The sequence below is a fragment of the Mya arenaria genome, chromosome 2, assembly GCF_026914265.1.
Source record: "Mya arenaria isolate MELC-2E11 chromosome 2, ASM2691426v1".
NCBI classification, from domain to species: Eukaryota; Metazoa; Mollusca; class Bivalvia; order Myida; family Myidae; genus Mya; species Mya arenaria.
In genome coordinates, this window is record NC_069123.1 from 12,868,370 (window position 1) to 13,156,727 (window position 288,358).

The window sequence follows — 288,358 nt, forward strand, 5'->3', positions numbered from 1 at the left end:
ACAAAGCAAATGTGAAATATAAAAATAAAAATTGAACTTTTAAATCCAAACAAGCTTAAAGTAATATTTCCAGTCGATTCTTTTGAGAAATATATCTGGATACAACCAAAATAAAAGGGTACAAAAATCGATCGTACGATACAATCGTTGATAAAATGGTAGCAAGACAAAACGGCCCCATACCAGGTCGGCGTACTACCAAATCAGCCCCTAAGATCTTTCGGCCCTGCCATTTCGCGTTTCAACTAAGGGCCGATAAGATGGGGGTCATATTGTCTTCCTAAGCTGAACTTTTGCTCGTGTTCATAAACATAAATATGCTATGTATAATTTTATATAAACATTTAATACACATTCAGCAAAATTAATATTACTTATGCAACATTAAAGCAACCTTTCATACACATATATACAACGTAAACAAAATTAAATACAAACATGTGATCATGGTAACAAGGCCGTCAATATTAATGACAGTATTATCAGGTAATACGGAGAATGTTCATATATCATCATATTGTGAATACTAATATTTTAAAGTATATAATGTATATATATATTAAATATATTATAGAAATGCGGGTGGTTAATGCAGTGGTTTTACAATTAAAATCATGTCCATGTCCACATTTATTAACAAGACGTGATTTATTGTCAATTTGCGATAAAGAAATAAACTTAGCCATACTAGGATATCTTGGTTAATCATGTCTACTAAATACAAGATTCAACTTTTTTATTAAGTAATTTGAACACAAAGTGTTCCTCATTACATGATATATATAATACATTCACAGTCTACGAAATACAGCGGTACATGTACACAGAGCTTTGCATGGTAGACCATGAAACATGGAAAAATGAATATGTCAGGTTCCATATATTACAAAATGCAAAATAAAAACAACTTTGATAAAACGTAAGAAAGTTTGAAATACTTGTTAATTGTTAAACAAAGCCATCTTATCATTTTTTGACACGGAAATTCCAATAGCTAATAATTATTAAAAACACCAATTATTGAATATGAAAGGAAATGAGGTTAAATGGTCGAGAAGAGGTGTGACATTCTTTAGATTGTTTTACGGATGTGTTGAGAAATTAAAGAAAACTGAGAAATGACATCTCCACAGAATGCAACACAGATGGTTAAAACAAAGTGGTTATAAATATAAATGCAATTGGCGGTCCATAATCGGTTATGCTTTCACCGTATCAACAACTTGTATTGATTTCGAAATTGTATTACTTTTTTTAGCTTTAGTCATTATAGTGTTAACCCAAGCACTACAAGCTGTTATGGATTTCTTCATTAAAAAAATACATTTTTTATGCTGCTGAGCCTGGCTGTGTTTGTGCACCTTAGTCATTCACTCACTTATGGTAAGTAAATCTGTGTGTTTCTTGTTTTTCCGCAATGTTTTGCGCTGTTATTTTCTTATTCATGGTAGGGGATATAAGCGAACGGATACAATAATAATACTACAAATAATAATAATAATAATAATAATCTTGCTGATCGTTTTTTAATTATCATTATGTAATGAACAGGTTGTATATAATACATCAAACCGTTTATTAGATTTCTTCTCCTTATGATCCTAGAGAGTATGCAAGATCATTAAGGATGTGTTTTTTTTTTCTTTGTCTTTGAACAAATTTGTCAGACGGGGCATTTGCGTATATATTTTTATTTATACAGCAGAGCTACATGCATAAATCCAATTCAATTCACTCTGGTATAAGCGTTGGCTTACTTTGAGGAAACGCTTGTATTTTAGCCGTCTTCCTGTTTATATCCAATATTCATGTCTATTATTTTTCAATTTGTGATCCACAAATCAACTTAGCATCCAACCACCATAGAAAATGTTTATGCAACATAGGGAAATATAACAAGTCTCATTATTTTAAGGGAAATAACTCTTCCGGCTTTATCTAGCTTTCTGCTTGTGGTGTATATTAACCTTTACATTTTAAGTCACGATTATCTTTTCTTGAACTCGTAATCACTCGGGCATAGCTTTTTGGTCAGTTTGGGAGGGAATGTCTTGCGGAAAATGTCTTACTCAGGAGTAATTCAAGAACGGCCAGTAATTGGATTTTCTTCTTCATGGTGTTATTTCTAAGCGTTGTATTTGGTGAATTCGTTACAATTTTGGCGGATAGCCAGAATTACTGTATTAGAGTTAAAACTTCAGAGACTTTTTATTTTTTAATCACCATATGATCATTGTCCCATTGTTACCATGTAGGTAAATTTCCGAAGGGGAATGAACAACTCAGCACATATCCGAAAAATAAAAAAGGTGTCAAAACGTTCAATCTGTGAGAGTGCAGTTTTAAAAGGTTATCTTGAAAGCCCTGTGACTGTGTTATTCAATTCTATTTTATCTATTGTGTTGCAGTCTGCTATCCGAATGGAACGTTGGTTGTGGAGAACCCATCACATGGCCGTTTCAACGTTGCGGATGTGGAGTCGGACACATGCACACTGAGCTGGACTGCTGATTTTACTTCGCTCATCCTGGACAGCTGTGCTATGGTAAGCACTGATGTTTGACTTTCAAGGGTCGTATATTTATATTAATTTTACATCAAAATAGTAACAATAATTTAATTTCAGTGTACATAGATCCATGTGGCTCTTACCAGTCAAGGGGAACACTTTTCATAACAAAAGATCCAATATCAAATAAAGTATAATAATTAAATTTAAAATGTTTCATTTATTCATCAGAATCGTAAAATAGTCACCATTTCTGTACAATTAAATTTTGTGACCCAATATGGAAAAATATGGTGTCACTGCATGACCAGTTCTGGACCAGTGGCGTTGCATTTTTTAGCTTGACTATACTCGCCCCAGCGTCTGTGTCGGCGTCAGGGTCCGGTTAAAGTTTTAGGGCAAGTTGGGATTTTCACTTATAAGTCCAATACCCTACATTCAATTGACTTAATACTTCACAGTTCTTCAGGGCCATCACATGATGAGGTTAGATAACTCCATATTATTCTTAACAAAGGTTATGGCCCCTGATTGACTATGGAACTTGGGTTAAAGTTTTAGGGCAAGTTGGAATATTTATTAATAACTTCTATATCCTTTGTTCAATTGACTTAATATTTCACACAGTTGTTCAGGACCATCCCACAATGAGGTTACATAACTCCATATTATCCTAAATACAAGTTATGGCCCCTGATTGACTTAGGTTAAAGTTTTAGGGCAAATTGGGATTTTCACTTAAAACTCCAATAACTTTCATTCAATTGACTTACAAAATGTAATACTTCACACAGATGTTCAGAGCCATCACATAATGAGGTTAGATAACTCCATATTATCTTTTATACAAATAATGGCCCCTGATTGACTATGGAACTTAGGTTAAAGTTTTAGGGCAGGTTGGGATATTGTTTAATAACTTCTATACCCTTCATTCAATTGACTTAATACTTCACACAATTGTTCAGGACCATCACCCAATGAGGTTACATAACTCCATATCCTTAATACAAGTTATGGCCCCTGATTGATTTAGGTTAAAGTTTTAGGCAAGTAAAAGTTAAGGGCAAGTTGGGATTTTAATAAAAAAACTTCTATACCGTTCATTAAATGCACTTAACAAAATTATTTACGACCATCTTACAACAAGAAACATAACTCCGTTTTAAGCCTAAATACAAGTTATGGCCCTTGAATTTTTTTTATATTTTTTTTTTTTTTAATTTCCTTTGAAAGGCATATTTGTATATTCTTAACCACATTTTCATAATGGGAAATCAAGTTATTTGAATGACTTGCATCATTGTTTTGGCGGGCTGGTGGGAGGGCAGCATCAAAATCATCTTATGTATCAAATAATTTTAGTTTGGTTTGACACAAAGAGACCAAACTTGGTATTACTACATCGTTATTGTATTCTCTAAGTCAAAGCGGCGTAGTCGAGCGCGCTGTCTTACGACGGCTCTTGTTCATGTTGGAGGCTTGATATAATTACCTGCATTATTTTGGGGACAATATAACTGATGATATAATGAATTCTATTATTGGACAATTTTGGCTTTGAACAATCCATATCAATTACTGTAGCTCCTTTGTTAATACCTGTTCAATATACCAACTGAAGTATAATGTGTATTTCCAGGATGTCTCTCACAGGGTGTTGTTTCGGAAGGCGCACCCACAGGGGCTGATCACGGCAAACAACAGCTCGCCCCAGTACAGTACAGGTGTGACCAGATACCTGTAGAGGGCGTAATACAAACGGTTGAGGCAACCCTGGACGTCAGGTAACAAACACACAATATAATTATTTTTTTATTATTATTAGACCAGATTTGTTGAGCGCCCTATTCATAAAAAAAATACGTTCAAGGGCGCTTTACAATTAAACATGTGACATATCGCAGATATGTGGAAATCACCAAAAGTGACATATTTTAACATATTAAACCAATTCAAGTGAAACTCATATGTTGTCCAAAAAAAAACACACACACATAAAGTGTCTAAAAATGCTATATGCAATAAAATAAGCATAAAAAAGTAAAATAAGAATAAGAAATCAACAACATGAAACCAAATATATATATATATACATATATATATATATATACAGTTACTGTAGTTCTGTATCGTAAAAATAAGTAGGGATAAAAACAGTCACAGTTGTTATCTATACGTTGTAGGAAGTTTTGAAAAGTTGTGTTTTGAGAGCTCTTTTGAATGAATTAAGTGATGATTCTTTTCTGAGAGTGGCCGGGAGAGAATTCCATAGTTTTGCGGCAGCAACTTTGAAACTCCTATCACCGTAAGAGACCAGTCGACATTTTTGTGGCACAAGGGTGGTTGCTGCACTTGCTGATCTCAGGTTTCTAGTTGGCACGTAAACCTCTACTAAGTCGCTCATGTAAACCGGTGACTGACCATGCAAGGTCATGAAAGTTTGAATGATAATTTTATATTTAATTCTATCTTGTATTTGAAGCCAGTGAAGGTCTTTAAGGATTGGTGTTATGTGTTCAAAACGGCTTGTTTTCGTAATGATATGTGCAGCTGTGTTTTGAACAATTTGCAGTTTGTTCGTTGTTGATTTCGGCACGCCATACAAGAGAGCATTGCAATAATCTAACAGTGATGTCACAAGCGAGTTTATGAGAGTCTTGGTGGCATCAGCGGTCAAATATGGCCGAATGTGACCAATCTGTCGTATCTGACCATAGCATGTTCGAGTCACCGAATTAATATGCTGGTCCATGTGCATGTTCGAATCAAGCGTAACACCAAGGTTTCGAACAGTTTTTGATGGTTTTATGCTCGTATCGCCAATTTCCAGTTCTAGATTTTCAACAAGTTTGGAGGGTTTTTGACTTGAAAAAATAATTAATTCAGTTTTGTCTGCATTCAATTTTAACATGTTTGAATTCATCCATGATATGATTTCTTTTAGGCATTGTTCAAGTCACGTGATTGTGACTACCTTTGATGCTTGGTCAGTTGGTTTAAACGAAAGATAGAGTTGGGAGTCATCTGCATAAAAATGGTGGTTTAGACGATGGTTTTTACAGATAGACCCGACCGGCTTAGTGTACATCGTGTAGAATTTTGGGCCCAGTACCGATCCTTGAGGAACACTGAATTTCATAAGGACCGGTTCAGAGAGTTTGCCGTCGATGCATACCGTTTGGTAGCGGTCTGTTAGGTATGATGCGACCCATTGACGAGGTTTATCTGCAAATCCAAAGTCAGATTCGAGTCTTTGAAGAAGGGTGTTATGGTCAAATGCAGCCGACAGGTCCAGCATCACGAGTACCGTAACATCACCTGTGTCTAATGATTCAAGAATGTCGTTTTGAACTTTTACCAATGCCGTTTCAGTTGAATGAAATTTCCTGTATGCTGACTGGTTTTTTTCATGTAATTGGTTGTTTGTCAAATGTTCCTCAATTCTTCTGTTTACCACTTTTTCAAGAATTTTTGAGAGATATGGCAAATTTGATACTGGTCTGTAATTCTTGAGTATGTTTTTGTCAAGACTAGGCTTTTTTAACAATGGCCTTTTATTCGTGATGCTTTAAATGATTTAGGCACGATTGAACTTTGAAGCGAGCTGTTAACAATTTTCAGCAAAATTGGTAGAAGTTCGTTTATACACAAAATATGGGATTTCTTTAAATTCAGTTGATGTTAACGTAACGGTAATGACAATGCTTTGAAGAAAAAACAGTAGTGATTTATTTATTCTCTAAATTAATTTGAATACATGATTTTCATCAGTGTGACACTTTAGTTGTCTAGCACATTTTGATATAAATTTTGATAGTGAAAGCTTATGTCACAGTTATGCGCTTATGTGTAATACCAAACTTTGGTTGTTGGTGCCGTAACTGAAACTTATTATACAGTACGTTTATATTTGAGTCATGTGACATGCTTACAGAATTGATCCGGGTATGTACACTCAACGGATGGTATTACACAGTGGGGCAGAGATTGTGACACTCCTGGGGGTGGCCGGTACAGCGGAATTTTCAGTATCGCAACAATCATCCGTTGCCTGGACAATGGTGGCACAACGTGGGTTTTTTATTTGTAAACTCACATTCTACCAGGGAAACTTTACTAAATATTTATCATTCTTTAAATGTTTTAGTATCTTATTATTGTAGAGGATCTAAGAAAAACACTCTTTTCTCCAGAATTTTGCTTTATTAGATGCCTTGTCATGAAAGATAAAATCTATTTTGGTATAGTATGAATGAATGAAGTTTCATTTTCTAAAGAGAGTACCGCTTAATTTTAGAAAAAAATTATCATTTGTTTATGGAAAAAATATTCTGTATGTATTGTTAACTGCACTTCAAATGAACAAAACGTATTAACATGTTTGATTCCTTTCTGTATTCTCAAATACAAACGCTAAATACATCCGTTTTCAATTTGTTTCTACAGCTGGTTATGTGGCCCGAGCTGACGTCTGCAGTGTTTCAAGGGAAGGGGATGTAGACATTGTGCTTCAAAATGGGTGTCTGAATGCAGAATCTGAATTATAATTTTATGTTTGTTTCCTGAAGTAAATTAAAAGGTTTTAAAAGTTGTATGTGTCAAACTGATGGTTTCCACTAAATTATATGAGTTAGGATTAACGCAGGTGTTGGGAATCATTTCCAGTTTGACTATAGATAATCAGTTCCACTCTAGTAACTGATTATAATTTTATATAAAATTATATGAGGATCCCAATTTTATTAAGCATGTCAATATTTTGGTCAGAAAAATGGAAGTGTGAAATGTTTGGTTGTCTTATAATTACAGCTGTAGTAACGAAGTAGGAAGGATGAGCGAGTTCCAGTACACAGGGATGGAGAACGGTGGCCGGAAGTACACCGTGCTGCTGGTTCCCGACGCCTTTGACTCTGGAGCAGAAGAGGTGTCCATTTTGTGTTCTGTACGCCAGTGCCCGCTAGCTGACGCCGGTGACTGTGATTTTGTAAGTGCATATATAGTAAAACTGCGATCTTTGAGCAGGCGATCAATTGTGAACTTATGATTGGTCGAGGTCGTGGCTTAGTCCTGACCGTTATTCTACTATTTTCATATCAAATATACTAACGATTGATCAGCACTATTGCCGGTCTTAATAAAAAAACGTGTGCATAACCTTGTTTACCTTAAGGTCATAATTTCACACATTTTCCCCAATTGTCTCATTTCTTACTGGAATAAAATGGAAACTTGGGTCATTCAAAACATCATATCACTCAGATGATTGCAATTTTACTGTAGTACTTAATGATTTTGTTCAACAATATGGATGGGTTAATTTCTGGTTCCCATTTTGCACACAACTATGTTTTCACCTTTATATATATTAAGTTGTTACTTACCAAAATGATTAATTGAATTAAATGTTAAACTAACTGCTTTCACATCATCATAAAATACAATTGTAGAATAGCAATAATATATTAACATTTTGTCCCACTCAATGCTTGTTGAAATAACTTTAGGGTTTTATATCACTGTTTTGGTATTGATGCATTTTCCCAAGTACATACGAGTTCTGTTTTTAGGAATGTGGTGGAAATACAAGACGTCATCGTCGCAGTGCATTTGGTGTGGAGTCCTATGTGGCAATCCTGAAACTACGCTTCAACAAGTCTCTAGCTGATTGGACAATCATGACCACAGGAAGGATGCAACCTAATATCGAGACCATAGACTTCCTGTCTGCAGGGTCGCCAGTCTGCCGAGGTAAAGTTCATTTTGAGCTCTAAAAATCGTTGCACCCAATCATCTGTCCGAAAAGATTTATTGGCATTTTGAAATTGTTTTATTGTTTACTCAGATGTCAACTTAGTTTAATTTTAGATGTACCCACATTCACTTGATTTATTTTCTACTTTGAAAATGACGAATTTAGTTTGCTGTGTGTTGTATTCACAATACATTTATAAATCATTAATATGATTAAATTTTCACTCTGATACTATTTTTTGTCCTGATTTTGAACTGTACTCCTGTTTTCTTTTCAGTTTCCATTAGCACTCATTGGATTTTGTCTACCATTCTCGTTATGTGTCAAGTCGGTTGAAAAGAAGTGCAAGGAATTGTGAGAAAAAAATTTCTTTAAACAATCCAAAAAAGCCAGTCTGCTGTAGACCCTAGGCCATGGTTGTAAACAAGAAGCTGTGACGCTGGCCAATGTAGATATGAACCAAGCACCATCCATGTGAATACCGGAACTCTCTAATGCACAAGAAATGGAACTTACAGCGGCGTGTTATCGCCCAAAAAACTAGTGGCAGTGTCTATTATGAACATGTTGAGAAATCTCTGACAGTGCGGGAATCCTGATGAAATCAGGATGGAAGTGATGTGATCCTGCATTCTTTTGTTTGAACATTCAATGTCTTTTATAACCTCACTTGTTTTATCTTTTTTAACGGTGTAGATAATGCTTCTGTTCAATTTACAAACTGAATCAGTAACTTTCAAAATATGTGGCGTTATTAATATTTCAAAATATGTATTGTTATTTATTTAATAATGGGTTTTATCAAATTGGTTATACATTTAATAAAAATGTCACACATTTTGAAATTTAAATTTAATCCTCGTGAACATATGCATTGTAATTTGTTTTAAATTTAAGAATCTGATTTTAATTCAAACATTTCTTGATACCTTATTCATGGCTGGTAGTCATTGGAGCCCTAACATTTTGTAATGTTTTGAAAAAGCTCCAACACATCTACTGTTGTAGGGCCAGTGAGTGGAAAATGGACTTAAACCGTGAGTATGGTTTCTTGTTTTTTTTTTTCCAGAGGTTTATACAAGTAAACTGAAAAATCAAGTAATGTATTTTCACATAGGATTGACTGTTACATGTTAAATGTAAAAGTTTTGAACAAAAATCAAGATCTGATCAATGACAACTTGCAGAACTTGCTAGTACTTGTTGACAATGTAATGTCTTAAATTTCACAAAAAGTGATCTTAGGTTTAAGCAATTTATTCACATATTTGTAGCTTTAATTGACAAAAGGTTGCCTAGTTACACATTTAGAACATTACTTGCTATATTTGGTGCACAAGGTTCAATATTTTTAACATCATGGTGCCGATAAATATGTTGTGGTGCGCATGAATTGTAATTGGAAACAAATTCTAAAAAAAAAACTCACATAATTTCCATATATCTGAACTGACTCCATAGACACTGTATGATAGTTGCTTGTTTTGTGGTGCAACATCAATTTATTCACATTAGTTTCAGAATTTGTCATGTTTTTAAAGAATCTACCACCCAATACTAGCTTGCCTAACTTAAAAAAAACTTGATTGAAAGATTGGTGTCCCTTGAACCTGACTGCTCAAGTATCATTGCTGTTAAACCATTTAACAGCATCCAAGCTCAACATAAATGCCAAATAAGAGAAAATTTGTTTCATGAACTGATGTGAACTTTGATGGTAGATATATCAGTATTTATAAAAGGCCACAGAAACGTGCTTGTTTGCAATGGGGGTTCTACTTTTTCCACTGCTGCAAGGGAGAAACATTTTTTATGCCCGGTTTAAAAAATTAATCTGCCCTTTTTTGGTCCATTCATCTGTGATTCCATTATTATGATGCAAACTCGCTTAAAGACTTCATATTACAGAGTGAGTCATGAAACCTTAAATAGGGAAATATTAATGGGTGATGAAGTTGTTCACCTGGCCCCACTATCACAAAAATACTCGAGTTAAATCTCAATTTCAACTCAATATACTGCATAAATGCATAGTATGATTTAAAATCTTGCATGTTTTTTCCTGAAAACATATTTTCTCATAGAATTTGTTGATAAAATGATTTTGTCAATATTTCAAAGAAAACTCATTCTAGAACAAAAAATATACTTGAGTAATTCACAAAAAAACATTAAATTGTACTTAAATTCTTTTTGGCTGTAAAATATTATTCCCTTGGAATCTTGGGCAAAGGCGTTGATCAACATATTATATGATAGAATGCGTTTTTTAAAAGATGTAAAAACTTTTTATGCTTTAGGTTAGAATGAGTTGAGACCATGATTGAGATTTGACTCAAGGATTTTCGTGATATTGGGTCTAAGGGATTTGTTTTTTGCTGCACTTAGTAAAACCAGTTATGGCCCTTGAATTAGCATTTCTGGCATTCCTGTATTTGTTTTGATCAAAACTGCCAACACTTAATTACCTAGAGAAATTAAACCCTAGTGGAATGTTAATGGGGTGATGAAGTTGTGCACCAGGGGTTTTGTTTCACTGCAGATTGTAAAACCAGAGTTATGACCCTTAAATTTGTAAAAGTCTTGTGTCACTCAAGTCCCAAGTGGTTCACGTAGAGTCAAGAAACATCGGCCAAATGTTATTCAAGTGTAGCAGTTGTGCACCTGGGCTTTTATTCCATTCTGTGCACTTCAGAAAAACAAAGTTATGGCCCTTGAATTGGCAAAAATAGGCATTTCTGGATATTCGTCGCTCAACACTCTTAACACTGTATTGCCAAGTCAGTAAACCTTAGGTGATGAAGTCATAAGACCCCTTCACAAGGGCTTCTTGAAAGTCAGTTTTGCTTCTGCAGCAGGGTACTTCACCTCCTTGTACCCCCTTTAGAGACTTTAAGCACAGACATACCTATAGCCAAAATGGTTTTAGCACTTCTGCTGCATGGTTAATCACATCTCTGAATATATAGAAATCCTGATGTTCAAAAATGATATAAGCAGTTCACAATACATAAATAGATAGCAAGAAGGCCCACGAGGATCTATGCTCTACTGGCATGGATTGTTTGGTCATTTTCCATCCAGAGCATGTACTGATAGTTCGTTTTAGCATTTTTGTTAATTTATGGGGACCCGACATTGCATTTTTAACATATAACATGCAATGTGAATATGGAGGCTCTATTGATTACAGAAATGTTCAAGAGCAATAACTCAGTCATTCCTGGACGGACCTGGTTTTCAGATAGGTCATATTGTGTTATCATAGCGGTTTTGAAAATTAAAGACCATTATCCAGTCATGTATGGTTTTCAATATAAGTTAGGTAAACATCAGGTTAAAATGGAGGCTCCCTTCTCACAAGCTCATTTAAAGGAATCAATCCCTTTTTACCAAAGGAAAGGGAGATAAATGCAAAAAACCAACTGCACTCTCCGAGTACAGGTTGTCTCTCTTAGACTGTAATTTTCACTTGGCTACTATGCAATTTTTGACAATTTCAAGGGCCTTAATTAATGTACTTTAAAAAGCTCAACATTAAATTGTTGTGGATTTCAATCCATTTGTTTCCTACAAAGTTACAATTCATACGCACCACAACCTATTGATTGGCACATTTGCAAAATAGAGCCTAGTGCACCAAGTATAACAATTTTAAATTTGCATCAAGGCAACATTTGAATAAAAAGCTACAAAATGTAAGAAAGAATTGCTTCAACCACTTATTTTTTTTATGAATAACTTTATTTTATTTTATTATTTGCTCTATATTAAGTTATACAAGTTCTTGACAATCAGATTTTGAATTTTGTTTAGAACTTTTACATTAAACAGAACACAGTCAATCCTATGGGGAGCTACATTCCCTGATTTTTTTGATTTTATTTGTATAAACCTCCAAAAATGAAACACCAAGAAACCATGCACACTTTGTCCATTTTCCACTCACTGTCACTGCAACAGAAGATGCATTGGAGAATTTTCAACGCATTACAAAATGTTAGGACTCCAATGGCCGACATGAAAAGGTCAATTCTAATAAAAAGATCATGTCAAGGTTTGGGGTAAAAAACTATCCAATCTTAAATATCTGCAAACCCTTATTTGACTCATTCCACGACAAAGAATAAAAAATTTGTGCAGTACAGAAAATGACCAAGCTCTAGCACGAATATAATCAATTCTTAATTAAATGTCTGTGTGGTAATCAAAAGTTGTGACCAAGTTTGAGGATAGCCGGCCAGAGCGAAGGACAGGGGTTATGTGCAACCTTCCTACCAAGTTTGATGTACTTTAGTCACAGGAAGGACCAACAAAGGGGTCATAATTATGTACTGAATAAGATCCTCAGGTATTGCCACAGTCATTTTTTGTTCCTACTTCCTTTGCATTAAAATTTAATAGAATTGGTGCATGTGGTAAATATTTGATTAAAAATGTTTGTGTTCTTTGTGAAGGTGACTTCATCAATGATAACAATTCATGTGAACCTTAAAAGTGGGCTTGACCTTTAAGTAACATGGTGCAGAGCCTGATTGTTCCAACAAATATTTTCAAAATCATTTCATTGGTTGAATACGGATGTAAAATGTAACCTGAACTTTGACCCCTAAGTGTGACCTTGAACGTGACTAAACATGGCTTGTATACATGCTTTGAAGTTCGGCTCAAAGTTATTAACTTTTGATATTTTGAAATGGATTCATCAATTGAGAATGGACAAGGAAAATGAGCCTGACCTTTGACCCTTTAAATGTGACCTTGAACGTATGTGGTTGGAATATGTAAAGTGACCTCAAAATATTTGGATAAGGAGTAGACATGAAATTACGCCAGGCGCACGGACGGACATTAAAGAAAGGCAAACTTGGGGCCTTAAAGAAGGGAAATCTAAAGCAGTCTGATGTCAAAGTCTGGTATAAATGAACAAAATACATGACTTGATATGAAATGTTGACTGAACTTACCTTAACACAATTCACAAATGTACCAGGAATGCCAATGCAAATTCGTAAAGAAAGAGGAAAGTCTCCCCATCACACTTTTTACAACCGCTTTTTACAGCCACTTTTCGGTGTAAGAATTGAAGTTTTGGCGAAACATGGATCACTGTAAAATCAGATCAGAATTAATGCAATACATGATGTATTTGCTAAGATATTAACATGAATGTGGTGACACGCAAAACCTTAACCAGAATTTCAGTAAAAGTCCAATAACAAAGAGCCATTATTTCTTGCAAAATACAGTTATCAAACTTGGTTATTCAAGTAGGTTGGGTGGTTGAAAACCATTGTATAAAGTCTCAATGCAATACATGAAGTAGTTGCCGAGATATTAACCTATGTGTGCTAACATGCAAAACCTTAACCAGAATTTCTATGGTTGGAAGCCTGTGAATAAAGTTTCAATGCAATACATGATGTATTTGAATTTCTATGTCAAATAAAAAAGGGCCATAATTTGAATTTAATGCAAACTAGAGTTATCTTACTTGGTTAGTTAAGTGGATTGGATGGTTGAGTACCATTGTAATAAGTCTCAATGCAATACATCAAGTAGTTGCTGAGATATTAACCTATGTGTGCTTACATGGAAAACTGTAACCACATTTTCTAAGTCGAATAATAAAGGGTCATTATTTGCATTAAATGCAAACAAGAGTGATCTAACTTGGTAAATTAGGAAGGTTGGGTGGTTGAGTACCATTGTATTAAATCTTAATGCAATACATCAAGTAGTTGCTGAGATATTAACCTATGTGTGCTTACATGCAAAACCTTAACCAGAATTTTTAAGTCAAATAATAAAGGCCCATAATTTGCATTATTTTCAAAAAGTGTTATCCCACTTCATTAATTCAGTAGCACTTCATTAATTTAGTAGGTTAGATAGTTGGGAATACATATCTAAAGTTTCAATGCAATACATGATGTATTTGCTGATATATTGACTTAAATGTGGTTACACGCAAAACCTTAACCAAGGTGTGACGCCGACGCTTGGGTGAGTAGTATAGCTCTCCTTATTCTTCGAATAGTCCAAAAAAATCCATTATTTGTATAGATAAGATAAAAAGTTTTGTGACCAAAAAGAGGAAAATTGGCATCCCTGCATACATAGGAAACCCTAAAACTGGTCCATGAACCTACACAAACTGTATTAATGGTCATACAACCTTCTGAAAGGGGTTGAACCGGTGATATGCATGTCAGCTCAGTTTAAGAAACTCACAGACACATTCACAAAACAGTAACAATATCCCAATGTGTGCAATTGAACGGAATGATCCCTCATTGAACATTTCAAACATTGAATGTTAATTAAAATCACTGAAAATCAACCCTCTTCTATACATATTCATGGATAAATACTTCATCACTGGTTAAGAGTTAACAAAAAAAGAAAGCAATAACACAGTAAAACTATTTCACTGTTCTGTAAACCCACACGTAAACTATTGCACAGATAAAAAAAGCCTCTAAATTAGAGGAGGCCATAGTAAGTGAAAGAAAGTCTTGGAATGCTTTGAGCACAATATCACAGCTAGTTTGCTCGTGTCACACTTTTCACAACACATGCCCACATGGTACAGCAGATGTCCACAAGAAGCAACGCAACTCTCTGAGCGGGCGTATCAGTTGTCTCCTGTGGTCCTGTCAGGTGTCCTCCTTGGGGCGTATCAGTCGTCCACCATGTGGTTATACATGTCATCCATGACCCCAGGGTGGTGGTTTGCCTCAACTGTAAAAGACAACCATATATTAGTGTCATGTGACAATCACTATCACTGTCATTATACTGTCCTAATGCTGTCCTTAGTGAGTAGAGTATCTGCTCCTCTCACTGTTAATTAAAAATTCTGATTAAAGCCAGAACTAACACTTTTACTTGAGTGTGTATATTTCCAAGTTAGTGTTCATTAACAGATAAACATTGCACACTTGAAAATGTTTTTCTGAAGCTGATATCAACATAGCTCCACATTGACTTTAAAGACAGCAAGAGTACCTAAGAAATTGTTTTGCCCTGATCAGATCTTCACTTGCGAAAATGTGCTACATTTTTAAGCTTAAATACATGAACATGTTCTTCTTATTAAAGCCCTCTTTCCCGTTAGGATAATCATTATCAATATACAATATTTGTCATGTTGCTGAATAACTGAAAGCAGACAAAGCATGTTACCAATCGAAAATCTTTCCATATCATGAAATTATGCTCTTTTCTTTTTTTAAAGGTGTTTGATTTTATTTAACAATTTTAATAGACCTCATTGATTTCACCAAAAAACAGCAAACAGAAGACTTGTTTCTTTGTAAAAAATAAAAAATAGATTTGATTTTCTCAGTCTTCGAATTGGGTTGCCAAAGCCAGGGACAAGTAAAAACTGTTTTGGACAAGTCAAAATTCCCAGGTAGTTACCCGAACGGGCAAGTGCATTTTTTTTTAAAATTTAGAGCCCTATGTTTTCATTATTTCTTTAGCAACAATTCACTAATCCTGATTGAACTGTATGATTATATTGAAATATTGGCTTCCGTATATTGATGCATGAATTGGTTATTTTGGGCAAGTAAAACTGTTTATGGGCAAGTGGTTATCTTCAATTACTTGCACGAAAGGACAAGTGCTGAAAAAAGATTCAGGCAAAGACTATTTTCTAGCCCAACATTTTTCATTTGATCGGAGATAATATGACTTGAATGCAGATTTTTCTTCTTGCCGGATTGTACTACATGCATGATCAGACAACCATTACTCAAGATCTCTTATCAAAGCTGACATAGTCACTCTGACTATTGGATATGGTTTCATTTCTTAACTGTAGTTAAGACTAGAGAAATGAAACCATATCCAATAAACAGAGCTGTGGGACCACTCTAGATGTCATTCATCGCTGGTTTCACGGCATTTTGGGTACAAAATTACTCCTTTGGCGAATATCTCATCAACCGATGGGGGAAAACCCCCCCTTTGGCTTCAAAATTTTGTTTAAGACACACTTGGAGATGTGACGGGGTCAAGCCATAATGCAGCCATTATACGGCCCGGGCAGACCTTTATAAACTCAGCAACAACAACTACATAATCACTTACTGTTTCCATGCATGATCAGACAACTGGTAGTGTCGATCCCTGATCATCAACTGTTTCTAAGAATGATTCAGACAACAGTTAATGACCCATCTCTAATCAAAGCTCCAACTGTCACTTTCTGTTTCAGAGAACAATTCAGAAAATCATTAACATTGTTTCCTAATCAAAGCTCCAACTGTCACTTACTGTTTCTGGGAACAACTCGGGCAACCATTAACTTTGATTCCTAATCCTAAACTCCAACTGTCACTTACTGTTTCTGGGAACAACTCGGGCAACCATTAACTTTGATTCCTAATCCTAAACTCCAACTGTCACTTACTGTTTCTGGGAACAACTCGGGCAACCATTAACTTTGATTCCTAATCCTAAACTCCAACTGTCACTTACTATTTCTGGGAACAACTCGGGCAACCATTAACTTTGATTCCTAATCCTAAACTCCAACTGTCACTTACTGTTTCTGGGAACAACTCGGGCAACCATTAACTTTGATTCCTAATCCTAAACTCCAACTGTCACTTACTGTTTCTGGGAACAACTCGGGCAACCATTAACTTTGATTCCTAATCCTAAACTCCAACTGTCACTTACTATTTCTGGGAACAACTCGGGCAACCATTAACTTTGATTCCTAATCCTAAACTCCAACTGTCACTTACTGTTTCTGGGAACAACTCGGGCAACCATTAACTTTGATTCCTAATCCTAAACTCCAACTGTCACTTACTATTTCTGGGAACAACTCGGGCAACCATTAACTTTGATTCCTAATCCTAAACTCCAACTGTCACTTACTATTTCTGGGAACAATTCAGGCAACCATTAACTTTGATTCCTAATCCTAAACTCCAACTGTCACTTACTATTTCTGGGAACAACTCAGGCAACCATTAACTTTGATTCCTAATCCTAAACTCCAACTGTCACTTACTATTTCTGGGAACAATTCAGGCAACCATTAACTTTGATTCCTAATCCTAAACTCCAACTGTCACTTACTATTTCTGGGAACAATTCAGGCAACCATTAACATTGATTCCTAGCCCTAAGCTCAAACGGTAACTTACTGTTTCTGAGAATAATTCAGAATTTAAATTGTTTCCTAATCAAAGCTCCAAGGGTAACGTTCTGTTTCTGGGCACAATTCAGGCAACCATTAACTTTGATACCTAGTCCTAAGCTCCAAGGGTAACTTACTGTTTCTGGGAACAACTCAGGCAACCATTAACATTGTTTTCTAATCAAAGCTCCAAGGGTAACTTACTGTTTCTGGGAACAATTCAGGCAACCATTAACTTTGATACCTAGTCCTGAGCTCCAAGGGTAACTTACTGTTTCTGGGAACAATTCAGGCAACCATTAACTTTGATACCTAGTCCTAAGCTCCAAGGGTAACTTACTGTTTCTGGGAACAACTCAGGCAACCATTAACATTGTTTTCTAATCAAAGCTCCAAGGGTAACGTTCTGTTTCTGGGAACAATTCAGGCAACCATAAACTTTAATACCTAGATCTAAGCTCCAAGGGTAACTTACTGTTTCTGGGAACAATTCAGGCAACCATTAACTTTGATACCTAGTCCTAAGCTCCAAGGGTAACTTACTGTTTCTGGAAACAATTCAGACAACCATTAACGTTGATACCTAGTCCTAAGCTCCAAGGGTAACTTACTGTTTCTGAGAATAATTCAGAATTAAAGCTGATACCTAGTCCTAAGCTCCAAGGGTAACTTGCTGTTTCTGAGAACAATTCAGACAACCATTAACTTTGATACCTAGTCCTAAGCTCCAAGGGTAACATACTGTTTCTGGGAACAATTCAGACAACCATTAACTTTGATACCTAGTCCTAAGCTCCAAGGGTAACTTACTGTTTCTGGGAACAATTCAGGCAACCATTTACGTTGATACCTAGTCCTAAGCTCCAAGGGTAACTTACTGTTTCTGAGAATAATTCAGAATTAATGCTGATACCTAGTCCTAAGCTCCAAGGGTAACTTACTGTTTCTGGGAACAATTCAGACAACCATTAACTTTGATACCTAGTTCTAAGCTCCAAGGGTAACTTACTGTTTCTGAGAATAATTCAGAATTAACTTTGATTCTTAATCAAAGCTCCAAGGTTAGCTTACTGTTTCTGGAACAATTCAGAATTAACTTTGATACCTTGTCCTAAGCTCAAAGGGTAACTTACTGTTTCTGAGAATAATTCAGAATTAACTTTGATACCTTGTCCTAAGCTCCAAGGGTAACTTACTGTTTCTGAGAATAATTCAGGCAACCATTAACTTTGATACCTAGTCCTAAGCTCCAAGGGTAACTTACTGTTTCTGAGAATAATTCAGAATTAACGTTGATTCCTAATCAAAGCTCCAAGGTTAACTTACTGTTTCTGGGAACAATTCAGGCAACCATTAACTTTGATACCTACAATGTAGTCCTAAGCTTCAACTGTCACTTACTATTTTTGTTTTCCAGCTGCTCTTTAAGATCCTCTACCTCCTTTTTAAGCTTTCGGAATTCCTGCAACAAAATCCAAGTCAAAGACATTTTAAAGCTGCACTCTCACAGTTATACCATTTTTACAACATTTTTATGTTTTGTCTCAGAAAGAGCAGATTTTAGCGTAAATATCTGCAAACCTATGACATAAGATTGCTGACAAAAAATCAGATTGTATATCTTAATATTTCCATTCGATAATTAATGATTTATGGCTTAAAACCGTTACTAACAGTTTAAGTAAAAAGCATAAAACAATTTTTGAAGTATAATATAAAAATATGCTTTCTAATTTTGTGTCAGAAGTCATATATAACTGGTTTTCATGGATTTTTTTTTTTAGAACATAATACTTAGCATGATATGGTTCATGACAGAAAAACATTGACGGACAGACAAAGCCAAAACAATGTACACCCCACCCCCTAGGTTTGGCCAGGGATAAAAAGTGCAGCTATTACATGTACTGTAATGTATACTAATCACACCATTATCCAACACTTGTTGAATGAATATAAATATTTCTTTGCTCTTCAATTCGAGTATGAATCTGCGAAAAAAAAAATGAGCGGATTTGAAAGCTTGACCACTAACCATCCAAAACTCCAATAAACTACCAAGAGCACCCGAATGCTTGTCTGTGTTTTGTTGGTGTAACAGGCTCAGAAAAGTATGCAGCCAGTCCAGACAAACTCCAGGACACCCTGCAGGCAGCAACCGGATAACTCACATACTTTCAAAATACCCTGACTACCAGACAAGCTAATAATACTATTATTCTTCATTGTTTACCTCTGTACATGTATAGAGATTGTCAAACTGTCCATCTTTATTCGCCTCCTCCTTTTTTTCCAAGGCAACAGCCTTTGCCGAGACAAGGTTCTTTGTTTCCGTGGACAACATGTAGCCGGCCTTGACGAATACCTGAGACAAATACTTCTTATAGCCCTGAAATCAGTCCAAAATAATTAAGTTCATTCACAGATTTACCAAAACCTTTTGAATACATATTTAAAAATACATAATATAAACAATACAAATTAGTAAAGTTCCTCCACTGTAATAAGAAAACATTTAAAAAGTTGGTCAGTTGCAATACATTTGCAATACATTCTGATTTCAACATCAACAGGTAATTACAGGCCACTAGTGTGCTTGCTGTATTGATTGGAAAATCTGACCCTTTCCAGCTTTAATTTTCTCATCTTATATGAAAACTAATGGTTAGCATTACTATAAATGATGTACCAAACCACTTAACAACAAAAAGTCTAGGTCACAACAGTTTGATAACTTTGTTTAAGGCATAATTCAATTGTGCTCTCCGATAACTCATTCATCTGCGCCTTAATACACTTCAACCGAGAGTCCACATAGGTAGAACAATTTATAATTCTAATGCCATGCATCAAATTTTGGCTATTTGGGTGTAGCGTATGTGTATTATATTTTGTTTCTGTAATTTTAATTGGTTTTTCAACAATCAAGCAAAAAAAAAAAAGATGAACATTTGAAATAAGTGGAATTATTTGTTTTGGTGTCTTGGAGTATTTCAATGGGAGACGAATGAGTTATCAGAAAGAAAAATTACAATTGCTGCCTGTTTTTTGACCTTGGGAATTTTGGCCACAGTTTCACGAACATTATCAAGTATTGACTCAGTTGACTCCACTGAGTTTCACAAAAAAGGAACAATGTTTTTATACAAAGAATTGTACAAGAAACTTTGGCTACACTCATGCCAGAATTGAAGCATGGCATTTGAAATATAACTTCTGGGGACTAAATCTCCCGCTTGAAATGTATTTCAGGGGCAGATAAAAGAGTTATCTGAAATGACAATACATGTAAAGTTTTATCGTCACAAGACGCCAACCTTCTTTGTGATGTGTCCAGCAGCCAGCTGGCCTTCAAGAAGGCCCCACTCCGTCTTGAGGGAGGAGTTGAGGGTTGGGTAAACCAGCAGGGCTTGAAGATGGCAGGTATATGGAGTTGTGAAGTCCACACGGTAGTTACATGTGCTCGGCTCTGATACGTTCGTGATGACATTCTCTTTTCCACATTTGAAATAAACCTGTACAAGGAAGATTAAATGTTAACCTGCTAATCTGATTTATCCTACATACACACTAATCATGGTGTTTTGGGCATATCTATTCTCTCTAAATTATTAATATGATTGGTGAAAAAATAAAGGTGCTAGATTGTCTACAATGTTAACTACAGCATTTTTTATATATCAAGGGCAACAACTCTTGACCTACTAGTCAGATTTCGCCCATAATTAATCTTGGATGAGATCCTGTGGCCATATATAATGCATCACTGGAGCGCCAAACAAACAAATTGTTGACGACAAACTACAGATAAGAATTGATCACAAAAGTACACAAACTTGAAATAAATAAATGTGCCATTTGTGTCTTTGTTTTTTATGAACGACTGTGAACATTAACAATGGTTCTAGGTCATGATTGGATCAGACTAATCGTTAAATTTTATTTATTTTATGATTGTGAAAAAAAGGTAAATTAACGTAAACTTAGTCACTCTTTAGGCATGATGTTGCGCGAGAGTGTGGTCTTGTGTTGTTGGGAAAATCAGAGTACCTGGAGAAAACCCACTTGTCCGGCTTGGCGACCACCAAACAAACTCACATGTGCCCAGGCTGGGAATAAAACCCGGGTCACCTTGGATCAGACTAGCGTACCTTGGTTGTACGGTGTTTGTTCCCACACTTATCTCCCTCCCTCATCACCATGGCAACAAATGTGTTGTTTTCTATCTCCCACTCCTGCCACACCCTGCAAGGACAGTGATTATACAGTGATAATATTGTTGGTGTAAAAGCTGTGTAAGGCTGCACTCTCACAGATTGAACGTTTTGACAACCTTTTTATTTTTTGTCTTGGGAGCGAGCCAATTTTTGAGAGAATCCATAGAAACCAGTTATATAGTTGTAAGACTGCGGACAAAAAATTAGATCACAGATTTCTATATTTAAGTTAAAAAATGATGTTTTATGCATTTTTATGTTTTATTTTAGTAACAGTTTATGCCATAAAACACTAATTTTCGAAAGGAAATATGAAAATCTCAATATGATTTTTTTGTCAGCAAACTTATATCCTTGTAAGCATTTGCTCTTTCAAAGACAAAAAAATGTTGTTTTTTTGTATCAGTAACTTATATACCATTTTATGCATCATAAATCTGAATGCAACACATACTGCAAAATACATTTTCATGTGTTCAACCTAGAACAATACGGCTATATTCCACTCTGCTGATGTCAAATCATAGGAAGTATTATTGCGCAAATTAAAATGACAACATAAATAATCAGAGTGTCATTGAAAATGCCCTTATTTAACAATGTTTCTTCTGAGTACAGGGATGTGATTGACCTGGCAGCTGGAGGGCTGAAACCATTTCGGCCCTGGCTTTTTGGGGGGGGGGGGGGGGGGGGGGGGGCCCTGATCAGGAAGCTTGTATTTGGCTCGCGCCCATATTTGCAGTTTACTTGGCAAGTGCCTTTGAAATCAGAGAGAATCGACTTGAGTCGCTTTCCTCCTCTTTGAGCAAATTGCCCGTCTTTCATTGGACGAAATAGGAGACATATCAGGTTATATTTTATACGTGGTAATTGTTTTTTTTAAATAAGTAAAAATAAGCAAAGTTTGCTCATGATGGACACAACACTTGTTCACAACAGAACAGAAGCTGGCACATTTGGAAGAGGCATCGGCATAACCCCAAGGTCATTCAAAGACAACGACTCTCAGCAGTCATGGGTGATTTGACACCTCTTTTTAGCCCACCAGTAAAGTAATTAACAAAATGTGGGTGGGTGGAAATATTGAACGTCTTGTGAAAGCAGGCACAGGACAGTCAGGCAGCTGATGTTAGCTAATATTTGACAGCGACATGATTGTAGCCTGAATCAAAGTACCTGAGCACAGTAGTGTATTTCTAGGGATTATGTTGTGCTGTTTTTGATCACAATGATACCAAGTGCCCAAGTAATGTGAGGTGTTTTGCAAGATAACGCATCTCCTTATCGACCAGCACTGGTAAGAGTATGTTTGCAACAGCACTGTCTCCAAGTTATGCAACATCGATCGTACAACTCATACCTCTCACCTTGTTACATCTGATTGAGTGCCCACATCGTGTTGTGTCTACATGGACATTGCTTTAAGACGTGCCTTATACCAGTGTTAAAACAATATACATATGTATCAAAAGAAGAGTTTACTAAGGCATTTTCTGACTGGATTTCACAGCTCAAGAAGTGAGTGAATGCCACAGGGGAATACTGAGGGACAACTATAGATATTTCTGCTATGAAACAAGCTAAAACTGCAACAACTGCGGTTTCCTCTACCGATAACATGCTCTTCAAACATGTACCAACAAGTTAATAGGTTAATATATATCGTACATGACGGGTTATCTTAGAAAAATAAAATGAATTGCATACCTTATGCATACATTTTAATGCATTATTACGATAGTATGTAGACTTAACAATATCACAGTCTTTGATTCTTACTAGCTCATATTTGGCAGTCCTTGATTGAAGTGTTTGCTGTGGACATTCAGATTTTTTTTTACAATTTAGTGATGACTTAACATTCTTTTTCTAGAATTCTCCCTCAAACTTGGACTTTACTCAAACTGTTGGAACCTTAAGTATAATTGAACATAAAAATTAGCACACATGGAAAGCATTCAAGCCTACCCAAGTATTCCGCTATAAGGGTTCCACCTGAGAGACTGCTCGTGCTGAGTAACGTTCCAGAATGGACAAAACTCATACTTGTAGCTGAAACAGGGAGGATATACCAGTATACCAAATTTAGACATAACTTCATTATGACAAATTAAAAAATGATTTCAAAATATGTTATCACAACATAAGTCTGTTTTATTTCATGTAACAAATTAAACAATGATTTTGAAATACATTATTACAACATTAGTCTTTTCAGCTCATTGACATGTTGCTACATTAGAACATCCATCGTCTAACAGGAACATTGGCATGAATGTATCGTTCATTACAGGGGTATAGCATGACTGACTGAAGCCAGAGTGACAGGCCTTGATACCATGATGGGTTTCATCACTGATAACATGTGAACAAAGTTTCATGTGATTACCTTAACATTTATGTATTGGTGAAGGTAAACATTTATTACACAGCAAAGTCCGAACCGCCCACATCACCAGGTCTTCCACAATACAATTACCTTGATTCAAACAATGATCACAAGAAGCGTACTTGGTTCTTTGCTATTTTTAACACTATGAATTTAAATATCTTTTTATATAATAATGTTAAATATTTCCATGATGCCATGAAAAAATCTTGAGCTTCATTACAGATTAAACATCAGGAACATGAAAATAACGTATGCTGTACTCACTCATCAAATGTCTTAGAGAAACATTTCCCATTCAGCCTAGAAAAGAGTGGCGGTCCAGAGAAGTTTGAAGGTGTAACTCTCATCTTGAGTTTATTTACATTGGTCTCCGCCACTGCCCCGCCTTGGTAGCTGTTCATTAAACTGAAAAGAGAGCAGGTTACAATGACAATGACAATCCTTACGACTTAGTATTTCACGTCATCTATAATTCATGAACGCTGTCATTTTCTGAAAATTGTTAATCCGAAATATCGCTATTCCAAAATAATTTTTTGGGTACCTTCATTTTCGGATAAATGGTATTCAACTGTATTGTATAGCTACTTGTTTCTTACCCATAGCTGGATGGTTCTTCAACAATCTTAATCGAATGCCTTTCACCTGAAACAGAGATTAGGGTTTAGCTAAAGATTTATGGAAGGGTGCTTCACCCTGCCCTTTAATGATAGCACTCTTCTGCCCTCATGAGAGTCACCTATGCCTTCAAAGAATAAAATATAATCTTTTAGAGAACTTGACAGACAAGCTTACAACCTGTCATGACAACTGTGATTAAGATAATCAATCCTTTCTTTAGTTTAGATTAAAAGTTTTAATATTATTATAAATACATACAAACTTAACATGAGCAGTTGAAACTTAATGTTTCTTCAATTTAACACAATTCCTGACACTTGCTGTCAAATTCATCATGTTTCAAGTTCTTCACATCGCCAAACAATGTGCCCTTTTCTTCCCTAGCACCCTGTCCCTCTTCTGCACGACTCTGCCCTTTTTATAACCTGTTTTAAGTTAACCTTATGTCAGTGTTTGAAGGCTTTAAACAAAGGCTTCTAAAATTAAATCAAGTCCTTTGACTTCATTTCTTCACAGAGATGTATAAATGTATATGGATGAGAGTAGGTCAGTGAATATTAAAGCATAGCAAAAATTCATTAAAAATTTAAAACATTTAATTTTATCAAACTTTTTGTTTGTTTTATTTGTCTTTTGCCAAAGTAAATACAACCACACGTCACCAACTGATTAAGATTTAATCATGCAAATCAGTTTGTTATTCAATTGCAATAATGATCTAATCACAAACATGATTTTGTTTAGGATATCATAATAATAAACATTCCTGCAAACAAGCAACTTGATCACTATATTTACCGCTGTCATTTTTATTGATAGACAATTCTGCTAAACGCACCTCCAACACCACCAGTGCTTTGCTTTAAGGTGGTTCTTCCGGAGCTCAAGATGAGTGTACAATGTACATTTTGACAGATTTGAAGGCAGGTGTGGTCTGTTTTGGAAATATTCATAATTTTGCCTATATAATATTACCCATTATGAATCAAGCGTCTAATAAGTTACTGGGCTTCAGATCAAGAAAGTTTGGAAGTATATTATTCTTAAAATGGGCTAAAACTTTCAAAAAAATTTCCTTTTAAGTACCAAAAATTTCCTTTTGGAGAAAACTTGCAGATTATTTCATTTCAATTAACTTAAAGGTCAAAGAATTCAAACACATGGAAGAAATATGATATAATAATAAAAAAACAATTTCCATTGATTGATCTGAATTTTAATTGCTTTCCATAATTATTTAATGGTTGAAGAGCAGTGTCAGGCACTTTTTAAAGATTTTCTCATTAAAAATGGTATTGATAGGAATAATGCTTGTAGTTACACAAACTAGGGGTCAATGTTGTTTGATTGCTTATTATTAAAACTTGTGACGTCATGCATCAGGGATGATAACAGAGCCAAGTTGCCAATCCTGAAAATGTCTGCGTGGGGTTCAGGGGGCCCATATTTCAGGGATTCTAATACCCTTTTTTTTGCCTTAGAATAGTGTTCAAGGAGTACACCTTTCGGTTTGGTAGATATAATTATGTTCAACACGAGACATCCACAATAAGAACAATTATCAGGTATCTTAGCAGTGAAGTTTAACACCTTTGTCTTTAAACAAAGTTAAATTTACTTTTTACAGGCATTAGACATGTACCTGACATTTTGGTTCAGTTGTCCACTTCCCATAAAACTCAACTGGCTATGATCAAATGCCTGTGTATGAACAGTCTACACTGTGGGATGTTTGATTTATAATAATGAACAACATATCAATTATCATGCTTGCAAATGTTTATTGTAAAAGTGTTATTTATTCAATTTTTATGTATCATAAGAGTATTTATTCAATTTTCTGCACATTTGATGGGAATATAATGTTATTAATTAATATATATATATATATTATTCCAAGTAATATCCAAACGGGACTTAAATGCTTTGGCAGCGTAGCCATTGTGGACATGGTGGACTTGACATATTCTGGTCCCCAAACCAGATTTTTTCCCCTCATGGTGTTACATGAGTCCAGTAGCACACAAACTAGATTGTCCCACGGCAGTTCAAGTCTCTCAAACAGGCTTTCAAATTCCATGAAAATTGATTCAGAATCAGCCCTTGTGATTTTTAAGGAGGCCAAATGTCTCAACACTATTTCTTTCTCTATAGCAGAAAAATAGCTGCAACAGTTTTCTCGTTGTATGTGTTTGTTGACTTGTCTTAGTTGAAACAAAACCGAGATCCATTAACTCTTCCATATGTTCATCATTGAAATGGCTAGCCACTCCGTAAGTCATCTTGTATGATGCTGTACACCTTTGAAGTTTTAATTCACTGAGAGCTTTTGTATCTTTGGCAAGTGTCTTAAGTAAGACACACTACTGTGGTGCCAGGGAGCATGTTCAGCCATAAATCCAAGTATCATGGCCTCTGGATTGAATTGCTATTATGAGAATAATAAAGAAACGGTTTACAGCGTAAACTTCCATCGGCCAAATAAAATTTATTAAATAAAAATCGATTATTATGACACAATCTGAATCAGGATGTCCAAAATAATGCTACATGCGCAAAATTCATTCTCAGTTTTATCACTTTCTATTAACTTAAAAAGAAACGTTTCGGGAATTTCTCTTAAAAATAAATGGCAAATATACCTTTAAAATCGACGAATCGATGTTTTTAGAAGTTGGTGGTGGTCGTTTTTTTTTTTTCCAATTTTCCAATACCCGTTTATTCGTCTTCGTCCTCTGTCATATCCGGATACGACCATCCGGATACTGTCTTCTAGTCCCATCGGTAATTTCCGTAATCACCGGATGCTATCTTAACCAATCATATAGCTCGATTGCCAAGACGTAAATAGGTTTGTTAAGTTGCGGCTTTACACTTCCGGAAAACTCACCTTTCGTATACATATTGTTCGAACTGAGCTCGAATTGCTCCCTTTACCCCTCCCCCCTAGAAAAAAACTCAACGGATTTACATTAATCTCAAAATCGATCCGTGAGGCCTTAAATCCAGAATTCCGGATTCGGATTAATCCGGAATTTTATCATCCCTGATGCATGAAGCTCGCCAAATTTGGGCGACGAAGGGGGCAATCAATAAAATACAATTTACATTTGAGGCAAATTTATGTATTTTAAGAAATAACACTTTCAATTGCCTTCAAAACCATAAATGAAAAGAGAAAATGGCAATTGCTGGCTACTGCTTTCAACCAGAACTGCTCTCCAACCAGTACAGTTAAAAAATGAATAATGCATGAAGCGTGCAAATGGTGCTAGAAGTGCACAATCAATGCTAGAAGTGTGCACACCATGTAAAAAGTGTGTTTCTCATGCTGCATGAAGAGCTAGTCCAAATAATTGTACGTTGACGGATTTTTTTTAGATTTTTGATATGGCAAATCCTTCACGTACAAATTGTTTAGTATCAAAAGTGGGTAGTTGTTCCTATCAGGATTCCGGGTTAAAGCAAATAGCATCTATAAAATATCATAAAAACAAGAAATATTACCAGATAATGTTATTTTATATTTTCCGTACACAAAAAAATAAATATCCAACTTATAATTAACTTATAATTATGAGTTTGACGGCTTTTCTTCATTTCATTCTGTCAAAACATAACGATATTTACATGAAGGGCACCTGCAAGGCTTCAGGGCACAATTTTAAATCGCTCGGAACATTTCGGCCATGGCCGAGTTGTTACGATTGTATAACGAGGTCTATCTCGAAGCTTTGTCGGAGGAGGCCGAGTTATTACGATTGTATCGAGTTGTTCCCCTTCGCATAATTGTTTTCTGTGTCAGTCAACTTTCGTTTTATTGGAAAGGTAAACAACTTGTTTTAATGCATTAAATGCTTGTTTAGTGCAAAATAGCATTTCACTTACATGGTAAAATATGAATATTACTCTTTATGATCAATTTCAACCATAAAATACTTCAATTAAAACAATTTCAATATTTTTAAAACACCCCCGTTTTTTGCACATTCCCGTTTAGACGTTAGGGATTGGAAGAATCCCGTATAACACGTCTAATATTTTAGACTACATGAAGAGTGCAACTGGTTCTAGAAGTGTACACTCAGCGCTCCAAGTGCACAATAAGTGCTAAAAGTGTGCACCCAGTGTGCAAAGTTTGCACCTGGTTCAAGATGTGTGCATTTGATGCTAGATGCAAAAGTAAAATGTAAATCAGATATTTTACCCCAGCCGCTAAATTCGCTATTTGAGGAATGCATTTTCTCGCAATTTTTTTAAAGACATCAACAAATGAATCTATTAATACTGAGAGAAAATTAATTGAATAATTTCAAATTTATATCATTACACTAAAATTAAATACCGTTTGCAATCACTAAAAAAGTTAAAACAAGTAAAACTCGTCGAAATAAAGTGTCGACGTCGCCCATCTTGTTTTTCTTTTCATTTAGATCAATCGGCTTATCTAATACGGTACTTCTCGTAGCGGTGATTTGCCATTTCCGTATTGCGGACACTATCCTGCAACTGATATATCAACATATAGGGCTATACTTTTTGTTTATAATGCTTGTAGTACAACGTTTGTGTGGTTTTGTTTTGATTAAATATGAACATAGATTTAACTATTTCATTAAAAATTATAAAATAAATACCCGATCATCAATAGATTTTTAAAACTTCATTTCATTTCTCCAGTTCATCCGGTCCACAAAGAAACCGTTTTCATGGTGTGGAGATTCTCCATGGAGATGCATATACAGACTGATTGTTATGTATTAGAGTTGAGCTAAAGAGGCTGCAATATGTCATGACCTCCCCTCCTGTGCCGTCACGCCGTGACATACGTATTTTAAGTGACACGAGTGGAGATCTTTGTGTAATTGAAGTACAAGCCATTTACACTGGTATAACAGTGTCCTACTTTCAAAATAGAAACACCTCGCTAGAAGATTCATAGCTCAAGGAAAGTATCTAATAAAGCAGTATATCTTATGTGCTGTCAATAAATCAACACGTAATTAATGCGGCTGTACCTTTATTTCGGTACGCAGTATTCAATGGCTTTTGCAGAAGCATTTGGTGTGAAATAGTGGTGTACCAAACACACCATCTACAACCTGGACATAATTCGGTAAGCAGATTCTCGTTTGGATTACAAAACATTTGTTAGAATACACTAATTATTAGAATTTTGGATTGAGCACTTCGTAGGAAATTCAATTCATATTTAAAGTGTGCTACATCCCGTCTACTTTGTCGTACCAGTCGTCCTTCTTGTACTATAGCCAGTCACCAAAAGAGCTGGCGCATATATATTCTTAATTATACTTCAAACATTTTCAATTTTATTTGTTTTAATTCATATATAAAACATATTGATAACAACACATAAATAACAACAACATGTGAATAAAAACATGAAATAACAATTAACAAACTAAAATATCGATGCAAAATATTTAACCAGTAACATGATGATAGACTGTAGATGTAAACCCATGTAGGGAGTATTTCTGTCTTTGAACAAATAAGTGAGCATTCAATATCTTTCAACAGTTTCAATCTAGTCTACAGCACCCTAAACTGGAAAATGACACCAGGCAACCCAAAAGCGTAGTTGGGTATTGTGTCTTTAGCCTCTAGCTTCCATTTTCCCGCGCTCTCTAGCTCTGTCATGAGCTGTTCTAAAGAGCCTTTGTACTCCGACACGTAGATCAAATATTCTTCCCTCATCGCGATGCAGATCATTCCTCCTGGATGAACAATAATGTTGTAATTTAACACACAGTTTAAATAAATCGGGTTGAGTCATTGTAAATGGACGGTTATTTTCGTCCTGTAAAAACAAGAACAAGAACAAGAACAAGCACAACAAAAACCGAACAAGAATGTAAACAAAACAATAAAGCAAGCTGAAGAAAATTATAAAAATCACAAAATCAATTATAAGGTAGAACAGAACTAGAGGTTTAAATGTCAGAATGAAGCATTTTTTCTGTACTAACGTTACCAGTAAAACAAAAAAAAAGATATATCACCTGTGCGAACAACGCGAATCATTTCTTGCAAAGCAGTACAAGGGATATGGCCCTCTCCAAACCCACCAGATACCGCTAGACCATCAAACGTTCCTAAGGAGAGGAGGTAAACTAATATTTAAACACAAGTTGAAACTAGCAAGTCCTAGCAACGTGTAACATACCGGGCAGTTATCTTAAATACTTTATATATATATATGCTATTTAGCTGAATTTGCACCAAAACAATTGGACATATCGAGCGATAAAATTAACAACCTTGTTAATGTATTCGTCGTTAACTATACATATCCACTTCCCTGGAATATGATAAACACGCTTGTGATCTACATTGCTGCTTACATATTTTGAGACAATTGTTATAGCAATGCTCGTTTTATTTGAATATAAGAGCACATCATACACCATTTCAACTTGAAAATTCGACAAAAATACCATTTACAATTTTGTTAACTTCAACAAAGTTCTGAAAAATTGGTCAGCTAAACATATTTAAAAAACCTCTAAACTTTAATGTGTTGCAAGCAGTCTCTAAACGTCAACAGTTTGTTACAAAACGTAACGAGTAGGAACCTTTCGCGAACAATGAAAATAACGACAATGTTAATAGAAAGTATATATGTTTGGTCAGCAATACTGGTGGAATTTTTTTATTTTAGTTTATGATAACCTTAATGTTTGAAAAAAGATGTACAAAAATATATTAAAGTACCGTCGTCAACCGGAACAGGGTGGTCCACTCCGATAAAATCGTTGTAGAAGTGCGTATAGACGTTCCTGTCTTTCGCCTTGGCCAGCATGCCGGTAGAAGGATCAAGAGCTTCGATTTGTCTGAAGCCCAGGTTATGTAACTGAAAATGATTGAGTTTAAGCTACAAATATATTTAAAATTTATCTTATTATAATTTTAACAAATGTTCAAATAAGTACTGGTAGATTGTCTCCAACGTTACTTTGGAGTTTCGATTTTTTATTTTGAAAAAATAAATATAATATCAAAATTGTACAACATATGTAACAATTTTAAAATAAGTAAACATTCTCATTTATGCCGCCTCAATTAAACATAATATGTTAGAAATACTATGCATGCCAATGATGACTATTAATTTTAATATACATGCTTTTAAAAATGCCAATCTCTTTTCGGGAGTAGACCCGCAGTGAAAAACATCATTTGAACACGTTTGTAAACAGATGCTTATTTAAACCAAAGGTTAGAAATAAGTGAAATGTCTTCAAATAACAGAGTGAGTAAAATAATATACCTATTCTCAGCACCGAGTCTATCTGTGCCAGGCATTTAAACATTTTTGAATTACCGGAGTAAATGAAAATGAGCTTACCTCAGCACCAAGTCTACCAGTTCCGGCGGCCACGTCAAGAATTCGCGCATGCGCTCTCTCATTATCTGGATAGTATGTAGCCAAGGACCTTGCGCAGCTTTCAGGTCCGCAGTAGCGGTTTTCGTTTAAATGCTGAAATATCGATGATATTGCGTCGAGATACCTTGTCCGAGATCCAAAGGATAAACAGTTCTTCTTTTTAGGAATAACATTTTATTCGTCATATTTTATTATTTTAAAAACCTTAAGCACTCGTTGCACATTTTTATATTTGTATTGAAAGTATTGAAACGAAAACGTTTCGCGTAAAGAATTTACATTATATAGGTCATTACGCGGATTTTCTTTCCAAAATAAAATATAGAATAAAATGAAAATAATTTCTTTTGAGATTCAATTTAACCTATTTCTTTTTTGGTATGAAATTTGTTCTGCTAAATTATTTAAACTATAAATTGCTTAAGTTTGTTTTTACTTGTCTATTCTAAAATATTTGAAAATCTTAAATCTGTCTAAAAATTTAGATCGTAAAAGTCTATTAGTTGAGGTTTATAACTTTATGCAATAAATAGTAGTTTATTTTCTTGACTTCATCGTCTACCTACCGCATCATATTCTCCTGTTTCCGCCCATTTGTTATAATATTGCGCAACTTCGTGCTTCGTTAAACCACCTTTGAATGCTTCGTAATTGGCTTTGTATGCCAAAACATCGTCGGTGTGATACTCTGTTTCAATTTTCTTCAATGTTTCGTGAGCCATATTTCTTAATTTATTAAATCAAGGCAAGCGAAACCTTTTCAGCGAATATTGTAATGAATGTGCAAGTTTAAACTTCTACGTCCCTTTATGCAAGACCGGCCTCGCACAGCTCTTATATACTGTATAAGCGGCTCACTCAAGATAGTGGAAGAGTGGACACGAAATTTTATCGCGAGAGGACTTAGTCCTATTTGACAAACAAAAGTCTAATCCTTATTTTTGTTAATCTTTTTTTTTGCAAAACCATCGGATATTTTATACATGTTTTCCCAAATAAATGATACAGAAAAACCATCATGGGTTGAGTAAATGTGTTTGCGGTTGGTCTACTATTTAGATTTGGTAGTCCGCTTCTGCATGTGCGCTGCGATACAACCGGGATACAAAACAAAACAGCTAACGTGAGCAACTGAATCACAGACACTAAAATGTATGATACCAGAATATATGTTTTAGCGCCACATGATGCTGTTTTTTTTAAACATATGAAGTTACCGAACATTTGCGTGTAATAGCCTTGTAAGCCAATTATGTGTGTGTGTTTTGACGGATTTCTGCTACTGTTTGGACTAACTAGTAATATTGATGTGCTTGTTGAATGAAATTTTGAATATTCTTTGCACTGAAAACGGCACGTATATGTGTATGACTCGCATTTATATTGAGTTTATTCATGTTTGAACCGGGATGTTGACATTTTTCGTAAACTGTGAAGGTTCCAATCTTCTTCATATTATATCCGTACGGGATATTTAGCTTTGCTAGTATGTGAAAATATACTCGTGGAAGTATGGTAAGTTGTTATACATTCTGGTGTCTGTGAACGGAACTCAGGACTGGAAGAATGGCCATATCCTATGAACACATATTGGCGTAATTTAAAGACGAATCCATCTTATCTTATATCTTGATTAAAATGATAAATGTATAAAGTACCCAATACCTTTGCGGCTCGGGCTGTTAACACAACCCACGTAATGGTCACAATGGTGATTAACACAATTAGTATGAGCGTCATGCAGTTCCTGTATTGCATATTGAAATGTTCGAACCAAGTTACTTTTAACACTCAAAAACGTTACTTTACTACATATGATCGAAACAAACGTCGTTTTAAAAACTGAAGCACCATACGTGGTTGTCAATGTTCATCCGTTTTTCTCATCAAACAAAGTAGCATAACTCGACGAATATAATAGCTATTATAGCTACACATTTGCGTATTTTCATTAGTAAGTGTTTGGATGACCACTCAGAACCACATCATCTAAACACAACCACAACAAAAAACCAATTCAAAAAGTGTGTCTCTCTTTATTATCATTATATATATAATTTTCTTTGGATGTGGAAAAAGGATAACACTCGTTAAAACAAATATTTTGGCATGGAATCGTTGCAAAAAATATCGTCTTATTTCAGTATCCACTGTGGAATAAACTGACATTCCTCTTCTTGACACATGAACCGTTAAGGACATATACTCGTTATCCATTAGTCCATATATTTTACGATAATCCGCTAGTGCATAATGACTTGATGATCATTCTAATGACCGCTTTAAGGCGGTAACCCATTATTTATTGGCGAACGAATATGTATCAGGACGTACAATATGACTCTTGATTTGTGTGTAAGTTATTTGTTATTGGGTTTCTGTTCTGTGTGCCACAAAGCACTACCATAAATATAAACACATTAAAAGCAGGGCTGTTTGAGTAGAAAAATGGGTTGAGTATTGAATTAAGTAATAACTAAAATGGAAACTCGGGGGTCTGGTTTTCAGCGACCCAATTTTCGATGAGCATCTGTCTTAATTGGTGCCTCATTTATAAACTTTTTCGCAAGTTAAACATCGGAGTACTCCTCTGATATCTGGTCTTTATGTGAAGTGGGAAATCAATAAAAATGATCAACACACCACATGACATGTTTTGACGTGTTGTTTGGGCCTTTACCCTGTACCTCTAAACAGGGTTTATATTTTGAATTTTCGACTACTTGGCTTGTCCCTGCAGTTTTAATCGTATTATTCATAATAAATACCAAGTATATTTCAAAACGCATATCAATCCAACCGCTCAATCTCTTCTGTAAGACCCCAAGTGTTTTTAAAAATTTTTTACAGACGCTATACGAATTAATGATGATAATTTGACGCGTTCTGCGTATAATTCTTGTTTCATATATCGATTTATTGTAACTGGTGCCTTTAATTGTACTAACGTTTTACATGGTATGCAAAAACAAAGTTAACGTAAATTAGCGTCTCCTTTAACATAACATTACTCTATTTATTATATATCTCATAGATTGGTTTTGATATGTATCTCTTTTCTTCTTTTTTGATACCTTTTTGTATGTTCTTCAATTTAACTCAATTATACTTATTCTTTTCTTTGCTTTTAGGCCATGCATCATTGTGACCATACTGACTATTAATATATTCTTATATTTATTATTTTTTGCCAAGAAACTGTTATATAACATGTTTACGACAATAAACATTTCTGTCTGTAAACGTCAGGCTAAAAAACTGCATTCTTCAATATTAAAACTGATGTTGACAAAAGATGTGTGCCTGATTGTAGAACAGATTATTTGTTACATATACATCATTTTACCGAATTTGCTTCTTTAATAGCATTTCTGCAATATAATTCAGATTTTGCTTCAGGGCGTTCGCGAATAATAGGGATATATGTTTACAATTTTCAATGGACAAGGGTCTATGGATATAATTTTATACCAATAAAAGTGAATAGTTATAAATAACACAATTCTTTCTATTTTCCTTAATATATGCTATTAAGGAACCGTTTTGATGTCCGTGAATAGTAAAACAATCGATATACAACAGGTTTTATAAAGACATATTAGCCAGACGGTTATATCGATACTCATTCTTACTACATCTACGTATTCGCTGCCTTTTTATTTAGACTGGTCGCTTGTAAGACGCAGTGGTTATTTCCCTTTGTCAAGGGAAAGCACTGTGCTAGAATAATCCATACATATCCACGCACATACGTGTCGGAAAATTTAAATGATGAGAAACACAGGATACAAGTCTGTGGTTACCGCAATATGCTTGGATTACTGCAATAGCCGATTAATTCAATGCGGTTACACACATCCAGCCATAATGCAGATAAGGGAATATATTTAAAGACTTAAATAAGGTGATTACGCAATTAGATACAAACTTTATATGTATTAACTATTTTTGACATAAAATTGTACTGCAGAAATACTGCGAAATGACTAATTGGCTGCCATTCGGGTGGTGGGGAATACTTGTTTATTTTATCTGACAACATGGTGCTCTCTTCGTTTAATATGCTGTATATATCAATTCATGTCACCCCTGCTTATTTCAATCACTTAATTAAAATGTTCATACTTCTGTTTACCTCATTTGAATGATAAATTATATACATCACACCTATCACAACCTACTCAGCCGCGCCTTTGATGTCTTGCATTGGAATTCGTTTTGCTATGATAAACACCCATAGTTATATATATTATATATGTAGTGTGTTGTTTGTGGAGTTTGTGTTGTTGTTCCATGTTTCTGGTTTGTGTTCTATGTCATTGGCGTTGACCCTGTGCCATTAAACGGGGTTTATGCTTAAACTACTGGACTAGTTTCTGTAGTTTTCCATATACATATTGCTAATAACTTGACTACTAGGCTCGTCCCTGTAGTCTTCAATTTTTTTATTGATCATCTATTATAATCTATGTGTTGGGCTTTGGTTCATTTTTTGTCAATGGCTCGATTCCATGGCTTTTAAATACTTAAGTACCATCATTAATGTTACAAATGCACCACAGACAAAATTTGCAAGAATTGACAATTCATTTCATTTGACGCGTACCTTGTCAACTGAAATGGACTTTTCAACATGTTCATGTTTTAAGCGCAAATTCCGTCTCCAATCAAACAGGATTTTGCGTACTAGCAATTACACGAGGCGTATTGCTTTAAAATGCGCTATTATTTGTCTACAACATGACGGTTTTCTGCAAAAGGCAGACTATACGCCTTCTGAACAATACTGCTTTGAATTAGGTGATTATGCTGCAAGCTACAGCCTGGTCTAACAGCAACCGATTTATTCGACAAAACCAGGCGAGACAACGGTTACCAGCTAAAATCGTACACGCTTCCAGGGAGTTAGTTTCAAATTTTTGAGCTCGATTTTGTACCGTAAACAAGATAAAACTGCAGTCGGTCAAACACCTACCTCCATTCACGTCACGCTATTAAAGGGAGCTGTCACAAGTACGATTGTCAAAGCGTGGACGAGCTCTGTGAGGTTAAACTTATTGTGAGCGAACACCAACAACAGTTATCCAAATGAAAAAAGAAACTTAATTAAAACTTGCTGACACTATTAATTGTTTTTTGGACAAAATAAGCGAAATCAACGATGAATTTTCTCCGGCTCTGGCTCTTGCTCTGACTCTTTGACAGCTACCTGAAATACACTGGCATTTTGAACATTTCTTCTCCCTACCAAACTCAAAACAACAAATTTGTTAAATCAGTTTTATCGACGCTAAGGTGAAAATAAGCCTTTAACAGGATCTAAACTTTTAAACTCAATATAAGACGTGCTATCTCTTGACATACTGCAGGAAAGTCAGTCAAATGATTGCAAAACGTTGATGATCATACTCACCAGACGCTTTCAAAGAGGAGATCCGTCCATCTTTATCTTATAAACATAGGTCATCTATTTATAAAATAATCTAAAAATAGACGTTATCTTGGTTTCGAACGGCATACTACAGCCTGGTATGGTTGCTTACTGAATGGGGAGAGAAAGAAAACTGCATTTCGTCGCTTTATATACCGACAACTAAACCACGTGACCTAGAGATAAATATGCAAAGATGAACAACTCTTTAGTAGCTTAAAGTATGGTATTGATTTATGTAGTATAGCCAATAGGGGGATATATAATCTTTGTGAGATGAAATAGCTTTTATTTTTTGATATTTTATTTTACGATATGTATTTCTAGGTAGCATACTCATATACTTTTTGGTGTACAGTTATTCCCTACTATGAGAGCCTCTCTAATTTAGTTTAAATATGTATTTTGTTTAATAAAATACAGAAAAAAATGAACACTGTACAAAAATATATAGAATATGTCTTAATATGAAACTGAATTCTTATTCTTATTTTTAATTATTAACAAGTTGATTTGACGGCAAACACATTAAGGTGGAACGCGACTATGAGCGAATTTTCGAGTTATTGTCTGAAAATTGATATACGAACAGAAGAGCATATGCCCAGTTAGGAACTGTTTTTACTTTTTCAATATTCGGAACAGTTTTGAAACTACGAGTCTGCAAATATACCACGGACGTCAATTTTGAGACGACTGTCATATTTTTGCGTTTCAGCTACAATAACCGATATTTTCATCAATTCTTCGTTTACCGCTATGAAATTTAAACCTCAAGTGCGTCTTGTGAAAACGTTCAGGCACATATATTTTTCTTTCTCTTGTTTAACATTTTTTTTTTATTTTAAATTCGTCTATAACCTCAGAAAGAAAATGACTCATGTGGTCAATATATAACGGTGTCAAAATTAAATGTTACATCGGCGTTGATTTAAAACACACTCAAATTTTAAAGTGACAATAACGAGTTATTCTGTTTTCCTGACCTTATCACGCAATAAAAGCTTCTTGTGCGTACAAGCAACTTCATGAAACAACTTCCGGCGATGCATTCAATGCCCATGATACAGAAGCCAACATAGCTACCTTATCCCGCACTCAAGGTGTCTGTCGTGCGTACAATTGCTGTGCACGCGTGCGTGCGTGTGTGTGTGCGCGCGCGCAAGCGTGTGTGCATACATGCCTGCGTGTGAGAGCGTGCATGAGTGTGAGAGCGTGTGCGTGTGTGTGCGTGTGTGTGTGTGCGTGTGTATGGGCATGCGTATGGGTGTGTTGGTATGTATGTATGCGTGTGTGTGTGTGTGTGTACGTGTGTGCGTGCGTGTGTGTGTGTGTGTGTGTGTGTGTGTGTGCGTGTACGTGTGTGTGTGTGTGTGTGTGCGCGCTTGCGAGCACGTGCGCATACATGCATGTGTGTTAACGCGTGCTTGAGTGTGAGATGGTGTGTGGGGTGCGTTTTTATGCGTGCTTGCTTGCGTGCCTTTGTGGTACCTGCGTTTTGTTCGTGTGTTTGTATATAACCTATAACAAAATGAGCTCATAGTAACTCTATAAAGTTGCACTCTTACTCTCCCAACTCAACTCAACTCAACTCAATATCTTGATTTCCCCCATGGCTGGACATATTCATAATATATACAAACATTGATAGACATAGAACATAAATAATATTATATATATATACAATAATAGTTCAGTTTAAAATTATAGCATATTGGTGTCAAAATATTTATACAAATATTGAAGGATATAGCTTCATATCTAAGTATAAATAAAAAGCTTATATTCTACATGCAAATAAAATTAGTCTATTTGACTTCCATGATAGTAAGGTAGTATGTGATCCGCCGCTTGGTGGCAGAAATCTTGTCGAAACAATGGTTCTTATGAAGAACACCGAGTTTAATTTGAAAGAAATGAGCATAACACATGGTAATTTTACCTTATGAGATTAGAGTAGACCACAGTAAATCTTTTAGCATTCACCAATTATTTATTTTTGGGCTTTTTGTTATTAAACACGCGGTTAAAATCGTGTAGTCAGTAATTAATATTTTCCATAAATGCATAACTGAGTAAGAAGTTAAAGGATTATAAGACAAAATTGATGTTGTTATACATGTTTATTTATTGATTTTGAATAAGCGTGTCACTTTAACTATAGTTCATTTATAATCAGTGCTTTAATGATTTAATAATGTTTACTATTCGGAATTCAACAGAAGAAAACAATGTTGAATTATGAATTTAACAAAAATAAACAATAATTGTTATAAATTATTGATCAGTGGTTAAAACCAAGCTCTTATTAACATAAATAATAGTTCGATGAACGTCATGCTAAACGTTTTAATACAATACGTATTGAAAAAGAAACAGGTATAGGGGTTAGATTATTTGATACTGCGCAAAAACGAAGTCGGTAAGGTACACTTTTCTTGATATCAGGCGATTTGTAATAAAACATTGAATACATGTATTTAAAAAAATCAAAAATTAAACGAGCAGTTTTTACAAAAATTAAAGAAAGGCGCACTTTTTTCAGCGAAACACGACGCCGTTTTTCCCGCCAAAAATGACGTAAATTGACGAATTTAAAATAAAAAAACCCTTAAAACAAGAGAAAGAAAAATATATGAGCGTGAACGTTTTCACAAGACGCACTTGAGGTTGAAATTTCATAGCGGTAAACGAAGAATTGATGAAAATATCGGTTATTGTAGCTGGAACGCAAAAATATGACAGTCGTCTCAAAATTGACGTCAGTGGTACATTTTAAAGACTCGTAGTTTCAAAACTGTTCCGAATATTGAAAAAGTAAAAACAGTTCCCAACTGGGCATAAGCTGTTCTATACGTATACCAATTTTCAGATATTAACTCGAAAATTCGCGCATAGTCGCGTTCCACCTTAACAAATATCAAAATATGATATAGTGATTCACTGTAGTTGGTTAATAAGGATTCGCCCGAACGCGTACTCAACACTTTGAAGGCTATGTATACATGCGTTCGAGATATGGGTGAAATAAATAAAAGGCCTATTCGTTTCCATGTGTTATTTACCGAAGACAATATATGGTATGTCCATTTTTCTTTTCGACATATTTTTAGACCGTGCGTTATGATTTGACTAGCATGACCTTGAGCCATGATTTTATCCGGGTGAGCGAGCTTGTTGCATTTTGGTAAGAAAAGCATGGATTCTGTGCTGGCATGATTGAAAGAGACCAACCAATATTTTGGCAATCTTAGAAAAATGGTCAATTCCTTGTTAAGAATGGACCAAGCTTTGAGAGGGTCTTCACTGGCAATGAACGACAATATGATTTAGTTTCAAAAATGAAATGGAAATGAAATCAACGTTCGGAACCATTTACTAGTATGTTTGTGTTGACAAGGTAGTGAACGACGAACACAAGACGTGAGTCTGCTACTAAGTTTATTCTACAAATAAAGTCCAGTGGTTAAGCAAGGATACAAGCATTAATGTCTGTTTCATAATAGAACAACTCATTTACTCAATATTGTTATTGCCCCACAACTGATTATGATCGCTGGAACATGTATGACTTTCTGGTTAATAAATGTTCTGTTTAGTTCATTTTTCTGATTACACATATTTTTGCATGATTCACAATTTCCCACAAGACCGAAATTTGTTCAAATGTTACTTTACCATATCAATAAAACGCGGTTGGTGATTTCCTTATAACGGAAGGTCCACCAAAACGATCAGTAATTGCACAATGAAATGCAATATTTCAGCCAAAAAGGTCTCCATTGTTGCGAAGGACATAACTTAATACAGAATGTCTTCAGTAATTGCAATCACAGAAACAAATCTGCATTGAATAGAAGAAATTTAATAATGCCCCTCACTTCTGATTACTTCCTTGCCTAATATGGTGGTCTTTGTTTGAATAACTAACAATGTATTTCCAAAAGATAAAGGAAATCCTAGCAAATTATACATACAGAGTCTTTCAGATCATTCAGGATAAAACTGGTGTAAACGATAAAATAGGTCACAAAAACAACAACATACAATCGATTAGACACTGAACAACTTTCAAATAAGGCAATACTTCTATTAGTCTTGATGAAAATACACAGTAAATCGTAGTGAAATGGACGTAAAACCATTTGCAATACATCTATTTGCATAAAAAATTGAAGTAAAATGCAGTATAAAAAGATGACATCTAAGACTTGACACAATTATGTAAGAGATAAAAAACATATAATTTACGAAACAATGCTATTATATTTTACATTTCTGAAAATAGCTTCTCAAACTATTCCCAACAGAACTTAACATAGTAATACATGTACAGCTTCATCTGATGGTTAAATATATATTTATTGACACATTGTTTCACGCTATGTTAGGACTCCTAGGATTCCCTATAATAAGAGAAACATTATAGCAATGACAACGGCGTTGCCCTTAATTTGAACGCATCATGTGGTAAAGGAGAGTCCCAACCATTGATGATCATACCAGCAGCTGCGCGACCAATTTCATCACTGCTCTTCGCCGCAAACCCGTTGCCACCAACTGCAACACCGAGTTGCTCGTGTACCATGTCTATATAGGGTCTACCTGATGGTGTACACGCGGTAACACAACTGTCACTCTTCCATTTCTTGATTGGAATACCTTGTAAGGTTAACAGACACGTGTCATAATTCCAATATATGCGGAAATATATGTAAACAATAGTCCCGAATACTTAAATAATTCGAATGGTGTATATTTGTAACAATTATTTATAATAAAAAACTTCACAATCCTTTAAATTTGTGATCGATTTTGATCAAAGATAACATTACTGAAAAAAAACCGAAGCAGAAATACTTACCTTTTAGCAACGTTTTCATAAACTGTACCGTTTTCTCCCCTAGGTCTTGGTTTCCGTATTTGTACAAATCCCCTACCTCCCGAGCAGATTTTAACTCATGATTGAGGGTATCTCGGAAATGGCCAAGTTTAACGTAGTATCGATCTGCAATATGTATTTAAAGTTATGAAATTATGAAAATGTGTTTTCATATTACACTTACTGGGGTGTTGTTTGGCTCAAAACAATGGATATGCCGATTTTTAAGGGTTTGGGAATGTGCCCCGGAATATTGTTTTCAGCTAGATTGTTAGACGTACGCATAGGCGTATTTTTTCTAACGGTAATTACATGTACAAGTACACATATCTCCTTACATTTTTGCTTTCAAACCTTCATTTTATATTTTAACATTTTTTATATTTTGTTTGATCTTTGGAAAAAAGGTGTACATGACCTATAGGAAGCACGTCCCTGAATCGTGCTATTGCACCCAGTCGCCAGCAACTTACTTTCCTGTAATTGAGTGTCATAAGGATCAAAAGCTAGTTTACCTACGGACATACTAAAAAGAAACACATAAGCAAAGACTCGCAGTAAAAATAGATCACGATGAATGATGGGGTTCCCGTCTTAAAACTGCCGACAAAAACAGAGGAGATCATTGTATGGTTAGACCTTGTTTTGAATATTCATTTTTATACTCTCACGGAAACAGTTTTTTATTGTGGGACTTTTCATTTCCGGTTAGTTCAGCTTCAGTAACCTGTCAGTGTCAACAATGAGTCGTAGAAACAATATGAAAATCGACTGCTATTCGCAAGATAATTGGACTCTTTTGGGGAAATATGTCGAAACTAAACATTGAAAAATGCCGAAACAGCAGGCGGTACCCGCTATGTGTATGTATCACACACTCATATTAAGAGGATTAAACCCCCCTTTGTACCAATCAATTCAGGAAACTTCTACCATCAGGGTAACGAATTGGAGGAGTCATGTAGAACCCAGTCATTCCGTTATCGTAGCGTGGAAATTCTGGAAACCAATCTGGATGGCCGTACCCACTGTATAACACACATGGCATTTCCCTGTAATACACAAGTCTTTATTGATAGGAAGTATAGAGATGTTATATGGTTGACAAGTAAGTATCTAAGGTTTTAAATTTGGATGTACATTTTCCAAAGATATATAATTCATGGTGAATTACAAAAAGGAAACACATTAAGAGATGATAAAAAGAAAAGTAAAAATACATGGATTTGAAATAAAATAACTTGAGAAGATAAATATATGTCTACCAAACGCACATCGTTTATACAATTAGAGAAATATTTCATAAATTATACCTCAACATGGACATGGCGACCTCCTCGGTTATTTCGGCATGTGTCACGGTGAGCGTTATAAGATTTTGTTGCACCTTTAACCCAGGTAAAAGAGACCTGAAATCTGTAAAAGCTCCAGTTGCTATGAGGACCTTTCGACATTGAACTCTTTTTCCCTTTTCAGTCAACACTTCCATTACTGCGGTGCCATTAGAAGTATTTTCTCTTGAAACGCTTTTGACGATGTCATCCAAGTAATCGCAGCCATTCTTTTGTGCTAAATATATTTGGGCTTGAACCAATTTTCTCGGATTCAGATAACCAGCATGGCTCTTTTCCAGAACCCCGTTGTCCTTACTATTAAATGTCAAATATGGATATTTACTGTGAAGATCATTACTATTGAGGACATTGACCCCTGTTTTCTCTTGGTAGGTTACAGAAGTGGCTTTGCAAAAGTATTCTCCTTCTCCCGCCCATAGTGTGCCTACTTCGTGGAAAAACTGAATACCTGTAAGTCAAAAGCAGACTGTTACGTCATATGACGAAATTATTTTAGCCATTTATACATATTTAATAATAGTCAATACATTAGCACATTCTGATAACGGACATTTCTCAAAACACGAAAGAAAATACAATAGAGATGTTGTTTAGAAGTATTCGTTTCATGCCTGTTCAATTTGTTTCTAAAATATCGCCTGATTTAAACATAAAATATGAATACCAGAAATAGTTCCCGTATTACACTCTGCATTTTCTGAATCATTATTACACAGCAGCCTAGTGTGCTTATGAAAATCTACTCGGCAAAACAACGCATCAGAAAAAAGCACTTTTCTCTTGAATTTGAATGGTCTTTTAAAGACAACTATTGCCATTTCTATTTAAATATAACTTACAGGTTCAAACAAAAAGTTAGTCGATTTATCTGTATTGGGTTGTATTACTTTTCGATGCTTGCGTTAAAATGTAAATTCGGTTTCGTGTGTTTTTTAGTTTACGCAATCAACTTGTGTTCCACATACGTATTGAAGTGATGCGACCGCACAGATCATCATATGCATATTATTCCCTATGTATTCTCTAAAATGTCTCAATTACTCTAGTCACACTAAAAATGTCAAGGACTCTCATATTGGATGCAATGTATTTAATCGCTGCAAGATGCGTGCATTTCAGATACAATAAAAACTCTCTGTTAATTGTTATTGTGCTCTTTAATGGCTCCTCGTATCGTATCTTTTGACACAAATTGAATTATCGAGCTAAAGCAGAGTAAAAGTAAAAACAATTTAACGTTCATTTATAAACATGCTTATTATCTGTAAACGGCGTTTATTTTCTGTTGTGATTCGACTATTACAATGAATATGAACAAATGACAGAGAAGACCACTTCATGTTTACCTGATCGTTCTTCGATTTCCCGAAAGCGTCCCACAGATAACCGTGCTAGATGGGTCCAGATTGGATCTGGGTCCGAGGCTCGCACTACCCTACTCTCGTCGTAATGCGCGCCCCATATACCACTGCCGTTAGTAGCTCGGTTCTAAAATATGAGAGTTGACTTTATACAAGTAAAGTTCAGTTTTCACTTATATTTTACAAGTATAGCGGCTTTATAAATATAGTACTCTCGTTGACACGATATTAAACGAGAGTATGGCATTGTATATGATTTTAACAACATCAAACAAACGTATAAACAACCGTAGAGATTGTTGAGATGGTTGTTTTTTTGTGCAATTTAACGGGGTTTATGTTCAAACTTTTTGCAAATGAGTTTGATTCTGTAGTTTTTCATATAAATATTGATATTTACAGCAGTTTTGTGAGTGCCGTGTGGCAGCTGTAAAAAGTCGCCCCGCATTTACATTTAATGTTGTCATAATTTCCAGTTTTATCAAGACTCAAAACGGTAGTCTTTAGTTTACATAATCGTAGCCTTGTTGATGCACTGTGTATTTTGTGGAGTTTTTGCTCTTATTCCATGTTTCTTGTTGTGATGTTTTTTGTTTTTGTGTTCTACCTCTTTGGCGTTGACCCTATGCCGTTAAACGGGGGTTTTGTTTAAACTTTTGGCTACTGAGGTTGTTTCTATAGTTTTTCATATAAATATTGCTTTGGATCGATCCAGGTAATAGATTCTGGGTCAATGGCATCAGCTTTCTGCATTGATTTCATCAAAGTATTCTTATTGCTATATAACCGAATGCATTTTAATGCATTTAGAATACAACCTACATTTTAAGCCAATGAAGTTGCAGATAGGCAATCATTTTGTACTAGACTTAATCATTAAGAATTTCACCTTCCGCGGGTGTTAAAAAGTCCGCCTACTGCCACTCATCCGATACAAACTGACTGCGTCAGACTTTGCGTTGTCAATGCATCAGCCAATGATGTTGTATTCTAAGTCAGTTAGATGACCTTAAGTAATTTCTGACTGAATAAGAAGAGCTCGTTCGCTACGATCACACCGCCCATTCTTATTCATTAAGATTTTACCTCGTGTCGTCTAACTATTACTTTTAACAACAACACACCACAGTTAATCAATTTTTATAGTAGTTTTCTATCAATACCTTCGCGTTCAGTACACCTAACGAAACTATTTCAATGATTATATTTCAACCACTGTACCAAGGTGGTGTAGAACAGAACAGAACAGAACAGAATAGAACAGAACAAAGCTAATTCTGCTTTTCATTCCTTCCGTTGAGACCTACTTAAAACAACGTCATTTCGGTTCATGCTAAAGTGCTGACCAATAAGCTGACGATATAGAAAAAGAGAGATACTGCTGAGCAATTGCTGGCTATAAAGTTAAAGAAGGAAATTCTTACTAGTGAAAGTAGTGAGAAGAATTATTTAATGTTTCATTATGTATTATATAAAAAAGTGTGTTTAAAAATACTTATATTTTATCAAAGTTGATATTTTTATATATTATGAGAGCGTTTAGTTGCAAGCCACAAGCAAACTGGCTTACTGCCTTCAAGGTCGATCATTATACACCTTTTCAATAATACCGTGTTTGAAATTACCAGCCCTTTGATGACTACGCGAGGGGATATCCGATAACAGAGCGCTATTTATGCAAGCTGATCAATTTTCAGCAGTGGAATGCGGAAGTTTCGGAACAGATTTGATGTCTTTCAAAATATATTAATTTATTCATGTAGAAAATGTTTCTTGTAATAGTTAACCTATATAGACACGCTTTGAAGCAAATACTCGGTTTGAAATATATTTTCGCGACTTCCTTGATTGTCTAGAAATAAACATTTATCAAGCCCAGAGAGGTCAGGCAGTCAAGTAAGAAGATATCATGTGGCCAAAAAGACATGGTAACACTTTAATTTACATATTCAAATTTGTTAAGACTAACATTCTGATCAGTTTATTGACGTGTTATTGCTATTATGCATTTGTTCTTAATCAGATGCGAAATAGATAAATTTCGCTAAGTTGTTGATATAGTGAACAGATGTTTAAGACATAAAATTGTCAAATTTATTAGCATTCGGCCACGAGTTGTAATAAGGTTTGAAATATTGCCTTTTCAAGTTATAAGCCATAAAGAGTTTGTACACATTTTAAATTGAAAAAGGGTCATAATTGGAAAATTAAAGCTAGAATTATTCTCACATGTCGGACATGAAATATGTTTTCTGGATATCTTGACCTGTGTTTGAGTGTGTAATGAGTATCTCATTAGCTTGATTTTCTTCAATAAAAGACTTATAGACTAATTAAGCTAAAAGAGGAGAATAAATGTGCTATTATTAACGCAAAAGTTACTCGCGTTATTAGTCATACATATTTTATGGAACCAGTATACTTAGTTAAAATTGAAATTGTTTTTTTTTTTAAATGTAAATTAGGTTGATATTTAGCAAGAACTAAAACAAAAGGTGCATGTAAATAAGTTTATTGCACAGCACGAAGTAGAAACAAATTCATTGCAATGCATTATAATATTTAATAGTGCATTTGCATCATTGTGTATGTTATCACAAGTTAAAAATGAAAGACAATATGAATATGAATAGGGGGAAAATTATTATAATTAGTACCATAAACCAAAACGTGATACAAATACATGAATATACAATTCAAATTCATGATCACAGATTTAAAACTTCAAAACAAGAATATTAAATGAGTAAACAGGGGCACTGATATATCGTAAAATAATACATACAGAGTTCAGAGAAATAAGAACAAAACGATTTTCAATGAAACAAATACAGAACATATAAATTTAGTAAAATAATAACCACACATAGAAATTTTAGTAAAATAATAACAGTACATTAGAGTTCAGTGACCTTTTTACAGCACACCGAGATCAAACATTCTTAAACAAGAACACCAGACGTGCTCATCTTTTTTTAATCAGCTATTCATTCATAGTTCTATTTAAATAAAGTATTTGATGGAATAGCTCGATTGAACAAGTGTCCTTTCTTATATACATCTGAGAGTAGGAGTTGTATTGGTCCTAGTATACACGCATATGTCATTGTCCTCAATGTAATGCCAAAATGCATTGGACTAGTGTAATATATTCAGTGTGACGATACATTTTGCCACCTAGCTTGCAGCGCTGTGGCTCTGCGTTGCACTGGCGATAACAAAGTACAGGGTAGCTGTAAAAACAAACATGGATTAAGGTAGTGAATAAAGCAATGTATGGTAGATATAACTAATAAATCCAATGAAAAAGAAATAGTCGAGAAATTATCCGAAATGCAAAACTCACAACGATTACGGGATTTCTGATAAAATACAGAATTCATTTTATTTGTAGACGTGGTTTATTATCAGACAAATAAAAATAATAATAGCAAACTAAAAGCAAACGACTTACCAAATTCGACAAGACACAAAGCGCATATGATTGATTTTCTGTGATGTTCAGCGATAATCAAAGCAGCAATCGCCGTATCGGGAACTTTTTATCCTCCACCTACGTCATTTCCGGGAAGGGGCGAAACTCTGCTGCGCCAATTCAGCGATTATTGAAAGGGTGTATAGTCTAAACGAATGTTCTCAAAAACTCAGTTCCTGTTGGTTATATATATTGACGGACTCCAATAAATATAATAATACACCACATAGCGTTTCGTTCCTTTTTTAAGGGTGAAAGCATTTCTGTATTGAAAAGTAACACGTGTCAAACATTGCACTACTCTGTAATACTGTGCATGGTTGTGATATTCCTTTCAAAAAGCTGCACTGACTCAGAAATTACTCATCAACAAATGAACATAAACCATTCTCTATAACATGTCAAACATTCAAACCATTCGAACACTAGTCATGTCCGCTGGTTTACCACAGCGGAGTTTCTTTTTTAAAGCTGCACTCTCAAAGATCGAACGTTTTGACAACTTTTAAAAAAAAATCTTGGAACGAGCCAATCTTTGCGAAAATGCATGGAAACCAGTTATATAAGACTGCTGACAAAAAATAGATCGAAGACTTTTATATTTAAGTGCTAAAATTGATGTTTTATGCATTTTTCTTTAACCGTTAGTAACCATAAAACATTTTATTAAAACGGAAATATGAAAATCTGCGATCTAGTCTTTTGTCAGCATTTTTTTATCGTTGGTTTGCATATATTTACGCAAAAAAAGTGCTCTTTCCAAAACAAAGAAAATAAAAGTTGTAAAAACGGTATATCTGTGAGAGTGCAGATTTAAAGATACTTTTTGCTATTATTATTATCATTGTATTCCAGTTCAATCACGTCCATTACTTATAAAAATTGGCGTTACAAAATACTGATTAAAACACAAACCTTTAGTTCCGATGGACCAATCAGACAGACTGAGGTGTTGGGTGTTCGAGTTGCATATTTAGCCGCTGCAGAGCCGATCATACCCGCGCCAACAACACAAAGGTCATACATCCCAAGAAATCTTACTCCACAGTTATTCCACAAAGGAACCTTTAAATAATAAATAAAAACTCAATAGAGCGTACACTTTTAAGGTTAATTTCAGATCCGAAAACGCTGTTTAAGATTGCAAAGCTCATCAAATTCATTTGAAGGACTCTTATCTGAAAATATATTGAGACGTATTTTTATACATTTACAAATACCGGTATTGCACGCAAGTTAACTGAATTTTACGACACTTAATCTATTATTTAGGCTGGTAACGGATAAAAAGGAAGTATTTCTTTACATTTAAACCACATCCCAGATCGTTAAATAAGCATGTATGGTTTGGCTCAAAGTGATTAATATCCGATTACTTGTTGGTGAAAAGCATAATACACTTGGCCAAAAAAAACCCCGCGACAACAGCATTTGCTAAAACTATTTATCAGCTAATATTTATCAGACAGACGTGCTATATAAAGTTTTAATATAACAAGAGCCGTCGTAAGACAGCGCGCTCGACTACGCCGCTTTGACTAAGAATACAATAACGATGTAATAATACCAAGCTTGGTCTCTTTATGTCAAACCTAACTAAAATTATTCGATACAAAAGGTGACTTTGATGCTGCCCTACCACCAGCCCGCCCAAACAATGACGCAAGTCATTCAAATAACTTGATTTCCCATTATGAAAATGTCGTTAAGAATATACAAATATGCCTTTCAAAGGAAATTAAAAAAAAAAATATAAAAAAATCAAGGGCCATAATTTGTATTTAGGCTTAAAACGGAGTTATGTTTCTTGTTATAAGATGGTCGTTAATAATTTTGAATTTTATTAAGTGCATTTAATGAACGGTATAGAAGTTTTTTTTATTAAAATCCCAACTTCCCTTAACTTTTACTTGCCTAAAACTTTAACCTAAGTCAATCAGGGGCCATAACTTGTATTAAGGATATGGAGTTATGTAACCTCAATTGGCGTTGGTCCTGAACAATTGTGTGAAGTATTAAGTCAATTGAATGAAGGGTATAGAAGTTATTTTAAACATATCCCAACCTGTCCTTAAACTTTAACCTAAGTTCCATAGTCAATCAGGGGCCATACTTTGTATAAAAGATAATATGGAGTTATCTAACCTCATTATGTGATTGTCCTGAACAACTGTGTGAAGTATTAAGTCAATTGAACAAAGGATATAGAAGTTATTAATAAATATTCCACCTTGCCCTAAAACTTTAACCTAAGTTGAGGCGAGTAGTATAGCCCACCTATTCTTCGAATAGTCGAGCTAAAAATATAAACTCAATATGTACGTTAAATATAACTGACTTTGCAATAAGCCAATAACAGCTTCAATATGCAGACTTTAACATTCACAGTGTTTTCATGTCATAACAATTAAGCCAAAATGCAAGCGTCTTGCCCAGTTGTGACGTTCTGTTAACAACAAATATTTAACATTGTTATAATTTTATGATCTTCTAATAGCCGCCATTTTGCTGGTTAACGTCTAACAATATGACGAATACTAACGGTAATAAAGCTGTACGATGTTGTCATGCGTCGATGACTTTAATACAAATTTTGGTATAACTTCACTTTAAGTGCTATATTTTTGTTCTTTACACTATCAAAAAAGGTGCCGTGAATTGTAAAGTGACTTTATTACTTTGAATGATGAGTACTTGATGTTGGCTTTTGATTATAATACAATAAAAACTACGGGACAAACCCAGTGGTCGAAAATTCAACTACATGTATATTATAAAACCCTGCACAAAGCAAGGGCTCAAACGGCATTAAACTTGAGACACAAACCAACCATTGTTAAACCATCATTTAAAGCTGCACTCTCACAGATTGATTGTTTTGACAACTTTTTATTTTATTTGTCTTTTGTCTGAGCCAATTTTTGTCTAAATGTCTGGGAATTAGTGATAAAAGACTGCTGACGAAATAAACCGATCACAGTTATCATATTTTCGTTCGAATATGGATGTTTTATGACTAACGCTTTTAGAAAAATGAGTTTTCGGCTTTTTTTCCCAACAATTGCGATCATTTCTGTTGTGAGTTATCTTTTATGACTAAATGTAAGGCATTAATCAGCTGTTTCTGAGATAAAATGAATAAAAGAGCCAGGACTGTCAATCTGTAAGAGTGCAGCTTTAATGTTGTTTTGTTGACTTTAATCTTCAACACATATGTGATTTACAGCAATATGCGATACTTATATTTCTAATAAAACATTTTGAAATTTGATTCAAAATAACTGAGTTGGATTCCAGTAGTATATTTTATTTTTTTAGCCTATGTGGCAGAACTTTTTTTGTCGAGTGTATAACTCAAACAACAAAAACTAATTTGTATACGAAGCAATTAAAATCAACCACGTGTTGCGAAGCGTTTCAAAACCGATAAAAGATGAAATATATGAAATTTGATGGTGACAAAGCTATTGACTAGAGAGCAAGTGAGTGAAAACGATAGATATTGGACAAATACTAAATAAACAGTGCGTTAAATATACCCTTTTAATATATTCGTTAAAATGGGTTTATTTCAAGAATTTGAATAAAAAACTACTTAAATGATTTTCATTGAAACTATTTTAATACAATATTTAAGGAATTTATAAACGAATCAAACTAATCATACGATGTTGCATATTAAAGCTGCACTCTCACAGATTGAACGTTTTGACAACTTTTTTATTTTTTGTCTTGGAACTAGCCATTTTCTGCGAATATCCATGGAAACCAGTTATTTTAGACTGCTGACAAAAAATAGACCACAGGTTTTTATCTTTCAGTTAAAAAGGATGTTTTATGCACTTTTTTTCAAACGGTTAGTAACGGTTTAAAGCCATAAAACATTAATTTTCGAACGGAAACATGAACATTTGCGATCTGATCTTTTGTTAGCAATCTTTTATCATTGGTTTGCAGATATTTTCGCAAAAAATTGCTCTTTCCGTGACAAAAAATAAAAAAAGTTGTAAAAATGGTATATCTGTGAGAGTGCAGCTTTAAGTAACGTCGATTTTTATTTCACCTTGTGAACATGTTAACGTGTTCAGAGTTTCTACTATTGGGTTTGTATGTATAAACTGTTTGGTAGGCTAAATTTTTAAGTGTTTTCTTTTTGCGCCATATACGGTAGGTAAATAGTTATTTGAATATTAACATTCAGTACAATAGTAGTACCCCCAAAGGGTGGCATATAGTTATCGCAGTTCGTTCATTCGTCCGTTCGTAAGTCCGTCCGTGTGCCCGTCCGTCCAATTCAAAGTATATATCATGTGTTTCCGGCACGGAAAGAAAATCCGACCTAAGGGCACGCGCGTAAGTCGGCAACGATGCTTGCTGAGTTTCCGGCAACGCAGCCTCCCTGAGGGTCGGATTTTGCGATCCGGACTGGAAAATTATTATTGATATTTTTTCTTGCGTATCTAAAATTATCAATCTGTGGAAAAATTAACGTAGGAAACGCAACATGGAAGAACAGAATAAAACTCCACAAGCAGCACAGTGCATACATACTATATATAAAAAACAAGGTATGTTTATCAAGGATTGTTAGATACCGCCTTGAAGGCCACTATCAGGTCCTTGATTTACTATATGAACTTCATAGCAATATCTCGTGTGTCAGCCATAACATTGTTATTATAATCGGGATTCAACTATTCAACTGTCGATTTAACTCTGTTATTTAAATAGGTATTCAATCAAGCTTAATATTAATGTTTAGCAGGAGAAGGGTTGGTTATATGTGTCACGCATAAGATGTATGCTTCATTTATCAAAGGTAAAGGTCAAAATATGATATCATGTTGCAGACTACATTATATTATATTAATAATTTGTTTCTCGGCCATAGCATTTTAAATGAATATTAATGAACACATTTGTCAAGCTCCATGGGGGGCGGCGGGGTGGCGGGTTGTTTCGCTCATGAAGTGTGTGCTCTCATCCCAAACGATCTCATGAGGAGGTAAATGTTGCACGAACAATTGAACATTACTTCTGAACTCAGCCAAACACGCCCTCTAAACGCCAGCTCCACCACTTTACGGTGGTGCAAAGAAAAAGAGCTGTCGACACTTCCGTGGTGGAGCTGTGCCCTATGTTTACATGAACAAACGTGAGTATGATTTATATTTAATTTGATAATTTCATTTAACGGACATATTTCGAAAATTGGAGAATGTGGTAGCGTGTAAGAATGTTCTTGCGGAGTGTGTAAGCACCGAAATGTACTTGCTATGCAATCAGATATCAAAATATGCGATTCTTAACAGTCCGATTCGGGAGAAAAGCTCCTGGCACCACAGTTTGCACAATATTGAAACGAAATAGTAACCAGCCTACAGTAGAAGTGTTTTTACACGGTACCACATTCTCCAATTTTCGAAATATGTCCGTTAAATGAAATTATCAAATAAAATATAAATCATACTCACGTTTGTTCATGTAAACATTGGGTACAGCTCCACCACGGAATTGTCGACAGCTCTTTTTCTTTGCACCATCGTAAAGTGGTGGAGCTGGCGTTTAGAGGCCGTGCCATAACGTTTTACATTTAATGGGAATTTTAAACATCCTTCATACACTTGTACAGCATCATTTGGTTGCGTTTGTTAAAATAAAAAAAGATTTTAATAATACTTTTTATTCAACATGTATAGTATAATTACATTAATGCTCATCCGTCCGACAAGGCCCAGTCAGCGGCTTTCTTCGAGTTTCTATGACATCTCTTATTCGTCGATTATTCCAATTCCGTATAAGCTATTGCCACTTTAAATTAAGATAACATTAAGAATCGCAAGATAACAAAGTTATTTTAAAAAGTTTTATTTAGATACGGTATTTTCAATGTCATTTCTTCACAGTTTATAACTTGCGATTTCTCGGAAACTATTTTTTTTAAATATTTGATCAATCGACACCCAGGGTTAGCGGAACATCACAAATAAATATGTAAATGACACATAGTCCGCTATATAGAGACAAATGGACGTTCATTTGGTGTCATGACGTCATTGTTCAGTTCATTGCTGCACTGGTTTAACAAGCGTGACGTCATTTGACCAATGATAAAGACGTTTCGAATATCAGTCGTTCCTTTGCACTCTTGATTTATTTTTCGTGCATTCATTCAGTATGAACGCGCGATGAATACGTTTTGATTCCAAAGTATGCGCCGGATATAACTTGCGAGCTATTGGTGGTTAAAATGATACAAAGAAGTATATCCATGTCTGCATTATTAATAAATCAATTCAAACCTAATGGACCATGAATATGAATTATTGACAGATGAACTTCTTAAGTAGGGTCAGAAGTTTCCTTTGGATTCATATCATAAAAAACAACAACATTTTGTTAAAATCTGACAGTTATGTAAGGATTACAATAGAAACAAAGGCAGAAAACATTGCTTTATTGTCTCGCTTGCTCTTGTAGCTTACTTTTGGAACAACTGTCTATTTGTAGAAAAAAGGAAATCAATTTTATACTCTTTAAATTCTCCAAAAAAGTCACTTCTAGGGTGATCATTTTTCTGTTATTGACTTTTAGGTTAAGTAATTATTCTTTATTTTGAAGAACTACATTTTTTAAATTTGATTTTCATGTTTAGATGTACATGAACGTATTTTAACATTAATTTGTCCTGATTTTATCAATTTCTTCTAAGATTGTTAACTTGTTCCCTGATGCTTATCTTCCAGTAATAAAGAAGAATGTTTGTGAATAGGTATTTCGGATATGCTTTCAAGTTCGGACAAATTATAAGTGATCACTTAATTTTAGATAATTAATAATTATCTGTAGAATAATACGAGAAGAACAAGTTATATCGGGTTTACGGACATATTTTCTCGATTTAAAATGATGACAAATCAATCTCGTTCATTGACATTTTTAAAATGTTCCTGATAGAAACGTGGAACTAGTGGCCAATCTTTGGACGTTGATTACTACGCCTGTCGAGGCAAAAGTGCCAACATATTTCCAACACAATTCTAAATAGTTTGTAACCCCGAAGACAAACTGGAAGCAAAAGTATACACAAAGCATGTGCAGTAAATTATCCTGCGCGCGGTATGAACATATATCATCGGATATACGAAATTTAAGTGTACGTTGTTGAAGATTTCAATTTGCAGAGAAAATATCAAAGAAATATGTTCAATGTTGTGATCTCATTTTTGCAACATAAGAAAAACAAGAGCCGTCGTAAGACAGCGCGCTCGACTTCGCCGCTTTGACTTAGAAGTGAATACAATAACAATGTAATATTACCAAGTTTGGTCTATTTATGTCAAACCTAACTAAGATTATTCAATACATAAGGTGACTTTGATGCTGCCCTCCCACCACCCGAAAAATGACGCAAGTCCCATTATGAAAATGTGGTAAAGAATATACAAATATGACTTTCAAAAGAAATTAAAATAAAATTAAAAAAAATAAAATAATAATAATAAAAATTCAATGGCCAAATAGTATAGCCCTCCTTGTTTGCCCTTGGTAAAAAAAATGGTTAAGAATGTAAAAATGTGCCTGTCAAAAGAAATTTAAAAAAAATATATATTAAAGGGACATAATTTATATTTAGGGTTAAAATGGAGTTATGTTTCTTGTTGTAAGATGGTCGTAAATAATTTGGAATTTATTTAGTGCATTGAATGAAAGGTATAGAAGTTTTTTTTATTAAAATCCCAACTTGCCCTTAACTTTTAAAACTTTAACCTAAGTCAATCAGGGGCCATAACTTGTATTAAGGATATGGAGTTATGTAACCTCATTGGGTGATAGTCCTGAACAACTGTGTGAAGTATTAAGTCAATTGAATCAAGGTTATAGAAGTTATTAATAAATATCCCAACCTGCCCTAAAACTTTAACCTAAGTCCAATAGTCAATCAAGGGCCATAATTTGTATAAAAGATAATATGGAGTTATCTAACCTCGTTATGTGATGGCTCTGAACAACTATGTGAAGTATTAAGTCAATTGAATGAATGGTATTGGATTTTTAAGTGAAAATCCCAACCTACCCTAAAACTTTAACCTAAGTCAATCAGGGGCCATAACTTGTATTAAGGATAATATGGAGTTATGTAACCTCATTGTGTGATGGTCCTGAACAACTGTGTGAAGTATTAATTCAATTGAACAAAGGGTATAGAAGTTATTTATAAATATCCCAACCTGCCCTAAAACTTAAACCTGAGTTTCATAGTCAATCAGGGGCCATAATCTGTGTAAAGAATAATATGGAGTTATTTAACCTCATCATGTGATGGCCCTGAACAACTGTGTGGAGTATTTACTCAATTGAATGAAAGGTATTGGAGTTTTAAGTGAACATCCCAACTTGCCCTAAAACTTTAACCTGCCCTAAAACTTTAACCTAAGACAATCAGGGGCAATAACTTGTATTAGGAAAATATGGAGTTATCTAACCTTATTGTGTGATGGTCCTGAACAAATGTGTAAAGTTTTAAGTCAATTGAACAAAGGGTAAAGAAGTTATTTATAAATATCCAAACCTGCCCTAAAACTTTAACCTGAGTTTCATAGTCAATCAGGGGCCATAATCTGTGTAAAGAATAATATGGAGTTTCTAACCTCATCATGTGATGGCCCTGAACAACTGTGTGAAGTATTAACTCAATTGAATGAAAGGTATTTGATTTATAAGTGAAAATCCCAACTTGCCCAAAAACTTTAACCGGACGCCGACGCCGACGCCAACGCTGGGGCTAGTAGTATAGCCCACATATTCTTCGAATAGTCGAGAACATGACAGAAAAGATGTTTTGTGCACTAAATACTTTTATTTGATTTTTCAGTAATAATATTCTTTGTAGAATCAGTAAACGTTTTTAGTATTTCGCATATTGCTTTCTATTTGCAGCTATAGTTTAAGAATGAGTGGCTCTATCTAAGAGCGTCGACCCCAGTGAGAGCATCAGTTTAGCATTCATTTTGATAAAACCTTTTATTCAATATACGTATCATAAATTTATTCCATATAATATTTTGACTTCAGATATCTTTAAAACACCTTTAGCAAAACAATAATTTAAATTTTGAATTTTATTAAGGTACTTTTGAAGTCCCTTTGCAATTGTACAGCATAATACTAGCCCTCACTCGGAAACGGCATTTTAGATAACTTATAAAACGACGCCCATGGTTCGTGGGATATCACAAAATTGCGCCATTTGACCAATGGTGAACGACATTTCGAATATCAGTAGTCCCTTTTCATTTATGTTCAATACTTTACATCTGATAAAAGACAACTACAATACAAACAAAGAGGGTGAAATGTTAAAATAAGGATTGGTTTTTATTTTTCGTGCGTTTATGCAGTATGAATACTGCGACAGGAGGACAGCAAAAGAAAAGAGGAACAATTTGCTTCCTCCAAAAGAATCACTGATATTTCTAACAGACGCTTCCTTCTGGGATTAATAGACTTTTTTCTAACCATTTCAAACAACGACGCCTACATTGCGTGCTTCTGATCTGCTGAAGTTGTCATCTCATTTAGCAACTGTCTTTTTCGAATTGAACTGGAGACATGTTTCGTCTGGTTGTTTATGGATATTATGACACTGCACGATTATAAAGAATATGTCTCGATCAGTTTTGTAATGAGAAGAGAATGATAAGAGTAAAATGTTTTACTCTTGTGGAATACATTGACCTATACGTTTTCATGATTACTTTTAATAATATAATCAACAAAATAAAAGTTCAAACAGGCTAGCTAGCAATGATAGGTTGGCTTTGAAATGAAACAAATAGTGTATTGGGTCACTTCTTTATGGTTAAGGGAAATTAGTGAAGTGAATAAATTTGATTATAGATATATCACTTATTCAAAAAATACTTTTTCGTCAAAGGTCATAAATATAAATATTTTTTTTTTACTATGAAGGTGAACTGATCGATTTTGGTTCAGTTGTAGAAAACTTGAGTTAAAATCGGCGAAATTGGTAAACTTCTAGCATGTAGAATAGCCCATTTTATATAAGCCTTTTAAACTTTAAATACAAAATGTGTGATTTTAAATACGGTAAATACACCATTTTCAGGTTGTTCCTTCTGAAGAGGCTCACCGAATGGTTTACAGGTCGAGTACATAGCACGAGGGCTTTAACGCATTTTAAGTGGGTAACGAACGTAAAAATGTATATTTACGCTTTTGTTGCTGACAAAAACTTTATAGAGCAGTACTTTGGGTAGAACTGTATGCAGATAAGGCTTAATGTAGTTTAAAAAAAAAAACTTGAAAAGAACAAGCACTTGTGTGACGTCGTTTGCGAATAGTATCAAAAAGTTTTGGTTTGGCATCTTGGATGTTGTCTTTCAGTCATTAGAATCTTGTGACTTTCAAAATTCTTGGAACTTTTATGCATGCATATAAACTAACGTAGGTTATTGCAATATTCTTAATTTTTACACTCTGAAATAATGTTTTGTATAAATTTAAACTAACCTTTTGAACAAATCTTGTTCAACCTTGAAATTGAAATGGCTGAGTAGTGGCGATTTTAATCAAATACTTAATGTAACTAATGTCATTTACTCGTATTTATTCGTCCTGAAATATACAATTTAATGACAATTTGTTTGTCATGGTTGATTTTCATCTTAAGCTGAATATTCAAATTGTATCAACAGTTGGAATGTGTCATCCATATATCAGGTAAATACTGAACATTAATATGAACTATGTAAAGCAAAACGCATGTGGCGAACGGAACGAGAAATAGTTGAAAAGACACGCTTTCTGCACTTAACGCCAGTTTTTGCTTGTTCACAAACCAATAATTATAGTTTTCTTTATTTGTACAGGTTCCATCAATTACCGATGGTCAAACAAATCACATAACATGTATAAACTTATAAGAAAAGGCAAATTCGTTATGATATATTTTTCTCGACCATTACGTTACTACACATCTATGTATTTTTCAAAATAACTATAATTATTTATGCCATAAATCGTCGTTTCCATCCTTTGTCGTGACGCAATGGTTGAAACGTCGACTGCATTTATTCTCTACACAGTATGCCACTAATTTGAAAAGGGTTGCCAATTATTTAAATATGTTTGGAGTTGAAAACGTATGGAGCAAACACGAACTTTTGATGAATAGTGAATAAGACACTAATAATTCTGAAGGACATTTGTGGCAAGTTATCTAAAAGTTCCTCAGGCGATGCAAGAGGTATGGATCGGAAGCTAAATATAGTAATATGACCGTTGTACTATACGTGTTACCTTGACATTGAACCGAGCTGTTAAAACATGGTTCCGAAACTTTCCGAATATATTGAAACACTTAAGTGGCTACAGGTAAACGAGTATAAAAAGAAACAAACTATTTACAGTTGTCGTATGCAGTACAGACCATCAAAATTTGTTTCTGTAACTTTAACTCCAACATGGCTGAACACAATTGGAAAACCGTCCGTTATAGTTTGTACCCCAGCATATCGGTTGTACTTCTGCAGGAGATTGATCTGATAGGTACCTGGACTTAGTTTACTTCATTAAAAAACTAATGTTAATACGTGAATTAGTATGCAAGTCGGTGCAAAAGTGCCTCCAGAATTCACGAAAAATTCCATCGTATCCCAGTAGACTGGATGGCAGAAACAGCATGTACAGCATGTTTAAAACTTCTTCAATAAACTATCCAGCCCACTGGCTGTGATAAATAATTATCATTCAACCTACATCTTTAGCCAATGAAATTGAAGGCAATTATTACGTTTTAAGCTTAATCATTCAGAATTTCAACAGTTGCGGGCGTTTAAAAGTCCATCTAATGCCAATCATCTGATACACACACACCCTGTGTCAGATTTTGCGTTGACAACATAATAGCCAAAGTTGTTGCATTCTTAGTCTGTTAGAAGACCTGATGTAACATATTAATTATTAAGAAAGGCTTATTTCGATAAAACTTATTTATATGAGCGTTGTAAGAATATTTATATGCACAACAAACACCATGTAAATTACTTGTGAATAATGTAATATGAGACGACACAGTTGACAGTATCCATCAACGTAGAAAATAACAAGTTGGAAACAAATGACCGAGCAGGGCAGATGGCGAGTTTGATGTGGACATTTTATGTCGGTTCTCATACTTATTCGTTACGAGAGCAAGGCTTGATACATTATCAACCTTGCGACAGTGAACAGTTACGACAACAGTCGTTACAGACAACACTTTTAACAATCGTATCTTGCCGCCGTAAAACCTACTGTATTCGGTGGAATAAAGGTTCGTTATATGTCTGTAACGATTATAAATAATACGATAACCAGCAAATATGTATTAAAGATGACTTTTTACATAGGGAGTCCTTCCATTTATTTTATAGTCCTTTTATGGAAATTTGCCATGATGGCTATGCAAAATAAATAAAAAAGTTTATTAAAAAAACAATCATTGATTTTCTTTCAAGCGACGTACTAACCTTCAAGAAATTTATTCTGTGAATGACATCCGACGGATTTCAGACTACTCCTTCATGCAGGAAATTGATAACAACTTCTTTCGTTCATCTTTTATTCGAGCATTTATGTCTCCTGACATAAAACATAAACATTGATATATCGCGCAGGCATTGACATTGTACAAAGACTGAGTTTTATAAAGAAAAATAAATAGCATGTTCTTAACATAGGTTTGATTGCCGATGCATGGATTTCCTAATGAGATGATAACAATCCCAGGGTATACGATCTAAATGTTATTTTACACCGTAAGTTAATTATACGTAAGACACAATATAAAAAAGTTATAAATGTTACATTTCCTATTGTGGCATATAACTGCCTTAAGATAACCTGTTAACGTTCGCGAATTGTTTCGTGTTAACCACTTAATTTTTCTAATATTCGCGAAATTGTTTTGAAAAGATAAATATCATAAGACTAAAAACTGGCATGAAGGTGCACAGAACTGCCACCTGTTACCTTTTTTAGCTGTACAACATTAACAGTTTAACTAGTTATGGTAAGTGAATTCCTTTTAATAAGTAACTTACACACTGGTTAACTAAATAAGATTCGTGTTACCAGTTATCTATAAATGCATTCTAGATTCAGGCGCTTACAGGTTATTTAGTTATGATTTGCGAATTCCACTTAGTAAGTAACATTCTAACTGGTTAACTATATAAGATTCGTGCTACCACCTTCTAAGTAAAATTCGCAAATCATAAGAAGATTGTATAAAGTTGTATAAATATAATGTATTAATATATTACTGGTAACTCGAATCTTATCTAGCTTACCAGTTATTATGTTACTTATTAAGTAAAATTACCAAACCATAGATAAAAGCTAGATAAATATCGCGAAATTTAAGTGGTTAACACGAAACAATTCGCGAACGCTATCAGGTTATCTTACGGCAGTAATATGCCACCATAATTTCCTGCTACTATTTTGATAATGTGTGGAGTTAACCAATTGAGGTGAAGAAATAGTGTTTTCATCTTGTATTCATATAACAACATGCAAGTTAACAGACTCAATTCATCCATTACTTCCCTTTGCTCTACAGTAAAAACTGCCATCATGCATGTCACGTGATTCTGTCGAAAACCACGTGACGTCATTCAAAAACCTTTACTGGTCTTTTATTTGAAATGGGTTCTTTTCATTTATAACTGTAAAAACAAAGTTTTTTTTAATGGAACTTGAACAAAATATCGCATAATTACGTGTTGAAAAGTCCAAAAATAGTCGTAAATGGTGGCAGAGATTATCTCTGCTAGTAATGGGAGATCACTGCGTAGGAGATTGGTAAGTCTAGGCATTGTGTACCTTGTATCTATCTCCATTAACGTCATTTGAAAACCATACAGTTAATGACAAATTCATTCTAGTTTCAAGTTTATATTCAAATGATTTATGAAAAAGCTTATCCACATTCAAGATGATTAATGTTAAGCTTGTAGGATTCTCTGAATATAACGATAAAACGTTAGAAACGGAAATCGTCTTTCACCCTTTCAAGGAGAGCTGGTTTATTAATTGACGGCGTTAGTGGGAGGAATTGTTTATAACATACAAAGATACAATGTAAAATACGACTGAGAATTCCGACTTATATTCAATTGAAACTACATGACCAAACCTAGTTTCGCGAGGAAATAGTAATGCTGTTACTGCAATTACCCTTGAATACCCATCCTCAATAAAGTTCAATATTGTGTACTACAACATGTCATTTCTTTGACCTTTACGAATCCCCAAGCAGTGTGTGTGTGATGATACTTCAGACATATCTAATCGTACGAGCATTAAAGCTTCAAGTGACATTCGTCTAATACGATGATGCTATGCTTCTTGCCTGTATATATTGACACTGTTTTTTGCCATTTCGTATTTTCGAAATAAGACAATACGAAGATACGAGAGTGGCAGTTAAAAACAAACACGACCATTGGGGAGGGGGCATTGGCCAAAATACGCCATATGGCGAGGGCAAAGTTAGTACGTGTGGCAGGGGCAGAAAGAGGAAATAACAATCCGGGGTATTTTTGCTACGCCACATGGCATATTTTCGAATTTTCTCGGCAGAAATCAGTCACCATACGGTTTACCATATTGCAATAATCCTACTCTCATTTCAGTTTATAAGTAAAACACACACCGGAAAGTGTTAAAATAAAATTGTTCATAAAAAAGAGTACAGTTGACACTTGGTTCATTTCAGTAAATCTTTTTATGCGTTGTGACTAAGCGGTTTTAAAGTGGGCTCTGAACATCGCATTGATGATATCTAGGTGGAAAACCTTTCGACATGTTTATTAGTTCTACGGCGACATAGGTCTACAACCAGAGAGTGTGTGACAGAGGTACGTCATTGACTTGATATATTGGGTTATTATGTCTCAATTCAATATGTATCTGAAGACAATATAAAACAAATATGCAAATAAATTACACCCATTTCCTTTTATAGGTTGTCCCTCGAATCAACTCATAAACTACCGTGATTGAAGATTAATCACTTTTCAAAGGATGTATGCAGAGGCCAAATAGTTTTCGTACAATTTCCCTCCTGATTTTAATTTCGAGGCAGAAGAAAAGCTAAGGGAACAAACTGTAAAAGTTTACTTATTTGACGTAAATTATATAAGTATAAGCACACTTTGTAAAGATACGAACAAGCAAGACAAGGGATACTGGGCTTGTCCCTGTGGTTTGCAATGTTTTTTTAGTGATCTCTAAATATGTGTATACTACTAACGCATTCTTGTAACCCTACGTTTAATTTATCAACATATGTTATCGTGTGCATGTGTGACCTGTCTGTATTGTTTGTACAATGTGAGTCTCTCGGTCAGTGACTGTTAGGGTTTTGTTAGGGTCATTGTTAGTGATTGGCTACAGGGCTACAACATCTCTTTAGCTTCTATGGTAGGATTTTAAGAATGATTTTCAGAGAACAATACTCTGAGTGTATAACAAAAGTTTTGCTTCATTGACAGAAAAAATCATGCTAATCCTTATCCTAGACTAGTATAATATGCAATACATCGTCGTAGTCATTGAAAATAACCATGTCAGGCTTTAGCTATGTACCTTTAAACAGGAACGTTGTTGATTGTTTTACTACTTGTCTTGTGTTTTAATGCCACATTTCTTAACTCAATGCGTGTGTTTAGTAAATAATTATGTCTAAAATGAATTTTGCCAGAATATGTCAAAACAAGTATCTTGATGCCATAATTACTTTTGTCTGGAGAACTTACCTATTATTATAACTAACTTATCTATTTTAATATTCATCTGATATTGAACAAATATATTGTTATGAGCACCGATATTCTTCCGAAATACTGTACCAAAGTACTCCACAAGAATTCTAAGCTTGCTCTGATAAAATCAGACGTTCGACGTGTTTCCAATGCAATGGATGGAGTTTTAACTTTCAGAACATGACATTTAATTTAATTCGAAAATTGTTACAGCTGCCAAAAAACGTCAAGCACTTTCCTTACCATAACGGATATATAAAAGGTATCAATATCTTGTTTGAGAAAACAGCAAAAAACACAATCAAAATCTTTTGAAACGTTACGTTACAATATAAATTACAGAATTGAACCCGGCAGTTTTAATAACTTTGAGCTTGTTTTATTAAACAACAAAATGGAAACTACCCGGACAAGCCAAGTAGACTAAAATTCAACAATGATAATGTTCTACAGCCAAACAAACACGACCTGAGAGAAAAATGACAAGACAACATACCAAGGTGAATTATTTTTTAAATTTTGTGTGACTGAAAATCCCTGTTACTTTTCGTGTTAACGCGAGACGTTTTCTTTCCTTATCGCCCCGAAACCACTCAGCAAGAAACAAAGTGACTTTAGACCGCAGGCAATGCTATCATAAATAATGTCTATTCCATGATTTATACGTTATATTAACATAAAAACATTGGTTTATGGATATGTTTATCAACAGAAAAGTATTTTTTGTGAAGAAAAACAAACACACAACAAGAACAACAACCAAAAACTGTGTCATTCTAAATATCTTTATCTGTGCTATGCCTTACAAAGGGCGACGGACGAGCAAAGCACAATTCATTGCCATCTACTTAATATATAAAAACCAAAGCAATTCCATTTCAAGGAAACATTTTTATGCTTCATGACGAATGCAAATACAAATTTGAGCACTAACAAACTTTTTTTTGGATGTTAAATGTTTCGGATGAAGACAATTATGTGATATTAACAAAAGTACACCACAATATTAGGTACACTCTCCATAAAACGTTTGCTGTCTCTCTCTCCAATTTTATGTCTTACATATTGCTTATTTTTAATATTTCTATTTTCTCATAGAATTAGAACAGATCATTTCTGATTCCCATGCATGTGCTCAATTGGCATTTGTGTTTATAGCTGCAACATCAATCCTTTAGAATGTAATGTGATGTTATGGGACAGGGCCGTATCTGATGTTGGAAAAACTCCTTATCGAATCCTTTTGCACTCTTTTTTTGTATAAATATTGAACTACACCACAGCCTGGAATAGAAGACAAGTACGATGTAAACTTCTGCTGCAGTACGATTACAGTATTTACTTTTTTAGTTAAGTGAAAATTGTAAACTAAAACATTACTATGATGATTTTTTATGCGTATATCCTGCTATGGATTTTATTAATTTGTAAAATTAGGTCAAATGTACGTAGTATTACTATTATAAAATATTAATCTGATAGTAATTACATCTTGTTCATTATTATTCGTTTTTAATTCGGCATAATATCTATGCATGTTTAATAGTACTAAACCTAATTTCTAATTGGATGCAGATTTCATTTGAGTTTTCGAAACAGTTCTCAAGCATTGCCAAACCAAGGCACTAGGAAACAAGGAACTAGTTATATTACGGGGAAGTCATTCAATTACGATATGAAACAAATCCGTCTACCAAACTCAAGCACTGTTTTGAAACGTAAAACCCCAAATGCATAATTAAAACTTTAAATTCTAAAGCAATATTGGCTACGAAAATGATAACAAAGACACTCCTAAATTTCGTACTTACATACACTAGCCACCATACTAGTAGCCTCACACTAACCATCATTAGCCTGGTAGCCCACATTATTTATATATCACATGACGGCTGTTATGGGTAGAGGAATAATTTGTTAAAATTAACGGCCGACTAAAATAAGGCAACGCTGCAGAGCCTTTATTGTTTTTGCATACCTATGATTTAAAGTAGACTATTTACATTTGGGGCGGTATTCATAAAACTTTCATTTTGTAATTATCTCTTTAGTTATTTGAAATAAAAGATAGAAAACTAATTTAAGGGTATGTTTCTAAGAAATATTTATAATATGGACGGTCTAAACGCCATTCATATAATTTAGGATTAAACGGATAGGATAATTGTGCATAATAGATAATAAATTCATTACCTTTTACGATCGAGTGATGCTTGTGCCTGGAGTTTGCCTAGATTCGGGAGTTTTCAATTGAAGATTATACAAACAGCATTTGAGCTATTGCCGTATAATGTAAGTCGTCCATCATTTGGATCCAAAGAGGTGTTTGTGCATTTTAAAAATAAGCGTCGATTTTATTTCTATATTCAGTTTATTTCATTCACCATTAAGTTAAGTTTTACATGGATAACATTTTTGAATAACTTCAAAATGACGCTTCCATCATGTGCTCTTCTATAAATTTGTTTATCAATATCATAATGTTTAAATAAAAAAGCTCTCGGAGAAAACTTAACATTTGTAGCTTTAATAATTAAACTTTACTACTAGCATTTTTTGTATAATTGCTTGGTGGAATTATGGATGAAATAACTTATGGTTTTACATTGATTTACTAGGTAAAAAATCCTCGTAATCCCATTTTGCACACTTACAAAATATCGCCAATTATCTCTTCGCACTTCAAACTTATCTTTATTTGCTATACTGTTCAACAGAAAAATAAACTACACACACAAACTTTTACTTGCTGTGTACTTGCAGTATATTATTTCACTGCTTTTTATTTATTACGGATGTCTAGTTTCACTCTGTTTGAAATGCATACTTATTGCAGATAGATAGATAATTCTTTATTTCCTCCTTTGAAGAAGAAATTGAACATACATATACATATACATAATTACAAGAGAGATCGAGTATGTACATATATACATGGAAAAGAGTTGTATGACTTAATTACATGTGATTTATAAGACAGTGGAAATAGACCAATGTCTATAAGTAAATATATCTACGAGTAAATACATACATATATGTATGCCTTTCCATGTCAGTTTCATCAGGAGAATAATGGTCAGTAAAATAATGTTTCCATTCTTCGTTTATTTCTTCCGGTGTATTGCAAGTTTTACCAAAGAAATTCATTTCAAATTTAACTTTTTTGCGCTTTTTATTTATAAGCTTCCAGAATTGATTTTTATCCATTTCTGCTCTTTTGTCTATCTCTTGTGAATTAATTGTGTTAAGATGAAATACAAATTTTCAAGACTTATTATTCACAACTATTTGCAAAATATTTTGAAAACAATAATGATGAGTTCTAAATAATGCAATAAACACATTCGTGGTAATTACTAATTGGAAACTCAGAAAAAACGAACTGTAAATCATTATTTAACATAGTATTGAAAGATAATCAAATTACTCACAATTTATAATCCACCTAAAATGGCAAACGCGCTAGTAAATATATGGTTCATAGAGAATAGCAGAGCAGGCCAGACTCTTGTTCTAAATGGCAACATATACAGCCTGAAAACCAGAATCGCTACTGGAACTGTGTCAACAAAATTTGCAATGCAAGAATCAACACGAGGAATGGTCTTCCTACCATAATCGCTGGTGAACACAATCACCCAAGAGATGACAGCGGCATTGTTACGGCAGACATCCCGGGTGGCCTGAGAAAGCACGTACAGGGGTCAACACAGCCGGTGACATCCATCTTCAATGATATGACCCTGTGCCAGTGTCTCGGTTTAAGGACTATGTAACTGAGCACTGGGAAGAGGGAGACCGCCGAGCCTGGAACCACTACGACAATGATGGTCCACGCACTAGATATCATGTTGAGAGTTGGCAATATAAAATTAATAACAAAGTGCGCCACTGCCACCCTTATGTATACACTTGTACTCTTGAAGACATTGTCCAGAAAGAGCAGGCTGCTAATGAGGCCAAGATACTCCAGCACCCTAATGGTGGAAAGCAGCGGTCAAGAAACCGGGTCTACCTGCCCTTGAGTAAAGGCTCATCAGGCTTAAAGGGACTGTACCCCAGATTGGCACCAAAACAAGTTTTTTCTGTAACGAATCTCAGGACAATTATTTAATAAAATAAAACTCTTTGATATCATCATTGTAAATAAAATACCAAAATGTAATAAAAAAAACAATCGAGTCGGAGACCGGGTTCGAACCGGGGTCGCCAAAATTGCAATCCAGTGTTGTATCCACTGTGCTACGATGTCTTACTCGTAACGGATGGAATACTTCAGCTATATACCTAACTTGGTAATATCACGTGATAACATCGACTAGCCAATCACGCATAAGGAATGAAATCTACTAGGTAGACATACCTAGTAATATTTTTTAATGGAAAAATACCAAAAACCTGCAAAAAAATAAATTAATTGTAAACTATGTGGTACTTCAGTCAGTAAGTTTCAATGCATTGTACACATCGATACCAAGTTTATGTCAGTTTTCGACAATTTTCTTTTTTTTTGGATATTACATCATACGGAGTACCGCCCCTTTAAGCAAACTGTTGTATTATGAATTAATACATGTTTTAATTTCGTATCTATCAATATTGTCTTTCTACAGATTTTTAGAGTACATTACATTCTTGCATTTTAATTTATGTGAACTTGTATGAATTGCAAATAAAAATCAGCTCGATATTTGTGTTATTTTACGATATCTAAGAATACTTTTTTCTCAAAACTCCCAAACCCAACTTCTATAGCAAATATTAGCGGTTGGGAAAGTGGGAACATACTGTTCAAATATAGAAACTATGGAAGCGCTAATTAGGCTTCAACCAATATCAACTTCATGATATCCATGTTGTGTTGTTTTATAAGTGTTCATGTATGTCGGAAACCTATGGAATAATGCAAAGGCATGACTGCATTATAGCTATTTATGCTTTGTTATAATTATGTAGTTTAGGCAAAATCTGATGATCTCGAAATATTTCAATATTTTTTAATAACGATGCATTTTAACGAAGAAATATAATCAAAGAATGGACCTCCGAAAACCTTTCAGCATTGTCTCAAGGGCATATCACAATACATGGAAACACATTAAAAATACCTCTGAACATGTAAAAGCCATGTTTTCATTGATATATAATTATTATGTTAACTAACACATTTTCCTCTGGTCCGGGCAACCGCCGTCCCGGCTATATCAATAAGTGATCTCGGCTGTTATCAGGTAAAGTCCAGGCAACAACGGTCCTGGTTTTTTCAATAAGGGATCCCGGAAGTTTTTAGCCAAGGTTCTGACCACACACGATCCCGGCAGTTATCAGTTAAGTTCCTGACCAATGCCTTCCCGGCTATCTCAATAAGAGATCCCGACAGTCTTAAGCTAAAATCCCGGCCATAGCTGTCCCGGCTTGTCCCAAAAAGCGACCCGGCAGTTATCAGTTAATGTCCCGGCCACAGCGGCTTGTTTTTTTTAATAAGCGATCCCGGCAGTTATCAGTTAAGTACCCGCCTTCCCGGCTATCTCAATAAGCGATATCGACAGTCTTTAGCTAAGATCCCGGCCACAGCGGTCCCGGCTGTCCCAAAAAGCAATCCAAGCAGTTATCAGTTAAGGTCCTGGCCACAGCGGTTCCGGCTTCCTCAATAAGGGTTCCCGGCAGTCATTAGCTAAGGTCGAGGCCACAACGGTCCCGGCTTTTCTCAATAAGCGATACCGGCAGTTATCAGTTAATGTTCCGGCCACAGCTGTCCCGGCTTTTCTCAATAAGCGATACCGGCAGTCCTTAGCTAAGGTCGAGGCCACAGCGGTCACGGCTTTTTTTAATGAGCGATACCGGCAATATTAAGTTAAGGTCCCGTCCACAGCTGTCCCGGCTTTTCTCAAAAAGCGATCCCGGTAGTTAATGCCCCGGTCACAGCAGGTTTTTGGGTAAAGTTCCAGCTACAGCGGTCCCGGCTTTTCTCAGCCCCTGGCGTTAAGAGTTTATTTCAAAACCACGCGAAACGTCAGGTTTTAGCCCAGATTTTAATAGAAATTCGGAAAAATACCAACTTAAATATATGTGCTACTCAACTTCTCGGTGCTCTCAGAAGCCCCTAGTCAAGACTGCTTGAGGACAAATGTGAATACATCATAATTACGTTTATGACACAAACCACAATGACGAATATTTTATTATCTATTCAAACTCATTCACTGTGAATACGCACCTTCTATTCTATGGCATTTTAGTAATCTTTATAAAGATCAGTTGAACAATAGCAGAGAGGCTATGCAGGTTTTAAGCAGGTATGTTAACGGAAATTTCAGACCACATGCAAATAATGTGAATTTCTATCTGATCAATACACCACATACAGTATAACGTTATGCACTAAATCTGTATATATTACGCGCAGTCGTTTAACGCCCGATTGCTCTAATTTGTTTTTAAGTTTAAGATACTTATATTAAACAGAGGATATAACATGAGCAGTCATAAAATGTGAATTTTTTAAACTCGTTTCCTAAAAATCTATAGACGGAAACTCGCAATGTTTCATTTTGGTCGGTTGTTTGAAAACAAGTAAGTTAAAGGTCGTATTAATTACCACTTTTGTAATTAACATCCTCCCATTTAGTCTATATGTATAAACAAGTCCAGCTTTATTTCAGGTGAAATCAAGCGTGAGCTCTTGGAACTCTTTGCTGGATTATGTAATATGTATAAATCATGTATATATAATTTAAAAATGTAAATTTAACGATCGACTGATATATACTACAAATTCATGTGACGTATGCGGTGATTAGATATTGATTTATTTATACGAGTCTTTTATGAAAGTATAAAACGAAAGTAGTCTCTTGGAACTGAAATATCATTTCATTTCGACAGGTGTACCTAATGATCTTGCAAGTATGATGGTTTTTTTTGGTTTTACTTACATTCTACAGCCAACCGCAAGTGTTTAGGCGTTAACGTTATTTTTCAGCTAGTAAATATGTGATATGGAATTATTTTGTTATTAAACAATAAGAAAATGTCAACACATTATATCATTATAACGATAGTTGAGTTTAGATTAAGTGATACGGCATGTAAACGAGATTTGTTGTTGTGTTTTAGACATGGAATATGACGAGAAGAAAGTAAGACCGGCTTCCACGAGAGCGTTGTTAAGGCAACATGTGGAGGAACAGAGTGACCTTTGTGACCTTGTGGTCAAACATGGACTCTGGGCAAGGCTAAGATTACAATTTGTTATACTTAGAAACTATAATTTCCAAAACTTTAAAAATGGTGCGTTAAGCGATTTTAGGGTAAAAAATCAAGGTTGACTTACCAGAATAAAAATACAATGGAAACCACAGGGACAAGCCAAATAGCCTAAATGTATACACACATTTTTATTTGTTATATGAAATCAGAGCATGCCTATGCATACACCAGCATGCCCTGGTGGTCCTCGAAATGGCTTCAATCTGTGGTTTGACTAAGGATTGGCGTCATACTGAGAAACACTAGTAGAAATACTAGTATTAATACATCGCGAAATTGGATCACCGCAGTAATAAAAGTTTTCGTAATTAAAATCTGTTTAAAAGCTAGTCTCAACCGAATAAAATTTGAGAAAAAAAGTAAAATACTTATTTATTTATTACTGACTTTACAAAATATTCTAATTATCGATTATTAAAACATAGTATATCTTTTTTGCTTTAGTACAAGCGGTATCACGCATGTGTCCTGTGTGCTAGTCCGTTCATCCAGGCTATGATTAGAAACAACTTTGATGAAAAGACCAACGGTATGTTAGAGTGGAGTTGTATCTATGACCTCATTTCTATGTTCTTGCCTGATACCACTCAGGAAATTATACAAAAGTGGCATTGTGTTGTCTCATTCCCATGAACAGGGACGTCTGTACAAATAACTTGTGGTAAACTTGGCTGTTCCACTTTATTAAGTAATTTCACTATGGTCGAAGTGAAAACAACTTCGGGATAGAATAATGTTTTGTTAGTGGTATCATCAAATCTTTCACAATCCCACCTGTCGGGACACAACAGCAACCATTTACCCGTGCAAAATTGTAAAATACAGTATTGATAAAAAATGCAATCACAGCCATTTTCATTCAACGAAAAATGTTCACCATGTTCACTTAAATCAGAGATCCTATATCACTGCTTCAACTGTTATTATCAAAACGACAATGCCCAGGGCTCTGTTTCGATAAGATATCAATAAGTCGTAAACCTTATGCTGATTAAGAGTGCTTGTGTACACCAGTACAGTGACGGGCAGATCTTATTGAAACGTAGTTTCAACGAAAACTGATACCACTATGATATCTTGTTGCCAAGCGCCAAGATCATAACATTTATGGAAATGGGTAAAAATATGTTGTTCTGAATGGAAAAATACCCGTTTATTTAATATTCCCTATGTATATTAGGATCCAGTAAGTTTAATCTATCGAATGATAACTTACCACGACAGTTTGACTTCTACATTTTCAATTCATTGATCTTTTATAAATTTGATATCAATTGTCGTATGCATGCTCAGTACTTAAGTTCAAACGTTCAAAGAGAAATTCAGTGAGTAGCATAACCAGTTCATACAATTTGGTTTGTCTATGTTGTTTTGAAATTATGTGTCTCTCGTTCAATGTCTGTTTGGCTTTGACCTTGAACCTTTAAACAAAGTCATCGTTAAATGTATTGCTACCAGGCTTATCACCGAAGTTTTCAATGTATTGCTGACTACTACAATACGCCGAAAACCTATAACAAGTACAATTGAGTTTCAGGGTGTTTGGAGCTGAATCTTGGGTCCCCTGAATCCATCGATATGGCGATAATGTTCTTGTATGGAAAGTGTCCCGAGTTGACTATGGAAAATGTATCCGCCGTAATCAATCTGGCCGAGTTTCTGTTGATTCCAAATCTGAAAGCGTTATGTACAAACTGGATAAAAGAGATCAATGTAAGTGAGGACAACGTTGAAAAATTGCTACATCTCACAAGCCTTTTTGATTTTGAAATGCCCTCATTGACTGAATACATTAGGCAACATTTGACAGACTTGTTAGAAGGCAATCAGTTACTGACAATCACGGCTGATACACTTGTTACTGTATTGACGGATGAAACCCTCTCTTTTCTCACGTCGGATACAACGTTTGGATTCCTTATGAAGTGGGTAGAACTCTGCCCCGAAAAGAGAAAATCAAAGCTCAGTGACATACTTTCGTGCATAGAACTGACAAAAGTTAATGCTTCACTGATAAATAAGGCAAAAGAGGATCAAAACTTTGAAGGATTCGAAAGCTTATTTGAAACCGTTGCTGGCGGTGAAAACACAGAAACAATGCAGACTGTATTGGTCACACTCAACGGATATGATTACGAAGAATTCTGGCTGTTTGATCTTGAAAAGGAAAGATGGTTCAGAATAGAAGCAAGTATTGACAGACAATTCGACGAAGTATTTCCGACCACAATCAATGAGTCCACTCTTTGTCTAGTGGAGACATCATATGACAGATGTACTGTACGTCTTCAAGATTTTACAGCCGACCAGTATTCCTGCACTTCCCTCCTTCTCACTACTTGTCATGATCAAAATTCACAGACATTCGATGATATCTTTATATCAGGAAAACATTGTTATGTTGTTTCTATTAATTCTGTGGAATCGACGAGGTTCGAAGAGGAACAAGTCCGCATGCAAAACGCGAACGAGGAACAATTGCGTCTGATGTCAATGCTGGGTGGTCCTATCACGCTGATGGATGATCTCGGAATTGCAGGGGGAGTACACAAATACTTAGAACAAAAACCTACCCTCTTCTCCGGAGCACTCAGCGAACATGGTGAGCAAACAATATTGACACCACTGTTTTCGTTGAATGTAAGTTTTGGTGTGAAAGTTGTTGCAAATGATGTAAAATTAATAGCGCTTTTTTCCGAAAATGGTCATTTCTTTTGCATTTATGACGAAATTTCTAGTACGATGAAAAAGATGGAACTTGAAATAGGTTGCAATGATGTGGTAAGTCCATTCAAAGACGGGTTTGCTATATACAATAACGATAGGATACTGTATATAAGATCAAATAAAGGTCCTCTCATTGAAAGGAAATTGACAGTTCATGAGACAATTCTTTGCGAGGACGGTTCCAGTTTGTTTAGCAGGTTTGCAATAGCTGGAAACAAATGGCTTCGTATAAGAACAAATTATGGAATATTCCGCGAAGTCCATTTCGATTACACGTTTGATGAGTTAGGAAGGAAGAATCCAAACTATGCCGAATGGAAACAAATCCCCCTTCCGAATGATTCCGTAGATGATCTTATGGTTAGCAGAATGCAAGAAATAGCGATTCCCCGCTCAAAACTGAAATGTCATGTGGAGTGCCCGCACTGTGTCCGTATCAAACAGGAAAGACGCAGCACCAGGCGCTTTGCTGAGAAAAGCAGAAATCGAGATTGGAGCACTGATGATGACGATTCTGAGGATGACGTTGTCGTTGGAGATTTCACCAGCAGCTATTTTCATGACATTTATGATTTTTTTAATCATATCAGTTCAGAAATAGAGGACTCCATATAAGAATCCGGGGTTAAAATGATCGATATTATACGGTTGCCTTTTAGTTATTAGCTTAACAACAACTGCATGGCGATTCAAAGAATACCGTGTATGTTTTTGCGCTCAACTTGTATGTCAGTGGACCTGAACGAAGTTGAATGTTTAAATACTTTGAAAATATTCAACTTACAGCAAAATTGCAAATACATGCATTAAAGTATGTTAATAATCGTTTATAAAATATCATGCATAACAATTAATATTGATAACAAGTAGTATTATATAAAGGTGCAACGTTTCAGAGCTGAGACTCAACGGTTTGAAGAAAGCAGTCAAGATTGTAACTCAAGTCGTGGTTAAATATTGAAATATGTATGATTGATTAGATCTGCGTTAAATGTTTAGAAGTTGTGTTTTGCAATCTGACCAAAGAATTCGAGAATTCCCATGCCTTACATTTATGAAATATATGTATTCTAATTAGAGTTGTGTTGTTTAAAAAATAATCAATTTGATAATTTTCGTGGACATCTGTAGGATTTTACTTTATACCCAACAACGGTGCTATTGATGCATGGAACTGTTGCTTAAGTACTACTTTTCAAGACTGATTACAGTTTATTATAGTGCAATGTGTATCACTCGTCACGCTATTTGATGTATAACTAATATACGACGTGTTTTTAACAACAGTTATTTATGGCCAGTCCCAATTTTGTGTATACATGAACTAAAAGTGAAAAAAGGAAAAGTAACATAATATTATGTTTGTAAATACACACTATATTTAAAGTTAACTTTGTCATAGGAGTTTGAATATATTACCTGCCGACTGGGTTTTGAATTTTGAAAATATTTCATTGGTATTACAAAAGTTTATTTTGCTAGTAGTTTTCCTCATTGTCGTTTCTCATAGATCGGAATAATGGAAACAGTTATGTTTTTAAGAATTATTTATAATATGGACGATACAAATGAAAATCGTATCAATCGTATCAATCGTAGGATCAAACGGATAGGCATGTATTGCATAATAGAGAATAATCACCTGTAGCGATCGAGTGATGCTTTTAAGTTAAGTGTTTGTGCATTTAAGAAATAAGCGTCGATTTAATTTCTTTATTTTATATCTAACACCCTGCTTATTTTTACTATTTTTATCATCATCTATTGCATTACGCGATTTGAAAATTAGAAACCACTTTTCTCATAAACAATAACACATTATTTCTCATTCCTAAACTTTTGAAATATGATATTTGTTTTCATAGCTGCAACATATAATATACTATTTCCATAACACGTTTGCTCCCTCTATCTCTTTTTTGATTCCTATGCATGTGCTCAATTGAAAAATGACATTGGTTTTCATAGCTGTAACAACAATCACTTAGCTTATTATGTGACGTTTTGGAAAGGGCCGTTACTGATTTTCGAAAAACTTCTTGCCCCATTCCTTTGCACTTGTCGTTTTTTATATGAACGTTAACATTCTAACATTGAACTACACCAATGCAGACCGTCATTAGAGACAATTATTACGGTTATATATTTTTTCTGCCATTAATGACATCTTGTCTTTTTTATTTTTTTTCAATTCGTCATAACATGTTTGCATATTTAATAGTTCTCAATCTAAATTCTAATTGCATGCAGATTGCATTTGTTATGTCGGAAAAAGTTATGAAGCATTGCAAAAACAAGGCAGAGGAACTAGTTCAATTACGAGCAAGTATTACCATCACGATTTGAAACAAGTACGTCTAACAGACTCAATCACAGTTTTGAAACGTAAAATGCAGAATACAGCCTTTAAAGCAGTCATTGTAACGAAAACAAAAACAAAGATTTCGTACTTAAATATACTAGCCATCGTACAAGTACAAAAAACAATCACTGATTTTCGTTCAAGCGACGAACTAACCTTCAAGAAATTAATTATGTGACTGCCTCCTTCATGCAGGAAATTGTCTGTCGAAAAGGTGTGAATTTTGAATTATACGAAGTCTAGTTTCGTGTTGTTGTTTATGAATATTATGGCATTGCGTGACGAAAAGCATATTTCTTAACCAGTTTGTTAGAAAGTAGCGTGATTCTCTGGGTTTTGTTATTTCGTAAATAGGCTTAATAACACTTCGAAAGAGTGTTGACGTATTGCCATTGGATTTATTTTGTGCTTTGTAACGGAAATGCATTAATATTAAGAAGCTCTAACAGACGAACTAAATTGATGACAACGTCTTTTGTTTATCTTTTATTTGAGCAATATATTCCCTGACAGAAAACATAAACATTGATATATCGCGCAAGCCTTGACATGTACAGAGACGGAGTTTAATGAATTTAAATAAATAGCATGTTCCTAACTTAAGTTTGTTGATGTTTGATTGTCGATGCAGGGATTTCCTAATGAAGTTATAACAATCCCAGGGTATTTGATCTAAAAGTTTTTTACACCGTATGTTAGTATACTAAAGTAAATTGTAAGACACAACATAAAACAGTTATAAATGTAATATTTCCTATGATGACATATTTCTGCCTTAAGATAACCTGTTAACGTTCGCGAATTGTTTCGTGTTAACCACTTAATTTTCTCGATATTTATCTATCTTTCTAGTAAATATTCGCGTTAATGTTTTGGTAAGATAAATATCATAAGACTAAATACGGGCTTTAAAGTGCCCAGAACTGCCACCTGTTACCTTTTTTAACTGTACAACTATAACAGTTTAACTAGTTATGGTTTGTGAATTCCACTTAATAAGAAACATAATAACTGGTTAACTAGATAACATTCGTGTAACCACTTATCTATAAATGAATTTTGGCTTTTTGCAGTAACTGGTTTTCTAGTTATGATTTGCGAATTCCACTTAGTAAGTAACTTAAACACTGGTTAACTTAATATTTTCGTGTTACCAGTTACCTATAAATGCATTCCAGATTAGGCGCTAACAGGTTATTTAGTTATGATTTGCGAATGCCACTTAGTAAGCAACATACTAACTGGTTAACTATATAAGATTCGTGTTACCACCTTTTAAGTAAAATTCGCAAATCATAAGAAGATAGCCAGTTGTATAAATATATTTTTAGATTACTGGTAACACAAATCTTATCTAGCTTACCAGTTATTATGTAACTTATTAAGTAGAATTACCAGACCATAGATAAAAGCTAGATAAATATCGTGAAATTTAAGTGGTTAACACGAAACAATTCGCGAGCGCTATCAGGTTATATTACGGCAGTAATATGCAACCATAATTTCCTGCTACTATTTTGACAAAGTGTGGAGTTAAACAATTGAGGTGAAGAAATAGTGTTTTCATCTTGTATTCATATAACAACATGGAACAAATTCAATACACCCGTTTCTTCCCTTTGCTCTACAGTAAAAACTGCCATCATGCATGTCACGTGATTCTGTCCAAAACCATGTGACGTCATTCAATAAGCTTTACTAGTCTTTTATTTGAGATGTTTTTTTTCATTTATAACTTTAAAAACAAAGTGTTTTTTTAATGGAACTTTAACAAAATATCGCAAAATTTCGTGTTGAAAAATCCAAATATCGTCGTAAATGATGGCAGAGATTATCTCTGCTAGTAATGGGAGATCACTGTGTAGGAGATTGGAAAGTCTGGGCATTGTGTATCTTGTATCTATCTCCATTAAAATCATACAAAAACCGTACAGCTAATGACAAATTAATTCTAGTTACAAGTTCATATTCAAATGATTTATGAAAAAAACTTATCTTCATTCAAGATGATTTATGCTACGTTTGCAGGATTCTCTGAATGTAACGATAACACATTAGAAACGGAAATCGTTTTTCACCCTTTCAAGGAAAGGTGGTTTATTAATTGACGGCGTAAGTGGGAGGAATTGTTTATAACATACAAAAATAAATTTATAATAAGACTGAGAATTCTTTCTATTATATTCAATTGAAACTGCATAACCAAACCTAGCTTGTGAGGAAATAGTAATGCTGTTACTGCGATTACCCTTGAAAACACAGACTCAGTAAAGTACAATATTGTGTACTACAACATGTCTTCTATTTGACTTTTACAAATCCCAAAGCAGTGTATGTGATGATACTTCAGACAAATCTAATCGTACGAGCATTAAACTAATACGTCCAATACGATGATGCTATGCGTCTTGCCTGTATATATCGTAACTGTTTTTTTGTCATTTCGTATTTTCGAAATACGACAATACAAAGATACGAGAGTGGCAGTTTAAAAAGAAACGCCCATTGAGAAGGGGGCATTGGTAAAAAAAACAGCAATGTGGCGAGGGCAAAGTTAGTCCGTATGGCGGAGCAGAAATAGGAAATAACAATCCGGGGTACTTTTGCATCGACAGTTGAGATATTTTTGTATTTTCGCTTCGCCTCATGGCATATTTTCGAATTTTCTCGGCAGAAATGAGCCAACATACGTTTAAACACATTGCAATAACCTCACTATCATTTAAATTTATAAGTAAAAAACAACACCGGGAAGTGTTAAAATCAAATTGAATTCATAAAAAAGTGTACAGTATACACTAGGTTTATTTCAGTAAAACTTTTCATGCGTTGTGACTAAACAGTTTTATCGTGGGTTCAAAACATCGCATTGATGATATCTAGCTGGAAAATCTTTCGACATGTTTATTTGTTCTTCGGCGACATAGGTCTTCAACCAGAGAGTGTTTGACATAAGTACGTCATTGACTTGATATATTGGGTTATTATGTCTCAATTCAATATGTATCTGAAGACAATATAAAACAAATATGCAAATAAAATTACATCCATTTCCTTTTATAGGTTGTCCCTAGAATCAACTCATAAACTACCGAGATTAAAGATAAATCACTTTCCATAGGATGTATGCAGATGCCAACTAGTTGTTGTACGATTTTCATCCTGAATTTTATTTCTAGGCGCAAGAAAAGCTAAGCTTACGAATTGTCTATTTTTATTTACTTTGTTTTAAAATAAATTATGTAAGTATAATACTCTATGTAAAGATACGAAATAGAATAACTACAGTCGAATTCAATTTCAATAAGATTTTTCCCCATGGCAAGTGATACTGGGCTTGTCCCTGTAGTTTCAATTGTTGATTGTGATAGGTAAATATGGGGATACCCCTAGCACAATCTAATAAACCAACGTTCAATTTATCAAAAGTGCATGTGTGGTATGTTTGCATTGTTAGTACGTAAGACCGAGTATCTAGGCAAGTGTGTTATGATAGTTATGTAGTTATGACATCAAAACAGGGCATTTGTTAATTATTTGGCTTCCTGGCTACGGCAACTCTGTAGTTTCTATGGTAAGATTTTAAGAATGAATATCAAAGGACAATACTACGAGTGTATGATACAAGGTTAGCTGTAATGACAATGGCAGACCAATAGTATCACTATACTGAAATGAGATATATTCTATCGTTAGGTCATAGTTATTCAAAATAATCATGTCCGTCTGTGTTTCATGTTTTGCGTCATTATTGACAAAGGTTCGATTTTCAGTCCAATGTTACCTCATGTGAATAACTTGCATTAACATAAAGGAAGAAAGTGTATTTTCATGCCGAAAACGCAAAACAAACTTATAACATTAGCCGAAATGTGTGATGGAGATCTAGGAAAGCAATAGATAACAATAGATAACAATATCGCTGGTTAGTTTATGTTTACATTTGCTCTACTGGCACGACCTTTTCATAAAAAAAGATGACAAAGCGTTCTAATGTGTAATAACTTTACAGACTGTTGTTCAATAGAACAAGTAAAAGGCAAACTTATCAAATAGGATACACGCCCATAAAATCCGAATTTTATATTGATAATAACAAGGTTTTAGTCTTAAGCAATGCACCTTTAAACAAGGCTATTGTTGATCTGTATTTAATGCCATATTTCTTAATTTTATGCCTGTAAATAGTAAACAGTTATATCTAAGATAAATGTTGCCAGAGTATGTCAAACAAGTATCTTCACTCGACAAATACTTCAGTCTGAAAAATTTACCTTACTTATCTTTTCAAACATTCAACTGATATATAAGAAATATATTGTAATGACACCCGTACAACGAAATAAAAAATACATTTGTTTGATATTCTTCCGAAAGATAGTAATCCACAAGACCTCTAAGTATTGCTTTAAGAAAATCGGACGTGTCCAATCTGTTTCCAATGAAATGAATGAAGTATTCACTTTCAGAACATGACATTCCATTTAATATGAAAATTGTAACGGCTGCAAAGAACGTCAAGAACTTTCATTACCAAAACGGATATATGAACGTTATCATAAACTTGTCTGAGAACACAGCAAACTCAGTGGAACTCCTTTGGAACGTTAAATCACAATGGAAATTACAAAATCGAGCCCGGAGGTTTCAATAACTCTGAGCCTGTTTTTATAAAAAAAAACCACAATAATAACTACTATGACAATCCCAGTAGACTTAAATTCAACAATTATCTTTTGTTAAAGCAAAAAACGGACACGAAACAAGATACATAGACTTGTATAACATGAAAAGAAAACAATTCTGCCAATTTGCGTGACGGGTTGTAAACACGCCAAACTGTTACTTCGTCGTTTGAAGGCGATACGGTTTTAGTGTTTCGCCTCCGACACCATATGCACTACCGAAACACACACGCAGCAGGAAACAAAGCGACACAAGACAGCAGACACGGCTTACAAAAATAATGTAACGATTCCTTTCCTACTTATATTATATTAGCCTAAAACAGATGGTTTATGGATATGTTCATCAACGAAAAATATTTTCTTTGAAAACCCCCAAAAACAAACCCACAACAACAACAACCAAAAACGAACAAATCTGTGTCATTCTAAATATCTTTATCTGTGTAGTGCCTTCCAACAAATCACAATTCATAGCCATCTACTAAACATCAAAGACAACGCAATTCCATTTCAAGGAAACATTTCTATGCTTTTTGAATACAAATTTGAGCACTAACAAAAATTTCTTTATGGATGTTCGGATGATGGTAATGTTGTGATATTTTTTTTATATTATTTAAACCGTGGGCATTACGGAAATACTTTGAAGAGTACTTGCTTTCTAGGTTTTGAAGATGAATTCCTCAAACAAAATATAAGGTTGAATATAGCGTCCTTACATAACTAAAATTTCAGTCCTTTGATTTTATGAAAATTTTGCGGATTCAAGTTATCTTTGGTTGCCTAGGAATGTTCAAGCATGTGATGTCTCTTCTTCAAATACTTCACATAAGGTGATAATTTGGAAGAAAAGGTTAGCTAATACATGTTGTTTTTATTTTAGTACAAGGATGCTTTTTATTAAGAAACTCTATGACCACACAGTCTTAAACCTTTTATTCACTAAGGCAGACTGTGTGTGATGCTCATAGATTCAAACAATAACTGCATAGTATCTTTGAACAGTGTTTGCATTAGTTTATTATTATTTGTTTTATTATTAAGTTTCCTCAAGTTAATGCATACTTTGATAAGATTTACCTTTTACGTTTTTACTTTATTTAGGATTGTTTGGATAAGAGTGAGGTTTGTGAATGTAAACTTGTTTAAACCCCCAGTAAATTTACATTTTCCAAGGCGGTATCTAACAATCCTTGATTAAATACCTTGTTGTTTATACAGTATATATACACTGTCCTGTTTGTGACGTTTTGTGCTGTTGTTCCATGTTCCTTGTTTTTTTGTGCGTGTGTTCTAAGTCTTTGGCGTTCACCCTGTGCCATTAAACGGGGTTAATGTTTAAACCTTTGGCTACTGAGCTTGTTTCGGTAGTTTTTCACATAAATATCCCTCAAACATGATCAGTATCCTAACTTTTGTTATGTCAGTTGGTCAATGTCGGTGGTGATCTTCAGCTGAATATCCGATTTCGTTCAATAACTGAAGAATGCTTATATCCACGTACCTCAAAGTTGGTATCCTGATTTAATACATGTATCCGTTACCTTTGAGTCAAGTTTTAAAAACTTTCGCGACGTCTTTGATTTAAATAACAGTGCTTATTCTGGTAATTTAATTGTTTGTTCTTGTGTTATTTTTTCTTTGTTTGTTTTTTTTGTTTTGTTTTTTGTTTCTTTTGTTTTTTGTTGTTTTTTTAGGGGGGGGGGGCATAACTCGTAATAAATGTTTAAATGCCGGGCTCAGACACAAATTGTACGACTTCATTTCCAAAAAAAAAACAACTTTTCGATCTAGCACAAATTGGCGCGTTTTTCTAAAAAAAACTGCATTGAAACGTCATTTCTTTTCTCCTTTAAAATGTTATAGACTTTAATCAATGTTTTGTCGTTTTACAGTGCGACGCCACATCGTGACAGCTTTGGGTTTTGACTTGAAAATGCATATTGCTATCTACCAATGAAACGATTATCTTCTTTGTAATATACCGATAAAACATTAATATATAACGTTTAGCCGCATTTTATCAATGTTTAATGTTACGGGTTATATAATGGGAAAAAAACCGGGCGGGCGGGCTTTTGAACAATTCAAAATCCCTGGTGTTCAAGTGAGCACGTGTTCCACTTTCCGTACCAAGGCCATCATTCAATTATTTATTGAAAATGCTTTGTGATATGTTTGTGTCTCTCTTTCAGTGTTGTTTAGGCCCTAACCTTGTTACTCCAGCAGAGTATATAGTTCAATTTGTGACTACAAGGGGCTTGTCTCTGTCTAGATGTCTCATAGAAGCCTGAATAATGGTACTGCGCGAACCAATTGTGTAAATTTTATTTTTTTTATCATCGTTGATATATGCCAGTGGTGCGATAAAATGAATTTAACTTGAAAAGTTTAAAGGCCAAATGTCTAGACTAGGGATAGCAATAGCAATAATTTTGCATGCTAATAAGGCTAAGGAAAATTTATTGCATTTGACAACAACTTAATTAGAGACATAAATTTATATTTGCGAGATAAAAACATTTTTTATTAGTTGATTCTTTTTCGGACATTTTATGGCGATAGAAAAAAAATGGCTAGAAATAAAAGCATTACCACAACTTAATATTTGTGCAAAAAATAAATTTATAAATAAGGTACAGGGTAGATGTTTTCCTTTGCGCACAGAAACATGTATGTTTAGTATGATTTGTGCTCCTAAAATGAGAAGAGAGTGCATTCATAGTTTGCAATTGTATGACACTTTACGAGGGTAAATCAAATCCGTATTAATGCTCTTCTGATAAATGCTAAGCAATACAGTCAAGGTTACGTTTATTACAAGCTGTGCAGTTCCGTACAACGGGAACGCTCACAGAAAACTTCAGTCTTCAAAAGTATTCTGTATGAGTTAACCATTGCCCTTTATGCATCCATAGAATGAAATTATCGTTGATGGTTTTCGTCTATTTTTATGTATGAATGATCTACTGGCAATGCGCTTGTGTTAAAATAGCACATCTCTTATTGCCACAAACTAACCAACTTTGTCTTGCTTACTGGAAAACAAAAACAAAGAAGGAAATTTGTTCCTATTAATAATACTTGTTGAGAAATCTCTTAAATTATCTCGCAATGTCACATCACTGATAAACACCGAGACGAATCTAGTCGCCGGTTCAACTCTAAATAGACATTTTGCAAAGGAATGCTGTTGTCTGCATATCAGATGCAATGCTAACGGCCTGATTTGCTGCAGTTGACGACATTTGTAGAATGTATTGTTTCCCCTAAGAAAGTATTTGGTGGGGGAAAAGTGATCGTTCTGAAATAAACAACTTTTTAGCCATTTTGATGTGTAAGCTCCCAAGCTGGATTCTTTTAGTGCAATTATATCACACAGATTAAAATGATCAGCTTGTTTCGGTCTGTTAAAAAGGCTGTACTAAAAAGCAAAACAGGGCGTTAAGGAAGAAAATGTGTATCATTTTGTATGTTCAAGTGCCGATAACAGCCGCGTTTTTTACATGCGTATGATTTAATCCCCTGTGTTATTTACTTAATACTGTGATGGAAGCAGTAACATCGTGAAGAATAAAGTAAGACATTGTGAAATTTCAAAGGTCATCTTGAAATATGAAATCATAAAATATTAAATTTTGAAACGTGAAATTGTGGACCCTTACCCTAAACCCTTATTATGAATTGTTATAATATGAAGTCACCACAGGTCTTTCGTAGAAATGTTAAATACTGCACAACATGATATCGATTCTTTTAAAAAATTGATAAGCCATTTTTTCAAACTTCAGCAGTGCTAAACTTATGTTCGTGTTATGGTACAAACTGTGCTCAATAGGTAGTCACCTTGTCACGGACAATCACCGAAGATCTAAGATCAAGGCAACAGACGTAATTTTATATGGCTTCACCAGACAAGAAGAGGAGTACCTTCCATGTCTGAGAGTATCATCTCTACCGAGGAAACGAGGTTTACCGAGTCTCTACAGAACTCCCTGTGCGAAGGTTACCTCACTTTAACACAATATGGTAAAAAATACATACAGGTACTTTTTAAATCTCTGGTCATGGGCAAGATAAGGATTTCCAGCATAAAGATTTTTGGCTTAACTTATCAAAGAAGAGGAAAATGTAAATCTTTGCAGTGTGAAAACGGCGTTTTGTTCAAATACGTTTTAAAATCAGTCTAATGGAAGATGAATAAAATAACATTTGTCATGATGTCGATTACATAGTGGCATGTCTCGTTGATAAAGTACTTTTTTATGATAGTTGTGTGTGAGATGAATTTGCGAGCTGAGGCAGTCGGATGTCAATAATAAGTCAGCAACGATATATCGATATATATCTGAACTCTATATGACGATAAGGTATGGCAAGACGATTTCCATCATATATCACACTCTTTTTTTCTAAACATGATTTTCCCTCTCAGGCAGCCAATCTTATAAAATGCCTATGTAGTTGATAAAATTGCTTTCACAACGACCAGATTATGGAGGGTTTAAAAGTGCGTATTACTATTAGTTTTTTTTGTATTTCATTATTCTAAGATATAACAAACAATAAGTATACATTCATATTTTGTCTATTTTCAGCCAATCGTTTTGGATTGTTTTTAAGCGTCATTATTTAAAAACAGTTAATGTCTTAGAATAACTATTTCTTGATAATATATTTTGCGGGACACAGATACATTTCCGTTTAAATACCTAATACAATATATTACATTACGGTATTGTTGCAGTCCTAGTCCTAAGGACATAATTACGTTAAGCTACCCGTCCATCTTAAAATTATAGCAACTTTTCCAAGGTTCTATTTGCCTTAGTATGTTATTGTCATGGCTGGTGGGTGACCCTGTCGCGAATTGTCATGGCTGGTGGATGACCCTGTCGCGAATTGTCGCGAGAGTGACATTGACTATAACATTGACATAAATGTTGTACTTGTTTAGTCATATGTTTTATTTGCCATATACATTGTTATTTTCTTAATGTTAGTATTTTATACAATTAAAATTGTTAAGAGTGTGTATTTAACTCTTTACTCGCTTCGTTATCATGTACTATATTTTCACATGTTAAATCTTGACTATACGTCATTGCATCACTAAAGTTTACATTTTGGATTAGCACCGCCGGTGTGTTTTAACGGTGCCTTTGCCCCGCCGGTGTCTTTGCACCGCCGGTGTATGCTCCGTTGAAACGGGATATCATGTAACTCGGCATTGTCGCGCATTTCAAGCTCTTATTCTTAGTATATAAAGCTGTGTGATTTATTTTAGGACAAAGATACATTAAGATTGGATCTTTCTGGACTAACATTATATCAGGTTGTTTTGGAGATAGCATTTGTGAACCATTTTTGTTTAATATGAAACGAAATTGGATTATTGACTACTATCTGGATTTGTGAATGAATTTAAATCATACATTTATGGTGACTTTGTGTTAATGAAAAAATTACATAAAAGGTTGAAAAAAATATGTCTTTGTATCTCACATCTCCAGTGTGGCAAGTTTGGGGCCAAATCAATAAGTCGAAAATAAACTTCGCCAAAGACCTCATCATACATTTATTAAACATAGTTTTATTGTACCAAAAAGGATATATAAGATATCCAAAGTATATGGGTTACCTAGCTAATAATTTTAGTGTAAGACTACTAGAATGGTGGCTAGTATATTTAAGTATGAAAAAGAACATAAAGTTGTGGGAGTGTCTTTGTTTTGATTTTCAAAGCCATGCCAGCTATGAATGCTGCCTTTGGTACAATCGATTTCAAAAAAGGTATTTGCGTTTGTAAGACGGATTTGTTTCATATAGTTATTGAATTACTTCCTCGTAATATAACTGGTTCCTCTGTCTTGTTTCGTTAATGCTTCATAATTTTTTTTGATAACATGAATGAAATCTGCATCCAAATAGAAATTAAATTTAGTTTTTTTAAACATCTCTGACCAAAACAAGCAATTTTACAAGTAAATACCGAGCACAACTATATATCCAAAATATATTGATCTAACATGCCTTTTTGACGTTTAATTAACATTGTGTCGGGTCCTGAGGCATATAAATGGAGTTAAAGGTGTTGTATGGTGTTTGAACAAAACCGTAGCTTTTTAATTAAATAATTTCCTTTACCGTTTCGTTTCATTTTAAGCCTGATAACGACACATATACATGTAAACCTTGATTATATACCTACTACGTCGTGACATATTGACTATCTATTGACAACATTATTACTAAGTGACATGAACAATAGTTGAAATGTTTCACCCTTCATGATTCTATTCTACAGAATATTTCTTCATACTAAAATGATTTAACTTTAAGATTTCGACTTCAAATATTAGGAGGCGACTCTTCACAACTTTTCGTCAAAATGTCAATACATCAGGTGATATACATAAGTAAGATAAACAACGATTCTTTCCAGCAGACTCGTCCTTTAGGGATAGCTAACGTTCAAAGGAAATTATTTCGGTCGTTTTTTTTCAACTGCAACGGGTAACGCCGTAAGCATTGCGTCTGAAAAGCTGACAGGTGATTCATTATACTTATAAAGGTCAATTAAGTATTGAATCGGAAGACTTTTCCGCCACGGAATTTATGGATATTATGACATTGCGTGATATTTAGAATAATTCTTAGTATCATAAATAGGAGCAAAGATCTTTTTGCCTGTTATTCATAAGTAGGCAAGAACAAATGTGGAAGCTTGTTTCCGTAATGATATTTTTTTAGACATAACCTACACTTAAGATATGCGTACATACAGCAATTTTATCTAGACTGGAGAGAATAAAGTTAACGCAAAAGTAAATGATAAATAGACAACAGGTATGTATGTTTACAGTACATACTTAGTAAGAGTGAATATCTGATGAAAATTAAAACACGATTTTCATTTATTGAAGTAACTGTTTTCTTTTAATTTTACAGATGTTTATGTCTAACGTAAGGTTTTACATCAAGATGCAATACAAAACTTTTCATGCTTAAGGTGAGTACACGAACTATTTATACCACTTAATGGCAGCAAAATCAGCGTCAAAAATCCCAGCCTGGCATCATGTTAATAGAAGTGACTTTGACCGAAGTGCACATGGTGTTTGATCACATAAACAACTTACCAGATACTGAATAGGTTACAGTTAAACGATTCGTCTTTTATTTAAATTAAAAGGGCAAAATACAACAATGATTTAACAAATAACAGTTGTTATTCGAGGACGTTTAGACTTTGCTTTTATTATTGAAAAGACAACAATAAAAATAACAACATTGGAGCCAGAATGTTTATTTCATTCTGTTAATAAATGATCCGTTTCTTTGATGTTGTTGTGGTCATCGAACTAAGTCCTTAAAAAAACTAAATTTACACAGATAAACATCAGATCGCACATCTCAGCAATTAAGGAAATAATGAGGACTCTGTTCCATGGGTAATTGTCATACACTTGACAATGACGTACGAATAAAAGATAATTATAGCACGATGATTAACGTATTCAGGAAGTTTATTCAATTAACACAGAGAAACAGGTTTTGAGTTGATAAAGATCTGCCCGCACATTTATAGCTGCATTATGGCGTGAATACTCTTAGCATGATTTAAAGATCAATGAAGTTGCCGAAATGTTTTATTATTCTGGTGTTGTTATTTTTATGCATATCGCTCTTGTCTTCTAACACAAACGGTCATTCTTTCTTTTTTGTAAAACATCTGTCATCATACCTTATAAATGTAGACATTAGTAATAGAATTATACATGGATGACCATGGCGTTTGGTTGATAATTACCCCAGTGGGATGAGCAATTGCCCGGGGGGTTTAAGCCAAGGGTAGTATTATCATTACGAACATGGCATTGCAATCACTACATATTAGAATTGATAACACGTTAGTTGAATTGATTACTACAAACCTAACAATTCATGTGCTGGAACGATCAAATTTACATGTTCACCGATTGGCAATCTGAATTATGTTTGAAATATTGTTTTACAGCTTAACAATATATCTCTTCCATTGTTTTATTATGAATCATGGGCTTTCATATTTGAATCCTTTCCAGGTCACTATCAACTAGTTTGCAGTTCATGTTTTCTTATCAATTTATAGTTACCTGGCACCATTGAATGCTGAAGGAATATTTCAAAGAAATAAGAATAGTAGTTTTTCTTCTTAGTCCGAAAAGTGCATTCTGGTGTTAAATATTATCATTTTTGCTCAGGTATTGACTTTAAAACGCTCACTTTGAAAACTTAAGGGATTTGGATGGAAAGAAGAAGTGCTCAGGGGGGTCTTGAATGTTGTCAATTTTACTTAAATTACGATGCATATTCTATATTTGTATTTTGCAGGCAAACTAGTGCAGAAAACCTTTAACATTCCTGTGAATCACTGATTGTCGCTCTATTGTTTCGAAATACTATACTCCCAAAATGCACGCGGCTGCTAATTATTGCTGTTAAAAATCAATAATACCAAAATGACACTCGGAGAGAAATAAAACTAAAACGACCCAAAACAGTAGACGCAGATCACATACAATATAGAAACATATATTCATTGTTTGATGTCTATGCTCATTAGTACTAATAGTTTCAAATTTTACTCCTTACTTTGAAAACAACAAAATGTCGTAATACATTATCTATGTGATTTCTTTCAAAAGGCGAGGGTAGACAAACAATACAATACAAGCCACAGGAACATGTCCTGTAGATAAAAAAGTACACTTAAGAAAAGCAGGCCACGTTTGGGTTGATAAGAATTGACCATTTCTGCTAAAAACACAAGATTTGTTTCGTTATATTTTCCGTTTCTTCTTAAATTGAATTTTACATGTATAGAGTCGACGTATTTATTTATTTGTCCTCGTACATGTGTAGAAGACAAAATAGTTCGTTCACTGCATTTCTATTAACGCCCGTAGTTTCTACCACATACCGAAAATAGTGGATGATTCTTAATCTGAATAATATTTGCACTTTTAATAATCCAGCTACGGATCTTACACATCAGTTTAGTTTTAACAAAATGGCTACACTAAATGATAACTGATAATAAAACGACAACTACAAAAGATCAGGTTTACAATATTGATTTGCACAGCATACCAATTTTCTTTTGAAAATAAAATTGCTATTAAGACGTGAATTGATCTTTAACATTTCATAAAACTACACGTTGAGCTGTTGGAACATCATATTTGATAATAAAGCCTGTAAGAAATGACGTATGTAACGTGGACAAACGTGGCTTAAAGTTTAGTAAATTGTATATCCATATCTGCAAAGTGAATAAATCATGTTCAAACTACTTTGAAACATATCCTCATTTATTTTCATGGCGAAATAAGAGAAGTGAATAAATCGGCGTCTATAATAAGGTTATCGTTGTATGTTTCCTCAACCTGATACGTTAGCCTTACAATTTTAAATATCTTCTTAAGTATTCCTTGTAGCCCAGTCGAAAAAGATGTTACCAAAAGCATTGTACTCCAAAACGATCAATTTCTTTTCTAGCGGACGCTTTCGTAAGGGAACAACCATCTTTCTAAGAAATTTGTTTGGTAAATGTCATAAACAGCAGCAAATTACGTCAGGATAGCGTCTGACACGCCGAAAACAGCATTTATGAATATATTTTTAGTTGAACCGGCGGCAAGATTAGTCCTAATGTGTAAGAAGACTTTGACATTGCGTGATATTTTAAAATATTTCTCAATAATTAGAACCAGTTTTGCTGTTATAGTCTTTATGAGAAGGCAATACAAACTTCGGTCACCCGTTGTATTAATGAATGTGGGTTTGTCAGCACAAGCGCATTTCCAGCTGGCAATTCCATAACAAAACTAGAAGAAAATAATCAACAAAAACTTAATAAATATATTTATATGCATTAAAGGCATAAATTCTAACAGAATACAGTTTGAACACTACATTACGTCTTAGCGTTGACCTTGTACGGATATGCACAGCTTGTAATAAACGTAGGCGAAGCCGTCTTTCAGCGCTTTTATTAGAAGTGCATTGATACTGCTGGGATTAACCCTTTCAAAATGGCAAACACTTAAAAACTGTGAATGCAATCTTTTCTCTTTATAGGAGCACAGCTCATACAGTACATTCACTTTTCTGTACACAAAGAAAAACCCGCCTGCGCTGTTCAATGTTTGTAAACTTGATTTTTGCACGAAATATTACCTGAATTTGATATTGCTTGTAATCACACTCGCACCTGTGTCTTACATTGCCATTATATGTTTTAAAACAAAGGTATCGTTTTCGTCACGAAAAATATATAAGTAATTTTATTAAGTCATTGCCGAATGTTATATATTTTTCTTATTCTAGTTAACATACAATGTTAGTTATTGCTATTTATAGTCTAGACAGTTTGCCCTTATTCTTAACAACGAACATACAGAATAAATTCATTTGTTTTGTACCCCTGGCATAAATCAACATGAATAAAACAAATATAGTTTACATAATTATGCCCATTCATAAAACACACACACACAACAACACCTGCCCTATACACTAGTTATAAGGTTCTTTTTGCACAAAATATTACAATGCAATGCAATTTCATGAGTAATTTTCAGTTGCAGGGGGGTATTGTAATCAATAATTATATGGCAAATCGTGCCAACAAAACTACGTCTACTTTAAGTATCAGTTTAATAGTGTAAAAATGGTTATCATTGAACAATTCTTCGTATATATAACACGATGATTCCTTTAGTTAAAATAACAGAATAACTATGTTTCTAATTCGTGTTTTGCGATAATTTTGTAGACAGTCGATTTTCGGTCAAATGTTTCTTTAACTACTATGCTTCATATAATTTCCATGGCAGTAATGCAATCCAAACATAACTGAGGAATAAAAGGCTCCACATAGCACTCTAACGCTGGAAATTTGCTTTGTGTGTCCTATCAGAAGCCTTTATTTTTCTATCACATTGTTTAAGGCATCGGCCAAACATTACGATATCTACTTAGCATAATTGCTACTTTACCGGGTTAGTAATAATGTTGTCGCAAATGTCTCTTTACTAAGACATGTGTAAACTTTAAGATATTTTTTAATACAATCATTTAATGGAAACATGTTCGTTTGATTGCCCTTTTCATCAGAAGCCTTCAATCAGAATTCGTCAGGCGATCTCAAACATTAGCGGAGAGCAGAGATCAAAGCTTAAGGATATAAGAAAGATTAAAATGTACTTTAATACAAGCTATTTCGAGAACGTCAAACGCTATTCAAGCTCACATTATATTTGATTGACTTTATCTTTTAACAAACAGAATAATTATTTCTGCACTTTTGTCTGACCTGCTAATCTTCTTTCTGGCTAGGAGAATATTTATTCGGACAGGAACGGAAGTCCAATTGGGATTGACGCTGTTGTGGTCAAGGAACAAACGACCTGAAAAACAATTCTTTACAGACAAACATCTTTCGAATTTCATTGACCAGAATCACAAGAAAATAAAAGAATGTGGAAACAACTTTAACGTTTTATTACTTTACAAGAAAGGCTTAAACTTAAGGAGTATGCAATTTCACTCTTGTGTAATTAACTTTGAAGGACAACAACAAGGCTTTTTATTCCACCCTTTCAATAGATTGTGTAGTAGACTAATATTATTATGAAAAACTACAGAAACAAGCTCAGTAGCCAAAAGTTGAAACATAAACCCCGTTTAATGGCAAAGACATAGAACACACAAATAAAAACATCACAAAAAAGAAACATGGAACAACAGCACAAAATTCGACAAACAACACAGTGCATATATACTATATACAAAAGACTACACTTATTGCGTTGATAAATTAAGAGTATGACAATAAAATAACAAAAACAGAGACTAACACATTGGATACAAATTGAAATATCAACCCTGTTCAGAAGCAAAAGGTATGGGCCTAAACAACACTGAAAGAGACGTACAAACCCCACAAACAGACATAAACATTGAAAAATAAGCCTCATTATAATTAGGGATGGCAACGAGTACCCGAGTACTCGAGTACTCGATCGAACGTCCGAGTACTCGAGTACCAAATCACTACTCGAGTACTAAAAAAATAGATACAAATCCCCAAATACACGATTTACAGACAAAATATCAGATCTGGTTAGTTGCCAAGAGGACAATTTACGGTCCCTCTAATCCCCGCTGTGTACACAATTGACCTCAATCAATTAGTGGACTGTTGTTGTGATAGTTGCAAACTGTCAACAAAGGACCCCTATTTCAAATTAGCACTGATGTCAATTAGCGAAGTTTTGATAGCGGTACTTTCACCTACACAATCCTATTGTATACCAATTAGAGACCTTTCACCAAACAATGGACGCTAACGAGAATTATGAATATTAATGAGGTAAACAACAATTACACAGTACGAAAAACTATCATTTAAAAAAAAATAATTGTAGAGTAAACAACTGAACAACTGAACTTCGTATTGAATTTCGTTCACTATTTTTATGTATGCTATTAATTTTGTTCATTGTAATTCTGATTTTTGTTCATTTCTGCAGTGCATACTTGTATAAAATTAAAGGCCTAAAACAACATTTGGTTTCTTTTTATATCATTTTTTTGTAAAAATACGTAATGAAAGTTTACTTTAAAGGTGAAAATGACCAATAATACGACCAACGCACAATATACGTCATCAAGTCAACGATACATGTATACACAATCTTGTCATTGCGAACACATATTCAATTTTTCCGAGTAATCGAGTACCCGAGTACTCGATCGAACGATCGTCCGAGTACTCGAGTATTAATTTTACTACTCGTTGCCATCCCTAATTATAATTCATGTTTAAAAATGATGTTAACTTCAACATTGCTATAGCTGCCAAAAACGTCAAGTACTTCCGATATGATGACATCAATAAACATAAAAAACACAAAAAAAACATTTGTTTAAGCTCTTACAGATTGACCATTTTGACAACTTTTATTTTTTCATGCCTTTGAATGATTCAAGTTCTGCAAAAATGTCTGAAAACCGGTAATATAAGACTGCTGATAATTGATAAGATGGCAGTTTTTAATATTTACTCTCGACAATAGATGTTTTTACGGCGTGTTACTAACGCTTTGAGAAAAATGAAAATCACGGCATGTTGCTACATCATTGATATCTGTTCAATTGTTTGTTTTTCTATATGACTAATTTGCAAACACTGATGCCAAAATCAGCTGATACTGAGACAAAAAATGAAAAACAACTTGTCAAATCGGTAAAGCTTTGTGATTGCAGCTTTAAGTTAACAGCAAAATCCATTAAATTCGTTTGGAAAGTTTCATTACAACATAAACAACAGAAATGATCCCGGTAGTGAAATCAAAATTATCAGCTTGAATAAAGTAACCAAAAGGAACTACCAGGACAAACCAAGTAGCCTGGATTTTAATTTATATCACAATTAAAGGCACAGTGACCAAGGCCAAACAGACAAACTTTCAATACTTATACTCGTATTACATGAAACTAAAACACATTGGTTGATGAGTTTGTTCATCATTAAAAATACAACAGTCTTCAAAAACTATGACAAAGCAAGTCCATTATAAAGTAAAACCTTTTGCCAGTTTAAAAGTACTAAACTAAATTTCAAAATTTATATTTCGGAAGAATTGTCAAAACAAGAGAGGGGAAGTATTTCAAATACGATATAGAAAACAAAGCCGTCTTACAATCCCAACACACATTTTGAAAAAGTAAAGTACAACAATGGGTACGAAGTCAGGGTAACCAAATGACAAAACACTGACATACAACTTTACTATCCCTTAAATTCTTCAATACACTTACCATCATACAAGTAGCTTCATATATGCCACCATAAGGCTAGTAACCTCTTTTAAATTAAATGTCATTTGAAAAAAATAAGTTAAGAGGAATAATATGTTAAAAATCACACCTGGCTGAAACAAACAACCTGAAAAACAATAATACAACCAAATTTCACCCGTCGTGTTTAAACATTCGTCTTGTGTCTATATTTTTATATACATTTTCCTTGTTAACACAACCTTTAACCGTCAGGAAATTGCGGGTAATATTATAATTCTTATTATTTTTTTAAGGAATCCAACTTCGGAGACTTCACATACAATCGATATAGCGGCTAGGCAAAATTGAAACTTAAATTTAAAACAACCACAACAAAATGGGTTTCCAATAAAGATTTGCACATCGCATAAGTCTCTTTTTTAAGAAAAAAAGTATTTTGGACTTGAGATGATCCTCAACATTTGATACGATACCTAGGTCTTTTGGAAAATCATATTTCACATAAAAGGTCTGAACAAATTCTCTTTGATGCCACGGGAGGTATGAATTTTAGTAAGTAGTGTTATCACGAGAAGTGAGTAAATTTTGTTCCATCACAACTCAATTCAGCACTGCGTTCAGTAAAGGCAAAAAGGCGATAATGTTAGCAAACTGTTTTGTCCCCCCCCCCCTGATTTATAGTATCGCATTCACGGCGATCGTGGTTGACGCTTAGCAGGGTGATCTGAAATATATTCAAGTGAAACGGTACATGAATATAATAAAGGTTTACCGTTGTATGTCTGAAATACGTTAGACGGTGGCTAAATGGTCAAGCATCCAATATGTTTATGCTTTGTTAAAAAACACTTTATTTAAACAATACCTTAACTTAAGACTTTTCAATAGCATCGCTTGATATTGAGCATAGATGAAAGCAGAATCCAAGTTGAAACAAACATGCTGTTTACGCCTACAGACAATTCCTTAAGAGATAACTTACTTACAAAGGAATTAATTACGTAAATGGTATGGTTAGATTTTCAACTGCAGCAAATAACGCCGTCAGAACAGCGTCTGATATGCAGAAAATGTGAATCAGTATTACCAAGTGTCAATTTGGAATTGAATCGGATACTTTATTATTCTCTGTTTTATGGATATTATGCCATTGCGTGATTAAATACATTGTTACATGGCAGAGATTCTTGTTTGTACAAACAATGAACATTATTCACTCTGATCGTCTTTAAACCATAATTCATGTTCAACGAAAATACCACGAACACATTATTTTAAGAATTTATTTTCTTACTACAGTATGAATGTATGGAAATGACATCCCAGATGACAAAAGAAATGAGAAGAGGTTAGCAATTTGCAAATAAAAATATAAGACTCATCTTTTAAATACTGCATACACATTCTTATATTTAAAGATAAAATATTTAAAAGATATATTATACCCATAGAAACAACGTACTTTACCTTATGTAATTGATTGAGTGTCCGTCCATAAATAAATGAAATAAAATAAATTGTTCTGTTATAATAAAAAATACAGGTTGTACAGGTTATAAATGTAATATTATTGTGCAAATCTTTCTAATTAGGATTGAAATGTTTATGTTAAAAGAAGACCAATTGTAAATATGCTGTGTTCTTTTATAGTTTTACACTCATGTCATAATGTTTAACCACCTAAGGGATAACATACACTTAACTTGTCAAGGTATAATGATATAGATACACTGTTTATATATACTTGAGAGAGTATACATATCTGACTTGTCTACTGTTCATTTATTATTCCCAAAATTAAAAATTTGATGGTTCTCACACTTTGTTTATCTTGAATTGAAACCAATATAGTTTAAGCAACAGTATACAGTTACAATTTTAATGTTACATAAATGGAAGGTAAATGTGACTGTACTAGCCAGTTTGTTATTTTACATATCCATATGTTTCTTGTGATCATGGGTTTCTTGATACCTCCTTATCAAAACTTATCTGCGACATATGTAAGATGTAAAATACTCAAATTAATCTTAATCGATTGAATAAGTAAGAATAACCCGCATACAAAACTATACTACTTTAACTTAGGTTCACTTCTTTTCATGGTTTCAACATATGTATTTGTCAAAGATATATGTTTTCAAATGTTTGACAAAGTTGTCCTTTTGTCAACAGGTTTATTGGCGTCGCACATGCCACTGCCATGATAACTTTATTAAGTCAAAGAGAACGTTAATGTTTAATACCCCTCTTATTTGTTATACTTAAGTTATGTTACTTGGCATTCTTAATTAATAAACATAAACTGTCCTTTTTATTATTGGTAAACTTCTGCCATTCTGTGAATAAATCACTCTATAAAAGGAGACATTAGTTTTGAATCAGTGTGGTCGGTCCATTCAGGGGTCAGCATTAGATAGGTATATCAATAGTATATTGTTAGTAGTATATACTAAACAATACCATGGAAACTAGACAAAACACGTTGTTTACCATTTATCTTGTAGATAACGAAATTAAGACGTACAATATATTGCAATTACTATTACTAACAATTCAGTTTTCGAAAATTTATTGATACAAACTTTCGTACCAACTAACGTGCTGAATGTTCACATTTACATAAACCCTGATTGAGAAACTAAACCAAATTTGGGATATGGTGTTAAAAGGTTTACAATCTCTTTAATAATAAACAGCTAGTTTGCAGTATAAATCTGCTTATCAATTTGTTCTAATACCTTGTACCTAGCACCAGTGAATGTTGAGGAAATATTTCAAAGAAATAAGAACAGTTTTTCTTTTTAGTCCGAATAGTGCAGTCTGGTGTTAAATATTATAATTTTGCTCAGGTATTAACTTTAAAACGTTCGCTTTGAAATTTTAAGGGATCGGGATGGGAAAGGACAAGTGCTCAAGGGGTATTGAATGTTGTCAAGTTTACTTCAATTACGATGCATACTTCATATATTTTATTTATATATCGGGCAAACGAATAAAGAAAACCATTTTCATGCTTGAGCACTAATTGGATCACTGATTTTCGCTTTAAGAATGCATTTACAAACAAAGTCGTACTCAAGTTTCTTCAATAAATTCAGGAAACATTGACGTAAATTAAAAAATAATGAATTTCAGCTCATTCTTATTTGCTCTGACGAAGAATTAACGGCATTTTACGGGGATAAATTTAAAAATAAATCAGTCATGTATTGAAGGTTTCAATAATGAAAAAGATTGTTTTTTTTAGAAGAATCACTCGTTTTTTTTAAATGATCCTTCCGTGAGGGATTACTGACGACCAAAAAAATTCTGCCTTTGACATCCGACGTTAATTTACTTGTAAAAAAAGACGTCGTCAGTAGTATTTCTATTCCACCATTTTGATTGTCATTTTCAAAATTGATCCGGTTCGTTTCTTAAAAAGCAACTTCGTAATAGAGGTGGGAGGAGCATATTTCCTGGCACTCTGTTTGATTTTATCAGTAGGAAAATCAAACTTTGTTTGTGTCATTTCCGTTGTATATTTTTATCCAGAATGCATTGTCGGTTGACAAATCCGTGAGGCGTAGTTCACCACTTACAACTTTATTTATTGATTTGTAAGCACATTCGAAGTCTTATAAAAAGGTGAAGCTTTTTGCAGTTGGCAAGAGAAACTCATCAGGACCTATTTGTTAAAATAGTTTTACGAAAATGTATTGTCAGATGACAATTTTATCAGATCCAAAGACAAAAGCGACTATATTGTTTTTCATTTTTAAGTTTGTATTGGTTTGCTGTGACAGAAACATATGTGCAATAAAGTTTCGCGTAAAGTTAAACATTGGGTATGGTGAATTGCTGGCGTAAGCTCGATTTTGGGTTTTCCGATCTGGATCGCAAACATTGCCGTATACTTATATTCTTGAGTGAATAAGAACAGTAAGAAATGGAACAATTCTACAAATATACCTGACAAAATGTTTACTATTAAGAAAATGGCAGAGTAACGATGCCTCTAATCCGTACCGTACGTCAATTCTGAAATTGGTCAATTATATCTTTACGGGTTTATAAATCACGTAGTTTGACAATGAAAATTATAAAAAAAAATCCTACAAAATACATATATCATATTTCCAGACAAGGCAAAGCACGCTCAACAACACTGTGTATATAAAACATGCCTGGACGTCAATGAGTTAAATCTTTAGCCTGAATAAAACAATGAAAGCTACCGGACTCAAGCTTAATCAATATCATGATTGAAGGTACACGGAGAAATAACAAATACGAAACGAGAAACATATAACTCTTGAAGATAAAATCATATGGTGAATTATTTCTGTCCTTTCACTTGGCAGAACAACAAACGCATCAAACTCCTACTTCATCAACTTTGTGAGACGGCTGTTCGTCTTTTCGCCCCAAACCAAAGCCACCCCCCTCTCGCCCCGCAATAAAACCCTAAAACACTCCGAGATAAATAAAACGACACAAAAGAGAAGTTGCAGATAACGTTAGCAATAACACTTGTATTAAAACATATTGTTTGATGTCAATGCTCATCAGTGCAGATAGTTTCGAATTTTGCACCTTTCTTCGAAAAAAACTAAATGTCTCTGAACATTATCCGTTTGATTTTTTTTCAAAGGGCGACGGGCGACAAATACAACCATAAAAACAACAGGGACAGTAGTCATAAATACGAATACAAATCCTTTAAAGAGGGGTCTTGTAAGAGCCAAAACAACACTGCACAAGAGGCAAAACATACACATAAGACAAACAGAACACACATGTATCAACATAGCTTTAATCAATAAAAGATTAGATTACCATCACAAAACACATTGAGTGCTATTATAGATTATTTATCATCTGGGAATTCAAAAACAAAAATTAGACGAAAACAATCAACCACAACTAAATAAACTAATAGATATATTTATATGCATAAAAGGCTTTGGTAAACTCTTACAGAATACAGTTTTAGCACTACAGTACGTCTAAGCCTTGACATTGTATGGAGATGCACAGCCTGCAATAAACGTAGGCGGGGTTGTCTTTTTAAGCTCCAATCAGAATATTAAGTATAAATACTGCTGGGATTAACCCTCTGAAGATGGCATTCATTTACAAACTATGAATGCACCCTTTTTTCTTTATAGGAGTACATATCATACCATACATACATTTTCTTACACAAAGAAAAACATCTGTACTCTACTAAGTTTATAAACTTATTTTTTTCGCACGAAATATTACCTCAATGTGAATTTTAAGCCTCAGCTGAGTGCTATATAATTATTAAATGTTTAAAAATGAAGGGATCTTCTTCATCTAGAAAAATAATATATGTACTTTAACTAAGTTGTTGCCAAATGTAATACATCTTCCGTGTCCTAATAAACGTGCAAAGGTAATTATTGCTATTGAAAGTCTAGACATTTTGCCTTTAGTTTTACAACTTACGTAAATTGAAATGTATTTTTTCTTGCCGCTTGCATACATCAACGATGATCAAACAAATTAAAGTTTACTCAATTGTACCCATTCGTGCAGTAAAATCATGAAGGATGATGAATTGCTCAGTAGCATGCCTCTGTAAATGCAGACTTTCTCCCGATGATGTTGAAACTTCGGTAGTTTTAGAGCACTTAAATAAACTAACTAAAGTTTACATTAACCCCCCTCCCCTGCACCCTGAGCCGACACGTTTTTATGAAGTGTTATACACATGATGGAGAAGAGTCGTATGGATTGGCGACATGTTTATTGGATCATTGGTAATACAAGTAGATCTAATATCTGTAAGAAGATAGTACATTTATTTTAAAATTGCAGGGAAAACCCTTCCAAGTGATGCGATAGACATCGATAAAAACAAGACTTGACACAAATTGTTAGAGAAACAACAGCGAAACCCTCTCCTTATACAAAGCCGTACTTTTCTTTTGATATAGGACTTATAAATATATGAACGATTCAATTTACCTTACCCTTTAAATTACAGATTCCACGTGTCTTATTATATATGTTTTACATCCAGCTGCAACAATCTATTAACATTTTTATTGTTTTTTGGCGACACCAGTCTTAAACGACATTATTTTGGCAGGAATATGTCATTTAACTACTGAATTGAAATATAATGTCTCAAGTAAATATATGTATCTGAAGACAATCTGACTTCCGTGAATATTATAATTGTCATATAGAACGTATCCATGACCTCTATTCGAGATTGTCCCAAGCCAAGTCTTGATAAAACACTCTTCCTCTGATCTAAATCAGGATAAACTTGAAACACTTATTGAGGGGAAGGTCAGACCCAGGGGAACCAAACAAAGCATTATGAAAATAGCAGTCCATAATCAACATACCAGGAAATTATCTAGGTAAGTTGCAGTTACTGAATAGAAGAAAAGAAAAACATGTGAACAAATTATCCTAAGACACACACACATCAAGACTATCTGAATACATCAATAGTTACAAAAAAACAGCTGAATAAAGTAAGGCCTATTTTAATTTTAATAGAAAAAAGCAAAGAAGAACAATGTCTTTATGAATAACAATTTTCATAGACAAATTGTTTTCATCATCTAAGAAACAAAATGATCATTTAAGCGAGAAGAATCATATTTACACTAGTAAAATTACCTGTTGCTTGTGTTGACAAATGCTGTGCTGCTGTGGTCAACAATATATCTCAAACACAAGCTTTATACTAAGAAATAAGTCTGTCTTGGAAATTAAGTGCTTATATTTGGTTACAAATATATGCGCCTTTCAGCAACTAGTGTAATAGCGAGGAATCAATTCCATAGATTATTATCATACACTGGACAATGGTTTACGAACTATCAATGGCCACAGTAATAATTTATTTACTCAGGAAAATTACTCAGCAATGACAGGGAGGACACCCTTTGAGTTCACAGAGGTCTGAGCATTACAAGCCTTTCAACGCTTTAAGCGTTTTATGTAATTGGGTGTTTGTGGATTCTTTTGTTGTTGTCCGTGTTTCTGGTTTGTGGAATGTGTTGGTTTGTTTAGTTTTCTGTGTTATTTTCATTGACCTTGTCCCACTGACCGGGGTTTATGTTTAAACCTTTGATTACTTGACTTGTTTCTGTAGTTTTTCATATACATATTTATACTTGTTATTTCAGATTTTTTTTAAAGAATCCAACTTTGGAGATTACATCACAAATTGATAAAGAGGCTAAGGAAAATCAATACTGAAAATTTAAATATCTACGACAACAACAAAAGATTTCAACGATAGCGTTACACAGCACATCGGTCTCTTTTTTGCTAAAGAATGTCTTTCGGACGTAAGATGGTCTTCCAAATTTGATAAATACGATACCTAGGGCTTTTGGTAAATCATGTTTGATAATATAGGCCAGTTAGAACTAGTTGTCTTGAAGGCCGCGGGAGGTTTGGATTTTTAAAAAAAAGAGTATATGCATGCAAAGTAAGTTAATCATGTTCGATCACAAAGCAATTCAGCTTTTCAGTGAAGACAAAATATCTAACTCACAAAGGAATTAATTACGTGAATGATACGGGTCGTAATTTCAACTGCAGGACATAACGCCGCAAGCATTGCGTCTGATATGCTGAAGATGTGGCTCTTTATTACTAAAAGTGTCAATTTGGAATTAAATCGGAGACTTTATGATTCTCGGTATTTATGGATATTATGACATTGCGTGATAAAATAACGTGTGACATGACAGAGATGGTTGTTTTTACAATCAATGAACATTATTCACCCTGATCGCCTTTAAACTATGACTCATATACAACGAAAATACCCCAAAACATGATTTTAAGGATTTATTTTTGTACTACAAAATGAATGTATGGAATAACATAAGAAACGGCAAGAGATTAACAACCTTTAAATATAAATACAAAACTCATCTTTTAAGTAGTTAAGTAACTTATTGGATGTCTGTTAATGAATAAATGAAATAAAATGAAATTAAATGAATTGTTATGTAATGACGAGAAATAAAGTCTGTAAACCTTACTTATACAAATCTAATATTATTGTGCAAATGTTTGAGAAGGATTGATATGGTTCTGTGCTCAATTATAAGATATATAAGACAGTATTTGTAACAAATTACCGCACGTCTCAGCAATTAAGGAAATAATAAGGACTCTTTTACATGGGTAATTGTCATTCAATAGCCAATGTCATACGAATCAAAAATAATTATAGCACAGTGATTTACGTATTAATGAAGTTTAGTCAACAAGCACAGGGAGCCAGTTTTGGAGTTGATAAAGATCTGCCCGCGTATATATGGCTGCATTATGGCGTGAACCCGTTACCCTCACAGTGTGATTTAAAGATCAATGTTTTTCAACAGTATACTCTTACACTATTACTGATACATAAATTGAAGGTCAATGTGATCGTACTTGTAAGCCTGTCATTATACATATTCATATGTTTCTTGAGATCTCGGGTTACATGAATTCTCTTTATCAGAACGTATCTGCGATATATGTCCAATATAAAATACACTTATTAATCTTAATCATTTTAATGGGTAGGAGAACCCCATACAATAAATTAAAACTTAGGTTCATGTGTGTTTTCATGGTTTCAACATATGTATTTGTCAAAGAAATATGATTGCAAATACCAAGCCATTCAATAGTATGAAAAATTGATTATTTTGGCAAAAGGTTTATTTCAAATTTAATGTCGTCACACATGTTACGATAACACTCATAAGTCAAAGAAGACGTCAATGTTTAATAGCTCTCCAACACTAGTTATACTTGAGTTATGTCACTTGGCAGTATCAAGTGATATATATATACAGATATTTCTGTATTATTGGTAAAACTCCTGTAATCCAGTACATAAATTACTTTATAAATATAGACACACGTTTTGTATCAATTTTGCCGGTCCATACATGCCCATGAAGCATTCTTTTTTAGAAGAACACTTTGATATCCGAAGTTAACTCACTTGCAATAAAGATTCAATATCGTTTCTATTCCATCATTTTGATTGTCATTTCCGAATTGATCTGGCTGCTGGTGATCTCCCCTCGAGTTGAGTTTCCAATCTAGATTTCAAACAATGCCGTATACTTACATTCTTAAGTGTGAATGGACAGTAAGAAATGGAAAAAATTCTGAGAATATATGACACAATGTTGACTGTTTAGAAAATAATCCGTACATTGCGTCAAAAGGGTCAATTATATCTTTACTGGTGTATAATCCACGTGTAATAGACGATGAATAAATCATAGAAAATACATTAAGATATTTTCAGAATAGACAGTGCATACGCAAAAACACTGTTTATGCAAAATGTGACGCTTACATATACAACTGAGATTCATGTACCATTTTCAGTAATAACACGAAAACAGATGTACAAAGAAAAAATAAATAAACGGAAAATGTACAGCAATGATAAATACTTTGTTTAAAATGGCCATATATATATACATATTGTTTACTCCAAAGAACTGTATATGCAAAACCGTAAGATGATAAGTATTTTTACATTAAGATCAATGACAAAAAAGGCGTCGACACGTACAGTTGTGGTCATTTTGAGTGTGTAATATATTATTGCAATATATACCTTTAACTTATAGCCTACCGGAAAACATTCCTTTGGATGAGATTCCAAATATGTGAAAGCATGAAGATTTATTACTAAGGAATATTGAGTTTGAATATGATTTCATACAAATGATGTTTTAACAAACTATGGACAAAAAAGATGCCATCAAACTGTTAAAATAGCGGGCGGAACAATATATTTTTGGTATTGACAAATCGTTCTTTATGTCAAGATTTATCGTAGAAATATTTATAACGACAAGGATATTTGAGAGTGACAAAATGCTTAATGATATTCAAATGATAACCTTATATGGGTACAGCATTTGTAATTTATTCAGACATGCCCGTGTCTCGCGTTTTCAAAATATTGAATAGAAATTTAGTACACTCTGATTGTTTAAAATGCATTTACTTGTCTTTTTGTGGGGGGGGGGGGAACAACACATTTGGTGTACTACTAGTACTAAAAACATGCTCTTTTCGAAACTGTAATTTTGCAAAGCCTTTTCAGTTGAAAAAATATGGGGACATATTGATCGGTAAGATGAAGCCTTGAGAACCTTCCGCAGTGCAAAAGTGGTTGGGTCAAAAATTAAAAAAGTTTCATGTTTTATTTGGTTTTGAGAAACGATTTTTTTAGAAGTAACACATACATTCAAGGTGACATGTGTTTGCGTAAAAAGGAATACAAAAGAATATTTTATCAGATTTTGGACAAAAAAGCATTCAAAATCTTTCCGAAAAGTCTGTCGACTTGATTACTTTGTTTTTGTATAATGATGTCCGAGTCTACCTTATCAACAATGTCTTGAGAGTTCCTGGTGATATCTATTCAAATAAGAAAGTTATTAAAATATAATGGAAAAAGTGATTGAAATTCATTTCCAAGTTTAAAAAAAAAGAAAATATATTTTAAAAAATAGTTGCAATTACGACAAAGCCTCAAGACATTGTTGATCGGCTATTTCCGATAATTTTGACTCGTAAACTTATTCACTTTGTATCAAGACATTTACGGGAAAACGTAAATGCCATTTGATTGGAAATCTGATAAAATCTTCTTTCGTAAAAAATGCTCAACTCCTAATTACAGCTTCATATGTTGCAACTGATATATGAATTATGCATGCTAAATATTGAACCTCAAAACTAATTTAATGTTGATTATTTTAGACATTTTAATTTGTTGTCCTTCAAACAACGTTTGCATCGTGGCCGGCCCTAAACATGCATCATTCTATTGCATTGATACCAGCTTAAAGAGTTAGTTGACACAAACATATCAGGCTAGTCGAGTTTATTTGTATTTTTTTGCATTTGAATATTTGAATTCATATATTCAAATATATTTCACATACTTAAAAATCAATATAAATATTTAATGACTTGAATGTATGTAGTTTCCATTATATTATAGCAACGGTAGTTTTTTTCTCAAAACATGACAGAAGAGAGAGCGAGAATCTGCAGGAGAGCCACAGACGAGATTTGCAGCGATAGGGTATTGGTTGAGACATAAGCTTAGCAACAAGATACTTACATAGTTTAACAGTATAATTTATTTGGTAATAGAGTTGTCGCAAATACTCGATAACAGCATATGTGGAAACTGCAGATGGTATTTGCAGCCAAATGTATTTTCTGAGAGCTAGGTTAAGCAACATGATATTTACTTAGTAAAGAAAGTGAGTTACTTTCCTGAACTAATAAGTTGGTAATAGTGATGCCGAAAATGTCTCTTCACTAGCAAAGGTGCGAACTGCAACTCTCATTCAATGACGGAGACATGAGCTGAAACATTAAGACTTTGAGCAATATTTAAATGTACTTTTAATATAAAAATGTTTTTTTCGCGACCTTATATAAGACTTTATTGTCGTTATCGTTTTAGAAACAAGTTAATGTAATTGGATTTGTGTCTGATCTGTGTATCTTCCTCCTGGCTAGAAAAGTATTTATTCTGACATGAAAGATGGGAGGCCTGTTTCACATTAGGAAAAAACGTTGCTGTGGTCAACGAACTATAAAGCTATAACTCTGACAATCAAAATTAAAACAGACAAACATCTCTCTAGGGAATTTCAACTTTCAGAACCAGACAAAATAAAAGCATGTGATAAATACTTTTGTCGGATGATTTTAGCAGTAAAATTTAGCATTTATTTTTAACATTTAACTAATTGAATAGATATGCTTAAACGTGTGTGGTCTTGCAATGACGGAAAAAAGACATCGTATTGTATTTATTATTTTGATAGCCTTTTCATTAAAAGTACACAAGACTGCTTATTAATGCCTTATAAATAAGACCTATCGAAGTGTTTTTAATGCAAATGAGGTAATAGTAAGTTGATAATTCTGTTAAAAAATATGTAGTTAATTCAAACATTGCTATGGCTGCCAATAGTACCAGTTGCTTTTGATATAATGACGGAAACATATTAAAGGTATCAACTCATCCCGTAACTGAAAGATAAACTCCATCAATTTTTAAACGTCTCATCACATGGGGAAATACAGAATCGAGCCCTGGAGTCATAGATTTAATAATGAGCTTGTATAAACCACTTGCTACCGGGACAAACCAAGAAGACAAAGAAGGAATGAATATCCCTTTTAGATCTACAACGGTCAATGCAAAATAGACTCGCATCGAGACACTTTAACTTCACAAACTAGCTAACTATAATGACTTTTTTCTGCCAATTTGCTCAATTGGACAAAACACAACAGACACTTACTTCATTGTTTGCGAGACGGCTGTTTTAACTCGAAAAATCCCAATATTTTGCATTAATTCACCCGCTGAGATACATATCGACACAAGACAGCAGACACAAGTCACGTTCACTGATAACCCCTTTTATACTTATATTATCCAAACACACAATGCTTTAATATTTATGTTCATCAATGGAAACAGTTTCGATAAGTATGCCTTTCTTTTGAAAACAATAAAATGTGTTGGTCTTAAGTTAAGACCAACACATTTTATTGTTTTTAAAAGAAAGACATAATTAACTCTTAACCTTTATTTGTGTGATTGTTATCGATGGACGATAGTCGACAGTCAATCAATTCAAGCAACATGCCCAGTAGTTAAAAGTTTACAATGTTAAGTGGTACAATGTAAGGGCAAAACAACACGGAACAAGAGACAAAAACGTACAAACATTACCCACAGACCACAAGCCTTTCAAAATAAAATACATGATGGGATTACCGTCACATTGCCAATGAAAAGTATAGGGACAAGCCCAGTAGCCCGGAAATTCAAGAAATTGACCCTGTTTAGAGTCACAAGGCAATTCCTAAAACGAGAATGCACTCAAAACAATTACACAATTGCAATCACCACATACAAACCTAGCATGCATCAAAACATTTTTGTTAATGAATGATGGGAGTACAGCCTTGAAACGAACGGTCTGTGAAACGTAAGTTCACTGGAACACGGGTCTAGTGGCGACTTAAACTAGTTTGTATGCAAATCACATAACCAGTTTATCTACTAGGTGCAATGATAGTGAAAATCTAATTGATGTACATATTTTGTGACGAATACAAATAAGGTTCTTTAAATCTAAGGTAACATTGTTTCGCTCTGTGCGAGTAGGCGTATATACAAAGCCATGTATTGCTGTACCAAGACAACCGAATGGGGGTCTTAATGATTGAAATTTCCCAGCATGCATCAATCTTTTTTAAAAAGTGCACGGGGATGCGATTGAGCCAAGCCATAATGCAGCCAAAAGCTAGGGTAGTCATCAAAAATTCTCACATTGATTTTTGCACTTATGAAAACATGGTGACTTGACGACATTCGGTGTCGCCGTACGCGTGTTTCTTTACTTTATCTTTTCAAAAGTATTACTTCATCAAGTTCATCAAGCAAATCAAAACACTCACAAAAAAATGTGACTCAGACAATCTATGTGATTCACATGAATATTAAATTGTACATGTTCTGAGTCCCCGTATCTTACTTTCCCTCGGAATTATGTTAAAACAAATCCATTCGTTAACGGCACTTGACTTTACTAATTTATACCGGTTTTCACCCGTAAACGCGTTACTTAGCTTATTAAATTAAAACACCCCTTTAACAGACCGAAAAAGGTTGACAGTTGTTCCTATGTGTGATACAATTGCACTATAAAGAATTCAGCTTGACAGCTTTCACATCAAATTACTTTTAACAAAATGGCTAGACAAAATGATAAATGAAATTAGATGAAGAAGAAAAAAATACGTTCCAAATATAGGTTTGTAAAGCATATCAGGGCTTTTCTAACATCAAGTTTGATAATAAAGACCAGTTGGCTTTATTCTTGATATATTGGATATCCAATTTATGCAAAATGAATTAAAATATTTGAGCTAGTCTCGCAACTGATTTTGCATGTATTCACATTTGTTTTCATGCAGAAGCCACTGCACATGCAACTTAAATAACTTTCCTACTTTATTCTTCATAACTTCATACGGTAGTTTTACAATTTCTAAATATCGAAATATTATTATCTTCACAAAAGGCTCTATTGAAATAACAAGTTAAATTAAAAGGTTCAATGTTATCGAATTTAGCCCAGAAAAAAGCAGTTGATCAGATACAACAAAAAACTTGTTTACTTCACTGTTTTTTTTTTCTAGCGGACGTTTCCTTAAGGGATAACCATCTACCAAAGAAATTAATTTTGTAAATGTCATGACCTGCAATAAATCACGTCGTTTGCCTTGCATCTGTTGCGCTGAGCACAGTATTTCTTACAAAATGTCAATTTTGAGTTGAACCGGCGGCTAGATTCCTCGGTGATTATAGATAGGGTGACATTGCATGATATCTTAGAATATTTCTAAAAATGTATTATAAATAGAAGCAAATTTCCTGTTCTTTGTATTCTTAGGTTAGCAATGCAATTTCGGTAGCTTGTGACAATCGGAGATGCTATTTGTAACACAAAGGCATCGTCAGTTGACATTTTCAAAAAGAGACAAAACATCAATTACAAGGTTCACTCATTTATTTGTATGCATTTTGGACTATGACATTTCGTGTAATCCTTGGCTTTGCAAGGAGTTGTCCTGTAGACTGAACTGTAGGCTTTCAAGGGAGGCCCAGCTGTACACGAAAAAGTTTGTGGCTCTCGTTCCCTTACCATGTGTCTCAATTACGGGCTTATATGTGAATGTTTGACCACTGGGCTAGTACTTGTGAATTTCATTATTGTATTCTCCCCATCGCTTTAATTATTATGAGATTCAAAAGCTTTAAAGGAGATCCGAAGTAATATACATATGACTTTGCCTATCATATATTATGAAAAATATATAATCACATTAACTTAACCCTGAACCATTATTTATGCTTATCATTAAAACAATCTATTTCTCACGAGGGCCAACGTTGTATTGATCATAGAAATATTGTTATGTAACACAAAATGGACACAAACATTTTTCTGAGCAATTTCACTGCTAAAATATTAGACAAACCAAACATATAACCTATCTGTCAAACAATGTTGAACCGTTAAATCAGTAAATTACAGCATTGTATGTTGAGTGTAGATAACAGTACATTTAGCCAAGTGAGCACCAAAATTTATATTTCACGAATGCCGCACTGAAACAAAACAAAACTTCCTTAAGGAACATATAGTAAACGCAAGTTTTTCCGAAAGCTAGACTTATTCCATCGTTTCGACTTTTCAGAAATGAGGTCATATTTTGTGTTTATCACAGCCATATGCGAAATGGGTTTATTGCTGTATGTAATTACAGGGTAGATCCTGGTAACACAGTCTTGTTAATCTGCGTCTTGTATATTAATATTAGAATAATGATGTCTATTATCTGTACTTTGAGTTAAAGTTTCTCAATGACTTTATGATTAATTTCCAGAAAAAAGTTAATATATTATCTAATAAATTTATTCGTTTTTTTGCTTTGGCTTTTATATCAGGAGTAAATATGACAGGCTATTAATGTTTATTGACAAAGGTTATTTAAGAAGAAATCTGTCATGCACTACAGTATTAAAAATACGATAAACTTTCTTTCCTTTAGAACAATTATTCATTGTTCTTACAGACCCTTAGCAAGGGGAAAACTAGCCGCCAAAGATAATAATTGTGCGAATAACATCGACGTTAATCTAACTGCACCAAACACGCCGTTAGCAATGCGTTTAATGTGATTTCCATCTAATAAATTCTTAAATTATCAAGAGACCGAATTTGCCTTGTTGTTTATGAAAGAATGCGTGATAAATTAATATTCCTGTTCCAGAGAAAAAAATAGTTCTTGACATTCTTTTTCGATTTTATTAATAAGACAAAACAAATTTTGCTATCGTCATTTGTTTTTTGTTTTTAACTTTGTTAAACCGAAATGCATGTTTGGTTGACAATGCCTTCAGGCGAAATTAAACAATAACAACTCAGTTCATATAGCTGTAACAGAAAGGATTGACATTTTCGCCGTCGGCAAAATAAATTGTTCAGTACCTTGTCGTAATTACTGTCATTTGAATTTATTTTGTCTTAATAAAGAACACGTTAAGTTTTGATTTTCAAAATACAATAGCACACACACAACAAATAACAGATACTGCATGCTGAAAATATATGAGCAATTAAGTTTCGCGTAATTGACTTTAGGTACTAACAATATACATGAAATTATTGCTTTTATCCTGTCACTTGCATATAAATCGGTCAAATAACAAGGTGCCGTGTAGATTTAAGTTTATTTGGTCAGTTGACCACGTGATGTCTATCTACAGTCAGTTGGTCTTGTGACCACGAAAGGGGACTATTTTCTATTCTGAAATGTCAGAGGAAATCCACAAATAGTGTTCTAGTATCTTATCAATAGTCCGCCAACAACCGACCTCAACAATCACTCGCCCATCACTCTGCATAATAATGACACTGACAAACAATCAATCGACCAGAAAATCTACGTGACGTGAAAATCTTACCCCATCCGCACATGCTGGAAAGTGTGCAGCATTCAACGATAGTTAATTCCATTTCTGTGGTGAATGACAAAATCTCACTTACAACAGAAATGAATTATCTCTTTGCCTGTGTAGTTCTGAACATCCAACACTATCACCATAAATAAAATCCATTTAATATGTGGCGATTGTTTGTTAACACTCGTGATCTTGAACCGTGACCTGTGTACTGTACTCTGTGACTTGCGGAATAATTGTTACATTATCAGATAATGTTTGGTGCCTGAACCGTGTTTGTGTACTTTTAAAAGCTTTTTTATGCCTTGAATTGAATTTTTCATATTAAAAGGCAATGACTTTGACTATAAGCGTATTGAAAAAAGTTGAACAATTTTAAGAACTATTTTTGGGGCGAATTAAAAATGGATACCTATTATTCTGACGTCACCAGTGAAAAATTAGTTTCCCCCTTATTTTTAAAGATACTTAATAATTTTAAGGTAATTTATAGTGTTAAAATAACAAAGTAACAGAATAAATAAAATACTAGGTTAGTGCCGTGGATGAAGAAAGTTTATCTGGCTCGGCTACGGAACTTATCGGGTTCGCCTTCGGCTCACCCTATAAATTCCTCCGCCTTGCCAGATAAACTTCCTCAATCCACGGCACTAACCTAGTATTCTCTATTTATTCACATTCAACCCAAAACACAAAAGGAAACACAAAGTCATGTATCATTTAACACATTAGGGGTGACAATACATTAAAAAAGTAAGAGACAAATTATCGCCGTTGTACATTATAACGCAGTCATCGCTGCCAGAGAGGTTTCTATTGATAAATATGGTATTGCTCACATTTCTATAAACGCATTGTCTTTCATACCGTCCCGATAACACTTATAACAAATGTGGACAATGAAACTAAGAACAATGAGAAGTAGTTCTCATCGTGTAAATATGTAAATTATGGCGGAATAGCATATTACATTTTTCACTTCAAACAAGTGTTTTGTTGACGCAAAAAAGACGCGGCAGAATAGGTTTAAGTCCAATCGTGTGGTAGTGCGGCATGCTGACCACGCTCGGGTAACTGCACAGGCAGTGACCATAAACTTTTGGACTTCTAAAGTCTTCTTTAAACTCCAAGGGGATGCAGTTGAATGACTGCATTGCTACATTGCAGTATTCTTCGAGAGCCGCCATTCGTCTAGTACGAACAAGATAAACATTGACAATTTAAGGAACTGTTTCGTGGAGACGAGCCCTGCTTTTCGACGGTATGTTTATTTGTGTCATGTTCATGTGTTAGCATAAGTAGAAATAATAAAACAAGATATGAAATTTATTTGGAACAACAAGGCCAGACCTATTGTTGCAATATATATAAAACACAATAAGAACCTCAGACACAAAACTCGAGACACAAAAACAATGAAACATTTCTGCCTGTTAACTGCTTATCTCCTTACACCAAAACGTGTGGTTTTGATACTTATGTAAAAACTACAGAAACAAGCTCAGTAGCAAAAAGTTTAAAACTGGAAATTATGAAAACATTTGAAGTGCGGGGCGACTTTTTACAGATTCCACACGGCTTTCACAAAACTGCTGTAAATATCAATACTTATGTGAAAAACTACAGAAACAAGCTCAGTAGTATTAGTGGGCCGAAAACAGAAGATTTACTCCCACCTTGAACACAGGTCGTAGAAAAAGTGAAGATTGTTTAAATTTTTGTCCGAACCCTATCACTATTTTTAAGTGTTTATATTTCTCGAAGGCCAATGGATTTACTAGCAAGTACTAGCTAGCTTATCGTTGTACATATTGATCTGTTTTTTTAGATCTCAGGTTCGTTGACAGTCTTTACACTTTATAACAGACAACATATGCGAGGATAGAAATGTCCACTTTCGAATAAACATACTCATCGTAATCAGATACCTAAACTTAGGATCAACAGTATTTATGATTTTAAACCATGTTTTGTCAATCACAATTTGACAAAAGTATTCTTTCATCAAACAGTTTTTTCAATCAAACTGATGTTAAGAATGACATCATGATAAACATTCTAATGCGACATAAGAGAATAATACATATATGTGTTATAAAATAAATTTTAATGTTTTAGATTTTTTAACAATTTTGTACTTAAGACAAGTCCATTGAAAGATACAATAACCAATATGGCAGAATTTCTAGTAAGAATATTATAAAGGAAAGTACTTCATAAATTTAGATTGTCGTTTTTTGAAGTATTTTCTGTCCATCATTTCTACGAAATTAAAGACTTTTGTATTAGTAGTTGATCGATAGCAAATTTTAACTATATTATTTTAATCTATTTCCATTTGAACTGGACAAATACTGTTCTGAGATTACTTTAGAGTATAGGCATTATAATTATGTTTAAAAGGCACAACCGGGTTAAAAGCGTAAATAACATTGTAATTTACAATTTACAATATTCATTATTTTTTTTCAATCAAGTGTTCGAAAGTTGAATGCTACGACATAATACTCGGGCTATCTCTTTTATTTGTACACTGATTGGCAAACTAAATAATATAAGGATGTATTTCTTCTTTAACTGTATTATTAATGTATTATAAACCATGTGCTTATATATATATTATGTCTTTTAATAACCGAGTTTGCAGAATTTAACTTTAGACCGATATTTGCTCATACTGAACGTCGATACTTGACATGTTTAATTGATGATGGAACCCCTCAGAGAAATAATAACAGTAAGACTTGGGCGTTTCAGGTCCAAATGATGCATTTTGGTGACTATCAGCAGTTTGATTTTTTTAAGGTTGAATAAGGATGAGGCTAAGAAGATATCTTAATGCTCATGAAACATCAAACAGAAAATAAGTATCGTAAGTGTTTTAAATGTGATACATATTGTATGAAGAAAACACTCTTCAAACCATTTTATTTCAATAAACCACTGATTTTCGTTTTACAAATATTATCTTCAAAACATTTCATACTGAACTTTCTCGATTCAATTCAAAAGGAAAAAAAAACGCCTGTATAATTAATTTTCAGAATAATGATGAAGTTTCACTTTATATGCATATTCCAATGACAAAATTACAAAAAAATATGATTATTTTGAATTTCGTTTTTCTAATGGAACCTTCCGTCCTCCAAAAAAATAAATTTTGCATTCGACGATTTTTTCAGATGCAACCGAACCCCGTTAGCATTTCATTAATTGCGCTAAGATTTCATTTCATTTCGCAAAAAGAGTCGTTTTTGAATAAGCCTGAGACTAGTTTCGCTTTGTTATTTATGAGCAACTATGTGATAAAGAAAAGGGAGTTTGATTCATGATATCCCTTTTCTGTTTCATCAGTAAGAAAATCAATCTTTGTTTTAGCCATTTGATTTGCACTTTACTAACCCTAAATGTAATGTCAATTGATGATACCCTGAGACAAAAATCAACAAAAGCAACCTAATCATTAATGTGTTTGCATTAATGAAGCCTGGCCGAAAAAAATGTTTAAGCGGTTGCCAATAGAAATTGTTCAAAAGCTTTTCTATTATTGTTGACGAATATTAGTTTTGTGTAAGAAAGCATGATTAATTTTCCATTTTATAAGACATGAACACAAAAACAAGAGGACCGAGATGTCATTATATCGTTAACCTGATTGGATAAAGAATTATTGATCGGACAAATTACTGCATGAAAAATTTGTATTTGTTTTAAAAGTTACGAAGGGCCATAACTCGTACATAACGCTGTTACTGTGAATTGGTTTTAAGAAGTTCGAATTGATACATTTAATGATTAAAAAGAAATAATGATAAAAACACAAATTGATAAAAGGTTCATCTTAGGATCATGTCTATGAAAAATATATGAAATAGGCCCAATGGTTTCTAAAGAGAAAGTTTTCAAAGTTGTTTCCATATAGACGTGAACAGTAGCCCCGCTCCTGGCAGCCATGTTGTTTTAACATTCACTAATAGGGTGAAGGAATTTGACTGAGGCTCACATAAGAAACATTTCTGTGAAACTTTTTTGAAATCGGGATAATAGTTTCTGAGAAGAATTTTTCATATAGACATATACTGAAAAGTAGCCCTGCTCCCTGGTGGCCATGCTTTAAGCATCAACATGGGTTGAAGACATTTGACAGAAGGTCAGCTAAGGTACATTTCTGTGAATTTTATTTTAGATAATTCTAAAGAGAAGATTTTCAAAGTGTACCATACGGACATTGAAAAGTAGCCCCGCCCGTGGCGACTTTATTTTTGTACGAATCTTAATGAGGTTCAGAACTTTGATAAGAAGGGCACTTTAAAACATTTCTGCAAAATTATTTCATTATCGGGCAAGTTGATTTTGAGAAGATTTCAAAGTTTTCACATAGACATATACTGCAAAGTTGCACCGCACCCTGATGGCCATGTTTTTTACGTGTCAACATTGGTCAAAGAAATTTGACATAAGGTCACCTAAGGTACATTTCTGTGAAATTATTTTCAAATAAGGCCGGATAATTTCAAATAGAATATTTTCAGTTTTCCGTATGTTTATATATTGAAAGTAGCCCCGACTCTTGCGGCTATTGTTTTACGAATCAACCAGGGATTAAGGAAGCTGATTGAGCATCATCTCTGAAAAAAAAACAGAAGGGAAAATGGAAGGTCTCAATACACTTGAGTAGTAGATAACACAATCCATTGAACTCTTTATATTACAATGGAAATTACAGAACACAATTTGTCAGTGTGCTTTTTTTTTAAAAGGCAACGGTCGAACAAACATAGGCTATATGACCTACTATTAACAGAACGATAACAAAGCAAGTCCGGTAAGGACCAAAACAACACAGAAGAAGAGACACAAGAGTACAAATGCTTCCAATAGACCAAAAGGGTAAACATATAGCTCTATCAGTAATGATGGGAATATCATCACAAAATCAAACTACCAATCATATAATGAAAACAACGACAGTCCCATAAGTTGATCATTACAAACATAACCTCTGTTTAGTAGCACTACGCAAAGGCCCAAAACGACAATGAAATAGAGACAACAACGTACACACACCACATATACAAATTCAAACACCATAAATAGACCACCCACGCATCATAATACCTATAAATGATGGGAAAACCGCCTTGGAATGGTCAGTGAAACACGCATTCACTGGAACACGAGTCTACTGTGGGCTAAAACGAGTTTGTATGCAAACGACAGAACATTGCAATCCGCTAAATAACTGAAACAAAGTCCATTTGAAGTAAATATTTCATGACTAATTCAAATAGTGTACGAAAAAAAACGTCCCTTTATGTCATTCAGTGGCGCCGTCTGGCTATACCCCAATTTTTTACAAAAAGGCTACATCAAACAAAACCAAGGCACATAAAATGTTTTTTGCAGAATCAAAAAATTTACTCAGACGATTTCTGTGATGTTCATCAATATAAATTTTATCTAAATAGAATGTTACATGTACAGAGTCCACGTAATTAATTATGTGCTCTCGTACGTATGGAAAAAGTCGTTCGTTAATGGCACTTGCCTTTACTATTATACCCGTTCTCTTCCTTTAACGCCTTGCTTTGATTATTAAGACACCCCGATACCAGACCGAACAAAGTTGAAACATTTAACCAAGTATTATTTAATTTCACTTAAAGGAATCGAGCTTGGAATAATAGACATCAAACTGGTTTTGACAGAATGGAAAACAAATGAAAACTGAAATAAAAAGGAATAAAAAACATGTTTCCATTTTAGCTTTACACAGCATATCGGTTTCGCTTTTGCGCTTTTTGATTTAAGATGATTTTCAACATTTGATCAAAATGCCGATTTGAAAATTGACTCAAATATATCCACACGATTTTCATGGCGAGTTAAACAGAAGCGTCTGAAAATGCATCTTAAATAGCTTTTCTGTTTTATTCATTCACAACTTCAAACAATATCTTTACAATAGGCTCTCTTAAAAACGTTCAATCTGATCGTTTGTAAACCAGACGAAAACAGATCATAAGATGAAACAGAAAATTGTTTACTTTAGAACAACCTCTGTTTTTTTTTCTAGCGGACGCTTCCTTAAAGAATAACCATCTTCAAACATAATTAATTTAGTAAATGTCATGACCTGCAGTAAATAACGTCGTTTGCCTTGCATCTGATGCGCTGAGCATAGTATTCCTTACAAAATGTCAATTTTGAGTTGAACCGGCGGCTAGATTCGTCTCGGTGATTATTGATAGTGTGGCATTGCGTGGTATTATAAAATATTTCTCAAAAAGTATTATAAATAGGAGCAAATTTCCTGTTCTATGTATTCATAGGTAGACGAGGCAATTTCGGTAGCAGTGGGAGATACAACTTATTACCAAAAAAGCATTGTCAGTTGACAAAACAAAAAGAGACGAAAACCATCAAATACAAGGTTCACCTATTTATTTATACGTATTTACGCATTTTTACAGAGGCTGAACTGTACTTTTAGTATTCATAATAGAAGATTTGATACTTATGAAAATGGCGACACTGTGAATGCGCTCTTAATTCTTTTTAAGAACTCAGACACATGACTGTTCTTGGGGACAAAACATCGCAGCTGTACATTATTTATCAACTTATTTTTGTGAATGAATATTTGTCGTTGCCTTTCATCCTAGACATTTGTTTTTGTTAATGTTCTTTTTATTATAGATCGCAGTCAGATCGCAGTTTTTCACATCTAAGTTCGAAAATTGATGTTCTTTGCCGATAAACTTATTTTTCTTAAACGGTTAGGAGGAACGCTTTTAGCCATGAAAATCAATTTTCGACTGTAAATATGAAAACTTGCAATCAGATTTTTTTTGTCATTGGTTTCCAGACATTCATGCAACAATGAGCTCATAATAAAAAAAGTTGTCAAAACGGTCAATCTGTGAGAGTGAAGCTTTAAAGCTTCTCAATGACTTTATAATTCATTTTTTAGAAAAAAAGGTTAAATATTATTTAATAAATAAATTCATATTTGCCATGGCTTTTCATATTAGGAAGCAAACATGACAAGCAATTGATATGTTTTGACAAAGATAATATGAGAAGAAATAAGTCATGCATTTCGGTGATAAAATTTCAACCCTTGTTTATTTTAAAACAATCAATAATACGTTTTACAGTCCCTTCCATAGGGGATAACTAACTGCAAAAAGAAAATAATTGTGCGAACCACATCCAACATTTATCTTACTGCAACAAAACCACCGTCTGCAATGCGTTTAATGTGCTAATACTTTCATTCCATTCAATCAATTCTTATTTGATCAGGAGACCGGATTCGTCTTATTTATGAACAACTGCGTGATAAATTAATATTCCCGCACCACAGAAAAACATGTTTCTTGGCATTTTGTTTTCAATTTCATTAGTAAGACAAAACAAATTTTGTTATTGTCACATGATTTTAACTTTGTTAACCGAAATGCATTGTCGGCTGACAAATTCTTGAGGCGAAATTCAACAAAAACAACTTAATGCATATATCTGAAGCAGACAGGTTTGAAGTTATTGCCATTGGCAAAGACTATTCAGTTCCTTGTCGTAATTACTGTCATTCGAATTTATTATCTTTTATAAAAGAACACTGTAAGTTTAGACTTTCAAAAGACACTAGGACAATTAATAGCGACTGTATATAGAAAATATATGAGCAATTTAGTTTCGCGTAATTGACTTTGTGTACTCACAATATAAATTACATGAACTAAACTTAAAATTGCAATCCATCAAAACTTACAAACGGAAACACAGTCATGTATCATTCAACACATTAGGGGTGACTTAGCATTACATTTTTAGAGACAAATTGTCGCCGTTGTACATTATAACGGAGTCATTGCTGCAAGAGCGGTTTCTATATATATATATATATATATATATATATATATACAGATTGTATTGCTCACATTTCCCTAAACGCATTGTCTTTCATACCGTTCAGGAAATACTTATAACAAATGTGGAAATAAAACTTAGAAGAAAGAGAAGTAGTTTTCGCCGTAAAAATATGTAAGTTATCGCAGAATAGCATATTACATTTTCAACTTGACAGCTATTTTTATGCATTGGGCGGTCTTTGGAAACAGTTCAATTTTGCGCTTCTTTGCCAGATGAGTTACATCCGCAACAACACTCTACTTTTTGTCGTTGCATTGTATGTTATATAAACAAGTATTTTGTAGACGCAAAAAAGTCGCGACATAAAAGGTTATAGTCTAAACGTGTGGAAGTGCGCCCACCCTCGGGTAACTGCAAAGGCGATTAACTGTTTAATGATAGGCCTCCATATAACATTTATTTTAAAAACAAATTTATTTTATTTTATGTCGTATGACGGTTGCCAGGCTTCAAGTGAAAATAAACGTTCGAGCCGGTATGCAAACTGATGTATAAATGTCTCTAACAATCAATGTTAATGTATTCAACACTTTAACAAACTGGACGCGGCCTCTTAATCATTAGGCACTGTGCGTAGCCGGTACCTCACCATACCTAATTTCCGGCTTTCACACGTGCACTCCGTTAAAACAGATTCTTATATTCTTATCCTTAGCAATATGCAAATTTAGAAAATATTGATAGTGACAATGTAGACACTTTTCTTTCATACACTTTTAACGTTTTCATATTTGATATTTTAAGTATTCTTTTAAGTTTCCATTTGATGCACAACACACTCGTAGATAGCACGCTATGTTTACTACCGTGGGTACGAAACAGCCGAGATGAAATAACTTTCAAGGCGATCGAAAAGTCTAGGTGAGGATACTTACTTATACCATTTAAAACCAGCTTCTATATGCCCTGGTGAAATCACATTGGTAGTTGGCATATTAAAAAGGAAATGTAACGAAATACTTTTTCGAATAACAGTTACCAGAAACAAAATTTAATACTTTGAAAGTGAACTGACCTGTTGATCGTGCGGTCGAAGGTTGTTGTGGTCAAAGATTTATATTTCTGCAAAAAGTACACTGTGAGAATTTCAGTGCTCAAATATTAGACACGAGATAAGTTTTGGTAACATATACAGGCATTTCAAAGCAGTTTAGGTAATAATGAGTAATATATTTTATAAACAATTTCCAAGCACTATGACAAACGAATCATCAATGTTCATAACATAGTGAATAATGTATTAAGGCATTTAAGCACTTCGAGTCAGTCTTAAAATAAAGGTCTACCGCGTTAATATGACTTATGGCTAGACCCACGTCACTACCATCTGTGTGCCGAAAATGGAAGATCCCCCCACCTCCACGGTTGGTTGCGTGAACGCAAAACATATTATGTTTAACAAATCGCCTAGAAAGCGTACACATTGTTTTACTTTTTGTAAGAACCGTATCATGCCTTTTTTGAATCTAAGTTTAAAGTATATTTTTAATGTTAGTGAAACTTTTCTTTTGAGATGTAAGTTGTCTTGATAATTTATACCTTAAGTTACAGAAAATAAATGCAAAGATTGACATGTCCAATATAGGAGACACAAACTCATATTAATCGCATGAATATATAGAGACACATCCAATAAAAATATAATACTCAAACTTAGGATCAACATTATTTATTTTTTAAAACTAAGTTTTTGTCAAAAAGTCTGTTTCACGCAATTTAATGTCAACAATGACGTCATGATAAATATTTGTAATACGACATAAAAGCATGTTATATGTGTGTGTGTGTGTGTGTGTGTGTGTGTGTGTGTGTGTGTGTGTGTGTAAATGTTAAAGAAGGGACTTGAATGTTTAATCTCAATTAAAATCAGGAAATATTGACTGTATAATTTATTTTCAGAATTACAATGAAGTTTCCCTTCATATGCATATTCCAATGACGAAATTACAAAAACTGCTTTTTTTAGATTTTGGTCGTCTCATGGAACCTTCCGTCCTCCAAAGAAATAAATATTGCATCCGTCGATTTTTCAGATGCAACCGAAGGCCGCCTTCATTTCATTTAATGTGCAAAGATTTTATTTGTTTCATTTCATTTCGCAAAAAGAGTCGCTTTTGAATAAGCCTTAGACTTGGTTCGCTTTGTTATTTATGAACGTGATATAAAAACAGGAGCTTTATTCATGACATCCCTTTTCTGTATCATCAGTAAGAAAAATAAACTTTGTTTTAGTCATTCGCTTTGCACTTTGCTAACCCGAAATGTACTATCAATTGACAAAAGAAAAAAAATAACAAAAGCAACTTAATCATTTTGCATTAATTAAAACCTAGCCGAAAAAATGTTTTAGTGATTGCCAATAGAAACTCAGTAGCTTATTGTTATTGTTTGTCAGAGATCAGTTTTCCATAAGAACGCTTTATTAATTTTCAATTTATAAGACACGAACACAATAACAAGATGGCCAATATGTCCCTATATCGCTAACCTAAACATATTGATCCAAAAAAATACTGCATGAACAATTTGTATTTGTTTAAAAAGTTACGAAGGGCCATAACTCGTACAGGACATTGCCACTATGAATACGTTAATGAAGTCGATATCTTCAATGATTTAAAAGCAATACAATAATGATATATATATTTGTTTGAAAAACATGTTGATAAAAGGTTTATCTAAGAAACATTTCTATGACAATATTTTGAAATCGGGCAAATGGTTACTGAAGAAAAGGTTTTCAAAGTTTCCCATATAGACATATTGTGAAAAGTGCCCGCCCCTAGCAACCATGTTTTTGTAATAAATAATATTATAATAATATGATCGTGGCTGTGTTGGTAACCGTTTAAACACGATTTGTTGAGATGTATTTTTACAAAGGAAATGAATGCCTTAAGAATGTTTCTGATGTTCCCATGTTCCCTCAGGCTCGAAAGATATTTATTATGTCATGAACAGTAAAATGATATGCTTCCCATGGGGATAAATGCCGTTCTGGTCAATAAACTATATCCCTGAATTTACAAACACCTTTTTCTAGATAATGTCAGTCATGAGAACTAGACCCCCGCCCACAGAACTAAGGGATTATTATCATTTTGGCACAATTTAAAAAAAAATGAATTTTGACATTTACGAATTAATAAGGTCCTAGACGTGTGAGGCTTTGGACTAATAAAGTTTGAGTACGAAAAGAAGACTCTTAGATATTCTTAGCAAAAAACTTACCCAAAAAGTGCAAAGCTGCTTTCATTGCTTTACATTACACGTACCGAAAACTTGAATTAACACTACTGGAAAAACAGTTAACGTTGATAGCTTTGAGCTTGTTTCTGTAGTTTTTCACTTAAGTTTTGATATTCAGTAGATTCGAACATTGCTTTGGGTGCCAATTTAGTCAAGTATTTGACAGAACACTGGCGGAAAAATGGAAGGTTTGAAAACAAATTAGAATGGTAGACAACACAGAACATCGAATTATTTAGGGACTTTACAGTATAATGGAAATACCAGAAACGGCAGTCAAATCTTGAAATATGACCTTGTCTTACCCAAATATTGAAAACTTCCGGGGCAATCCAAGTAGCCTTGATAGTAAACAAGATCCTGTGTAAAGGCCATTGATCAAGGTCAAACAAACACGACACGACTGTTAAAGTCGAGGCCCTGAATCTCCCTTGAGTGCGATTACTAGCCCTATCACTAACCATATAGCGTGGCTGTCCCAATTTAACTCAACTCAACTCAAACAACGTTTGTTCTCTCATACCATAAACTATGGCAAATGAGGTATATAACATGAACATAAATGACATGGCGGCAGATACATGTTTAAATTTAGAATATGATACCCAACATGGTTATCGGAGAGTCATGAATTTAAACACACACAAACATACACACATTACATATATTTTTTGAATGTGTATTCCTGCAATTTCTAACAAAAAGCCACTTGTGGATTAAAGTACTATATTTTCTATTCCTATATGCATTCATTTTTATCGTATCACATACACATAGACGTAACTCGTTGATTAAATCACGATACAAATAAGCTGTACATTTAGTATATGCTAAGGTGTACAATACAATTAAAAGAATAATACAACCATATAAATGTTCTGTAATTGAAAATCAGTATAGTTAAAAATGACACAAAATTACAACCAACCAGCTATCTAATCTTTGAAAAAATAGTAGTTATTAATCTAAACAAATTTGTTTGCGTTTGCTTGTTGCTTGAATTCATTAATATTTATAACTTATATGTATTAGGGTGTCTATAGAAGTATGGTTTGAGAAACTGTTTCCGTTCGTCATTAAAAAGGTTACATTCAAACAAATAGTGAAATTCATCACCAACTTTATTAACACAATGATTACATACTCGTTCATTTAGTGGTATTCTTAGCCAGTTGCCAGTTTCAATAGGCATCCTGTGATTTCTTGTTCTAAATTTTATAAATGAAAATAATTGCTTGTTTGGCGTTTTACTAAGATATTTTTCAAGGCCAAATTCTTTTTTGAAAATTCTGTAAAAAATACTATTACTTGCATTTGCTATATTCGACGCCCAGTCATTTAAAAATAGATCATTTAACTTTTGCTTTACATTGTTTCTTAACTACGTTGGATTTATAATCTCTTGACTAAGCCATAAGTTATTTAGACCGCATTTTATAAGGATAGTTTTAATGAAGTATATCAAAGGAAATTTTTTCTTTAAAATGATATCATCTAAAGGCGATGCTATATTGTATATTACTCTATATATCAGGGATGAAAGCTTGTCGTGAGTGTTATTGTTAGGAAAAAGTAATCTCCCCCAAAATGCTATACTTTTTTCTTCTATATTAATCGATAAAGGTTTCATTCCTGTTTCGCCGTATATCATGTAGTTTGGCGTTGAGCGTTTCGATTTGAGTATATATTTTAAGTTCAACTCTTTCCAATATTTCATTGTTTCCAAAACCCCAGATTTCTGAACCATATAGCAAAATATGTTTGATTGTTCTATCAAAAAGTTCTATTCCAAGGTCAATGGGTAAAGATAAACGATTGGAATTTCGGATCAGACTATACATTGCTCGGGTGGCCTGAGCAGCTATATGCTTTTTGCAGCTAGCAAATGAACCGGTTCTACTAAAATAGATCCCGAGGTATTTTTATTCATTAACAACCTCTAGAGTGCTATCTTTGAATTTAAAATTATATAACTTTTGTCGGCCTTTACTGAAAACAAGTATATTTGATTTTGTTGTGTTGACTGTTAATTTCCATATATCACAGTAGTTGGAGTATGTGTTTAGAGCGTTTTGTAACCCGTTTTCAGTTTCTGACATGATTATTGTATCATCGGCATACAGCAGTATAAATAGCTTTAGAAAAGTGTGCATACTGTCATTATGAGCATTATCTTGAATGTCAACACCATCATTTATTATATTTTGAGCAAAATACGAGTGTAAATCGTTTAGAAATAATGAAAAAAGACGCGGAGAAAGATTTTCACCCTGGCGGACACCAATATTACTTCGGAAGAAGTTCGAACATTCTGAGTTCGATACGCATGACTTAATATTTTTATACATATTCTGAATCAATTTCAGACATTTTCCATTTATAATTGTATTAATCATTTTTTGCCACAGCCCAGATCTCCAGACTGTATCAAATGCTTGTTTCAAGTATATAAATGCACAAAATAATTTCTTTTTTCTATTATGTAAGTACTGTATTAAGTTATTCAATATAAACATGTTGTCCGTAGTTGAATAACCTTTTCTAAAACCGGCCTGTCTACGATCAATAAGGTTATTAGATTCAACGTATTTATCAATTCGGTTATTCAGTATGCAAGTAAACAATTTACCAAGGCAACTTAACAATGTAATTGGTCGATAATTTTCTGGACGACTAGGGTCTCCTTTATTCTTATATATAGGATTAATAATACCAGTTGTCCAACACAAGGGAATAATTCCTCTGTCTAGAATTAAATTGAATAATTTAACATATATATCCTTAAATATGTTAAATGTGCTTTTGATATGTTCATTTTTTACTTGATCAATCCCACACGCTTTATTATTTTTTAATGTTTTAATTGCTTTTTCAATCTCGTCAGCAGTAATTCTTGAATTAATTTCTTCACTGATTTCATTATTCGCCATAGTTTCTTCATTTAGTGAATCTATCTCTTGCGAAAAATTTACAGTTTTGAAAAAATCATGAAGATCAGAAAGACTGGCGTCGTTTTTACTTTTAGATTTATTACCTAAACATTTCCAGTTTTGCGCGGATCTGTGTTCTTCAAGTTTCGCAAGTTTCTCATATTTTCGTTTTTGTCTCTATTTTTAAATACGGTCATTGTGGACTTGTATATTTTACTTTTGCTTTTTAGATTTTACTTGTTTTCTATATTTCTACGTAGTTTATACATATATTTAGCCCGATGAAAATCTCTGCGAGCTATTTTACATTTATTTCCAAACCATTTTGGAACCTTCGTAGTATTCTGATCGTTTGATTTATTGCAGTCTATATATCCAAATGTACTTTCACATGATGATTTGAATACGGTATTTATAGACTCTACTATGTCATCTGCTATTTGTTGAGTAAACACGTTTGTTTCAGAACAACTTATGAGACGTTCAAGTATAATTGAGACTTCTTGTTGATCAACATTTTCGACGAAATTATTACATTTTTTATTTTCCCATAGTTTCAGTTTGTCTCCCTTGCATACAGCATTATGTCTGTCATTGTCTATTTTAAAAGTGTAACTTAAACTAACTGGAGTGTGTGCATCAGATAGCATTGGACAAAAGTCCATAACATTAAGACAATCTATGTACTTAAATAAGCTAGCACTACATATGAAATAATCAACAGTACTAACTCCCTTACAGGTAGGTTTACCTAATACATCACCATTTGTACGGCCATTCATGATATAAATATTATTTAACAATAGAAAATCGATAAGCCTACTTCCATAATTATTGCTTGATTGGTCACTATTAGTTCTTTTAATATAAACATTCTTTGATTGTTCAAACATATTTAGTTCACACTGGAACTCTTCGTAAACAGTTTCAAAATGTTGCCTTTCGGAAAAATCCTTATCAACAAAAATAATATCATCAATACATTTTGTTCGTGCGTTAAAATCACCAAATATGCATACATATTTATATTGATTAGAAAATTTATCGATATCACATTGAATATCCGAGAAAGGGTCTTCATTTGAATATAACGAATTTTCAGGTGCAATATAGACAACACCACATAAAATGTCAGAATCTGTCTTGACCAGATCCTTACATATAGAAAACCAAAGTACTAATTTACAATCAGTATTTAAAACCGTTTTATATTTGGAAATACCCTTTTTGACAATAAGTGCAATTCCACTTGATTTGCGTGATTTGACGACAATATCTTTTCTATTTTTGGTAAATATGTCATAATCTTTAACAGCTATGTAATCTAAATCATCAACGTGCGTTTCTTGTAAACCAACATTTGATTTATTAAATCATTGAATTCGGGACAATGCATTTTAGATTTTAAACCGCAGACATTAAAGACAAAAACAATAGAACTGCTAGTACTGTTATTTACAGCGTTATGTGTAATATTTGTATCTTCATCAACAAATGAATTATCTAATGAACCATTGTTATCGCAATCACATTTGTTGAACAGTAACCTATTCGTTGGGATATTTTCTTTGCCGTGCAAATACATATCATTATCAGATAGTAAGTCCGTAATACATCTTAATGGATATCGCTTTGAATACAACTCGCTATGTGAGCTATTAGTTTCTTCATTTTCATTAGAAAAACAAACATTTCGCATGTAGCTATTTACTAAAAAATTCAAGTGGTATCGATTAACACACAAATCGCTTAGCCAGCCTGTTTCTTTTCCATTATCCAAACAATTATTATACAAGCTACAATCATCTGAACAATTTATATTACATGTATTAACATGTAATGCTTTTGTATTAGGGTAGTAACTAACGCTATCATAGGTATTACATTTATACAAATGTTCATTTATCAAAAAATCTAAAGTTGATTTATGCATTTTCAATTCATTGACCTGGTTTGTATCATAACAATTTCAACCAAAATGATTAGCGCTATTCAATAAGACGCATTCTGAATAACTGGAGTGCGAAATGCACGGGTGAACATAATCTCCTACAAATGCACGGGCATTATAGTGGTTATAGTAAATTGCATAAGGGCAAACGTACACCTGGTCACTATTGTCACTTAAGGGGTCAAAGATCAGCAATGATTCTCCTTGCCTGTCCTAGTTCCGGGGAGCGTCCACTGTGGATGGAGGTTCGGCGGGGGTGTTTGTAATTTTGATGACAGCACTGTTGTCGGCGGCTGTGATGTCCTCGGGAACTGACGGTAGTACAGGGGAGACGGCATCATCGACGCGCTTTGGGGCAGTTTCAAGATCAAGTGGCGACACAGCCTTGCGTTTACTGTCCGTTAGTGCGGTGCGGTTGGGGGTCTCAGCGGCAAGTACCGAATAGCGATTCGGCGTTTCAAACAGTGGTTGGTTATCATATGGGCGGAGCGTTTGGGCTTGTGTTTGTTGTGCGAAGTACCCTGGTGGAAATGACGGCCGTGGTCTTACATCCTGTGGTCTGTTATATCGGGGATACGGGGGTCCTCTCATCGATATATAGTCGGGAGGTTGTCTACGAGTTTGGGTGGGGCGATATGCCATTGACGGCGCGGGTGCATACTGCCGTTGCGGGCCATGAGAGACCGTTTCCTTGTTCGTCTATTCTCTCTAATTGCATTCAACGTTGTTGTTACACGACAACCTTTTAAGGGCTTACTTATTCTCCTTGACGTTATATCTCATCTAGGCGTTTAATACCCACGCTAGAATTTTTAACTTCATGGGGAATGCGTAGGGATGAATTAATTGCTTACAAGCCAATCAATGCGATGTACAAACAGACACAATAAGAATTCCAGACAAGAAACTTCAGAGAAAATACAATGAAATATTGTTTCCTTGAAACTAATTTTTAGATCTCCCATCTCCAAGAGAAGCGTGCGTGTGTTTACAATTTCAGACATTTCATTTATGTCTAAGTTGTATTTTTAAGATATAATTCTGCAAGTGATGTAAAAATGTTTCTTGTTGCTTTGCCCTTAAAACAATCGATAAAATAAGGATTGCCGTTCAAAGCCCAAAACATTCCGGAATTATGACATTGAGTCTGAGTGGACGCAATAATAACATGGGTTTACACATTGCTTTGATAAGTATGATATTACTAAATATCTTCAAAAACTAAATATCTGACGTCATTTGTATATGAATTTGGAATGTATTATTTATATGCAAAAATGACTTTTAATATCATACGCTTGAATTGCATGCCATTCTAATCATCAAACTATAAAAGGTGCATATTAAGGTAAGATTTTAACTACTCAAATGTTTCCCTATCTTTTTATTATAGTTTATTGTGACTGGACGAGTGTGTCTAAAAAGTGGGAGTAAATTTAAAAAGCAAAGGAAATAAAAAAATCATTCTTTAAAAACAACCGTGATCATTTAAAAATCTGAGTTAGTTAATAGTTTTCTCGACGTTGAAAGTATTACTCATACTTGATCTTTTTATCTTTTAATAAAAAAGCAAAGGAACGTTATGCTTCAACGAATACAATTGTTCCTTCACGAGGTTAACTCAATGCCTGTATTATAAGACGTTGATATAACGTAGAAACAATGTTGTTATTTCCGGTAAACTATCTTGTTTCTCTTCAGGGCAAACGTTGTTGTCAACGAACATTATTGTTTAGCTTTGATAAATAAACGGTAAACATACCAACATCTTCCTTGGGAAGTTCAGTACTCAAAACTAGACAAAACAAATACAATAGGTAACACGTTCAACCGTCTCATAGCAATTAGGGTAATGATGAGGAATCTAATAAAAAATAATTTGCATCGCTGGACTTTGAAATACAAATCATCATTTTAACAGCACAGTAATCTATGTATTCATGAAGTTAATTCAACCAGCAAAAGGAGTCAGTCAGTCAGTTTTAGTGTTTATAAAGGTCTACCCGCAAATATAGAGCTGAATTAAAGTCATACTATGCTGCTGAAACGGGACAATTTACTCTATAGATGTTGGTTGGATATACATTTAACAAATAATTTTGAACATAGGGCATCATAAACTTAGACGTTGTTTTTCTTGTGTCCAAATTCTACTATACCATTATAAATATAAATTTAGATTAAACTTTAAGTGTTACTGTTACCCAACTTGAAGGTTACTGTGATTGTACTAGCCAGCTCGTCGTTATACATTATGATCTATTGCTCAACATCTCAAGAATCTTGATAATTTATCCTTATCAGAAATTATATGCGAGAATAGATACGTCCACTGAGAATTACTCAAACAAACCTTTATCATGTAAGGACATAACAACTATATTACTTAAATTAAGGATCACCTTTTAATTTTTATAATGCAAACTATGTATTTGTCAAAGAAATTGATCATGAAATCATTTCACAATCACTATTGCACAAAATCATCATTGTGTCATACAGTTTATTCTCGCAAACTGATGTCAATCATGCCGTCATCATTAATATATTTAAAAAATATGATACGTCACAAATGAAAATAGGAAAACATGTAGAAATATACTTGTGTCGATATTAGGCTTTTATCAGTTTTGTCAGTCCGTCATTTCTACAATCTTGAAAGCTTTGGTATTAGTAGTCGATAGAAAATGTTAAGCAGTATATTCAACCAATGTTCATGATAACTAGACAAATACAGTACTGAGATTTCTGTAGATTATAATTATTTCTAAATGTAACAACTAGGTCAAAGGCGTTAATGACATTGCAATGACAATATGTTTTTAATTTAATAATAATGTCCGTATATTGAGTGTTACGACCATTGAAAATTCCTTTAGCACAACATGCTGTAATGAAGTACATGTAACTCAATTTTATCCAGAAAACCATTGACTTCATAATTAATTCACAGAACAATATGAAGGTTCGGTTAATAAACATTTGCTTCTCCTTCCGATAGCATGAAAAAGAAAGACACTTCAATGATGAATCAAAGGAATCAGTTGTGCATTGATGATTGCAAAAACGTCTGTTTATTTCAAAACTCATCTTTTAATACACCCTTCCTTGAGGGATTAGTTAAGTCCAAAGAAATTTATTTTGCGAATGAAATCACACGTTTTTTCCGACTGCCTGGCTGAAAGAAGTTTTTGCGATTGCGAAAATAAATAAACTCAGCAGTAGCTTGTGTGATTATTGTCGTTTGAAGAGTTCTATTTTGAATACAGAAATATTTAAATAAGGCTCCTATAAATAAAAATGTTTTGTTTGAGTGTGATGACAATATAGGTTTTGGTGCTCACTAGGTGTACTACATTGCAATATTTTAATGAAACAAGCAAGGAACCTCCATTTATTGTATTTTTTCTGACATATTATTGACTAAATTCAACGTGTAGTTTCCATTGTTTTATGTATTAAATTGTTAAAATTTGTGTCACGAATGTCTCTGTTTTAGCACATATGCAAACTTGAATGCAAAACTTAGACAGATATATGAACGCAAACATTTAGACATGAAGCAAAATTAAAATGTAGTTGTAATATCAGAAGAACGTCGTATTTCTTTTGCGACCGTTGATAAAAAACTTGCTTGGCTTTATCTTTTGATATTTTTACAAACAACATTAATGTTATTCGATTTTTCTGATCTGCATAATCCTTCGGGCACGAAAACTATCTAGTATGACATGAACGGTAACATTATCTTTGGCCCATGGGATTAACGTCCCTGTCAACGAACTTTATTCCTGAAAAAAAATACACAGGCAAACATCTTTCTTGGAAATTAAGGTGTTCAGAACTAGAAATACACACAAGTTTAAGATAAATTCTCTAGTCTGATGATTTTAGCAGTAAACATCTTTTCTAAAATTGTTTTTTTTTACGTTTAGATTATGACAACTGAACAAGAATACTGAGTCAATAACGTATAAGAACGCATAAAACCCCCTACGAATAACATGACATATCCAATGGTGCTTTTTTCAAATTTTTGAACGGATTAATAGACACAATTTGAAGGTAAAACGTGAATTTCTTATTGTTATAAACATTATTGTGGTCAACGAACTACATATCTAAAAACAAATTATATACAAAGAAACAAACAACAATCCGGAATTTCAGGCTCCAGAACTGGACAAACAAAAGTATGCAACGAGTGTTTCAGTCTTTAGATATTAGCACATATCTTTGGCAATTAAGCTTAAACATTTTACGAATTATTTAAGGCTAGGGTGTGTTTGGCCGTGTATTGTTAACGTATAAGGACGAAATCAAGACACTATGATATTTTAAGGGAAGACTGTACCCCAAAAGTTCACAAGACTGCTAGTCATTGCTTTAATAAAATTAGACGTACCGACGACTGTCAATGCAATACAGAAAATACGGAGTACACAAAAATCGATTTCAGTCCAGAAAAACAAAATTAGGCAATAATTATTTAGTTATAATGTTTTATCAGTACATCCTATTTTGAAAAATAAACTTTAACATTTTAACGAATTTATTAAATCTGAGACGTATTTGGCATTACAATACCAAGCTTGATTTATTAAGATATAAGTTCAAAAAGACTCTGAGATATTCGTAAGAAAGACTGTACCCCAAAAGTGCACCAGACAGCTAATTATTGCTTTTATCAAATCAGACGTATCGAAGACTTTCAATACAGTACAGACAATCTTGAGTTAAGAATTCACTTTAAAACATTAATTTGATGTGTAATCAAAGACTGCTTTGACTTCCAATTAATTCAGGTACTTTCAAAACAATGATGGAAGGTCTCCACACATTGGAATAATGGACAACAAAATCCATCGAATTACTTTGGAACGTTACATTTCCATATAAATTACAGAAATGAGACCGGCCATTTAAACTCGAAAAATACACATGTTGCTATGAAATTCGTTCCCGCAATAATAATTATCGTCACCGCCCGTGAGATTATCACGCCTCGTCAGGGCGATTATGGCATAATTGCCTGACGAAGACGAGAACGTGTACACTGACGTCATTTTCACGAAAAATAAAAAATGGCCGCCGTATACATTGTAGGCAAACATTTAAACATTATCAAAAGCTTTAAAGGGATTAAAATGGAACCATCGGTGCAATAATAGTGAAATGAGTTTTACCAATAATGACACCTTCCGTGTTTCAGTAACGAGTACTACCAGAAACGGTACCGGATGTTTACATTCGGTAAATGTCATAAAGCAGTGAGACAAGGAAATGTTTTGTTGAAACGTTTTGTTTTACTTTATTCGCTTAGAAATGTTAATTATTCCAGCGAAATGGCTTAGGTCATTCAAGCCGAGATTCTTATTAAACTGCTCCTAGGCTTGATCGACCCTAGCTGTGCTCACCTATTGAAATAAACATCACAATCAGCCGATGTAAAACAGGAAATATTTGAAGAATGGAAAAAAATGCATGCTTATTCTGAAAACATGAACGAAAAGGTTTGCTTTTTTTGATTTCCAATCACTCGTTTTTTTGCAGCTAAACCCCGTTCAAAACCATTTTATTATATCTAATTTTTAAGACTTTAAGACTACATGCTAATTATATGACATATCCTTCATTATTCCACAAAATGATGTTTTTAAATCCATTTGAAATCATTGAGAAATGACAAAACATATGTATCATACAGGATAAAACATGGTTTATCATGGCTTTTGGTTGTTAATTGCCCTTGTGAAAACTGGGGTAATTATCAACCAAAAGCCATGGCCAACTATATATTATTCTATAAATAATGACCTTGTATAAAACAATCATTGTAAACTACCGGGACAAGCCAAATAGTCTAAACCTGAACAAAGATCGTTTGTAAAGGCTAATGACCAAGGTCAAACAAACACGACACGAAACCAGTATTACATCATAAGGCAACATACTATGGTGGCTAATGCTGCCGCTTAGCGTTGCATGCTGGCAAAGGCGCCAAACTACTACGTGGTCATGTTTGCGCGAGACAGCTTAATATTTCCTTTTTACCCTGAAAACCTGCCAGCTTTCCCACACAGACAGGCCAGTCAGCAAGAAGACAGTAGACATAGATTACACCACTCATAATATACCAAACTTTAACACATTGGTTGATGTTTATGTTTGTAAGTTATAACTATTTCGAAGTTATTCCTTTCTTTAAAAAAACAACAACAACAATAGTCTTAAGAATAGTGTCTGTGTGCTTTCTTTCAAAGGGCGGCGGTCGAACAAACCACATTACATGACCACCTACTTAATAACTATGACAGTAAGTAAGTCCAAGGAATTATCTCAATATTTTGTGACAACTAAATATAATAGTCTTCACATCTTTGATAGAACTGCTCCCAACACTCTGTCACATTTATAATACCTATTTTCCCCCATATATCAATAAAAACCCGACAGCTCTAATTATTTAAAGATAAGATTCATCGACGTCTTGGGGCGAATATTAACCCAATCTAACCATAGGGCATTTTCAACCCCACCCCCTTTAACAATGGGGTTCTTCTCTTGGTCATATCATTCATCGTTGTTACACAACCAATATTCTCTTTGACATTATACCTCATTCAAGGATGACGATAAATCCCCACTCTATGCTTCTAAATTCCTTTTTAAACTGCACTTGATGCAGTGGATGAAAAAATGATTCAGTTGTGCATCGTTTCTATAAACGAAAGAAATCGAAGACGAAATTAACAGAACGAAGACAGCATTTCCTTAAATGCCCGAAGAAATTCATTCAATTTTGCAAGAAGTGCCATTTTTGAATTCATCCGGAGCCGTTTTCGACTCGTTATTTACATACAACTGCGTGATAAAGGAACCTGAAGCTTAATTCTTGGCGTCCTGAAAGTGGAGCTTAATTCTAGGCAGTCTTATTCTGTTTCATCTGTGGGAAAACAAACTTTGTTATTGTCATTTGATGATTGCCAAAATCCATTGTCCGTCGACAATTTCGGGGGAAAAATCAACAAAAGCAACTTTATTATTTTTGGTTTGCATTAATGAAGCCTGGCAGGCAGAAAAAAAATCCAGTTCTCCCGATTGACAAAAACAAACTGTTCAGTAGCCTTTGTTATCACTGGTTTGTAGATCTTTTTTGATAAACATCCATTATCAGCTGCCATTTCATGAGACACGACGAACACAATGAAAAGTGCCTGTATTCGTATTTTATATTGATGTACTGATGTTCTCTGTCAGAAAATATGAGCAATAAAATTTCGATTGAGATATAACAAGCCTTCTCATATGTTTTTCATACACTTTGCTCACGTAATGAACGTTGGTTTGATTATTGTTGATATTTTAAAAGGAAAACATTAACTAAAACTGCATTATTTTCGTATGTTATTTGCCGTTGAAACGCTCAACACCATTTAACTATCTACGAAATAATATTTCTGGATTTATCATTATTAGCCATGGCAGGAGTAATATAGGCCTCCAAAGATATTTTTTTTTTAAAAAGGGTGCTATTTGAAGGCATTCTATTGAGTATATAACTATAAATATATATGTCATTTGCCAAATACTGTTCTGAATGTAACAAGTATAAAAATAGCCATAAATGTGACAGAACATAAGAAAAGGTCTCATTTGTCGTCCCAAATGAGTGTAATTAAGTTTTACTAACGAAGGTACTGTTACTGTAAGGAAGTTTTAAAGTATGAATTGATAATTTTCTTGAACAGTTTTTATGTAATGTTAACAAAAAACACTAAAAGTCAGACAGACCGACAGACAGACGGACGGACGGGCGGTCGGGCTTGCGGGCGGGTGGACGGACGGCCAGACAGACGAACAGACATACGGACATGGTGATTTCTCTAGGGCACGTGCAGATTTTTGCGGGGCCCTATTTATCACCGTCGTATATCTTTTGTTATTCAAATCATAAACCGCTGCGCGAAATATGGTATTGCATACGATATATTTTCCAAAAACGCATTGTCTCGAAATCTTTTTTAGGCCAAAGGCGACCGGCACAACAACACACCTTTTATAACTACTCCTATTAAAAACATTGATAATTCGGCATGGTCGGTTACTGGACGTTATCATCATGATCCGGCATTTATGTTCTTTCCATAGAGGATAATTTTCTGACCCGGATCACATGCCAGGTGCATGTACTTACATCGTATCCTCACTCATTGCAAATGTGAACAATGTTGGTATCTAGGATTGTAGACATCTGCAATTTGATATTGAATGTATGAATAAGCACAAGATTCCGATTGCAGCTCAAAGGCCACGGTGATAAAGCTGACCCGTAAAAACAACGGTAGTAATTATTTGATAGTCTAGAATGCGGGATGTATGTGAAGGCGACCCATTGTGGTCGTATGGAACAACAGGGCAAGATGCTATTGATGCAATTAACGTCAGAACACTAGTCTAAAAATCAGATAACCACAGACAGTTGAGGCAATAAAGGAAGAAACAAGGAATGTTGTTGTTAACAAACGGCTTTTCTGAGGGTGACTGGTCAGCAAGGACACCACCAACACGTTCAATTGTCATATTGATATCATCAGATACGGAAACATCTGAAGAATGAACTTTTTATTTAGCTTTATCAAATAATTAAGAATAACATTTCAATTTGTGTTACCATTTCACCATTTCAATTTGTAAGTAAGAATGACAAAGATTCAATAGATGTCCAACTTTAAAAAAAAGTGAAAATAATAATGAAAAGTTTTAATTCAAAATTGATATTTTTTCTTTATTTATTAAATATATTAAAGCATTTAATCTGAGTTGGATCAAATCCAATATGTAACAAGTCAAGAGAATATTAAGGCACGTCTGAGCAAAGTAGCCATGGTATTATGGAGTTGTGTTACGCAATATCTCTGGAAGATGAGTTAATAAACTCAGTACATTCGATGCATCTAAATGCTAATTAAAAAAAAAATGTTTTAAATTAAATACAAACTTATTCAGTTAAGCACCTCAAACCTTTGTGTGTGTTTCAGTGTGATGTCGATCACGAAACACATCTTTGCTGCTCACTAGGTGAATTGAATTCCATATTTCACTGATAAAAACGAGTTCCTCTATTCAATATTTTAATAAAACGATTCAACACTGTATGATACTAGATTTGGGGAAATATATCCAATTTGTAGCGTGTTTAGATCTATCTTTTGTCTCGATTTGACTGCGTCTGTCATGAATAGGCTGTCTTTATCACAAATAACGACGGTATTATATTTTGTTTACGGGACAACGCATTGAATGAATGCAATAATATATGCATTTCATATGAAAATTTTCCTTTATTCATATATTCACATTTTTCACGTGTGCCATATTGTCTTCAGATAAGTTATAAATTGAGACTTGATATTCTAATACAGGAATAAGTAGATATATTACTCAGGAAGAGTCTCCCGTTTGAGAAAAGTGTCGCCAGAAAAACAGGAAACATGCCCAAAGTTTTTTGCAGCTGGATATAAAACTTCTATCAACAATACCCTACCATTCTGTAAAATTATCAGTCAAAGTAACTTTAATTTACTGTGTATGTCTTTTATCGACCTCATTGTTACACAAAACAGAATTCATAATAACTTAATTTGATTAAAAGGACACATTATTCTTGTTTTATAGAAAAGCACCTAAGATTAATTGCAAACGTAAAGTTATTTAAGCCGCGTGAAACGTCAGTTTTGAATAGGTTTCAATGTTGTAACAACGGAGGATCACGTGATCGAAATGGACCAGCCAACATAATTAATGTAAAAAAGCTAAATGGTATGTTTGTAAAGAACAAGCTTTGAAAACAAACGATTGTATGAATTGATTAAAGAAAAAAGGATTGATCCAAATAAAAAACAACAACGTCTTTTACCGTAAATACAAACTTTTGGAAACCATTAATGGGCAGTTAAGACACAAAAACAAACAGCAACACCAAACTTTCATGACATATACAAATACTAACACCCACCAAAATCAAACCATACCCTTATAAAAATTGCTTTTCCGTTAAATTATGGGATTACCGCCTTGGAACGGTAAGTGAAACACGAGTTCAATGATGCTCGAGATCTCTGGATGCTTAAACAAGATATCATGGCCATCATTTAACAATAATTACTTTTATTCTGAAATCTTCTATGTTCATTCATAATGTCTGTTTTCATCGACATCTATGCAATCATTGCTTGTTAACACTCTAGAGGTCTAATAATTGATTTTAAAGACAGAAGGCAAGGGCGCAAACGACAATGAATATTACATCACACACACAAACTCAAAAACTTATACCACATATACATAAACAAACACCAAAACCAAACCATACCCTATCAAAATTGCTTTACCGTTAAATGATTATAACTGCCTTGGAACAGTCAGTAAAACAAGAGTTCACTAGAACTCGAGTCTAATGGGGTATTTAAAGAGCTAATATTGTCTTAACCTCACTCACTTGTTCCATTCTTTATCACCTGTACCGAATTTCAAATATTTAAGCCTAATCAGAGCTCGTATCAACTTGAAAACAATGACGAATAACGCAAACATATAAAATAGACACTGATAATTTTTACTAACGTCTGGAATCCGACAGCACGTGTAGACGAAGTAATCAAGCTGAAACAATAGTGCTAGCTATTAAGAGGTACGATAAAGTCATTTAAAGACAACTTAATCTGGTGTTGATGCAAAAATAACGTGGCAGAATAGGTTATAGTCTCGTCTTGTAAAGTGCGGTATGAATACCTGACTCGGTTAACTGGAGATGAAAATATATCTTAACAATCTGTGTTTCACGTGTGAAAGCCGGCTATATGGTTAGTTGAGCAGCACGCCTTATGTGGCCGCCAGCGAAGAGTTCACATACCGTCCATACTTGACACGGCCTCATAGGCCCATTATGGGTGGTGCTCAACAAACCATATAACCAGCTTCCACACGTGCGTTCCAGCGAACAGAGTCTTACATTCTTATCTTTAGTAATATGCAAATGTAAAAGCTATTGAAAATGATAGTTTAGACATTTTTTCTAACCTTTTCCTTCAACTTTTAATAATATGATTTTTAAAGTTTAATTTTAAGTTTCCGTTTGCTGTTTCCAAACAACGGTGATAAAGCGGATTGTTTACACACGTGTGCAAACAACAACCCGAATGAGACATTTTTTTTTAAACTAACGGATAGTCTCGGTATATCATATTTCTTTGAAACCACCATCATTTTTCCCCTTATAAAAAACATGGGCAATACGCATTGCAGAGTTACAACAAATCATAGCAAATGAATTTTTGCAGCCTTTTTTTAAGACCGAAATTTAAATTTCCCCTTGTATTACTAATATTTTTTTACCCTAAAATATGGCCAAAGTTGTGTTATCGTTTCATTGATGCATACACTATTGGAAAATTACACGTTTTATGCATTAAACATCGTAGGTGTACATGCACAAATCAACTGTATCTTTTCATATATATTTAAAACGTCAATGAAAAGCAGAAAACGCATGGATAGGTTTGTTATTTCAACAAGACTGTCGTTCTTCCATTTCTAACGTCATATATGGATGTTCCTGCAAACAGTCAGCGAGGGACAAGACGAGACAAGACAACAAACAGAGGAAAGATAACCAAGACGCCAATGCGATTTAAGGCCGGATTTTTAATTTGACGATGCAATTTTGCAAACCTAGGATTTGAGTTAGTGACCTAGTATTTTTTACCAAAAATACCCATATTTTTACTTATCGAAGATATCGTTCATACAAATAACCTGATCAACATAAATTATTTCATTATTGTGAGGAAAAATGTACATTTTATAAATACATTAGATTTTCCAATAAGATCTGTCCCAGAGACCTAGTTTTTGAACATAGATGACACACTTTATCATCTAAGAATTCAATTTTTTATGACATCGGGAAAATATTTCCTAAGGTTTGACTTAGTGACAAAGTTTATGATCTTAGGTGACCCATATTCACAAATGTTTAAGACACCATGTAGACAAATATTCTGACAAAGTTTCATAAAGATTTAACAAAAAGTAATGAAATTTTATGACCATGGAATTCTTTCTCCCAAATTTGACCTTGTGACCTAGATTTTGACCAGGGATGACCCATATTAAGAACTTACAAGATATTATGCAGACAAATATTCTGACAAGTTTCATAAAAACATGACAAAAATTGTGTAAATTTATTAAGTGGAAAGATTATCCTAAGATTTGACCTAGTGACCTAGAATTTGACCAAGGATAACCGATATAATAAAATAAGCAAGATATTATGCAGACAAATGTTCTGCCCAAGTTTCATCAAGATATAAAAAAAATGTTGAATTTATGACACGGAAATATTTTTCCTAAGATTTGACCTAGTGACCGAGATTTTGACCCGGGTTGACCCATATTAAAAATATACAAGATATAATGCAGACAAGCATTCTGACCATGTTTTATAAAGATTGGATAAAAATTGTTGAATTTATCACCGTGAAATATTTCTGCTTAAGATTTGACCTAGTGACCTAGGTTTTGACTCGAGATGACCCATATTCATATATATTCAAGATAACTTGCCACAAATAGTCTGACCACGTTTGATAACCATTGGATAAAAAACTCATGATTTTATTACATAAAATAAAAAGTTTAACGCAGAATTGTTAACGCCCGTGGTTTTCGTCATTCTATAACCCGTATTTTTTCGATGAAAAATCCGGCTAATTTTTTTCGATACTTATATCATACCAAGGTAAAACACATTGGTGTATGTTCATGTTCTTGAATTGAAACATTTCCGAATTCATTCCTTTCTTTGAAAAAAACAAAATGTGTCTATCTGAAAAACATTCTATGTGTGCCTTCTATCAAAAGCATCGCTTGAACAATGCAAATGACATGGCCACCTACTAAATAACAATGACAAAGCAAGTCCAAGGACATTTGATATTATTGTCCTCATTTCCATTACGTGTTAAATAGCCATATTTCCATTTATAAAACCTACACACCTTATTATTTATGGGCAGAAAGAAAATCTTAGTTGAGGATACGATTCTGCTTTGGGAAAAATACTATCCGTAACACTCTAGGTCAAGTCATTCATCGTTGGTACACAGTCATGTTTGTAGATATTATTTATTCTCCATACCTTTCTACGACATTCAAAAAACGGGAAATTCAAACTTCAAGCTTTTAAAGAGTTCTTTGCAAAACCACTAATGATATCAATATAAATCATATAACATGACGGTGTACCACGAAAAAACGACTACATAACGCAAGCATCAGATTAACAGATACATTTATTATTAGAATATTATTATTATCATTATTATAAAAACAGAATTAAATTTTCGATGAAATCTAATATTTAAGACAATCAACGTAGAACAAAGGTATCCTTTTGTAATCAGTTTGTCAACTATGACGTCAAGATTAATATGAAATCATATCATACGTCCTAAAGCAAGGAAGTTGAAGTGATACAGTTAAGATTTGCAAAATTTGTAAAAATCAGTTGTTTCGGCTGAACCCATTAAAAAATATAATACATGAGAACATCATAAACAAGTTGACGTTAACAAAATAACAATAATGTCATTGTTAGATGAAGAATCGCTTTTGTTTGATTAAATGAACGGGTCAGAATGATGTTTTGTCTATGTTGTATAGGGTCGATTTGTAGTAAAAATTTGGTAATGTAGTTTCCGTTGTATAATGTATTAAGTTGTGAATATTTGTGTCGGAAAATGTCTTTTAATTACTTGCAAATGTGGCAAACATAGAATTATGGAATCCCAAACATAGGCGGAGACATGAACGCAAACATTGAGACGATAAGCTATTTTAAATCTACTTTTAATATAAGAAGTGCGTGTTTTTTGACGAGTGTCCATATACTGTTAATTTGGCGTTATCTTTCTATAAACAACATAAAAGTTATTGGATACGTCTATTCTGCATATTTTCCTTTTGGCTATTTATTATGCCAGGAACGGTAAGATGATGCCCATGGGATAAATGTCGATGTGGTCAACAAACAATTTTCATAAAAACAATTTACAGAGGCAAACATCTTTCTTGGGAATTTCAGCGTTCCGAACTAGAAAAAAATGTTTATGATAAATACTCAATTTCGATGATTTTATCAGTACACATCCTTATTGAAAAACTTTTTTTTTACGTTTTGGTAAATGGTAAATGGTAAATGAAACAAGAACAAAAGTATACAACTAACAGCAAGGCATATCCAATATTTAATTGAATAACCGACACAATTCGAAGGTAAAATGTTAACAAAACATTAACAATACACGAGATAATTTCTTATGGGGATAAACATTGTTGTTGTCAACGGACAACATACCTGAAAAAGTATTCTATACATACTATAGAATTTTAGCCTCCAGAAATAGACAAAGCAAAGAAATGCAATAAATATTTCAGCCCTTACGTTTAAGCACTATATATGATTTTAGAAAAAAAACGAATCGGCATTTTACGATTAATAAAGGCCTAGTCGTGTTTGGCCTTGTGTTGATAACGGATAAGGGCAGAAAGAAGACTCTGGGTTATTCTTAGGGAAGACTGTACCCCAATAGTGCACAACACTGCTAGCTATTGGTTCAATAAAATACCGAAAACTTTCAATGCAATACAGGAAATTAAGCAAAACTTATTTCAATCTCAATGTTTTAGCAATACATACTATTTTAAAAATAAACAACAACAACAAACTGAAACAATTTCGAAATCCATAAATGATGAGACGTGTTTGGTATTGCATTCTTAGGAAAGACTGTACCCCAAAAAGTGCGCCAGACAGCTAATTATTGCTGTTATCAAATCAGACGTTCCGAAAACTTCCAATGCAGCACAGGAAATATTGAGTTTAGAATTCACCTCAGAACATTAATTTTATGTGTAATCGATCAATGCTTTGACTGCCAATAAAGCCAGGTACTTTCAGTACAATGATGGAAGGTCTAAACACATTTGAATAATAGACAACAAAATCGATAGAATTACTTTGAAACGTCACATTTCCATGAGAAGTACAGAACGAGCCTGGCATGCTAAACTAGAATTAAGATTGAATCTATGCAACAAAAGCAACTTCATTATTATTTGTTTGAATTCAATGAATTTCTTATATTTTTTCGTACTTATTGCAGACGTCGGTTTGAATATTGTTGATATAACACCAGGAAAACAATAACTCGTACTGCAATTTTACCGTCTGTATATAGCATATTTACCAAGAGCTGTCACAAAGACATTGCGCTCGACTTTTACGCCGCTTTTCAGTGTAAGGATTGAAAAGTTTTGGCGAATTATGGATCACTGAAAAATTAGATTAGATTTCAATGCAATACATGATGTATTTGCTGAGATATTAACATGAATGTGGTAACATGCAAAATTTTAACCAGAATTGCTAGGAATACTGTTATTTAATTTTGTTATTCAAGTCGGTTGGGTGGTCGAGTACCATTGTATAAAGTCTCAATGCAATACATGAAGTAGTTACTGAGATATTAACCTATGTGTGCTTACATGCAAAACCTTAACCAGAATTTCTAAGTTAAATAATAAAGGCCCATTATTTGCATTGAATTTAAATAAGTCATATCTAACTTCATTAATTTAGTAGGTTAGATAGTTGGGAATACATATCTAAAGTTTCAATGCAATACATGATGTGTTAACTGAGATAATGACTGATAATGAAGGCATGTTATTAAGTATATAACTTGGAGTTAGAAAACAAAGACGAAATTAAGAGAACGGCGTCAGCAGCTCATTTAATATGCGTAGAATTCATTCAAGGTCGCAAAAAAGTGCCATTTTTTAATTATCCGGAGACTTCTTTCGCTTCGTTATTCATAAACAACTGCGTGCTATAGGAAAATGGAGCTTAATTCTTTGCAGTCTTATTTTATCAGAGGGAAGAACAAGCTTTGTTATTGTCATCTGATTTATACTTTGTTTACGCAAACTGCATTGTCAGTTGACAATTTCTTGGAACGAAATACATCAAAAGCAACTTAATCACTATATTTGCATAAATGAAGCCTTGCAGAAAAAAAAATCCCGATAATTTATGCACTGTTGTGATCTGCATTTGTATTTGGCTATCCGAGAAATAAATTCATAACCATATACTTAAATTGCATTTTATTCAAATATTCAAATTTCGCAAAATGGAGTTACTTAATAATAAAATAAAAATAAAAAATAATAAAATAGTTTTATTTCTTAAGTATTTGTTCACCAATATGTTATATTATATTATATTTTAAAGGATAAGCGTGTCTTCATTTAAAGAGGTGTCACAATATGCAATAATAAGTGGCAATATTACTAGTATTTGTGAAATACACAGTCACTTTGACCAACTTATTTCACGATAGACACTTTTTAAGAAATAAGAGTATATTTAGAGTAGGAAAAACATTTTTTCTAAAGCATCTGTGATCTTTTTAAAATCTGAAAAAAATAATGGTTTGCTCAACGTCGAATGTGTTATGGTAAGTGATTTACATTAGTCATCTTTTTATTTCAATTAAAAAAGGCAAATTAAAGTATTGCTTTTTCGAAAAACATTTGTTCTTCATGGATATATACTTTTATGTTATTTCAGCAAAAAAGCGATAATATAACACAGAAATAATATTTGAACTTTTTCGCTAAACTGACCTGTTTTCTCACGAGGGCGAACTTTGTTGTGGTCAACGAACTTTGTGTCTGAAAAACATAAGGTACATATAAAAAACTTTTTCGTGAGAGACGACATACATAATTGGCAACAAATCCACATGTCTCTCAGCAATATACGTAACAATGAGGTATCTATTCCATTGATACATTTCATACACTGAATTGTGACATACGAACAATTTATGTTTATAACAAAGCGATGGATGTATTCAGGTAGTTTATTCAACTAGCACTGGGAGTTATTTAGTCAGTCGAAGAACCTTAACAGGTCTGCCCGCGCATATATGTCTGCATTATGGCTTGACTCACAACCATCCGTGTGTCGACGCGGAAGTATTTGCCCCAACAATTTGGTTACCTTTTGCCCGAACCCTAGCATGCCCTTTTTAAACCAAATTTCAGTATACATAAGTTCTACATCGGATAACACAATATGTAATTTTGCACGAAAATCTAAAATCCGAATTACAAGACAATTACTATGGAGGTATCCTTTGTATCAGTTTGTCAACCATGACGTCAAGCTAAATATTATTTAATATAATTCGGCTATAGAAATGTTATATATATGTCATGTTTGTAACATTTACTAAGATACCATTCTTCCCTCGAAAAGGTAAGTTTTTTCTTGACTAGAACGATTTTTAGATAGTTTAGAAAATAGATCTTACAGTGTTAATGCTAATCTATGATCTATAAACCAGCATGATAAAATATACAATGCTTGGATATTAAAGAAAGAATTCCACATGCCAATCATAACAACTACAGACATGACAGTTTACGGTTCCAAATAATCTAGTTGTGTGTGTATAAAGGCAGCATATTGCTAATAATGAAAACTTAAAACGAAGATAACATTTCTTTTTCTTCATCATGTGGAACAAAGTGCAGTCTATGCCACGCAAAGAAACCCGCATTCGTTTGAATACAGGAGTTTAATTAGGTGATCAATCAAACTCTGGTAAAAGGCCGAGGGCAGGGCTCTGTTAGTTGAATAGACTTTGTTTTGTTTAATTTAAAATGGTGATGATATCTTTGTTTAAAGTCTTTAAACGAAGCAAAATATTGCCTTCCGATGAAGCATTTATGACGCAATGTATCACGGGATATACACACATTATAATCGCCAAATTAAAAAAAATATGTCTTCATTCAGTGTAATTATGAAGGTATCATTGAACAAACTAGCAGGAAAAGACAATAAAAATATGCTGTTTAATATCATTAGAGATATAAAGACAAAACAAATCGAAAATATACGTAAAATGTCTTATATATTTGGCAGGCTCGGAAGCCCAAAATCTGTTTTAAATATTACTTTCAATCATCACGAAAACAATTTGAGGTCTCCAATGCTCATCTCAGTCAAATCGGTTATGAGAACAATAGTTTTATATTGGAAGAAAGCAAATTTTGTCGAAAAAGGCCGAGACCAAGATGAATTTTATATATAAGAAACCATAGTGTTTTTTTCAAAAACTAGAAGACATGCATCGTAAGATGTTTATCAATAATTGTGTGTGGTATAATTTCAACTCAATAATAAAATGACGAGTATAGAAGTTATTATTTAAAAAAAAAATCAAACTTGCCCTTAAACTTTAGCCTGACACAATATGGCCTAAACTTTTAACCTAGTAAGTCAATCAGGGGCCATAATTTGTATTAAGGATAATATGGAGTTATGTAACGTCACTGTGTGATGGTCTTGAGCACCTTTGTAAAGTACTAAGTGAAATGAATGAAGGGTGAATTATTAGTGTAAATGCTAAGTTGACCTAAAACTTACCCGGACGCCGACGCAGACGCAAGGGCGAGTAGTAAAACTTCCTTATTCTTCAAATAGTAGAGCTAAGTTTACTTATGCAAAACATCTCGAACAGATTTTGCTTTAGTGTATGTGATTTTTATATGTTCGAGTCTCTAGTTCATTGTCGTTTTGGCCCCTGCCTTGTGTCCATAAGCAGGATTTATTTTTGAAAGTTCGACAAATGGAATTTATACTGCAGTTTTTCGTCGTATTATTTATAACATATTTAAATATATAAGAAAGTTTAAGTTAAAAAGCATTTGTTTTACCGTCCTATAACATGAACAATGATAGGTACTGGACCAAAATGTATGAATAAGGAATCAATTGTGTTATAGGTGATCAAAAAGACGAAATTACAAAAGAACTTGTTTATTTTAAGTATCGTTTTTCCCAATAAGTCCTTCCGTATGCGAATGACATCAGATGCTTTTTTCGCCTGACTCAGTCAGCAATTTATTTAATGTGCTAAGAATTTGAATAGTTTTATCTTCGCATCCTCTTTTTGTTTCACCAGTAGGAAAAACAAACCTTTTTAGTGTAATTTAATATTTACTTTGTTTGCCGATATGCACTGTCGGTTGTCAATTCTATGAGACGAAATTCAACAAAAGAAAAGTTATCAGTTTAGTTTGTTTGCATTCAAATGTCTAATCGGTCGCAGAAAGAAACACTTAAGTAGCTTCCTATGATTGACGTCAGAATATTAAATTCATAGAATAAAGTGGTTTAAATAGACAAAAAGCGAATATGCAAACTATAAACAAATATATTTTATCATATTATTAACACTAATGTCTATAGAATAAGATAACTATATTATAAATAAAAGATGAATGAAACTATAAATAAGTATATTTGTATCAAACTATTAACAAGTGTATCTATAAAATTTGTTATACATACCGATAATGATAAATCATTTATGCATTTTATCCATACACTGAATAACTGACATACACTACCTCGATTTCTTTTTGTACTTAAAATTTTACCTCTGATAGGCTAGAGAAGTCGGTATCATTTTTCTAGCATGATAATTTTGCAGCATTTTTTGAATAAAATAAATGTCTGTGCTTTATATGTTTAGGTTGTCGGCCTCATACATGTCGTCATTAAGTCATATATATATATATATATATATATTATAATGTGACATATTGCCGTGGTATTCAAAACGTGTTCACACATGATTAAGCTGGTCGTAGTAATTGAAATATAGTTTGGTTTTAATCAAAAGCCTATCAATATTCATTTAAATGTAATATAATTTCAATTTTATGTGCGGTCAGTATGCATGAACATGTAGCAACACAGCAAATGAAAGCAGATGAAACCATGTAGACACTTGTTTAAAGATGGGTGAACTATTTTACATTGGATGTAGTTGGTAGCGCAATTGTTCTATCTAATTCTTTAAAACACGTCATTTGGATCCTTTAAGCTGCTTTCATTTTAAGAAAAACGCAGGATTATGATTACAATCCAGCCTAAACTATGAACATTGTTATTGATAAATCGGTTTCATGTTACAGTACGTTCCAATTATTACTGAAGAGAGTCTATTATATATTTTAGGTCTTAGAAGAATGCCATTATATTATTAATTAAGCAAGAGTACAACACGATTGTTGTAAGAATAAATGCAATCATTTAACGTAGAGCTAAATCCTATTAAGTCTAAAATCATATAACTACATACATCTGTTAACCTTTTAACACATACTAATATATTGTAAAAAAACAAACTATTGTAGTTCCTTGATTACATAGACTTTTCACTTTTAATATTTACATACTGTATACAATGCCATTGCATATTTACAGCGTTCGTTCCGTCGATTCTATTCTAAATTAAAGTTTAGCTAAATATTTATTATTTGATACATACATATATGTTTCACGTGTACCGTGTGCTAACTGACTTATGTGTTCCTGATGTTGTACATACTTTCTCTTTTCACTGTGCATTTGGCCCCGAATACCTGAAGTTTTCCTACAGACACAGCGCGAAGACATCAGACACAGATCGCAAACATATGTTTATAACTTTTCTTTAAATACTCATAATATACAAAACTTAAACACATCGGTTGATGTTTATGTTAATAAATTGTAACAATATCGAATGTATTCCTTTCTTTCAAACATAGCAACAACAATGTATTTAAGCATTTTTTCTGTGTGCTGTCTTTCAAAGGGCTGTTCCTGTCGTACAAACCAAATCAAATGGTCACCTTTAAAATAACTATGACTAAGTAAGTCCAAGGAAATATCTCAAAATGTTGTGACAAATAAAAAAAAATCGTAACATCTTTGGTAACATTGTTCCTTGCACTCTGTAACAAATAAATAGCCTTTACTTTTTCCCATCTATCAATAAAACCGACATCTCTGATTATTTAAATATTGGATTCAACCGAAAGCTTGGGGCGAAAACTTACCCTATCTAACCATAAATCTTTGTTACCACGCCCCCTTAACATGACATGTTCCCATTTTCCTCTTTTATCTCAATAATGACCTTTATCGTTTTTACACCACCATTTTTTCTTAATAATTCTGTTTGAATTTAAACCTCATATAAGGCTGAAGGTCAATACTCACTAAATGCTTCTAAAGTCTTTTTTAAACTTCACCCGATGAAGTGGATGTATATAAAGGAATCAGATGTGCATTGTAGACATGAACGTAAAAAACGATATTCATTTAATTTCGTAAAAAAGTGCCACTTTTGAAATCATACGGAGATTTGATTAAGGAAGGTGGAGCTTTATTCTTGGTATCTTATTCCGGTTCATCACCGGGAAAACAAGTTATGTGAATGTCATTTGATTTGTGCTTTTTTTACCCAAAATCCATTCTCAGTTGACAATTTAGGGGGAAAATCAACAAAAGCAACATTATTATTCTTTGTTTGCATTAATGAAGCCTTGCAGAAAATCCCAGTTTTCCCGATTGTCAAAATAGACTTTTCAGTAGTCTTTTGTGTTTATTGTCTTCGGAGATTTTCTTATAAAACTGATGTGTAAGTTGCCATTTCATAACACACGAATTCATCGAAAAGTGCCTATATATGATTTTTTATTTATGCTTCTTATATGTTTTTCACGCACATTGCACACGTTTTAAATGTTGGTTTGATTATTTTTAACATTTAACCAGGAACACATAAACTTTAACTTCAATTTTTACTGTATATAAATGGTCGTTCAAGAGCACAACATCATATTACATTCTTCAAATTAATATTTACTAATTTATATTTTTTTCGGACAGACAGACAGACAAACAGACAGACAGACATGGTGAATATCTTAGCGCCTGCGTAGATTTTGTCTGGCCCTATGTATTACTATTATGTTTTACTCTAACACCCGCCTTTTGTATAACTTCACCTATCAAAAACATTTAACACTGTGCTTGGTTGCTTACTGGACTTTAAAATAAAATAACCTCAGACATGAGCGGCAATTAAGAAGAAAAAAAACTGTGATTAACAAACGTTTTTTTAAGTAACTGTTCAGCAAGGAAACCCCAACACGTTCAGTAGCCTAATAAATATAATCGGATACGGAAACATCTGAAAAATGTATTTGTTATTCATTAATTAAGCTTTATCCGATAATCGAGAATAACATTACATTTTGTGTCATATTAGCTTGTAAGATAGAATGGTGACGTATATACAATAGAAGTACACGATTATCAAAGAGGAAAACAAATATGAAAGGTGTTCAATCAAAATAAAATTGACAATCTTTTAACTGCACACTTCGTATTTTTCTCTTTCCGGGAAAACGATTACAATAAACTACACTAGAGTCATTCCATGTAAATTAAAGAAAACAATTGTTTGTATTTAAGCTAAATACGAACTTATAAAGTAAGCACTTCAAATATTTGTGTGTGTTTTAGAGTGATGTCGTTCAAGAAACATATCCTTTTCTGCTCACTGCATGAACTGAATTCCGATATTTAACTGAAAAAAATGAGTATCCTCATTTAATATACCGATAAACCATTTTAACACTATATGATATTAGATTAAGGGAAATATATCCGATTTGTAGCGTGCTAAGATCTTTCTTTTGTCTCAATTTGTCTGCGTCTTTTATGCCTTTATCGGTAATTTATATTATATTTGGTTTACGAGACAATGCATTTAATGAATGGAACATTATATGCATATCATATGATAATTTTCATATATTCATATATTCAAATTTTCACGAATGCCATATTGTCTTTAGGTACATTAAAACTTAAGACTTGTAATTTTAATACAGGAACGAGAAGATATATTATTCTCAAAGAGACTCCCGTTCAAGACTGGTGTCGCCTGGAAAACAGGAAGCTTGTGCATTGTTTTTTGTAGATGGATAAAAACTTCTTTCAATAATACCCTACTATTCTGTAAAATTATCAGCTAAAGTAACTTCAATTAATTGTCCAGGTCTTGTATCGATTTCATTGTTTCACACAATAGTATTCCAAATATGTACAAAAATTAAAGGGTCGGGTGAAACGTGATCACCTGATCAAAATGGACCAGCCAACATTATTATTGTATAAAAGCTATATAATATGTTTGATAAAGAACACCTTTTATAAACAAACAATTGTTTATACTTTTTAAAGAAAAAAAAGAAAGATCAAGATTAAAAAGTATGTCTTAAAGCATTATTACAAACCTTTTTGACACATTTAATGTAAATTTAAGTCACAAAAACAAACAACATAATCAAACTTACACAATTGAAAACACCAAAATCAAAACATATCCTTATCGAAATTGCTCTACCGTTTCATTATGGAATTACCGCCGTAGAGCTGCCAGTGAAACAAGTAAAGAGTTCACTGAAACTCGAGCCTTCTTTGGGCTTAAACCAGATAGCATGACCATCATGTATCAATAGTAACTATTATTTTAAATTAATCTATGCTCATTTCAATTGTCTGTTGTCATCGACTTCTTTGCCAACACTGCTTGTTAACACTCTAGAGGTTTAATGATACAAAGAAAAATACAGGGACAAGCCCTGAAGTAAAAAAAACAACCCCATACCTGTTTAGCGCACTATGCGAGGACCCAAACGAACTTGAGACAAAAAATGTATTAACATCACATACACAAATTCAAACACCAAAAACAAACCATACACTATCAAAATTGCTTGGAACGGTTAGTAAAATAACAGTTCACTGGCACTCAAGTCTTATGGGGGCTTAACTAGTTAGCATGGTCATAACCTCAAACTTGTCCCGTCATTTATTTATTATTACTAACTTTAAATATTAAAGCCTCATATAAGCACGCATCAACTTTAAAACAATGACAAATAACGCAAACAATGTCAAATACACTGATAAATTAATTTTAGGTACTTAACATCACCTGTAAACGAAGCTGGAGCCGCAGTAATAGCTCTATAGAAGTATGATAAGCCATTTAAAGACAACTAAGTTAAAGTGACACTCTTATTCAAAACCAAACATACACATGCATAACAATCATAAATATTGGGTGACTATTTACTAAATAATACATTAATGGAAAATATTAAATTGTGATAACAATATTGTGACCGAAATTGTGTATTTCATAGCTGATAACGCAAAAATATTAAATGATTGGTGAAAGGTGTATGCTGAACTCTCAAAGATTAAACGTTTTGACATTTATTTAGATTTTTGTTTTGGAACGAGCCAATTTTTGCGAAAATCCAAATTAAAACTGTTTAATAAGACTGCTGACAAAAATTAGATCGCAGAATTTTATATTTCAGTTCAAATATTGATCTTTTATGCATTTTTTCTTAAACCGTTAGTAACGGTTTTGGCCATAAAATATAAATTTTCGAATCTTATATTATTGGCAGTCTTGGCAGAATAGGTTAGAGTCAAGACGTGTGTATTGCAGTATGATCACCTCACTCGGGTAGCTGGAGATGCAGTGTATAAATTGATCAATATTAGGACTACATATTTCTTATATTTGGATTATTCGCATGTTGTAAGATGGTTCTCAAACCTGAAGAAAAAATAACCGTTTGGTCCAGTATGCACATGTCTCTAACGTCTAATATAATTTATTAAATTCCAACAACGCATGTGAAAAGTTTATTTATCGTCCATACTTGACGGCGCCTCATAGGCCAAGTAGGCGTGGTGCTTAACAAACCATAAAACCGGCTTCCACACGTGCATTCCGGTTAAGTCATATATTCTTATCCTCAGTAATATGCAAATGTAAAAATCATTAAAACTGATATTGTAGACATTTGTATAACATACTCCTTCACCTTTTTATTATATAAGTTTTAAATTTTATTTTGAGTTTCCGTTTGCTGTTCCCTAACAACGGTGATAAAGCGGATTGGTCACACATGACACGTGACATGTAACAGAAATCAACCGGAAGGACATCACTTTTTAGAACGGACAGTCTAGGTACGTTATATTCCTTTGAAACCATCATAGCTTTGTCATTATGAAAAATAAGGGCAATATGCATTCCAGAGTTACAATAAATCATTGCAAATAAATTTCACAGCCCTTTTTCCTGACCGAAGTTTAATTTCGCCTTTGCTTTACCAAGTTTCCATTAGCCTAAAGTATGGCCAAAAGTTTTGTAACCGTTTCATTGATGCATAAACTGTTAGAAAATTACACCTTAAATGCATCAAACATCGCAGGTGTACATGCATCAATAAACTGTATCTTTTCAGATAGGTCATACGTCAGAAAACACAAGTATAATATTGTTATTTCAACATGGTATTCATATATTCTATTTAGCTTACATTATTTTAGGGCAGTCGTTCATCCCATTCTTACGTTTCAAATGAGTAGTTTGTTTTGCAATGGATATGAATGTTCCTGCAAACAGTCAGCGAAAAACAAGATGAGACAAAATAACAGACAGATGAAAGATAAAGTTTGGATACTCATATTATATAAAAAACAACAACACATGAATTGAAAAAAAATCCTAATTGATGCCTTTCTTTGAAAACAACAAAATGTGTCTAAATCACACGATATGTGTGCCTTTTTTCAAAAGCAACGGTCGAAGAAACCAATTTACATGGCTACTTACTAAATACCTATGACACATCAAGTCCAGGCAAGTATTTCAATATTTTGTCACAAAAAACACATCTTCATTATCATCGCCTTGTCGCGTCATATAGCCATTTTTCATTTTATTTACAAAACCAACACACCGACACGACAGCTCTAATTATCTATGGACAGGATGAAAGTCTTAGTTGAGGATCTGATTCTCCGTTGGGAAGAATACTCTCCCTAACACTCTAGGTCATGTAACATATCGTTGGTACACAGTCACTTTCGTAGGGGTGAATAATTCTCTTTGCCTTTATACGAGATTCAAATTAAACGGTAAATTCCATCAAAGAGGATGCGGTGGTATTAGTAACTTGCTTTTAACAATGCGTGAAATGCAATGTTCTTTGAGTGCCTCATTTTTTCTGGCACCATTATGAAAACATTGACATTTGAAGGATGTCTATCGAGGAGACGAGTCATTCCTATAGACGGTATGTCAACGGACGTCTAGTTCATGGGGTTTTGAACATTGAAAGATAAAAAAATATTTGAAATTCATAATAGAGCTACATTACCAAACCTATTAATAGGAGATAGACAAAAAGGACACAATAAGAACCCCATACGATATACGTCAGTTAAAAGCAACAGTGAAACATTCCTATAAACTGCCTTTTCTGAACTCCCATCTCCTAACACAAAACAGTCTTTTATTTGAAAATATAAGACCATTTATTTACGACGATATTGCTTGTTTTAAGATATATTACTTTAAGTGATGTTTTGGCTCATGTTCCTGGCCGTTTAGCTAAATCGCATTAAACAAATAAAGACTATCTCTTAAAGCCAAAAATATTCCTGGATGGTGACATTAAATCTGAGTGTAAGTAATTCAAAAATGGGATAACGAATCATTTTGATTCATATGACATTCAGAAATGGCTTTAGAAGAGCTTCGACATGATATGTTTATGAGTTTGACTAATCAGAAAAATAAATATTCATAACGATTTACTTACAAAAATAGATTTACCTCAAAGAGTTTGACTTCTAAAATATATGTTCTTCAAATTGTTTTATTATATTTTAACAGGATGAGGGTATCTTCATGTTAGGATGTTTCAAACCCATATGCAATAATGTTTGGCATTTTATTGGTATTTTGTGAAAATTAACGTCAATTTTGGCCAAAAATAGTTCATGGTAGATAATTCTAAAGACAATAAAGTAAACTTACAGAAAACTGATTTTATTTAGGGTTAGGGTCGAACGTGTTTTTCATAATTGGTGATTAACATCAGTTATCATTATATTTTAAGTGAAATGGCAAAGCAACGCTGTAGTAGGGAATACAATTGCGTTGAAAATACATCTGTGATTATCTTAAAATATGAACCAATTAATGGTTCGCTCTACGTTGAAATTGTAACTCATAATATATAATTCACGCCAGACATCTTTATATTTTGATTAAAAAGGCAATGTAACGCAATGCTTTCTCGAAAAACATTTTTTCTCCTTGGACATATACTATTTGCTTGTATTAGTTCAGGAATAAAATGATAAAAGAGCCAAGAAATAATTTTGGCACTGTTCAATTAAACTGACCTGTTTTCTCGTGAGAGCAAACTTTGTTGTAGTCAATGATCTTTGTATTTGTAAAACAAATGGTACAAAAATAATCGTCTTTCGTGAGAAGTTCAGTGCTTAAATAGTAGACACGGCATGCAGTATTGAAAACAAATCAACGCGTATCCTAGCAATTTAGGTAATAATAAGATAGCTTTTCCATAGATATTTTACATAAACTGGACTTTGACATCCGTCTGCAGATACAGTTTTGATCTCTCATCATTGAAGTCCTTGGGGTTAACCTATATGTTTATTATTATTTGTTTTATTATTAAGTGTCTTCAAGATAATGCATACTTTGATAAGATTTACTCTTTACGTGTTTTTTTTATTCAGAATTATTGGGATAAGAGTGAGGTTTATGCGCGTTAACTGGTTTAAACCCAAAGTAAATTTACATTTTACTGACCGTTCTAAGCTAAGTATGTACTTATCTTATGCTTGAACATTGTCACATTCATGGTCATTTGTATACTTAGATATTATGCCATGTAGTATATGTATAGGACGATTGGCAGGTTTTTGATTATACACTTAATATCATGTCTTCAAATTGTACCCCCTTTCAAATATGATATCACGCTTGTGATGGCTCTAGGCTGTCTCATAAATATTTTATGCGTAAAGAAGTTTATTGAATCTTAAATGATTCTGTGATCTTGAAATGGTGCTAATAGCGTTAGTGTAGGACATATAAAGAAGGTTATTTCTGCATTCTTTTGTTGTGTTATCCTGGTGAAACATTAATGAAACTGACGTTAAGTACGTGTGCAACGTGTATGATAAACATAAACGGAGACCCGTTTCTGAACCATGCATAGCGATGAGTTTCTATTGGCAACCGCGAACACATTTTTTTCTGCAAAACTTCATTTATGCAAACAAATAACAAACAAATAAAGTTGCCTTTGTTCGATTTCATCTCACAGCAGAATCGTTAACCGACAATGCATATCGGATCATCAAAGAAAATATCATATGGCAATTACAAACTAAGTATGTTTTTCTTGGTGTAACAGAAAAAGAATTACAAGAATCAAACTATCCTTTCTTTACCACTCCATTGTTAATATATAACCAGGCGAAATAAATCTCCGGATCAATTCAAATTCTTCGAACATTCAATGAAATGCTTACGGCGTTCTGTTGAGACGGAAAACATCTAATGTTATTCGAAAAACTAAGTTCATTCATGGTAGAAGTCCCTTACGGAAGGGTTTATTAGAAAAACGACTTTGAAAATTTATAAGCCTTTCTTGCAATTTCGCCATTGATATTTTCACACATGCTGATTCTTAATCCATACGTCTTTTAGCTATATCGCATTTATTATCATCGGATTTCCATTCTAGTAACCATTTCATTTTGCATGTAAAACAAACAAAAATTTGCTTAAGTCAAACGTTAATCAAAAAGTAATATTAATAATAAGAGACATCTAATTAAAAATGACAAAATCTGACAACATGGAACGTTTCACATTAGAGTAAATCGTTAACAAAGATTTTTTGTTCAATCATGAACTTGATAAAGTCATTAACGGATTTCATTCCCTATAAACTGGTGAATAAAATATCAGGCTTAACAACAATAATTAAAGTCACAGAATATGACACAATATATCATCAAGCGTTCTCAATGTCAGATATACATATTATTATTTAATATTAAATTCAAAATAGTTTAATTAAGGCCCCTAGTTCGTGTAAAAATGATATCGTTATCGGACCTGAAATGTTGCATAATATCAAACCTATCGGCATGTTTACTGTTCTTTTGGCGACAAAAGTCTCAAACGGGAGATTCTTTGACAGTAATATAACCCTTAAGTGCTATAGTATGAAATACAAAGTCTCAATTAAATATGTATCTAAAGACTTTATGACATCCGTAAAAATATGTAAATATGAAATTATTACAAGATGGTATAAAATGCCTACGAAATCATACTCTATTCTTTTAAAAAGTTGTCATCCCGTAAATCAAATACTAGACTTTCGGGATTCGGGATAACGAGGTCATACTCAGGGTTTGAAACTGAAAATTGAGACTGACATTATACATCTATATTCAAATTGGATATATTTTATTTTACCTTATCATATAATCAAAGAATTGTTGCTCGGTATAGAGGCTTCTAGTCTATTTCAATAAATGATCGCAATATATTTCGTCGAGGAAAATAACATATCTTTTTTAAGAGTGGCGTTACATAAAACAACACTCAATATTTTTTTTTCATTGAAATGCCCTAATTTTTCAGACAACTTGTCACACACTATATAACGTCAGTTCGAAAATGATGTTGTGGAATGTCTGTGTGCTCACGTTTGACCCCGAAATGAGAACATGCTTAAATTTCAAAACAGTGGTTGAAACAGTGAAATGTCATGTTTATTTCGCTGATAAATTTATATTACTCACCAGAAGAATGCATAAATAAATAAGGATTAGTACTTCTTTGGTGCAATAAATGACAATTTTATACTATTTCCCTTATAGCAAGGGATTGGTGTATTGTAATATGTTATTAGAGGGAAAATCCAGGTAAAATAAATATTTTGAACCTACGTCTGGTTTATAAATATGTTCAATTTCGTGGGAATGGGTAGCGTTGAACTATTCTACGAGTTTATGACACAATGTTTTCTATAATGAAAATGGCAAGATTATGTAGTTAGTTATTCGAATTTTAGCTACTTGCCAGTTAACAGTGAGGGATTCGAATAATCAATTACATAGTAGTAAGATGTTGTTGATAGTTAGCTACTACACCAACTCCAGTTGATTATTTGCAAGCATCCAACTACCAACCAGATGGTTGTTTGGATATCAGATTTTGTCTTGTTTAATGGCTGTAAGTTACACAAGTGAAGAAATCACGCGTCAAATGTATTTGTATGCGTATACACAGATGTATCTTCGTGGAAAACACTTTTTAACTTGATCATATTTTCAACATTTGATAGTTGGATAATTGAAAATTGTCTCTGTAATTTCATTATATATTCGTTTATATTGATAGTCATCTTAATGGTGGATCAATTGAAAACAACGTTTGCATTGTCGAATTGTAGTCGATTCTTCCAAATATAACCATTTATATCCTTCTTGATCAGTGTATAAATGATGGTCGAATGTAAAACATTTTATCAACATAACTCTCTTCTTACCCATTTGAAAGAGATCTTAAGAATGTTCGTGACGAAAACAATAAACTTCCCAGTATTTCTCACATTACATTCGTTGGATCATCAGTGAATGACACATATCGTTGTTTAAATCTCTATGTTGCGACACAGAATAAGGTTAAATGCCTATATTGATTCTAGATATGCCAATAACCGTATTGTGTACTTGTCTATTCATGATGTTTTTGATTGAATGCATCTTTCAAGCAACTGTTAATTTGTCAAAACAAGATCGGAGATGAACCCAATCCCAAAATGGTATTTCTAAATTGCGTACGATAAGTTTGGACATTCATTATTAGTTTAACTATTGGCACGTGGTAACGCAATATTATGTTGGTATCAATGGAAGGCGCTAAGGAAGATTGGGTTTTTGTATGCATGTGCTGTCAATCCTGTTGCCTTAGTTTAGGTAAAGCGGAACATTTCAACCATCTGTTGAGTCAACATACACCGATAAGTCCACCCGTTTTTAATGTTTAGTTAATAGTTTGTGTCAACTTTTAACGCCGATATTTAAGTAATGTTAGTCTAATTGTTCTAGTTCATGCAACTTGATTACTTTGCAGCAATTTTAAATCTGTCATTGATTAATATGACTTGGTAGGCGGCTTCTCACATGTCGTCATTAAGGCCTATTCATCATTATTATGTGACTTATTGCCATGGTATTTAAAAGTGTATATTCATGCCGTGATAATTTTGCTAGCTGAGGCAGAAATTGAAGCATAACTTTGTTTTCATTAAAAATCCCTTTAAAGTAATGTCAATATCATATTAGGCCACAAGGCATGAACACGAAGCACTACGGCAATGAAGTCATTGAGTCATCGGCTAAAAGGTGGCTGAACTGTAGACTCATATAATGGATTAGAGTGCATTATATATCTTATGTCACTTTAAAACTTTCACCTTTCATCTTTTGAACAGCTGTTCCTTTCTGACACAGGCTTATTTGTCTGTTTTAGGCCATTAACTCGTGGCATTTCCAATTATCTCACGCCGAGATTAAGATCCAGCCAAGAACATGGAAATTATTATGGATACATTTGTTCCATGTAACAGATCGTTCCGCTGATTTCTTAAAAGAGTTGACCCATTGATAATTCAGTCTATGTTATATTTAGGTCTTAGAATATGAACAAAGAAAGAGCGAAACACGAGTGTGGTGAAAAATTATTCCAAGACATTTTCTAGATTCAAGGACACAAAGTCGGCTTATACCAAACTATCGCAGTAACCCAATTAAAACATACATTTTACTTTGCCTACGTATATGCTAACATGCTATATACCATACAATATACCATGCCATTTAATATTGACAGCGTTCGTTCCAATAATTGTATTCCGTAGGAAAGCTACGCTGAACAACTTTCAATTGATATGTTTAGATAACTATTGGGAAATCTCTTTTTGCGCGTGTACCGGTAGACTTACGGATTTATGATTTCCTCGGGAATTTGTGTGTACATACTATTTCGGTTCACATTGCAAGAGCCTACGATGACCTGTTTAGCCCATATACAAATTTGAAATGTGTCCTGAAAAATGACTTAATGCTTTAAACTCGTAGAAAACAAATTATTCGTACGTATGTCCGTACAAGTACTTTTTCGCAGCATGCATTTTACATTCAGGCATGCTTGGTGTGTACAACATTCTTTGATTTAAACTCGTTATAGAATGGTTATCTCATAAAAGTTACTACTACTTATAAGTGTTCGCTCATCATGCATAATTGTTAGTTTTTTTAATGTTAGTACAGTTCATTTTAAATTCGTCCTTTTTTCTTGAAATGTATGCATATTTGGCAAACATTTTTCGGCGTGTTTTCAGGAACGGATCTTGCAAGTTAATTCAACACTTACGGAAAGTTCCAATCCAACAGTTTTTATGACCCTTTAATATAATACAGTTGTTTTGTGTACACATGTTATTATTTGCATTCTGTGACTCTGGTTTGATCTTCAATTTTGTTTGCTTTTTCAAATTTAAGTTTTTTTTTGTAAAATGTATATCTGAAATTAGGTACATCCATTAAAACACAGAACAACATTCGTAAATTAAATGTTTAAAATAACTAGTCCAATTGTTGTGTAAAGAGTTTTTGCGTGTAAATTTTATTCATCGTATTGTTAAAATAAAAGTAAATAATCATACAAAATATAATTTTGCATTGACTCTGTGAACGTAGAACCTTTCATCGGAGACAACATTTTCACTGACATAACAAAAAATGTTGTCATCAAGATTAAGAACTATAACCATTAAACGAGTGAAAAGTAAATCTTAGCACTTTAACAATTTTATTCTGGATTCATGACCCTTCACTTTGCAGACGACTTACTGTTTTTAAATCATAACGCGAAGTTACCAAGTTTCCAAACCTTTCTGTATGGTAATGTTGCTCAGAAACTTCATAACATATCACGTATATCATTTGATACTCAATCAATATGTTTATGTTTTTCTTCTGTAAATCCAAGATATTCGATGTACTTTTATCAAGGTGAATGTAAATCTGAATGACAAATAACCTAATTGGCTCCTATCTCATGATGTTAGATTCTCTGGCGACGTAAAATTGGAAATAAGTGGCGGAACGGATCACAACAAATACTACCAAAGAATGAAAACCTATAAAGAAAAAATCAGAGAAATGTTGAGATGAATAAGCAAGGTTATTTGTAAGTGGATCTCCATATGTTTTTTTCTAAAAACATGTAACAATAACAATACATTCTCCGAAATGGCAACAGTTTAATGTGATCAGTTACAGCTACTGTATAATGTGTGTATGCCATGCAGTATAGCATATTCCTGTTGTACATTAAATTAATTTTATCGTTAATTAAAACATGCCAGAGAAAGAGCACAGCTCGTTTTATTTAAAGGACAAGTGATAATACAAACATTGTGTCCGTGAATGTCATTAGTTTATAAGTTAATAACATTAGTGTTAAATAAACAAAATTCCAGTTGTTTTCTTATCCCGCGTCAAACAACAACATTTAAGTGGTTTATAGTTTGCTCGTTGTGTTTTAATTACTATGCATTTGGCGTTTTTGTTTGTGATCTTGAACATATTTAAACAGTGAGATATTGAATTCCTCCGAACCAGTTTAAGCCCAAGTTATAACCAAAATATTCATTGATAAACAGTTGTTTGGAATTGGTATTTACTGCGTATTATTGTCATTGGTTGTTTCTTGTGTGCCCGTTTCGCTGTTGGGTTTACATTCCTACGTTTTAAGCTCAGTATGTAGATTCGTTTCTTTACAATCTCGCCGCTCGAGCTAGGCCGATTCTACTTCAGTCTACATCAGGACAACTTCTACAGTAAGAACCAATGCATCTACTCAAGTACTACAATAGACACAAACCTCTTTTGCAGTCGTACGAAAACATTAAGTGCTGTTAAAACACGTTAAAAGACACCATTTCAAAAAAGTAATACCGTCAATTTAAATCTCAACGACAACGAGTTGTCAGGTGATATATCCGCTTTCCACGATGGTCAAGGCAGAAATAAATGGATATGATGTCAAATGCATTTACACTTTGACCTGACTTTCCTTATTCATTCATGAGGTTATGTTTTACAAACATGCATTAGAAATAACTTATAAGTTTGTATGTTTATGCTATGATGTTGTGAGTTAAACTTTTCATTAAATTGTGTATACAAATTAATTGGATATATTTAAGTTATAAACTTATTTTATGTTTTTATTTCCATTTCGTTCTGCTATCCTACAATACCACATGATAAATCTTTTTGCTTTCCTAAAAAACATTCCTAAAAGAATTATGTTCGGTATTTTAACGGGAAATGTCGTCATGAACAAGTTAAAAACCAATGTTGTCATACAACCGGTTGTGACGTCAACATTTAAAAGAAAACAAATTTCATAAAAAGTTTAGTGTTTATGAGTTTCTTACTGGATATCATCACAATATTTACTCTAACTATAGTGGAATTTAAAACGATTGGATATATATCTTTGGTATTAAATTTGATATTACATTTCTGTAATGCATTTAGCGCGGGAAATAGTTTGCTTTGTCAGTTTGTGGTATTCGGCTTATCATTAGCGCAACAAGAATCTATTTTGCTTTTTTTCACTGAAAAAAATCAGCAGATAAAACGAGTTTAACCACGGTCATAAAAAAAAATATACACGACTGGTTTCAACTCGTCAAGGAAATCTGCTCGTAAGCAAGCAAATAAATGCCATGAATACATTGAATAAAATCGCGTATTTATGACATCTCTGGCAGTTCTTATACTTATAATAAACTCTCTCTCTCTCTCTCTCTCTCTCTCTCTCTCTCTCTCTCTCTCTCTCTGTCTGTCTGCCTGCCTGTCTGTCTGTCTCTGTCTCTGTCTCTGTCTCTGTCTCTCTCCATTTGTTTGTTATACTCATATCAGAGAAATGGTTTTATCATGAATTTTTAACGATTATATGAAACACGATACTTTGTTTCTATAAAATCCAGGACACATTTTACAAACCATTTTTTTCTTAAAATTGGTTTATTCTGAACTGCTTTTACGTCTTGTTGCACAAATGTGCTTGTTATACGTCTAATAATGACAGTTCGTTAGAAAAGTACGAATACACTTGTAAGTTTTCAGACTTTATTCGAGGTCGAAAAACAAGTTCACATAAATGGCACTTGTATACGACAGCGGATACAAGCTGATTGCTATGTTCGTCGGTCGGAAAAAATAGTCTGCCTCTGAATTTGCTACGATTGGTAAAACCTGTACCTCAAATCCAGTAGACAATTTTTAATTGTTTTGAGAGGGTCTTAACGACACGCAACCAGAGACACACATGTACAAATACCACAAGCAGACCATACAAACCAGTTATATTAATAATTGTTGAGATAACCTTCTTGGTACGGTAATTGAAACACAAGTTGACTATAGCACTGGTTTACTCGGGATTTGAAATACTTTATTTCATATAACATCATACTTGCCTAAAATTGTATTAATAATATATAATTTTATATCAGCCTCATTGAAGCCTGCATCAGCTTAATAAAAAAAAAAAAATAAGTACAATATATAAACTGGTAGTTTAAACTTTTCCTTAACCGGATAAACTTATCTCCTTCAATCGAAAGAATCAATCCGGAACAACAGTGCCGACTCTTAAAAGGTACAATGCAGTCATTCAACGACAAAGAATGCAAGAAAGAATATGCTAATGCAACATGACCCTAGTACTGTGACCTGAAACAGTTCTAACATTGCATGTCACTTTCATAAAGTAAAATATGTCACCTAAATTCTATTTGTAAAAAAATAGCATTCTAATGACTAAAAATGATTACCCATGTTTTAAAAGCTGTTTGCCGTTGTGAGAAATTGCTAAAACATAACCGAAGCGTCTCTCAGTTTAAAATTAATCAATTCGTATTTTTCTATGACACTCGTAAAATAAAATACGATCAACAAATATCATCTAAACGATTCTTGAAAGCACCCCAGAGTATCTGCAGGAATAGTTGCGTTGTCTTCAATCAGCAGTTCATAAGCTGAAAATTTGTCAACTGTCAGATCTGCAATTAACCTTATTCCATATGATACTTAATAATATGAGAAAGAGACGAAGATAAATTGCCGAGGCTTCTTTGGAACAATTCAACATTAATTTAAAAAATGACACCTTACGTGTTTAATACATAGAGGATATTTGTTTATTTCAGTGTAAGATCGTATTTTATTTCACGAGTGTCATAGAAAAACATATTTTCACGAGTGGCGAAGCCACGAGTGAAAATGTAGTTTTTATATGATTACGAAAAATCATGAAAACACTTTTTATTTTAAGATTGGCATGAATACAAAACCAAATTGCTACGCCGCTATTTAAAGAATGAAAATTTGGAAGGTCAAATGTGTTAGCAAAATAAATGTGGATACTCATTGGATTTTAACCATTCTTCTTAGTTTAAAACTGCATGTACGCGTGTTTTTATAGTAAGTTAATATTCAGTCATCTTACTGAGACCAGTCTGTTTCGCTTTAAAAGGTTTGTTTTCCAGATAAAGAGTAAATGCCACGCTAGTTTGTTGACACATTTTGAGGTGTGGGTCGGGTAAAAAATCTCGGATCTATCTGTAAATTGTGTGAATTCTCCAGGAGCTCATTTTACGTACTACAACGGTTAACAGTTCAAAATACATTTGAACGATGATGTAAAAAATTGTTTACGTTCGAACAGTTGTTTTTGTCTGTAATTTGTTTGGTATGAAAGCAAATGTTCGAACATTCAGCTTCAAAGATCAGTAAAATGTTTGATAAATGGGATAACCGGTAATAAACGGTAAGTTGTTAATTTCCAATTAAATATTTATTTAAATTTATAAAACATTTCTTTATTTTTTTAACATTTTTGACAATTTACTGAAGTCCAGTGATCTGTTTTGATCAAAGCAAGTACATGTTACAACAAAGGAATTTAAAAGTAGTTCTGAAAGTTGATATTTTCACTCCTTATTTTGCTGTTGTTATTTCACTGTTAAAACCCCATATTTCATCGTTAAGCATGAAAGAAACATATTTACTTTATATCGTAGGCGATGCAATTTACACGGTAAAACACTATGCATTAACACAACGTTTGATTAAACGAAATTAGAGGCCCCCCTGTCAATGCAGACATATGTAAAGAAGTCAACTATATAACGATACAGTTTTCTTTACAATGTGTCCAAAAAGGAAACCGAACGTAAATGAACGTTATCTTTCTTGTGCAATTGATCTTCATTTCGAGAAAAGTAAATGCAATTTCGATACAAATGCATAAAAACCCTCACGGGTAAAGAGAATGTTATAGCGAGGTACCGTGATATCCGTACACAAACAATATTCGGGAGTTCGGGATTCTAGTAAATCCGATAATGTCGCTAAAGCCCAATACCAATACCAACTTCAACTTAAATTAAACTAAGGTAAATAAGAGTAATAATAATGAAATTTAATACTCTATAGAATGATTTTTTTTTGTTATTTTTCACAATAAATTGGGCACATTTTTTTTTAAAACGAATCTTTCGGTAAGAATGTAAGACATGATAAGCTCTGGCAGATTTGGTGTGTTAACATTAAAACGTGATATAAATGTTTGATTATAGAATGTACAAAACGGATAGTTATTAAAAAATATTAATTGTTTTACCCAGTAGCCTGTCTAGGTTAAGTTTAAACTGAAAATATTGGGAGTTTTCGTTTTATAATATTATAACATTTAAGAACCTGCCATTTTGTTATACTCATCTAGTGATTATCTAAACTCATTGTTTTAAAGCCAAATTTTTCAGAAATGTTAGAAGTCGTAACATGATTTGTTTTAAACCGGCGAATCAGAGCCTAGTATTCCGTGCTCTCTATTTTGGATATTGGTGTACGTGACTGAGTTGTTTCAAATCTTGATCATACTTAATAAGCTACTTATCTGAGTTTCAACGTCGATTAAATTTCAGTTTTTACACATTTAAAACGAACTTATTCTTAGTTTCGCGGCCATTCCCTTTACATTGACCCATTTAATGTGGTGTAATGCAAGACCAATAACCTGTTCTTGTATGTCACCCAAATTCATGCAAGTTTGAACACCTCATGATTACAAAAGATTAATCAGAACTAAGAACATGTATTTTGTGAAAAATATTCATTTGGATAATTCTCTTCGTACTTTTCTCATTTATTATATAATCATGAACCAATTGTTAATAAGTTCGTGATTGTTAGCGTTGTGTACCTGTTTATTATAACATCTTTGAACGTATAAACATATTATCGCTTGGCATGGGTCCTGTATTTCAGCAAATATATGTTGTTGTTTTTTTCGAAAACACAGATGTTAAATTGAAACGCAAACTAAAAGTATCACAAAAACCTTTTAAAATCTATAATACTTTCCTTTGTTCTTGTTCACTTTAAAGTAAAGTCATTGTTTGAATAGCGTCTGATAAGCAAACTGGCTGACAACCAACAAGAACATAAATATTATGTATTGTTACACTTACAATGAAATAATTGATATCCAATGACGTCTCTCACTCAGCTACTCTTAATAGTCTATAACAAACAGATGCAAAGCATCAAACGGTGCCGAAGCATACCGTGTAGTCTATCAAGATATAATAATGATATTCTATTTTATACATGTGTTGTTAAAAATGAAACTGAAATAAATTTTATAATCCGTTTAAGCCCAGTATGTATTACATTCATGGGGGAGCTCAATTACAAATGTATAAGTAAAGTCAATTCCTAAGTAAGTCGACCTAACTTTATTTTTAAATGAGACAGGAAATCGCTGAGAGCATTTATAAAATGTAAGCAGTACTGATAACATTGTCGACTAATGGCCTCCACTTAGTGACTTAAGTACACTGAACTAACGATGCAGGAAAATACTGGCCTATATTTTAGATAGAAGGCTTTGCTATCATATGATGTTGGTATATATTTTCGCGAATTATGATTGAAAATCAGTCGTAGTTTCAAAGATTCAAATTTAAAGGTTGTATATGTACAACACCCGGAAGGCCATGGCCAATGTGGACAGATTTAATATTCAGTATTTACATGTAAACGCATATACAACAAAGTACATGTGAATTACCATTCTAATGATCAAAATCAACTGTATGTATTTCAATGGAAAAACATCAAGCAATAAAGCAAAATACTTTAAATAAGTTTGACAGTTTTCCTTTTTATACTGTATGGCAATTTGATAAATAACTTTTCTGATAAGTTACGAACTATACTAAGTTACGAGATATTATAAAACACTACGCATATAAACTATTTTACAACTCCTGCAAAACTGACACAAAAAATATTTGACGATACACACAATATTCTATTAAGCAGCATACATGATAACTGATCTCAATAAAAAGGCATTTTAAAAAGATACTAAGATGTAAACAAGTTGCATCAAAATCTGTGTGAAAAACTTTTATTTAGATAAAATTAAGCACCAGTGCTTACATTTGTTTTGGATGAAAATTCTTTAAATTGCTCATTTTGTAATGCAGACAACGTTCTGACCATTGACCTCTAACGTGACCTTAATAATTCATAAGAACATGTTTAACATTTGTGTCAGGTATTTTGAAATTTCTCTTAAATCAAGTTTAACTTAAAAGCAAGCATATATATTCATGGTAATTTAGGAGGATATCCATCATTCCTTTTCCGTTTCCATACGCCCTCTCAAACCTCCTCCTGTTACCTGTTTACTCTATGTATTGTGTATCCAAACACTGCATGCCAGATATATTGAATAAATCTAAGCGCCCGCGCACAAAATGCTGTATTTTGTTGTTGTTTATTTGTTACTGTGTATAGAATTCATAGGTACCAAATATTCCTGTCAAATAAATCATGAGCCGTAGATCCAGCTTTTTTGGTAAGCGGTATTCTGGGTCTTTTAAGGAGTACCCAGGATTTAAGGCCGGGTACAGTAACTCAAACGTGTTAAAAACATGAATTGGAATAGGGTTTTCTAGCAAATGTATATAATCTAAATTTCAGGAGATCACAAAGCATTTACATTGCACTAATTGACGTGTTTTCATCAACCCCGGAATCTGTCCGACAGAAAGGGCATTTACAGAATTCTCAATGGCTGACTGAGAAGCAAGTTGTTGTACCTTGTTCCCGACTTCGCAAGTCACACTTCAGACTTTTAATTTCTGAATAATTGAAATGGGAGTTGTAAAACAGGATTCCTGGTGTTGGTATATGTCGGAATGATGAAAAACAACGAAACTTACGTTTTGTTTATCTTAATCATTTTCAATTCAAAGAAGCAGCTCGCCTTATTCAACAATGATGCAAATTATATAGTGAACTTATTCTTGACCTTATTTATTTATTTCGCAATATACGACATCGATATTCCGTATTTGGATGGTCTATATTGGTATGTAAAGTACCAATCAACCCTTTTAAGAGGAATGAGACAAGGGTCAAAACGTCAATGAATTAGAGACAGTCTCGAATAAACATTACATTCATAAATATAAACACCACAATCAGACACCGTATGCATCAACATAACTTTACCGATAAATGATAGGATTCCCTCCTTGAAACACTGAAATACGAGTCTACGTCCATATCTTAGTCTGTGTCAGGACTTAAACAGGAGTTAATAGTTCTATTTTATCATCGATTTACCTGTGCATTATGCATTACAAGATGAAGCACAGTAACTGTGTGTTGAAATTGTTGGACAAAGATCAAACTAAAACACATTCACCCTTACTGGTACCAAGTGCAATATCAGTTCTTTGTCAAAGGTGCATTTATTTGAGTTTTATAAAGACGACATGATATTTTAACTGAACAACTCATACCAGACACAAATTCTATGGACACTTTTCTGTGGAAATGGTTGCCCATTTTCAATGCATTCAAAGCTTATATGTGCTTAATTAAGCCACATCTTATCGGTTAAGTTGATGCACAAATCATAGCATATGGCCGTTATTGTTGATGAAATGCTTGTTGGTAATGGGCTGATAACACAAGGAGAAGATCCCTTTAAATTCGGCTTTGTGGTCACAATAAGTTCCTCAGTGAATGAATAAATCACACCAAATCTTAGTCGTCTTGGTATTTTTTATAAGATGTGTGATTGTGTGTGTGTGTGTGTGCGTGTGCGTGTGCGTGTGTGTGTGTGTGTGTGTGTGTGTGTGCGTGTTTCTGCGCATGTGCTTGAGTGAGTGCGTTTGTGCGTTATTAGACATGAAGTTAATTCAAATTACAAATTAAAAGTATCTAAAATATTCTAATTACATTGGTAAACTAATTACAAAACTTGCTGATAAAATATCTGGTACATACTCTTTATCTAAAAAGTAAAATGTATGAGTATACTTATAATTTAACATACATGTATTATGAAATGAATTATTAGACATAGTGCACAACTGAACCGATTTCGGATACACGAACGTTTAGAATAAACCTGAATAAAAATGGCCTTGTTAACAAGCTACCATTTTTGGAAGAAAAATACATATGCCGGTACGATTCTGGTTTCTGGGTTCTGGTTTCCGATAGGTTCCTGGGGCATTTCTTCAATAAAAAAATCAAGCATCTGCCCGCAATGAAAATTGAAACACTGCACCTTATACTTTGGTGTTCACAAACAAGATCCCGTTGATATTTGGTACATTAAGATGGTTATGTGTATTTGTCTTTTCTTTACGGTGTCGGGAATAGAAAAACTTCCATCCTTCAGATCGCTCTTGGTATCGACTGTCAGAATTACACATACATTGAAGACGATCCATTTATCGGCAGCATTGTAATGATAATTACACCTGACCATCACTTCCACCTTACTCATAACCCTTATGTGAGCAGCGTGTCATCAATATTGTTGTCTATTTTGAATGGCCAGTAGACCGTTTCTCTGTTTGGGTCTAGAGCCGTTCCATCGTGAGAGCAAGAAATCTTAATACTTTAGACCGCTCTCAAAATAGCTTTGTTGTTGATGATGGTGATGCCGTTGTTGTCGCTGTTATTGTGGTTGTTTTGATGGTTTTGGAGATGAAGATGACGATCCAGATTAAATGACGACGTGAAGATGATTTGCTTTTGCATTCAAACAAATTCATATATAACAGATCAGAAAGTACAAATACAAGAATATCTGAAGGTCATCGTTCGATTCTAGAATAATCTAATAACATTAACGCAAGCTTTAAATCACCACGGCTTTGAGTCCGTAAAATAAAGAAAATTATAAAACCTCATCCAATCCACTCTTTGAAAAAAAAGGCAAGCCAATACGCAAAGTTATCGTGCCTATAATTCACGAGGGCTTTGTATAAAATAGACAGCTGGAAAGATATTATTTACCATTGAATGATGTTCAAGGAATTAAACACGGTCAACAGTAGAGGATACATGAATGTTGTATGTCAAGACATTATTAAATGGATTGGCTTAAGTCGGTCATACACGTGGGTTCTATCGCATGAACTGGTCAGGGAAAAACCGTAATAAGATATATTAGTTGTTCAAGATCGTAAATAATGACTTAAAATGAAGACTTAAACTCTGAGGGGATAATTAATCACAGAAAAAACTTGTACACTTTTGTGTATCCGAAATCGGTGCAGTTGTCTCATTATACTAATAATCGTTTTTTTTTCATCAGCATATAGATAAACCCCTGACAATCAATTCCACAACACTCCTTAGCAGCATGAGATCAGCGCTTCATCAATATTGATGTCCATTTTGAAAGGACAATATACCGTTTCTTTGGTGGGGCTCGAGCCCAAAACCTTTTCTAGGTAGGTGGCAAGAAATCATAAACTCTAGATTGCTGTCACTCTTAATAGTGTCGTTGTTGATGCTGGTGATGACGTTTTTGTGCTTACTGTTGTTGTGTTGATTTTGGAGATACAGTTATACATTAACCGTATTACATTAACGCACGCTCTTGCTTTGAGTCCGTAAAATAAAAAAGTCATTAAACATCATACAATTAATTATATAAAAACAGAAAGGGCAAAGCCAATACTCATATAAGGCACTAGCAAAATGACATAAACAGAGCTTGAGAGGCATTATTTGCCATTGCATTAAGTATGGATTACCAGGATTCAAACACGGTCAGCACTAGAAGTTACAATTGTATATGCATACAATATTAAATATTAAATGAAATGGCTTAAGTCGGTCACACACTTTCTACAGCATGTGCTGGTCACGGAAAAATCGAAACAAGGTATGTGAGCTCTACATGACCTTAAATGATGACGCAAAATGAAAATTTATAACCTGAGAAGATAATTAATCACAGAACAAATTAAGGAACAAGTTAGGGCGCTGCTCTTAATTTACATATGGTTTTGCATAATTCTGTTTCCTGTATATTAAAAAGCATGGCTCGTTCCATTACACTATTTGATGAATTTTCTTAGGTAGATAATTTCAGAACTGTTATCAAACCATGTTAACTACAACGAAAATTAATATTTATGACGTTTGCAAATTCATTTTCGATTTGATTATTATGTTATAAATAAAATAATATCATGCATATTAGGTTTTGATATTTTTTAAACAACTGGTTGGACATTTTCAACCAATTGCAAGAGTCATACTTTAGAAAGTTTTTTTTCGACGAACTAAATTCCGAACGTAAATTTCAAACCTTAAAATATTGTGAGTTAAAGGAAACTTTGTTTTCCCAAACGCTTTTAAAAATAATTAACCATATGTTTAAAGAGTTTAAGGATGATCGAATATAAAATTCAATGGTCTTTACATCCATTCAGACATACATGGAGCCACAAATACTTTACCAAGCGCCGATGGATCTTTGCCAGCTCATTATTTAGTATTCCGTCCTTATTATATATTAATATAATTTAAAAGTAATAATCATGAATTATTTATGACGTCAAAATCATAATAACCACAGGGTAGCTCTAATTCGGTAGAAAATCTAATATCTCATAGTAATTCAATATCCAGTATTCCAGTTATAATTATATAATTATATTAAAAAAAACCCCCCACTAATCTTAATTATCGATGACGTCAAAAGTCATAATTACCATAGAAAAATCTGATATGGTGAATGCTCAAATATAGCATAGTCAAACCTTAGTTTACGCTGAAATTAAATCACTAATCCCTGCGCGAAACACAATAACTATAATTCAACTCCTAGTGGCATCCATCCTCTTTATCAGTAAAACCATAACAAAAATCTTAAACTAGATAAGCATTTACAATGCTTATAACTTTAATTCAGTAGTCTTTCATTTGCAACTCAAACCGTCATACTATTTCTGCATTAGTCGTTTTGGTTTTTTCAGCGTTAAAATTTCGTGAATATTGCAGAATACGTATACTGCATGTTTGAGCTCTGAATTGTCTTAATTTGGTTAAAAATATCGTTGAGAGAATTTTTTTTTTTTAAATGAATTATCTGGCCTAGAAACCACTTTTTGTACACAACAGGGAAAATAATAACTAATTATTAGTTATCAGTGGCCCCTTAAGTATCCAGAGGCTGTTTAAACAAGCAGCATAAGAGCAAAATTAAAGGTAGGAAGGATTGATATCCTTACTGCTGTTGAAAATTGGAAACGAAATCGGCCCTAGGATAGTTGATGAAACCGCCCGCTCTTACGCCCCCGGCCCCCCATCCGTTCTGTTTTACCAGGTTTGAACTAAGCGTAGTTCATACCAGGTGTATCGAAAAATGTAATCTGTGTTTAAAGTTTGCCTGCAAAGATGATGATTCGATAACACCTGTTGCCTTTTAAACTTCCACAACATTGTTCTTATATTTAATTTGAATCCTAATAAGTGACATTTCGAAATCCTATTCAATCATGTATTCCTTTTCTGCAATACTTTAATGACGTTTTGTCTAATTTAGCTTAATAAAAGGATGTAATTATTAGTTTGTAGCCTGTTAACTTAAGTCTGATAAGTATATATACATATCATAGTGTTCTTATAAGTCCGTTTTTAACTAAGGTTTGTCACATGAGCAAGTTCTGGTTTTCATTTCATTTGAAACTGGTACAACAATTACACAGTTCGTAAGAACCGAAATAAACAAAATTAGTTCATTACCATCAAAGACGCCCCTAGATACCACCTAAATGGGATAAAAATGGCAAAGCGAACAAAAAATATATGTTAAAATACATTATTACACGGTGTAGATGGAATGTTGGATAACACAGTAACAAATAACACCGAAAACAACACAGCCAAAAACAAGCGCTCTTACATTTCCGAATTACATTATTTAGGGTAAAACGAGGTAAATGGAATGTTCTGATGATAAATAACTGCTTACCACGATACCAAAAGGAATAACTTCAGCTTTTTTGGACAACAATTAACCATTAGCATCTATTTGATATGTTTCTACTTGCATTCAGTCTTAATAGAAGACCTTCAAAATGCAATTATTTCGGACACAGCCATTTGATGCCACTTCACTTTAAAACATCATAACGTTTTATTTTCCGAATGAATACAAGGGAATATCCATAATACTGTACTTCAGTGAAAATACCTTCTTCTTTCTTGCAAAATGCTCAGTCTAGGAAGTTCCCCAGCAATGTTCAAGATCACACAGTCACTGATTCTACATCAAAGCACACTGTTTCTGGTTGATTTTACAACGTTTTGGGGCTCCGTGAATTGGCGGTAATATCCATGCGCGCATCAATCAAAATGGCACAAATCATTGTAGTAATCCACCAGCTAAATGCAGATTCGCACCATTGAAAGCGATAGTGGCACTGACTTTTTTCATCCACCTTATGACATGAATACTGATAACGTCACGCATTTATGGTATTTTTCTTACTCACAACCTCCATCCGCCAAATGATATAATAACAGATGACGTCACGCATTTTTGACATTGTTCATTTTATTGATTTTCAATTTGTTGATTTAAATGAACTCCCAATATGTGTATTGTTGTTTTAAAGTACAACCTTCAAAATCCGGTTGATAATTGAGATATGATTTATGTTTTGAATATTCTTCTTTTTATTTTTTCTATTTTTTGTTATTGTTAATAAAATGTTTTATGTGGGACTATTTTCTTTCCTGTCGATGGAGCAGCCAAGTACTAAGTGCAAATTCTTTACAGTAGGAAACAAGAATGTGTAATGAAGAAACGTTGACTTAGACTTCGACTGTAAATGTGTGAAACCTCAAACTCGTGTTTATTTTGAACCATATTAATTTTATTGATCTCGAAATTGAAAAACAATAATATCGTTTTAAAATTTGATATAAAATAAACACTCATTTAAGATCCTATATATCCCAACTACTTCTTGGCGAAATACTCATTAGCCTCAGATTAAGACTTTTAGATTGCATATAAAAACAATGACTGTTTGATCTCATACCTTAATGCATATTTTATAAACTATTCGATCCATTTATTTCGATATTTACTTCAACCAAAGTTCTTGAAATATATGTATCTAATTGTAATTGTTCATATCGAACTTTTCCAAGTTTTTGTGGCTAGGTTCAAGAAGTATGTTTCCAGTTTCAGAACTTTGAAGGTAATTCCTGGATAAGTTATTCAGGTTCTTAACGAGTTGTAGAAACGACGGTTATATCGTCAACCTTACAGCAGTGAATGTAAAAACCCTCCACACCATCATCTCCAGTGATACAGAGGAAGGGTGACATTTCGGCAGTCAAGTCATCATGACTTCCAGTTCCGTATTTATAACTATTAACCTGTCACCTCATTTTTTAAAATTTAGAACTAAATGTCTAAGAATTTCATTTCAACAGTTCAGTTTTGTGCTATTAAAAACACAGACAAGATAATTTAATCAGAATATATATGTTTTCAGCCTGGATTGGTAAGGCGAATATTTCTGCATGGCGACGTTAACTTTATTAGTCATCATTAATATGTTCTAAAACAATAATTCATTTATATACTATCTAAATTTAAAACGACAATTCATAACAACAGGAAGATACACATAATTTGAAAAAAGGTTGCTCTTAATTGTAACATACATGGACATACACATAAACTCTGTGTGTAACCAGTTATTGCAATGTTGGTTGTTGGCCCAAGAACGTTTTCATCAGATCCTTAAATTCATTTAAGGCTAAAACTATTTATAACTTTTAATTGTTCTACCGTAGTTTCCTGTTCATGGCGTAAGGTCATGCAACGTAGACTTAGATGTGATATTGAATGGCATACTCATACTTATTGACGAGAAATAAACAGTGTTTTTGTTATTTGTCGCTTTTACTCTTCAATAGTTAAGATAAATAATATATAAACACAAATACAATGAAAAGTGTCTACTAGTGAATTCTGTGCCTTTGGAAATTTGAGTTATTGAGTTATTTCAAAGAGGGATGGATCAAGAAGAAGTACAAGTACAGACAACTTGAAGGTCATCGTACGATGCTTAAAATGATAAGTGGATTAATCGCATTACATAATTGCAACAATTTTAATACCCGCGGATTTAAGTCTGTAAAATGAATGAAGTTGCTAAACCTCATCTAATTCTTTTCAGGAAATTGAAGGGCAAAAACAAAGATGCAAAGTAATTCTGCCTTTTCAGCACACTGCACACGTAGGTGACATCACAAGAGGACTGTTAGATGCGATACCTCGAGGGATGTCAATGGCAGGTATATTAGTGATTGGTTTACCTGGAATTAAAATTTTGTCAACATCGAGCACATTTAGGTATGGTTTAAATATGTCATCAACGTCGTTTCTACAGTAAAGGAAGGGCTACATTCAATTGCAATCAGGAAAATGAATGCATCATCGAATTAGTACATTGCGTAAAATCCCGCCTAAAATCATCATATGATTTAAAGGAGATAAATAGAACACATACATTAACAACAAGTACATACATTCATAAACGATTTGCTTCATGTTTGGCTGTTTGACTTAAACATTTACAGAACCTGAAAAATGATGTATTAAAATGTATGCACTACTCTGACTTTTTTTACAAAGTCTATTTTATGATTGAATATGAAACATTTCTATCTAAATATGTACAAAAGAATTATGAATATTCAAATAATATGTGAAATGCATTGCCCTTCCACGTAACCTTTTTTATTAGTAGACAATATTAATTCTTTGGACAAATGCAGTGCTTTCCCTTTAAAAATGATGATGCAGACGAAAGTTGTGTACGGCAGCGGATAGTGTTGAGATAGTTTACCGGCGTAAGATCAAAACAAAGGGAAGTGTTTTCTTAGAATGGACAAGTGCAAGGTGCATTTGGCTATATCAAAATGTTTTTATATTTTAACTATCAACTACCAGCAAAGTTCTATGGATGAAACAAGCCTGCATCCACAAGTAGTTAAACTTTAAGTATACACGACCTCTTAAGAACGGGTGTTACTATTTTTAACAACGTTATCAAGGTTAACTGTCAATAATAAGAGTGCGGTATAAGGAAATAACGTTGTAAAAATGTATCCACACGCTAGTTATTGAAAAAAGCTCCGCCTACTTATCTTCGTTCCGATATGGGAGTTAATGCTTAAAAGAAATCAAAGGAAACAATTTTAAACCTGGTACTAAATGGAATAACTCTGGAGTATAAATATTGGATTGGACTGTTTTATACCATGTTGTAAAGTACATCCTTTGACGTTAAGCTAGCGGTACAATTCAATAGCATTGTAACTATTCGCACGAAAGTTATCTAAAAGGTAGCAATCCTACCTTTATGGAAGTTAATGTGTAGTGGTTAACACTCTGAATTTTGGTTAAAGGTAACGTTTATGCCAGAACGTTTTGGGTTTTCCCCCTATATGTTTTTATTATTGAAAGGCATCAAATATAATCTCACAAATTATCAATATTATCAAATTTAACTGCAAGTTCACAAACAAATACGAATAAAAGTACTTACTTTCAAGCCATAGAGAACTTTACAAAATAAATAAATAAGCACGAGAGCCTGAATAAAATGGTCCTGTTACAATTCACAAATATGTTTCACTCTTTCACCCAAACTCCTGAATCCGAGTAAACATTAGACTTTCTCATTTTAATAATAGTAATATATAACAAAAACAACAGGCGTAAAACATTGTAAATTTATCACGTCCTCTCACCCCATTTATACAATAATAGTAGAAAGAAAATTATAGGACCCTCTAGAAAAACATGTAACGAATGGCCTGTTAGTTCTCAAAATATATTATCTCTAATAAAGACATTATTTAAAAAATAACTGTAAGAAGTTTGCGCAGAAAATCATTTTTCAACAATGTTAATTTTTAATATAAACTTGATACTTCTTAATTTGACATTTAGGAACTATAAGTGGTGTGCATGATTAGTGAAAGAAAATCCTTCTGGCTTAATTTCATTTAAGGGTTAATCATTGAAGTACTTGGGGTTTACCTTTTCGTTTTTTATTATTATTTGTTTTGTTGATAAGTTTCCTCAAGTTAATGCATACTTTGATAAGATTTACCTTTTGCGTTTTATCTTTATTAAGAATTGTTGGGATAAGAGTGAGGTTTGTGCACATAAACTGGTTTAAACCCCCAGTAAATTTACATTTTACTGGCCGTTCCAAGGCGGTACCTAACAATTCTTGATAAACATACCAATTATTTGCCATCTGACTAAATTATTATAGGGTTAATGGAAAACCTATATATTTTGTAGATTCACTGAAAAAACAGAGAAGCGCTCACATATGCTCTGCAGCGCCCTTATTAAAATATTTTATATCACCTTAATTCAAAATTCTTACTTGAACATAAAATAATAGCTTTTCTATTTGAAAGTGTTTTTTTTTTTTTTTAGGTTCTCAGATATTTATCTCAGTGATAAGGGTTAAGCTATTATTTGGCAAATGGTGTGGTACCTCATTTTTAACATCATCCATATGGAGAAGAATCTGCATACCTGCACGTTGACAACTGTGTTGGGCAGAGTAAAAACAATGCAGTCATTGGGTATGATTTACAAAAACAGGGTTGAAGTACATCACTTATGCACTGCATATTGACACATGAGAATATTAGAATAACAAGACAATGTAACTTTTATTATTTTTTCAATACAAGTAATCAGAATTCTCATTAGTCTTATAGAAATAGTTCTGGCTTAAATCTGTTCACTTACTTCTCTAAATGTCATGGATTAAAGGCAATCAGTTCAATAAATTGTATGTAATTCTATGTTTAAGGGTCTGATGTATTCTGAAGGGGCTACATAGAGAAATAGCATTTACTTAAATGGAAGCAGGTGAATTAAAGTTCAGTCCTGTCTGAGATTTGGTCTGTGGAAGGTAAGTTGTAAGAATGTTGTTGTTGTTTATTTTTATTTTTTTAATTATTTTTTTTTTTTTAAATTTTGGTGCTTTAAAAGTTGATTTAAAGCCATATTAAAGGATTTTGTCTATATAAAAATATTGAAGTTTGGTACTTTATTTAAACACTTAAGTTGGTTATAATACCTTATTATGTAAAACTAAAAGAAAGCTTGTGTTAAAACAATAGGTATTATATCATAATATAAACAACATGTTTATTTATTTTGACCAAATGGAGGCAGCACACATCCTTTGTGGATTGATGACCTTGGCAAACTGGTTATATTCTTTGACTGGTTGGAGTACACCAAGAGACCCCTGAAGTCCATTCCAAACTTGAGGAAATATCATCACTTCAGGTATAACAAAAGTATTACAGACAGTATCACTGCCTGTTATGTAATTCTATGAACAGAAGTCAAAAATAATATTAGTCATTATTTCCACATATTCAGATGCGAGTTTTGTTGTTCAAGTTAATTTGCATAATTTATTCCAAACACTAAGTATTGTACATATGAACATTATTTTGCAGAACTTCAGCTGACAACCCAGTGAGTGAATTCATGAGAGAGCATGTCAAGGACAGTGAGATTTAAGTTAAAATTGACAAGCCTACAACAATGGCTTTTCCATGGAGAGTACCCTGAACGCATCCAACTAAAAGGACTTGATGCAAAAAGGCTCTGATCCCTTAAATAACTGAAAAAAAAACTTTTCAGTATACTGATATGTGATCTTTATAAACTAAATCTAAGATTTGAGAATGATCCGTTACTGAGCTGATGAAAACGTGTATCAATTTTTATTGACAATTATTTATTTGATAGAAACATGTTTATGTGAAATAAGGCTACCAGTGATTTCGAGTGATAAACTGTGGTTTTAGCAAATGAGTGATGGAAGGGTGCTGCACCCAGTCTTTTGTTTGTTGAACTCTTCTGCCATAATGGAGACCACTATATGATTATTAATTATTAATACAAACTTAAAAAGCTGGCAGTTGAAGCCTATAAATGCTTGAGTTAAAGACATTTATAATATTGTTTGTCAAAATTAGTTACTTCACAGTCTGTACCTTAGCAACCTTTCAGTTTTTCTTCAATTTCTTCATTTTTAAAACCTTCCTGAACCCTATAAACATTTTTAGCTTTAACTTTTACCCTATGAATAAGCATCAAGAATACCATTTGTCATGTACTATGTGACCAATTGCACTTCTTGAAACTACATAATGATGTGTACATGCTAAGTAGTTAGTATGTTAAATTAATTGTTTTCATTTTGTAAATGTGCCCATTTATTATTTATCTTTTTATACAATAGTGTAAATTATGCAGTATTGTTATGTTTATTAAATTAAGAGTATATTTCATGTTTTATGAGCAATGATCACATTTGAGGTAAATTGGTTAAGTTGGTGTGATTATAATCATGTTTGTGCCTGTTGCTATGGTAACCAGGATAAAAACAAACCCTTAAAGACCATTCAAATAAGATAAAGTATAGTAAATGTCAGTGGTTACATCCTTTAACCTCCAGATATACATTGGTTTGTATAAGGTGCAAGTTACCACCTAATGTAAATTTATTGTGAAAAATTTCCAATAAACTACGGTACTGTGCGAACAGTTTTTATTTATTCTGACATTTGTCAAATACATACACCAGGTACAATAAGGTTTGAGGATATCAATTAACAAATCAATTATTACTGAATGCTTCAGATGACATTTATTGTATATTTAAATGCAAATTTAACCCCAAAACGCCTTTTTCAATAAAGGTTGCCATGGTAACCAATTAATTTTCTTTTTTTTCTCAATAATAATTGAGAATGGTTTTGAAAATATGTTGTTGTCGTTACAATGTGGGAATTGTGTATATTGTAGTGATGAATATTTATTGCATCTGTGAATACAAATGTTTCAATAAATTCTTGAATTTTACCGAATTTCCAGCAGTTTCTTAACCAAGTGCCATTCTAGTTTTTGTCATAAATTCGTTAAAAATAGGAATTTTTGTATTTTCTTTTCAGTATTTTTATCCTAAAGAATAGTACAGTCAGAAATTACTCATATCTCATTTTCGCCCAAAAAGTGGTTTCGGGCCAAAAATCCCGTGACTGGTCACATTATATATATATATATATATATATATATATATATATATATATATATATATATATATATATATATATATATATATATATATATAGTATTTATGCACTGTGCTGTTTGTAGAGTTGTGTGCTGTTCTATGTTTCTTGTTTGTGAATCTGTGTTCTATGTCTTTGGCGTTTGCCCATTGCCACTAAACCGGGTTTATGTTTATACCTTTTGCTAGTGAGCATGTTTTTGTAGCTTTTTGCATATATATTCATGTTATTTGAAGCCCCATAGCGCTAACAAATTTGTAAAATATCTGATCTAGAAAGGTTGTAATAGAACAGGGCTGTGCTGAATGATATGCGTAAAACTTTAAAGCACATTTAGAGATTGGCTTTATTAAAGTGGTAATACACGTTTGTTCCTGAGTAGAATGGTAGTTGATTTTACAGTATGAGAAGGACAAGGCCAATATGTTAATTAAACAGTATGGAAAGGGAAAGGATAGGTTGATGGTTCAAGAGTACGGGGAAGGAAAGGATAGTTCATTATTGATACAGTATTGAAAGGGCAAAGAAAGGTCGCTAGTTTTACAGTGTTGGAAAGGACATTGAATAGACATTGTTTTCTTCAGTATGAGAATGACAAGAAATCTCGTTTGTATAACAGTATGGGAAGGGAAAGGAAATAATCGTAATAAATAATTTGAGTGCATCATTATTATAGGTAGGCATACCTGAATCAGCATCTCGTTCAGTATATAGTCTAAATTAATAAACGAGCGTTGCCATTGTTGTTGTTAATTGTGTGTAGGGTCGTTCCTTGAGCTTATGGTTTTAACTTCTCAAAACAAAAACGGTCTGGGCCTTTTCTTCTTTGAGGCATGATATTACGCAAACAAATAGAACACATTTATCACCGAATACAAACTTTTAATGTTAAAGAGATGAATTTATTTTTTATTGTACATTGTTTCAGAACTTGGTTTCCCAATTTATTTTTAACAATAAATGAAAATAATATTCATCCGCTATGTATATCGTTTTCTATTATTTGCCCTGATAAAAAGTCACTACACAAATAGAGATGTCCCTCTAAAGAGCCAGATGCAAAACATGCCGATTGAAAATAAATGTCTGAATCTCTGTTGAATACAATATTTGAAATTGAGTTAAACATGTTAAAAACCCTTCTGATAAATCCTTTGTGAGATCGACAGTCACATTGGAATATAAAAAACAATCCTGTCATATGAATCCTGATAGTGTTTCCATTTAAGTTCATTGTTAAGTATATATATATTTGTAATGTTTTGTTTAAAACAAATTGCTTGGACTCAATACTGCATACCTGTTGCAAAATACAGGTAATTCAATTTATTTACGATATATAATCATTGTTGCTCTTATAAACATTGATTAATTATCAAATATGTATGTACTAAACGTAAAATATGTTGCAATTAATGTCGGAACACTACTTCAACTACACTGACACTATTTTAACAGCACACTTAGCAATATTCTCTTTCCGGTTAAACAATTTTTTAAGATTTGATTTTGTAAATATATTGAAGGAATGAATTGCGGGATTAAAGTCATTATTTGAGTATGAACTCAGTTGGGCTGGTTAAAGTGTTTGGAGTCCGAAGGATTGCACGCGTGTTTTTACCAGCTCAACTACGTTCGTATCCCTGATAATTACATCAATCGCATAATTCATTACAGTACTGATATTAACGCCAATAGTTCATTATTTCATTCTTACATTGTTAAAAAATATACTTTATTTCATTTAAAAAAACTTTATAGTATATTATCTCACCCGTTTTGTAAATAGAACGACCTGACCATTACTGAAAACAGTTTACCGAATAACGTAACAATGACGCGGGAAATTGAAACACAAATGACAACAATGCATTTCTCATTTTATGAATAAACACTTTCTAACATTTTGATTTTTTTTGGGACCTGCTGACACGATACAAACAATAGCAATTTCAAATTAAATGTTCGTTAATATGCGATGATTCGCGATCCAAACATATCGGAAGACGATGCGTTCATCAGAAAATAGTCACAATTGCGGAAAGGCAGTTCAATTAAGGAATGGTAGTTGAGGAGTAAATATTCTAACATTAATTCGAGTTGGATCAAATCCAATATGTAACAATTCAAGTGTATGTGAAGTCACGCCTTAGCTAAGTAGCCATGGTATTACGGTGTTGTGTTGAGGAGCTATTTCTATGCAGGATGAGTAAATAAACTATGCATAATCGAGCCATCTTTACGTCAGATAAATCAAGAAAGATTTTGAATTGAAATTGCTTCCACAATTGTTTGAATTAAGCGCCTTTAATATGTGTGCGTCTTTTACTGTGGTGCCATTCATGAAACATATATTATTGTGCTCACTAGGTGAACTACATTCCGATATATCATCTAAACAAATTAGCGTCATCTATCTCATATGTTGATAAAACATTGCAACACCATATGATATTAGATTTTGGGAAAACAATCAACTTGTAGCGTGCTGATATGTCTCTTTTGTCTTAATTTGTCTGCATCTATTATGAATAGGCAGTCTTTATCCCCAAATTACGACGGTATAACATTTGGTTTACGGGTAAACGCATGACACTTTGGGCATATTGTATGCATTTTATATAATATTTTTCATGTTTTCATATGTTCATATTTTAGAGAATGCCATATTATCTTCGGAAACATAAATTTTGCGACTTGTTATTCCAATACAGGCATTAGCAGATATATGTTTGTCCAAGGGTCTCCTGTTTGAGACTGGTGTCGCCAGAAAACAGAAAGCATGCCCATAGTTTTAAGCAGCTGGATATAAAAGTTATTTACGATAGAACATTACCATTCTGTAAAAATATTTACTAAAGTAACTTTAATTCACTGTCCTTGTCTTGTACCAGCTTCTAAGTTAAACACAATGGAATTCATAATGTCTGAAAAAACTAATAGAGACACTGTACTGTAGTTTTTCGGAAAAGCACCTCGGATTGTATTCGATCGTAACGTCATTGACGGCGACGTCGGTTAAGAATAGGTTTCAATGTTGAACCTCGGAGGATTGCGCCATAATGGACTAGTCAACATTATTATTGTAAAATAAAACTTAAAAAAATATATTTGAAAAACTATATTTATGAACAAACAATTGTTTTAATTTTTAACCGATTAAAGAAAAAAACAACATCAAGATAAAGGAAATGTACGTATTTACATACATATTATTGAATCATTGAATGGGTATCAAATAACACAATACACAAACACGTAGGCTACTGTCATTTATAGTTTTGTTTTCGAACCTAAGGACCCGCTTCATCTGAGTTGAGAGAAAAGTTTCAGAAGATATTTTGCTTATTTAAAATACTTCAAATAAATGGGTAAACTTAAAAAAATCAATCTTAATTCAAAACAAATAACATTATGAATGGAGGATTTGCAATAAGCATTGACGTATGATTTTATTACCTACATTTCGTTAAATCAAATATTATTTAGCATTCAATTGAAATAATTAAATGAATATAGCAGTGCTAGCATGACTATCGTTTGCATATGCAACATTTGTAGCGACTTCGTTCGCGCTAAATTTAGACTAGTATTTCGGTTTTATGACATGTTTGTTATTGTGATTAATGCATTTTTAATAAACATGGATGTTTAAAAAATTTACACAGGTTCAGAGAATTAATATCGATATACAAGCATTTCGATATTTTTACATACTAATTTTTTTTTCAATTCTCACCTCAGTCGAAAACGGTTTTGAGAACAATATTATAATATCGGAATTTTTTTTAAAGCAAAAGTCAATTTAAATAAAACTTAAACTTATATTTTACTTCAGAGTAAGGAATAGGAGCACCACTAGGAATATTTCAATACAAAAATGTACTAGTAGCATAAATAGTAACGTATTTATGGCCTTGTTAATGATATACAAACAGTTAAAGTTGCTAAGTTCAATCTTTTTTATTCTTGATCACAGAAATGAATCGCTCGTTTGTGACAATAACACAAAGAACCCTATACGGACAAGTTGAGGAGTATGTTAATTATGCTTAAATATTGTTACATTCATGACCCTTTGTATACATTAGTACATGTATAAGACCATTGGCATATTTTTTCACACTTAATAACATGCCTTTAAATTTCATCCCCTTTTAAGTATGATATGATCGGTGCCCATATTCCTTTTGTTATGGCATTAGGTTGTCTCATAAATAATTAATGCGTAAAGACATATTAGTCTGTAGAATCATAAGTGATTCTGTGATCTTGAAATGGTTTTAATAGTGTTAGAGTAGGACATTTTAAAAAGGTTAACACTGTAGTTTAAGTTCATGTTATCCTGGAGAAATTTTAAACAATAATCAAACCGACGTTAAGTATGTTTGCAACGGGTATGATTAACATAAAAGTCCTGTTGCTGAACAATGCAATGCGAAACTTCATTGTTTTTGTGTTTCTGTCAGAGGACATCAATGCATGAAAAAAACGTAAATTCAGTCGTCTTTCATTGTGTTTGTGTCTGATAAAATTATTAACTGACAATGCGTTTTATACAAAAATAATCTCATAACATTATAACAATACTCATTAAAAGCTTCTGATGAGATTATATTGGCAACCGCGATTATGCATACAAATGATTAATAAAGTTGCCCTTCTTGAATTTCATCACAAAGAATTGTCAAACGACAATGCATATCGGGTCAACAAAGTAAACATGAAATGTCAATTTCAAAGTGTTTTTCCTGCTGGTGTAAAAGAAAAGAGATTCCAAAAATCAAACCATCCTTTCTTTCGGAAAAAAAAAACGTCTAATGTGATTCGCAAAACTAGTTTCAAACGAGTTTTAAAATAAACAGGCTTTCTATGTTATAACGTCATTGCAATCATCAATACACAACTAAAGTAAATGCATTTTAACAAAAACTCCCTAATATGAAAAATAGTTTAAGAAATAACACAACGAAAACTCGAGACAAGGCCAAATTTCAAAAATTCGAAAAACTAAACCCAAGACGCAACCTAGCTATTTGTGGCCTTGAAAGTTGATACCTTGATAAAGTCAGTAACGACTTTCAAAATCCATAATCTGTTGAATAAGATATCAGGCTGTATAACAATTATTGAAGTCATATATATGATATGTAGCGTTTGTTAAGGCCCATTTATTTTAATATTATTTCCGTGTAACAAAAAAGTCTTTACAGACATGACCTTTTGTTTATTGTAATATTATATATAGTTTTATATCCAGCTACAAAAACCTATCGCCATATTTTATGTTTTTTCGGCGACACCGTTCCCATACGGAAGACTGTTCGACGGTAATATATATTTTAAGTGCAAAAGAGTGAAATAGAAAGTCTCAATTGAAAATGTATCTAAAGACTTTATGACATCCGTAAAAATATGTAAATATGAAAATATTAAAAATTTTGAATGCAAAGCTTAGATACCATATTTGATTGTTTTAATGGATTGTCACGTAACTCAAGTTCTAGAACGTCGGGATTCGGGATAAAGACGTCATGTTCAGACTAAAAACAGAAAATTGAGACGGTAAACATATCTTAGCATGCTGCAAATTGAATAAATCTCCCCATGTCTTGTGATAAAGTTGTATTATTCCTCGGTATATTGTATAGAGGATATTATTTTGTTTTAATAAAATATCGCAATATATTTTATCGAAGAAGATCAAATAGCTATTTTACGAGAGGCATTAAACTTAAAAAACAACAATATATGTTTGCATTACAGTGCCTTAATTTCAAGTTATACACTTGATTTTACTTTTTTGGAAAGATTGCAACATGCTTTATTACCTCATTTCGAAAATGACGTTGTGAACGGCATGTGCGCTCAAGTTAGATTCCCATGCGAGAACTAGATTACATTTAGTTAAATAGTGAAGAAATCAATTTGATATTTCCACTGGTTTAAACAGTAAAATATCAAGTTTATTCCACTAACAAATTATATTACAAATCAGAAAGGATATAGGCATTGCTTTGATACGATAACAGTCTATTTGATACGTAATCCTTAATTACATGAGATGGATATAGTGTAAGCTATAATTAGAGAACAAATTCTGATAACAAAATCTTGTTAACCTACTTACTGTGATGAAAACGGACACAAAGTTCACTGTACTGAAAATTGCAGGATAGTGAAAGGAGGTAGTTGATATTTGGTAGTTGGATATTCAACTTGTAGAAAGTTGGATTTTCGAATCTCTAACCAAACCAAATATCAACTTATTCGAATACTCAACACCCTGCTAGTTGCCAGTTTGGGATTCGAACAATCAGCTACATAGTAGTGAGATGTTGATGATAATATATTTAGCTACTCGACCATTTCAAGTTGTTGTTTTTTTGCGATATCGAACTACCAACCAGTCAGATTTTGCCATTTTAAATGGTTGTAGGTACACATGTGAAGAAATTAAACGCCAAATGTGTTTTATACATGTACACAGAGAAGTATCTTTGTGGGAAACTCTGTTTAATTTGAGTAGTTTACTACATTCGCCAGTTAGATATTCGAAAATTTCCTCTGTAATTTATATTAAATATATATTGATAAAGTCCTACTATTTAAAAAATAAATCAATTAAAACAAAGTCTGCATTGTCGAATTGTATTCGATTCTTTCAAAAATAAGACAACCATTTATATCCTTCTTGCGATCTTTGTTAAATAATGGTCGAATGTAAAACATTTGATTAAAATGAATCTGTTCTTTTTCCGTTTCGAAGAGATATTTAAAATGTTCGTGACGAAAACAGTTAAGTTTCCAGTAGTTGTCACATTTCATTCGCTGCATCATCAGTGAATGACACATACCATTGTTCCAATCTCTATGTTGCGACACAGAGCACGTTAAATGCCAATATTGATTGTTGATATGTCAATAACCCTACCTTGTACTTGTCTATTCATGTTTTTTTTTAATTGGATGCATCTTTCAAGCAACTGTTGATTTTTAAAAACAAAATCGAGGGATAAACCCAATCCCAAAATGGTATTACCTTAATGCCTACGATATCTTGTTCCATTTTGTTTCATTCATCATTAGGTAAACTGTTGTCACCTAGGAACCCAATATTGTGTTGGTTTTAATTGAAGGCGATGGGGAAGAGGTTGATTAATTGTATGTATGTGCTGTCAATCCTGTTACCTTAGTTAAAGTAAAGTGGACATTTCAACCGTCTGTTGAGTCAAAAGGTACCGAACGTTTCTCCAGTTTCTCTTTTTAATTATGATTTTTTGTCATTTGTACCGCCGATAAACAAGTACTATAATGTTAGTCTTATTGCTCCGCAACTTGATTACTTTGCCATGGTATTCAAAAGAGTACATACATGGTTTTGCTGACTGGGCGTAGCTTCCTTTAGGCCGTGTAAGCCGCGGCCTACAAATTTTGCACAGAAAACGAAATAATAAAAATCTCAAATCTGCAATAAAAACTGAAGGCATAGGGGGTTAGGGTCTTAAATTTGAAATCCCGACAAATGCGCCTTAATATAGATTTAATTCAAGGTAAAACACAGTGATATTGTTGTTTTCATTAATGTTTTTTACAACAAATCGCACCTACGACAACCTAGCAAAAATGAAAATAGGGAGGGGAGACCCCAAAGAAAGTGGCCTACACATTTATTTTCGTCAAGCTACGCCACTGGTGTCGGCGTCCATGTCTTAGTCTGTGACAAGACCTTTACCATGCAAATGTGACGGCTTGGGGAAATCCGCCTTTAGTCCGTAAAATAAATAAAGTCGTAATTAATTCTATAAAAACAGAAAGGGCAAAGTCAATACGCATATAAGGCACGAGAAAATGACATAAATAGAGCTCGAACGGCATTATGTGCCGTTGCATAATGAATGGTGTTCTAGAATTCAAACTTGGTCAGCACTGGAAGTTACAATTGTATGTCAAGACATTATTACATGGATTGGCTTAAGTCGGTCACACACGTTCTACAGCATGTGCTGGTCACGGAAAAAATCGTAACAAGGTAAATGAGTTCTACATGATCTTAAATGATGACGCAAAATGAAAATTTAAAATCTGAGAAGATAATTAATCACAGAACAAATAAAAGAACATGTTAGAGCGCTGCTCTTAATTTACTAATTAACGTGTTTTGGCATTGTTCTGTTATTCTGGCTCGTTCCATAACGCTATTTTATGATTAACGGGACCAATTGCCAAACCCCCATCCCCCCATCGAAGGCTATATTGTTTTATACTTAAGAGTTTAAGAGAAGTGAATTAATTTACGAAGGAAGATACATTCAGAACTTTTACCAGAACACGTTTTACTTAAATGTAAAGAAATATTTATCACGTTTGCAAATTCATTTTCGATTTAATTATTATGTTGTCAATAAAATAAAATCATGTTATTAGTTTCTGATAATTTTTAAACAACTGGTTGGATATTTTCAACCTATTGCAAGAGTCATACTTTCGAAAGTATTTTTTTCGACGAACTAAATTCCGGGCGTAAATTTCAAACCTTAAAAATATTATGAGTTTAAAGAAAACTTTTTTCCAAAACGCTTTTAAAAATAATTAAACATATGTTTAAAGTGTTTAAGGATGATCGAAAATAGAATTAAAAGGTCTTACATACATCAGACATACATTGAGCCAAAAATATTTTACCAAGCGCCGATGGATCTTTGCCAGCTCATTATTCCGTATTCCGTCCTTATTATATAATAATATAATTAAAAAGTAATACTCTGTACTTGTTTATGACGTCAAAAATCATAATAACCACAGGAAAAATCTAATTTGGTGGAACATCTTAAATCTCATAGTGATTCAATATCCAGTATTTCAGTTATAATTATATAATTATACTTCAATAAACTAATCTTGAATAATCGATGACGTCAAAAGTCATAATAACCAAAGAAACATTCGATCTGGCGAATGCTCAAATATATCATAGTCAAACCTTAGTTTATGTTGGAACTAAATCATTAATCCCTTCGCGAAACACAATAACTATAAATTAACTCCACATGGCATCCATCCACTTTATCAGTAAAACCATAACAAAACTCTTAAACTAGATAAGCATTTTACAAAGCAATATTTTTAATTCAGTGGTCTTTCATATGCAACTCAAACTGTCATATTATTTCTGCTCTAGTCGTATAGGGTTTTTACAGCATTAAAATTTCGTGAATATTGCAGTAAAAGTTTACTACATGTTTGAGCATGTGAATGGTTTAAATTGGGTTATAATTATCGTTGCGAAAATATTTAATCCCCTTTTATAATAAAATGAATTATCCGACCTAGAAACTGTTTTTTGTACATAACAGGAAAAAAAAAGAACTAATTAATGTGGCCTCTTAAGTATGAAGAGCTGTTTAAACAAGCAGTATAAGAGCAAATTTAAAGCTAGGGAGGATTGATATCATTACTGTTGTTGAAAATTGGAAACGAAATCACCCCTAGGATTGTTGATGAAACCGCCCGCTCTAACGCCCCCCCACACACACCCCTACTGTTTTCCAGGTTTAAACTAAGCGGTGGTGGTGTTAGTAGTTTATACTCCGGGTCCCGTCGTGAGCACATTGAAGGGTCCCAGAGTGACAGTTCAACCACCGCACACCTATCCTGGGCGGTGAACCAGTACTAGGTGCCTTCACTTCTGCAAGGAACTGACAACTTCTGTACATGCCAGGGGCAGTGGTACAGTGTGAATGGTCGAAGAAAGTATTTCATAACCAATCACAACAGAAGTGACCTGGTCCGCCCGGGAATCGAACCCTGGTTGTCCGATTAACAGTCCAACGCTCTACCGACTGAGCTAACCGGGCGGACTAAGCGTAGATTTCAGTTTACTTTTATACCAGGTGTAAATAAATTATAATCTGTGTTAAAAGTTGGCCTGCAAAGTTTATGATTGGATAACACCTGTTGCCATTTTAACTTCAACAACATTGTTCTGATATTTATAAATCCATATATATTTGAATCCAGATAAGTGGCATGTTCGAAAACATTTATACAGTTAATCATAATTTTTTTTACTGCATTACTTTAATGACGTTTTGTCTAATTTAGCTTAATAAAAGGATGCTATTATTAGTTTGTAGCCTGTTAACATAAGTCTGATAAATATATTTACGTATCATACTGTTCTTATAAGTCCGTTATTAACTATGGGTTGTCACATGAGCAAGTTCTGTTAACGTTTAAACGCAATATATGGTGTTTTTGATAATAACAAACTACTTTCAGGTTTGATTTTAAGGGTTTCGGCGGTTTGGAAAGCTGCTATGAACTTTGTATTTGAATAAAAAACGCATTTTTTCGTAAATGTATTCAGCAACATGTGGAGCCTTTGCATAGAGCTATCATTTCTAAAATTCTTTAAAACAATGAAACCGCAGATGATCGTTGGCCTGTAGTTCAAAACAATGGTTGGATTTTCCTCTATGGGTTTTTTCAAAGTCAACTAGTTTTCGGATGGAACGAACCAACGAAACTGTCCCCGGATAAGATTTCGATAGTTCCAAAAAACATCTTCGGTTTTCTTAAAAAAACACGATAAAACTGGTTTTCATTTTATTTGAAACTGTTACAACAAATACACATTTCGTAAGAACCGAATTAAAAGCCGAATGAACACAAGGGAATATCCATAATACTGTTCTTAAGTGAAAATAACTTCTCTTTTTTGCAAAATGCTCAGTCTAGGAAGTTCCCCAGCAAAGTTCAAGATCACACAGTCACTGTGTCTCCATCAATACACACTGTTTCTGATTGATTTTACAACGTTTTGGGGCTCCGTGAATTGGAAGTTATATCCATACGCGCATCAATCAAAATGGCACAAATCAATGTAGTAATCCACCAGCTAAATGCAGATTCGCACCATTGAAAGTGACACTGACTTTTTTTCAGCCACCTTATGACATGAATACTGATAACGTCAAGCATTTATGGTATTTTTCTTACTCACAACCTCCATCCGCCAAATGATATAATAACAGATGACGTCATGCATTTTTAACATTGTTCATTTTATTGATTTTCAATTTGTTGATTTAAATGAACTCCCAATATGTTTATTGTTGTTTTAAAGTACAACCTTCAAATCCGGTTGATAATTGAGATATGATTTATGTTTTGAATATTCTTTTATTTTTTTTAATTTTATATTTTTTGTAATTGTGAATAAAATGTTTTATGTGGGACTATTTTCTTTCCTGTGGATGGAGCAGCCAAGTACTAAGTGCAAATTCTTTACAGTAGGAAACAAGAATGTGTAATGAAGAAACGTTGACTTAGACTTCGACTGTAAATGTGTGGAACCTCAAACTCGTCAAAGACTTTTAGATTGCATATAAAATCAATGACTGTTTGATCTCATACCTTAATACATATTTCATTAACAATTCAATACATATATTTACTTCAACCAAAGTTCTTGAAATAAATGTATCTAACTGTAATTGTTCATATTGAACTTTTCCAAGTTTTTGTGGCTAGGTTCAAGAAGTATGTTTCCAGTTTCAGAACTTGGAGGGTAATTCCTAGATAAGTTATTCAGGTTCTTAACGAGTTGTATAAACGACGGTTATATCTTCAACCTTACAGCAGTGAATGTAAAAACCCTCCACACCATCATCTCCAGTGATACAGAGGAAGGGTGTAATTTCGGCAGTCAAGTCTTCAAGACTTCCAGTTCCGTATTTATAACTATTAACCTGTCACCTCATTTTTTAAATTTAGAACTGAATGTCTTAATGTCTAAGAATTTGGTTTGAACAGTTCAATTTTTGCTATTAAAAACACAGACAAGATAATTTAATCAAAATATATATGTTTTCAGCCTGGATTGGTAAGGCGAGTATTTCTGCATGGCGACGTTAACTTTATTAGTCATCATTAATATGTTCTAAAAAAATAATACATTTCTTTACTATCTAAATTAAAACGACAATTCATAACAACAGGAAGATACACAGAATTAGAAAAAAGGTTGCTCTTAATTGTAACATACATGGGCATACATATAAACTATATGTGTATCTAGTTATTGCAATGTTGGTTGTTGGCCCAAGAACGTTTTTATCAGATCCTTAAATTCATTTAAGGCTAAAACTATTTATAACTTTTAATTGTTCTACCGTAGTTTCCTGTTCATGGCGTAAGGTCATGCAACGTAGACTTAGATATTGATATTGAACGGCATACTCGTACTTTTTGACGAAAAATAAACAACGTTTTTGTTATTTGTCGCCTTTACTCTTCAATAATTAAGATAATTAAATATATAAACACAAATACAATGAAAAGTGTCTACTAGTGAATACTGTGCCTTTGGAAATTTGAGTTATTGAGTTATTTCAAAGAGTGATGGATCAAGAAGAAGTACAAGTACAGACAACTTGAAGGTCATCGTACGATGCTTAAACTGATAAATGGATAAATCGCATTACATAATTGCAACAATTTTAATACCCGCGGATTTAAGTCTGTTAAATGAATGAAGTTGCTAAACCTCATCCAATTCTTTTCAGGAAATTAAAGGGCAAAAAAACCAAAAGTAATTCTGCCTTTTCAGCACACTGCACACGTAGGTGACATCACAAGAGGACTATTAGATGCGATACCCCGAAGGATGTCATTTGCAGGTATATTAGTGATAGGTTTACTTGGAATTGAAATTTTGTAAACATCGAGCACATTTAGGTATGGTTTAAATCTGTCATCAACGTCGTTTCTACAGTAAAGGAAAGGCTACATTCAATTGAAATCAGGAAAATGAGTGCATTATCGAATCAGTACATTGCGTAAATCCCGCCTTAAACCATTATATAATTTAAATGAGATAAATAGAACACATACATGAACAAAAAACACATTGGCGGGCAGGGATTGACTTGAAACATTTAAAGAACCTGTGGCGTTTTATAAAAAAAAATATGGACTACATTGATATTGTTTTTACAAAGTCTACTTTATGATTGCATATGAAACATTTCTATCTGAAAATGTACAAACAATTGCGAAAATTTTAGTAAATGACATTTTGATAAGGAGACACTATTTCTTTCGTGGACAAAATGCAAAATGCCTTTTAAAATACTGATGCAGATGAAAGTTGCCTGCGACGGAAGTGGATAGTGTTAACATAGTTTACCGGCGTAAGGCCAGTATTTTGTGCATATACCAAAATGAACAAACAAAGGAAAGTGTTTCCTTAGAATGGACAAGTGTAAAGTGCATTTGGCTTTATCAAAAGGTTTGTATATTTTAACTGTCAACTACCAGCATAGTACTAGAGATAAAACAAGCCTGCTTCTACATTTAGAGTACCTTTAAGTACACACGAGCTCTGATGGGAGTTACTGTTTATACGAAATCAAAGGAAATCAAAGGCAAAGGAAACAATTTTAAACCTGGTACGAAAGGGAATAACTTTGAAGAAGACATTTTGTAATTGTACCATGTTGTAAAGTATATACTTTATCGTTTAGTGTGCGGTTTAAGTGAATATAATTATTCGCACGAACGTCACAGAAAAGTTAGCAATCCTTCCTTAATGGAAGTATATGTTTAGTGGGAAACAAAAATACACTCTGAATCTTGGTTAAAGGAAACGTTCATGCCAGAATGTTTTGGGTGTTCCCCCTAAATGTTTTAATTATTTAAAGGCACCAAAGTTAAACTCACAAATAATCAATATGATCAGATTTAACTGCAAGTTCTCGAACCAATACGAAAAAGTGTACTTACTTTAAAGCCATAGAGAGAACATTACAAAATAACCACGAAAGTCCGAATAAAATGATCTAGTTACAATTCACCAATATGTTTCACTCTTCCACCCTTATTCATGTATTCAAGAAAACAATATTCTTTCTCTTCTTCTTATTATTATTATATTACTAAATCACAGATATTAAATATTGGAAATTTAACAAGTTGCATCCACCAATTTATACAATAATAGTACAAATAAAATTAAAGGGTTCTCTATTAAAACATGTAACAAATGCCCTGTTAGGCCTCAACATACATCATTTCTAATAAAGACATTCTTTCAAACAAAATTGTGAGAAGATTGCGTTGAAAATCTTTTGAATCTCACAATGTTAACTTGTCATATAATTATGCCCCTAAGCGTGGTTTATTTTTGGAATTTCCGACTACTTGGCTTGTCCTTGTAGTTTTTCCTTGTATTACTGGTGAACTGATATTTGGCATTTAGGAGCTCAGTTTGGTGTGCATTAGTTAAAGAAATGAATTCTGGCTTAATTTCAATGTAAGGCTTCATGTAAACAAAAGCCACATAGTGCTAACACATTTGTTAAATAACTGGCCTAGAAAGGTTGTTACAGAACAGAGCTGTACTGAATGATATACATTAAACTTTTAAGCACATTTAGAGATTGGCTTTATCGAACTGGTCATACACGTTTTTTATCCACTGGAATGGTTGTTGATATGTTGTTAGTTCACGAGTATGGAAAGGGTAAGGAATGGTCGTTAGTTCAAGAGTACGTGTAAAGGCATGGAAAGGTCGTTAGTTCAGGAGTATGTGGAAGGCCACGGAAAGGTCGTTAGTTCAGGAGTACGTGGAAGAGCAAGGAAATGTCGTTAGTTCGAGAGTACGTGGAAGTCCAAGGAATAGTCGTTAGTTCAAGAGTACGTGGAAGGGCAAGGCAATGTCGTTATTTCAAGAGTATGGAAAGTGCAAGGAAAGTTCGTAAGTTCAAGATGACGTGGAAGAGCAAGGAAAGGTTGTTAGTCAAAGAGTACGTGGAAAGGCAAGGAAAGGTCGTTAGTTCAAAGGTACGTTAAAGTGCAAGGAAAGGTCGTTAGTTCAAGAGTACGTGGAAAGGCAAGGAAAGGTCGTTAGTTCAAGAGTACGTTGAAGGGCAATGAAAGGTTGTTAGTTCAACAGTACGTGGAAGAGCAAGGAAAGGTCGTTAGTCCAAGAGTATGTGGAAAGGCAAGGAAAGGTCGTAAGTTCAAAGGTGCGTTAAAGTGCAAGGAAAGGTCGTAAGAGTACGTGGAAGGCAAGGAAATGTCGTTAGTTCAAGAATACTCGGAAGTGCAAGGAAAGGTCGTTAGTTCAAGAGTACGTGGAAAGGCAAGAAAAGGTCGTTAGTTCAAGAGTACGTGGAAATGCAAGGAAAGGTCGTTAGGTCAAGAGTATGAAAAGGGCAAGAAATGTCGTTAGTTCAAGATTACTTGGAATGGCAAGGGAAGGTCGTTAATTCAAGAGTACGTGGAACGGCAAGGAAAGATCGTTTGTTCAAGTATACATGGAAGGATATTATCTAATATTAAAACATATTATGTACAATTCTTAATTCCAAGTAGTGTTGAATGAAGATGAAAAAAAATAATTAAAAACCAGAGCCGTCGTAAGACAGCACGCTCAACTACGCCGCTTTGACTTAGAATACAATAACGATGTAATCATACCAAGTTTGGTCTCTTTATGTCAAACCTAACTAAAATTATTCGATACATAAGGTGACTTTGATGCTGCCCTCCCACCAGCCCGCCCAAACAATGACGCAAGTCATTCAAATAACTTGATTTCCCATTATGAAAATGTGGTTAAGAATATACAAATATGCCTTTCAAAGGAAATTTAAAAAAATATAAAAAAAATCAAAGGCCATAATTTGTATTTAGGCTTAAAACAGAGTTATGTTTCTTGTTGTAAGATGATCGTAAATAATTTTGAATTTTATTATGTGCATTTAATGAACGGTATAGTTTTTTTATTAAAATCCCAACTTGCCCTTAACTTTTACTTGCCATAACTTGTATTAAGGATATGGAGTTATGTAACCTCATTGGGTGATGGTCCTGAACAATTGTATGAAGTATTAAGTCAATTAAATGAAGGGTATAGAAGTTATTAATAAATATCCCAACCTGCCCTAAAACTTTAACCAAAGTTGCATAGTCAATCAGGGGCCATAATTTGTATAAAAGATAATATTGAGTTATCTTACCTCATTATGTGATGGCTCTGAACATCTGTGTGAAGTATTAAGTCAATTGAACGAATGGTATTTGAGTTTTAAGTGAAAATTCCAACTTGCCCTAAAACTTTAACCTGCCCTAAAACTTTAACCTAAGTCAATCAGGGGCCATAACTTGTATTAAGGATAATATGGAGTTATGTAACCTCATTGTGTGGGGGTCCTGAACAACTGTGTGAAGTATTAAGACAATTGAACAAATGATATAGAAGTTATTAAAAAAATATTCCAACTTGCCCTAAAACTTTAACCTAAGTTCCATAGTCAATCAGGGGCCATAATCTGTGTAAAGAATAATATGGAGTTATCTAACCTCATCATGTGATGGCCCTGAACAACTGCGTGAAGTATTAAGTAAATTAGGGCATTGGACTTATAAGTGAAAATCCCAACTTGCCCTAAAACTTTAACCGGACGCCGACGCCGACGCTGGGGCGAGTAGTATAGCCCACCTATTCTTCGAATGGTCGAGCTAAAAACACTGCAAAGTGCCATACATAACTATTGTTACACAGTATATTGGAACTCTGGAATAAACCTACTATGGTAAACTAATAACTATTGTTAGTTTTATTGAAGTCAAAAGTTTGTCGATAAATAAACTGGCGAATTTCAAAAGCTTATTCCCCTATATAGCAAGTAATAAACTCTTCCATTTGCAAAAAAAAAAACACCACATCGTTTGCATCGTTTACGCTCATAGCAGTCTTTTACTAATGCTCAATTTGACAAATATCTCAAATTGACGTGGAAAGTTTGCTTAAGTCAAACGTCAATCAAAAAGCAGTATTAATGATGAGACGCATTTAATCAAAACTGACAAAATTGGACGACTTTAAATGTGTCACATTTCCTATTATTTGTTTACAAAGAAATGTTTCTTTTTTTTATAAATTTAAATTATTATAAGTTAAACATGAAATCTGAGCTGGATCAGTTCAAACATAATCTCTAATCATGACCGCGATAAAGTCATTAATGGCTTTCAAAATACATAAATTGTTGAATTAGGTTTCAGGCTGTACAACAATAATTGAAGTCACATATATGATATGTAGCGTTGCTTGGTACATATATAATCAAGCGATCTAAATGCCAAATATTTTTTTTTATTTTATACAAAATCATCTAAGTAAGGCTGATTCATTTTACGAATAATGTGTAATAATGAAATCGGTACCAGACATGACATTTTGTATATTGTTATATTATATATAGTTTTATACCCAGCTACAAAAACTTATCGCCATGTTTATGTTTTTTTGGCGACAACGTTCTCAAACAGGAGACTGTTCGACAGTAATATATATCTTAAGTACAATAGAGTGAATTATTAAGTCTCAATTGAATATGTATCTAAAGACTTTATGACATCCGTAAAAATAAGAAAATATGAAAATATCAAAATTATCGTATACAATGCCTATGATACCATATTCGATTGTTTTAATGCATTGTCACATCAATCATGTTCTAGAACGTCAGGATTCGGGATAAAGACGTCATGTTCAGATTAAAAACAGAAAACTGAGACGGTAAACATATCTTAGCATGCAGAAAATTAAATAAATTTTCCCCAAACCTTATGATAATGATGTTTTCTTCCTCGGTATATTGTATAGAGGATATTATTTTGTTTCAATGAATATCGCAATATATTTTATCGAGAGAGACAAAATGCCTTATTTTTACGAGTGGTGTTAAACTAAAACGACAACAACATATTTTTGCATTACAGTGCCTTAACTTTAAGTAATACAGTTGATTGTATTTATTATCTTGAAAGCTTGCAGACAGAACGAGCGAGATTATATTTCAAATTAGTGAAAAAATCAAGTTGAAATTTCCACTGGATTAAATAGTGAAATATCATGTTTATTCCACTAACAAATTATATTATAAGTCAGAAATGATATCGGTATTGCTTTGATACGATAAAAGTAAATGTGATACGTACTCCCTTATTGCAAGAGATGGATATATTGTAATCTATAATTAGAGGAAAATCCTGATAAAAAAATCTTGTTAACCTACTTACTGTGATGGAAACGGACACAAAGTTCACTGCCATGAAAATGGCGGGATAGTGAAAGGAGGTATATGGTATTTGGTAGTTGGATATTCAAATATACAAATACTGACTTGTAGGTAGTTGTATTTTCGAATCTCAAACCACATCAAATATCAACTTATTCGAATACTCAACTCCCTTACCAGTTTGGGATTCGAACAATCAGATACATAGTAGTGAGATGTTGATGATTACATTCAGCTACTCGACCATTTCAAGTTGTTTTTTGCGAATATCCAACTACCAACCAGTCAGATTTTGCATTTTTAAATGGTTGAAAGGTACATATGTGAAGAAAACAAACGCAAAATGTTTTTATGTTTGTACACAGATGTATCTTTGTGGGAAACTCTGTTTAATTTGAGTAATTTTGCTACATTCGCCAGTAGGATATTCGAAAAGTGTCTATGTTATTTATATTGAATATATAATGATAAAGTCACACTTATGATCGATCAATTAAGATCAAAGTTTGCATTGTCGAATTGTATTAGATTCTTCCAAAAATAAAAAAAATAAAACATTTATATCCTTCTTGCGATCTTTGTTAAATAATAGTCGAATGTAAAACATTTGCATAAAATGACTCTCTTTTTACTGCGTTTCAAAGAGATATTTAAGATGATCGTGACGAAAACAAGGTTCCAGGTATATATCACATTACATTCGCTGAATAATCAGTGAATGACACATATCATTGTTCCAATCTCAATGTTGCGACACAGGACACTTTAAATGCCAATATCGATTCTTGATATGCCAATAACTGTGTTGTGTACTTGTCTGTTCATGATTTTTTTTGTAATTGGATGCACCGTTCAAGCAACTGTTCATAAAGTAGTAAAGAAAATTGGGGGATAAAACAATCCCAAAATGATATTTCATAAATACCTACGATAAATTTGGACATTATTTGTTCCATTCATCATAAGGTCACCTAGGAACTCAGTGTGTTGGTTTCAATGTAAGGCGATGGCAAAAGATTGATTAATTATATGTAAGTGCTGTCAATCCTGTTACCTTAGTTAAGGTATAGTGAAACATTTCAACCGTCTGTTGAGTCAAAAGGTACCGAGAAGTTCTCCCGTTTCTCTTTTTAATTGTTTTTGTCATTTTTACCGCCGATATCCAAGTAATGTTAGTCTCATTGTTCCGCAACTTGATTACTTTGACATGGTTTTCAAAAGAGTACATACATGGTTTTGCTGACTGATATAGAAATTGAAGCATTGTTATGTATTTATCGAAAACCCTTTCAAGTAATGTTTTAATTTTATTGGGTCACTAGGCATGAACACGTAGCACCGCGGTAATGAAAACAAAGAGATACTGGCTTAAAGGTGGGTAAACTATAGTACAATAAAGTAGATGAGAATCAAGATGTTCTATCTGATGTTTTTACTAAATAAAAGCCATTGAGAACCCTTTACCTTCAATCCATCAACTACTTTTCCTTTCTGACACAGGATTTCCATTTAAGGCCATTAGTTCTTGACATACCTTATTACCACACACCGAGATAACCGTCCAGTCCAGATCATGGAAATTAATATTGATACATCAGTTTCATTCAACATGTATGTTACACTGATTACTGAAGAGAGTTGACCCATTAAATATTTCGCCTATGACATATTTAAGTCTTAGAAGGATAACATACTACAATGAATAAAGAAAGAGCCAAAAATGCTCACATGTTATAAACAATACCATACACCATGCAATTAAATATTTACAGCGTTCGTTCCGTTGATTTTATTCCGTATCAAAGTTTAACTGCATAACTATCATTTGAAACTTTAAAATATGTATGACGTAGAGAAAAATGTTAAATGCATCATGACTCAGACTGAGTAATGATTTAATGCTTTAAACTCGTATAATAATACAATGAAAAATACAGGGACAAGTCCAGTATTCAAAAGAATAAAAATAAATAAAACAGTTTAAGGAGCCCAAACGAAAATAAACTAGAGACACATTACCACCACATACTCAAAAACAAACACCAAGTACAAACTTACACCACATACAGAAATACAAACACCATTAACAAACCATATCCTCATCAAAATTCTTTTCCCGCTAAATGAAGGGATTACCGCCTTGGAACGGAACTCGAAATAGTTCGTACGTATACATATACAAGTACTGTTTCCCAGCTCTATAAAAGCAAGCATTTTGCATCCAGTCATGCTTAGTGTGTACAACATGCCATGTTTTAAATGAATTGTTTTGTAATTTCATAAAAGTTACTACTACTAATATATATTGTTTTGTACATCATGCATAATTGTTAGTTATCTGAATATCAAGACATTTCATTTTAGATTTTATCGCTCATTCTTGAATCTTGTGAAATATGAATATTTGGCAGCCCCTTTTCTAGTGTGTTTTCACGTACAGAAGTTCATTTGAAACACGTACGGAAAATTCCCTTCGAACTTGTTCTTTTAAGACCCTATGACATAGTGAAGCATTTTTGTATAAAAATGTAATGTTGGCGTTCTGGGACTCGGGTTCGACCGTAAATTTTGTATGTTTATTCAAATAAAGTATTTTGAAAACTGAACAGCTGAAATTAAGAACAACTATTATTAAATATGTATAATGGTGCATTATTAAAACACAGAAAAAGGTTAAAATGAAATAGTTCCATTGTTATGTAGAGTGTTTTTGTATGTAAATTTAATTGTTCAAATAGTTAAAATATAGGTTATTAATCTCACAAAATATGATTTTGGATTGACTCTGCAAGCGTAAAATATTGTATAGGAGACAACATCTAAATTGTTTGCAAAGCATAGGGTAAGAGACGGGGGCAAGTGTTAGGGACTTTTTTGGCGTAAGAAAAGTTGTTATCAAGTGTGTGAAGAAAGTAAATCTGAATATTTAATTAATATGGAATCGTGACCATTTACTTCGCATACGATTTAATGTTAAGATATCTGAATGTGTCCTTAATATTAACGTTCTACAGAGTATTTGTTTTTAAATCATAACGCGGGGTCATTGTCGAAAGTTATCAAACCTTTCTGTATGGTAATGTTGTTCAGAAACTTCATAACATATCACGTATATCATTTGATACTCAATCAATATGTTTGGTGATTTTTCTTCTGTAATTCAAAGATGTTCGATGTACTTATATCAAGGTGAATGTAAATCTGAATGACAAATAACCTAAATGGCCCTTATCTAAAGATATCAGATTCTCTGGAAACGTAAATGTGGAACTAAGTGGCTGAGCGGATCAAATATTACTATAGAAAAGAAATCTACAGTAAGAAAATCAAAGAAATGTTGAGATGATTAATCAAGATTATTTGAAAGTGGACCTTCATGTATGTTTTAAAGATTAAACAATACATTCCGACATGACAACAGTATCATTTATCAGTTAGGGCTTTTGCATCATTGTTATTACAAACACAATCGAACGGACATAAATGTCTGTATGCCCTGCAGTATTACCGGTTCTGTTGTACTTTAAAACCAATGCAAGTGCACAGCTCGTTTAATTTCAAAACGAGTGATGATACAATTATTGTGTCATGGATATGTATATAATTAATTGCCTAAATAGTGTAAACATGAGGAAAATTCCAGATGTTCAAAAGTTGTTTTCGTATCCCGCCTGAGAAATAAACCATTGACCAAGTGATGTATATTTTGTTCGTTTTATTTATCACTTCACTATGTTTTGTGGTTCTGGCTTGAGCCGTCTTTGTTTATAATCAGGTAAACATTGATACTAGTGTGATGTTGAATTCTTTCTGACCAGTTTAAGACCAAAATATTCATTCAGCTTGGAATTGATAATAATTGTTTACATTGTCATTGGTTGATTAATGTTTGTGTGTCATTTCGCTGCTGAGGTTCTATTCTTACGTTTAAAGGTGTGTTTGTAGATGCGTTGTTTTACAATCTCTCTGCTCGAGGCCCGTTCAATGAGTTCAACTTCAGTCTACATCGGTGCAATTTCTATATTAAGAAACAAATGAGCCCTCACAAGTCCTACTATAGACACCAACCTCTTTTGCATTCATACCTAGACATAATGCGCTGTTAAAAACACGTTAAATAACAAATGCAATTTCAGAAAAGTAATACCTTCAATTTTAATCCCAACGGCCTGGAGCGGTTTGGTAAAACAGCCTTCTTTAGTGGTCAAAGCCACAATGAATGGATATGACATCTAATGCATGTAGACCTAGACTTGACGATCCCTATTTATTCATATGATTATGTTATAGACAAACAGAACATATAACTCCTACGTTAATAAGTTGATGCTATGATATTGAGATTTTAATTTTATTTTCTTGTATCTGTTCATAATAATGAACTGAGTGTGTTCAAGTTATAAACTTATAATATATTTTCATTTTCTGTACTGCTATCTAACAATACCATTAATGCTACAAAATTGAATGAAACATATGATATTTTCTTTTAATTTCATAAAAATAATTGCTCTAAATTTTCGTTATTTTTTTGTATTTACGTCATGCTTGTCTTACAGAATTTTGACGTCGTATAACCGGTTGTGATGTCGCTATTGAACTGAAAATGCCTTTTATTAAAGGTTAAGTGTGTATGTGTTTTTAACATGACATCATCTCAGTATTCACTCTACCTGTCAGTCCAATTTATTTCCGAGTATTACATGTCTGTAAGGCATGTAGAGCGGGAATTAGGATTTCTTTGTCAATTTCGTGGTATTCAGCTCATCATTAGCGCGGATGAAAAAAGAAGGTCTTTCTTTTTGCTTTTTTTACTGGAAATAAATCATCAGTTAATCGATTTGACACCTGTCAGTATATAATAGACACTTGTTTTGAACTCGTCCAGAACTCATGAAATATATTTCAGAAAAATACTTAAATATAAGTTATTCAACGATACATTTTACAAAGCATTATTACCGTTAAATTTCCATGAATGTTTTTTTCGGAACTTTATACGTCTTCTTGCACAAATGTGCTTGGGCCAGAGTTTTTATATCTTTAGATTTACGGGAGCGCCGTACCTAAATATTGCAAAACCCAAATAAAAATAAAATTCAGTTTCGTAGTTTTATTTTTATTTTTTCCGACGAACGTTGCTCCAATGTTAAGAACAAAATAAAATAAGTGTTCTATAACCCATATCTCAGAACCAACTGGTGTACCAATTGTCATTCATTATCGGTCTTTTTACTGCACAAACCACGTAAACCAGTCGGAAATACGCGGGGAAACAGAACAGGTACCCGTTACCATAACAACGTCCTGTCAAAAGTGAAAGTACTTTTTGTCATACCCCTTATTTCTCGCAATTTCTGCAGCTATATAGAAATGTTTTACTACAAAAAACGTTCCGATGTTAATGTTTCATTATTTAAATCAAACCGTGGTGAACTCGTGTTTATTGTGATTTTTTTGTAGATTCAGTATGTTGTTCGCGTTTCGTGGAATGATTGCGAAACTTCCGGTCAAAATAAGGAGACAGAAATTTGTGGGTTGCATTGTCTATTAAAAGTCGTTGGCGCACGTCGTATATTAACAAGGATGAATTGGATTACAGCGCAAAAATGTATAGCTTCTGACAAACACAAACTGCAAAATGATATCGTGTTCATCATATTCAAAATGGATATTTTTTTCTGAATTTGACTCTGGGGAGCATTGAACACACTGCTTCACGATCACATATTTGAAGAGAAAAACACAAGGTATCGTGATATTCGTAGTTGTTAATTAGTTTAATAATGATTTGGAATTTAAATCGTTATAGAATACTGAAAATGATGTAATAATAACATAGTGTGTGTTTCCGATAAAACAGAAAAAATCTGAACATAAGATATCTGGCAGTCAGTGCAAGAAGTCAAACTTATCCGTTGCTTATTGCCAACGGGCATAGCTGGAATTAGAATGATATTTTTCAGGACTGATTCTAAAATCAGTTCTTAGACCTGGTTTTTTTAAACATATAACACTTGTAAAATTTATCTGAATGCTCCCAAATTTTCTTTGGTGAAGTACATAAATGTAGATTTTGACTGTCTGTGTATCCGTAAGCCCTGTCAAAATTTGAAGTGAACAGGAATTTCCATCAGGGCTTCTACTTTTTTTGGTTATATTTTCTATATAAAAACCACATCACGGTAAATTGTCACGGTGCTATTTCGTTAAAGACAGAAAAACACATTTGACCTCCTTATTATACCATGTCTGAAACTGTGTTTAATGTTTGATTACTTCACAATAGAAAGGATATGCTTATATTGTGGGCAAAAGGTTAGAATTGGCCATTTAAACTTCTTTATTACACTGACATGTTTCATAAAATCCATGAGTTGATAATATATGCACCTCATATGCATAGATACATTCGAACAAATATATACAATTAATTTCAATCACATAAATTGCACTCGTATACGACAAGCTAACTCCTATATTGGGCGGAAGGAAAGATACAGTCTCCCTCTGAATGTGTCATGATGGGTATTACATGTACCTCAGATACAATCGACAATTTTCAATTATTTTGGGGAGGCATAAACGACATTGAACCGGAGACACACATGTACAAATACAACAAGCAGACTGCACAAATATCAAACTAGCTTTATCGCTTCATGGCATAATTACCTAGTCCTTAGAAAGGTAAGTAACACAAGCTGACTTGAACATAAGTTTACTCGGGATTTAAAATATCTTCATTTTACATAGCATCATACTTGCCTAAAATGTATAAAATAATAAAGTGTTTAATATCAGCCTTATCTAAGCCAGTATCAACTTAAAAACAATAACAAAAAAGTAAAATATATAAACTGTTAATGAAATAACAACTACTCCACGACCGGATACACTTATCACCTTCAAACAAATGAATCATCCGAAACAACAGTGCCGAATCTAAAATGGTACGATGCAGTCATTAAACGACAAGGAATGCAGGAAAGAAGATGCTAATGCAACGTGACCCTAGTACTGTGACCTGATACAGTTCTAACATTGATAGCGCATGTCACCTTGATAAAGTAGAATTTGTCACCTATATAACATTTGTAAAAAAACAGCATTCTAATTACCAAAATGAATACCCATGTTTTAACAGCTGTTCGCCGTTAGGAGAAATTGCTACAACATGACCCAAACCTTCCTCAGTTTGAACATTATTAATTCGTATCTAATTTCGCTTGTGCGAAAATGTTTTTCTATAACACTCGTGAAATAAAATACGATAAACACATTTCCTCTATATGATTTTTGTAAGCACCCAAATGTCTTTGAAAAAATAGCTGTTGCAAACAGTAATTTATAAGCTGAAATTGTGTCCATTGTCAGATCTGCAATAAATCTTATTGTATATGATATTAAATAATATGAGAAAGAGACAGAGATTCATTGGGGAGGTTATTATTCCTTGGAACAAGTCAACATTACTTCCAAAAAGAATGCCACCTTTCGTTTGTTTAATACACATGCTTACTTTACATTAAAGGCGACACGCTAAAAAACTATCCATTAACACAGTTTGATTAAACTAGAGGCACCCTATCAATTCATTCATATGCCTTTGGGTAGTCAACGAAACGACGAAACTATGTGTCCAGTATCAACACCAAACGTAAGTGAACGTTCGCAATCTTTATCAATAGATCTTCACTTCCAGAAAAGTAATTTCAATTAAGCGCAGTTTCGATAAAAATGAATAAACACACCCACGAGGAAAATCGATGTGATACGATTCTCTTTCCCCGATAGCGAAGTACCCTGATATGCGTAGACATACACATCTTTGGGAAGCCGGGATTCTAGTTAATCAGATTTAGTCGCTTAAGACCAAATCGCATTTCATCATAATTCAGACAAAAGCAACTAGTTCAAAGAATTTAATCAGAGTTTTTTAAAATAATGAAATTCAGTGCCTCTATAGAATGATATCTTATCATTATTCTCAATTTAGCTTAAATTGGGAATACTTGTTATTAATTGAATCCTTCATTAAAAATATAAGACATGATAAGCTTTAACAAGATTGGTATGTTAACAATAATACGTGTCATAAAAGTTTGTTTATAGAATGTACAGAACTGACCGATACTAAAATAATATTAATTGTTATACGTAGTAACCTGCAAAGCTTCTATATTGGGAAATGTCGTTTTATATTATTACAATATTAAAGAACCTGTCGTTTTTGTAATACTAATTAGTAGGGATTAGTAATACCACTTGATGTAAAGAAACAATTGGCAGAGAAGTCGTAACAAAGTATACTTCAAACAGGTAATTCGGAGCCAAGTATGCCGTATTCTCTATTGTGTATATTTATGTACGTGACTGAGTTGATTCTAATCTTTTTCATACTAAATTAGCTACTTCACTGAGTTTCAACGTCGGTTAAAGTTCATTTACTACACACCTACAACACAGGTATTTCTAAAATCGCTGCCATTCCCTTATAATTAATTAATTTAGTGTGTAAACAAGAACAACAAACTGTACCTGTTAGTCACCCAAATTCTTCAGTTTGAACACCTCATAATTGCAAAAGATGGGTAAGAACTGAATACATGTCTTTGACATGTGAGAAATATTCACCTCCTTTATTTTTCTCATTCCCTTCGTCCTTACCTCATTTATTATACCATGAAAATTCAAAGATTGTTAAGTTCGTTATAGGTTGGCACTGTGTACCTGTGCATTTTAACATCTTTAAAAGTGTTTACATATGATATTGGAAGACAATATTTTAGCAAATATATCTTTAATGTTCGTAAACACAGACGTTTAACTCAAAAGCAGAAGCAACACACATACCTTTTAAAATCCGTAAAACATTCAATTGTGTTTTTGCACTCTAAAATTTAGTCATTTTATGAATAACGTCTGTTGAGCAAACTGGCGGAAAACCAACGAGAGAAAAAAATGTTTTATTTATTTTACACTTACAATGCACTTAAAAAAATTGATATCCCATGGTGCTTCTCTCTTAATTTCTCGTAATTTTCCATCAAAAAAGTTCTTTTGATGCAAAGCTTCAAAGGGCGTCGTAAAACAGCCTGTACTCTATCACGATATATCAATTATATTCATATTAAAAAGTTGTTGTTGAAAAAGAAACTGAACTATATTTTATAATCCCTTTATGTCCAATATGTTTTAATTTCATGAAGGAGCGAAATTACGTTAGTATAAATATGATAAACTTCTAAAATAATTCGACCTTCAACGTTTATTTATAACCAAGACAGGAACTCGCTGAGAGTGTTTTAAAATGTAGTACTGATAACATTGTCGCTTAATGACCTCCACTTTGTAATCAAAATTACCGGATTTCGCTAAATCAAGTACACTTTAGTTACGATGCAGCCTTTCGATGTTGGTGTATTTTGTACCACGACATACTCACCCATGTTTATTTTTTCTGCTTGTTAAAAGCGGCGTAAATCCAGTGGCATTACAAAACTCAAAGATGAAAGTTATATTAGCAAAAAAAATCCATCTACATCGAGAACAACACAATGAAACGACCCATGTGAAATACCGGATAATATGACCAGATTATATATATAAAGAATTTTCCATTTATCTTTGTGTTAAAAAATATTTCAGAACTGGGAATATGGCATGTATGCTTTAAGTATTACTAAACAAATCACTCACAGATTTTATTTTGGCAACAAATGGTTTTAAACTTGTAGAGAACAAGTTATTTATCTACTTTTACGACCACACACCAAACAATTACTTACATATCCTCATTTGATCAGAGTTTAAAAGAAAGTTCAAGCCTCAAATAATCAATAGTGCCAATAACACATAACACTTTTGTGCAAAATAAAACATTTTATGTCGTTTTATTTTAAATATTAATAGAAAACACCCATAACTGTGATGGAAAAGGAGTGAGATGTTAGGCTACAGGTGAGCCATACATTTATTTGAGGATGCAGTAAATCAATTCAATATTTTGTTTACATGTTGCATCAAAATCTGAGAAAACAACTGTGATTTAGGTAAACACAAACAAGGTGTTTTAAACTAAGTCATGAACTTTGACCTCTAACGTGAGCTTGATCTTTTATAACATCAATATTAACATTTGTGTCAGGTATTTTGAAAATTCCAATACTTATGTGACTACTACAGAAAATATTCAATTACATATATGTTAATGTAGCCATGGTAATTAGGGATTATATCCATCATTGTTTTTCCGTTAACATACGCCCACTAAAACCATCTCCATTTACCCATGAGTTTACTCCATATAATTTGTATCCAAACACTCCAAATATATTTGAGAACTCGCGCACGAAATGCTGTATTGCGTTTTAAGTTTTAGTTTCTGTGCATCAAATACATAAGTACCAAATATTCCTGACAAAAATAAACATGAGCTGTAAATCCATTTGGTAAGCGGTATTCAAGGGTCTTTTACGGAATAATCAGGATTTTCGGAGAAAGCAGCAATGTTTGACATTATATATTGCGCAAAATAGTTTAATACGATTTCTTAAACAGTATTTTGGTAGAGCAACCAAAGAGTGTTCATACGAAGGGGAATTCCAACTGTTTAAAATCTAGAATTCAGGAGTTAAAAAAGGCATTTTCTGTGAATTAATTTCCGTGTTTTTAAAAACCCTGATTTGTTTTTTTACAGTTAGAGCATTTCCAAACCTCTCTATGGCTGACTGCGAAGTTGGTTGTTGTAACTATATTTTCAAACTAAGTAATAAAATCACAGTCACTAGTTGCACGAACATGATTTTTGGTGTTGGAATGATGAAAAAAGTCGACTCTTACGTTTTGTTCATTCTTTTTCTGTTAAATGTAAAGAAGCAGTTCGCCCAATTCAACAATGAAAACCATCTACTGGACGTATTATTGGCTTTAAAAATTTGTTTCACAGTCTTAGTCATCAAGGTGCCGTTATCCGATTGTCCGTATAGATTGTCTATATAGGTATGTAAAGTACACAGCAACCCTGTTAGGAGGCACGAGACAAGGGTCAAAACGTCCATGAGATAGCCACTTATGAACATTACATATATACATATAAACACATTAAACAGACACCATATGCATCAACATAGCTTAACAGATAATGGATGGGATTCCCGCCTTGGAACATTGGAATACGCCAGGGTCTTAGTCTGTGACATGACATTAATAGGAGTTAATAGTTCATTTTGATCATAGATTTACCTCGGCGTTATGCTCTACAGGATGAAGCACAGTGATTGTGTGTTGAAATTGTTGGACAATGATCAAACACAAACACACTCACTCTTACTGGTACCAAGTGAAATATCAGTTCTTCGTCAAAGATGAAAGTTGTTTTGACTTATATAAAGAAGACATGATATTTTAACTGAACAAATCGTACCAGACACAAATCTCATTGAAACTCTTCTGTTGAAATGGCTTCCCATTTTAAATGCATTTAAATATGTGCTCAATTAAGCCACACCTTATCGGTAAAGTTGATGCCAAACTCATAGCATATGACCGTTATTGTTGATAAAATGCTTGTTCTTAATGGACTGATAACACAAGGAGAGTTTCCCTTTAAATTCGGCATTGCGGTCACAATGGTTTCCACAGTGAATGAATCACATTAAATCTTACTTGTCTTGGTATATTTTTAATAGATGCCTGTGTTTGTGTGTGTATGTGTGTGTGCGCGCGTGCGTGTGCGTGAGTGCGTGCGTGCGTGTGTGCGTAATTGGTTAGGAAGATAATTCAAGATACAAATTAAAAGTATCTTAAATATTTTGATGACATTGGAAGACATTTTACAAAATTATTATTTAACATTTAATTAAATGAATCATTAAACATAATGCACAACTGCACCGATTTCGGATACACGAATGTCTAGAATAAACCTGAATAAAAAATTGCATTGCTAACGAGCTACAATATTTGGAAGAAAAATACGTATGACGGTACGATTATGGTTTCTGGATTCGGTATTCTGATTGGTTCCTTGGGCATTTCTTCAATAAAATATCAAGCATCTGTCCGCAATAAACATTTTGTAAAATTTAAACACTGCACCTTATTCTTTGGTGTTCACAAACAAGATCCCGTTGATATTTGGTACATTAAGATGGTTATGTTATTTGCGTTTACTTAACGATGTCGGGAATGGAAAAAACTTCCGTCCTTCCGATCGCTCTTGGTATCAACTGTCAGAATTACACATATATTGAAGACGATCCTTTTTATGGCAGCATTGTAATGATAATAACACCTGACTATCACTTCCACCACACTCATAAGCCCCATAGGAGCAACGTGTCATCAATATTGATGTCCATTTTGAATGGCCAATAGACTATTTCTCTGGTGGGGCGCGAACCTTTCCATCGTGAGAGCCAGAATTCTTAAAATTTAGACCTCAAACTAGTTTTGTTGTGCAAATGTGACTGCTCGGGAAAGTATAAAAACAAGAATATCTTAAGGTCATAGTTTGGTACTAGATTAGTCACATTACATAAACACAAGCTTTTAATACCCGAGGCTTTGAGTCCGTAAAATAAAGAAAATAATTAAACCTTATCCAGTTCACTCTACAGAAAAAAAGGCAAAGCCCATGCGCAAAGTTCGCGTGCCTATAATTCACGGGGAATTTGCATAAAATTGACAGCTGGAAAGTCATTATTTGCCGTTGCGTAATGAATAGTTGTCAAGGAATCAAACACTGCCAACACTAGAGGTTACATTGGTGTGTCAAAACATTATTAAATGGATTGGCTTAAGTCGGTCATACACGTGGATTCTACAGCATGTACTGGTCAGGAAAATATCGTAACAAGGTATATGAGTTCTACAAGATCTTAAATCATGACGTCAAATGAAGACTTAATATCTGAGGAGATAATTAATCACAGAACAAACTAAAGGAACAAGTTATAGCGCTTATTTCACTATTCTAATAGACGTGTTTTGGCATTGTTCTGTTTGCTGTGTGCATAGTTCGTTCCATTATAATATTTGATGAGGAACAGTGACCGATTGCCCAACCCCATTCCCCCATCAAGAGCGATACACGTTTACTAAAACGAAAACCGATTGCAAATATTATGAAGTAATTGAAATAATACCATATACATTAGTTTCTTATATTTGTAAACTATTAATTGAACCTGTTGCAAAAGAAAAACATTGAAAAGGTATATTTTATCGATGAATTAAATTCCCGACGTAGATTTGAAACTTATTGAAACATTTTCAGTTTTAAGAATACTTTATTTTTCAACAACCTTTTAATACAAATTTAGTTTAAAATGTTTCAGGAAGATCAAAAATAAAATTCAAAGGTATTCTTATATATTTAGATATATATGGAGCCACATTTCTTTTACCAAGTGCCGATGGATCTTCGCCAGCTAAAAAATTTGTATCCAGTTTTTATTATTATATATTAATGTTATTGAGAAGAATTAATCTAGAATGACGTCAAAAGTTTGATTTGGTCTGATATTGATCTGATTTGGTTGATTATCTCGTATCTCATATCTAATTTATTATTTCTGTATACTAAAATAATTATATATCTAAAAAGTATTAATCTGGAGTATGATGTCAAAAGTCATAATAACCATAGACATTTCTGATTTTTGTGGATTTTCTGATATCTTAATGTCAAACCGTAGTTAATGATGGAATTAAATCATAAATCATATCGCGAAAAACAATAACTACCATTTAACTCCACGTGGCATTCATCCTCTGTACCAGTAAAGTCATAAAACAATTCTTAAACTAGAAAAGTATTTACTAAACAACAATTTGAATTGAGTAGGCTTTCATACTGAACTTAAAGAAAAAACATTCCGTGAATATTGCATTGAAAATCTCTCTTGTGTTTCGACGAATTCCACAAAATGGCCTCCGGATGGGGTTTCGATAGTTTCAAAAACGAGTTACGATCTTTGTTAAACAAACTATAAAACTGTTTTCTTTTTCATTTTATTTGAGAATGTTTTATCAAATTAACAGTTCATGAAACCGATATAAACCAAAACCAGTTTATTACCAACAACAACGCCCATAAATACCAAAAGTGACAACACAAACAAGTAATATATTTTCAAACACATAAACGATGTAGATGGAATATTGGACAAAAACAGTATCACCAAAACAACAGAAATCAAAGTGCTGAAAGCACTGATGGACTAGGCCTTCATTCAGGGGAATGTTGACTCCATATTCTAAGCATTGAAAAAATCGGCTCACATCACAAGGAGTCACTGTTTAATGGGCTAGCTTAAACTTTAGGCTAAAACTGCTTGCAAGCTGCAAAGGAAATTTGAAAAATCTAGTTAAGTGTGTGTAAAGTGAGGGGGGGGGTATAGGTGGGTATATATCAAAGGTCTGTTATTTGTAGTTTCAGAGAAGATTTTAAATGATGTAATTATATACTATATAGAAAACCTGTCACCTCTTTTTCTGGGGAGCTTTAAACCACACGGCCATACTTTGAACAATCTTTGTAAAAGACATCTACATTGTACACCTAAGTCAGACTGCATACACAATGCTATTAAGAAGAAGTTTTTATTTAAAAAGAGAAGAATAATTTTCTCCCTCTTAATTTGTGCTTGGTATTCAATTCATATAACATTATACCATGATAGCTTAGTGCTGTTGATAAATATTAGGCACTGCCTTCTGTCTAATGCTATTTAGATTACTGCTGCAGACTTTTGTACATAGCAAAGCAAGTTGAGTAGACTAAGATGAGATGAATATTGTTTTTAAAGTATGAAATATTGAAATGTCTTTTAAATACTTTGACCATTAAATTTCATAACATTGTGTCAGCAGTTCATCACACTGCTAGTGAGAATGGAATACCAAACATAATTTTATTCTTTATTATATACCCATCATCAATCCACATGCAATACATATCACAAAATACTTTAACCCATATTCCGCTCCAGTGCAATACGGCCATATACCACTTTTGTGACGTCACGTCATAACAAGTATGTTGCGCAATATTAAATTGACGTCATTAAACCAATGGGTGCATCCTTAAATTGAAATTTATTATGCAAAGAAGTGGCTTCTAAGTGATCTAATCAGTAATGTATATAATAAAGGGTTATTAGTACTGCGTTTTGATCCGGATATTGCGGAATGTCATATTTGATTCTGGTAGTTTTTTGTAAATTTGATTTTACTCGGCTTATGCCTTGTGAAATCCGAATCTGCAAGAATCTACTCGAGTTAAATACAACCTCCTGGATCAAAACGCAGTAACAACAAAACCTGTTACCCCGTGGACAGGGCATCTTTAACCCACAGGGCCATTGTAACTTTGAACAATCATTCTAAAAGACAACTGCATACAAGATGCTTAAGGAAGTAGTTTGGAAAAATTAAGAATTATTTTCTCCATCTTAATTTGTATGCATTAGATAACTCAATAATTGCAACAGTTGGCCATTCTTGTATTGTTATCTGTCACTGTCCTGATAGCTCCCTATCTCAATAGATGCAAAAGGTTGTAGGTTCATGATTCTCCTGGTCCAATATGTCATACAGAACGAAGATGTTGAATGTAGAATCAAGAAGCTTTCTTTTTAGGCACTCCAAATTGAATAGTACTGTAACATTTGGAGTGCCAATAATTTGTTGGATTCCTAGGCAACATGTATCAGGTGTTGCAGTACATTTGGCAAATACTTTTCACCCGTCCTTGTAAATCTAAAAAAGCTTTCATTTCGCAAAAGTAGTTTATATAACTATATTGAGGTTGCTAAATCAGAGTTTGAATAATTCTACAAACTATATGTGCCTTTAATTGCAGCAATTTGAACTCCAACTCATAATGTCAATTAAGCTGGTTAAGCAATACTGCAGTTCCTTGGTGTGGGGATTGCTTTATTTACTTTAATAAACAAACAGTTCTTGCGTTGGAAAGTACAATGTATTAATATGCTTTTTTCTTGCCCTGACTCCATCCAAGCCTTAAATCTTAGATCAACATGTACTTGGGGCTATGTGTAATATCAATGAGAACTATAAATTATGTTCAATTTAGTGTCACTTATGATATTTCATTCAACATACAAAAACACTAACATGTTCTTTAAAACCAATATCCTATATTATGATAAAACCATTGCCAAGTTGGTAATTTGAAAAGACAAGAAATTATATCTGGTCAGGGTTTGACATAGTCTTTCTAGACAGCGTGCTGGACTTGTTTTGCATTTACTTTAAAAATCTTCAAAAGCTAAACTGAACAAGACTGGAGCAAAAAACTCACAATACCAGAAGGGGTTTTAAAGACTTACGAGATCATTCTCACATCACCTATACCATTAGTTCTTATCTACAAACTTAAGTCAACATAATAATTAATGTTTTAGTATAAATATTGCAATGAATAAAACATATTGCAATAAGTGCCAATAACATAGCAATCAAGTATGATCACTATAGGCCTAAACATGAGATATCAACATTTCCTGATAAACAATAAAAAATATACTTAACAGTTTTCTCATTTTTTACACAAGCTGAAAAAAATGGTCTCTTTTTGAATACTTCACATATTTCATGGCTTTCATCATTCAAACTAACATTTCGCTTGTTATATCAATATTCAATGATTTTGTAAACATTCATAAATGATGGTTAAAATTAACATTCATGCTAATCATGCCTACCAAAAGCACCTGACTGACCAATCAGTATTCAATTTTGGCAGGGCTTATTGGTGGTTCATTGAAATCAATCATGACCTCACACAATCTGCACTGATCAGCAGTAGTTAATGAGTTGTTTCAATTGTTCTTATTTTCATAAACTTAGAAAACAACTGCAGTGAATAAAATTTATTCCTCATCACTGAGAGAAGGTTTAGAAAAATGAACGAAGCCGAGTTACATCTAGTAGGATATCAAATCCTACTAATGTATTCATCATTTTATATAACCGTATATAGTAAATGTTAATTTTTTGAAAGTCTAAAAGGTCTCATTTTTTTGTATATCAAAGAACATTTGTGTGTATAATTTTGATGATATTTTGTGATTCAGTTAATTTCATTCTTGTTTCATTTAGTGTTCAATCCCAAGCTTTCTTGTTCACATTTAAGTGCAAGAAAAGTCACTTAATAATGATCTGAATAAATTCATTATAATGTAAGGTCACATAAAGGATATATTGTGCGTTTTAAAAATAACATTTTTTCATCTGTTTAAAATTATGTCAAATGTAGTGCATTGAAATTTTATTATGAGTTTAAAGCTGCACTCTCTTTATGACAACTTTTTTATTTTTTGTCTTGGAACGAGCCAATTTTTGCGAAAATCCATGGAAACCAGTTATAAAAGTCTGCTGACCAAATTTTAGATTTTTATATTAAAGTTAAAAAATTGATGTTTTTAGCATTATTCTTAAACTGTTAGTAACGGTTTAAGCCATAAAACATTCATTTTCGAACGAAAATATGACAAACTACGAGCTGATTGTTTGTCAGCAATCTGATATCATTGGTTTGAACATGTTTACGCAAAAATTTGCTCTTTCCAAGACAAAAAAAAGTTGTAAAAACGGTAAATCTGTGAGAGTGCAGCTTTAAACTATGACAGGAATAATTCAAGGGAATGATTTTTTGTGAATTCTAGCATTAAATTTGTCTGAATTGCATGCAAATTTATAAATTATGTAAGGTATTCTCAAATTGGTCACACTTTTTAAACTTTGTGCTGTCTTTTTTTTGTTTGTCTCAAATTAATACAGCATTGGCTTCACTTGTTGTTTATGAAAGGGACTGTACACCAGATTGGCACCAAAAAGGTTGTTTTTTTCCTTTAACGAATCTAAGGACACTTTTTTAATAAAATATTTTGCTCTTTGATATCGTTATTGTAAATAAAATACCAAAAAAAAAAATTGCAGTGAAGTGTCGTATCCACTATGCTATGAAGACATACTTTTACTGGGTGGAATTTTACAGATGTATACCTAACTCGCTAATATCATGTAATAACATCAACGGCAGATCACGCATAAGGAATGAATTCTACTCGGTAGACATACCTAATAATCTTTTTTTAATGGAAAAACACGAAATAACTGCTATCAATAAATCATTTGTAAACTATGGGGATCATCAGTTAGTAAGTTTCAATGCATTAATTGTACACACCGATACCAAGTTTATGTCAATTTTCTACAATTTTCTTTAAATTTTTGCTTTTTCATCATTAACTGAGTACAGCCCCTTTAAACTGCACCTTATAATGTCTGTGACTTATCAAATATTTAATAGTAATGGTCTACAACCAAGATTTGTTTTAATTATCCAGGTTTCAAACTGCATTGTGTATGCGATTGGAAAGGTAATCTTGAAAGCTCACTTGGTATAATTTTTACAAATAACATTCACCCTGCAAGGTACTCATATTTGGATGATACATAAAGATTTGCACAGTCATTTATGTATACTTGCATTTATTGATAAAGGATACCTTTTTCAAATCTATGATTTAGATTGCAAAGTATAACTTATATTAATAAATATATATATATCCATACTGTATTTTTCCGGGAAGACCTGCCACTGTGGGGCCACCTGAAAGGTAAAAACATGGCCCATTTCGCCGGCTATCCCCGGTATACCCCCGGATGTGGGAGCCGGGGTTACAATTGACTGGTGCATAATGATCCATAGTGATCCAATCTCATGCCAAGATGATTTCTGGTCTGACATCGCGAGGTTAGTTATTCTTAAGCATGAAAAAGCCTGGACAGCATTTGAAAAAGACTGTTGTGAGGTTAAATCTTCATTATTTCACTCTTCCACAACAGCGGGTGATAAGGGAACTTTATTGAATATTTTGATTTTAATTTGGTTCCCTAAACGCCACAAGTCAACTGATTAATTAATACAAATTCAATTCTATCTCCACAATATTCGGCACTGCATTGTGAAATAAAACTCAAAAATTACACTTGTAAATTATTTAACCAAGTACCTTTCCCTCAAATATTTCACAAATTTATATTGATCTATCAACAACAATGCATCACCATACAGAATCTTTGACTGATTTTTGATATTCCATCTTGGCTATAAAACACAAAGCGTCTTCAGAAAAACTTGTAAAGTATGCACAAGTCAATTATAACCACGAACCACGCCCCCCCCCCCCCAGGGAATAGCAGGTACTTTGACTTTCGGTCCAGCCAATCCCCGGTAAAATCCCTGCCCTGCGAGAACGAACTGGTGGTAAAATCCCGTGAATACCCCCCGCACCCAAGGGATCTAAGATAAGAGCAATTCCCTGATATATTTTGAGGGAAGACAAAACCACCGCAATCACCCGGCATTGCGAGGACACTAGTTCTAACTTCCATAACTTTAATGTTGATATTTATTTTTGACTGGTGCATTTCACAGGGGCAGGTTGTGTTCTTTTGACACACCACGCCCCTGTCCGTTTTGTTGATTTTTTACCCTGAATTTCCATATATTTGCTGACATGACCCCGTTTAAGAAGCCATAACTTTATGTCAAAACAACGCAACTTGCCCCTGTGGTAAGAGAGGAAATCAAAATTGAGCATGCAAAATTGTTTTATCAATGGCGATGGTTTATCACAACGTCATGTACTTACAGTGAGAGTGGCTCCAAGACATTCTATGCACATAGGTAAACAATCATCTTATTCATAAATGCTGTGCACATATTCATACATTTGGCTTCATTTAGAACGAAACTTCATAAATAAGTATGCGCATATTTGATATTTTTTATCTCCATTTTGCAAAATTTAAATCACATGATTTTTTCAAACAAACTTGTTTTGCTTGAAAATTTACGTGTCAATTTAAAAATGCTACCCACGGTAAGATGAAAATAAATCCGTTTGATGGTGGTAATCATTCAATGGCGGCATTATTGATAAATTTCCTCAATAAAACACTATGAAATTCACATCATCAGCATCCGGAAGTAGCATAACATACATGTATGTCTGAATCATTCGGCCGCTCTGATCAGAGTTAATTTTGAGGTCAATAAGTAGACTGGTACCCTGATTTACTTTTCCTCAAAAATATAAAGTTATACAGGTACGGGGCATATGGTTTTTAGTAAACATTAATAGTATTTGAACAATAAATACCAAAAATCGTGTTGTATTTAAAAATGTGCTAAGTGCCATGCGATGATTAGTTAAAAAACTTTGTATCGAAAAGAAAATATCACGGAAACATGCAAATTATGTCGAAAAAAAGAACAGGGACCGACTTCGGAATACCAACATTGTATGCAAAGGATAACAATACTTTTTTTAAACCAAATTTCCTGGTTGTTTTCTTCTTAGACCGCACGCTTTATTCGCTTTACGTATGAATTCACAAGACATTTCGAATGCGCGACGGGCACCGCGGTTAGCTGATACTGGTTTCTTTTCGGATAAAATAGAAAGAGGGTACCAGTCCATCAATACAGAGCATTGAATGGAAAAATTTCGCTGCGTACTTTTCCAATATGTTCATATTCTTATTGCATATATTCTGACCGTATGCAAGAATACTCATGTAGTTAACCCGATTAACTCACTCGCTACGTATGAATTTCTTGTGTTCATTAAAAGAACATACAGTTAGCTTGAACTGTTAGGAGAACTATTTTTATTGGATGTTTTCATTGTAATCAGTTCCGGTACTACTTTGATTATTCAAATTCGCTAACGGCAATCCAATCAAAATACAGCGTATGAATACATTACGTCAGTGAATCCCCAGATGCGGCTTGAAAATGCAGATATCGCAGCTATGGCTATGAACTAGGCCACAAGTGCCCTAGTCCAAAAATTAGCTTATCCTTCTTGGATTAACATTGTCCAGGATTAAACGAGGCTAATGGTATACATGATAAATTACTACTTAGCTCGAAACTGAAAGGAATAACTTCAGCCTATTTGAACAACAATTAACCAATAGCATTTATTTTATATGTTACTTCTTGCATTTAGTGTAAACAGAAAACTTGGAAAATGCAATTATTTAAGACATATCCACTTGACTTAAACCAATCATTACGTTTCTTTTCTGTGAGTCTAATCACTGTGATTCGTGTGTGAGTTAAAATACGACTTAAACACAAAACAGAGAAAAGCAAAAAAGCATGCCTTTTCTTTTAAAAGATTTATATCACTTGCTTTTCTGACCAAGGCAATAAAAAAGAAGAATGTAAACATTCAACTGTGTATATAACGCTTAATGAACAACTTTATATGATTTTGATTTAAAGCCTAATGAGCACAAGGAAATATCGAACATCCTGTACTTCAGTGAAAATACCTTTTACTTTCTTGCAAAATTCTCAGACAAGGCAGTTCCCCAGCAGTGTTCAAGAACACACAGTCACTTATTTCACCTCAATGCAGACTGTTTCTGGTTGATTTTACATCCTTTTTGGGCTCCGTTAATTGGAGGTAAATTCGCAACATTGAAAGCGATAGTGACACTGACTATCTTTATTCGCTTAATGACAAGATTAGTAATGACGTCACGCATTTATGACATTGTATTTATTGACTACCTTCATCTGACAAACGATATAATGATTGATGACGTCACGCATTTTTGACATTGTTTTGTTATTGATTTGTTGATTAAAATGAGCTGAAATATGTATTTTGTAGTTTTTAAAGGAAAAAATAGAAATTCGGTTGATAATTGAGACATAATTTATGCTTTTATTGTGAATAAAATGGGTTATGTGGGATTATTTTCGTTACTGTGGATGAAGCAGCAAGTGCACATTCTTCATACTTGGACACGAACATGTGTAATGAAAAAACGTTGACATAGATTTTAACCGTAAATATGTTTTATTATACATATAACCTCAAATTCGTGTTTATTTTGAACAAAAATGAATACTTATTGATCTAGTCAATGAAAAACAATTATATCGTGTGTGGTTTTTTTTTAAATTCGATACTTTCCAAATGCATATAAAAACTATGACTGTATTGATCTAATACCTTTATGCATATTTCATGAAGAATTAAATACATATATTTACTTCAAAAAGTTCAAAAATAGTCCAATTCTTGAATAAGGTTCTCGAATATTTAAAAAAAAATAGGCTAAGTTCAAGAAATATATTTCCAGTTTCCAGTTGAAAGAATTTGGAGGGTAATTCTCGAAAAGTTAATCAGGTTCTTGAAGAATTCTAGACACGAAAATTATTTCTTTAACTTTAACGTTGATGTAAAATCCATTCTCACCATCATCTCCAGCAATACAGAGGAGGGTTGACAGATCTGCAGTCATATGTACCAGACTGTTAGTTCCGTATTTTCACAATTAACCTGTCAACTGATGTTGTCAACTTTAGAACTGAATGTCTTAATGAACGATAAGTTTACTTCAATAGTTCAGTTTTTGTTATTATTTAAGACACAGACAAGATAATTATGTTATCAGTGTGGTTAAGTAAGACGAGTATTTAGTACAATGTTGTTTTTGTTATGAAACGCTATAATTACACAGTTTTAAACCTTTTATTTTATAAGGCAGGCTGTCAGTGATGCTCATAGTTTCAAGCAATGACTGCATCGTATCTTTGCAAAGTTTTTGCATTAGGTGCTCTGAATTGTATTACTCCGTCTGCAGAAAGATTTGGGATCTCTTATCATAGAAGTACTTTACCTGTAAGTTTATTATTATTTGTTTTATTGTTAATTTTCTTCAAGTTAATGCATACTTTGACAAGATTTACCCTTTGCGTTTTATCTTTATTGAGGATTGTTGAGATAAGAGTGAGGTTGGTACACTTATACTGGTTCAAACCACCAGTAAATTTAAGTTTTACTGACCGTTCCAAGGCGGTACCTAACAATCCTTTATAAACATACCTAGTTTTTTTTATATAGTATGTATGCACTGTGCTGCTGTTCTTCCATGTTTCTTGTTTGTGATTTCATGTTATACGTCTTTGGCGTTTACCAAGTGCCATTAAACCGGGAGTATGTTTAAATTCTTTGCTACTGAGCTTGTTTCTGTAGCTTTCAATAATTGGGAAAAAAACGTTGCTCTGTATTGTAACATACACGGGCATATATACAAACTATATGTAAATGTAGTTATTGCAATGTTGGTTGTTGGCTCGAGAAGGCTTTCATTACATCCTTAAATTCGTTTAAGGCTTAAACAATTTAATAACTTTTAATCATGAAACCGTAGCTTCCTGTTTACGGCGTAAGGTCAGGAAACGTTGACTAAGATGTGACATTGAATGGCATCCTCATACTTTCTGATGCATTTTTTTGCATTTGTTGTCTTAAAAATCTATAAATAATACAAATCAAATGGTAACGCATTAACAGATGATATTGGTGTGTTATTTTTAACCGTTACATTGGCGGTCTATTTTACATTATTGTTGATGTTGGATTGTATCGTACCGTTAAAGTAATCCGGTCTGTAGGTACTATTTGTAAGCACAAGTGTATTTATACGTTACAATTATTTGTGTTAATAGTTGATGGTGTCTTCGACAAGACCTACAATTAAAAGTGTATGATTAAAACATGTTTGAAAAACAGTAATATTCCATTCCTTAGGCACTTTGAGTTCTTAAGCTTTTTAGTAGGTTTATAAGTTACTTTTATGAAAATGGCTAATTATATCTGATTCAACAATTCATTTATTTACATTACCTTTACTTAGGTAATAACAGTCACTGTCGGTTACAGTTTTGGGTCATTTAAAAGGTACTTTGGATTCGATTTGTATTGTCTGTGAGCAGAACTGTAAAAAGTTAAATCACAATTTACGCTCTTAACGGTTTCAGTAATTCGATTTTATATTGAGTGTGTTGGTTGTGAAGTTTTGTGTCGTTGTTCCGTGTCTCTGATTTGGGGAATTTTGTTTTGCTGTTCTGTTGTTCTTTTACGGTTGCCCTGTGCCATTTAACGGGGTATATGTTTAAACCTTCGACTACTGGACTTGATTCGGTAGTTTCTAATATACTTATTGATTGTTAACACATCCTGTAACCGACCGAAAAACGCGGGTAATATTATATTTTTTAAGGAATCCGACTTCGAAGTATCCATACACAATTGATAAAGTGGCTAAGTAAAATTGAAACTAAAATTTAACAACAAAAAACATTAGTCTCTCTATAACGAAACCTTTTTGAGGTGTGATAATCTTTAAGGTCTTTTGAAACATCAACTTTGATAATAATGACCTGTTAGAAGTAATTTTCTTGAAGGCTTCGAGATGTTTGAATTTTGGTAAATAGTATATGCATGTGATGTGAGTAAGACATGTTCCATCACAGCACAAGTCAGCCCTTCGTTCAGTAAAACTATAGAATCGCATACAATCGTGATTGACGTTTAGCAGGCTGATCTATAATATATATCTAGCGAAATTACAAGAGAAACTGTACATGAAACTAATTAAAGTTTCCGCAATATGTTGAAACCACATGGCTAAATGGTTAAGTATCGAATAGACATATACTTTAAAAAAAGGCTTTATTAAAACAAAAGCTTAACTTAAAAAAAACAGTAAAATCGCTTGATATTGGGCGAAGTAGAACGAAGAAACAAAGTTGAAGGAAACATGTTGTTTACTCCAGTAAAATCACATAAATTCCCATCAGACTAGCTATTTCTTACTAACTCACAAAGGAATTAATTACGTGAATAATATGGGTCGTATTTCCAACTGCAGCGCTGTCTGCATTGAGTCTGATATGCAGAAAATGTGATTCTTTATTACTGAAGATGTCAATTTGGATTTAAATGGGAGACTGAATTCGTCTCGGTATTTATGGATATCATGATTTATGGATATCATATGAGATGAATTAGTTACTGTGTGTAGTGTTTTTAGTTTAAATGTAATTCTGTGTTATAATAAAGGTTTATTTAAGGATTAATTGAGGGTTGATGTCATTTTTTGGGTATGAACGCAATAGGGCTCGTCAAAGTGTGTGGAGTCCTTTGGATTCCACGCATACTTTGACCAGCCGAATTGCGTTCATATCCCCGATAATGACATCAACCCCGCAATTCATTCCTAATATTTAGACCAATAATTCATTATTTCATTCAAGAATTGTTAAAAAAATACATAATTTCATTTAAGAAAAGTTTTTAGTAATCCTTTCTTACCCATTGTGTAAATAGAACGACCCGACTGTAACCTGAAATATTTTTTTCAAATGACGTCACAATAACGCGGGAAAACGTCAACCACTTGAAATCACTTTTAAACGTAAAATTGAAACACTTATGGCAACAATACATTTAAAATATATTAAATTAACACCTTTTAATATTTTACGGGACCTGCTGAGTCAAAACAAACAATAACAAGATCAATAGTGTTCATGTATATTGTTTTGCGATGAATTGCGATCAGAACATATCCGAAGATGCTGCGTTCATCGATTGATAAACGCAATTGCCGAAAGGCAATTCATTTAAGGAATGAAAGTAGAGGTGTTAATATAATATGGAAAATATATTTGCATTCACCCTGCTTACGTAGAATCATTGATCAAAGACATTATCTAAATCGGTTGTAAAACAAACAAGGTTAAAATAATGCGTAACGGATTATCTACTGACGTAATTAACTGAAATAACAAAAAAGGTGTCATCTAGTTTAAGGACTAACGAATACTAAATGATTAATAGTGTTATGATGGAGTCATGGCACTTGCACTTTGTGGACGACTAACTGTTTATATATCAGAACGTGAACTCATTGGCTTTCACATACGTTTTCGATCATAACGCGGGATTATTGCCATAAGTTACCGCATCGTTCTATATGGCAATGTTGGTCGAAACCTTCATGCCATAACACGTTTATCAACTGTTACCTAATCTTTTCGTGTTGTTGATCTTCTGTTAACCAAATTTATTTGATGTATTCTTTATCAAAGGTGAATACAAATCTAGATGGAAATAACCTTATTGGCGCCTATCTCATAATCTAAGATTATCTAGGGACGTAATAAAGGAAGTAAGTTGTCAGAACAGATCACAACATATACTACTAAAGGAATGAAAACCACATTAAGATACTCAAACATGTTGAAATGGACAAGAATATGTATACCCTGCAGTCATTAAAAAGTTATTTTGCAATTTATGCTATTTTGGTAGTTAATTTAAAGTGACACTCTTATTCAAAATCAATACATACACATGTATAACAAACATAACTTTGAGTGATAAACCTTTAACTACTTACTAAATAATGCATCCATGGAAAATATTAATTTCTGATTACATGATTGTAACCGTGTATTTAATAGCCGAAAGCGCTGGAATACTAAATGCTTGGTGAATGCTAAAAGATTTACTGTGGTCAACTTTAGTTTTATAATGTGATTTATGCTCATTTCTTTCAAATTAACTCGGTATCCTTCATTAGAACCATTGTTTTCAACATATATTCATCCTATTTGGAATATTAAAACTATATTATTAATTGTGGTAAATCTTATATGGGAGTAAGAGTGAGAAAGAATGCATATTTAAATCTGCGAATGTGAATCGTAGTTTGCAACTGCAAGTTATCGTGCATATAATTCTCGAGTAATGGGCATAAAAAGGAAAGGCCAAAAGGTATTATTTGCTGCTGCAAAACGAATGGTTTACTAGGAATAAAACACGGTCGAAACTGGAAAATACAATTCTATGACATGACAATATTAAAGGGATCGACTGAACTCGGTCACATACGTGGGGTTTACAGCATTAACTGGTGAGAAAAATATCGTTACAAGATATACAAGTTCTACAAGATCGTAAATAATGATGATAAATAGCGAATTAGAATTTGAGAATATAATTAATCGCAGAAAAAACTAAGGGAACGCTTCGGGTGCTTATCTCATTGTATTAATTTTTTAAGTTGACTGTTGTGAATTATCTAACTAACCTATCGTATGTTCAAAGGTTCGAAGGTCTTCACAAACAATTAGACATATATGGAGCCACAAATGTTTTATCTAAAGCCGTTGAATCTTTGCCAGCTTTTTTTCGACCCGCCATTACTTATGTTTGAATTGTTTAAATTGTGTTATGATTATGAACGAAACTGCCTCCGATGGGTTTTCGATATTTTCAAAAACGAGTTTCGGTTTCGTAATAATGTTCAAAATACTGGTTTTCATTTTATTTGAAACTGCTTCAACAAATACACAGAAACTGATATAAACCGAAACTAGTTTATTACCAACAAAAACGCCCCAAGTTACCACTTAAATGTGATTAAAATGGCAAAGCAAAGAAAAAACATATTTTAAAATACACAATCATACGGTGTAGATAATGTTATGATTATAGTCTTAAACATAATCAGCGTTTAGTGGACTTTTTGTAAGCCCCTTTTCTAAGCTCTTAAGATTTATTTTACTAACATTGCTTTGTTTGACAACTGAGTAATTTAGGAAACATGTCTGATTTTTACATATCCACCAGCTCACTTTTTCAAAGTTTGTTTAATGGTACATGACCACGTTCCTCCAAAAAATATGAATGTCGGCCGATTTTAATGAAAATTGGAACAAACAATCGTCAATGACTCTTCTTTAACGAGGTTTATTCTTTTTTGAATACCGTTGATTGTTGTTTTACAGCGCCAGCTAGCGGACACGTGCTATTTGGCGCAAACATTGATAAAACCGTAAAACATACAATTTTGCGGCTTTTTTATAAAAAAAAATAATCGGAATATAATTTATTGTACGCTTAATAAATAATCCTATAATTTTCGTATTAGTATTTAAGAAAGAAAAATATTAATTTTAAGTTTTATGACGAAAAGGCTTTAATAAGAAAACAGATACCCATCGGTGAATGTGACGTATTTATTTCGAAAACGAACTCGGGTAGGGTATGTTTTTATTTAATCATAGGAAATGTAATATAATGATTAATAAAATAATGTAAAAAAAAAACCATAAAATTAACGGTAAGGCAAATTGCTGAAAGATATAAGTAGCTTAAAAAAATTGATCGAGTTAGTGTGATTTCTACGCCACCGTCAACGTCAATATAAAACACGTCAAGTTATTGACGCCATAGGTTTGTTTGATGCATAATAATAATTGTGGAGTGCCATTTTGTTTATGGCAAATGATTTTAATTTCACTGTTTGTAAATGTTTGAATTAAAACCAGAAATAAGTACAAAATCAGAAAAAATGATAATATTGTTTGCGATTTGTTATATATGTTCTGAACTGATATTTAGTAGTTATGTATATGGGAGCGTCTAATTAACGTTAGTTAGCTTTCTAAACATATAATTAAATAACGAACTTAAGTTTAGTGGAAATGCCGCGAAAATGTCATTATTACGTTACTGACGTCATTTCAAACGGATTGTCCTTCCGAGCACGTCCCGTTAACAACATCCGTTAAACATGAGGAGCAAAAAAGGTCAGTTTATTTATAAGAGAAACGCAAATCGAGCCTCAACGTGAATGTGGAGAAGAAAACATGCAATTCTATTGCCGAAACCATCCCGCCTTGGCTAGAAGGTCGCAGAGTCGTAGAAATCGGTGTAATTTTGGAAAGATTAAACTCCTGTAGTTCTTGTGGAAAAAGTTTTTGCATCAATGGCATTGTAGGGGAAACTTTATATGGCCTTGGATCTATCCTTCATATCAGCTGCAAAACCTGTAGGATGGTTAATCTGGTGCCTACGGGAAAACGGCATTCCACGAGGGACGGCTCCGCAGCTAGAAGATATTTTGATGTCAACACTAAATTGGCTGCAGGTAAATGTTGTCACCATATCAATAGTCAGCGTTGTGCCAACGAATGAAGTGAATGATGTAAGACTTGGCACATAATGTATAAGTAGATTAACGTCAATACGTATAAAAACGCCCTGACATATTGTAACGAAATTTGATTCCATCATAGATTCGTCTTTTCCTAGTGAAAAAAATGCATTATTTCTAAAACAACATTTAAAGCTGTAAAATGGACAAAAGTATAAAATCCAGAAAAGGTTTCTCTATATTCCTAATGAATGAGTGCAACATGAACATCGATTATTATGTAAAGGCGTCAATAGATTTGCGGAACACGAATCCTTGGGTTTGATACACGTTAAGTTTACTTGTTCGAAAACGCGCTTGTTGTGTATCTCTTTTAGAGTCGGGTCGTTCTATTTACAGAATGGGTAAGAAAGGATTACTAAATTGTTTTCTTAAAAATGAATTATTCTTTTTTAACAATTCTTGAATGAAATAATGCACTATTGGTGTAAATATTATGAATTGCGGGATTGATGTCATTATTGGGGATATGAACGCAATTTGGCTGGTCAAAGTGTGTGGAGTCCGAACCCAATAATGACATCAATCCCGCAATTCATTCTTTGAATATATATGTATAATACAAATAAAATTGAGCTGTATCATCCAATACAAATGTGTGTACATTAGTGCACGTCTATCTTTAAAGCTTTTTTAGTTTTGTTTGTTTGCAGGTGTTGTATGACATTGATTTCGTTTTTACAAGGGCATAGCATAGAGAATGTGACACAATAATCAATAACATTTTTTTCTCTCCTTTGATGGATTTACCTGAAAAGCATTAGCAGACAGTATTGTTGCGTAGTTTTAAACCGTTTCTTTTGCGGTATGTTATTGATTATTGTTTGTATAGGATTGAATTGTACCTCGGAAGGGATCAGGTTGCAAGAACTATTTTTAAGTTTATCTATAAATTACAATTTATTGTCTTAAAAGCTGATGCTAGCTTCGATGAGACATACTATCAAAGTGTGTAATATTGATTCATGTTTGAAAAACAGTGGTGTTCAATGCCTTAGGCAGTTTGAGTTATTCAGTAATTTATATTAAAACGACAAAAAAAGTATGTGCTCTGCTTTTTATGCGATAAACTTTCAAAGAAAGATGGATCAAGAAGAAGTACAAGTACAGACAACTTGGAGGTCATCGGATGATGCTTAAAATGATAAATGGATTTATCGCATTACATTACTGGACCATTTTAATACCCATAGATTAAGTCTGTTAAATTAATAAAGTTGTTAAACCTCATCTAATTCATTTCAGGAAATTGAACGGCATCAACAAAGATGCAAAGTAGTTCTGCCTTTTCAGCACACTGCACACGTAGGTGACATCACAAGAGAACTGTTAGCTCAGATAGCTTGAAGGGTGCCATTGGCAGCGTTATTAGTGATTGGTTTACTAGGAATTAATACTTTGTAAACATCGCGCACATTTTGGGATTGGCTAAATTTTGTCAACAATGTCGATTCTACAATAAAGGAAGGGCTACAAGACAGTATTGCGATAAGGAAAATAAGTGCATCATCGAGTCAGTACATTGCATAACATCCCGCCTAAAATCATCATATAATTTAAAGGAGATAAATAAATCACATACACGAACAACAACCACATACATTCGTAAACGATTTGCTTTATGTTTGGCTGTTTGCTAGGTGTATGCTCTCCTTTTTGAGACTCTGACTCTACGAGGATTACTAAAAACATTCCTAATTTCGGATTCGTAGAGAGAATATTTGTTTTACTTCAAGCGTTTCTTGTGTTGTTTTTCATTTCTTTTTCATTTGAGACACACTTGTTGGACAAATGTCTCCATGGGGAAAACTGAACCAGTCACAGTCTAAAACTCGTATCAGCATTTAGTAATGTCATGCACTTGAAATTCAATGATTCTTGTAAGGTTAGCTTTCAATATATTTTGTTAAAGAATGTCCACAATATGGACAAAATTGACATTCATTTATTCAATTAAAACAATTTATAGAAAAAGTATAGATTAGTTAAGAATAAATATGTAAACAAACATGTCCTACAATGCATTTCTGAAACGTAAGCTGTTTCATCTTACATCTTAAAATTATATTATAAGTGGATATTTTATTCTAGGAAATTAACTTTTCGTAGCGGATTTGCACTTAATACGTTTTAAAGGTAAACGATGATCACGCTTTGTTAAATTCACTTAATGATAGTCATTTAGCCAAATTTTAGAACAAGTGTTCCCGTCGCATGAGGTTTTTAGTAGTATCCAGTCAAGTGCAAAACTGGGCAAAACAAATGAAAATATGCAGAATCACGATAAAAATAATCCTTTTTCATCAAAACGTAAATTTAAAATGAACGAATTATGCCGGTATTTCATGGCTTCGCGTTTGCTGGCGCGTCAAATTTGCATCGTATGTATGTATGTATTTCTTTAGACCTTGCGATCAAGGATAACCCGTGAAAGTGCAAGCACTTATTTCAACGGGGTCCTTTGTTTTTGCTGAAGGGACAGCACGCTGAAGAGACAGTGGTGGGATACAAGGAAGTCCGGGTGCGAGACCCTAGCTCTTTTTCGAAGAGACCCCTTGGTTCTTTTACGTGCTCGGTGTAAAGCACCGATACAAGGGGTACAACTTTCCTAGGTTAAACCAGTACTGAGTACACCACTTTTCCAAGCACTACCCTTTAAATGCCAAGCGCCAGGCAAGGGAGCTACTTGTACCAACTTTTAACGTCTTTTGGTATGACGCGGCCAGGGATCGAACCCACGACCTCCCGCTCCGTAGGCAGACGCTTATCCACTAGGCCACGGAGACGGTAAATTCGCCGAACGTGCGATTTTAGCTGACGCGAACATATAAGCGGGCAGGGATTGAATTGTACCATGGACATATATAGTGGCAAAAACTATGTTTTATTCATGAACTTCAATGCAATTAAAGATTTCGAAATGATTGTACATGAAACATTTGTATCTGTAATTATATAAAGAAAATACACATGGAAAATGGTTTTTGTTTCTTGTTAAATGCGGATGCAGACGAGATGAGCGAGGAAAGTACACATGGTTGCCGACGTAAGATCAGTATTTTGTGTTTTTACCAAAATGAACAGACAAAGAACTAATTTTAAATATCTTTTCAAGGATAACGATCAAAAACAAGTGTGTGGTTTAAGGGAACAGGGATGTAAACATATATCCTAACGCTAGTTCTCAAAACAAAGCTCCGCATACTTCTTATCGTTCATAGATGAGAGTTTATGTATATACGAAATCAAAGAAAACAATTTCAAACATGGAACGAAAACAAATAACTTAAAATAAAAGAATTATTTGATGACTGTTTTGTACCATGTTGTAAATTACAGCGTTTACCATTTAGCGGGAGTTATATTTTAATAGCGTTGTAATTAATTCTTACGAAAGTTGTTGAACTGTTAGCAACCTTTCCTTTATCGAAGTTAATGTGGATTGGGAAACAAAACTACACTCTAAAGCTTAGTAAAAGTTAACGAATTTATGATATATTCTATATATATATATGTGTTTTTTTTCTCTATACGTTTTAACTGTTGAAAGGCACCAAATAGAATTCTTCTAAAGATTACTAGGATGCATTTTAACTGCAAGTGTAACAAGTACGCGAATACAACTAAATGTACTAACTTTCAAGCCGTAGTGAACATTAACAAATATCCATGAGAGACAGAATGAAATGATCAAGTAGCAATTAACCAATATGTTCCACTCTTTCAACCTTATTCATAAAGTCAATTATAGTAAACAATAGACTTTCTGTAATTTAAATTATTAATACATAACAAAAAACTGAGCATAGTATATACAAATCTACAACGTCGCACCCACCCACTTATACATTAATACTATTAAGGAAAGTAGAGGGATTAGCCCTCTAGTAATACATGTTAAGCATGCCCTGTTAGGCATATTTAATATAGACGTTCCAGAAAAAAGCCCCTGAGAATATTGCGCTGAAAATCAATTGTTCACAATGTAATATTTGACCTAGGGTTGTGCCCCTAAACAGTGTTTGTTTTTGAATGTACAGCCTCTAGATTTGTCTTTTTTTATTGTATTACTAGTACACTATTTTTGACACATACACTGTATAACTTGACATTTACGAACTCTGTGTGGTGTGTATGTTTGTGACAGAAAAGTATTCTGGCTTAATTCCCATCATAGGCTTCGTGTAAATTGAGACCCCATAGTGCTTACAAAATTTGTAAAAAAAATGACATAGAAAGATAGGTTGATTAAGAACAGGGGTGTGTTGAATGATATACACGATCATTGAGTGAATGGCTTTATAAAATCGGTTACACAAATTTGTTCTGCAGTGGGAAGGTCGTTGGTTCTACAGTATGGGAAGGGCAAGGAAAGATAGTTGATTCTTCAGTATAGGAAGGCAATGAAAGGTCTTAAGTTCTAGAGTAGGGGAAAGGCAAAGAAAGGTGGTTTATACTACTTGACTGCGCAACAACTTCATTTCAGACCTTTGCTCAATCACCGATGAAATAAAAAAAAACAATAATATTTATCCAATATGTTTACATATTTTTAATTATTTGCTCTGATCAAATAAAGTTTCACTACACAAATGACCATTGAATAAAAATGTTCCTCTAAATGGCTACAGGCAAAACATGACGATTGAATTTAAATGTCTGAATCTCAGTTGAATAGAATAATTGAATTAAGTAAAATACGCAAAAATACCCTGACATATCCTTTGCGAGCTCGACAATCACATTCGAACATCAAACAATCAATCCTGTCATATGAATTCTGATAGTGTTTCAATAAATTTAATGTAAGGTATGTATATTTTTAATGTTTTTGTTTGAACCAATTGTTTGGAAATTCAATCCCTGGCGCAAAATATAGGGAAGCAATCGCTATTGATGATTTTTAATAATTTTTTGTTCTTATTGACATTGACATATTTTTCAATTATTTAAGTAGTTATGTACTAAATGTCAAATCAGTTTTAAAAATTCAGATATGTTCACAAAATTTTAGAATTATATAGAGCCAAGCAAACGTTAATATATACAATTGGAAATTAACCCTTACCCCATTCGGATTATATATAATTATATAATTGAAAAATAGGAATTTATGGTAAACGAAAATATGAGACCGGAACTATGAATGACATAATTATCGTAGGAATGTTGGATTTGGTACAATTATATTATCATTATATGGTTTATGCAAAAAGTACACTTATTTCGTTAATCACTACTTGAAAAAATAATTACTGCCAATTTAATCCACATACCTAATTCACCTAATTAAAAACATGAAAAAATATTTCAAAACCCGATCAACAGTTATTATCATTATTTAAAGATATCACAGTGTTTTTTCTAAAAAAGTTGGTAACCTAATTCATTAACCTACGGAACATGACAAGTACAACTTCTTGTGAATATGTTTAAAAAAACACAAAAAAAAACAAAACATTCTGGCTCAATTTCCAACAACTTCGGAAATATTAAGTCTTGGTGTGTTTACAAAGTTTGTAAGATAATTGACCAAGAAACCTAGCCTTTTGCACATCACGACCTTTGAATGAACTATAAACAAGAACATTTTAGCACATTTAAAGCATGACTTAATTCGGTGCTATATAACTTGGTTCGACTGTAAAATAATGTAAGGAACTAAGTCGCTTGAGTGCATCATATTTTGTTAAATAATATAGAATCCAGAAATCAGATAAGCATCGAACATTTTTGACTTATTAAATCTAAAAAGATTGACAACGTACAACAACGTTACGGTAAATTAGAAATAAGTTTTGAATATGTGCATGGTATGTATTACCTTTTCTTGCATACCGGACGTGTGTTTCCGGTCATGTGACCAGTGCTGGAAAACCCCATCTTACATACCCCATGTAAGATGAGTCACACGCAACAACGCGCCACTTCTTATTTCATTTATTGTACGGTTTATGAAAAATAAATTATGCCTTTTCAATAAAGCGAAATCAAATTTATATGTTTGCAAGACTTTTAATTAAAATTGAAAATAAATAATCGTAAAATAACGCTAATTTTAGTTACTGCGCTCTATGACGTCAGTAAACAACGTCGCACGCGCATTTTGGTGTACTTGTACAAAAGTTCGTTTTCAACGTCATTTTTTCCACAAATTGATAAATTTAGATATGCAAGAAAAAACATCAATCATGTGTTTCCGGCCCGGAACGAAAATTCCGACCCTCGGGCACGCTGCGTGGCCGGTAACTCGGCAAGCCTCGTTACCGGCTTACGCACGTGCCCTCGGGTCGGATTTTTTTATCCATACCGGAAACACATGATAGATAATTATAATCACACAGGTCTGAAAGGAAAACTTTAACAAAATGTAATGTCATTTGGTATGTCTGCCAAAGACAAAAAAAACACTGCGTGACACACTGTTATAACAATTATACGTACCAGAGGCAATTCTGAGTATCATCATACAATCCAACATCATAAAAACGTAACTCAGTTCATAGTCGCAATTACGACAAGCACGTAAGCAATGCACTAGTAAAATATATTCAGTACTTGCTCAAAATCTGGATTTCATATAGCAGCACCATCAATGCACATTTTCTAAAGCCCTTTAGTATAAAGCACTGCAGTAGAATTATTACGATTATCCAACAGGACACGATTTACTTTACTGAAATCTAGGGTCAGTCTTCATTCGTTTTCTGCAGTTAATAACGAACAAAGAATACCAAACAATCTAATTGTTTCCGGATTGCCATTGCAGGAAGCTGTTAAATTAAACAGCCATGTTAATTGTGTTAATAATAACAGTTAATTTACAGACAATTTATTACAATGGGAGGTAACTCTGATAATTACGAGGACTACGATTGATTAATTCCTTGTTGACCTCAATACTAATGTTCCAATCGCCATGTCGCATTTATAAAGCCAATGTTTTATTTCAATTATCAATACCGACAGCACCGATAACCTATTAACAGGATAAAAGTCTAAGACACTATCACTAGAGCCTGGTTGTACCCATGTCATAGGGGATGACCCATCTTTCTTTTCTTATCTCGGTCATGTAATTCATCGTTGATACACAGCCACTTTTGTAAGGCTTACTTATTCATTTTGACTTTAGACCACTTTCAGGAATGACGGTAAATTCCAACCTGACTAAATTGCTAAAGTAGGAAGGTAAACTGAATGCCCGCCTTTTTCTGCCATGAAAAAGAGGACTATTGGCATTTGAAGGAAATCTCTCAAGCAGACGAGATATACCTATGGACAGTATGTTTATGTTTTTTTCAAGTGCATGGGTTCATATGTATTGGGTAACTTTATTAGGAGGATTTGAAATTCACAATGGAGCTACATGCCAAATTTATTGATAGTCGATGAAAATAAAAGACACAATTTAAACCTCAGACAATAAACGTCAATTAAAAATAAGGAAACATTGCTTCCTAATAACTGATTTTTCTGAACTCTCCTACCACGAAACAAATGCATTTATCTTCAAAAAGCAATTGTTGCAATTTCGAAGTTTCTTTTTTAGATATAATTCTTTAAGTGACGTTTGACTTATGTTGCCCCAACCCCTTATTCTGTGAATAAAAAAGGAATCAGTAGTGCATTGATGATACGGTAAAAAATCAAAGGCGAAATGAACAGACTGGCGTCAGCATTTCATTTAATGTGCGAAGAGATTCGTTCAAGGTCGCAAAAAGTGCAATTTTCGAATTTATATGGAGACTTGTTTCGCTTCGTTATTTATGAACTTCTGAGTGAAATGCTTTGTTATTGTCAATTGATTTATTCTTTGTTTACCCCCAAATGTATTGTCGGTTCACACTTTTGAGGAACGAAATTCATCAAAGGCAACTTTATCATTATTGTTATATAAATGAAGCCTGGCATAATTTATTTCCCAATTATTTATGCGCTGTTGCTCTCCGACAGAAAAATGACCAATGAAGTTTCGATTGAGACTTGACATAGTTAAAAACATGCCCTCTTACATGTTTTACATACACATTACACACATATAAAACGTCGGTTTGACTTTTGTTGACATTTAAAATGCAGTTTTTATCGTTCAAAAGCGCTAGATTATTTAATACATCTCAATTATATATTTTATGACGCATGTATCATTTATTGGCATCACAAGGGTAATAAGGACCTCGAATGATAGTAAATTTGAAAAGGGTGCAATTTGAAGGCATGTCAGAATGTATAGAACTAAGAATATACATGTCCATCACCATATCCTGTAATAAATGTCATAATATTTAAGAGTACACATGGCCATAACTGTGACAGTATTTAAGCATAAGTGGCAAAAATAGACATCGACAAAATCGACAAAAATAGCGTAGTTACGTGTTACAAAATAAGGCAATGCTATGTTAAAGAAGTTAAAAAAGTGTTAATTTAATATTTTCTTGGACAGTTCTTATGTTTCTTACAGAACTTTTCAAATTAATACGTATATAAAGGTCCGTAAACCTGACTTTATTCATGCATTTGTTACAAAAATTGTCAGAAAATAGAGTTTTGTTATTTTGATGTATGTGTAGCCAAACCTTTTTGGTCGTATGGAACTTAGCGCAAAATGTTATTGTTGCAATTAATGTCGGAACACTACTTCAACTACACTGGCACTATTTTAACTGCACACTAAGCAATACTCTCTTTCCAGTAAAACGATTTTGAAGATTTGTTTTGATTTTTTAAATATTGGAGGAATTAATTGCAAGATTAATTTTAAAATAGGGGTATGATCTCATTCGGGCTGGTAAAAGTGTTTGGAGTCCGAAGGATTCCACGCCCAACTACGTTCATGTTCCTGATAATAGCATCAAATACGCTATTCATTACTGATATTTACGCCAATATGTTATTGTTAAACTCTAACATTGTTAAAAATATACTTCATTTCATATGAGAAAACTTTACAGTATTTCTTTTCACACTTTTGTAAATAAAACGACCTGACCGTTACCGAAAACAGTTTACCGAATGGCGTAACAATGACGCGGGAAAATTGAAATACTAATGACAACAATGCATTCCACATATCATGAATAAACACTTTCTAACATCATGATGTTGATTTATTTTTTTCGGGGCCTGCTGACACAATACAAACATTAACAATTTCAATTGACATGTTCATTGATATGCGATAATTCGCGAACCAAACATATCGGAAGACGTTGCGTACATACGAAAATATTCACTATTGCGAAAGGCAGTTCAATTAAGGAATGGTAGTTGAGTAGTAAATATTCTAACATTAAATCCGAGATAGATCAAATCCAATATGTAACAAACCAAATGTATGTGAAGTCACGTCTTAGCTAAGTAGCCATGACATTACGGTGTTGTGTTGCGCAGCTTTTTCTATGGAAGATAATAAAAAAAAACTATTCATAATCGAGCCTTCATACGCAAGATGAATCAAGAAAGATTTTGAATTTATATTGAATACACGATTGTTTGAATTAAGCACCTTTAATCTTTGTGCGTCTTTTACTGTGGTGCCATTCATGACACATATATTATTGTGCTCACTAGGTAAACTACATTCCGATATGTCATCTAAACAAATGAGCGTCATCTATCTTATATGTTGATAAAACAATGCAACACTATATGATATTAGATTTCGGGAAAACATCCAATTTGTAGCGTGCTAATATATTTTTTTTTTCTTAATTTGTTTGCATCCATGATGAATAGGCAGTCTTTATCCCAAATTACGACGGGTAAACGGGTAAACGCATGACACTTTTGGCATATTGTATGCATTTTATATGATAATTTTCATATTTTCATATTTTCACATGTTGACGATATGCCATATTATCTTCGGAAACATAAATTTTGAGACTTGTTATTTCAATACAGGCATTGGCATATATATTGTTGTCCAAGCGTCTCCTGTTTGAGACTGGTGTCGCCAGAAAACAGGAAGCTGCCCATAGTTCTAAGCAGCTGGATATAAAACTTAGTTACGATAGTACACTAACATTCGGTAAAAGTATTTACTAAAGGAACTTTAATTTACTGTTCTTATCTTGTACCAGCTTCTAAGTTATACATAATGGTATTCAAAATGGCTAAAATAACCAATAGAGACACTGTATTGTAGTTTTTTCGGAAAAGCACGGATTGTATTCGATCGTAACGTCATTGACGGCGACGTCGGTTAAGAATAGGTCTCAATGTTAAACCACGGAGGATCGCGTGATCAAAATGGACCAGTCAACATTATTATTGTAAAATAAAACTAAAAAATATATTTATGAACATTGAATTGATTTAACCGATTAAAGAAAAAAAGAATCATCAAGATAAAGGAAACGTACGTATTTACATACATATTATTGAATCATTGAATGGGTATCAAATAACACAATACACAAACACGTAGGCCACTGTCTTTTATAGTTTTGTTTTCGAACCTCAGGACCCGCTTCATTTGAGTTTATAGAAAAGTTTCAGAAGATATTTTTGCTTATTTGAAATACTCCGATTTTTCATAAATGGGTAAACTTAAAAAATCAATCTCAATTCAAAAACTATAACGGTATGAATTATATAATAAAGGATCTGTAAGTAACCAAACAATGCAATAAGCAGTGCCGTATGATTTTATTACCTACCTTTCGTTAAATTAAAATGATTTAGCATTCAATTGAAATATTAAATAAACATAGCAGTGCTAGTATGATTATCGTTTGCATTAAGTAAGTCACTTGATATGCAAAATTTATAGTGACGTCGTTCGAGCTAAATTTAGACTGGTAGTTCGTTTTCATGGCATGTTTGTTATTGTGATATATGCATTTTTATTATCAAACTCGGGTGTTTAAATAATTCAAACATGTTCTGAGAGGCCATATGGATATACAAGCATTTCGATAATTTTACATACTAAATTTTTTTTTAAATTTCACCTCAGTCGAAAACGGTTTTGAGAACAGTATTATAATATAGGAAAAAGTTTAAAGCACAAGTCAATTTAAGTAACAGTGAAACTTAATATTTGCTTAAGAGTAAGGAATAGGAGCATCACTTGGAAAAATTCAATGCAAAAAAAGTACAAGTATCATACATAGTAGCGTTTTTATGGCTTTGTTAATGATATACAAAATATACCAACCAAGTTTGTTCAAGATGTTAAGTTCAATCTTTCTGTTCTTGCTCACAGAAATATATCGCTCGTTTGTGACAATAACACAATGGAAACTACAAGGACAAGCTAAGTAGTCATGTAAATTATTGTTATTTAAATATTGTCACATCCATGGCCCTTTGTATACTTAGAAATTATGACATTGAGTACATGTATAAAAATATGATATGATCGGTGCTCATATCCCTTTTGTGATGGCTCTAGGTTGACTCATAAAAAATTAACGAGTAAAAAAATATTAGCCTGTAGAATGTTAAGTGATTCTGTGATCTTGAAATGGTTTTAATAGTGTTAGAGTAGGTCACTTAAAAATATTAACACTGTAGTTAAAGTTAATGTTATCCTGGAGAAATGTTAAACAATAATCAAACCGACGTTAAGTATGTGTGCAACGGGTATGATAAACATAAAAGGCTGCCTGTTGCTGAACTATGCAATGCGGAACTTCATTGATCATGTGTTTCTTTCAGAGGACATCAATGCATGAAAAACATAAATTCAGTCGCCGTTCATTGTGTTTGTGTCTGATAAAATTGTTAACTGACAATGCGTTTTTATACAAAAATAATTTCAAACAACATTATTGCAATACTCATAAAAGCTTCTGATGATATTCTATTGGCGACCGCGAACACATTTTTGTTTCTGCCAGGCTTCATTTATGCATACAGTTGATTAATAAAGTTGCCTTTGTTGAACACACCTACAATTAATATCGGGTAAACAAAGTAATTATCAAATATCAGTTACAAAGTTTGTTTTTCCTGTGGGTGTAACAAAAAAAAGGATTCCAATAATCAAATTATTCTTTCTTTACTACTCCGTTGTTTATATATAACCAGGCCAAATAAATATCCGAATCAATTCAAATTCTAAGCACATTAAATGAAAGGCTAACGGCGTTCTGTTGAGTCGGAAAAACGTCCAAGTGATTCGCAAAACTAATTTCATCCGAGGTAGTTATCCCTTACGGAAAGGTTAATTAGAATATCGAGTTTTATAATGTACAAGCTATCTATGTTATTACGTCATTGCAATTATCAAAACACAACTGAAGTTAACGCATTTTAATCAAACTTACTTATATGAAAAACAGTTACAAATAATACAACGAAAACTCGAGGTAAGCCCAATTTTTAAAAAAAATCGAAAATTCAAAACTAAACCCAGTAAAGGGCCACAAGGCAAAGACCCATACGAATATGAAATAGAAACACAAACATATAAAAATCATAAACACTTATACAAATACCACAAAAGGACCACTCTCTAATCGCAATACCAATGTTTCCTGCATTGAATTTGGGTATTTTAAGATATTTTGTAATTATTCTTGTAAGTAAATTTCAGTGTTTCATTAAAGGAAAACTTTTTAAGGGGTTTTCCTTATTTGTTTTGATTAAAAATTAATTCAGGATCCACTCAACCCAAACCCCGAAACTTGTCTAATTTGATTGTTTTACGTCAATATTTGGTATCGCCGTTTAGTGTTGGCACATATTAAAATAAAAGCATAAGCCGCAACTAGCTATTTGTGGCCTTGAAAGTTGATACCTTGATAAAGTCATTAACTGCTTTCAAAATCCATAAACTGTTGAATAAGATATCAGGCTGTACAACAATAATTGCAGTCAAATATATGATATGTAGCGTTTGTCAAGGCCCATTTATTTTAAAACTATTTCTGTGTATTAATAAAGTCGGTACAAGACATGACCTTTTGTATATTGTATATAGTTTTATGTCCAGCAACAAAATTCTACCGGCATGCTTTATGTTTTTTGGCGACACCAGTCTCAAACGGGAGACTGCTCGACAGTGATATATCCCTTAAGTGCTATAGTATGAAGTACAAAGTCTCAATTGAATATGTATCTAAAGACTTTATGACATCCGTAAAAACATGTAAATATGTAAATATTAAAATTATCGTTACGGTATACAAAGCCTATGATATCATATTCGATTCTTTAAATGGATTGTCACATAAATCAAGTTCTAGAACGTCGGGATTCGGGATAAAGACGTCATGTTCAGACTGAAAACAGAAAATTGAGGCGGTAAACATATCTTAGCACGCTGCAAATGAAAGAGATTTTCTCAATCCTTATGATAACGTTGTATTGTTACTCTGGATATTGTATAGAGGATATTAGTTCGTTTGAATGAAAGATCGCAATATATTTTATCGAGGGAAGTCAAAAAACTATTTTTACGATTGGTGTGAAACTAAAAAAACAACAACATATTTTTGCATTTCTGTGCCTTAACTTTAAGTAATATAGTTGATTGTACTTTTCTGGAAAGCTTGCAACATACTTTATTACCTCGTTTCAAAAATAAGGTTGTGGAAGGCATGTGCGCTCACGTTCGATTCCAAAGTGAGAACGAGCGAGCTTACATTTCAAAATAGTGATGAAATCAATTTGATATTTCCACTGGTTTAAACCGTGAACTAGCATGTTTATTCCACTGGTATTATTTTACAAGTCAGAAAGTATATGGGTATTGCTTTGATACGATAAAAGTCCATGTGATACGTAATCTTTAATTACAAGAGACGTATATATTGTAATCTATAATTAGAGGAAAATCCTGATAACAAAATCTTGTTAACCTATTTACTGTGATGAAAACGGACACAAAGTTCACTGTCCTGAAAATGGCAGGGTAGTGAAAGGAGGTAGTTGGTATTTGGTAGTTGGATATTCAACTTGTAGGAAGTTGGATTTTCGTATCTCCAACCACACCAAATATCAACTTATTCGAATACTCAACTCTCTGCTAGTTGCCAGTTTGGGATTCAAACATCAACAACATAGTGATGACAATATATTTAGCAACTCGACCATTTCAAGTGTTTTTTTGCGAATATCCAACTACCAACCAGTCAGATCTTTCCCTTTTAAATGGTTGAAAGATACACATGTGAAGAAATCAAATGTTTTTATGTTTGTACACAGATGTATCTTTGTGGGAAACTCTGTTTAATTTGAGTAGTTTTACTGCTTTCGCCAGTTGGATATTCAAAAATTGTCTCCGAAATTTATATCAAATATATATTGATAAAGTCATACTAATGATCGATCATTTAAAAACAAAGTTTGAATTGTCGAATTGTATTCGATTCTTACAAAAATAAGACAACCATTTATGTCCTTCTTGCCATCTCTGTTAATTAATGTTCGACAATTGATTAAAATGAATCTGTTCTTAATCCTTTTCAAAGTGATATTTGAAATGTTCGTGACGAGAACAAATAAGTTCCCAGTATTTTTCACATTACATTCGCTGAATAATCAGTGAATGACACGTATCGTTGTTTAAATTTCTATGTTGCGGCACAGAGCACGTTAGATGCCAATATTGATTCTTGATATGTCAATAACCATACTGTGTACATGTCTATTCATGATATTTTATATGCATCTTTCAAACAACTGTTGTTTGTTAAAACAAAAATGGGGGATGAGCCCCGTCCCAAAATGATATTTCCTTAATGCCTTCGATATCTTGTTCCATATTGTTCCATTCATCATTAGGTAGAATGTTGTCACCTAGGAACCCCATATTGTGTTCGTTTCAATGAAAGGCGATGGGGAAGAGATTGATTATTGTATGTATGTGCTGTCAATCCGGTTACCTTACTTAAGGTATAGTGGAACAATTCAACCGTCGGTTGAGTCAACAGGTATCGAGAAGTTCTACCGTTTCTCTTTTTAATTATTATTTTGTGCCATTTTCACCCCCGATATCCAAGTAATGTTAATCTCATTTTTCCGCAACTTGATTACTTTGACATGGTATTCAAAAGTGTACATACATGGTTTGGTTTTGCTGGCTGATGTAGAAAGTGAAGCATAGATATGTATTTATCGAAAACCCTGTCAAGGTATGTCATAATTATATCGGGTCACTAGGCATGAACACCGCGCACCGTAGCACCGCGGTAATGAAAACAAAGATACACTGGCTTAAAGGTAGGTGAACTATAGTACAATAAAGTAGCCGAGAGTCCAGATGGTCTATCTGATATTTTTACTAAATAAATGTCATTGAGAACCCTTTCGAGTGAGTAAAAAAAGTAAATATTAATAATTTCAACAATGAATAACTAGAGTTATGACCATTTACTTCGCATACGAATTAATGTTAAGATATCTAAATGTGTCCTAAATATAAGCGTCCTACAGAGCATTTGTTTTTAAATCATAACGTGAAGTCATTGTCGAAAATTACCAAACCGTTCTATATGGTAATGCTGTTCAGAAACTTCATAACATATCACGTATATCATCTGATACTCAATCAATATGTTTTTGTTTTTTTCATGTAAATCCAAGATGTTCGATGCACTTGTATCAAGGTCAATGTAAATCTGAATGACAAATAACCTAATTGGCTCCTATCTCATGATACAAGATTCTCTGGAAACGTAAATGTGGAACTAAGTGGCTGAGCGGATCATAACAAATATAACTAAAGAAAAGAAATCTACATTAAGAAAATCCAAGAAATGCTGAGATGAATATCAAGGTTATTTGAAAGTGGATCATCATGTTCGTTTTTAATTAATTTTACACAATACATTCCGACATGGTAACATGTTCATTGATCAGTTACAGCTATTGTAAAATTGTTATTCAAAACACGCTAAAACGGACATTAATGTCTGTATGGCCTGCAGTATTACAGATTTCTGAAAATGCACAGATCGTTAAATATAAAGGACAAGTGATGATACAAACATGTAATTAATTAGTTACCTTAATAGTATAAACATAAAGAAAACTCCAGTTGTTCAGAGTTGTTTTCTTATCCCGCCTAAGAAAAAGACCATTTAAGTGATTAATATTTAGTTCGGTGTATTTATCACTATACTATATTTTGTGGTTATGGCGTTTGGCGTCTATGTTTTTGATCTTAAAAGAAATAAAACTAGTGTGATATTGAATTTTCTTAAGTTTAAGCCCAACATTGGTTGTTTCATGTATGTGGAACCCTTTCGCTGCTGAGGTTTCATTCCTACGTTGGTGTGTTGCTAGATGGGATTCTTTACAATCTCTCTGCGTAAGTGAGGGCCATTAAGAGAGTTCTTCTTCAGTCTGAATCAGTACATTTTCTACAGTAAGAACCAAATGAGTCTACACAAGTACTATTCTAGATTCAAACCTCTTTTTCAGTTATACCAAGATTTGATTCGCAGTTAAAAACATATTAAAACAAAACAATCAGAGAAGAAATACCTTCCCTTTTAATCTGAACAGCCAGGAGCGGTCATTTGGTAGATTCGCTTTCTTTGCTATTCAAGGCCGGAATAAATGGATATGACGTCAAATGCATTTACACTTTGACCTGACTATGCTTATTGATTTATATGATTATGTTAGAGCCATACATTGGAACTTAAACGTTGATAAATTTACGCTATGATAAACAGAACATATATGTGTATATTCATATCAGAGAAATGTTTTTGCTAGTAGTTAGACGATTATAATTTTGAAACACGATATTTCTGTTTCTCTACGTTTCACGACACATTTTAGAAATCATTATTTTCTTAAAAGTCCCACAAGTGTTTTATTCTCTAACTGTTTTCGTCTGATGCACAATTTTTCTTGCTATACGTCTAAAAATGTCCGCTTGTTATAAAAGTACGAATACGTTTATAACTTTTCAGACCTTATTCGAGGTCGAAAACAGGTTCGTATAAATTGCACGACAGCTGATACAAGCTGATTGCTATGTTCGTCGGACAGAAAAAAATAGTCTGCCTCTGAATTTGCCACGATTGGTAAAACCTGTACCTCAAATCCAGTAGACAATTTTCAATTATCTTGAGAGGGTCTATACGACACACACTGAACCAGAGACACACATGTGCAAATACCACAAGCAGACCACACACGTTTCAAACTAGTTATATCAATAAATGATGTGATTACCTCGTTGGAATGGTTAATGAAACACGATTTGACTTGAACACGAGTTTACTCGGGATTTAAATTACTTTCTTTTCGCATAGCATCATACTTGCCTGAAAATGCGTCAAATGTATAGTTTTTAATATCAGCCTGATCGAAGCCAGCATCAACATAAAACAATAGAAATAAGTAAAAGATATAATCTGGTAATGCAGTTTTAACTACTCCACGACCGGATGCACTTATCACCTTCAAACAAATGAATCAATTCGAAACAACTGTGCCGATGTACGATGTAGTCATTCAACGACAATGAATGCAGGAAAGTAGATGCAATTGCGACATGGCCCTAGTACTACTGCCGAGCTATTTAACATTGGTTGCGCGAGCAACCATGATGAAATAAAAGATGTCACCTACATGTGCATTACATAGATATTACATAGATATGTGAGATTCTTTGTAATGAACAACGTTTAAATAACCAAACATGATTACCCGTGTTTAAACAGCTCTTCGCAGTTATGAGAAGTTGCTGAGACATGACCGATATTTCCCTCAATTTGAAATTGATTAAATAATTTAGGACCGTCCATATATCGCAAATATATTCAGATCTATTATTTTTGCAACTAAATGACCGCCAATATTAGAATGCATTTGCTACTGTTTTGTCATATAAAGATAATGATTGCCGATCCCTTAAAGGGGCGTAGCTTGGCTAAAATCAATGTGTAGGCCCCGTTGTTCTAGGGGGGGCATGCCTCCACCCCTAAAAATTGATATCGCCGCAGCTGTATTTTGGGAAATATTTGGGGGCATATTTTGAAGGCTTATAAATTTTATAACTTTGCAGTTTTTGCCCAGCTAAAAGGTATATTCCATACTTGTTCTAGAGCAGTTCAAATTTTCAACAATAAATAAACTAACGATAATTACAAATATCTCCGTACTGTATTCAGAATATATTAATGACATGAATTTATAACCGACCACGTCAATAAAAGTAATCAGACTAAGAAACCGGAACTGGGTAGAAATCGTATAAATCAAACACTTTCTGTAGCAAAGGCCGGCTACACTTGTTTCAGAAATACTTCCTTGAAGCGAATGTATTTATAACAGTATTAATGTCGACGTCCATTTCCTTGTGAATATGCAGTAGTTCCAACGACGACATCCTGTCTGTGCTCATGGTCGACCGCAAATAGTTCTTGATTCGCTTCATAGCATTAAACGATCGTTCGCATGATGCTGATGTCGGTGGCATTGTCAACAGAACTCCGAGAATGCTATCAATAAACGGGTACAAATCTTTGCTCGTTTGTCGGAGCGTATCTTGGAGCCGAGGCGGTCTACTCTCCGCCATATTCCACCGAACTCTCCACATCGCAACTTCGTTACCGAAAGCTTCAAATGAATGCTGGAGATCAGGAGCATATGCGGCATATATGGACGATAAACATTTCATCTTGTAGACATGGCAATCGGTTTGGCAGAAGATACTGTGCCGCGAAGCGATCTTCATTGCTTAAATTGCGGGTCTTCATTTCCTGTATCAAATGGTCAAGGAATACATTGAACAGTGTTATTCTCAAATAGTCGGAAACTGTATCTACATCCGGGTTAGCGCGGTGATTTTGCCTACCAGCTCTTCTTGGTCACGACAGGATTATATCAAATTCCGCAGCATGATTTGTAGCTTTTTCAAAGAGAGCGCCCCACACATCTAGGTCGTTTCGCTCATTGTTCATTAGCTGTATGACGACCTTAGCCTCACCAATCGCATGCAATAGATCGTTATCTTCTTTTTGCAATAGGTTTGTTAATGCAACCGTGGAAATAAACGGTCTAAACTACAACGGGAAATGCGTTCTTGGACGTCGCCAGTGCATCGGCGCGACTCGACAACCTTGATTCGCACAAAGTACGCAGTTTCGTTCACTGCTCCATTTCCTCTTTAGTGGTGGCATCTCGAGACAACTCGACCACGAAAGTTGCTAGCCGTTTTGCAGAGTAATCGAACATGAAACCTATGTCCTGGTTAGTTGACATCACTGTTCCAACATAAGGAATATTGGAGCTGTGAACCAACGCGAGATTCAGACAATGTACTTTGCAGTGTACGTAATTAACATGCGGTGATCTGTCACGTACAAGAGCCTGAACTCCTCGATATTTCCCCGACATGTTTGATGCCCCATCGTAACACTGCGCTCGAACTTTTTAGACATCAAGGTCGGCTTCCTGTAGAAATGACATACTATTGGCACAAACTTCAATTCCTTTGACAGAGGCACACTGAACGAAGCCTAAAAAATCCTCTCTTACTGTACCCTTATTGTCAACAAATCTGACACAGAGCGACAACTGTTCTTTAGTTGATTTGTCGGTAGCTTCATCTATAATTATTGTAAAGTATGGACAGTTCCGACAGTCGCTAAGAATCCTTTCCTTGACTTGTTCAGCGCAAATATCAATGAGTTCATTTTTGGTGTCAGGGGAAGTGTACTTGGCATCATATTGTGCTCTAGCTATGTGCTCCGACATAATATCATCATTGTGTGCAAATGTAGTAAGTATTGCGTAATATTTCCTAGTTTTCTCTGTATGCCCTCGTAGTGGTATGTTTTGCTTTGCACAGAGAACTATTATCTCAATCATTCTATGCAAGACATGTAGGTTGTTCTCCACTGTTGTCCTAGTGGAGTCCGACAGTTTCTTGTTAATAGACTCACTTTTTCCAAACTGTATGTCTTGATAACTTTCAGCTAGAGCGGAAGCATTATTATGATACGTTTCATTTTCATGACATTTAAACTACGATGACAAGTTCTTCCAATCGGTCATACCAGATGTAAACGTCTTCTCACGGCCACCAGTACCTCCAAACAGGCAACAGTTCACACAATATATCGCATCCTTTGACTAAAAATACCGCAAGCATTTGTTCTCAAATAACCAATTACCATTCAGTCTTCGTTGTTTGCCCCCAAATGTCATGTCAAGCAAAATATTTAAGGGTTAAACATTTTTTGAGATAATTCTAGAATAATAGTTTCGGACGGACGGACGTACGTACAGACAGACGAAAGTAAAAAAAAACACCAACTGGTTACAAAAGTAATATGAGTGGCAAAAAAATATTTTTAATATACATATGCTGGATCGAGGATTCGAACCGCGGTCACTCGTGTGGTAGGCATACACTATACCACTACACCAAAGTCGGATAACAAAACATCAGAGTTGTTAAACTAGTACATATTAGTTTAACACATTTGTTTCGTAAGTAAAAGAAACATTTTATTTTTCAAAAATAAAATAGATGAAATGCAAATGTAAATTAAAATTCTGTAATAAAAGCAGTAGATACATATTTATTGTATTATATTTAGTGTTTGAATTATTTTATGTCATGCGCTGTTCACACGTCCCAAGGTCAGACGCATTTTTAAAACTATGACACAGAAATGCAGTAGGCATACCGTAATGGAAATGGGTAGGACAGACAAGACGACCTGGTTTCATTCAGAAGACGTCGCTTCGTTTCCTCATCAGTGGCACATAAGCTAGAACCGCCAGATATGGAGGGTCCTGGTCGGCCATGTCAAGTTGTTACAATTTAAAATCAAGCGATCAAAAAACTTTGATCTGACTTCCTTGCTTGCTTGGAAGCTTCGTTACCACACTACTTCGAACCAGTTCTAAAAACCTTATTATCGATTATTTTTTTATATAGTGCAATTAAATACGGACTTATTTTCATATTTGATAGGTTCGCTGCAGATCGACACTATACCCCTTACCCACCTCACCCTTCAATTTTTATTGCATTTTTTTATATTTTTTTTATTTTTAATTTTTAAGAAAAATGTGTAGGCACGTGCCTACATTGCCTAAAGGGAGCTTAGCCGCTGCTTTTGGATACATCCTCGTGCTTACTTTATAAAACACTTAAAGCGGTAAACCAATTGACGATATAAACCGCTTGATCATTACACGGTAATTTTACGATTCGTCCTGAATGCCAACCTTTTGTTATTATTTAACTCAGTCTTTTCACATTAACTGCCAAGCACCATTCACGACAATATTTATTTAATTCTTGAAAGCACCACAGAGTCTCTAACAAAATAGCTGCCTTGTCTGGAAACAACAATTCATGAACTGAAAGTGTGTCAATTTTCAGATCTGCAATTAACCTTGTTGCAATTCAATATTGTAAGGAAGAGACAGAGAAAAATTTGGGAGGTATTTTTTCCTTGGAACAATAAAACATTACTGTCAAAAAAAAGACATCCTACATGTTTAAAACACATTTTAAGTAACATCGTAGTCGCCAATGTCAAACACTATTCATTACCACGACGTTTGATTAACTGAGACCAGAGGCACCCCATCAATGCAGTCTTATGGCTTGAGGTAGTCACCGAAACAGCGATACAGTTTCCAAAACAATGTATCCAGAAACAAAACCGAATGTAAATGCACGTTCTCCTTCTTGTGCAATTGATCTTTACTTCGAGTAAAGTAAATACAATTTAGCGCAGTTTCGATAAAAATGCATAGACACACCCATGGGGAAATTCGATATGATTCCATTCTCTTTTCCCGATAGCGTGATGTGCGTACAAAAAGAAGTCTTTGAGCAGTCGGGATTCTAGTAAATCAGATTAAGTTGTTTAAAACAAACACACAGTTCATCATAAATCAGACAAAAGCAAATAGTTAAGATATTTTGCTGAAATAATGAAATTCAGTTCCTCTTTAGAGATATGTATTTCCTTTTAGGTTTCACTTTTAAGCTTACATTATTTGTTTATAAAAGAATATTTCGTTAAGAAATTAAGACATGATCAGCTTTAACATAGTTGGTATGTAAATAGTTTTTTACGTGTCATAAATGTTTAATCATAGAATGATCGTTAATAAAATAATTGGTTTTCATAGTTCATGGTTTAATTGACATATTTCAAAATGTCGTTTTGTAATATAATTACATAAAAGAAACTCTCTTTTGTTTTGTTTTTGTAATACTCATTTAACTAGAGATGAGTTAAAATACTTATGTTTAAGCCATAATTTTTAGAGATGTTATAAGTCGTTACATGATATGCTTCAAACAGGCCAATCAGAGCCCAATATTCTGTGCTCTCAATTTTGCGTATTCGTGTACGTGACTAAGTTGATTCTTAACTTTTCAATGTCGGTCATAGTTAATTTACTACAAACTGAAAACAAACTTATTAAGTTTGCTGCCTTCCCTAAGAAGATATTAACTTAATGTGTAATGCAAGACCAAATTCATGCAATTTCGAACAATTCATGAATTAAAAAGATTGATAAGAACTAAAAACATGTCGTATGGAATATTCCTGTCCTTTTATTGGCCCTTTCTCTTTGTACTAATATTTTATGTTTGTTAAATACCTGATAATATAGAGTTGTGTACCTGTGCATCATAATATCTTTGAAAGTGTTAACATTTTATCGCTTTGCATGGTTATTTAAAAATAATATTTAAGCTTTTTCGTAAACACGGACCTTTAGTTCAAAAGCAAACTAAAAGTATGACACATACCCTTTAGAATCCGTAATAATTTCCGTTTTCCACTATAAAATCAAGTCCTTTTATGAATAGCGTCTGATAAGCAAACTGGCTGATAACCAACAAGAGAAGATCTTGAGTGTTTTTACACTAACAATGGATTCAAATTAATTGCAATTCCATGGCGATTCCCTCTCAGCTACTTGTAATAGTCTATGACAAAAAATATGGATGCAAAGCACCAAAGGGCGCCTTAAAGTAGCATGAAATCAGTTATGATATATGAAAATGAAATTTTATATTATACATTTATTGTTCAAAAAGAAATTGAAATACATTGTATTATCCCATTACGCTCAATATGTTTAATAACATGGAGGAGCTGAATTACGTTCGCATAAATAGATTGAACTTCGAAAACAAGTCAATCGTGTTCATTTATTTTTAAATGAGACAGGAAATCGCTGAGAGTGTTTTTAAAATGTTAGCACTACTGATAACATTGTCGACTAACGGCCTCCACTTGTTGACTAAAGTAACGATGCAGGAAAATACTGGACTATATTTTCGAAACAAAACTTTACTCACATATGATCTTGGTGTACTTTGTTCGCGAATTACGTTTGATTATAGGTCATTTTGGACCACGTCATAATCGCCTATGTTATTTTTATTCTGCTTGTTAAAAGTGGGGAAATCTAGAAAGGGTCTCAGAACTCAAAGATGAACTTTATATTAGAAAAAACCCTAGCCGTCTAGACTACATCAAGTAGAGCAAAATGCACCGACACAGGTGAAATGTCAGATAATATTACCAGATGTTATATATAATGAATTTTTCATTGATCGTTATGTTAGAAAATATTTCAATTTCAGACCAGGGAATATGACATGTATGCTTGAAGTATTATTAAACAAATCTGAAAGGACTCACTCCCAGATTTTATGTTGGCAGTCACCATGCGTTGTTGCTGATTGTACCTCAGTGAAGCAAATCAGGCTGAATCGTGTGTGTGTGTGTGGGGGCGCGCGCGCGCGTGCGTGCGTGCGTGCGTGCGTGCGTGCGTGTGTGTGTATGCGTGTGTGAGCTTTGAAGTAATTTTGTATATCTGGTTTGAGATTGTCCAGCACTGTTTTTAATTTTATTTGTTTGCTTTGAATCAATTTGAGATACATCCACATGATACAATACATGAAGTGCACATGCAACTATTCGAAGCAAAGCTTGTAATAACTCCTCTTTATAAAGCATTCAGTTATGCCCTTTCATGAAAAAAAGAAAGACGACAGGCGTTGGAATCCACAGCATTGTATGACTACGACCAGTTTTTAATTTAATTCAGAAATGCATTGGATGGGTACAGGCAACAGGTACATAATCTCTATCTCCATTTCACTTGATGACTACCAGATGCTTACAAAAGTAAAATGTATCAGTATAATAATTATTTATCTTTTAATTAAAAGTCCTAAGCATAGTACACAACTGCACCGATTTCGGATACACGAAAGTCTAGAATAAACATGATTAAAAAATGACCACGTTAAAATACTACCATAATTGGAAGAAAAAACATATGACGGTACGATCCTGGTTTCTGGATTCTTGTTTACGATTGGTTCCTTAAACATTTATTCAATAAAATATCAAGCATCGGTCGGCAATGAACGTTTTTAAATTGAAACACTGCACCTTATACCTTGGCGTTCACAAACAAGATCCCGTTGATATTTGGTACATTAGGATGGTTATGTTATTTGCGTTTACTTTACGGTGTCGGGAATCCTTCCGATCGCTCTTGGTATCGACTGTCAGAATAACACATACATTAAAGACGATCTTTTTTTCGGCTGCATTGTAATGATAATTGCATCTGTTCATCACTTCCATCTCACTCATAACCCTTATGTGAGCAGCGTGTCATCAATATTGATTTCCATTTTGAATGGCCAATAGATAGTTTCTCTGTTTGGGGCTAGAGCCGTTCCATCGTGAGAGCAAGAAATCTTAAACTTAAACTTCAAAATAGCTTTGTTGTTGATGATGCCGTTGTTGTTATTGGTGTTGTTGTGGTTGTTTTGTTGGTTTTGGAGATGGAGATGACGATCCTGATCATAATGACGATGGGCAGATGCTTTGCTTTTGCATTCATACAAATGTGACTGCTCGGGAAAGTACAAATGTAAGAATCGCATTACATAAGCACAAGCTTTTAATACCCGCGGCTTTGAGTCCGTAAAATAAAGAAAATTATTAAACCTCATCCAATTCACTCGTTGGAAAAGATAAAGCAAAGCCAATACGCAAAGTTCGCTTGCCTATTATTCACGAGGAATTTGCATAAAGTGGACAGCTGAGAAGTAATTATTTGCCGTTGCATAATGAATGTTTTTCAAGAAAACAAACATGGCCAACGCTAGAGGTTACATTTGTGTGTCAATACATTATTAAATGGATTGGCTTAAATCGGTCACACACGTGGGTTCTACAGCATGTACTGGTCAGGAAAATATCGTAACAAGATATATGAGTTCTACAAGATCTTAAATCATGCCGTCAAATGAAGACTTAATATCCGAGAAGATAATTAATCATAGAACAAACTAAGGGAACAAGTTATAGCGCTTATTTCTCTATACTTATAGACATGTTTTGGCATTGTTCTATTTGCTGTGCGCATAGTTCGTTCCATTATAATTTTTGATGAGAAAGAGAGAAAGATAGCCCGACCCCCTTCCCCCATTCAGGACGATATTGTTTCATACTTTGGTGTTTAAGTGAAGTTATTAATTTATGAAGGTAGATTATTTCAGAACTCTTATCAAAACACGTTTACTAAAAGGAAAACCGATTGCAAATATTATGAAGTAACTGAAATAATACCGTATACATTAGTTTCTTTTAATTCTAAACAATTACTTGAACATTTTAAACCTGTTGCAAAAGAAATACATTGGAAGGTCTATTTTTCGATGAATTAAATTCCCGACGTAAATTTGAAACTTATTGAAACATTTTAAGTTTGAAGAATACTTTATTTTTCAACAACCTTTTAAAACAAATTAAGTTTAAAATGTTTCAGGAAGATAAAAAATAAATCTCAAAGGTATTCATATACATTCAGATATATATGGAGCCACATTTCTTTGACAAAGTGCCGATGGATCTTCGCCAGCTTTTGATTTTGTATCAAGTTTTTATTATTATATAATAATGTTATTGAGAAGTTTTAATCTGGAATTATTTATGACGTCAAAAGTCATAATAGCCGTAGAGAAATCTGAATTGGTCGATAATCTCATATCTCATAGCGATTCATTATTAATGTATACCTAAATAATTATATATTTAAGTACTAATCTGGAGTAATGTATGACGTCAAAAGTCATAATAATCATAGAAATATCTGATTTTGTGGATTTTCTTCTATCTCAATGTCAAACCTTAGTTAATAATGGAATTATATCGTAAAAAATATCGCGAAATACAATAACTTCCAATTTACTTCACGTGGAAACCATCCTCCTTATAAGTAAAGCCATGGGCAATCCACAATTTAAACTAGAAAAAACATTCACAAATGGTCTTTTTTAATTGAGTTGTCTTTCATATAGAACTTAAAGAACAAGAGCTATCGTAAGACAGCGCACTCCACCACGCCTCTTTGACTTAGAAGTGAATACAATATTGATGTGTGTGCCTGTCAAAGCAATAAAATCTAATTTAAAAGTAAATAGTGACCATTACTCTCGGGTGCCCAAAACACAATCTCATGAAAGGTCTCTATAAACTCTATATATATACCAAGTTTGCGCGCAATATGTCAACCCTTACTTAAGTTTTTCAATACCAACCATTTTCTATTAATAATAACTTTAACCTTGACCTTGATCCAATAAGCCTCACACGCAATCTCATGAAAGGTCTCTATAACCTAGCTAAATAATGACACAATTCATTCTTATAACTTTTTTTCCTTTGTGGAAATCTGGTTAAGCTTATAAAAATGTGCTTGTCAAAAGAAATCAAAAGAAAATTTAAAAAAAGTAAATCAAGGGCAATAATTGGTATTTAGTGTTTAAATGCAGTTATGTAACCTTATTGTCAGATGGTGGTCATTAATTGTGAAACGTATAAAGTCAATTAAATGAAGAGCATATAAAAAAAATTAAATCCAAACTTGCCCTCAAACATTAACTTAAGTTCCTAAGTCAATCAGGGGCCATAAATTGTATTAAGGATAATATGGAGTTATGTAATCTTATTGTGTGAAGGTCCTGAACAACCGTGTGAAGTATTAAGTCGATTGAATGAAGGGTATAGAAGTTATTAATAAATATCCTAACCTGCCCTAAAATTTCAACCCAAGTTCAAAAGTCAATCAGTGGCCATAATTGGTATAAAGGATACTATGGAGTTATCAACCCTCATTATGTGATGGTCCTGAACAACTGTGTGAAGTGTTAAGTCTATTGAATGAAGGGTATAGAAGTTATTGATAAATATCCAAACCTGCCCTAAAACTTTGGCCTCAGTTCCAAAGTCAATCAGGGGCCATAATTTGTATAAAGGATAATATGGAGTTATCTAACATCATAATGTGATGACCCTGAACAACTGTGTGAAGTATTAAGTCAATTGAATGAAAGGTATTGGACTTATAAGAGAAAATCCAAACTTGCCTTAAAACTATAACCTCTCCAAAATCTTTAACCTAAGTTCCTAAGTCAATCAGGGGCCATAACTTGTATTAAGGATATATGGATTTATGTTGCCTCATTGTGTGATGGTTCTGAACAATTGTGTGAAGTATCAAATCAATTGAACGAAGGGTATAGAATTTATTAAAAAATATTCAAACCTGCCTTTAAACTTTAACCTCAGTTCCATAGTCAATCAGGGGCTATAATTTGTATAAAGGATACTATGGAGTTATTTAACCTCATTATGTGATGGCCGTGAACAACTGTTTGTAGTATTAAGGGAAATGAATAAGGGTAATGGAATTATAAGTGGAAAACCCAACTTGCCCTAAAACTTTAACCGAACGCCAACGCTGACACCGCCGACGCTGGGGCGAGTAGTAACTCACTCCTTATTCTTCGAATAGTCGAGCTGAAACTACTATTTCTGCTCTAGTCGTATAGATAAATTTTTATTGTAAACATTCCGTGAATATTGCATTGAAATTATCTCTTGTGTTTCGACAAGTTCCACGAAATGCTTCCGGATGGGGTTTCGATAGTTTCAAAAACGAGTTGCGGTTTTCTTTAAACGAACTATAAAACTGTTTTCTTTTTCTTTTTATTTGAGAATGTTTTAACAAATTAACAGTTCATGAAACCGATATAAACCAAAAGTTTAATACCAAAAACAACGCCCATTAATACCACTTAAAAGTGATTAAAATGACAAAACAAACAAGTGATATATCTTGAAAAACATATTTGGTGTAGATGGAATGTTTGATAAAAACGGTAACACCGAAAACTACACAGCATAAAAAAATGAGCTTATCCTTCCCTGATTAACATTTTTCAGGATTAGACGAGGTTAATGGTATACATGATGAAAAACTGCTTACCACATACTGAAATGAATACTTTCAGCCTATTTGAACAACAATTGACCATTAGCATCTGTTTGGTATGCTGCTTCTTGCATTCAGTGTGTATATAACTGTGTTTATAACGCTAAATGAACAACTTTATATGATTATGTTTCAAAAGACAAATGAGCACAAGGGAATATCGAACATCATGTTCTTTAGTGAAAATATCTTCTATTTTCTTGCTCAGCCTAGGCAGTTCCCTAGCAATGTTCAATATCACATAGTCACATATTCCACCTCAATGCACACTGTTTCTGGTTGATTTTATTACCGTGAATTGGATGTTATATCCATGTGCGCATCAGGCAAAATGACAAAAATCAATGTTGTAATCCACCAGCTAAAAGCAGATTCGCAGATTTACAGCGATATAACACCATCTTCATCACCACCTAATGACATGTTTTGTTGATGACGTCACGCATTTATGACATTGTTTTTTTATTGACTACCTCCATTCGTCAAATGATATAATAACTGATGACCTCACGTATTTTTGACATCGTTCTTTTTATTGATTTGTTGATAAAAATGAGCTGAACTATGAATTTTGTACTTTTTGAGTGTAACCTTCGAAATCCAGTTGATGATTGAGATATGATTTATGTTTTAATTGTGAATAAAATGGGTTATGTGGAATTATTTTCTTTCCTGTGGATGAAGCAGCCAGTGCAATTTCTTCTCGCTCGTACACGAAAATGTGCAATCAAGAAACGTTGACCTAGATTTTAACCGTAAATGTGTTTTGTTATACATACAACCTCAAACTCGTGTTTATTTTGAATCATATGTATTAATCTCGTCAATTTAAACAATTATATCGTATGTTTTTTTTTATAAATTTGATTCATATATACATAATCCTCTATATGCATTCGTGGCAAACTGCTCATGTGCCTCAGACTTAGACTTTCTGATTGCAAATAAAAATTATGACTGTTTTGATCTAATAATTGACCTTAATGCATATTTTTTGAACACTTAAAATCATATATTTACTTCAACTCAAGTTAAAAAATAGTCCAATTCTTGATTTAGGTTCACGATTATTCAAGATTTTGAGGCTAGGAATGCTTTCAGTTTCAGTTGAAATATTTTTTGAGGGTAATTCTAGAAATGTTATTCAGGTTCTTAAAGAGTTATAGAAACGATTGTTATGTCTTTAACTTTACAGCAGTTGATGTAAAATTCACTCTCACCATCATCTCCAGCAATGCAGAGGAAGGGTGACAGAACTGCAGTCATGTGTACCAGACTGTCAGTTCCGTTTTCTTTTTTACAATCAAACTGTCAACTCATGCTGTCAACTTTAGAACTGAATGTCTTAATGAAAGATAGGTTTACTTCAACAGTTCAGTTTTTGTTATTAAAGACACAGACACGATAATTAAATAAAAATATATATGTTATCAGCGTGGATTAGTTAGGCGAGTAGTTTTGCATGACGACGTAAGCTTTATTATTCATAATAAAACAGTTTTAAAGATAATACATTTCTATATTATCTAAATATAAAACGACAATTCATAACAAAATGATGATACACAGAGTAAGAAAAAAATGCTTCTAATCGTTACATACATAGGCATACATATAAACTATATGTGTATGTAGTTATTGCAATATTGGTTGTTGGCTCAAGAAGGCTTTCATTAAATCCTTAAATTTATTAAAGGCTTTAACTTGTTAATAACTTTTATTCATCAAGCATTAGTTTCCTGTGTACGGCATAAGGTTATGAACTTGACTAAGGGGTATTATTGAATGGCATACTCATACTTTTTGACGGAATGTTTACAACTTTATCCTGTTTTTTTGCCTTTATTGTCTTAAAAATCTATACATAATACAAATGAAATGGTACTGCATTATCAGATGATATTTGTGTGTTATTTTAAACCGTTACTTTGGCGAACTATTTGACATGATTGTTGATGTTTGATATCGCACCGTTGAAGTAATCCAATTTTTTTTATATTTATAAGCACAAGTGTATTTATACGTTGCAATTATTTGTCTAAATAGTTGATGGGTGCTTCGTCAAGACCTACAATTAAAAGTGTATTATTAATACATGTTTGAAAATCAATGATATTCCATTCCTTAAGCACTTTGTGTTCTTCAGCTTTTTAAATTTAAACGACATGAAAAAAGTATGTGCTCTTCTTTTTTGCGACTTACTTTTAAAAAGTGATGGATCAAGAAGTACAAGTACAGACAACTTGAAGGTCATCGTACGACGCTTAAAATGATGAATAGATTTATCGCATTAGATAAATGCAACAACTTTAATACCCAGTCTGATTTAAACCTGTAAAATGAAGAAAATTGTAAATCCTCATTTAATACCTTTCAGAAAATTGATTGGCAAAAACAAAGATGCAAAGTAGTTCTGCCTTTTCAGCACACTGCACACGTAGGTGACATCACAAGAGGACTGTTAGGTGTGATACCTCGAGGGATGTCAATGGCAGGTATATTAGTGATTGGTTAACTTGGAATTTAAACTTTGTCAACATCGAGCACATTTAGGGATTGGCTTTATTCTGTCATCAATGTTGATTCTACAGTAGAGGAAGGGCTTCAAAGCATTATTGCAATCAGGAAAATGAGTGCATCGTGGAGTCAGTACGTTGCGTAAAACCACCATCCAATTTTAAATGAGAAAAAATTGAACACAAAACATAGCCCATGCATTCATAAACGATTTGCTTCAGGTTTGGCTGTTTGCTCTCAGATAGGTGTAGTCTCTCTTCTTCTTCAGAATCTGACTCTTAACAACATTCCTTGTTTCGGATTCGTAAAAGAGAAAAAAAAATTTACTTCAGGCGTTTCTTGTGTTTTCTTCAATTTTTTAACAACTTGAGACACACTTGTTGGACGATTGTCCCAGTGGGGAGCACTAAACCAGTCACAATCTAAAACTCGCATTATAGGCACAGAAGCATTAAGTAATTCGCTCCAAACACTTGAAAGCTTATGATTCCTTTATGACAACTTTCAATATATATTGTCCAGAAACATGACGGATTCGACATCCATTTATTAATTCAATTTCAAAACAATTTATGGAAAAAGAAGAAAGCATAGATTTGTATAGTTTAAAAATGTTAACAAAAATAAAATATCCAACAGGCGTCAAGTTAACAATGCATTTCTGAAACGTCATCTGTATTTTATTAGTGGTTATTTTCTTAAATGGAATCAATTGTTCGTACCGGATTAATACGATTTCAAGGATAACGATGATTACGCTTGTTAACTTAAGTATAGTCATTTAGCCAAAATTCAAAATAAGTGTTCCGCAGTAAGAAGTTTTAAGTTTTGGATAAGAGTGAGGTTTGTTTTTGTAAACTGGTTTTGACCCCCAGTAAAATTACATATTACTGACCGTTCCAAGGCGGTACCTAACAATCCTTGATAAACATACCTAGATTTTGTTTATATAAAGTACGTACGCACTGTGTTGTTTGTTGAGTATTTTGCTTCTTCCATGTTTCTTGTTTGTGTTTTTTTTTGTAGTAAGTATTCAGTGAAGTGTAAAACTGGGAAAAAACGCGAAAAGGTGCAGAATCACGATAAAAAATATTCCTCTTTCATCGATACTTAAATTTTACCTGAACGAATTATGCCGGTATTTCATGTGTTAATGTTTGCTAGTGCGTCCAATTAGCATCCGTAGCGTGTACGCTTAATTCGCGGAGTGAGAAACTTTAGCAGACGCGAACACATAAGCGGGCAGGGATTGACTTGTAACATAGACAGATATAGTGACAAAAAATATGTTTTATTAAGAATTTATGAAATACAATGCAATTAAACATTTAACAATGATTGCACATGAAACATTTGTGTCTGTAAATGTATAAACAACGGAATATATTGAAATCACACAAATTTCGTGGACACATGGAAAGGAAAGTGGTTTCCGTTTTAAAATGCGAATGCAGACGGGAGGAGCGGCCAGTGTGCATATGGTTATCGCCGTAAGATTAGTACTTTATGTATTTCCCAAAATGAGCAGACAAGGAAAATACTTTCCTTAAAACGTGCAATTTTATAGTGCATTTGGCTATATCCAAAATTTTAACTATCAACGACCCACATAGTATTAGATATAAAACAAGGCTGCAACCACAAGTAGAGTTACTTAATGTATATACACAAGCGCTCAAGGGCGGATGTAACTCGTTGGAACTATCTTATTAAGGATAACGATCAATGACTAGCGTGCGGTATATGGGAATAGCGTTGTAAATATGTATCCGAACGCTAGTTATCAAATAACTTAGCTCCGCCTACTTTTAATCGTTCAGAAATGGGAGTTCATGTATAAACGAAATCAAACATGGAACGAAGGGAAATTACTTAAAATAAAAGAATTATTTGACGACTGTTTTGTACCATGTTGTAAATTACAGCGTTTACCATTGAACTTGATGTATAAGTCAATAGCGTTGTAATTCGTTCGCACGAATGCTATTGAACTCATGGCAACCTTTCCGTTATGGAAGTTTACGTGTAGTGGAAAACAAAAATACACTCTGAGGCTTAGTAAAAGTTAATGTTTATGATATATTTTATGCGCTTATTTCTCTATATGTGTTAGCTGTTAAAAGGCACCGAATTTAATTCTTCGAAAGATCACTAGGATCCATTTTACCTGCAAGTGTAACAAGTACGCGGATAACAATACTTACTTTCAAGCCATAGTGAACATTATCAAATATCCATGAGAGTCAGATTGAAATGAACAAGTAGCAATTAACCAGTATGTACCACTCTTTCACCCTTATTCATAAATCAATTATAGTAAACAATAGATATTCTGATCTTTATTAAATAAATGCATAACTACAAAAACTGAACTAAAAATATGCAAATCAACCACATCGCACACACCAACTTATTAATAATGATATAACTTATTTCTAACGAATGCCCTCTTAGGCATATTAAATATAGACATTTTTTCCAGAAAACCCCCTGAAATAATTGCGCTGAAAAAATCAATTGTTAACAATGTTAATATTACAATAACCTAGGGTTGTGCGCCTGAGCAAGGTTAATTTTTAAATTTACGACTACTGGGTTTGTCCCTCTAGTTTTCATCGTATTACTGGTTAACTATTTTTTGACCCTGTATATCTTGTAGGAACTCTGTGTGGTGTGCATGTTTGAGAAAGAAAAAGATTCTGCTTAATTGCCATCTAAGGCTTCGTGTAAATTGAAGCCCCACACTGCTAACAAAATTAGTTAAATATATGACCTAGAAAGATAGGATGTTACAGAACAGGCCTGTGTTGAATGATCGTGATCATTCCGGGATTGGCTTTATAAAATATGTTCAACAATTCTGTTCTACAATGGGAATGTCGTTGGTTCTACAACAGGGGAAGGGCAAGGAAAGATCGTTGATTCTACAGTATGGAAAGATAATGAAAGGTCGTTAGCTGAAGGGTACGGGAAAAGCAAGGAATGTTTTGTTCGTTTTTTTAGTATTGGAAGGAAAAAGAAAAGTCGAAATTATTAAGTTTAATGCACCATATTGTCATGGTGTCATACTTGAATCAGCATCTCGATCAAGGTAAGTCGCTTGAGTGCGTCATCATTTGCAATTTGATATAGAACCAAGAAAAGCATTGTACTTTTTAAAACTGTTTATTTTTTTAAAGATTTGTTTGCTCTTTGACAAACGTCAACATAATTATCTTAAGGAATATTAAGGATATTTTCTAAATTATGCCATGGTATGTCAAAACCTTATCACACAAGTCTGGAAAGAAAACATCAAAGAAATGGTATGCCATTTAGTATGTTTGCAAAAGACAAAAAGAAACACTGCGTGACATAATATTATATCAATTATACGCTCCAGAGACAATGCTGAGTATCATTATACAATCCAGCATCATAAAACCGTCTCCCAATTAATGGTCGAATTAAGACAAGCACGCAAGCAATGCTCTGGTAAAATGTCTTCAGTACTTGCTCAAAATCTGGATTTCATATAACAGGGCTTGATTTAAGGAATAATAAAAAGCACTAGTAAACGATTCGGTCTCCTTAGTCCAAAAGTCTCATTTAAATGACGGCTTCCCCTGCGAGAATTTTAAGAACAATTTTTGGATCATTTTAGGAATTTGGTTCTTGCATAGTGTAATAAGGTTCTTTGAACGGATCTAATATTTAATATTTGACTTTAAGGATACACACATTTTACAATGTAAGCTACTGAAATGGATTTTGCGTATCCAGTGATTGCAAATTGGATTGAAATAGATGCATTTTGACACAAATACATAATATACACAACCTTAGTTAGATAGGCAGTTATGTTCTTGAACACCATCAATGCGAATTTCCCACAGCCCTTTAAGTTATGGTAATGCTGTAGAATCATTACCTTTATCCCACAGGACATGACTTACTAAATTAAAATATAGGGTTTGGCGTCATTCATGTTCTGCAGTTATGCTAAACAAAGAATACCATACGATAAATTTGTTTCCCTGATTGCCATTGCAAGAAGGTGTTATATTGAACAACTATGTTCATATACTGTTAAATTGATTAATCATTGCACAATGGTAAAATTTGTTTCAAAATAAGCCCCTTACTTTCTAAATCAGGTAAGCTTTGTCTAAAATTACTAATGAAACTCACTTTCTTATAAAATAGATACCTGACAATTTATAAATATCGTTTCGAAAACAGGGACCGTATACGTGCACTAATGTTTATTTGATAAGATTTCATTTTTGTTTCATCTTGGAATTCGTGATTCATAATATCTGTTTAACATCTGTAGGTTAACAAAAGTAAGATCAACACACAAGATCAACACATAGACAACAAGAGTTGATTTGGTTCAATTGTTCGGTTTGTACAGATGCAAACATCTTATGATTTATACAGAGGTTCCATGCATGATAAAGAAAGTTGTATGATTCCATTATTGAGCTATTGTTATAATATTTAGACGATGTGTGTCTTACCAATTTTTGAGCAGAACGCAATAAGGTAAGAAGTGATATATATTGATAAAAACATCTATGAACTATGAACAATAAAATAAATAGTATCAGGTGAGTATACAAAAACTTACACATCTACGTTTAATATTTAAACCAATGAAAAACAGTGTTTAATTTGCATTTTTTAACATTAAGTTTAAACTAAAACAAGTGATTGGTCTAAAATCAATGTCAAAGCAAAACAAATTATATCGTAATTACGACGAAAACAGGGCTCATATGCATACCAATGGCTGAAAAATAACTTGACAAAATGATACGGCAAGAGAGCAAAGTACTTTACGGATACGGATGCATATAATATGTGCATTTTGTTCCAATATGACTTTTAATATCGATAATTAACAGTTGTTCAGTGAGTAAACTTTCTGTGACCGTGAGATTCTTTAATTTCAAACCAGACAAAAAAGCGACAGTTTGAAGATCAGTTGTGGATTAAGATATTTAATCGTTGACTATACGTTTCCTATACAACTTATTAAAGTATGATTATATGATTTACACTTACCACTGAATGGCATGGAAAAGTACCCGGCCAGTAAAGCAAAACCATCTTATGTTTGGTGTATGTCAGCCTGGATTCCAGCTGCTTGTTCAAGTATAAGAATAAGGTAGTTCATCTCCATGTGTTTTATTCACAAATGATGTCCTCACCATTGTGACTGAGCTCATACGAACAGGGATTGTTTTTTCTTCTTTTCATATGACAACCAATCGGAACACTTCCAATAAGTACTTTTTTCAAACGACACTGTTCTTATATTTCGTGCATATTTTATGGAGTGTAATGTACTCATAACCAGTACCCGCGGCATATTGACGATAAGGTACCCGGGACCAAACAATATATCCGTCCTCGTTCTATACACACGATTCTTAAAATAAGCAAAACAAATGGATAAACGAGTGCGTTATTGAATTGAGTTCCAAAAGGCAAATTTACTTCAATGGGAGGTAACTTGGAAATTTTTATGAGGACTACGAGTCATGAACTACTTAATGCATGCGACTCAGGATCAACACCGTATCGGAATAGAGAATAGGGAAAAGTGATTTAATTATTTTAATTTAAAAAAAATATACTATCTAAATAATTATTATTTTTGTATCTGTTTTATTTCATTTGTTTTCATATAATAATGTACATCAAAATCAATTGGAACTGTAATGTGACAATTATTAAGCAAATATAAGTTCGAAATAATCTTTAAGCATCAGTCTCAGGCTTTTCTCGACGGGGTCGAAGACTACACACATAAAACATTGAATGAAATTGTATAGTTGAACTGTTGATATATATGAAAACATTACACACAAAAAAACCTGTAAAGTTTACGTGTGATAAATATGTTCAGTTCAGAACTGTTCAACAAAAGTATAATTGTGTATATTCCAGCTTGCTACCGTCATTTCCTGTAACCCACATGAGGACATAATATTTAAGGTGACGTTAAATTAAATTACCTATAATAATTATGAAGTAGCATTAACCATATCATTTGATATACTGTTTGATGGTTTGTTAACACGTTAAAAATCAAGCACAACGTTTTGTTACTTTTAGTGTGTTCCTTTGCCCGTTATTGCTTTATTGTGATTATAAACAAACGGACAAACCTTTAGTGCATGGATAAGCTTAGAGAGTGAATAACACGCTTGGGTACTGAATACAGTCGAATTATATAATGTTGTTCTCTAATATAACTATAGGACAGTTTGCGATTGTTTTCTGCTTATTTATTAAGGACCGATCAAAAATCATGCACCAGCATATACCCTTGATAGACCTTTGTTTCTTTTACTATAATAATATAATACCGGTGCAAGCGCATATAGTTAAGTATTTTTTGTTCTATGTAAGAACGTGTGTCCTTATATTATTGAATTCTTCATCAACTCTTTTTTGTTCATTTGCATATGATGACTGTATTTACTCATTTAAAGTTGTTTTTTAAGTTGTCTGGTAGGGGAATTTAGCATTAATCCTTACGTTTTTTTGAGTTGATGAGATTTCCGATTACAATCGTATGTTTAAGTGTCAAATCCGGACTCGACAAAACTATCTGTCATTAAACTCATTTTATCAGTGGCCTAATTTAATGTTGTCCTACCCTATATTCTTGTCCATCACTTGAGGTCTTACATAAAGTATGTGACGCAATATCAAACTACAATAAATATTGTTAAGTAGCGGTCATTTATCATTTAATATTAATGTTGATGGTTTGTTTTCATGTTTCATAACATAAAACAACTTGCTTTCATTCATTAAATATTGAAAATAAGCATGTCTAAAATTGAACAATGTCTCCAATAAACGTAAAAGAATACTCTATATTTTTATAAAGTCTGAATTCTACCCTCAACTTGCTAAATTTTGATAAATTAAACCCAGAATCAAATCACTTACATCTTTATTCACATACACATATACATTACATGTGTGTACATCTATTATGCTTCTAATTGTAATTCTGTAGTCTTGTATATACATACAAGGTTATAAACAAATGACAAACCATTGAGCATAACTATTGATAATTGGTCGGCGAAAACAATACATTAACGATGAACAAATTATTATAATATCCTTCCCAATGCCTTTCAGCTATACTAATATGTCATGAGTTCGTGTTTGTTATATTGAAAAAAAATATCATGAGTTCGTGTTTGTTCATATAACAATGATTTATGACATGTACCAGATAAATCTACATAACTGTTGATTGAAATAAAGGTTATTCCTTTAACAGTAAGAAAATGTGTTGCCACTAGCCTGCGCAAGCAAATTTGGTTGGTTAGTAAGCATAGACTTCCACTAATCTGCTCAGACAAATTGGGTTGGTTGGTGAGCATAGGTTGCCACTAATCTGCTCAAACAAATTGGGTTGGTTGGTGAGCATAGGTTGCCACTAACCTGCTTAAACAAATTGGGTTGGTTGGTAAGCATCGGTTGCCCCTAACCTGCTTACACAAATAGGGTAGGTTGGTGAGCATAGGTTGTCACAAACCCGCTTAACAAATTGGATAGGTTGATGAACATTGATTTCCAGTAGTCGCTCGAACTGTTTGGTAAGTTTGGTGAGCAAATGCTGCAAGTATCCTGATCAAATTAGACAGGTTGGTGGGTGATAGCACTTACTTGCTCGAGCAAATTAAAAAGGTTCAAATCATTCTGGATATGACATCAGTGATATTTTGTCTCACCTATTTGCACACTGACGTTAAATTCGGAGAGCAAATGAGCCAACATGTTACAGCAGTGATTCATTTTAAAATGATATTTTTCTGTTTCAATGTTTAAAAACAGAGATAAGGCAAATATATCTCAATTATAAATCTGTATAACCTATCGAAAAGCATATTCTTATTAAGGCATGATACAAATTTAAATGAGCTACTGACCTATAACAGATATCGTTATTCTCCAAATTGAAAGATAAAGTTCAAGCTAATTGTACAAATAACATTTCATGATTGCGTTCTTATTTTGTTACAATGTAAACATGATGAAATAAACAACGAAAATACAAACATAAAATATTTAGTTTAAAAAATCACTTTGTATGTATCATATTTTTATATTTTATATTGTTCCATCGATGTCAGACCACTCGTATCGTAGATCGCGAACCTGTAACTTCCCACGTCCATATAGTCCTGAGGGCACGCGACACGCTATATATGGCTGAAATAAATACAGTATGATATGTTTCAACATTCACGTTATAGATGAACAGAAATATCAAATCATTTGATGTATAGGCTACCGTACCACTTATACATTTAACTTCATGTTTATGATATCAGAAAACAAATTAGCTCACTAAGGAATGCCCAAAGTACCATAATACAAATGACGATATTTTGATGGACTTTAATATATGTGTTGTCTCTTGTGACGTCATGATTTGGGCTAGCTTGTTTTGCCCTGAAATGGGATATTTACTAAATGGAAGGCAACCAAACTTGTACATGAAGTTAACGTTGTTTAATAAAAGAAATAACACATTTAGTTTCGTATATTGTCAGATAATGTTCGCAACCAAATTTACAGTGTTTTGCAAGTCAAATGATTGTTTACCAAATGTTGTTTCCTTTAGTGGCTACCGATGAATTTTGTTCATTCATAGTGCTTTACATCATATCATTGATATCATTTTTGGAAAAAGTAACTTTGTGTTTTGAAATTATAGCAATTTCCCTCAAATTTCCCGGAAAAGTACGTCCTTAAAATAGTAAAACAAAGAAGATGTAAGTTTTCAAGTTCGTGTTTTGACATACTCGGTTGATAAAACTTCTGCCGCACAATAAAAATCATTCTATTGTTTAATATCTGTCGACACCGCATTTACAAGAGGGTTTCAGATATCCAGAAACACAAACATAATAACAATATTATCTCGCAACAAATCGCTATCTTGGCATGCTTAGGAAGTAAATTTACATTTTACATACGCTGGTTTGATATAAACAATATGAGTGGTATTCTGGATTTTTTTTCGGATAAGTAGACGATAAATTATCATTAAAGTTCATCAAATGTTGGCAGGTATTAAAGCGTTTTTCGCGTGATCGTAAATTTGGTTCAATTATTTGATTTTTGCTGTGGTTAACGACCGCTACAGCCATTTCCTGAGATAAAAAATAAATAAACATTGATATGCTTCAATCGAAGTATATGTAGTTGATTGTAACTGATTCAGACTTTTTTATTGTTTGGTCAATATTTATGGAATAATTACTGATAATCTATGACATCATGTTTTAATTCAAATGACTGCTGAACAAAAAACGATGGCATATTTGCTAGTTAAAATAAACATTCATTTACGAAGTCAAACGTAGCATAAGCGCGATTGATGCTTTATTTATCCCATAAGTATAGCGTCATATCATTGTTTTATAGCTAGAGTACTTAAGTCATTCAGTTAGATGTTAAGGAACTCTAAATGATATACCCATACAGCGAGCTTAAAATTTGACAATTTTGTTAGACAACCGACATACCTAACTTATTTCAAAACTTGCGGGCACACTAGAAATTATAAATGTAACATGGATTTATAAATCAACATTACATACATCAATAAGGTATAACTTAAGGCAAAGTATCACCATGAAAAAAGCTATGATTTCTAAGCTGCTATAAATTATGCGCCAAAAACGTGATAAAATGTATTGTATTTTAGCTACTTCTTAAAGAAATCCAGGCTATTCGTTGTTTAAAAAACTATGAAAAAGAACACAGCCTTGTATTGCCTATGCATATTTCAAGTTTAAAAACAAATGTGTATTGGTAACTTTTAATTGCTTTTCAAAACTAATCACAAAGCAGTCAAAATAATGAAAAAAACCCAATGAAGCTGCAGCCATCCAAAACCATTGCAATTGAATCACACATAGCAAGAAAGACGTAGACGTCGCTGTAATGTTCAGACAACAATCAATGCGAGAGGCGCTGTCCGTTAACTACCGCTAAACAATAATCAAAACCAATCGAAAAGCATACGTTAACAAGTAAGCCGGTCTTTATTAGCAAAAGCGCACTTTTTGATGTCTACAATCTCTAGACACGGTTATTGCGCTACATTTCCCATTAAGACATGTATACTCGGAATTTGAGGACGAACTTCTATGCGGTGTGGTAAAACTATTCCCTACCGATAAAGCACCACTATGATGATAACTCATGTGTTGCATCTCAATTCCACGCCGAGGTTTTGTCAATCCACACGTTACACATCTGAACACTTTAATAAACCCGTTCCGGAACTTAGCGTTCATCCAGCAATAGATAAACGGATTGTACATGCAAGTGGACATGGCGAGCCAATGAGACGCCGTCCAGACAATGTTCATTCCTTGAAGATTGTAGAACGTAATGTTGATGTCGCCAGCTATGGTGATAACATGGTGAGGAAGCCAGCAAATAGCATATATTATCACAACCACTATCATCATCTTGATGATCTGAAAAGATAGAAGAAAATGGTTATTGGTTTGTAAAATAAAGTATGCACAAATCATCAAATCTTGATTACTGATAATGTCAGGAAATGAGACTGGAGTTTTGGAATAACTGTGCGCACAAAACATCAAAGAAAGTAAACAATATACAAACAGAGCATTTCTTTATGGTAATTATTTAAGCAACCGGATGTGAAAGATATGGTAAAACGCAGATTTGTAAATGCTTTTGAATAACTTATGTATGTTATTACATCAGTTGATTGGCTGTCTGGACTAACAAATTATTTTGAAAGAATATTTCGACCATTTGACAGACGAATTTTTATCTCGCAAAAGTAATAAGCTCATGTTAAGTCATTTCAAATATAATAATACATTCTTTTAAAGTAACTGAAAAGAAGAGGGTAGTAAGGCACTACCTATGTAAAAAATGAATTCATCGAAGGCAATTTCACAAACTTCAAGGATAAAGTAAAATTATTACTTTAACGAAGAAGTAAAATATAAAAACAAATATAAAATGGTTCGTTTCAATGTATTGTAGTAGGATATGTTCTCTGTATACATTCAACGCTTATATATCTTAAAGATAAACCGGAACTGGATATCAGCTATCCTGTAATATGTTTGATTAAGTTTTGAATATGTACACGTCTTATTGATATGCTCTTGTACTTGTTCAGAGTACATTGATATATCAATAGTCGAACCAAAGAATACAGCTTGGTTTCAGAGGTGATATCTAACAAGTCACAATATGGGAAACATATTATGCTGAGATCCAACATAAGTTTTATGTTAGCGGAACAGACATCAGACAATGCTGAAGCTTTAATGGCGAAATATGTCATCGCTGGTTGGTTTGGGAATCTCTTGTCCTAAATTCCAAAAAGATGGATAACCGTATGGTAAGAGGAAAGTTTCAAATTAGTACGCTCCATATTCCCCTTTCCTTGTATGTATAAGAAATTTAATTAATCTCATGTTCCTTTGAGTCAACTGAATAAAAAATGCTGCTTAAGCCGAGGCTAATGGACGCCACCAGCATTGCAATAACTAGTATTGTCAATATATAAAACCAAGGCGGCTGTTTTCAATGTCAGTTCTGCCTGCTGATTCTATTGGCCAATTTTTCCAAAAAACATTGATATATCGACAAGACGCAAAGTAGGTGATAGGTAAACTTTATTTCCCGAGCTTCAAGGTAAACGTCTCCTTGATAAGGGTTTACTTTGTACTTTTCTAACGTTGTTATCTAATGAGTAGCTGTTGTTCAACCTGATTTACACTAAACTTAATGCAAATAACTTTGTTTGTTATTTTTCTTGTTGGATGTGGGCCTGGCTATAAAATGTATGACTTGCATGAGATAAGTGAAAATGTTTAGAAAACTTTTCGCACTACGTATATACATACTCTGTTTCATCTTATGTCGTTTGTATTTGATTTTCGTGTCAATTGCTAGGAAAATGCTCAGACAAATTGATGGACTATTTTAACTGGTATACTTTGTTTAGATTAGGATTTGAGCTTTATAAGGGGAAACAGGAACACACAAATCAACGTTTTGTATTACATTAAAAGGCCATTACAATGTCTTACTGCTATTGTTCAGAAGGGGGAACTGTTTTAACAGCGTCTGCAATGAAATTGGAATAGCGCTAACCATATGCCTTTTAACAATGATGTTTGCTTAAATTACAGTGTCTTTGAAACTCTATCAAGTATCAATACTCATTGTTTATACATCTTTTTAATCTGTCTTTATTGTCTATTGTAACACTCGTCCATTATTAGTTTTTGCACAATTGTTTGTATTATATGGAAACGAATGTAAGTTTTATTATAACACATGACGCATTGTCGCAAAAAGAATGACTTTTAAAAAAAATATATTCGGTAATTTGAATGCTATATAAGTAGTGTGAACACACTGAAAATACTATGTGTCTGCTACCATACAAGACATATTTATAAATGTTCTTCAATACTTTTCAATGGAAACTACAAGGACCAGCATTGTAGCCCTAAATTAAACCAATCTCTTTTTTAAATACACAAGGTCAAAACACAAAGCAAGACACAACGCTACCAGCCAAAAATCATTAAGCAGTCTAAAATATATGATATGGTAATCGATTTGGCACGGTCGATGAAAACAGCAAGAAACCGTTTGGGGTTTCAATACCTATTTAAAATTAAAACAACATGTGCTATCTACGAGTTAGTGCACAACGGCACATTTTATTATGAATGACTGTTTTTCCCGTTTTTAAATTCGTAAATTTAAATTGAGATTCTTTCATCTTATTTATTTGATTTAATAAGATCTAAAATTTACTAACGTCAATGTTCAATACACAGTTTCCTTACAAAAAACCAAACCTGATTAATTTATAATTATGGTGCTTGGAACTGACTAGTTCTTAGAGACGTACATTAAAAAAATAACAACTAAAAAGGGGTTACAGTCAGATTTTCTGCTAATTCAATTACCTTTTTCTTGGATGTAGCAATTCTTTTGTCCCGGTCATTTACAGCTTCTCCGGGAGTCTTTACGATCCACAACACGCGGATAATTCTTCCGTAAGCAAACACGAGGATTGCAAGTGGAATAAAATACTGTAAAAGTAGTAGCAATACGTTGTAAATGGACTGCCCTGTAACATTTTCCCATAATTCCTCGCAAAAGAAGGGAGCATTTGAATCGTTCACGTACTGGTGGACCCTTGCCTTTATAGCTGTCGGCAAAGGTATTACTAGGGACAATAACCAGATGACGGAAATCACAATGCAGGCTTGACGCTTAGACATTTTTCGTCTCAAAGGGTGAACAATTGCCCAGTACCTGTCAAGGCTTATAGCTACGAGTGTTAATGAGCTCATAAATACTGTTACCACTTGAATAAAGGAGACAATTGGACACATTGTTTCGCCGAAGGGCCAAGAGTTTATAATAAGATTTGCTATAAACGTCAATGGAATACAGAGCACTGCCATAAGGATGTCACTCAAAGCCAGGCTGACGATAAAGAAGTTCATTACTGTCCTCATTTTACGCGATGAAAATACGATATAGCACACAATTGAATTTCCGAATACCGACAGACATATGATTATGCTGTACATCGTGATTATTATCGCTTGCTGGTACATTGGGACAACGATTGGACCCTTTACAGCACTCATTTCTGTCACATTCGTCTTTGTTTCAGATGTTATATTATATGCTCCGTTTTCGCGCATAATGCTGACATCCATTGTAGTTCACTTTATAGGGTGACGGACTTTGAACACAGTAAACCTAACAATCATCCACAGATAAATGAAAACAAGGAGTTCCGTGACAAAATCGCATTACTGCCCGCTAAGAATCACAGTTTGGGACAGTAAGCCATACTTTAAATGCAATTCTGCTGCCATTTTTTGATAAATTAATCCTTGAGAAGTCACTAACAGACATTTTTCTTCTTGCCTGCATCTGAGAAGCTTGGCATAATTCCGCGATTTATTAAGACCCTTCGTTCTTCTGTTCCGATGAAAATAACCCACTTTGTGTTTTTGTGAAATCCAATTATATTCAAGAGCACATTACAATTCAGCGCACAGCGGCGCTATTTGGCACCGAGTTCTTCTACCTGAAAAGATAATCATGGATTATTATACACATCAAGGTTCTAGCTTTAATTGGCACATAAATAATGGACATTCTAGCATAAACTATGAAGATAGTCGTTTACAGATGTCCAAGTAAATTTGAAAAGGTGCTACTGCAAATTATTCTCCGACTATACATATACTTTTTCAGCGCTTATATATTACGCATTTGCAAATTCACCGCTACAAGACCTGTAAACATTACTCTAGAAAGACCTACTATTAAGATATTTTCTGTCTTGTATCATACGATTTACCGTAAAACAAAGACATAAATCTGATTCAAAGTAAGCCAAAATATGGTAGAATTGCTCATGACTGTTCAAGGGAATAATTGAATTCAGCTTTAATAAAGTGGTAATAGGATAAATAGGCAGGCAATAATGTTTTTGTAATACCATGAACAACTGCCTGGACACATATAAGGGAAAGTGTGATTCGGTTGACTGTTCAATTGCTGTGTGTGGAACTCAATTCAATAAACAATGTCTCTCTACCAAAGAGTTTATGATAGCAAATACAGGGATTGAATGGTATCTGCACAAATTGCTTGAACCAAGTACAAACAGAAGATTTATTCATGCATTTAAGAGAGCATTTCTTCAGTGAATACAATTAATAAAGCGCATCTGTTGTAAATGATCCAGCGTGATGTGTTGAAAAATGTTATACATACTTAAACCACTCTAAACATTATTTACATTCTATTCAGACAGCTTTCAAGTTACAAAAAGAGAAGTCTTATCCAAATCCTTCGGACGAATTCGAAAAGAAACACGACATGAAATGGGTGTATGTTTCGCAGCAAGACGTATTGGCATTCCGGTAATACATAAAGCATTATATTCATAGAGCGAAATCTTATTCAAATGGTTCAGACGGATTCAGTTGAAGGGAGACATGACATGCAATTGGTATAAATTCCATAATATGCAAGACATCTTGGCATCCTAATCAGTACATAAATAGTTTTCCTCGACCAATCATTAGGATCTCCTAAGGGAAAACGCAATCAGATATCATCAGACACAAATCACAATGTTTGCTTACCGACAATATGAATGTATCTCTATATATATATTTATTTCGTTTGGATGGAAATTAATTTATTTGATATTCGAACTGTTAATGTATCAATGCTAGAAAACATGTACAGTCCACTGCGTTGCAATTGTTGTTATAACGTAGTTTAACCAGTATAGCAGTCAGAAATATGCATTTAAACAACATTATAGTCGATAAATAGGAGATAACATTTATATGTATAGAAATCACATTTTTCTATTAAAGATGGATAAATTTAAATTTAAATAATTATAATGCCTGCATTTTATTTTGAAATCTCTGAAAGAAATGCTTATTGTTCAACAAAAAAGTGGAAACAAACCGGTTGGTTTAAAAGATGGTACAATATTTGTTTTCAAAACATCTTCGTTGTGTTCTATTTCATAAACAAAATACCAAATGCTGTTAACATAAAAATATATACAAACCTTGTATTACTTTATGATTCACATATTATTTAATATTGCATACGTTTACTTACCAAATACGTTATACGCAATAAAATATAAAGCAATTGTTACAAAGAAAACGTACAACATTCTTAAACACCAATCCGTTTTATTATAATTTGCTAATTGCTTATACCGGCGTTCTTGATTGGTTGATTTTCAAACAGTTAAGAAGTTATAGCTTGTTAAGTCCTGTTTAATCAAAATATTTTTGTTATCTATCCTAATTTATCAGATAAGTCAATATCTTCTAAACTACTGTGAACGTCTAGATAATTGTCTTGAATTATTTATTCATTATTTCGCTCCATCGAAATATACATGCTTCATGTTTCAAGTGCGTAAAACAATTAGTCAAATATGCTTTCAAAATCACAGTTGATGCTGCAGTTATGTTTGTAAGGTCCTAATACCCATTTATATGAAACACGGTTAATAGAAGAACGTCCGTAACACGACAGAGCGCAAGACAAATTGTCGCTGTTAATGGATGAATTCAAGCACTGCCTTTGCGAGTACAAATGTCTACGATAATATTGATTTAAAACCAACTTAACAACTGTGGTAGGCGTCTTAAATTGTTGTTATTACAAACAAGTCATATCTTCCCTTGAGAGCAGATACACATCATCAATTTGTTAGCAAGCTATATCCATTACTAAAAATGTTACTCGAAGCGATTATCTGTTAAAAGATTGTCTCTCTCACTGATGGTGCAAATCGATTAGAATCCATTGACCGACCCTTTTTTAAGCTTATTTTCTAGAAGATAATTCGATCATGAGTGGGGTAGATGGATTCTTTTGTAAAACATTATCATCTTAATTATTAGAACAAGAGCTGAACAGATTTGAAGAGGTATTTATCCGTTTATTTGTTGAGGCATGCATTGGCATTTTGTTGATGTAATGACCTCACTCCGGTTTTAGTGCGTAGATAATGACTACTTACCTTCGCCTTGTCATTTTCAATACCTATACGAAAGCGACACTATTTGCAGATTAAGATAACTTTTAAAAGGGTTCAGTCAACCGCAATTCGTCTGTATTTGTCTGTTTACATTGAAACTGACGCTTTAAGATATTTGCTTCTGGTGATTAAATCATGAAACAAATGCCTTTTACCGCCTTTAAATGGTCAATGTACGCGTATTAACACTATCTGACTCATTAGGAATTAGATTGAAAAAATAACAAGTAATATTTATAAACAATCAGAAACTATGAGGATAATAAAGCGTGTGGCTAGCAAGTGATATTAAAACTAAGATTGTTTTCAGTCTTCTCGTAAATAGAAATGTTCCGATGTATAAGCTTATGGGCTTGTGTCTTTGCAGTTATCTTGCAAGCCTGTTGCAAATATCACATTCGAATAACGAATGGGCGAGACAACATTGTAGTCAGATACGGCAGGTGTCCTGTGAACTTGAACCGATATACTTACTTGCAGCATTGCAAGATAAATACATTTTATTTACTACAGAAAAAATAATGAATAAAAAGGAAATGTATACTATTCACCTCACTGCACTGCAACAAAAAGGGAGAAACTATTTATTACCCAAAGTAGAACGTGTTTCTAGCAGTTAATGTTAAGACTTGTATTGATGTTAGAGGGGATCTATTCCGTAAATAGACCTGTGTCTACAGCGTTTGATTTGTATCTGCTGGTTGGGCCCTAGAGCGTTTTATTGTATGACTGTTTTCAAGGACCCTATTGCGTATCTTATGAACCCGATACAAATGCTCCAGTCATTAAGAATGGCTGGTAGAGACCAGAATGTGGGCTAATGAGGCAGTTCTTGTAGCACTGAATTATACGCTACCGCTACTCTGTGTTTTCTGTATCAAGTTTTGAACACAATTCTGTTATCAATTATTGAATTATCGTAATAATTCCTTGTAATTTCTGTTTTGTTTAGTGTTAGACACGCTTTTAGCAATAAAACACCAAATTCCGTTAGTGAATATGAATAACTTCGATCTCATCTTTTTTTCTTGAGTCTTTTATCACTGGAATACAGAGATTTACCTAAAACTTGACTCATTCAAAGACAAAAAAAATAAAACAAGAAAGTTGTCAAACGGTCAATCTGTAAGAGAGCAGCTTTAAGCTTCACGCTTTCTGATGAAAAACTGTCTCACGATCCAATTCTTATTATTATTTTCGGTCGATTTCATCTGATGCCGAACCTTATCAGTTGACCCATATCGCGACAATTCTTTGAAACTCTGAATCTTTGATGACTTGCGAAGAACGCCATAAGGTTATGTCATTACCGCATATTGACCGATCGTTTGCCATTCGCAATATTTGATAAAAGTTATGACATTTCTCTTAATTGTCTTGTTGATAGACGTTTGACTTTATTGAAAGATGATGCGTATATTATGTCCTTTGGGATCTTATGTATTTTGACCGTTTCTTGTAAGCTTATTTAATCAAACTATCATTGTTTCAGTTTTATATTACGGTGCAACTGAAGACAATTTCACCACAATATAACTACGACAACATCGTGTGTTTGTCCTGATAGGTGTTCAACAACTTTAATACTTCGAATCATTCGATAAAGACGTCGGCTCTACAATACAAGCTAACACAGCAGGAGCCCCAACCTTTTGATTTCACCTTTCGATCAGATTTCGACTATTTCAGATTAGATTATATGCTAATATCGATAATGGCAAAGTTTTATTTCAACTTCAATTGAGAAAATTTGGCCAATTTTACAATTCTACTCAAGAGCACAAAGTGTAGAATCCATGATATTTGCATGTGTGTAACCTAATTCAATATGCATCACCTGGTCAATATATCAGCCCATCAACACTGATGTAATTCGACAGGAAAAAAAGAAAAGTAGCCATTCCCTTTAAGGAGAATGTACGGGAAATATTCATTGCTGAAGTAATCGCTAATGATGTTAAACACCGTCTTGTAAATGAGCCGTTAAATTAATGTTATGGCATTAGCTCTCAAAGCGATATTCAAGGGAGAACCTTGGCACTTGTTTTCGAAAATAAGAACCAATATTTGCTACCAGTTTATGACAATGTTTCAAGAGCTGAAGCCATTTGATCGATTGTGCCTTCTTATCGAATTTGATAAATATGATATTTCGTTAGACTATTAAAAGTATGGCACAAATCGTTAAACTGATAAATGCATCTGCCATTTATGCTTTGTCGAATTGTATTTAAATGTGTATGTAAAATACCTGAACTTATATACGAAAACAGAATTTCATTTTAATATAAAAGTTGAGACTTAAAGTGAAACAAAGTATTCGCTTCGCTTAAACTTATTAATCGGATCGAGTCTGTAGTTGTATGTCAAACCAAAGTTTATAATGGATAAACATTTAAACGGAAGAGAAACATGATAAGCTCTACTTTTGTTTTACTCCTTTTCAATAGCTTCTGTATACATGTATTATATATCATAATATATGGATATATTAGCAGAAGATGCTGAAATCACATGATTATAGCATTTGCCGCATTATGAAATAAATTACTTTCTCGACCGTCAATAAATTATTTTACGGTTTAAATTACTGTTAAATATGTCTAGAACAATTTAGATGAAGCTATCAATTACCCAAGGAAAATATATTTCTAGCTATTTCTCGTTTAAATTGAAATCTTATCCGTCAGTAGACGTTTCTAAGAACGTAATATTAAAGATAGATCCGCTAACGAGTGGATTAAACGGATTAAACATTATTTCTTAAATTGCAAGAAAATTAGCTAAAAGATCGGGAGATGTAAGTGTATATGAATTCGTTTGCAAACAAATGAGATGAACTAGTTTTGGAAATCAATGTTTGAACTTGTCTTATCACATTCATTTCGGATTACAATATTGGCACTTTAAAATCAAATACGAAAGATACAAAGCTGACATGCCTTGGGTACTGTGAAGAAAGTTCAATTAAACGTATTTAATCTGTGTACCTGTCTGCAGAGCCTGAACATTTTTGCTTCAGAGAATATAAAGCAGTTGCCTGCATCATTTTAATGCGCAATACTGGTCAATGTATTAACCCGATGCTTATAGCTTGATAAAAAAGGATTTATTATAGACGACGAAACAAATGTTATATCCTAACGCATATACTTACTGAAACTCACAACAGTAATTATAATAGTTTGTATGATAACAAAATGATTATATTTTATTTTCTAGACGAAAACGGAGTAAAACGAAAATTGTTTAAAGCAAGTGTCTTGTCTTTTAAACAAGTTATAAGTCTGTCATTCTCTAAGAAGAAATTAACAAGGTGACATTGCTTACACATTAGGGAAAGGTCCATGTATATAACATAGATATTCATATATCAAAATTACCGTAAATTTATATACTCCGTGCTAGTGTCGGTATATACACCATACAGAGTTTGTAATTATTGTATATGCTTTTTAGCATTATCAAGATTTTAGTTGCAAATTCATGCATTTGGTGTTTATGACCTATTCAATGAAGTGTAGAAATTGATTACTCTTAAAACTTACATTACAAGATGATGTATTTCATATAATGATATAGTAAGTTGTGCTGTAAAAATGAGTGCAAACTAAATGGAAGAATATCAAGAAGGTTGTCATTTTGTATAAAATCAAATACAAATATACGGAATCCGTCAGAGTTAAACATAACGATCATCTAAATTTTAACCTGGTTTTGGCGCATAGCCGAACTTCACTCAATATATTACCAGGCAGCGTACATTTTGTATGACAAAGTTTCATCAAATGTGTATGTAAACTAGTCTTGTGTCGGCAAACAAAAAAAGACAAATTATTTCTCAATATTTTTATCATACCTTTGGAAGAGAACTATATTTCTTATTGAGGCAATATTTTACATTTTGCACTGCAGGATTACATGAAGGCATTAAGCGATTTCTTGTGTTAAAGCCATGTATTATCGAAGCAAAGAGCACAAAAGCTAGCCTCGAGTATGATTTATTAATATTTGAAAATAGCAGCTAAAATTTATAGTTTTAATATTAAGAGCCTTTTCGGTAATAGAAGATTACAAATGTAGCATAAGCGCTTACTAACATGTTCTTCTGTTTGTCAAGTTAGTACATTACAGGATTATTCAGGGGAAAAAATCAAATGTTTTATACATTATGAACAAGAATATTAATTGAAATGTGATTTATAAAGCAGAGATAAGTAAACATTTAAAACAGTATACTAAGTGATTTCCAATGCGCAACTCGATATTACTTATACCAAGAACTAATACCAAGAACGACATACCTTGCAGTCCTGACCACGGCAGATTGCATAAACACTATACCAATCCGAAAGTTTAGTTACAACTGTATGAAACTTGAAGTTTATCCTTGGTATTAAAGTATTTATATAGTGTCAAACTTAGTAGGGTTAAATGCGTACCATCTAAATGTTTATGACCTGTATTACACAGCCCAATGGTCTGGCTAAAATAAATGATTCGAAACAGGGCCATTTAATTAAGCTTTTCTGCATACAAAGTGTTTTAAAAGTAACTACGGCATTGTTATCCAAGTAAAATATCCATATATTACAAGATTCAGTGCAAAATGCATAAACATTAATTTACCAAAAATATACAAAATTCATTAATTTAAAAACATGTTAAAATTGCACAATAACCACGAAGAAACAAAAAACGCAATGCATGAGTTAACTTTGGTTGTTATCAAAATTAGAATCTTTGGTTTATATCTCGTTTTTATCAAAAATGAGTTCATAAATGTTATGGTCTACTTATTGTTCTAGTTCAATTGACCGAGCGCGATAATAGTTTTATGATTGTTTCTATATATACCAGAAAGATAACCAAATGACTATCATTTGCAATTTTTCAACTGATTTTTATTTTTTTTATATTTTATGGAAAGTATCGATACATGGTTGTCAACCTCAATGTTTGTCTTAGAATGGAGACTTTTATGTCCTTAGTTGTAGCTGCCGTTTAACATAACATTTATAAGTGGTTGAACTTGACATGTATCAGTGGGTCAACTTGACATGTATCATTTTGTTAACTAGACATGTGTCATTGGGTAAGGTAAAGTTGACTTGTATCAGGGTTAACTTGACATGTAACAGTAGGTTAACTTGACATGTATAAGAGGGTTAACTTGATTTGTGACATTGGATTAACCTGACATTTATCAGTGGTTCAATATTACATATATCAGTGGCTTAACATGACATGTATCATAGGCTTAATATGACATGTATCAGTGGCTTAATATGACATGAATTAGTGGCTTAGCTTGACTTTTACCAGTGGGTTAACATGACAGTATCAGTAGATTAGCATGACATATATCAGTGGGCCAACTTGACATGTATCAGTTGACTAACATGGCATGTATCAGTAGGCTCAAAGTTCACGCATCAGTTGCTTAACTTGACATCTAACACTTAGTAACATGACATGTATCAGTGGTTTAAAGTTTAAAAATTTGTAATTCATTGATTAATGTTGCGACAAGCGTTAGGCTATGGCAACACAATCTAGTTCAAGTCTCGTGTTTTCATACACTTGAGCTGCACTGACCAATCCAAGGAGAAAATCTCTTCGTTTATCGTTAAAGATAGTTTGTACAACGTTTTAACCTCTAAATGACGACTGTCGGAGATAATTAAATACGGAAATGCTTTATTAGTTACTTTATCAAATACACATATGTTTCGTATCAATCTGGCTGTGAATGAATGGCAAATCATGATGCATAATGTAGCTTTTTATTACATTGTTTCCATCATTTGACGTAAGAGGGAGGTCAACTTAGGATTGCATCTTTGGATAAGCGGACTCCTACCTAGATACCAAACAATGGATGGTTTAGTTATGGAAGTATTTGGATTTAATCACGTGTGAAACTTTGCACATATAAACCAGTTTATAACAGTGAACCTTTTTTTTGGCTGCATTCCGATTATTTATTGGTACATGTGTTACCTTTTTTTGGACGTTTTGTGTCTTAAATAAAATGAATTATGAGTATATTATTCTAAACCAATGAACATGTAGGTGTACTTATTGATACTAAGTTAATACGAGGACACTAACACTGCCCTTTACCATTTGAAATAGCTATTATGGCTCAAGAACTGGTTTCACAAAAGTACTACAGTCATAAAAACGGTAATTATTACCTTTTAAGCTGTGTTTAATTTGTGTGAATAATGGGCGTCGAGTTATTCTGCACAGCAATTAATTGCCTTTAGTGGTATGCGCTAGTTATAAATGTGGAAACCGGAAAATAGGTTATCAGTATAATTGAAACAAGATCGTTAAATCCAAACATGTTTTTCAACCGGTATAAATGTATAAAAGGATATTGACATATTTCTTATGTTACACATTCAATGAAATTACTGAATTGCAACTACAACAAGTGTAAACAGTTAAAATTCTCGTCGCCAGCGCAATCGGTCATTGTCAATCAACAACATTATAGCTCAGAGATGGACTAGTATGAATGAACGCTTTATATCAGGAGTATATTCATCAGAAATCTAAATATAGCAACAAATAAGTGAAATATAGTAAAGGATAAGTTGTTTCAATTACTATAAACAACGGCCCTGACCTTCAAACCAGAAGTACCATATGCCACCATCATTAATTTATATGATTGCGAAGAACAGTATCCGGTGTGCTTTTCAAAATATGTGGTAAATTGTTCCAATAAAATAAGTTTATGATTTTTTTATGTCGTGATGATAATCAACTAACATAGCGACACATATATATACAGTTTCTTCACCTGTTAAGGAAACCATAACCATTATGAGTTCATGATTTCCAGTAATTGAAGTCACATTGTTATTGCCTTTGTTTATTAAGGGTTAAGTAAACTCAGACAATGGACCTAGGATGTCGTTTACACTGAATAGGTAATGAATTGGGTGAATGGCTCATGTAATTTTCTGTAATAAAAATGCATGGCCATGTTCTAGATTGCAATACAAGTAATACCTCTAATATAACAACATTACATTGCAACAAGAAGTACTTAAATAAAACAAGGGATGCGGAAATGATTGACAACTGATTGCCAAGGTTTTCCGTAATAAACGTTTAATTGAAGTATATAGGCCTGGCCTGGCCTGGCCTGGACTGGCCTAGCCTGGCCAAGAATCAACCGTGGTTACATGAACATGATTAATGCAATAATATTCGGAAATGTTAGATATCTAAGCTTTATATAACTTTGATTCAGACAAAATGTATTAAAACATGAAATTCATTATTATCTTTGCAATAGGTCAAACGTTTGCTTTTATAATTTCCTATAAAATCTATGTTAACTCGTCTGGCCTCTAACGGCATTATTTTAATCAATCACTACACATTGTACAATTTAAGTAGACTGGCTTATTTTCCTCTGGTTTTATTTCATAGTTTGGCCTTTCGATATTGACAAATACTTTTATTGTTATTAATTTCGCTACAGAAACACGTATCTAGGACATATCACAGGAATACAAGACGATTTGTAAAGACACATGTTATTGATTAAAGAACGACAATAAACGGACAAGAGGCTACACATTTGCCCTAGTGTGCGCAAATTGCTCATACGTGATCTTCCTTCTTTTAAATTTAAAGAGACTAGGCACCAGATGATACAAATGCAAAACAAAATTGTCAAAAACTCACATAAAATTGATATTGCACAACGCATCGAATGTTACGAACTGTTGTATCACGTAGCTTGCGATACATGCTTCTTTTTTGCATTTTTTTCCGATTCGAACTTTCTGGGTTTTTCTACCGTGTTAATCCAACTTTGTTTTCAGATAGGGTGGGTATTTTTATCTGCACTCATCACTTGCCTTTACGTGCTAAATATACACACTTCGTGGCTTCCGGAAGAACAGAAGCGGAACACTGCTGCGAAACAACGTATACTTTAATGATTCTAATAATGATTTTAATCATATGAAATGATGTATCATGGACCTCGTAATAGCTTGCAGTGACACTTCTTTGCTTGTTTTGTCGAAGAATTGTATGACGAGCTGTTGTTTAGTCCCTTTAAAGTCACAATATAAGATTGAAGTGTCAAAAATCTTATTCATTGTAGGTTACTATTTCATTTTATGTAAATCTAATAATATTAATAATAATAATAATAATAATGATAATAATAATAATAATAATAATAATAATAATAATAATAATAATAATAATAATAATAATAATAATCATCATCATCATAATAATAATGAAATAATAATAATAATAATAATAATAATAATAATAATAATAATAATAATAATAATAATAATAATAATAATAATAATAAAATAAACCTAATGCAATCATTGTAATGCAATAACACATTACCAGTCATTTGTGTTATTTCTAAAACATATCCTTTCCACAAAAACTCCCTGAATTTTGAAATAATTGACGCTTGCGACGTCAAGCCATTGTTATTACTGAAATATGTATTCAAACAATATGCCATACCATAAAGATTTATGAAGTCCATTAATCAAACATTTGCAGTCCTAAAATCCTTCCACAGACAAAAGCCGTGCCTGATGCGAGGTTGCGCTAAGAATGAAATACCATTTCGTTCACAAGGTCTTCAAATTGTGCTATTGGAACACCAACGGTGGGAATAAGTTCGTAAGCGAGACGGCTTAAGAAGAAATTAAGATTCCTTTTTCGAAAACTACCTTGCTCAAGATATAGTGCCTAGTTATATTTCTTTAGTAAAAACTATATAATTCTGTAACATTAAATGAAAGGTTACTTCTACAAGTTTTATGAATTAGTTCATTTAACATGTTTAGCAATATCTAATCTTAACTCTTAGTTATGCTAACTGAAATCGCAAATAAACTTATGACAACATCTCGTTTAATCAATAATTTGATTTCAGTTTATATCACTTATACGAAATACTTTGAACGATGTTTTTTTTAAATAAAAAGACCTTGTCTCAACTAATAGAGGAATCCATTACTTTCAAAATTAATAGTGTTATATTCAAAAATATTGAATCAAAGACGTTTTCGCACGATAGGTTATTCACAAACTATCAACTGATAGCAATAAAGCTGCCAAGTGTTTACTTCAAAATTAATAATTGTAGAGAAACATTTTAAGCTTTGCTTCTGTTTTACTCCGTTTCAATGTGTACTGTATAAGTGTAATTTAAATAACATATGTTACACAGGAACTGTTTTTATCAAGCCAATAACAACAAATGCGTCTATATCTATGCAGAATATGCTGAATCACAGAATTACAACATTTGCAGCGTTATAAAATTAATTAGTTACGAGGCAGTCAATAGATCACATTACTGTTTAAATTACCGTTTACTATGTCTCGGACAATATGGATGAAACTATTTATCACCCAAAGAAAAAAAAACATGTCTAGCTATATCTTGTTAAAAATTTGAATCCTATCCGTTATAAGACGTTTCTAAGTACTTAATTCAGAGGATATTCCCGCTTATGAGTGGGTAAAACGGGTTAAACATCATTTTCTTAAACTACAAGAAAATTAGCTGACAGATTTGGAGATGCAAGTGTACGTGCATGCGTCTATGCATGCATTGGCAAATGATAAGATGACCTAGGTTTTGGAAATCAATGTTTGAGCATATCTTATCACATTCGTTTCGGATTACAATATTGGCACTTAAAAATCAAATACGAAAGATAAAAAGCTAACATGCCTAGGGTACTGTTGAGAAAGTTCAATTAAACGTATCTAATCTGTGTGCCTGCCTGCAGAGCCTGAACACTTTTGCTGCAGAGAATATACCTGTATCATTTTAATGAGTAAAACTTGACAATGTATTAACCCGACGGTTATTTAATAGCTTGATTAAAAGAAATTTATTATAGACGACGTAAAAATGCTAAATCTTAACGCATATAATTACAGAAACTCTCAACAGTAATAATAGTTTCTAGGATAACAAGATGATTATATTTTATTTCCTAGACAAAAAAGGAATAAAATAGATAATGTTTAAAAGCAAGTGTCTTGTCTCTTAAACAAGTTATAAGTCTGCAAATATCTTTGAACATATGAACAAGGCGACCTTGTTTACACATTAGGGAAAAATCCATACATATAACACGTATATTCATAAACTCCGTGCTAGTGTCGGCAGATATACCTTACAGAGCATTTAATTATTTTATAGGCTTTCAAGCATTATCAAATTTTTATTTGCAAATTGATGCATTTGATGTTTATGACCTATTTCTGTGGTAACAGTGAAGCGTAGACACTGCTAACTCTTAACACATACATTACAAGATGATGTGTATTTCTAATATAAAGTTGTGCAGTAAAAAGGTAAAAATCTAAAAGGAACAGTATTTCTTTGAGAAGGTTTAGCGTTATGCATAAATTCAGATACAAATATACGGAATCCATTAGTTTTAAATATAACGCTCGTCTACATTTTAACCAGGTTTTGCTCATAGTCGAACTTGGCAACGTACATTTTGTATGACCAGGTTTCATCAAATGTGTATGTAAACTGGTCTAGTGTCGTCAAACGAAAACAGACAAACTATTCCTCAATACATTTATCATACCTTTGGATGATAGAGTATTCAACGCTCTGTGTTTGGCATTATCAATTCATCATGTTATAATTTGGTGCAACAAACTATATTTTGTATTGAGGCAATAATTTATATTTTACACTGCATGATCAAATGAAGGCACTGAACGATAACATGTAAAAGACATACATTCTCGAAGCAAAGAGCGAAAAAGCTAGCCCAGAGTATGATTTATTATTATTTGAAAAAAGCGGCAGACATTTATAGTTTAATATCAAGAGCCTTTCCGATAATAACAGGTTACAAATGCAGCACAAGCGCTTATAAACAAGTTACGTCTGTTTGACAAATAAGTAAGCATTATTCAGGAAAAAAATCTAATGTTTTATACATTATCAACACGAATATTAATTGAAATGTAGTTTATATTTATAACAGAGTTTAGTGAGCATTTAAAACAGTATACTTAGTGACTCGATATTACTTTTACCAAGAACTTATACCAAGAACGACAAGAACGACAAACCTTGCAGTCATAACCACTCCAGCGTGCATAAACACTATACAAATCCGAGCGTTGGTTACACAACTATATGAACCTTGATAGTTTATCCTTAGTGTTTTAAAGTGTCACACTTTGTAGGGTTAAAAACAATCTAAATGTTTATGACCTTTATTACACAGATCAATGGTCTGGCTAAAATCAATGATTCGAAACAGGGCCATTAAAATTAAGTTTTACTGAATACAACATGTTTGAAAAGTATTTTGGCAAGGTATACTATGTAATATGTCCATATATTACAAGATTCAGTGCAAAATGCATATAAAATACCAAAAATATACATAGTTCAGTAATTTAAAAAATAAAATGTTTAAGTTGCACAATAACCAATAAGAAACAAAAAAACGCAATGCATGAATTAAATTTGGTTGTTATCAAAATTAAAATCTTAGGTTTTACCTATTTTATCATCAATAAAAAGTTCATATTGTAATGGTTTACTTAATATTCGAGATAAATTGAAAGAGCGCGATCATAGTTTTTATATAGTTTTCTATGTATCAAAAGGAAAACCAAAGAATAATCATTTGTAATTTTTAAACTGATTATTTCATTTTTATATTCTCATGAAAGTATCGATACGCAGTCGTCAGCTTCAATGTTTGTCTAAGAATGGAGACTTTTATGTACTAAGTTGTAGTTGTCGTTTAACATGGCATTTATCAGTGGTTTACCTTGACAAGTATCAGTGGGTAAACTTGACATATATCAGTTGGTAAACATGACATATTTAATGGGGTCATCTATCACTTAGTTACTTTTACATGTATCAGTGGTTAAAATGTTTGATTTTGTAATTCATTGATTAATATTGCGACAAGTGTTAGACTTTGGCCAGACTTTCTCGTTTAGGCCCTAAGTAGACTCGTTTTTTAACTAACTCGAGTTTCACCATTCCAAGGCGGCAATTCCATCGTTTATCGCTCAAGCTATTTTGATGCGTGTGTGGTCTGTTTATGCTGATTGCTTTTGTGTATGTGGTGTTTATACGTTCGTGTCTTTGAGCCGTTGCCTTGTGCATCTAACCAGTCTTTTTTTATATAATTGACATGGTACTTTCTTTTGTACAAAGAAGTTGCCATATAAAGTAGTTATTATTTTTGCAAAAACGTCTACATCTCTAAGAGACGACTGTCGGGGTTTATTATATATATGCAAATGACACACAATATGCGCTTGACTGAGGTTAAGGAAGTGTCTGATCAAAAACAAAAAGTTCCGATTTTTTTTATACACACTGCATTATCAGCTATCATGATATCAGTAGACACTTTTTGTTATAAAAAGGGCAATTGAAATATTTAACTGAAATACATGACTTCAAAGATACTATATGAAATACACAAATGGTTCGTATAAATGTTATTGTAAATTAATGGCACAATGTACTACACATCATGCTGCATTAAGTAGCTTTTAAATACAGTGGCAGCTTCATGATTTGGCTTAAGAGGGAGCGCAACATAAGATTGCAGTTTTGGATAGGCGGATCCCCACCTAAACACCAAACAAGTAATGACTTTATTATGGAAGAATAAGGATTAATTATTGGACGCGTATGAGGTTATGTGGATATAAAACAGTAAAGTTTTGTTCGTGGTACAGTGCTGCAATCCAATCATTATTAATCAAACCTTTTGGTGCATGTTAGACCTGTTTTGTACGTTTTGTGCCTTAATGAAATGTATGGCGTTTTTGTTGGTAAAAAAACTGGTTTCGGTTTTATAACGGTTTCACGAACTGTGTGTTTGTTGTTACAGATTCAAATAAAACCAAAACCAGTTTTATCGTTTTTTTAACGAAAAGCGAAACCGGTTTTTGAAACTATCGAAACCCCTATTGGGGGCGGTTTCATCGGTTCGTTCCATCCGAAAACTAGTTTACTTTGAAAACAATATGGCGGAAAGTGATCAACCACGTTTTTTGAAATTCAATCTTTTTGATAACTATGCCTTATAATGGGCAAATGAGCTAAATGAAAAAAGTACTATTGATAATTAGAAATAACGGCTACATGCAGTAACACCGCCATGTTGTTTAAACTGTACACTAAACCATGCATTTGTTTCTTCAAGCAAAACTATCAAAACCGGTTTTGACCCTACCGAAACTGTTGAAACCAAAACTGAAACTGGTTTGGTATCAACACAAACGCCCTATCAATGGGTATATAATTCCAAACTAACGTTAATATAAGTCTGTATTGATACTTAAGGGAGATCATACAAAGGAC

At 33.4% G+C, this 288,358-nt stretch overlaps 6 protein-coding genes across 12 annotated transcripts; 2 read left to right on the forward strand and 4 right to left on the reverse strand.

Annotated features, from left to right (window-relative positions):
- Window positions 1-2,025: 2,025 nt before the first annotated feature.
- On the forward strand, window positions 2,026-9,241 carry LOC128221305 (uncharacterized). 3 transcript variants are annotated; one of them, XR_008258961.1, is made up of 7 exons: window positions 2,026-2,093; window positions 2,409-2,545; window positions 4,152-4,296; window positions 6,447-6,583; window positions 6,959-7,496; window positions 8,080-8,260; window positions 8,542-9,241. XR_008258961.1 is itself a non-coding variant. In XM_052929847.1 (4 exons), exons 2-4 carry the CDS (start codon window positions 7,344-7,346, stop codon window positions 8,598-8,600), a joined length of 393 nt encoding a protein of 130 aa, XP_052785807.1. In that variant the 5' UTR covers window positions 4,668-4,877; window positions 5,085-7,343; the 3' UTR covers window positions 8,601-9,241. The 3 variants fall into 3 exon arrangements, 1 of the variants encoding a protein (XP_052785807.1); XR_008258960.1 differs by having other exon boundaries at window positions 6,447-7,496; XM_052929847.1 differs by lacking the exons at window positions 2,026-2,093; window positions 2,409-2,545; window positions 4,152-4,296 and adding an exon at window positions 4,668-4,877 and having other exon boundaries at window positions 5,085-7,496.
- A 109-nt stretch (window positions 9,242-9,350) lies between these two features.
- Window positions 9,351-29,059, reverse strand: LOC128243009 (N-acetylglucosamine-1-phosphotransferase subunit gamma-like). The gene is made up of 9 exons (XM_052960480.1): window positions 29,003-29,059; window positions 24,636-24,681; window positions 24,301-24,441; window positions 23,613-23,696; window positions 21,579-21,672; window positions 20,745-20,942; window positions 19,661-19,816; window positions 18,829-18,889; window positions 9,351-15,008 (listed from the first exon to the last, which is right to left on the reverse strand). Exons 3-9 carry the CDS (start codon window positions 24,435-24,437, stop codon window positions 14,947-14,949), a joined length of 792 nt encoding a protein of 263 aa, XP_052816440.1. The 5' UTR covers window positions 24,438-24,441; window positions 24,636-24,681; window positions 29,003-29,059; the 3' UTR covers window positions 9,351-14,946.
- Window positions 29,060-29,978: 919 nt separating this feature from the next.
- Window positions 29,979-32,858, reverse strand: LOC128223772 (methyltransferase-like protein 27). Its single transcript, XM_052933150.1, has 5 exons — window positions 32,632-32,858; window positions 32,027-32,158; window positions 31,393-31,531; window positions 30,681-30,773; window positions 29,979-30,395 (listed from the first exon to the last, which is right to left on the reverse strand). The coding sequence occupies exons 1-5, from the start codon at window positions 32,785-32,787 to the stop codon at window positions 30,211-30,213; spliced, it is 705 nt and encodes a 234-aa protein (XP_052789110.1). The 5' UTR covers window positions 32,788-32,858; the 3' UTR covers window positions 29,979-30,210.
- Window positions 32,859-40,529: 7,671 nt separating this feature from the next.
- On the reverse strand, window positions 40,530-207,881 carry LOC128223933 (N-methyl-L-tryptophan oxidase-like). Of its 5 annotated transcripts, none has more exons than XM_052933436.1 (9): window positions 207,591-207,881; window positions 144,711-144,758; window positions 92,811-92,904; window positions 49,485-49,634; window positions 45,080-45,221; window positions 43,692-44,181; window positions 43,312-43,430; window positions 42,361-42,504; window positions 40,530-42,158 (listed from the first exon to the last, which is right to left on the reverse strand). In XM_052933436.1, the coding sequence occupies exons 4-9, from the start codon at window positions 49,593-49,595 to the stop codon at window positions 41,920-41,922; spliced, it is 1,245 nt and encodes a 414-aa protein (XP_052789396.1). In that variant the 5' UTR covers window positions 49,596-49,634; window positions 92,811-92,904; window positions 144,711-144,758; window positions 207,591-207,881; the 3' UTR covers window positions 40,530-41,919. The 5 variants fall into 5 exon arrangements, with proteins under 5 accessions (XP_052789396.1, XP_052789387.1, XP_052789404.1 ...); XM_052933427.1 differs by having other exon boundaries at window positions 207,459-207,881; XM_052933444.1 differs by lacking the exon at window positions 92,811-92,904 and having other exon boundaries at window positions 207,459-207,881.
- On the forward strand, window positions 70,878-75,448 carry LOC128223929 (uncharacterized). The gene is made up of 4 exons (XM_052933414.1): window positions 70,878-70,975; window positions 71,519-71,631; window positions 72,116-72,200; window positions 73,209-75,448. Exons 2-4 carry the CDS (start codon window positions 71,521-71,523, stop codon window positions 75,011-75,013), a joined length of 2,001 nt encoding a protein of 666 aa, XP_052789374.1. The 5' UTR covers window positions 70,878-70,975; window positions 71,519-71,520; the 3' UTR covers window positions 75,014-75,448.
- Window positions 207,882-265,246: 57,365 nt separating the features above from the next.
- Window positions 265,247-271,997, reverse strand: LOC128224806 (RYamide receptor-like). Its single transcript, XM_052934869.1, has 3 exons — window positions 271,319-271,997; window positions 268,514-268,822; window positions 265,247-266,537 (listed from the first exon to the last, which is right to left on the reverse strand). The coding sequence occupies exons 1-3, from the start codon at window positions 271,976-271,978 to the stop codon at window positions 266,436-266,438; spliced, it is 1,071 nt and encodes a 356-aa protein (XP_052790829.1). The 5' UTR covers window positions 271,979-271,997; the 3' UTR covers window positions 265,247-266,435.
- Between the last annotated feature and the right edge of the window lie 16,361 nt (window positions 271,998-288,358).

Bases quoted from the DNA above. Each gene is read 5' to 3' on its own strand.
- LOC128221305 (XM_052929847.1), top strand. From the start codon at position 7,344: ATGAGCGAGTTCCAGTACACAGGGATGGAGAACGGTGGCCGGAAGTAC. The intron at 7,497-8,079 runs GTAAGTGCATAT...TTCTGTTTTTAG, and splicing joins ACGCCGGTGACTGTGATTTT to GAATGTGGTGGAAATACAAG. The intron at 8,261-8,541 runs GTAAAGTTCATT...TTTTCTTTTCAG, and splicing joins AGGGTCGCCAGTCTGCCGAG to TTTCCATTAGCACTCATTGG.
- LOC128223772 (XM_052933150.1), bottom strand. From the start codon at position 32,787: ATGGCTCACGAAACATTGAAGAAAATTGAAACAGAGTATCACACCGAC. The intron at 32,159-32,631 runs GTAGGTAGACGA...TCGATATTTCAG, and splicing joins AAACAGGAGAATATGATGCG to CATTTAAACGAAAACCGCTA. The intron at 31,532-32,026 runs GTAAGCTCATTT...AATCATTTTCAG, and splicing joins CTGGTAGACTTGGTGCTGAG to TTACATAACCTGGGCTTCAG.
- LOC128223933 (XM_052933436.1), bottom strand. From the start codon at position 49,595: ATGTATGACCTTTGTGTTGTTGGCGCGGGTATGATCGGCTCTGCAGCG. The intron at 44,182-45,079 runs GTAAACATGAAG...TTTGACTTACAG, and splicing joins GGAAATCGAAGAACGATCAG to GTATTCAGTTTTTCCACGAA. The intron at 42,505-43,311 runs GTAGAAGTTTCC...TACATATTGCAG, and splicing joins TCCAATTCGTTACCCTGATG to ATCGATACTACGTTAAACTT.
- LOC128223929 (XM_052933414.1), top strand. From the start codon at position 71,521: ATGGAATATGACGAGAAGAAAGTAAGACCGGCTTCCACGAGAGCGTTG. The intron at 71,632-72,115 runs GCAAGGCTAAGA...TTTTTGCTTTAG, and splicing joins TGGTCAAACATGGACTCTGG to TACAAGCGGTATCACGCATG. The intron at 72,201-73,208 runs GTATGTTAGAGT...ATTGAGTTTCAG, and splicing joins CTTTGATGAAAAGACCAACG to GGTGTTTGGAGCTGAATCTT.
- LOC128224806 (XM_052934869.1), bottom strand. From the start codon at position 271,978: ATGTACCAGCAAGCGATAATAATCACGATGTACAGCATAATCATATGT. The intron at 268,823-271,318 runs GTAATTGAATTA...CTATCTTTTCAG, and splicing joins TTGCTACATCCAAGAAAAAG to ATCATCAAGATGATGATAGT. The intron at 266,538-268,513 runs GTAGGGAATAGT...TATTTATTTCAG, and splicing joins ATCATAGTGGTGCTTTATCG to CCATATATAGCGTGTCGCGT.
- LOC128243009 (XM_052960480.1), bottom strand. From the start codon at position 24,437: ATGAACAGCTACCAAGGCGGGGCAGTGGCGGAGACCAATGTAAATAAA. The intron at 23,697-24,300 runs GTGAGTACAGCA...TCCCTGTTTCAG, and splicing joins TTCTCTAAGACATTTGATGA to CTACAAGTATGAGTTTTGTC. The intron at 18,890-19,660 runs GTAAACAATGAA...ATTTTGTTGCAG, and splicing joins ATCTCTATACATGTACAGAG to GAATTCCGAAAGCTTAAAAA.